General features: G+C 41.6%; 1 protein-coding gene across 1 annotated transcript; it reads left to right on the top strand.

The window, feature by feature from the left end:
* Positions 1–37,166: 37,166 nt before the first annotated feature.
* On the top strand, positions 37,167–242,926 carry DNAJC1 (DnaJ heat shock protein family (Hsp40) member C1). The gene is made up of 12 exons (XM_030550390.1): positions 37,167–37,404; positions 124,516–124,617; positions 125,418–125,464; positions 132,287–132,452; positions 133,474–133,571; positions 134,723–134,816; positions 146,583–146,673; positions 150,235–150,401; positions 217,119–217,238; positions 233,682–233,730; positions 236,733–237,211; positions 241,598–242,926. The coding sequence occupies exons 1-12, from the start codon at positions 37,246–37,248 to the stop codon at positions 241,664–241,666; spliced, it is 1,641 nt and encodes a 546-aa protein (XP_030406250.1). The 5' UTR covers positions 37,167–37,245; the 3' UTR covers positions 241,667–242,926.
* The last annotated feature ends 867 nt before the right edge of the window (positions 242,927–243,793 follow it).

Consider the following 243,793-nt stretch of genomic DNA (forward strand, 5'->3'; position numbering starts at 1 on the left):
GATAGGCACGATTACAAAAAAACATGCTTTCTAGTGCATAAATCTTAATTCTAGCAAATTATATTTTTGCCTAAAATAGTTTCTCACTTACAGCAAGTTTTCATTAGCTCCTGCCCATCAAGCCAAGAGGATCCACCGTTTACAGGCTGAGGGGGCTGCTCTCCATATCCCCTAAGTGATGGATAACTAGACTGTCTTTTTGCTGCCCCTTCTCTTTCCCAAAGTCCAGGGTGTCTCAAGAGCCAGGAAGACTTCAGACTCAGACCCCTGGTGAGCTCACTAAGATCTTTCCTCTATTGATTGTTAGCTTGATTGCTTTGTTTACATTATATGCAAATACACTCTTAGTGTCTTCTGCCTATAATCAAGCCAGCCAGCCAAGTAAATCCACATTCCTTTGTCTAAGACAGGCTTGGTATATGCACTGCCTCCCACACACATTAAGAATATATTTCTAGCTCACACAGACCAGCATGATACCAGTTTATATGTGATACCTTACATGACATCTTTTAGATAAATATTATGACAACCGTGTGTTGGGGGCAGTGAGTGTGTCAGGCCTCATATGAGTTACAGTATGGCAGGCCCTCAGCCAGTTGGCAGTGAGGGGCTTTTAGGTTCACAACCAGACTTTATTTTTCAAATGTCACTATTGTTAGAGCTACGCATGTAATGTCTTGATTTGAAAAAAGTCTGTTGTAACTCTAAGCAATTGGCAAAGGAAACTGTTAATTATAAAGCAGGAAAGTTGTCTGGTTAAACAAAAACTGAAAAAATTTTTAAAGAGACATTTCAAATAAGAAATATAAACTGGGATAAGTCACATCAAAGTAATCATTCAGATATTTACTTATTCTAAAAACATACTAAAGATATCATAATGCTGTTTGGAAAGAATAGGTGGCACAATTCTAGTGTCCTGCCCGATACACCTCTACCTTGATATAATGCTGTCCTTGGGAGCCAAAAAATCTTACCGCGTTATAGGTGAAACCGCAATATATTGAACTTGCTTTGATCCACTGGAGTGCGCAGCCCTCCTCCCCGCCCCCCGAGCACTGCTTTACCATGTTATATCTGAATTTGTGTTATATCAAGGTAGCGGGGTATATTCCCTCTCTCTCAGTAAAATGTGTATTTATAGCCAAAGCTGTCTGAGACTTATTGATGAGTTCAATGTCATTGCACTTACTACTTTGTAAAGTGCTTTGGGATCAATATAAAACCAATAGAAAATACATCAGAATCAGATGTTAAACAATTATAGCTGTTTTTGTAATCATAGAATCATAGAGATGTAAGGCTCGATGGGACCATGAGAAGTGAACAAATGCAGCCCCCTGCACTGTGACAGGACCAAGTAAACATAGACCATTCCTGACAAGGGTTTGTCTAACCTGTTCTTAAAAACCTCCAATGATGGGGCTTCCACAACCTCTCTTGGAAGCCTATTCCAGAGCTTACCTACCCTTATAGTTAGAAAGTTTTTTCTAATATAGAACCTAAAATCTTTGTGTCATACTTCTTATATCTTCAGTGGACACAGAGAATATTTGATCACCGTCCTCTTTGTAACAGCCTTTACCATATTTGAAGGCTGTTATCCATGCCCAGTTTTTTTAACTTTTTCTCATAGGACTGATTTTCTAGACCTTTTCTCTTTTTTTTGCTCCTTTACTCTGGATTCTTTCCAATTTGTCCACACCTTTCCTAAAAGCCACAGTACTCCAGATGAGGGCTTACCAGTGCTGAGTTACCTCCTTCGTCTTAACTCCTGTTAATATACCCCATAATGATATTAGCCTTTTTTGCAACTGCTTCCCATTGTTGACTCATTCAGTTTGTGATCCACTGTAACCTCCAGACCCTTCTTAGAAGTACTACTACCTAGCTGGTTATCCCCCACTTCGAAGCTGTTTGTTTGATTTTTCCTTCCTAAATGAAGTACGTTGCTGTTGTCTTTAAGACCAATTCTCCAATTTGTCAAGGTCGTTTAGAATTCTAATCCTGTCCTCCAAAATGCTTGCAATCTGTCCCAGCTTGGTGTCATCCACAAACTTTATAAGCATATTCTCCACTGCATTATTAAGGCATTAATAAAAATATTGAATAAAACCAGACGTGAAACAACATACAATACGGCTCTATATATTAGAGTGTACTCTGCTGTATTTGTGTTGCCTTGGGCTGTGGAATTGTCAGATCTCATAAGATAATTGATGGTAAGGCAGTAAAAGTATTTGAAGTGGAGACCTCCAAATAAAACACAGGTGCAGCAGGAAGTGGTGTTGGTGATCCATTAAATGGCAAACTTACCCATGGCTAGACCTGAATGTATGCTTCAATATGGTGTTGAGTGCAGTCTTTTGAAACAGATGTAAATAGAGGTCTGATCACTGGGGTCATTGTGGATACCACTGGACACTTTTCAAGAATGTATATGATAACTGCCTTGTCCCGATCAATTTCCATCTTGTTAATCTAAAAATGTCCCCGGCAGTTTCAGTTGGATGTGGTATTCTTCCCCTACTGTGAGGAGTTGCTATGCCCTATTATAGCAGTGGCCATGTATCACTCCAGACTGCCTATATTTGCAATGGTGGATAAAATTTACTTTGCAAACTACATTTGGATACTTCCAGCTATAAAAATATGCTACTGTATAAGTAATCACTGAATATTCATATGGCACCCGTGCTGTCATGGTGAGCTAAAATATATATGAAAGTCCTCATCTAATATCCTGCTTGACACGGCAGGGAGGGGACTGCTAGTTTAGGGCCTATCCTAAGGGCTGGTAAGGGCTCTCAGTGTCTATTACTTCAGTAGATGTTAAGTGAGTTCATCATACTGGGACTGTAGCTTTTTGCACAGAAGCCACAGTAAAGAAAAAGGAAGATGGGGGTGGAGGGGAGGAAGAAGGGAAGAGAATGATAGGGCGAAATAAATGGTGCTCTTGCTGTATAGGCACTGATCAAATCAAAACTTCTTTATGTTTATAGCACATATTGTGCTTCAGAGAGCATCTGAACAATCAGGGTTTTTTTAAATAGAATTCAAATTATTTATCAGTATTTTTGATAGAAACAGAAAGGAGCCGGTGGTGTTATAAAAACTGTGGAACTAGAAAGTAATTAAAATGAGACAGCTGTTTGTTCAGGCTTTTCCAGTTTCCCAGGAACACAGCTCATATTGCAACATGAGTGCATACTACTTTTCTTTGGCTTGTGGCCATTATTTATGGCACAGCCAGACAGTCCTGTATCAAGAGTTTGACCCTAGTGAGACTAAGTCTTGTTACTTGAATTTAATTTAGAAACGTTGAGTCACAACTTTTATTTTTAAGGTGTTTTGATTAAAGGTCAAGACAGAAATTTTGGTGTCACCACTTCATTATTAAATCAGCTCTGCATTTGAACATTTGATTTTAGAGAGTTGGGGACTACTCTATTCCAATCTACTACCCTGACCTTGTGAGGAGAGCAGTGCCTTCAGCTACTTCTGACTTCAGTGGAAGTTGAGAGCACTCAGAAACTGGCAGGAGGAGCTCAGCAATTTGTACCATCAGGCCCAGTGTGTTAAACATATAACTTCTATTAAGGTAACACTAAGATGAGAATAGACTTATACCTGTGATCTATGACTATATTATAGTTATTGGCAGCCCATTGCATTCAGATACAGTTAGTGGGCCTGAGTTCTGATCTCAGTTATCCTGATGTAAATCTGGAATAATCCCATTGATATCAATGGAGTTACACCAGTGTAAGAAACATCAGAATAGGCCTAATGTGTGAAGTTCTTGTAGAAAGTCTAAATAGTTCACAAGTCTCATTGGATTAAATTTAAGATCCAGGAGCTAGATCCTGGACCCTTGCTCTGGTTTTCTTTACACTGTTTTACAGGCGCAGCTCAAGATTCCCTCAGGCTGACTATGTCATCTGAATAGCCACTTCTTCACCCCTTCATGTATGGGGCAAGCTGGGTTTGAAGCAGAATACACAGCTCTTTGTCTGATTCTCATCTAGTCCCACGGGGCCCATTGCAGTTAGACTAACTTAGAGCAGCCTGTAGACTTTTAGGTCCTGAGGTTATTCTAAATTATCTCAAACTGTTTTGGCCCTTGTCTTGAGAGCAGAAAGGCGGCTTAAAACTAGCTTTCTCCATTGCTCTCCTCAACTGCACCAAACATAAGCTTATTTGAGGATTTACCCTTAGGTGTGAAAAAAATCTTTCAGAAGTCCTGGATATTCAAATTCTTGATTTGAAATTATGATGAACATTTATCTTACAAAGGAAAGCAAATTAAATCTATGAATATTGATTTTTCACAGAATTTGACCTTGTCTAATAAGTCTTCATAACCAGATTGATAAAACTGAACATGCACTGACTTGGTTTTGCTTATGTATAATGTACTATATGTTCATCTATTATGCTTAGTAGATCAATATCAGGAGGCTTATTTTATGAAAATTAAATTTCACACTTTTATATAAAACTACAGAAGTTAAGCACAAACAAGGAATATTTTTAGTCCTCTCTTTCACAGTATAATTTTCTGTTCTCCCCTCCCTCCAATATTGGGAAGAGGAGGGGAAATCCATAGTGGGAGAGTAAGATTGTATTTTGAAATTTGTATTTCAAACTATGGCTCCAATCCTGCATTGAAATGCAGGTAGTGATACTATAAAGAAAAAAAATCTTATGTCCCAGACATCTAATCTGGGACCATAAATGCTAATTATAATAATACTGTTATTGGATGATGTCACTACAAGGCAGAGTTAAGGTTATCTGGGTGTTCATTTCTTACCTTAACATGGTTGGATTTCTTTTAAGCATAATCTTATCTGTGAATTTCCTGTTTGGTTTTGGGATAATTACAACATTCCTATAATGTTTTTTATACTTATTACTGAAATGTACTCTCAGACTTAACTTCCTCTTAATGTAGTTTCTTGTCTGGGAATTCATGTAGGGCCTAATCCAGAGCTCACTGAAGTTAAAGGAAGGACTCCCTTTTATTTCAATAGGCTTTTAATCAGGCCCACATCAACAAAAGTATACTAGGACTTATTTACAACTTTAGGCTTAACTCTTTCTTAACAAAGTTGGTTTTGGGAGAATTTGGTATTATGGAATTGTGTGTCCTTTGTATTATTGGTGGTATTCTCTCTCAAATTATTGGCTTGCATTTTGCTTAAAGTAATTTAGGGTTGCTAATTTCTCTCCACACTCTCTTTCTCTGGATCGTCTTTTATTTGTTCACTCTTTGCTTGTGTGTATAAAATCTCTGAGATAAGTACCATATACTCCATGTAATCCATGGGCATTCTACTGTCTCTTCCAGACCATTTATGAAGATATTGAAACCTCTCAGCCTTGACCCCTTCATAACCCCACTAGATAGGTCTCTGCAATTGTCTCAACGAAATGGAGCCCATTTATAACTGTTAACTGTTTACATTCCATCAGATAGGGTATGATACATCCCACATTAGATAATATATTATATAGCCCAATCAATTCAATAATATTTTTGAATATGGAGCCAAATTGTGTCACTTAGCCATTAGCCTGAGTAAGAGTGCAGACGTTGCAGAACAATAGTGCTGTGGGAAATACATAATGGGGCAGTGTGAATCAAGCTAAGATAGTAATGCAGGTCAGCCAAAACAAGTAATGATAAAACCTTTCTACCACATTGTGGTGCATAGTATTCTGTATTTGTCACACATGGCCAAGAAAAATATTTTACAAATACTTTAGAGAGTTAAAAAAAAAGTATTCGGTCTGTAAAGCCAGGTGCTTAGGGACCTGATCCAGCAAAGCAGTTAAACCCATTGCTTAACCTTAAGCATGTGAGTAATCTCATTAATGTCCATTGAACTCACATGCTTGAAAACCATAACATGTGCTTTGTTTAACTGGGGCCTTAGTTTGTGAGTCCAACTATACAGGGCTTGAAGGGAACAATAAACATCTCTAAAAATAACATCACTTTTATGTTCCTACAAATGTCACAGTCTGAAGTTTGATATCTAGCATCTACTTTCCATAGACAGAAATGCGTGCAAGGTCCCACTGGGAAACTGAATCCCCACTTCCCAACAGGATAAAGGTCCTGTTTCTAGCCCGGTTAAGTGGAAGTTATTGAATTTTAAACCTGTTGTGTTCCAACCCTGAATAGTGCCTTTCCTGGGCCTCAGGAAGTATAATTTTGTTGTGGAATTTCCACATTTGAGGAAAAGAAGGTAACATCACTCTGGCACATTGGTTAATTAAATGGCAGCTGTTTGAAATGCCTCATGGGATTGAAATGTTAGAATATATTCTTGGGAGATGAATTAGCAGTAAAAGAGCAGGTGATACATTCAAAGGTGAATGAAAAATAAATAAAATACACTGTGAAACCAGGTGATCACATGGCTCTGCAATTTATAGTATTGCTAGTTCTCATGATTTTACCATGAGTCTCACTGTGTTTTGGTGTTTTTCTTAAAACCCCAGCTCTTGGGTTAACGTGATTGTGAGAATCTCAACTTACTTTTTTTAATAAAAGTTTCTAGCCCATGTGGTTGCAGAGAAAAATCTTTAAAACACGACCATGTGTACTTTAAAGGCTCAGAAACCAGAAGACAAATTAAAGGAACTCATCATTTATTTTCTAGGCCTTTATCAGTGTTAAACTATGAATAAATGTTATCTGTTTTCTGCTGCTTTATTCAAAATAAGTAACAATCTACAACACTGTGTTAAAGAGGGGAATAGAGTGAAATAAGATCACCTACAATACATACTATTTAATATTACAGAGGATGCTAGGATGACAACTTTATCCATGTAAACTGAAGCCCTAGCAATAAGGGTTAATTAGGTGGCAGCAAAAACCTAATCTAGTTTAGCTGCTATGGAAAACATCCACCAAACTGCATTATGTATTCAGCTAATCAGAATGGGTTGGAGATCATCACCAACTGTATCTAAGCAACCCAATAAATGATGAATCAGCAAACCAACTACTTGGGGTTTTTTCTTCATATTTTGGGGTAAGAATCTCAACTCTTTTACCAAAGAATACAAGTTTGGTCACAAGAATTACCACAATACTACTTTTGTGAGACTTAGATCTTTTCTCCTCACTTAGTGTGGGCACAGTTCCTGATGACCTTAATGGAAATTATAAATGTATATTAGATATACACACAAAAGTTAAAAAATTAAGGTTGCAAAATCAAGCACTCAAAAGTTAGGAAATGTCAGAATTAAGGTTGCATTGTGTAACTTTCATTCAGTCCTCTTCTGCATATGCGTTGTGATAGTCTTTAATCACATGACTACATACTATTTTTTCCACTGGACCCTGCACACTTAATATCAGCCCCCTTCACCAGTCAGTCCCAGTTCCCCAGTCTTGGCTCCTCACCAGCTCTATCACACCCTCCCCACTCGCCACCCCCACTGGTTCCCAATCCCAGGCTCCATCCCTAGGCTCCTCATTCAATCTCAGTTACTCTTAATCTCGGTCACCCCCACTCCCCTCCTTGGTTCTTTGTCCAATTCTTTGGCCAGCCAGTCCCAGTTCTGTTCCTGCAGCCCAGCTCTCTGCCAGGTCTGTCTCCCTTGCCCACTGGTTCACAGTCTCACTTTCATCTTTCCCCCTTACCTGATCTAGTCTCATCTGGCTCCTTGTCCCAATAGACTCCTATCTCTCCTCTCAATCCATCTTTTCTCCCCTCCGCATTAAATAGAGAGCTTCTTTCTTCACCCTTCCTGGGTGCCAGCAGGGAGATACCTGAGAGCACAGAAAAGAAAGCCTCCTTCCTCTCCATTCTGGTGTGCAGCCTAAGGAAGATAAGAGAAGTCATTTGAGGAAAAGTCTGGCTTTATCTGTGTAGACGTGGGCTGGAAAGGGCATGCTCAGTCACTCTTTGGGATGGTGCATGCACAGTCTGGTCAACACTAGGAGCTGGGAGAGGTTTGAGGATGCTCAGTGTAGACAGGCTCCTAAGAGGTTTTAGATGCTAAAACTGAAGACTCCACTGAGCTTTTGTGCACTGAGGTTTTTCAGAGGGTTATGACTTGGCCAAATTTGGATTTTCACAAGAAGGACAAAAGGTATTGTTGGGTATGAGGTGTTATATTGTTCATGGTTATTAAGTTACATGTGTGCATTAGACCCAATAATCAGTTTTAAGGATATTGCAGCAATCCAAGATGGAGTCTGAACTGTCATCTTGTGACTCCATTTTGTGACCCCTGTATGCACTGTCAGCTTAGCCTGGATGTAACTAGATTGAACTGTTTTTTCCCGGCACTGGGCTATCCCGAAGATTCTACCACCTCAGACTGTTTCCTGCCTTTCCTGAGATCATACTATGTTTTCCCACTACAAACGATATAAAAGGACTGTAATCACATCTTGGTGGTGCAGTCCATCTCACACTGTGGGTGCGTGGCTCGGGTCTTCATGGCACCAGTGCATCATCGAAGAATACCATTCACTCCTGAGGTGAGAAAAAAGAAGACGTATTCCACTTTACCTGCTCCTGGGCATGTCAACAACCAGAGGGTTCTCGGTCCATTTCTTCCATCCCAACTGCCATCGAGGGACTTTCCAGTGCTCCTCTTCTACAGGTTCCAATTACCCACGGAGTGGAGGTCCTGGACTTCAACACAGCCACAGAAGTGCTGGGAATATAGTGAGATGTAATAATTAGGGTTTTCTTAGTTGGGGTTACATTTTCAATTGCCAGGGTGAGTTCTGTATTTTGGGCCTGAGCTTTATGCTCATAAGGAGAGCTGCTGTGTGACTGGCTTTGTGTTGTTTCTATAGTTATTGCTCATTCACATTTATCCCTTCCCTTATCTGCAATTTATCCCTTAATACACTTACCTGTTGTTCAATCCTTATTTCTTTGTCAGTTTTTATTTATTGCACACCACACAAGGGAAGAGGGGAGGAGATTTGCACCAGTCCAGATACGGCAGAGGGTGGGTCTGCTCTTCTGAGAAAAAGGGGCTTGTTTATATTCTGTTACTCACCCCCATTATACAGTTAGAGTAATCTTGGCTCCCCTTTGAGATAGCATATCCTGGACACAAAGACCACCCACCAATTTCAAGACCCTGTGCCAAAGCATGGGGTGGTTAGAGCTGTTCAAAGAAAAGGTCACTAGAATTTTTTAACATGGGCAAAACAATGTATTTTTTCACTAGCTTTTTGTTTTTGGAAAAAGCAAAACTGGTTTGATTGAAATTAAACAAAAACAAAATTCAGTCTGAGCACACACTTGGTAAGGAATGGAAAATTTCAGCTCAAACAAGTAAAGTTTAGCAAAGGTACAAGCTATTGAAAATAGGATCTTTATAATGAGAGGTGTCATGCAACCTTAATAAGCAGTCCTATCAGTCCTGCCTATAATCAAGGGGACAATAGACCCCCCCAAATAGTAAGGACTGTACTGGTGAGTGATTAAAGATGTACATGAATTTTAGTTGTTTTGTTATGTAAGATCATTTACTGTTTGGAGACCTCTTCAGTACCTAATATCAACATTGGGTATGTCTTCACTGCAGAGTTATCTACCCTCGATTTGCTCATCTCAAGTTAGCCTAGTTCAAGTGACAGTGGCCACATAAGTGTGAAATAAGTTGCTGTGTCCACACTGGCACTCTGCTTACTCATGTGTGACAATGAGCCTTCTGGGGATATATCTTAATGTCACAGTAAGTTGAGCCTGTATATGAATTATTTCCCAGTAAACTGTGAGAGAACTCGTCTGTCCTTTCTTAGCATACAGTGGGGACCTGTGAGAAGGCACTGGAGAACTAGCAGCACTTCAGTGCTACTAGCCTGCATCCACACTACAAAGTGATTGTGCTAGTAACTGGTGAGTTTGCTTAGTTGATTTTTAATCTTTATCCCATCTCAAACCAGCCAACTCAAATGAAAAGTATGACCATATTCAATGTAAAGGTATTTGTATGTGAATCAGACTCTGATAAGTGACAACACTTGAGTTATAGCTCAAATTAACTTTGTAGGGAAGGCAAGCCCTCTGAGACAGAGGTCGAAATTTATCTGTGGTGAAGGTGGGGCCCAATTTCATTTGAATCAGTAGAGTGGTGCCTCCTTACACAAAGGATGAATTTGGACAAGAGTGAACCTCAATTTTGAATTCCCCTGCTTTTATTAATTAATTAATATTGATCTCATTGCAATCATACAGCGTTATTTTCAGTAGGGCTGTTGTGCTTCTTCCCGCAAGATTGTAATATCCCATTAGATTTCATATGCTTTCAATAGAAGTCTGATCATGTTTCCAGTCAGACCATAATGGGTTATCTACATAATACAGTAATTGTTATGGTGTATTGCATCATGTATATTTATTTATTTAGCGTGTGCATAGTCGTCTAGCCAAGCGATGGCATCCTCAGTGGCGTGATGCAGTTGTTCTAGGCCACTGCTGAACCTAGTCAGCAGGCATTCGACAACATGCGTCATCGTCTGTGTTGCACTGCAGCTGCACAAAGGGCTGTCATGAAGGTCCCAGCGATACTGGTTGGCTGCACAGAGACCTTGCCTGGTTTGGAGCCTTTTCAACAGGGACCATTGGTGATGGGGCAGGTCAAAACCATGCAGGCAAATTGTGGGGTCGGTGACAAGGGACTGGTTGGGGATTATAACAGATATCCATTCCTCTCACCAGAGTGTTTCTGCCCTAACATCCTAGCGTGGTGGATGAGACCATAATGGGCGATGTGACATCAAACATGCAGCTGGTGATTTGAAAAGGTCATTGTGCAGTGGCAGGATTGAGTTGGCGCATATTTTCTCTACTAACTTGCCAATGGCAACCTCTCATCTGATATGAGGAGGAGCAATATTTCTCAGAACTGGAAGCCATGGGAGTGGAGTTGGACGCAGGGTGCTGGAGATGATATGCATGGCGGCATGTAAGTGCCTATCCACCAGGTTGGTGTGTGATGATCGACTCCAAACTGCTGCACAGTACTTCACCACCGAATACGAGGTAGCAAGAGCTGACGTCCGCAAAGTTGGAGCACGAGCACCCCATGATGAACCTGCCAGTTTGCTAAGAAGATTGTTGTGCATCTTAACTTTAGCTGCTGTCTTCTTCAGGTGGGCATAGTAACTCAGTGTGCGGTCTAAGGTCACACCTAGAAAAACTGGTTCTACTTCATGCTTCACCTTCTGACCATTCAGATAAACATTTAGTTCTCGAGCTGTGCTGGCGTGATGAAGATGGAACAAACTGGAGACTGTTTTTATGATGCTTGGCTGGAGGCACCAAGTCTTACAGTAGTCAACTAACTTTTTATCATGTCCCGCTTTTGAGTGGCATCAAGCTCATGAAACATCCGGGCCTGGGTACTGCTACAGATGTTGTCTGCATGTAGCGAGGCAGTGTGGCTCCCCTCCAGCCCAGAGGAGGGAGAGCCCAGCTGGAGGCCAGAGTGGGCTGGGCTAAGGAGCTCTGAGCCCGCCCCTCAAAGGGTCAGATACCAACCCGGAACTATAAAGGCCGGCCCTCAGAGCTCAGTGAGGCCTGAGCAACCGGAGAGAGCAGACATCCCGCAGGGATCTCGAGACTGGGAAATGCCTGCGGACCATGCCGGCTGCCCAGACTGGCCTGAGCTACCCCGTGCCTGCTGCCTGGAGGAGCTGCCGGAGCTCCCCCGCGCCTGCTACCCAGAGGAGTCCCCGGAATTGTCCTGGCCCGACTATCCGGAGGAGTTGCTGGACCTACCACCCAGCCCCAGCCGTGACAAGCCCATGCTCATGGACCCTGCAGAGGCCGACGTTAGGACCCAGGTAGGTCCTGAGGGAGAGCCCGGAAGTAGCCCGTGGGCAGCCGACCCCAGTCTGGCTGCAGCCGTACCGGAACCTATGTCAGTGTGTTGTGGCCAGGATCCCCACTGACTGAGCAGCGGATCATTAGCCGCTGCTAGGGCCACGGGCTGGGATGCAGTGGAGTGGGAGGGCCTGCGTCCCCCCTGCCACCCCAGTCCAGGGTGGCAGACTCCCCTTGTCCCTGGCCTGGTGAAGCCGAAGCCAGTGTTTGCTGCCCCGCCCTGACCTAGGGCCAGGCCTTAAACTGTTATTGTTGCTCAGCCCTGCCCAAGGGCCTGAGCTTCCTGACTCCATGTTTGCTGCCCCGCCCTGACCTAGGGTGGGGTCTTAAACTGTTATTGTTGCTCAGCCCTGCCCAAGGGGCTGAGCTTCCTGACTCAGTATTTGCTGCCCCGCTCTGAACCAGGGCCGGGCCTTTAACGGTTATTGTTGCTCAGCTCTGCCCAAGGGCCTGAGCCCCTTGCCCCGCAGGGCAGGCAATTGCCGCGAGGACTGCCGGGCTAGTTTCCCAGACCCACTGGTGCGTAGTGGGCCGGCGTGGCTCCCCACATCCCCCCGGAGAGGGTCGAGCCCTGGGCGCACTTGTGAACACTGCATAAATGAACTTTCATGAGTCCATTATTGGCAGGTCAATGATGTAAAGGTTGAACAAGGTTGGAGAAAGCACAGAGCCCTGGGGTAACCCATTGCTCTGTTGTCTCTAAGCACTTGTCTTCTCCTCCATATGGACTCTGAACTGCCTATCACGGAGGAACAGTTCAACGATGCCTGTAACCCAACGTAGCAGGACCCATAATACCTTCATGAGTAGGCCAGTGTGCCATACCGTATCGTACACTACTGTTAGATGGATGAAAACAGCGCTTATTTTCAAGTTTCTTTGGAAGCCATTTTCAACAAATGTGGTCAGTGCGAGTACTTGGTCACATGTGCTAAGGTCTCAGAGAAGGCCAGTTTGGTCAGAGCTCAAAATTCTCTCCCCATTGGGTAATATGCGGTGTAAAATGAAGCGCTCCAGTGCCTTGAAGCACACCGACAATAATGATATGGGGTGATAGCTTGATACTTGACTTGGGTCCTTTCCAGGGTTTAGGAGGCCAATGACTAGAGTGACCAGATAGCAACTGTGAAAACATGGGACAAGGGATTGGGGGAAATAGGTGCCTATATAAGAAAAAGTCCCCAAAAATGGGACTGTCCCTTTGAAAATGGGACATCTAGTCACCCTACCAATGACTTTTGCAGTGCACCATATCTTCAGTAGCCTACCTTCACTGATGACCCTGGTGAAGAATTTCACAAGCCAAAGCTGAGCCCAGGGGCCAAAGGTTTACAGGAATTCTGGAGATATATTGTCATAGCCTACAGTTGTTCCACACTTGATGCTACCCAGTGTCTTTTCCAGCTGTTACAGTGAATGGGAGCAATGGATCAGTATCCTCATCACACCACCTGCCAGTACCTGACAGCAGTCAGGGAAGCTAATGATCTACCCAGCCAGCTGAATTCCACGAGCACCAGATCAAAGAATCCCGCACTGTCATCACCGACAACTCCAACCTGCAGCCCGGTGACTTCTATGTCATTAGTTCAGCTCTACACGTTACAACTCAACGTGGAGGGTTTGTCAAGAGTGATTTACTTGGCGTTCTTGCTCATCAACAAACTATCAACATCATTTGCTGCAAGAGACTTACGTGGCAACTGCAGAAGCTGGGCATTACAGTATGTGTAATTAGGGAGTGTTTAATCTGCATAATAAAATTCTTTATGAAAAGTTGTTACCATCCATTCCCAAAACCTGCTTTTCTAAATTAAATGCCTTAGTAGTCTGCCATGTAGATTTAGGGATGGAAAATAGCATTTTTAGAAAAGCCCCTGTAAAGTTCAGGATTGCCAAAAAGGGGATAGTGCTAAATTCTTTTTTTTTTTTATTCTGTAATTCAAATATGGATCAACTGATTTAAAAATAAATAAATAAATAAATAAATAAATAAATAAATTAGCATACAGATTTGCATATTGTATTCCAATTTTCATCCTGGATCAGATTTTTTACAACTATATTATAAGTACAGCTGCTGAAATGTGGGATTTCCAGTTCACAGGAATTTTTGCTTTTTGGAAATTTGGTTTCATTCTCAATTAGAACAAGACCAAATGATTTCAAGAAATTTCGGTGAACCAGAAATCCTGAAAAAAGTTTCAGAAATACCAATATATAGTGTTTCTGAAATGAAATCTGCTCCCCAGTACCCCAACAACTGCTGAATGAAATTGACATTCTTGTCCTGACAGCCCTGGGAGCCAGCTGGCCTGGAAGCCATGGGGTCCACAGCCCAGGCCAATCCAGAGGATGGGGTTTCCCTGGAGGCACAGACCCTGGGAACCTGGCCAAGGGCTTTCAGGACCCCAGCTCCATGGCAGAGAGCCTGGAAGCCCTGGCATGGCTGGCTGGATGCTGGAGATCTAGACTTCCCAGCAACCCCATGAGCTGGCAGATTTCCTTTACAAACCTGCCTTTTGATTCGCTAAAAGTTTACTGAAGCAAGAGGTTGAATCGCAGAACCCAAAATCTTTAGTGGAAACATTTTCTGGCCAAATTCTATTTCAACAAAAAAATTCCAACGAGCTCTAATTAAAAGGCCTTATCTTTCCATTTCTCCTTCCTCCTCCCTTTGGGAGGATGCCAGGCTGGGATACAGGCAGCCTGTTCACAGACCCCAGACCCCATGCCTAGGAGTTTCATGCACTATAGCATGTGATGGGAGTGTTTGGGAATGGACTATGACATGGCTGGTGCCTCTCTGTGACTATCTTACTCTACTGGCCCAATCCTCTCATGCCCTACATAGTGAGAGAAATTCACCTCTTAGCAAACGGCAAAGCCAAAGCCCATATGCCGTTGAAGAATCATTTCAGTCCTCAAAGTAAGGTTTAATTGGGAGGTGTAAATAGTTTATAGATTTCTGAACTGGCCATCTGTACAGGAGTGAATTTCTCTTATGGTGCAAGAAGAGAGGGAACAGAAGCTATGGGAACTAGTGCAGTCCAGTGGCTCTACTGCCAAATCGGGACCTGGTGAATGGGAGAAATGTTTGTCCTCAAGACCTGGCATGACTCCCATACACACAGGCATTTACTTGTCCTGTATGCAAGGGATAGTCAGAAAAGCAATGCTAGAAAGGAAAATATGATTCTTGATATTTGTGAAGATTTCTGTGTGGTTGTTCATAATTCTCTATATTTTTACCATAATTGTTTTGATTATTTTTTCTGACTTCCCTTTCCAGTGGAGCCTTGTTCAGTTCAAGATCAGTTAAGGGTGTAGAGAGTTAACTATTAGTGTAAAATATATATATATTCCATCATTGTCATTGCTTATTGAATTTGGTTAAAATCTGTCTATTAACAGCCTGTTTTTTCAAACAAGCAAAAAAAAAGACCCAAGCTAAAAACCCAACTATAATTTTCAGTTTCTTACAGTTAGAGTACAATAAAGCCATTTTGTGATATTATATTGCACTGAGAGTTGTTCCTTTAATGACTTAGAAAGCCAAAATTGTCAGTGTAATCTGGAATATTACTGTACACTAATAGAAACTACATTACGTAAATTCTATGGTACATTTTTCATTTTGGCATCCAAATAAAAAAAACTCAGGGTTTGGCTACACTTGCAGCTGTACAGCGCTGGGAGTTACAGCTGTGTTCGTACAGCTGTGTAGGGAAAGCGCTGCAGTGTGGCCACACTGACAGCTACCAGCGCTGCAGTGTGGCCACATTTGCAGCATTTGCAGCAGTGTTGGGAGTGGTGCATTATGCGTTCAAGTGGCTGCAACGTGCTTTCCAATAGAGGGAGGTGGGGTGGAATGTGACAGGGAGCGTGGGGGAGACAGAGAGAGAGTGGATTTTTGGAGCTGACACTGTGTCAGCTTCCTGCCTTGCAAATTCTAAGGACTTGAAGATACACAGCACCAACATTCAATCATTTTAAAAGTTTCGACCCCTTCCCCCACCCCTCTCTCATTCACTAAATGCAAATAGCCTTCAGACCAGATAAGCAGCTGCTCCAAAACGGACCTCCCTCTCCCCCACTCCGGGCTGCTTCTCTCCTCAAGCAAACACTAGGGGATTCCCCCTCTCTGCCTCTGCTCGAGCAAACAGTAGCTGTGTTTGTTTTTTAGATATGCAGCTCCGGGAGCCCCAAGTTCACAACAAAACAAAGAGAGGCATCACAACAAAACAAAGAGTGTTATCTTTACTTAAAAAGCATTATGGGAAGGTTCCAGAGGTCAGTTACAGTGTAGTAAGATTAACCACTGTTTACACTGGCACCCCAGTGCTGCAAGAGCAGCGCGATAGTCATTATTCCCCAGGCCGAGGTGGAGTACAGCCAGCGCTGTAGCCAGGGAGATACAGCGCTATATGTGTGCCAGTGTGGACGAGGAGTAACTTATAGCGCTGTAAAGCCACCACCAGTGCTGTAACTCTCAAGTGTAGCCAAGCCCTCAGTAAATTAAGAAAAGCTGCACGTAGGCAGCAGAATGGATGTTTCATGTTATCTGTGAATCAATGTGTGTATTGTTTAATGTGTGAATTCACGACAGTTGAAGAATTTGGCAAATATAGGTGAAGTATGTGAGTGATAAGATGAGCAATGTAGGCCCTACAGCAAGTACAAAAATACAAAATTTAAACAGCCTTCATGAAACTTTCATTTTTTCCCCATAGAAATTATAAAAATGTCAAAGCTTGAATTCATATGTAGGGATTTATTTAATAAGACATTGCACAGATAACTTTAATTCTGCCATTTCCTAACTTTTGCATACTTGTGTTTGCAGCCTTAGTCATGTTCTTTTAATTTAATTTTGTTTGTAAATAAGTATATATATTGCAGTTTATTTGTTGTACTGTGCAGTGTATATATACATTAAACTCACCATTTCCTTGCTGTCCCTGCTAGCTCAATTGGTAAGGAACTGAAAAGGAAAAGAATCTTGCTCTGAGTGCTTAGAGAGCGGGACTCATTAATCTCTGGCCTCCACAAGCTCACAAGAGTAGATGTGTGTGTTTGTAGTTTCCGGCTTAGGAGCTAGGATTTTAACAGTTGCTGCCCTTGTTTTGGAGAATTATAATTTAAACCCAAAAAATAATTTTTAGGATATGTATGAAACACTATGGGACATTATATAATCTTATATTATAAAATGCATTATTAGCTCAAGTCTATCAAATGGCAGCAATTTGAATGTCTGAGATTTCAAAAATGATGAGTGCGATATGAAATGCTATATTGAAACACATTGCAAATTCCATCATCATCATCAATCATCATCATCGGGAGATAATTAATAATAATAAAAATAGCATCTACATGGCAAATTATAGTAGCAAAGCTCTAAAGAAATCTTAATTAATTCTCACAAGAGTCCTTTGAGGTATGTTGTCAAACATATTTTCTTCATTTTACAATTGAGGAAGTTAAGCCCAAATTTAGACTTGGATGTCTAAAATTTGGCATTTGAATCCACAGTTAGATCTAAATCTCTGGTTTAAATTTCAAAGCTCCACCAAAGCCAATGTGAATTATGGTTGCTCCACAGCTGTGAAAATTAGACGAGTTATTTAGGTGCCAAATCAGCAAGTCACTGGCAAATGTAGGAATACAATTTGGGAGTTCTTGTCTCCAGTAGTATGCCCAATACTGCTTTCCATGGAGATACTCCCAAAAACTGTTTTCAAATTCCAAATAAGTCTCCCAAATTCCCTTTAACTGAGTGAAACTTGGCAGGTCTATGATAGAATCAAAAGGAAATACATATTGCACAGGGACAGTGCTTTGATCAGTGAAGGAGTGGAATTTGAAATACTATTACTTCTAAAAACAGCTTAGCAAAGATTTCAACCATTTTGTTTCACTTACTGCACAAAAGAGAAACAAAATGGAGACAGAAGAGAAAACAGCTGGATGCCATTCACTCATTCTACAGCTGTAAATTCCTCTTTTTCCAACATATTTTTATGCTTTCCTTTAAACAAACATTTTGGCAACTTGTTAGAAAAAATGAAAACAGGAAGTAGGAAAATAGTTTGTGAAGAGTTCTTTTACTTGGAAAATATTAATTTATAGTAATTCAAATACAAACTGTAATAACTCCAAATAAAACATTGTAAAATGTGCCTCCCAGGGCATTTCATGGTGACTAAATGTCTTCTGGCTAAGGCAACGTAGACACTTCTGGAGAATTTACACCTGACCAGTCTGATTTACGCATTTACGACTAGATCATTCCTTTAAGGCGCAGTCCATAGTGAGTAGGCTTGCCACTTGTCCTAAATTTTATGGGACAACCCCTAATTTCAGAAGACTATCACACTTTCCTCAGCTCTTACTCTGTCAAAATACTGATACATGTAAAAGGAAGAGTGAGACAGAGACCTACAAAATGCCCTGTTTCTAGGGAAAGGTGTACAAAGCTGGAATCCAGGAGACCATGATTTCAAATCTCACCTCTTCCACTGGTTGCTGTTAAAATTTCTGTACATTTCATAACTCTTATCAAGGAGAAAGACTTTGTAAACTGGTTGGCCTCTAGGTCATACTGGAATATAAATGCTGAATTTTTTTTCTATCAGGTAAGTGTCTTATCTATAAAATGGGGAGAGTAACACAAGATCACTTCTGGCAGAGCTGGGAATAAAACCCAGGTGTCTTAACACAGCAGTGTCAATTGTCAGCCATGTAGCCTTTCAGAAAGGATCTGCCATATCTATGTGCTTGGCTATCCTGTCAGTAACTAGTAGACTATATACACACTGCCCAAAACCAGCAATCCTAATTCCCTAAATTAGCAATCGTAATTCTATTTCAAACTGCTGTATAAGCCCCCAGGCAAAGATTGCATCACACCACTGCTAAAGCTGCTTGACATATAGTATAGCAGCTTATTTCTGCTACTCTATTACCCCTTTAGGTCAAGTGACAGCTAGCCATGCTGTGGATCTGAAGGCTCTAGATATAAACCCTGCTGAGGATCTCTATTGGTGAAAATCATATGTGATCATGCAGTTACAAATTGTACCATAATACACATGTTCAAGGAGTTTACATTTTAATTTTAATTCTGGCATTTCCCTAACTCTTGAGTGCTTGACTTTGCAATCTTAACATTCCTTTAATGTAGGATTTTTGTATTAATATATTTATCAATATATGGGACCCCCTCTTAAGTCAGCACTTACTGGGAGACTGGATGTTTCATGGCATTGCTAATGGGTTACAGATGTTCCAGGTGTCTTTGAATCCAGACAGCATCAGTAGGGACTGAAAAGTGATCCCAATTTTGATGGGTCTCAGTTCTAGCTCCCCCATCACAAACTTACTATCATGTTTTGCACTAATTAGCAGACTCACAGGGGCAAGGGCCATGGAGACTGATCTACCCATTATATCCCTTCAGGGAAGACCCCAGATCCAGGCTGAGGGATGCTGGTGAGACAGCAAGAGGAGAAGCTTGCCCTGTTTGGTATTTTGTAGAAAAAGGATACCATTCACCTGGTTTGTTAAGTCAATGTCTTCACCAGCACGAAATCCACACACCAGTTTTTAAAAACAGAAGTTTATGATTATAAGCAAATAATTTATGATTATGCAATTTAGCTTACTAAATAATTTGAAAAAAATCTTTGTAAACAAACTTTCACAAGAAAGTATTCCTGACTCCCCAAAAAGGTGGCAATCCTAATAGCAAAGGGCAAAGCTGACTGGAAGACATTTTGCTTTAAGGAGGAATATAGTCATGGAACAATGAGTCCACATTTTTGGAATTGTTATTTATTGATGTAACGTGGGGTGAGATTCATATCCTATAAGTATATTTAAAATAATATTGAGTGTATAGTTCTAAAGTAGACCACTGAGGGGAGCTGGTTATTCTGGCTGCCATCTGGAAGACCATCAAAGCCTTTCTACCACCTTCCATGGCCCATATAACGGCCAGGCAGAATTGCAGTCCTTGCACTCTAGGAAGCACAGGAACTGTGCCCCCCTATGCCCTCAGGGTGCATGGCATGCCAATCACGGTGGAGAGTAGTGAAGGGCATATCCTCCTTCACACACTGGCAAGCTTTGCACGCTGGTCATCAGCTGGAAAATAAACTGCATCCCACAGAGGGGTTATAGTTGTGGGCCTGCATCCTGTGTATGCCTGAGAGCTACTGGAGGCAGAATTCATCCCTTTGTGGATAGTGCAACAGTACATCACCACCTATTCAGCGCTGTGCCTAAATGGTATGCTGTAGCCCTTTATTGGCATAGAGATGTAAATATTATAATTTTATTTGGTGCTTTCTCTTTGCATATTTGTTATATATAGTGGGTCAGCAGTTCAGCTGTTTCTCATCACCAGTAGATGATTGTCATCTAACCTAGTTTTCAAGGGACATTTTTGATTTTGTTAGGACTGACCTATGCCATTGAAATGTTGTTACAATATAATGATGTCTGCATCATAACCTCTTGATGGTTGCATTGCGACACGACTCACTAGTATGACATTGAAACACAAACATTGTAAAACAGACATTTTTAACCAAATAACAGTTTGAAAAGTGTTAATCTTGTGCCCTTTAAGATGACTCCACAGTTTAGTGGTTAGTCAAAAATTATTTATGAAGAATTTCCATGAGCTAGCTGATTTCTTACTGAAGTTGCCAGATTAATGAGGTACCAATATTTGTACCATCTACTTCTTGGAATTAACTAAATATATTTTGTTCATCTGAGTCCTTGGCGAGATAAATATGACAAATACATCTCCATATTCTACTTTCTTTGTCTAACATTTGTTTACTGAGCAGGGTATTAATTATAGCTGTGAACTGAATATCTACTTGAGAAGAAGTAAATGAACATATTTAATATTTATGTGATAACACAATACAAGAGTAAGGGAGAGAGAAGAGAATACATAACAGGGAAAGAGAGCAGGCAGGAGGGTGCGGGGGGAACCATTACAGGGCAGGGAGAGAATACAAAACACCCCAGTCTGATTGCAGTGGCACTGAGAAAAACAAACAGCAATAGAATCACAGGTATTTGGATTTCAAGCTCAAAAGTAAAATATTGTAAATAGTAAATTATTGTTTAAATAGAGAGAAGTGATTATCCTTTTAATAACAATATAAATGTGTTGATTGGTTTAGAAACATATATACTTTCAGGAAAACACCAAAAGGTTATAAAAGAGGTCTGCTTCTTTTGGCTCGATCCTGCAGCTGCTTCATGTTTGGCAACTCATTGTCTTCAGTGGCATGCCAGAAAGCAGACACAGCAGAATCTCATTTCATATTTCTTCATTTGGCTTTTTAGTTTGTGACATGTTTTGAATAACAGAAATTTATAAGAACAAAAAAGAGAGAATAAAATTCAGAGCTCTTGAAATATGGCTGTTAAGGTTACTCTGAAAGTTTACTTTTTGCAAAATTATACTATGCAAAGTGGAGTTTCTGAGGAAATTATACCACAGTTTTTGAAAATGAAAGTCTGCTTCACCCAATAGTTTGTCCTGAAGATATGACAAGTAATCTATTCCTATATATTTGTCAGACTCTTAAAAATGGTTGTGTACTTGTAAATAAAAATATATCAACTCATAAGGAAACTGGAAGCCACAGATACACAGCTGAGAGCAGGAATTTGATCTTTTGTGTTATGATTTAAAGAAAAACAAAATGCACTCCACTAATAGCAAGACATTGCAGTAGGTTTGATTTTGAGCTTTGAAATTTAAAGTTAACTGCAAGAAGTAAGTATATCTGTGCTTTTTATCATATCAATTCAAGAAAAGTTACACCATACGTTGCTTAGTTTATTTTGGCAGATATGTATTTGCATATGTATCTCTGGGTGGCGTTTCAATGTGTAGGTATGTCTACACTACGGGATTGTTCCGATTTTACATAAACGGTTTTTTTAAATCAGATTGTATAAATACAAGTGCACGCAATAAAACTAAGCACATTATTTCAGCGGTGTGTGTCCATGTACTGAGGCTAGCGTTGATTTCCGGAGCATTGCACTGTGGGTAGCTATCCCATAGCTATCCCATAGTTCCCGCAGTCTCCTCCGCCCATTGGAATTCTGGGTTGAGATCCGAATGCAAAAACAGTGTCGCGGGTGATTCTGGGTAAATGCCGTCACTCAATCCTTCCTCCGTGAAAGCAATGGCAGACAATCAATTCGTGCCCTTTTTCCCTGGATTGCCCTGGCAGATGCCATAACATGGCAACCATGCAGCCCGTTTAGCCTTTTGTCACTGTCACCGTATGTGTACTGGATGCTGCTGACAGACGTGGTACTGCAGTGCTACACAGCAGCATTCATTTGCCTTTGCAAGGTAGCAGAGATGGTTACCAGCTATAGCACCATCTGCAATTGGAAATTGGTGATGATGTTTATCAGTCATATTGCACCATTTGCAATTGGAAATTGATGATAACTGTCATCAGTCCTTTTGTACTGTCTGCTGCTGTCATGGGTGCTCCTGGCTGGCCTTGCTGAGGTCGGCCGGGGGCTCATGGATCATTCCCTTCTTTATGTTTTGTCTAAAAATAGAGTCAGTCCTGCCTAGAATATGAGGCAAGTGTACTAGAGAACCAGAGAGCACAGCCGCTCCAGGTCAGAGCCTCAGAAATCCCACAGAAATGATGATGCCATTCTAGGGGGTGCCCCTGCAACAACCCCACCCATTGCTTCCCTCCTCCCCCAACCCTCCTGGGCTACCATGGCAGTGTCCCCCCATTTGTATGAAGATGTAATAAAGAATGTAGGAATAAGAAACACTGACTTTTTAGTGAGATAAAATGAGGGGAAGGCGGCCTCCCACTGCTATGATAGTCCAGGCAGTACAGAATCTTCATTAGACATGAAAAGGGGGGGCTGATGGAGCTCAGCCTCCTGCTGCTATGACGAGGACAGTTACCAAGCCTTTTGTACCATCTGCCGGGAATAACCGGGAGTCATTCCCATTTTTGCCCAGGCGCCCCCGGCCGACCTCACCGAGGCCAGCCAGGAGCACTCACGGGATGATGATGATGATAACGGATATCAGTCATTTTGCACCGTCTGCCACCAGGGAGGGGAGGGGATGCTGCTGTTCAGCGCTGCAGCACCCTGTCTACCAGCAGCATGCAGTAGACATAGGGTGACATTGAAAAAAGGCGAGAAATGATTTTTTTCCCTTTTCTTTCGGGGGGGGAGGGGTAAATTGATGACATATACCCTGAACCACCCGGGAAAATGTTTTTGACCCTTCAGGCATTGGGAGCTCAGCCAAGAATGCAAATGCTTTTTGGAGAATGTGGGGACTGTGGGATAGCTGGAGTCCTCAGTCCCCCTTCCCTCCCTCCCTCCATGAGCGTCCATTTGATTCTTTGGCTTTCCGTTATGCTTGTCGTGCGGCACTGTGCTGAGTCCCTGCTGTGACCTCTGTCTATCATAGCCTGGAGATTTTTTCAAATGCTTTGGCATTTCGTCTTCTGTAACGGAGCTCTGATAGAACAGATTCGTCTCCCCACACAGTGATCAGTTATCCAGTATCTCCCGTATGGTCCATGCTGGAGCTCTTTTTGGATTTGGGACTGCATGGTCATCCATGCTGATCGGCGCTTCACGCTGAGCAAACAGGAAATGAAATTCAAAAGTTCGCAGGGCTTTTCCTGTCTACCTGGCCAGTGCATCCGAGTTCAGATTGCTTTCTAGAGCGGTCACAATGGTGCACTGTGGGATACCACCCAGAGGCCAATACCATCAAATTGTGGCCACACTAACCCTAATCTGACATGGCAATACCAATTTCAGTGCTACTCCTCTCGTCGGGGAGGAGTACAGAATTTGGTTTTAAGAGCCCTTTATATCGATATAAAGGGCTTCGTTGTGTGGACTGGTGCAGGCTTAAATAGGTTTAATGCTGCTAAATTCAGTATAAACGCGTAGTGTAGACTGGGCCTGTGCTTCTGGAAAATATGAGTGGTAAATAACAACCCATGCCTATTTCCACCCATGCCTATTTGGTTTCTAGTTAAGTATTTTTGTCTGCTGTGTGTGTTGTTTTGCTTAACCAATCCAGAATGGACTTCCTAGTAGTTTCTTAAGCAGGCAGACATGGACCAGACTAGAAAATGATAGAACCATTACAGGCTTTGTTGTTCCCTAACTGTGGGCATAATATGCGGACACTTCTGCACTGGGGGAAGTGTGAAGCCAGCCTAAGTCGAAGTGAACTCCTGGAGGCTTGTGCATCTGCTGGCCAGGAAAGAGACTGAGCCATTGCTATATCTCCTCCCAGCTTCTCTTCATCCATCATAATAAACCCAAAAAAGGGTATTTACCTCCTTAGATGATTAACATTTTCTAGACAAATCACCTTCATTATCTGCTACCCTGTATCCCAACCAGGATGAAGTCTGCAGGAGGGGAATTTAACTTCGATATGCCTCATAAGATCTATCACAGCAGGGCTCCCCTCCTTGAGGACTTGATGCACCACTCTGATTTAAACTTTTTGATGCTCATTCCAAAAAAAGAAGGTAAATTTCCAAGCAAATAACTTTTTTTGGGAAAAGTTAAGTTTAAAGTATGTTTCAGCTAAGACCCAAAAACAATATCACTTTACAAAACCATCAAACCCTTGTTTAGATTTAACCTTGTTAAATGAAATATTAGAAAATGGACAGTGAAGAAGGGATCCACCCAGTTGTCTCAAGTGTCACCTCCTCCTTTGTCGCTCACTATCATCAGTTTTTTGTAAAACGTGTAGAATTTCTGGAAAGAAAATATATTGGATTTGGGTTCAGCACATGAAAAGAACAAAGAATGCTGCACTCAGTTGTTTCGTTAATCCTCACTATTACTCATCATCATTTCTCACTCCTTTCAGCAGCAATGGATTAATTTTTCTTCACCCAGGACTGATAGGGCCCCACATTGAGTTTTTTGAATAGCCTTTACATGACCATCCTTAAGAAGACCATTGAGTCCAAATACATCATATGTGTGGCTTTACATGTTTGACTAGTCACATTGTCTTTGTTGCACTACAGACCAGCAGGCTATCAAACTTGTCAACACAAACGTCAAATGTAGAAACTATATAGGGTTTGCAATTCAGATTTTGCAACAAACTGTCCTTTCCAGTTCAGTACACCCCTTGCAAATTTCAAAATAGCAAAAGTTGCTTGCAGCTGTGTATGTGACAACATTCTACTTATATGAGGAAATCTTATTTGTTTATCACATCTTTGAATTTACTGTTCAAGTGGGTTCTGAATCCTTTTCACAAGCCAGGTATCCCAAAAATTATGTTACTTTCTGCATTAGTTTGGTCTAACAGACTTTCTCTTTACATTTTGGTGTGTTGCCTTTTTGGCTGGACAACAATTCTATGCATGGTCATGGTTGCATGTGCTACAGATCTTTATTGGTTAATGTATTTTTGCCATCATGAGTTTTGGTTCCTCTTGTTATTCCTTCTGCCATTTGTTGGCACTGCCTGATATCTTCCTGCCCTGTGAGTGATCTTCTTTAAGTCTTTGACTGTCTTAGCAGGTTCAGCCAATACCCACAGCTCCCAGTTTAACAAATGGGAGTCTTGTGTACATGTAGCTAAGAAAATAATTTTGTCCTCCAATAATTTATCTGTTTATAGCAATGAGGAATTTCTATAGTGCTATTAAAAGTAAATTACTTTTTAAAATCTGTAATCACTCATTCTTGTATCTTATTCCCAGCAAAAGCTTCTTTGCTGTGAAAGAAAGAAAGAAAGAAAGAAAGAAAGAAAGAAAGAAAGAAAGAAAGAAAAAGAAAGAGAAAGGAAAGTCAGGAAAAATTGTTCTGAAAAGCAAAAACACTTGAAATACGGTAGGTGATAGGGTATTGACTCAAAGGGAAGTGTGCCACCAACCGAATCACCGTTGGCACTTCCTGTAGCACATAGATATTGCTGAGAGCTCTCTCATGCAAGTTCTGATCTACCCTAACCTTGCTTAGTGTGTGATCGGCTAATAGCAGAACCTAAAACAATAAAGGAATGGTGGCTACTACCATATAGTAGCCATCTTGTTCTTCTTCTATATGGTCCTCTACCTCTCCTTTCCGACCATTGTCTTAAAGCTATAGAGGTTTAGATAGAACCAACAGTAAAGTTTTTCTTTTGAGGCTTTTGGAGATCTGCACACTTTTAATGCTGACTGCAAGAACTGTAAAGCAGAAAAGGACCTTGCTAAGATAATACTTCTATGAAGTTGAGATACCCAACCTTTCTTTACGCAGAAATGGTTCCTTGCCCCCTGGTGGTAAAATAGTTTTGAAAAATATTATAAAGCATGTGAAGGAAATCTCCATTGGAATTTAAAATTCATGCTAATTGTTTCACCTAACTACAAAGAAGACTAACCACTAAAAAGTTTAAGGTGTCAAATACATAAATAATACTTTATTTAAGAATCCAACAGGTACCACCATTTTTTGACATTCTGATAATGTGGAGTATGACTCAACAAAACAACTTCATCATTTGAAAGCAAAAACAAACTGAGATTTTCAAAGTTGCTACACGAGAAGTTCTATTATTATTTTGTTTAATTTTTGGTTCACCTCGAATGTGTTTTTAAAATAAATTTTAAGTTACAACAACATTGAAAGTTTCTGATTTCTAGTGCTTTTAAGTGGTGGACTGAGGGAATCATCTTCATGAATGCTGAACTTTAGATTCTGTCTCCTCCAGTGAACAACAATGCTTCAGGACAGTGGCAGCCCCCATTGAGAAAGACACCAGCACCATTCACTGAACAGAAATATTGAAACAGTGACAGATATTTCTAAAAGTTGTCTTGATTGTAGCAACTTGAGTTGCACCAAGTGTTTCCATATGTGAGCAAAGTACCAAGATATGATTCTTGGAACAAAAATAATAGGATTGACAGAGACAGTAATCCAGTAGCTAATCAGTTTAATTCAGAAGTCAAGAACAAATTATTTTTAAAATGTCACATTACTCTAACTCAATATTTCTCAGCCTTTTTGATACCAGGGACTGGCTTGCTGCCTTCCTAAACTGTCATGGACTGCTTCAGAAGGGAAAAAAATAAGTTTTAAACTGGTATTTCTTGCTGTTTTTTCTATATTGCCAGGCATTTCTTTTCTTGTACTATCTGCATCTGAGGCATTTCTTACTTGCTTACCAACTCCAATTCTGTTTATTTGTTAAAATAAAGTCCAGTTCAGCCAGTTATGTGATACAAAAATGTTAACCTGATTTTTAAACATTGTTTCAAATGAAGGGTACCAATAATTTTGTCTAAAACTGTATACCTCATTTTGTACAATAGAGATAATTTAATTAATTTAGTTGTAATAAATAATTTTAAAAGTCAGATGGATTCACTCAGTATATTATTAATGAGATGTTTGCGCCTGTCTTGTAGACACAAGTCTTTCAGTCCGGAGATATGTGTCTGAAAAGGACACTAGAAGTGTCATTCCAATGCTCAGCCGATTGTGGCATTTTATTTTCATTGTAGTCATAGCTGAAAATCCAATTTCGCAGAGGTATGTGGAATGGAATGGGAGCAAAGTTTTGACAGCTAGTTCACTAAGTTATAGGTATTCACTTCTGACTTTGATCCAGAAAACAGGTAGAGTCACTTCATGAAACTGTAACTACAGATTCTCATCATTTGGCAGTTCCAGCAACTTGTCCTCCAGTGATGGTGTCAGAGAGGTCTCAGTTTCTAGAGAGGAGAATGGATCATGGACCCTTTGCTTTCCTTTCTGTGGATCAGAAGTTGATGAGAAATTGTCCTTGAATTTTTGGAGAGCTGATTTTAGATAGAATGCCATTATTTCACCTAGGAGAGGTAGATCCATTGTTACCAGGGTTGACCGTTACTTTGGGGGTATGCTCATTTATTCGGGTTACTCTTCTTGGGGTGGGGGTTCTGTAATTCTATCAATATACTGCTTGTGTCATGTGTTTTCATATGGAGCTCTACTTCTCCCTTCTACAAGTCTCCTCCCAATGGAGCTATCCTGCAGGATCTAGGTTCCCCAGGGCTGTGTTCCTCCAGCCCCAGAACTGGATGAACACACACACACACACACTCACTCAGCACTTTCAAGCTGACCCCTTATAAGTCCGTGGACTCAATGAGCTGGATGAAGCAGCACTTTCAAGCTGCCCCCCCTTATATGCCCCTGGCTCAATGAACTGGGTCAAGCAGAACTTTCAAGCTGCCACCCTTATGCATCCCAGATTCAGGACGTCCCTACCCCCTCTCTCACATCACAATTGTACTGGTAGTAACTTACTTGATAAGCAAACCCCACAGTATTTTGGGCACTGCAGGGATCTCTAGCTTAGGTAAAAGAAGCATTGCTGTAGAGTAAATGGGGGAAGCTAAAAACACAAAAGAGTAAAGTTCAGCAAGAGAGAGAGACACAATCAGCTTAACCGTACATGTTATTTAGTGAATAATACTGATAACTACACAAGGAGGGCTAAACCAGCATAACATACATTATTAAAGATTAATACCTAAGGTAAAGAGGAACACAGAGAGAGAGGAAGAGGGGGATCTCACCTACTCCATGAGGCTTGAACTGGTCAGTGGTGGTAGCTCAGGTGGTGATGGTAGCTCAGGGTCCTGAGTGCAACTGATGCATAGTTTGGGTCTAAGCATCAGAACACTTACTTGAACATAGCTAGGAGTTCTTGTAAAGAAACAACAATGGTTCAAGGGAGAACACTAGATTTGTTTATGGGTAAACTGATGACTCAAGGGTTTTCTTTAGGCTAGAAAATAGAAGCTGATCACTCTTGGCTATGGGTGTTGTTTTCTTCCCAGGGAGCTCACAATGCAACTAGGCTGCTTCAGTATTTTGGATATCAATCAAAGATTCATTACTAGAATTGGTCTGATAACTGCTGAGCTGGGTGTGTGCAGGCGTGGGTTCATTAATATTTGGAGCAGAGATTCCCATGATGCAGTGCTTCCCTGCTTTTCAGGTCCCAGAGTTCAGTGAGGTTCTCTGTTCTGCATTCTGTATGCTAATCCCTGTCCCATCTTTCAGATGAGGCTAGGGGAGTTGTCTCTGCTCTCCATTCTGTATGCAAATGGAGATGTCTTAATCTTGTCACTCTTGTCAGGAGGGGTCTAGGTGTGTCTCCCAACACCCTTTCACTGCTTTCTGCAAGCCTTTTCTCTGATCGGTCTTGGTTCAAGCAGAGACCGGCAGGCACGTGTGTGTGTCCCTCATGAGTCAGATAGGCCAGACACTGCGCACTGGTTCCCCAAAAACAGAGAGCTGACTGGTATCACCATTTACTGTCATCAATAACAAGAACTGCCAAAAATGGGAATAGTTGTGCCTGATTCTCTCTTTCCAGATTTTTTGCTTTTTTTAAAGGCTGTGATCTTGTCAGCCAATACAAAGACTCCTGACGTACTTCCCTGCATAGAGAGATTGAACTGATTGAAGTGATCACATATATCTGCCAAATATGTAAATTTGGTGAGCCATTGTAAATCCTGAAAGTATGCTGCCAAAAGAGACTTCTTTTGAGACAGAAAGGCTTCAGGTTCATGTCACAGTTCACATACTCAGTTTAATACTTTGCCATGGGATAACCACCACACTTCTATATGTAAGCATAAGTGATGGTGTTCAGACCCCATTTCTTCATACATTGTAGCCAAGATACGAGAATTGAGTCCATTTGCTTTCACAAATTCACAGTTTTAACAACTATAATAAGGACATCATTAAGCTCTGGAGACAATTTCTTGGCTGTCCAGACCTTTTGATGAATAAAGCAGTGTGTTGTCAGTGCAACTTCCGTCACTCTCGCCACTACACCCGAATGTCTGTCTGTCATTGCAGCTACTCCATCAGTGCAAATTCCAATGCAGCAGTCCCATTGACGTCCATGTCTTGTCACATACTCATTTACGACCCGGAAGATTCCAGCACCTGTTGAGTTTTGTGGCAGAGTAGATCTTCATGAAATGTGCCTTCATAGGCATAATGCACATAAACTATAAGAACAGCTGTATTAGAAATGTCTGTTGACTCATTTAACTGAATTGCAAACCAGCTTGATGTTCTCACCCTTTCTATCAACTGAGGGTCGATATCTTCTGCAATATCAGTGAGAGAGTATCACTTGACAGTGGAATGTAACTCACTTTTTTGGCAGTTGCCTCACCCAAGACTTCGTGACAGGCATCTATTACTGAAGGCATTATTAGTTCTTCACCAACTGTAAAGGGTGATTTGCATTCAGCTATGCATAGAGACAGCAGTTATTATACTTTTAACATACCTTCATTTGATGTTATGGCAGTGTGCAGTAGTTTCTTTTACCTCTTCACTTCATTTTGCTTCTGTTGGGAGAATTCCACTGGATTTTCTTTTAAATTTGGATGTTTGGTTTTAAGGTGTTGAATCATTTCTGAACGTTTCATAGCATCATTGTTCAGAGTCAAGCCACACACAACACAGAGAGGTTTCGGGCATTCTACATCCTCACTTGCAACAAACTCGTACTTAATGTCAAACAAATTGTATTTTCAATTGAAGGCCAAACATTTCCTTTTTCTTTTTTAACCTTTCTTCCTTATTCACATTCAGAGTCACTCGCATCTCTGTTATGTTTTTTTGAACTTTTGTTAGTTCTGAAAAATTGATCCAGAGGTAACTGCTTTGACAATGACACTGTCTGGTTTAGCTAATTAAAAGTTTTACTAAAACTTAAATTTCTCTCACAGCTATTTCCTTCCAGCACCATGGCAATCAATGTCAACACAGTTTGTTTGTTTGTTTATTTATTTTTAAATGTTCAGAAGTAACTGAATACAGTGATGTAATATGAAAGTACAAAAAAAACTCATTACATTTTAAATATTAATATGTTGTGTCTTGGAAATCTCAGGGACCAGCCAGGAGGCTGTCGTGCAGTTCAGAAATACAGCTCTAACTGGTTACTTTGTTCTTGTGCTATTTTGACAATACCCTAATCTAGAAGTGCCACTAATTGAAATTTGTCTGAGAAATAGCATGACGATGCACTGGGCATACCATGCAATGCAACATTACATATTAGTGATGGAAAGTGTGGGTAAGATAATTATCAAACCTTTAGTGTAGCACGGGGTCGGTAACCTTTCAGAAGTGCTGTGCCGAATCTTCATTTATTCGCTCTAATTTAAGGTTTTGCGCACCAGTCATACATTTTAATGTTTTTAGAAGATCTCTTTCTATAAGTCTATAATATATAACTAAACTATTATATGTAAAGTAAATACGTTTTTTTAAATGTTTAAGAAACTTCATTTAAAATTAAATTAAAATGCAGAGCCCCCCAGACCAGTGGCCAGGACCCGGGCAGTGTGAGTGTCACTGAAAATCAGCTTGCGTGCCGCCTTCGGCATGCGTGCCATAGATTGCCTACCCCTGGTGTAGCATATGGCTAATATTCCCAGGATCAGCCCCTGGACTCTATTTGTTTCCTTTGTCTCTTTAGCTCCACAGGTCATCCTGGAAAAAGGTAGTGTCTGCCAAATGCTACCATTTATGGTGCCATAAAAAGACACCACTGAGAGTAGGCTGTGTGGAGCTCTGCTCATCTCTCTACTTTCTTACATGCTTTGATTTCAGTGTAATCACTAATAATATTGAAATTTTAAATAACTGGATATTGAGTTGACTTTCATTAGATATTGAAATGTCTCAGAAAGTTCATATCTCTCTGGTCTATTGTTTCACGCTCATTGCAGACCCAGCAAACTTAGCTGCATCAGTTTACAGTTGGTTCATGTTTTCAGTGTTTTCTCTGTGACCATAAGGGCTAGATCAGGGGTCGGAAACCTTTCAGAAGTGGTGTGCCAAGTCTTCATTTATTCACTCTAGTTTAAGGTTTCAAGTGCTAGTAATACATTTTAACATTTTTAGAAGGTCTCTTTCTATAAGTCTGTAATATATAACTAAACTATTGTTGTATGTAAAGTAAATAGGGTTTTAAAAATGTTTAAGAAGCTTCATTTAAAATTAAATTAAAATGCAGAGCACCCTGGACCGGTGGCCTGTGAGTGCCACTGAAAAGCAGCTTGCGTGCCGCCTTTGGCAGGTGTGCCATAGATTGCCTATCCCTGGGCTAGATAATTGCTTTTATTTTAAATGAAAGCAGAGATTTAGGAGAATAGGTGGCAGCCTGGTGTCATCTGGCCCAATTCAAGCCAAGGAGGAAAAAGACTCAAAGTCTCAAGAAGAAAAAATTCAGGAAATTGAGACAGGAGAGAGGCAGGGAGAATGAGTTATTGTTATGGATGTGCAAACAGCAACCCCACAGTTACGGTTGAGTTGAGTTTTTCATTTAAACCAAGGGTTTGCATATATATAGTAAAAACAGCCTACCCTTCCCAAAATTCATCAATTACTCTGAGTACGAAATAAATTTTATGAGAATTTACAAGTAAATCTGTTAATTAGTTTAGAAATAAAAAATAGGTCTTTAAGAAATTTAGCCACCAGTATTGGATGTTTTTGGCCCAAGTAATCTCTGTAATAGAATAACAAAGACCCTTCAAATTTTCCATGTTGTTAAAACTTACTGAAATCTGATGCATAGGCTATTTTTGAATATATAGATTTTAGGATTAATGGTTACTTTTTCCTGTTATCCTTCATAACTGAACATTCTTTCTTCAGCTGAAGGATACCATGGTTTACTGCAGAGGATTCCACGAAGAACTGTCCTCTTTCAAAATGGCTACCATTTCCTATTATTCTCAGTAGGACTGAAGCCACAGCTGCCTTCCATTGGTGGCCATTTTGAGAAAGGTATCTCTTTCACTGTTTTCGATGGATCTAGGTGTCTCAGCTCCTTCTCTCTTTTCTGAAGGCAGCTGTGGCTTAATTCCTAATAGGAGTAGTGGGAGATGGTAGCAATTTTGAAAGCAAGAATTCTTCATGACGAAATGACCATTCATATATTTCCAATATTTCCATACTGACTTATTTGTTTAGTTAGGAGGGATAAACTTGTCTGTGTGTATGTATGCATGTGTGCATGCACACAGAAGACTGAAGCAGGGTGCAGAAGGGAGGGAGAACTTGGGGTATGCTCATGTGGAGGAATGAAATATTGCCAACCAGAAGCATTCTAAAGTGAGATTGGGTTAAAAAATAAACGTCGGAGTTCTTCTTATTTGCCTTCTGATTTTGGAGTCTTTAGGATTCACTTGCTTCACATTTTCAAGCTTTTGTAAACAGCCCTGAGAGCTAGAAATGTTTGGTATTGATTTGGGTTTTTTTTAAATGAAAGCTGAGATGGCATGAGAATCTCTTGCTTCCAGCAGCTGGACCTTTATGAAAAAACACCAACAAGCTCATGATAAAAATCACATGAGTTGGTAACTACAAATGTAGGGGGTTGCAAGAAGAAGGGGAAATGTAAGAGATGGAAGAGGCAGGGGATTTGAAGAACTGGAAGGAAAAGGGAACTGTGTTGTATTCTCCAACTGTTTTAAACTGCTCTGGCAAAACAAAACATCTCTAAAAACCAATTACCTGGCATGTTTACACCGATTGTTTTGTGGTACTCCTGAGCTAAAGTTCCCACAATGTACCCAGGATCCTGGCCATAAAAGTTAAAATTAAGAAAATGGCTAATTGTTTCATATCTTTAAGTAATTAGAAATATCATATAACATTTTATTTGAGGTTCTTGTTTAGTGTTCATGTATGACATATTTAAAGTAAACAAAGAAATTCCCAGGTAAAAATTGTTAAAATGGAGTTAAGATTGAGAGTACATATCAGCAATGAAGAGTAAAATACTTTATAAGGATGTTTGTAATACCAAAACAAGTTTCTCAGAACATTTAACTTTGCCTTGTAGTGATACCATGCACTAGTCATATGATTGATATTTTAGTATTTGTGGTTCCAAATTAGATTTAGCTGATTTTTTAAATACACTTCTAAAATATGTCTTTCTCCTCTATCCTGCTGTCACAGCAGGGCAGAGTTAAGGGTCTTTGGGTGCATTTCCATATGGGGAAATGCACTCAACTTGACCAGTTCAAAGCTGGGAGCAAAGGAAGAGGTAGGTGTAACCCAGGGGTGGGCAAATTTTTTGGCCTAAGGGCCACATCTGGGTATGGAAATTGTATGGCAGGCAATGAATGCTCACAAAATTCCCATGGGTTGTGGGAGGGGGTGAGGGTTCCAGCTGCGGGCTCTGGGTGGGGCCAGAAATGAAGAGTTCTGGGTGCGAGAGGGGACTCCAGGCTAGGGCAGAAGGTAGAGCAGGGGGAGGGGTGGTGAGGGCAGGGCCGGCTTTAGGCCGATTCAGCTGATTCCCCGGAATCGGGCCCCGTGCCTAAGAGGGCCCCACACATTATGCACCTTTTAAATTTTTTTTACTTACTCCGGTTGTGGTCTGCTCAGGGGTCTTCCATGGCCCCGCTCCTCTAACCAAAGCGCCGGCTGGAGTGCGGCTGCCCCACAGCCCAGCTCTCCCAGCTGGAGCCCCAGCCGGAGCGCGGCAAGCCCTGCAGCCCCGCTCTCCCGGCTGGAGCGGGGCAAGCCACCCCGCAGTCCCTGCTGGAGCCCCGGCCAGAGTGCAGCAAGCTGTCCCCCGGCCCCGGCTGGAGCCCCGACCAGAGCAGGGCAAGCCGCCCCGCAACCCCGCTCTCCCGGCTGCAGCCCCAGCCGAAGCGCGGCAAGCCGCCTCGTGGCCCCGGCTGGAGCCCCGGCCGAAGCGCGACAAGCCGCCCCGCGGCCCCGCTCTCCCAGTTGGAGTGCAAGCCCTACCCTGCAGCCCTGCTCTCCCGGCCGGAGCCCCCGGAGCCCCCAAAGCCCTGGGATAGCGGGGGGCTCCAGGGGCTATTTAAAGGGCCGGGGCTCCAGCTGCCTCTGCCACCCCGTCCTTTAAATAGCCACCGGAGCCCCCCCCATGTATTTTCCAGGGCTCCCGCGGCTATTTAAAAGTCCGGGGGGGGGGGTAGAAGTAGCGGAGCCCCAGGCCCTTTAAATAACCCCCAGAGCCCTGGGATAGCGGGAGCCTTGGGGGCTATTTAAAGGGTGGGGGCTCCAGCTGCCTCTGCTGCACCCCTGCGCTGCCCACACCAGCCCTGCCCCCCTGCCTGCAGCCAGCTCTGCACCCCGTGCCCACAGCCAGCCCCTGCCCTGTCTCCAGCCAGCCCCTGCCACACACCTCTGTGGCCCTGCTCAAAGCCAGCCAGCCCCACACACAGACCTGCCCACACCAGCCCTGCACACCCTGCCCACCCCCAGCCCCGCACTCCTTACGCTGTCTCCAGCCAATCCCTGCTGCCCCCCTGCCTGAAGCCAGCCAGTTCCGCACTCCTCCGTCTCCAGCCCTCTCAACCCCTGCTGCATCCCCCTGGAGCCCTGCCTGAAGCCAGCCCACCCCACACACCCGTCTCCAGCCAGCCCTGCACCCCTTGCTTTGCCTGCAGCTAGACCCTACCTCCAGTCAGCCCCTGCCCTGCCTCCAACCAGCCTCATGTCCATTGCTGCCCTGCAGTTCCCAGGGCAGTAACCCTGCACACCTGCTTCAATGAGGGGGGCAGGGAGCAGCTGGGACCCACATATGTGTACACCAGCAGGGAGTGGCAGGGACTCACACATGTGAAATGGCGGTCATTAATAACCAATCAACAGCTTATATGATGCAATGTACATAATATATAATTGTATTATTTATATAGTTATGGAAAGTAAATAATACATGGAAGAAATAAAAGGCTTTTTTTTTTTTACACTTTTTATTTTTTTTAGTCATCCCTGCCAGGGCCCCGCTGAAAATGTTCTTATTGGGCCCTGCACTTCCTAAAGCCGGCGCTGGGTGAGGGTTCCAGTTTCAGGTGTGGGCTCTGGGATGGGGCTGATGATGAGGGGTTGGGGATGCAGGAGGGTACTTTGGGCTGAGACCGAGGGGTTCAGAGGGCAGGAGGGGGATCAGGGCTGGGGCAGAGGGTTGGGGCACATGAGGAATCAGGAGTGCAGACTCCAGGTGGCGTCTATCTCAAGTAGCTCCCAGAAGCAGCACCATGCCCTCCCTCCAGCTTATAAGCAGAGGCCAAGCAGCTCTGTGTGCTACCCTGTCCGCAGGCCCCGCCCCTGCAGCTCCCATTGGTTGCAGTTCCTGGCCAGTGGGAGCTGCTGGGGTGGCTCTTGGGGCTGAGGGAGTGTGGAGCCCTCTGGCTGCCCCTATGCATAGCAGCTGGAGGAGGAACATGCTGCTGCTTCTGAGAGCCACAAAGTGGGGTGCTACCTGGTTGGAGGGGAAGTAGGGAACAAAGGACAAGCTGCCCAGTGGGAAGTAGCAGGAGGTGATGCAGCACAAAACAAATGGAGCTTCTGGATTGGGTAGGGGGAGGGACATGGTCTGAAGCTAGTGGGCAGAAAGTGGCACCCAGGGAGCAAGGGGCATGCAGCACCCAGTCTGTAGTTTACCCAACCCTGGATGTGAGAAGGACGATGACTAGGTATTCTAGCTGGGCCTGGGTTACTTTTAAAAATGAGCTCGCCCTGGCTCTGTTGCTCGGAGTTATGAAAAATCACAGCACGCTGTAGTCAAGTCGCCCTAACTTGGCTAGGTCAGGTAGCTGGAAGAATTATTCTCTGTGTAGACCAAGGCGATCTCCCCTCTATGGGGAAGCGGGTTACGGCGATGGCAACCCCCCTTCCCTCCATCTAAGTCCTCCGTGCTGCGGCCCCACAGCCGCCGCCGCGCAGGCAGGGCCTGGGTACCCTGCATGGCTCCCATGCGGGCGGGGGGGGGCGAGAAAGCGGGAAGGGGCAGGGCAGCAAAAGGGATAAGGCAGGAACTGAACCAAGGCCTGTGCTGGAGGAGACGGAGACGCGCCGCCGCCAGTCAGTCCCGCCCACTCAGGCAGCGTCACCGCCGCGGTCGGGCAGGGCTCATGGGGAGGAGGGGCCGGACAGCTCAGAGGGGGCCCTGCTGCGGGATCCTGCTCAGCCAAGCCCCGAGCAGACGGCAGCACCGCGCTCCCCCCCGAGGGGGAGTCAGCACCAGCCAAGCGAGCCCCCAGCCTCCCGCGGTTGCTAGGAGAGCTGAGGTCACGGCCGCCAGCGGCGGTGATTGGCCGGGCTGAAAGCCACGCCCCTTCCCCGTGGGAGTCGCAGCGGGAGGAGCGGCGCCTGCCTCCTTACCCCTTCACTAAGTGCGGAGCCGCCGCTGGGGCGTGAGTGGCCTGAGCAGGGGCCACGTCCGCGTCTTCCCGCCGGCTGCCAGGCAGGGGCCATGGGCCGCCCGTGCCCTGCGCCGCGGCTCCGCGCGCTATTGCTGTTCCTCGCGCTGCTGCTGCCGCTCGCCTGCGCCTGGGACAGCGGCGACCTGGAGCTTTTCGACCTGGTGGAAGAGGTGCCGCAAAACTTCTACGGCTTCCTGGGGCTGCCGCAGGTGAGCGAGTAGCCAGGCAGCCGGCTGCCCTCTGCGACCGTGGGGCTGCCCCCCCCGGGTCCTCACCCCTCAGCTGTGCTGTCCCTGTCCCTCCAGCTGTGCTGTCCCTGCCCCCCCAGCTGTGCTGTCCCGGCCCCCCCCAGCTGTGCTGTCCCGGCCCCCCCCAGCTGTGCTGTCCCTGCCCCCCTAGGGCCTGATCTGCCCTCCCCCCCAGCTGTGCTGTCCCTGCCCCCCTAGGGCCTGATCTGCCCTCCCCCCCAGCTGTGCTGTCCCTGGCCCCCTAGGGCCTGATCTGCCCTCCCCCCCAGCTGTGCTGTCCCTGGCCCCCTAGGGCCTGATCTGCCCTGCCCCCCAGCTGTGCTGTTCCTGGCCCCCCTAGGGACTCCCCCTCCAGATGTGCTGTCCCTGCCCCCCCCCCGCTCTGCTATCTCTGTTCCCCTGGGGCCTGATCTCCCCAGCTGTGCTGTCCCTGAGGGTCCTCATCCCCCAGCTGTGCTATTTCTTCCTGCTGTCTTCTCCCTAGCTGTGCTGTCCCTACTCCCCCCATGGATCCATATCTCCCCAGCTGTGTTGTCCCTGCCCCCCATGCCTGACCTCCTGCCCCCCAGCTGTGATGTCCTTGCCTTAGTCTCTCTCTCCACTCCTCCACTGTGCATTTCCTGCCCCAAGCACAGCCTAGCCATGCTCCCTCACAAGTTCCTTCACATTCTCTTCCCCATCCTGGCCCTGGCTGGCCTTCCTCCAGCTCCTTCACTCTCTCCACCCAACTCCCAACATACACAGGGCACTGCACCTGCCACCGACCCCCCACCCCCATCAGTACCTTAATTTCCTCCTTCCACATTCTGGGCATAGCTACTGCCCCTCCTAGCTCCTTTACCTCCTCCCTGTACACATGCCCCCTGGCCTGGTTCCTGCACCCCCAGCTTCTTCAACCCCTCTCCAGACATGTAGCCCCCAAGTCATGGCTCTTGCTTTCCATCCTCCTCACGCACCTTGAGCATATTTGCTGTCTCCACTGGCTCTTTCCTCTTCTTCCCTGGATACATCTGGGACATAACTCTTGTCTCCCAGCCCCTTCACTCCATCTCTCCCTCAAACACAACCATGGACATGGATCCTCACCCCCCAAGCAGCTCCTGCACACCTCTCTCCCCACACATGTGTATGTCCTGGGCATGCTTTCAGGTTCTCACCGACCAGCTTCTTCACGCCTCAGCCTCCCATGTACTGGGCACGACTGCAGCCCCCCAGCTCTTTAAGCCTTCTGCCACAAATGCCCGGGGTCCCCTCTTTCAGCTCATCTACACCCACACTGGCTCTCCTGGTTCCCTCCTGGCTCCCACTTCCCATGTACCCATTCAAAGCATGACTCCTTCACCCTTCCCACCTCTACATTGTGGGCGGCATGGCTTCTGCTCTCCCCCACTTTTATTCTGTGCCACCCTCTTGCACATCACGGCCATGCTCCTGGTCTCCTTGTTTCCTTCACTCCATCTCCTCCCTCCCCACTCCGTGCACTGTTAGTCACTCCAGGCGCCTTGATCCCATCCCCCTGTGCGCACACCCAGAATGTGATTGCTGGTTCCCCTCCTTTTTCTCCATACATCCTGCAAATGGCTTCTGCCCTCCACCCCTTAACCCTATGTTTACTCCTGCATATCTCTGCATCAAGTCTGGCCACCCAGCTTCTTCACCCTTTGCTTCCTCTCCCCCCACATGGTAGGTCTGCTGGTCTTTCTGTTCCCTAAGATCTTTTGCATCATGTACTAGGCCTCCCTCCAGCTATGGCTCCTGGACCCCTTGGCTCTTCATCTCATGCACCTCCATCCTCCTCTTTATGGACCCTGGGAATTGTTCCTGGTCTCTTCCCCTCAGCTCCTTCATCCCTATCTCCCAGCCATGGTTTCTGATATCTGCCCAGCACTTTCGCTTCATGTTAACATTGCACTACAGCTTTGGCATGGCTCTTGCTCTCCTACTCCAACCCTTTCACCCTATGCTTCCCAGTAACTCTAGGTGTAGCTCCTGGTCTCCCCCCCCTCCCAACTCAGCACCTTCACCTCAAATTCACTCCCTCACCATCTACATCCATGGGCAGTTGCCAAGTCTTTTAAATCTCATGTCTTCTCCTGCCCACTTCTCCCCCAGCCCCCATGTCCTGGTTGCCTCTTCTCTCCTGTTCCCAAACCTTATGCCCCTTGCTCCCTGGGTGCCACTTTCTGCCCACTAGCTTCAGACCATGTCCCTCCCCCTACCCAGTCCAGAAGCTCCATCTGTTTTGTGCTGCATCACTCGGTGCTATTTCCCACTGGACACCTTGTCCTTTGTTCCCTACTTCCCCTTCCTTCACCTGTCAGTTTTGATGACTAGTCACTGCTGCTGGTACAGATACTCTGATTTCACACAGGCTCTTAGCAGGAGGAATGGTCTTCTGGTTAAGGCACTGGCTTAACTATCCAGAGATCTGCCATGTGATCTTGGGTAAATCATTATTTCACACAGGATCTTCTAGTGTGTCTCTTACATGTGTGGGGACAATAATTCAAATGTAAAGTGTATTTGGGACAGCCTATATGAGGTGGAGAAGAACTACATGCCATGTGTAGAGATGCTCTTTTGGGAAGGAGGGGTAATGGTGGTATGGGGAAAGTAGCAGCTGCAATTGTAACTGGTAGCTTGCTGGACCCTGAGGCTGTCACTCCTTTTGTCTCGCTCTCTGGGCTAATTAAACGCAAAATCCCAGGATCTAGTACCTGGAAATGAAAGTTTTATTCAACACCATACTACATAGCAGATCTACTGTTCAATTTTCACAGTCACTGTTAGGGAGGGAGATGCTGTCTTCGAGGAATGAATTTTAAGCCAGAGCTTAAAGTTGATCCCTATGGGGCTGGGAAACTTTGTTTTCATTTCAATTAGACATTTAAAGTCTCTCAATTTTGCATAATATCCTCCCATTCTTACTGTGTCAGCTGAAGACTCAGATCTGCAAGGAGTTCACTGAGATGCAACTCATTTACTTTAACCAGTAAAAATTAAACTAGTTCTCATTACTCTTTCAAGTATTACAGAATGTGAATTAGATGGATTGCTGAACTGCTTCAGTACAGCAATTCTCTTGTTTCTGCCTCTGGAGAATGTGAGGCATGAGTCTGAATATTGCAGTGTAGGCTGGTGGCATCTAGAAGTAAGTAAAACATACATGTAATGTATTCTTCTCAGCCAGTTCATACCACAGGTAAAGATGACAATAGTGCATCTCAAAACTAGGCAAGCAACCCTTTCACTGAGGAGCAGGTGCTGAAACACTGTTAACTACTGTAGTTGATAACCTCAAGATATCTGTTTCTGTAACCCACTGACTCCCTCAGTTCTTGAGGTCTGGGCTACTCTTTGCACTTTGCAGCTCATGGAGTCAGATCAACTGTTTAGAGCTGCTGCTGTGGCCATTTTCCCTCTACTCCTCTCATGGCCAGTTTCTCTGCCTCTGTGTCAGCATGTGGAGAGTGGTTTTAGTGCTCCAGCCATCCTCATCTGCCTGGGGGGGGGGTTTAGGTCAAAATCGGGGGCAGTGGTGAGCAGTGATTTCCCCCTCAGCTTCGTGGGCCACTTTTTCAACTGGGTGTTTGAATCTTCTGGAGCCTCTGCTGCAGGGCCTCCCTGCTTGTTCCTCTGCACCTTCCAGGTATGACAGAGCAGCCTAAAACACATTGAATGAAAGTCAAATGGTGCTTGATCTGTGAGATTATCCTCCCAGACTTGACAGACAGTGAGTTGTACTCAGCCTGCACACAACCTTCTGTCCATGACTCTTGTTAAGTCACAGGGCTATGAGTCAGACAGGCATGAGGGATCCCCTGCTCCCCAAAGCAACTGACTCCAACTGATGCCTTGAGGGACGTGATAAGATTCTCAGCTAAGGCCATGGTCTCCAGCTCAGTCACCAGATACCACCTATGGCTCCATGCCTAGAAGATGGATAGCTACTTGAAGTAAGTGCTGTGCTCTGCCATATTTACAAGAACCCTGTTTTTTGGAGAGAAGCTAGCCAAGGTAGTGATGGACAATGCTGCAAAATCTAAACATTCCCTCCTGACACCACAGCATGCTTTTGAGAGAGTATAGACTGGCCTTCATCCTCACAGAAATACTAACCAAGAGACAGCAGATGCTTGGGAGGAATGCCTTGAGGGAATCCTGTAATTCCCAAATCCTCTTTTTGACAAAAACAGCATAGTTCTCCACCCAGAACTGAAGCTGCGGGCAGGATTTTCTATTTTCTGGTTGCATCTAATAAACTAGTTATTGAAAAAGAAGTGCTAATATGATTGAGTCTTTCCTCCAGAGTCGTCAGAATACTTTTTTCTTCTAGAAAAGCATCAACTTTGAAAGCATACTCCTCTCTCTGGATCAGTTTCTGCAGATAGTGCCAAATCCTAGAAATCCAGAAATTCCAGTTGTCTTGAATTTTCTTCAATAAAGGTTTCGACAAAGGTTTCTAATCCAGCAGCATTGCCAATCAGGTGTCTGCCCTTAATAGTGAGATGTTTGCAGGCTCCGCAGATTCACTGGCAGAGAACCCCCAGGTAGCCAGATTCATTAGGGCAGTCTGGTTAGCAGAGTCAGCAATCAGACCTCTTTCCCAAATGGGACCTGACAAACCAACTCTTTGAATCATTGATGTCAGCCTCAGCGTTTGTCCATCAAGAGTTGCTTCCTGATAGACATCGTATCCTCCAGGCAAGTGTTGGTGCTGGTGGTCCTTTCTATGCAGCAGACATACTGTAAGTTCCATGAGGACAAGGTGGTGCTCAGGACTCTGGAATCACTTTATTCAAAGGTAAATTTTTTTCCCCATACATCCTGAGAGGTGATTCTCCCTTTATTTTGTACAAGGCCACAGCACTGAGGAAAGATGTGAGACAGACAACCGTGTATGTTGACCATAATGTACAGGGGGGGCCAAACTTTCCTATATATGTCACCTTCTGCACTGAAGAATCATGGGGAGCATCTCCAAGACCACCTTCAGGCACCATAGCCTAGGGAGACTTCCGGCATGAGGACAGCCCAGAATGCTTTGATGGGTGAACTCTGGGACCTGGAGTTGGTGCAGACAACTGAATGCAATGCCTGTGTGTATTTAGATCCCATTTCTCTTCTCTTCTCCCCTCCCTTTTGCTGAGCTCAGCTAAGCAGTTTCCCTATCAAAGTCTCTAGCATAATCTTTCAAAGCCAAAGTCTTTGCTAGGCATTGGCTCCTTGCTACAGTTGAGGTTCCAGTTGAGGTCAGTGCTTAGCTCCACTGAAGAGACAGATGCAAAAGGTATCAGCAGCTTGCCTGTTGTGTCCCTAACAAAGCCTCTGACTCATAGTGCTGCAATGAAGTCTCTGGATTTTCTGTTGTAAGTGGAGAGGAAAGTAGTAATTCAAGTTACCAGTATATATTCAGTGACCCCATAGGTTCGCTTCTGGTCCATTGCATGACTGTCAGCAGGGCTACAGTATTGGAGTTTAGGCGCTCTTTGTCCTGCATTGGCAGGGTATGATCTCAGAGTAGAACCTTTGTCAGTGTTTTCTGAAGCAGACAGTCCAGGTGACTGCATTGCCTAAATACCATATATACTCTATCATAAGCTGGTTCGTTTATAAGTCGACCGCCCCAAGATGGATAAGTAAAAATGGAAATTTTTTATAACCCATTCATAAGCTGACTCTATAATTCAGGAGTCAGCATCAGGATAAGCCGCTGGTGGGCCGAGATGGTTTGTTTACCTCGAGTGTCAGCAGGCACGGAGGTAAACCTTAGTAAGCAAAGTGTCCCGGCGTGCCAGCTGTTTACCCTGACAGACCAGGACAGCAACTAGTGAGGAAATTTTTTGGCAGGGGGAGGGGGAGAAGCTGGGAGTTAGGGGAGTAACCCCTGTGACCACCCTCCACATGACCCCACCCCTAGCCTGGGACCCCCACACTATCCCCATCCTATCCCTTCCCACCTTATCTGGGGAGGGCCAGGGGAGGATGTCTCTGGCCTGGCTGGAGCTGGTCCGTCAGGCTGAGCAGCATGGTCACAGCCTGCTCCGGTGGGCCAGACCATCTCTTCCCTTCTGGCCCCGCCTCTTCCTTTCTGTCTCTGCTGGCTGTGCTGCCTCTCCTTCCTCCCTCTGTTGGGATGAGGGGCTGTGTCCCACCTCTCCCTCTCTACACCCGTTCATAAGCTGACCCCCTTCTCTGGTGCTTCCCTTTTTTAACTTAAAAAAAAAATCTGCTTATGAACGAGTGTATCGGGTAATTACAGCTGATTGGGGTGGAGATTGCAGTGAAAAGAGCTGTTTTTTAACTTGGATGCGCAGGAGCACTCTTATGATGGCAAATATGTCTCCGCTGCAGAGGAGTAGCAAGATGATGACTGAGCAGGGTTACTTTCCTCAATTCTAGCAGTAGCTGTCTAGGACAGCTACTGTAGATTTAAAACTGGTTCAGGAAATCTGCAAGGGCCATAGTTAGATACCTGAACTAGAAACTTCAACCCCCCCTTCCCCAAACTAATAAATGGGCTGCGTCCTCACACTTGATTTTGGAGCAGCTGGTGCAGGGGTCTGTCTTGAAATCAGTCAAGAAAAAGCATTAAGGGACGAGATATCTTCTTGAGACCTTGGAGGTGAAGGAGGACATGGTCAGAAGGAAACCAGCCTATATCTTTCCCCTCATGGTGGTTTCCCAAGGAAAGGAAGGAAAAGGCCCCTTTTTTTTTGTAAGTCAGAATTCATATTGATTGCTGGCTTAATGAGAGCTCAAACCCCTTGCATGAGATGTTTGCCTCCACAGTACCAAAAACTGATGATGGTAAACTGGTTAGACACTCGAATCCTTGGGATCCATTACCAGTAATCTAGTAGGGCCTCCATGTTAGAGTCAGACTTTGGGGCCTTTTACTTATGGTCACATTGGTCCTTTGCACTAATTAGCGAGGCTACAAAATCAGTGTTTTCTGAAGTATTTCTGGATGATGCTGTCAGTCTCTTCAAAGTTGGGAGCTGGATTGGATTTCCTGAAACCTCTTGGCAAAGAAACCCCTGATGTTGGGTCACTGGGTGGAAGAGGGAGGTACTCTCCCCCCATATTTCCTGATATTTAAAACAGAGGGTGACTCTGGACTGCAATGAATCTCTGGGGAAACAGACTTAATATTTAGTGAACAAAAAGTCAAGATTGTCACCCAGGGACCCTTCATGATCCTCCTAGAGGGAGGGTATTGATTATGTGCTCTGCACCTATGGTACCTTTCAAACATCAGAAGTATCTCGGAGGAGATCAGTGTTGCCAGTTTTGGGTCTTGTTTTGGGGGCTGTCTTCTTGTTTTCAAGAAGTGCTCAGTGGTCGTTGTGGTTCACCTGCATAAATACATGTTGCTCTGTTGGACAATTGGCTGATTAAAGATGTTGTTCTGGAGGGGTGTCAAAAGATCCAGCCACTTCACCTTTGAGCTGTTAGGGTTTGATAAACTATTCATTCCCAGCTTGTCCTTTGCAGACAATTGCAGTACATAGGGAAGGAAGTCTTTGAATTGACTCCTGAGACATGATCTGCGATATCACCCATCTGATAGAAAGGATAAGAATGAACCAGCAAATGACTGTTCTGATTATTCTATGGATGTTGAGTCCCATGGCCCCAACTATAGTCATAGTACCCTGGCACATCTCTACTTGAGATAACTGCAGTGCATATGCATTGCATCCAGGTAACTAGTGACCTTCTGACTCATTTATTTCATGACAGTACATGGAAAAATTACAGTTAGGAATGGATTGATCCAGAAATGTTCAAGCTGGGGAGGGAAGCTTATACAGAATTATGTCCTTTCCAGAAAGCTTGGACACTCCAGGAACAGGTTGGACAAATGTTTCCAAAGTAAGGGTGATCCTGTATGCACTAAGGACCTTCAGAGACTCTGGTATATTCCAAATGCTAATTCCAGTACAGATAGACAATTGGACTAACATTTTACATAATTAAGCAGGGCAGCATTGAGTTGCACTTCATGTTTTGGAAAGCCCGACAACCACAGGGGTGGGATCTCCTCCATAAGACATTCCTAGCTGCAGCTGTGTTCCTCTTCCCATCCAGGTATGTGGCACAGCCTGTATTTATCCATGATACATTCTTATGTGAAGTCTCTGCATCAGAGAGTTGGCAGATTTGAGTCTTTTATATTGGGTGCCATCAGGAGGAAAACTCTTCAACTCACTTGAATTTAGAAGCTATCAGTCTTCTGCTTATTATACCCAGAAACATCCACATTAGCAAATGGTGCCTCTTCCAGCCAGTGAGAAAGATGGCCCTTGTATGTCTCTCCCTACCAGAGGGACTGATGGAGTCATGGTACAACTCAGATGGGTTCAGTGATCCTAATAGCCGTGTGCTGGCCCAAACAGATACGGTTCTCAGTTGCAGGTGGTCATAGTAAGTCTTATGAAGTCACTGGGAATTATTCAGAACCCTGGGCACCTTGAACATACCTCTTAAGCATATTCAGATATTAGTCCACTTTGTAGTTTCTTATTCTCAGTGTTAGCACTGCCCGTATTGCAGCCTTGTCTGAGTCAAAGGTCATCCTTTGAGCTTCTTGCACTCTAGCAGTGAGAATCTTAGCAGTTGATGTAATGTACAGTTCGGAGAGGATTCTCTTACCATCTGCCTTTGGAACGGGGGGATCAACTTTTAAGATGTGTCAGTGCTCTCAACTTGTTTACTCTTTCTTTGGCGCACATTTATTAGTCATTTTGAATTGTCTGTAATAACGAAGCTTTACCTCACGTGCAACTGAGAAAACTGGCTGGGATATTTGGAAGGGAGAAAGGGATGGCATGCAGTGGTTAGAGGGGGGTCTGCCTCTTGCACTACCCCTTTACTGTTGCCCTCAGGCATCAAAATTCATTAATAGAACTCCCTCAGATCTTAGTCTTGCACTATGAAGGAAAGGCCTAGGACTCAGAAACCTGTTGTAATGAAATCTTCAGCAAAGCAGAACTATAGTGATATATTCTTCTCTAATACTTCAAGTGAAATGATTATTTAGTTAAAATTGTAACATGCAAATATATCTTTCTTGACATATTATTCTGTTAAGTGGAAGGTAAACATCATATTTGAATTGATTTGCTCCTTAAACCACTTGCTCTTGCTGGGAGCACACCTTGCCTCTAGAGCAGGGTAGTCAATAGGTGGACCACCGGCCAATTCCGGACCACAAGATGCTTTTGAATGGACCCTAAAGTATTTGTTTATACAAAAGACACAAAACGAGATCAAACTAGCTAGATACATAAAAGGAAACAAGAATACATTCTACAGATACATTAGAAGCAAGAGGAAGAGCAAGGACAGAGTAGGCCCATTACTCAATGAGGAGGGAAAGACAGTAACAGAAAATGTGGAAATGGCAGAGGTGCTTAATGACTTCTTTGTTTCGGTTTTCACCAAGAAGATTGGTGATTAGATGTCTAACGTAGTGAATGCCAGTGAAAATGAGAGAGAATCAAAGTCTAAAATAGGGAAAAAACAAGTCAAAAATTACTTGGACAAGTTAGATGTCTTCAAATTACCAGGGCCTGATGAAATGTATCCTAGAATACTCAAGGAGCTGACTGAGGAGATATCTAAACCATTAGCAATTATCTTTGAGAAGTTGTGGCGGACGGAGGACGTTCCAGAAGACTGGAAAAGGGCAAATATAGTGCCCATCTATAAAAAGGGAAATAAGAACAACCTGGGGATTTAAAGACTAGTCAGCTTAACTTCTGTAGTAGGAAAGATAATGGAGCAAATAATGAGGGAAGGGATAGCTCAGTAGTTTGAGCATTGGCGGCTAAATCCATAGTTGTGAGTTCAATTCTTTTGGGGCCATTTGGGCATTTGGCTGGGGATTGGGTCCTGCTTTGAGCAGGGGGTTGGACTGGATGACCTCCTGAGGTCCCTTCCAACCCTAGTAATCGGATTCTATGAATTAAGCAATCAGTTTGCAAACACCTAGAAGATAATAAGGTGATAAATAACAGCATGTATTTGTCAAGAACAAATTGTGTCAAACCAAACTGATAGCTTTCTTTGACAGGGTAACATGCCTTGTGGATAGGGGGGAAGCGGTAGATGTGGTATATCTTGACTTTAGTAAGGCTTTTGATACTGTCTCGTGTGACCTCATAAACAAACTTGGGAAAAGCAACCAACATGGAGCTACTATAAGGTGGATGCATAACTGGTTGGAAAATCATTCCCAGAGAGTAGTTATCAGTGTTTCACAGTCATGTTGGATTGGCATAACAAGTGGGGTCCCCGCAGGAATCGCTTCTGGGTCCATTTCTGTTCAATATCTTCATCGTTGATTTTGATAATGGCATAGAAAGTACACTTATAAAGTTTGTGGACGATACCAAGCTGAGAGAGGTTGTAAGTGCTTTGGAGGATAGGATTAAAATTCAAAATGATCTGGACAAACTGGAGAAATGGTCTGAAGTAAATAGGATAAAATTCAATAAGGACAAATGCGAAGTACTCCACTTAAGAATGAAGAGTCAGTTGCACACATACAAAATGGGAAATTAATGCCTAAGAAGGAGTACTGCAGAATGGGATCTGGGGGTCATAGTGGATCACAAGCTAAATGAGAGTCAACAGTGTAACACTGTTGCAAAAAAAGCAAACATTGTTCTGGGATGTATTAACAGGAGTATTGTAAGCAAGACAGGAGAAGTAATTCTTCCACTCTGCTCCCCGCTGACTAGGCCTCAACTGGAGTATTGTCCAGTTCTGGGTGCCACATTTCAGGAAAGATGTGGACAAATTGGAGAAAGTCCACAGAAGAGCAACAAAAATGATTAAAGGTCTAAAAAACACATGACTAATAAGGGAAGATTGAAAAAATTGGGGTTGTTTAGTCTGGAGAAGAGAAGACTGAGAGGGGACATAACTGTTTTCAAGTACATAAAAGGTTGTTACAAGGTGGAGGGAGAAAAATTGTTGTTCTTAACCTCTGAGGATAGGACAAGAAGCAGTGGGCTTAAATTGCAGCAAGGGCAGTTTAGGCTGAACGTTAGGAAAAACTTCCTAACTGTCAGAGTGGGTAAGCACTGGAATAAATTGCCTAGGGAGGTTGTGGAATCTCCATCATTGGGGAATTTTAAGAGCAGGTTGGATAAACACCTGTCAGGGATGGTCTGGTTAATACTTAATCCTGCCTTGAGTGCAGGGGACTGGACTAGATGACCTCTCGCAGTCCCTTCCAGTTCTATGATTATCATTTTATTTTCTTCTGAGTCTGGAGCCTGATAATACCTTGACCAAGAAATGTGGACCATGACAGAAAATAGACTACCCCTGCTCTAAGAGCATGCCTACAAAGTGGAGTAATGCGCTTTATGGGGGTGTGATTTAAAAAGCACACTAACATATTGCTCTTTAATTGGTCCATATAGACCTTAGGGCACGCCAACAAGGGTTCCTAGTGTGTCTTAGCATAGCACTGTTTCAAAAAGCACTAAATTCACACAGGCCAATTCGTATGCAACATGTTAGTACTCATTAGAAATCACACCCCCTTAAAGTACATTACCCCACTGTATAGACAAGCCCTAAGTTAAACAAACCTTAACTAACTTTATACAATCTATCACTATTATTATAGGTAACTTGGCATAAAGAGGTTGCAGTTGGCTATAGGCCAAGTTACAATGCAGACAGTGTAACTTGGTTTACTGCGAGAGTAGGTTTTAAATATGTCATTGTATTCAGCAAATGTAACCTAGTTTTCAGTTATTACAAGTGTATATAATCTCATAATTGTCTTGAACGCTTACCTTGATTCTTAGACACAGCGATGCTCTTAAGTCAAAGGATGTATTGGGTTTGTAATATAAAAGGATACTCTGAAGACCTATGATAGTTCAATGAAAGTATCTTTGAATATAAATTTGATGCATGAGGGTTAAATTATATGCTATATTTACCTTCCTTAAAATTGTTTGCTAAAACGCTTTGCAGAATTTAACACAAGACAGGAGTCAGTGAAAGATATAAATTACAAAATAGTTTGAAAAAAACCTGTCCGATACTTAACTAGTCAGAGGCTGATAAATAAGATGAAGACCCTGAGGAAACTGGTAGAAATACCAGCAGCCTCCGTTCTTAGTAGCTGGAGGTGACAGGAGGCTGGGGTTCTCACCGTGGACCAGGCTCATAAGAGAGCTTGCTGCCCCCTCAATGATCAGTCTAATAAACTTTGTCATGATACTTCAGGTTTATTGCTTAGCTAATGTGATAGCTGTAATACACCTGTATCCCGATATAACGCTGTCCTCGGGAGCCAAAATATCTTACTGCGTTATAGGTGAAACTGCGTTATATCGGACTTGCTTTGAGCCACTGAAGTTCACAGCCCCCTCTCCCCCCCGAGTGCTGCTTTACCACGTTATATCCGAATTCGTGTTATATTGGGTCATGTTATATCGGGGTAGAGGTTTACTTTAAATTTCCCTAGATTTTTCTATCAGATTTTCTTGAAGATATAAAATCAGCGGCCTACAGTAGTTGGACATGTACATTTTAAATCACTTTAGTTCTGCAGGAAAGGCAGATTTTGCACTTCTTTGTTTAGTACTGAACAAACTGGCCTTTGCATATAAAGAAGATAGAGACTATGATCATAGTAAGACAGTAGCGCTAAACGAAGATAGTTCTACTTGATTATGCCCCTTACTCTTTTGGACTATTACACATGGAAGGAGGATATGGGCAGAGCCTCCCCATCCCTTGAGCTTGTTTCTTCATAGTTTCATTTATTTATTTACTAACTATACTTTTAGTTTAGTATTGTTAGGTCAACAAGAAAGTTTTCTGGATTGGGGGAAATGATCAATAGCACTGGAGACTGGTGGTCAAAATAGAGACTAACTTTGGCAAATGTCACAGTGTCTGACAATAGCCCTTATGTCACAGGGTTGCTCGCTACCTGCACAGCTTCTTTATGCTCCTTCAAAAGGCCCCATTCTGTGACATCAAGTATCAGAGGGGTAGCTATGTTAGTCTGGATCTGTAAAAGCAGCAAAGAGTCCTGTGGCACCTTATAGGCTAACAGACATATTGGAGCATGAGCTTTCGTTGGTGAATACCCACTTCGTCAAACGCATGCATCCGACGAAGTGGGTGTGCACCCACGAAAGCTCATGCTCCAATATGTCTGTTAGTCTATAAGGTGCCACAGGGCTCTTTGCTGATTCTGTGACATGGCTTTTTTTTTTTTTTATAAGGGGTAGTGCTAGAAAGTGACTTGTAGTGCTAGTAACATATACCAGTGACATAGTTCTAATGGATAATGGCCTACGAAATTCATGGTCCATTTTTGTCTTTACAGTCATAGGATTATAAAAATTGTAAGTGTCATGATTTCAGCTATTTCAATCTGAAATTTCATGGTGTTGTAATTGTAGGGGTCCTGACCCAAAAAGGAGTGGGGGAGAGACTCACAAGGTTATTGTAGTTGGAGAGTTGTGGTACTGTTACCCATACTTCTGCAATGGCGGTGCCTTCAGAGATGAGCAGCTGGAGAGCAGTGGCTGCAGGCGAGAGCCCAGCTCTTAAGGCAGAGCCACCTCCAGCAGCAGCGCAGAAGTAAGTATGGCATGGTATGGTATTGCCACCCTTACTTTTGTGCTGCTGCTGGTGGGGTGCTGCCTTCAAAGCTGGCACCTGGCCAACAGCTGCCACTCTCCAGCTGCTCAGATGTGAAATCAGTGCGGAAGTAAGTGTAGCAATATGGCAACCTCCCTAAAATAACCTTATGACCCCTCTGCAACTTCCTTTTGGGTCAGGACCTCCAGTCTGAGAAATGCTGGTCTCCCTGTGAAATCTACATAGTATAGGGTAAAAGCACACACAAGACAAGGGGAGACCAGATTTCACAGTCTGTGATACGCTTTTCATGGCCATGAATTTGGTAAGGCCCTAATGAAACATAAAAGTACCCATTTTGAAGAGGACACATGTACAGACCATTATTACAACTTGAATGTCTAACACTGGACTGGAATGTATTTTGACTAGTTATAGCAACCCTTCATTATTTACTTCTAGTTTTCATATATAACTGACATTTGAACAGCTTATTTGGAGCACTAACAACTTTGACAAACTAAACTGCTATGGTGAGGGACAGTCAGTTTGTGTACTACATATATACATTTCAAATTTGAATTTTTATCTGAAAGTATAATTTTTAATCTAGATTAAAGTGTTTTTAGAATTCATATAAAATGGTGGTTTGTCTCAAATGGCTCAAGCTAATATAAAACATAACATGGAAATCTTAATTTCTTATCTCTTACTAAAGTTCAAAACCAGCAGGAGTCATCCAGTGCTTGAGGACACTGGGTGACATTTTAAGAAAAAAAAGTAGACATAAGTACTGTGACAAAGTTCCTCCTCTACCTTGGTGGGTCCTGTGCTTATTGGCAGATTTGCTCACCTCAGTGATCTTCCCCACAGTCTGGATCAACTGTTCCTGTGTCTGATCAGGAGTTAAGAGGTTTGGGGGGAACCTGGGCCCACCCTCTACTCCAGGTTCCAGCCCAGGGCCCTGTGGATTGCAGCTGTCTATAGTGCCTCTTGTAACAGCTACATGACAGCTACAACTCCCTAGGCTACTTCCCCATGGCCTCCTCCAAACACCTTCTTTATCCTCACCACAGGACCTTCCTCCTGGTGTCTGATAATACTTGTACTCCGTAGTCCTCCAGCAGCACAGCCTCTCACTCTCAGCTCCTTGTGCCTCTTTCTCCCAGCTCCTCACACACACTTCCTCTCCTCTAGCTCTTCCCCACCTGACTGGAGTGAGCTCCTTTTTAAACCCAGATGCCCTGATTAGCCTGCCTTGATTGGCTGCAGGTGATCTAATCAGCCTGTCTGCCTTAATTGGTTCTAGCAAGTTCTTGATTACTCTAGTGGAGCCCCTGCTCTGGTCACTCAGGGAACAGAAAGCTACTCACCCAGTGACCAGTATATTTGCCCTCTACCAGACTCCTGTACCCCACTGGTCTGGGTCTGTCACAGTACCAATTAGTTTTTACTTGCTCTATCTCCTGCTGATTTTACATTTTATGAAATTTCAGCCTTCCTTCTCTGTGGAGGAGAAAACTATTTTTCCTTATTAGTTATTCTAAGTCTGAAAAATACCATGGATCGCTTTTTGCAACAACAGGTTCCTTTCACTATTTCCACATTTTCCCTTTGATTCATTTATTTCTGTTTGGTAGCAGTAGTCCAGGAAGCACTGTGAGTAGCTCTTAAACTTGTAAAAGTCTGCACAAATATCTGCTGTACTTTGTGCTGGGAAAAGAGTCTTGGGAATCTTAGAATTTTGGCTAATAAAAAATAGTCTTGGCTACCACACTGTCTTTGGGTAGCTGTCTTGTACTACAATACAACGGTATGCAATAGTGATTTGTTAACCATGGATTAAAGTGTTGAAAAATCCATAATCTAGAATTAAGACAGTGGCCTAAACCTACTGATTCTGAGGTAGATATACAAAACAAGTGCAGGATTCCACCCCTGAGGTTCAGGGGCCATGCACCTAGTGAGAAGCCAGCTCCCTGTTGCCAGTGTCTGAGAGTTTGAACAGGTTGCTCTCTCTGGACCCTGTTTGGGAGTGTCACAGGGTTCAATCACTGCAGGTGGTGCCTTCTCCTGACCATTAGGGATTAGCTTTATCAGACGTTGTACCCTCTTCTGACGGTCTCTCCCATTGTCCTTTCGTTTTGCAGACCCCTCTTGCTCCAGGAGCTGCAGCCTCCTCTTCGTGACTAGGCCATCCAGCCAGGTTACTATGAACCAGTGTTTCCCATTCTAGGCATATCAGAGTCTGACTATACAAAATGGCAGTCTTCCTTTCACTGCTTTGAGCATTCCACTCCTCCAGTGGCTGGTAGGGGAATCTGGGCCTGCCCTCTACTCTGGGTTCCAGTCCAGGGACCCTATCTCTAGAAACAGTGGCCTACTTGCTCCCAGACAATGTTGCTCTTCCCCTGGATTTCTTCCTACTTTGTAGCTCTATCCCCCACATGGTTTGCCAGCCCAAGGGCCCTCCTCTGAGGGAGTGACTGCAGACTACTACCCTACAGCCTCCTTCTGTTGCTAGCTTACTGGCTTATATAGGCCCCACCTGTTCCTGCTCAGCTGAGCCCATTTCCAATCAATCCCTGCTCCCTGACTCCTCCTCCACGTGATTTGGCGCTGAGCACTTCAACCTCAGTATGGAGCACGCCAGTAGTGTTGGGCTCACCTCAGCACCATTCACCATTGCCGGTGCCGAGAAAGCTTCATAGGAAGCAGTGCACTGAATGTGGGTGCTCCCTCACATTGAAGAAGGATGGAGAAGGAGTGGCAGGCAAAAGACCAGTGTCAGGCCATTTGCCTTTTTCGGGACTGCAGGAAAGCAACTTTTCTGCATGGGGCTCAGAGCCCATTATGGGAACCACCTCTTGACTCCATGGAGTGGTGGGCGTTCCCTGTGCCTGATGGTGCCCTCAACACCGGAGGTGTTTCAGGCGGCCAGAGACCTGATGGTCCTACTGGTGCCGCCCACACCGCGGCACCTTCCATCAACTGCAGAGCCAGTGAAGGTGCTCCCTCCAAAGGGTAGCCCTCTATGGGCCTGCCTCTGTGGTCGGTCGGCCAATGCCATTCTCCAGTGTCCTGGCACCGGTCTACAACTCCTCATTTCCAGTCTCTGGCCCCATGTCATTGATCACCAGCCTCACGGCATTGGTCTCTACCTCTTTTTGATACCGACTGCCCTCCTCTCTGCACCAGTTGCCAACGAATCGGTGGCAGTCACTGTGTCCCCGACACTGGTCTCCAGCACCTCAATTCCCAACTCCAGGTCACTGCACAGTCTCAGCACTCATCCCCAGCTATGTAGTATCCATTCCTGGAACTGTTGCTGATCACCTTCCCCCCAGCACTGCTCCCTGGCTCCCCATCATAGCTAGCAGGAGGAGGCACTGACAGCTCTGCCGTGCTCCCTAAGGGAGAATCCTTCCTTGTAGTCGGAAGGGATGTTTGGTACTCATCCACAGAAGCACCAGTTGTTGTATGTGCCAGTCTTTGGTGCGAGCTCCGCAGCAGGTGTCTGGTCCCCAGGACAATGGCCAGTACATTGTCCATACTGGAACCCATGATGTTTTACATCAACAAGCAAGGTGTAGCCTGCTTGTCGGCCTTGCTTCAAGAGTTCCTCTGGCTGTGGGACTGCTGTGTGCAGCATGCCATTTATCTTGAGGCGTTGCCCCTCTTGGGTGCTTGGAACACAATGATGGATCTCCTCAGCAGGTCCTTCTCGCCACAAGTGGTCACTCCACGCAGAGGTTGTCAGTATGATCTTCCAGACCTGGGGGACTCCCCCGGTGGACCTATTTGTGACCAGGCAGAACAAGAAATGTCAGCAGTTTTGCTAGTTTTGCAGGATTGCCAAAGGCTCACTGTCTAATGCCTTTCTGCTCCCATGGAGGGGAACACGTTATATGCCTTCCCATTGATACCCTGGTTCACAGAGTCCTACTTGAAGGTTAAGAGGGGCAAAGCGAAGATCAATTTGGGAGCTCCAGCGTGGCTGCCTCCGCACTTGCTGGGTATGCTCTTGGACCTCTCAATAGCAAACCCATTAGAACTCCCACTCCAACTGGATTGCTCTTGCAGAACCAGAGCTGTTTGGTCCATCTGAACCTAGTGTCCCTACATATGACAGCGTGACTTCTGCATGGCTAAATGTGGAGGAGCGGGCCTGCTTGGCACAAGTCCAACACATCCTGCCTGGTAGCAGGAAGCCCTTCACTAAGGCGACTTAGCTAGCTAAGTGGAAATGCTTCATCTGTTGGGCTGTGGGATGGGGGTCTCCTTCTCTTCCAGTCATCACTGTAATCCATCTTAGACTGCCTGCTTCATCTCAAGCATCAAGGCCTGGCCCTTTCATCAATCAAGGTCCACTTGGCCATTTTGGCCTTCCACCTTCTGGTCCAAGGTAGATCAGGCTTCTCTCTCAACCTGAAGATCCAGGTTCCTGAAAGGTCTGGAGAGACAATACCCACAGGCTTGTGATCCTTTCCCTTCTTGGGACCTAAACTTGTCAAGGCTCACATGTCCCGCCCCCCACTTTGAGCAACTGGCTGCTTGTTCTCTGCTGCTCCTCTTGTGGAAGGTCTCCTTCCTGGTTGCAATCACTTCAGCCTGCAGGGTATCTGAGATTAGGGCTTTGATGTCTGAACCCACTTATCCAGTGTTCTACAAGGACAAGGTTCAGCTGCGTCTCCACCTAGCTTTCCGACCTAAGGTTGTGTGTCAGTTCCATAATCAAGACATTTTCCTACTGGTTTTCTTTCCAAAGCCTCACTAGATGAACAAGGAATGCTGGTTACACTCTTTGGATGTTAGGAGGGCCTTAGCATTCTACATCAAGACGACCTTCTTCATCAAGAGGCTGTAAGTCGATGCAGCTCTTCATCGTGGTGGAGGACAGGATGAAAGGTCTGCCAGTGACCTCTCAGAGAATCTCCCCATGGATAACCGTCTGCACCAAATTCTGCTATGAACAAGGTGTCGCCAATGTCGTGACTGCCCATTCTGTCCAAGGCCTTCCTCGTACAGGTACCGATCCAGGACACCTGTAGAGTCTAGTCCTCGGTTCATACCTTCACATCCCACTACGCCAACACGGAGCAGGCCTGGGACAAAACCAGCTTCAGCAAAGCGCTGTTGCAAGCAGCACATCTGTGAACTCCAAGCCCACCTCCAGGGATACTGCTTGTGAATCACCTAACGTAGAATCGACATGAGCAAGCACTCAAAGAATTAAAAAATGGTTACTTAACTTTTGTAACTGTTCTTTGAGATGTGTTGCTCATGTCCATTCCATGACCCGCCCTCCTTCTCCTTTGTTGGAGTTGATGGCAAGAAGGAACTGAGAGGGTGCAGGGCCAGTGATGCCCCATATCTTGGCGCATGAGTGCAAGGTTCCAGGGGATGCCAGAACTGGCCCTAAAGAAGAAATCTCCGGCAGCCGTTCACATGGGCGCACACACACACCTAAATGGAATGGACACGAGCAACACATCTTGAAGAACCGTTACGAAAGGTAAGTAACCATTTTTTACAAGGAGAAGGGAGAAAAATTAATGTCTGAGGATAGAACAAGAAGCAATGGGGTTAAATTGCAGCAAGGACGGTTTAGGTTTGACATTAGGAAAAACTTCTTAACTGTCAGGGTAGTTAAGCACTGGAATAAATTGCTTAGGGAGGCTATGGAGTCTCCATCATTGGATATTTTTAAGAGCAGGTTAAACAGGCACCTGACAGTGATGGTCTAGATGATAGTTCTGCCATGAATGCAAGGGACTGGACTAGATGACCTCTCGAGGTCCCTTCCAGTCCTATGATTCTATGATTCTGTCTTTTGTATCAAAACTAACATACTGGTTCATTGCCCCCTGGAGTGTGCAGACTCCAGATCAATAACACATACTTCAAGGACTTCTATGCATTTATGCTCCTGCCCTCATCCGATGGGAAGACAAGTTGACATTGCCTAGGCTAAGAGCCTTGATCTTGGCCAGACCATGTTGGGACAATTCAGAATTGACACTACCAAGGTCAAAGTCTTCCAAACGTTTATACTCCTGGTTCTTGTAGTGGAACTGTGCCATTATCACATGGGACTAAAGCTCTGCCTTTTTGAAGTGGCTGTATCAAAACTACTTGCGTCAGGCTGTAAATTTTTGGCTTGGCTCTGAGATGAGGTTGGAAAATGCGATTTTGAGGGATTTAAGAAGCCTAAATCCTCCCATACTGACTCTTGACACAGCAGCTACATCATTACAATTTCAGCCTGCTGATGCTCCTCTATGAGATGACTGTCTGTCCATATCCAATAGATAGGGTGTGCACTGTGATCCTATCTATTGGATAATAGGCTCCAGATCATAGAAAGTCCAGTTTTGTGAGGAGATTGATGTCAAGTAACAGTTCAGTGCCTCAGCTACCAATCTTCAGGCAACCAGGATTGATGGTACCAGTAATGAAGCATTACAGAAGGTGCTCCAGCGCCTATGTTCAAGCTAAGTCCCCTACATGCTGTTCAAAATAAGATTTAAGTAGGACCCGAGCTGTTCATAGGCCTTATGCTTGGCCCTCTGCACAAGCATGTGGTTCAAACAATATTTGTGCAAGGGTTAAAATGGATGCAGATGACTGACTGGAATGGGATATTGAGCACCAAGCTCACTGTTTTGTATTCAGAGATCAGTACAATAGAATTATTCTTATTTCATCCTCCTCTTTATGTTCTGAATGTAATATTGGGTATTGAAAATTCCAGATTACTCAGAGTAAATAATACAACCCCTTAGTTCCTGGCATTAATGTAAAAATAAAGGAGAATAACACTTTCCACAAATTGAAACAAAACTGGCAATGAACACTTTCAAGTAGCTGGTTCAATATGGATACTATGTCGAGACTGTTCACATAGATTACGTACCTCTTCTGAATATACTAGAAATGGTGAAAAAGTAAAAATAACTGCCAGTCCTGCAAGCTCAACCTATGATCAGAAAACTAAATTACTTCATTGTTGTGTGAAGTCACTAGTTGTAGATTATACATTTGTAACCTTTGATAACTAACAACTTTCTGTGTGAACCAGAATGGAGTCCAGTTCATTTACACACACCCCCTCTGCCCTTCCCCACTCCAAGTCTCTTGTTACTCATGTTAATCAGTGGGGAGAACTGATCTGAAATTTTCAGTTCTGGAGAGCTCCTCTGCTTTCAAAGGGGTGGGAGGGGGAGGGTATTAAAAATAGTTGAAATTTGAGATCTGATATCTACGATGTGAGAAGTAACGTATGCATTATGGGGAACTTCTAGAATACATAGTGAACATTCTCATAGTGCTTTTGCTTAATATAGATAGTTTACAGCTACTTTAACAAATGTAAACACTAATTTTTTAAAGCAAAAACATTTAGGACTTCGGTGGTGGATTTTGTAAGACCTATTAAATCGGCTTTGTTTAAAAAAACTTGTTGCTTGGAAGAAATTCTTCAAATGAAGAAACTCATGTCTTTTTTCATATTAGCAAGTGTTAGGGCTTGCTGTCACCTTCATTATTAAAGGAACAACAGTAATTTGAAATCTAATCAGTTAAAAGATTGGAAGTTTGCCATGCACCTCTGATTCTCCATGCCAATTGGCTTGTTCATAATATTATCCTATTTTTATAAATGTTTTTCCACCCCCTTCTTGCTGTGTGAAAGACCCACAGAAACGGGAAACTGATTATGCCTAGGAATCCAGTGAAACTAACAAACTAAGTGCAATTAAATAAACAAAGTAAACACAATTTTAAGAACAAACTATTTTTGTCCAATCATAACATACTCTTCAACAATATGTGGCTTTTTTTTTTCTTATCAGTGAGACTTAGCAGTTAAAAGCTTAACGCTACCTCCAGAAAATTTTTGAAATACTTTGTTTTAGAACACTTCAGCTAGGACCCCACTCCCTTTCCCCTGGGTGATTTTTTTTCTTGTAAGGAGACTTACATGAAAGCCTGATCTTCATTATTTAAGCAGCAAGAGCAATTGAACCTCTTATTTTTTTGGAAGTCATCTTTGACCCTGTAATTAGTTGCAGGAAAAACCAGCTTCTAAATGAGGAATGGTGATTTATGCTACTGGATTGTGCTAATATTTTTTTTTGTTTTGTTTTTAATTTTGTGCTCCCATGCTCCACCTTAATATGCTTCTGCTTGTACCACTGGAACCTTCATGTATATGCCTATACTCAGACCTAAAACAACTCAAATACAGTCCTGCACCCACTGTTTTATAGATGCCCAGAGGAGTTTCTGTCCCTTGGTCTCTCTGGACAGTCCTCAGCATGCCCATATCACTAATAGGTTCCAGTTGTCCCATGGTTAAAATTCTCAGATCCATCCTTTGTTCCCTTTTGATGGATGGTGAACCTTTTAGGCACCATCTAGGAAGCTGATTCTAGAACCTGAGTAAATTCAATTTTTTTGAAAACTTACATTTGTTTCTATATTTTGTTTATTTTTTTTTTGGAGTTTGGATGTTAGGAAGTACTTCTGATTTCATTTTAGCTTTAAGGTCAATTACATTTTGTCAAAGAAGGGGAAAACTTCCAGAGTAGAAGCATTCCTTAGATGAATTGGTGTATAAGTGGCTCTGCTGAGAGAATAACAAAGAGTCTGTTATGCTGTTATACAAATGAGCCAATAAGGAACCAGGGTAGAAGCAATTCTAAACAACAAAGATTTTGCTATTATGCAAAATAGGCCTGGTATTAAAAATGGTAAGACAAGCAGAAATTAGGATAGAACTGTTTTAAGTTGAATTTTCTTCAGTGTTGCACGAGGAACCAGGAGAACTTCAAAGCAATTTTTTTGGCTGTTGAAGGCTTCCAGTTTTGCTATTACTTTGGTGATTGTTCACTTTCTCCTCCTCTTCTTTTGGCAGCACTGTCTATTCCTTAAGTCTGCAACTGCTTCTATTAATATTTGGCTACCAAACAGGGTCTATGCTTTTCTTATGCACTGTGTGGCTTTACATCTTGCACTTTCGGTTCATAGTTTAAATTCTGAAGGATTCAGTGCTTTTTCTTTTCCTCCCCCCATAAAAGCTATTGTTTCTGGGTGTGCATTACATAAACATAATGGATATGGTTTGAATGTATGACTTTACACTTTTTTTTTTCTGACAAGAAAATAGTTTGTAACAGGATGTTAAGCTCTAATCGAAAATTAGGCCCTGATCCAGCAAAATGCTTAAGCACATGCTTAAGTGTTTTACTGGATCAGGGCTTTAGTTACTTTGAACGCTGCCTGAAATCAATGTGTGACAGATATTCTGTCAGTGTTCCAATACCATTTCAATTCAGCTGCACAACTCCAAAATTCCTCACTCTGAACAGTGGTTTTAGAAAACAGTTCACTGCTGAACTATAGGATTAATTGAAAATGAGATGCTTGATTTGCATTCTTTGGTTTTATGGCAGGTTATGACTGAGTGGTGGCTAGTATCTAGTGAAGAAAGGGGGGAAGCCAGCAGAGGCTGTTTTTTCCCTATATAACTTACAATTCTGAAGCACCCTGTATCCAAGTAAATAATAAAGGAGTTGAGGCAATACTGATGAGAAAAATCAAAGTTTTGAGCTGTGTCCATTGAGCTGACATAGGGCACTTGGGCCCAGTTTTTGTTGCAGTTATTGGCAGGGGACAGGAAGACATGTCCCACAGACTAAAAATCAGAACTGGACCCATCTGTACCTGATTAAATTTCAGTGTCTCAAACTGAGCATTTGTGTGTTGGTTAATAGTTGCCATTTTATTTATTTATTTTAGTTTTGCTATTTGTGTCCATTTTCTAAAAGGGGTTTCAGAGAGTCTTCCTATCTTGGACAGTGGACACTGGAAAAAGTGACAATTATTTAGACCATATACTGCATTCTTCAAAATATGAAACTTCATTTCTATTGTACAGTACTAGGAATATAGGAATTAGTATACTGGATCAGACCATGGCAAGAGCCTGTTTCTCATTCCATCACCAGATCTCTACATTTGAGAGGCATTGCAAGAAAAGAAATTGTTTTAAACTTTGGCAAGTGATGTTCCAAGAGCAGGATTTTTAGGAGTATACAAAAGCCAGAACGACAGTGAAGAGAAAAGTTGCAGCTACTAAAGCCATGGAAGATTTATATGCCTGTTTTGAAATGGAGGGTAAGAGGTAAATAGATTGACTGGCAAAGGTCCATGATAAGAGGGCTAAAGACATTGGTGAGATCAAAGTAATTAAGGAATTTCCACTTTCATCTTTAATCCGAACCAGATTAAAAAATGATGGTCAAATTAATTGTTAAACCTTTCAAATGCAAAGAATACAAGAGAACCATGCCATATGAGAAAAACAAATCAGGATCTAGAGGCATCAGTCTTAGAAGAAGAAGTTGCAGAAATATTGACCAGTGTGAAAAGTAAGAAAGCTCTTGGTCCCCTTAGCACACCAGCAGAAGTATGGAAGTGTCAGGGACAAGTAGGCATGAATTTATACATACAGCTGTTTAATTGCATCATGAGGAGATGCTTGATGCCTGGAGAAAGAGCGTGAGTATCAGTGTTTTGAGAGAGAGAGAGAGCATACAATGATGTGGTAACTAATTTGGCATTAAACTCATGAGCCACATAATTAAGATCTGAGAGAAAATTATTGATAAGAGCTTATAGAGAGATGTAAAAGTCAGTGGTGATCAGTTTGGATTTGTGCCAGGCAAATCAACAATGGATATGCTGTCTATGCATTAAGATTGTTTATGGGAAAGTATAGATAAAAGAGGAAAACCTTGCACCATGGTATCCATCAATCTTGAGACGGCTTCTACCACATTTTGAGAGAACTCATCAGGTAGTGTATGACTAGGACCCTACCAATTTCACAGCTATGAAAAACATGTCATGGACCATGAAATCTGCCCTTCCCTGTGAAATCGATCTCCCTCCGCCTGCTGAAGCCTGGGGCTTTTAGCTGCTAGTCCAGCCAGGCTGGGGAAGAATTGGAGTTGTCCTTCCCCCTGCATGGCTGCTCTTGGTGGGAAGATCAGACCTACCTTGAGAGGCAGTGCAGAAATGAGAACTTCTGTGCTGGAGCAGCCTGGGAGCTGGGCTCCCAGCTTCTGCTCCTTCCCCTTCCCAGCCGGCTGCGGTTCCTGCTGCAGCTTCAGGCGCAAAACTTGGGGCTTCCTCCTCCAGCAGCTCTGCTGGGGCTGGGGACTTCTGCTCCCGGCAGCTGCAGCTGGGACAGCCCAACGTCTGGACTTCTCCTCCTCCCCGCCCCTCAAACTCCTGTGTGGCTCCAGGCGTGAAGCGCAAGGCTTTTTCCTCCATGGCTTCTGCTGGGACTCGAGCCCTACCCAGTCACGCCATTGCCCTGGGGCTGCTTTCGGGGTTGGGGCACCCATTTTTCTCGGAGGCTCACCCCTGCCTTAATCTGCCACTGGCCTGGACTAGCAGCTAGGAACCCATGGCAGCTATCCACCTCTGGGAACCTCCTCTAGCCTAGCCCTAAAGGCAGCACAGTAATCAGGGTGGCAATTTTTGGACCCTCTCCCCACAGCAACTTTATAAACCCCACCCCCTCCCAAGATCCCATTTTAGGTCAGGACCCCCAGAGTTAGAACACCATGAAATTTCAGCTGTAAACATCTGAAGTTGTGAAATTGACCAATTAAAAAACCCTGTGGATGTGAAATTGATCAGAATGGACACTGAATTTGATAGGGCCCTATGTATGAGAATGTAACAGATAGCTATATCAGACTTGTCCAGGACATCCATGAGGGGGCTTTTACCAGAATTCGAAGACTATGGGGAGAAACTGAATAGTTTCTAGTAAGAGTCGAAGTACATCAGGGCATGACACTTATCCCCTTCTTTCATAAACTATTTAGAGCATGGCACCTTTGTGTATGCTTTTTGTAGATGACGTTGTGTTGTGGGGGAGAGCAAAGAGGAAGTGGAATAAGATTTAGAGAGATGGAGGTGCATATTTGACAGAAATGGCATGAAAATCAGCAGAAGTAAAACAGTATGTGATCTGTAGATTTGATTATACCTTGCAGGACAGTGAAACTGCAAGTCTGGCAGGGGCCAGCCACTGCTAAGGGCACAGAAGTTCAGGGACTTAGAGTTGATAGTACAGGGTAATGGTGAACTCAACAACAAACTTGAACAGGAAGGTCATGGACTAAATGGAGAGAAGTGAGTGGAGGGATCTGCGATAGTATTTTTCAATTTAATAGGCATTTGCCTATCTACAAGATAGTAATCAGGCCTGTACTTTTGTGGTGCTGTGAATGCCTTGCACTGAGGAAGAGATGAGTGGATCTTGAATACAGTGGAATGAAAATGTTAAGATGGATATTTAGCGTTACAAAGATGGACCATGTTTGGAATGAATGAATTAAGAGGATTGTGAACTTGATACCAATTATTAAAAAAAAAAAGAAAAAAAAAAAAAAGGAGGGACTCCAGACTTAGATGGTTTGGGCAAGTGAAAAGATGAAAAGAATATATAGGAAACAGATGTTCACATCCACTTCTAAGTTTGAGAAGGATTGGAAGACCCAAAACTAGATGGTTGGATAGTCCTTTTACAGGCCATCTGTGGCATTTCCAAGGAACTGCTTCCAGATAGACTGGAATGGAGAACAAGGATATGAGCTAACCCCATTTAGGCTATGGCTACACACCAGAGCTTACAGTGGCTCAGCTGTACCACTGTAAGCTCTCTAGTGTAGCCGCTCTAAATCGACGGAAGAGAATTCTCCCATCGACTTACTTAATCCACCCCCTACAAGCAGTGGTAGCTGTGTTGGTGGGAGAAGCTGTCCTGCCAAAATAGCACTGTCCACACTGGTGCTTAGGTGGTGTAATTTATGTCGCTTAAGGGGTGGCCTAGTCACACCCTGAGCGACATAAGTTATACCAACATAAGCAGTAGTGCAGACATAGCCTTAGATGGAACTATGGCCAGAAGAAGATGATCAGACACCGTTTTTGACAGTTTGAGCACCAGATGCTTTAGAGGAAGGGGCAAGAAATCCTGCAGTAGGCAGATGAGGGCTAATTACCCCCCTGGCTCCACATGCATTAAGACCTTTCCTAATCCCTAATAGAGATTGTTTTAACACATGAAGCATGAGGTTTTATATTCCTTCTAAAACCCCTTTGAATTAAGTATGAACTCTGGATATTTTATTTGGAAAACTAGATATCCAGTCCCTCTTTGAATCTTACTAAATTCTTGGCCTCAGTGCAATATCTAACTGAGTTCAACAGTCTAATCATGTGTAGAGTGAAAAAAGTATTTCCGTATGAGTTTTTTAATTTTCTATTTTTCAGTTTCATTGGATCTCTCCTTGTTCATGTACTCTAGTACCTCTTTGACACATCAGTTTTTGACAATACAAGATAACAGCAGTCGAACAAAATCTTCAGTGAATCATATCTACTGAAAATACGGTCCCAGTAACATGCCTCTTCATCGAAGATAGTAATCCGGGAGCCTGTTCCCATCAGAACAGTGATGAGAGACAGAGAGAATTTGTGGAAGGATAGGAGCAAATGAGATTTAAAAAAAAAAAACAAAAAAACCCCCCAACCTACTGTATATTTTAAAATTGGTTACTGCAGTATTCCTACTATAGAGCCTTCCTCCTCCTATTTCATTTAAATAAGAACATAAGAATTGCAATATTGGAACACACCAGCTCATCGATTTAGTTAATTATCCTGGCTCTGGTGGTGGTAGTGAATACTGGATGCTTCAGTATAACGATGCAAAAAATCCTGGAGTGGACAATTATGAAGTAAGCTGCCAATGAGTTAGTGGCTGGCTCATGACCTGAATCATGAGGATTTACTTCCTTCTCTGGCACTTGTGTGTTGTAATGTAACTATTGATGTTTTCATTGTCTTTGTCAGTACCCAATTATTTGTGAATTCTAGTAAGATCTTTGCATCAGTGGTATCTTGTGGTAACAAGTTCCACAGGTTATTCATTATATAAATGTATTTATTTCTAATGTGCTTTCTCTTACCCAATTTCTAATCCATGACAGTAGCTAATTTCTAAGTCATGACTCTCACCCTGTTCCATTAATTTTCTTAAGGGACTTGGTGTTTTGAAAGACCTCATAAATTGTCAGTTGGCTGTCCTATAACACACAATTCTAGTATATTTCTCAGAGACATGGATGTGGGTGAACATGCCCAGTGGTTGGAGCAGGAATCAAAATGGAGTCAGATGCTAGAGGAGAAGTGAGGAATTGGAGCCGAGGACACCTGAAGTAAGGCAAGACAGGAGTATGGCTGAGGCTAAGGCTGGAACAAGGTGCGGGCAAGGCTGGGAACAGCCTCTGTAGCCAGTTAGGCAGCCTACTACAGGCCAGCTGTGCTTGTTAGGTTGTCCACAGCCAGTCTGTGTTGCAGCACTTAACTTGACAATATTGGTAAGACATAATTGTCCTTTACAAAAGCTGTGCTGGTTTGTCTTTGTCGCAGGTGTCTTAGAATTCTGTTTATCATTTCCATCAGTTGTTTTGGAACTGATATAGGTCTCAAATTGCTAAAATCATAGAATATCAGGGTTGGAAGGGACCTCAGGAGGTCATCTAGTCCAACCGCCTGCTCAAAGCAGGACTAATCCCCAGACTGATTTTTGCCCCAGATCCCTAAATGACCCCTTCAAGGATTGAACTCAAAACCCTGGCTTTAGTAGGCCAATGCTCAAACCATTGAGCTATCCCTCCTTTTAAAAAAATTAGTGCAATATTTGCTGCCCCTCCAGTCCATTGGTATAGTGGATGATCTTAAACTGTGATTGCATATTTTTGCTAGCAGCTCAGGCATTTTATCCAAGACTTCTGAACAAATTTAAGAATTAATATTATCCAGTTCTGGTTGGTTACTTTTTATCAATCTGTTCTAGCCCTCTTTGACACCTCAATCACTGACAATACTTCATCTTTATTAATCTGAAAAGAATAGCTTTTGTGTTTTTAGATATCTTCTCCCCTCCCTCAAAAAAAAAAACAAAAAAAACCACACCCAAATCCTGGTGAAGACTGAGACAAATCCTTACTTTACTGCAATGTCTTTATCTTCATTAATTACTTTCGGAATGTGCTAATTGTCTGGTGGACCTACTGATTCTCTTACAGGCCTTCAACTTCAGATTATTTAATATCTTATTATCTAATTCTGTTTTAATCCTCCTATTTTTCTAGCTGGCATTTTGCCAGCCATATTTATGCTCTTTTCTATTTGTTTAAGTGGGATTGGTTTTCAGTCATTGGGCTGACTGTGGAGCTTTTAATCTCTCCTGGAGTCAACTATGGGTTCCCTTTAAACTCGGGTATTTGGATTTTAAGATTCAACTATGAAAAATTTAAAATTGGAATAAACTGGCTATGAGAAAAACGCTGTTAAGTTTTGCCATGCCAGTTAGAGCCATTTTTGAAAAATGAAAATTGGAGCAGGGTTTGCTTTTTGCAAGAGCACTTCACTTGAAATGTGAGAGCTTTTTAATGTTTTTTCAACTTAAAATATTTAAGTTGCAAACTCCCTATTGTAGAAACAGATGTCAAGGTTTTAGCATGAATATTTAAAAAATACAGTTAGGTCACATCTACCCTGCTAAATGGAATTGCTCTATAGGAAGTGTTTAGGGTACAGCTCTAGGGTAACAACTTCCCTGGACAGTTGTCTGTAGTACAGATAATCTTTATTATTTTTGCTTCACACCTGCAATAACTAAACATCCTGGGTCAAATACTGCCAGTGGCTTGCATACTATGCACTCCCACTAAAGCCCAGCAGATGTAAGTTGGGATAGAATTTGGCCCTCTGACCTTAAATTCTACAGTTGGCAATAATTCTCTAACTATATTGCAGTCTTTCTATGCAGTTTGCCTCTCCATGCCACACTTTTCTCTAGTTATCTGTTAGTTGCGTAGAACCTGGAGAAGTGGAATAACTAGAAGTGAGTCTGAGCCACTTCTAGAATAAAAGGGAAAAAAATGAATAATTTCTTCTTTGAATGCTGGCCTCTGTGTGTATTGCACAAGTGGTATGCATCGCATTTCATATGCCTGGCACTGGAGAATTGCAAATAGTGTCTGCTGATCTGCACTTACACCCTGGCATTCCTTATGCCCAGTACCGAGGGTTTAAGGGGAGGTGTGGACTAAGCACCTCTCCAGTTCTTTCTTATCACTGCATGGCCTGAGTTGGAATCCTCTGTGTCCAAAGCTGCTTGGTTGTCGTCATATCTGTAAATGCATAATAAATAGCTTTTAGTATTTTACTGTTTTTTTAGTGCCTTTCTAGTAGTTGGTATAAAGCAGTTTTCCCTCCTCCTTGGGGACCCTCCCCGTGCGTCCTCCCCCTTTTTTTTCAAGAGAGAGACTATGCCTGGAGTCCAGGGATCAAGAACAGTCCCCCCCTTCCCCTGCTACTTTTTGATCAGTCACTACCACCAACAGTGCCTTTACTGCAGTGATTCTCAAACTTTTTTACTGGTGACCCCTTTCACATAGCAAACCTCTGAGTGCGACCCTCCCCTTATATATTAAACACTTTAAAAAATATATTTATCACCATTATAAACGCTGGAGGCAAAGCGGGGTTTGGGGTGGAGGTCGACAGCTCGCAACTCCCCCCATGTAATAACCTCATGACCCCCTGAGGGGTCCTGACCCCCAGTTTGAGAACCTCTGCTTTTGGGACGTTCACATCTCTGCCAAGTGCAGCGTCTGCTGCTGCTTCCCTCCCTGAACTGAGGGACAGGAGTATCTACTGAGCAAGTATCTTGTGGAGAAAGTCTGAGATCTCAGTCAGATCCAGGCTGGGAGCACCCCTAGCCATGAGGTACATCAGCCTCAGCAGCACCCCTCCGAACATGAGCTCTGGAGCAGAGACCAGATCCCTTAAGCCCAGGGACTCACTGTCAATGGCCTCTCACAAGAGTAAGGGATACTTTCATGGACACAAGACCAGATCCCCTTTCAGATCTGTTCACAAATGAAGGGAGGATCCTGCCCTGACTCATTCCAAACTGGGTGAGTCTTTGCACTCATATCCTAAAGACTAAGCCTCCCGACCCCAAGGATAAGGTGCAGAGGAGCAAGCATCCGGTACCAGCTAACAAACTGAAAGTTGCATCTGCTGGCACCGACTAGCAGTTCCAGGCAAGAATCTTCTTCCACTATACTGGCCTGGTCCTATAAGGATCTGCTGACCACTAAGGGCGTGGACATACTATATTCCTCCATACTAAATACCAGGACACCTCATGCTCCCAGGTGGACTGACACTTATACCTCCACAGAGGATATCTTTGCTCTGCTTTACCCTTGGCCTCATCTTTGTTGAGCTTAGTTGTTTTAAGGGACATTTTGACATCAGCAGGGTAACCCATCTTGAGGAGAAGGATCTTCTTCTCTACTCTATGCATGAACTGCAGTCTCCATCTATTGGTACTGATCACCACCAGTGGAGACACATCCAACCTTTTCATTGACCAAATCTGACGTCCAAGACAAGCCACCATTTCCATATAGAGAAGTTACCTTGGACACAGAGCCTTTAGTCTATCTTGGACCTGTTCTCTGCCAAGATGCGATTATCTGAGGGATTGCTGGGATCCAATGCCTTGGGGTTCCTCCCCCGCCCCACAAGCCTTTGAATCATCATACTAGCTGGGGCTCATGGGATCCTTGAACACAGCACCCTGGTTCCGTGTGGCCATCTCACTGACCCTTTTCCCCTAGACAACAGCAGCCTGCTCTTCCAGAATATGTGGAAGAGGAAGACATAAAGCCAGATCCACTGGTACCAGCAGAGATAGCATCCTCCTCACCTGTTGAAGCTATTGCCCCATCTCCATCATCTCTGCCTGGTGACCACAGTCAATACTAAGGACTTTTGCAGACCGTGGCAACTGAGCTCCAGATCCAACTTGAGGTTGTCATGGTAGGCAACATAAGCTCCTGGACATCCTACAACCCACTGGACCTGGTTGTTTGGCCCTCCCAGTAAAAGAGGCCATTGTGAGGCATGGCACGCAACTGCACCTTGCACCCTTAGCCCTAACATAACTGAGAGAATATATTTGGTACTTGTGAAGGGGTCAGAATTTTTGTTCACCTATCATGCCTCCAATTCCCTAGTAGTACAAGCAGCCTCAGAAAGGTACAGGCAGCAACACTCCAAGACCACCCTTGCAGACAAGGTGCTAAACACCTTGATATTCTAAGGAGAAAGATATTCTCATCTACCAGGCTCCATTTTAGAATTGCTTTTTACTACTAGGCCCTGTTAGCAAAGTACAACTTTACAAACTATTCCAAATTCCTGGAGTTTAAAGACAAACTCTCCCACAAGGACAGAGCCCAGTTCCAAGCCCTCATCGATGAGGGTGAACTGGAAGCAAAGACTTCAAGCTTCAGTTGATGTGGCCGATAAAGCATTGAGAGCTGTAGCAACCCATAGTTATGTGGTGTGAATCGTGGCTTCACTCTTTGGGAGTCCCCAGGGAAGTTCAGAATACCATAGAGGATATGCCCTCCCAGGCTCTTCTATTGTAAAAGAAGATGGATGAGTCTTAGTCGTTAGAAGACTCCGTGAGCATTTATACACTGGTCCCAAAGAGGAAACATTCTAAACAGGGATACAAACCAACGCGCCTCTCACAATCTTTCTACCACTAGCACTTATGCAAACCACCACAGAGGCTCCAGAAGGTGCAGAGTTTGAGATATCCAACCTCATCCACCTTGATGTTAGTCACTGAACCCCATCCACTAACCAAAGGTTAATTCTGATGGGATTCTTGAAAACCAATTCACTGATGCCAACTCCAAGTACTCCCCAGTCCTTTGGTGGTTGCCTGGCATATGTTGTCCACAACTAAAGGGCTAGAACAGTGGACAAATGGGTTCTAGATGTCATCAACTTCAGATACACCATCTTCCTTTTCCCACCTCCCCACAAACCCCCTTTCTGGCCCCTCTTGAGGGACCACTCTTATTAGGAGATCCTCTGATAAGAAGTCGATTCTCTCCTTGAATGAGGGTACGTCTACACTACAGGGTAATTTCGAATTAACATAAACCAGTTTTATAAAACAGATATTATAAAGTCGACTGCGCGCGGCCCCACTAGGTACATAAATTCGGCTGTGTGCATCCATGATCCAAGGCTAGCGTCGATTTCCGGAGCGTTGCACTGTGGGTAGCTATTCCTTAGCTATCCCATAGTTCCCGCAGTCTCCCTTGCCCCTTGGAATTCTGGGTTGAGATCCCAGTGCCTGATGGGGCAAAAATCATTGTCGTGGGTGTTTCTATGTACAGCCTCACCCCTCCCTTCCTGAAAGCAGCAGACAACCATTTCATGCCTTTTTTCCTGGGTGAACTGAAAGCAAACGCCATAGCACAGCAAGCATGGACCCTGCTCAGATCAATAGCGCAATCGTGGACGTTGTAAACACCTCGTGCATTCTCGTGCAGTCTATGGTGAACCGTGAACTGCAAAGGCAGGCGAGGAGGAGGCAGCTACGGCAGCGCAGCAATGAGGGTGATGAGGACATGGACACTGATTTCTCCCTAACCGCGGGCCCCTGCGCTTTGGAGCTCCTGCTGGTAATGGGGGAGGTTCTACCCATTGAATGCCGATTTTGGGCCCGGGAAACAAGCACAGACTGGTGGGACCGCATAGTTTTGCAGGTGTGGGACGATTCGCAGTGGCTGCAAAAGTTTTGCGTGCATAAGAGCACTTTCTTTGAACTTTGTGACTTGCTTTCCCTTGCTCTGAAACGCCATAATACCAAGATGAGAGCAGCCCTCACAGTGGAGATGCGAGTGGCAATAGCCCTCTGGAAGCTTGCAATGCCAGACAGCTACCGGTCAGTCGGGAATCAATTTGGAGTGGGAAAATCTACTGTGGGGGCTGCTGTGTTGCAAGTAGCCAAAGCAATCATTAAGCTGCTGCTATGAAAGGTGGTGACTCTGGGAAACATGCAGGTCATAGTGGATGGCTTTGCTGCAATGGGATTCCCTAATTGTGGGGGGGGGGGGGTAGATGGAACCCATATCCCTATCTTGGCACCAGAGCACTAGGGCATCCAGTATATAAACCGCAAGGGGTACTTTTCAGTGGTGGTGCAAGCACTGGTGGATCACAAGGAATGTTTTACCAACATCCATGTGAGATGGCCAGGAAGAGTTCATGACGCTCGCATCTTCAGAAGCACTGTTCTGTTTAAACTGCTGCAGCAAGGGACTTACTTCCTGGACCAGAAAATAACAGTTGGGGATGTTGAAATGCCTGTCGTTATCCTGGGTTACCCAGCCTACCCCTTGATTCCATGGCTTATGAAGCCATACACAGGCTGCCTGGACAGTAGTCAGGAGCTGTTCAACTGCAGGCTGAGCAAGTGCAGGATGGTGGTAGAATGTGCATTTCGCCGTTTAAAGGCTCGCTGGCGCACATTACTCACTCGCTCAGACCTCAGCCAAACCAATGTCCCCTTTGTTATTGCTGCTTGCTGTGTGCTTCACAATCTCTGTGAAAGTAAGGGGGAGACGTTTATCGTGGGGTGAGAGGCTGAGGCAAATCACCTGGCCGCTGATTACGTGCAGCCAGACACCAGGGCGATTAGAAGAGCTCACCAGGAAGCGGTGCACATCAGAGAAGCCTTGAAAACAAGTTTCATCACGGGCAAGGGTACGGTGTGACTGCTGTGTTTGTTTCCCCTTCATGAACCTCCCCCCCTTTATTGACCCCTCCTGTAAGCAAGCCACCCACCCCCTTCGATTACAGCTTGCTTAAGGAAATAAAGTCACTATCATTTAAAAAGCATGTATTCTTTATTAAAAGTAATTCCCTGTAAGCAACCCACCCTCCCCCTTTGTTTAAAAAGCATGTAATTATAAAAAGAGGAAGTTAATTAACAAGGTATCCCGGGAGTGGTTTGGGAGGAGGATAGGCGGGAAGGAGAAGGCCATTAAGCACATTTCAATGTAATGACAGCCTTTTGGTTGGACTGTCCACGGGGGTGAAGTGGGCTGGTGCACAAAGCCTTCCCCCACGCGTTCTTAAACGTCTGGGTGAGAAAGAAATGGAACATGGTGAGTACTGAGGGTGGTTATACAGGGGCTGCAGCGGCACTCTGTGACCCTGCTGCTCCTCCTGAAGATCCACCAGACATCAGAGGATGTCAGTTTGATCACGCAGCAGCTCCAGCGTTGCATCCCGCCACCACTGATGTTCCTGCCTACACCTCTCATCTCGAGCGTCCCTCCTGTCCTCACGTTGGTCCCTCCTGTCCTCATGTTCACTGGCATCTTTCCTGTACTTTGCTACCACGTCCTTCCACTCCCTGAGATGAGCTCTTTCATTGCGGGTTACTTCCATGATTTCTGAGAACATTTCATCTCGCGTCCTCTTCTTCCTCCGCCTTATCTGACCTAGCCTTCCGGGTGGAGTAGGGAGGCTTGAAAAATGTGCAGCTGCATGAGTGGGGGAAAATAGGGAGAGAAGGATTTTAAAAGATACATTTTACAGAACAATGGTTATATTCTTTCACAGTGAACAACACTATTCACCTTACATAGCACATGTGATTTCACTACAAGGTCACATTTGGAAACCTTTAATATTGAGTGCCTGCGGCTCTGGTGTTGCAGATCAACACAGACGCAGGTCTGGGCATCACAATTCATCTTGCATGTGGTCATGGTAAGGCAACAGCTTCTCCTTTTGCTGCTTCTTTCCTGTTAACAAGGAGCAGCAGACGCAACCCCTCCTCTCCCCAATCCAATTCTCTAGAATTGCTTTACCCCTCCCCCCCACCGCATGGCTGGTATCATGGAAGATCACTGCTAATCACCCAGCTTTCTCCCTCCCCCGCACCGCGCGGCTGGTAACTGGGAAGATTCCTGCTGGCCAAACACTAAAAAGCTCAGCGCTATCCTTCCTCCCCTCCTCCATCTCTCTGTCCCCTTACTTAAATTCCTTAATTTCAACCAGGTTACCATGAACGATATCACTTTGCTGAGGATAACAGAGCGAGATAAAGAACGGATGTTTCTTGAATGCCAGCAATCACTGGGACCATACGCAGCTATGCTTTGTCATGCAATGATACCCGATTACTTGCTACATGCATGGCTTGGTAAAGTGTCCTACCATGGTGGACGGAACAAGGCTGCCTTGCCCAGAAACCTTCTGCAAAGGCTTTTGGAGTACCTCCAGGAGCGCTTCATGGAGATGTCCCTGGAGGATTTCCGCTCCATCCCCAGACATGTTAACAAACTTTTCCAGTAACTTTATTGGCAGCAAATGCATCCCAAGCCCTAATGGCAAATCAATCATTAAAAAACGCTTGCTTTTAAACCATGTTTTATATTTACAAAGGTACACTCACCAGAGGTCACTTCCATGGCTTCACTGTCTGGGCTAGTGGCTTGGGAGGGCTCGGAGGGTAATTCCGTCTGGGTCACAAAAAGCTCCTGGCTGCTGGGGAGAATGGAGTGCTGTGTGCTCTGCAAGCTCATCCTCCTCTTCCTCCTCCTCCTCATCTTCCCCCTCCGCTGAATCCTCACCCATGGTTGAGATTATAAACCCCACCTCGGAATCCACGGATAAGGGGCGGGGGGGTAGTGGTGGCGCAGCCCCCTAAAATTGCATGCAGCTCAGCGTAGAAGTGGCATGTTTTTGGCCCTGACCCTGATCTTCCCTTTACTGCTTTGGTTTTCTGGTAGGCTTGTCTGAGCTCCTTAACTTTCACTCTGCACTGCTCTGAGTCCCTGGTGTGGCCTTTTCCCATCATAGCCTTGGAAATTTTTTCAAATATTTTTTCATTTCGTCTTTTGGAACGGAGTTCTGTTAGCACTGAATCCTCTCCCCATATAGCGATCAGATCCAGTACTTCCCGTGCGGTCCATGCTGGTGCTCTTTTTCGATTCTCAGGAGACTGCATTGTTATCTGTGCTGATGAGCTCTGCGTGGTCACCCGTGCTGATGAGAACTCCACGCTGGCCAAACAGGAAAGGCAATTCAAAAGTTCGCGGGGCTTTTCCTGTATACCTGGCTAGTGCATTAGAGTTCAGATTCCTGTCCAGAGTGGCCAGTGGTGCACTGTGGGATACCGCCTGGAGGCCAATAACTTCGATTTGCGGCCACACGAACCCTAAATCGATATGTTAATATCGATTTTAGCGTTACTCCTCTCGTCAGGGAGGAGTACAGAAATCGATTTAAAGAGCCCTTTAAATCGATACAAAGTGCATTGTAGTGTGGACGGGTACAGCGTTAAATCGATTTAACGCTGTTAAAATCAGTTTAACTGCGTAGTGTGGACCATGCCTGAGAGGCGTGCCATCTTACCATCAAGACGAAGGGTTCTATTCCCAGTATTTCATCTTTTTCAAGAAAAAGGGAGAATGGAAACCCATTCTTTCCATTGGAGTCAACTAAATATTTTGATTTGCACGTTAAATTCTGCCAGACTACATTTAGCATCAATAATTCCCTCTCTGGAAAAGGACACAGTTCGTGGCTCTCAACAGGAAAGATGCTTGCTTTCATCTGAACACTTGCATGTCCCTCAGACAATTCCTCATATTTCTGGTAGGACAAGAACACTATCAGTTTAGAGTACTTCTATTTGGGCTGGCAACCACATCCAGGGCCTTCTCAGTGCGGTGATACATGTAAGACAAAAGGCTACACTGTCTTTTGGACCTGGAAGACTGGCTCCTACCAGTCAGGTCTAGCTGGGAAATTCAGCTGGCAATCTTATTCTTGTTCTGCCTTCTGTCATATTTGGGAATCTGTGTAAACGTGGAGGAATCCATCCTGATGTCCATGCAGACCATAGACTATAGGAGTGACTCTAGACTCAGCCTCAACAGTAGCCTATCTCGCTGTGGACAGATTCCAAGCTATGACAGTCTGATAAGACAAGTCACCCACAGATCTTGAACTACTATCAAGGTCTGTCTTTCCTGGCTAGGTCACATGGCCTCTTTTACTTGCATAATGCCATTTGCTTGGCATGGCTTGGCTTCACTTCATTACCTACAGGCCTGGTTTTGGTCTGGTAATTCCCCAGACAGAGACATCAAGAATATGAAGGTGACAATTCCTGCCAATGTCACAGCTTCCCTTAACTGGTAGATGAATCTGGAGCAAGTGCATGCAAGAGTCCCTTTCCTCCTTCCAACACTCAATGTGACCATAATCATGGAAACTTCTCAGATGGGGTTGGGGAGCCCGGGCAGGCGACTGCATGACACAAGTTATGTGGACACCACGGGAGGACAAGATACATACCAATATTCTGGAGCTAACAGCAATCAGACAGGCCTGCAATACATTACTCCACTTATATGGTCCTGCCCTGTCTGGATAACGTCAGACAACCTTATGACCATGTTCTACATAAATAAGGTTAAATAAGGTAGGGGTTCATCTTTAGTAAAAGTCAGGCACAATAAATAAAAATTCACAGAAGCCCCTAACCTGTCTCTGACCCAGCCCTACTGGTGCTCCAGCCCAAAAGGGGCTGATTCAGTCACAATTAGTTGGTTTGGCAGGTGGCTGGCCAGCTGGTCCAGCGGCCTAGGGCTGACCCAATCCTAGCTGCTGCTGCCGCCCTGGGGCCGCTGCTCCAGTGGCCCTGGGGCTGACAGCTGTTCCAGCCCTGCCCCAGAAGAAGTCCCGTGGGTCTCCGAAAGTCATGAAATCCATGACCTCCATGACAGAATTGTATTCTTCTACGCAAACCAGGAGGGGCAAAATCGCTTCCTCGCTGCAGAGAAGCCAGGGCACTTATGAATCTTATGTATCTGGAACCAGATCACACTTTCAGTGATGGTACCTCCCAGGGACTCAAAACTCTCTGGTGTACAATCTCTGCAGACACTTCTCCACAGACCACAAGTGGAGATTTGCAATTCAGATATAAATGAAATCTTCACTCAGTGGGGAACACCATACTGGGACCTGTTTGCCTCCCAGATGAAGAAGTTGTTTAATCTATACTACTCCATAGCAGCACTAGGTCAAGACTTCAGGTACGCCATTCCACTGCTACCCCAGGTTCTATGGAAAAATTCACCACGACAAAGTGCAAATCATTCTCATTGCACTCAGCTGGCGTAGACAGTTTTGGTTTCTGGATGTACTGTGAATGTCAGCGTGTCCTCCCATGAGCATCTGACCTTTCACAGATCCGCTAACTCAGGAGAACAATCTGGTATGGATGGGCATCAGACCTAGAGGGTTCATATTCAGTTCAAAGTATTCTCAACCATGGCAGAAAAGACTCCACCAGAAAATTCAGCATAGCTGCAGTGGAGGCATTTCTCTATCTGAACTCAACAAAACGCATTAACTTCAGAGACAGCAGGTATTCCTTCTATTCTCAAGAAATTGGGCCATTCAGTTAGATAGCTCTGGGTTCACCTAGCAGCAATCAGTGTCTTCCACCCTTGAGTAGAGGGGTGTATTGGTCTTACTCATTCTATCACAGCCAGCTTCTTAAAAGTCTCATTAGGATTTCTCATCAGTAATGAAGCCTGTGCCACCATGGGAACCTCAATCTCGTACTCTTGATATTTACCAGACCACCTTTTGAAGCATTGGCTACATGCTTCATGTGCCACCTGTATATGAAGATCTCTTTCCTTGTTGCTGTTATATCAGTGAGGAGTGTAAGTGACCTGGGAGCACTCAAGGCGGATCTAGTATATGCCATGTTCCATAAGGAAAATACTTTGCTTTGCTTCCATCCAAAATTCATCCAAAAAGTAATATCCAACTTCCACAAAAATCTATCAATTCATTTACCGGTATTCTTTCCATAACCTCATGCTTCTAGTGAGGAAAAGAGAGGATGCTGCTTTTCCTTGAGATCAGATGAGCTCTAGCATTTTACCTGCAAAGATGTGAAGCCAGTTAGAAACATGCCAAGACTATTTGTTGCTGTAGCAGAGCAATCACTGGGTCAACCATTATCTTCTAAAAGGTTCTCTAAGTGGATTTCTTGCTATGTAACCCTTTGCTATGAATTAGTGAATCTCCCATTCCCAGGTGGGGTCAGGGGCCATTCCACTAGAGTAGTGGTTTGTTTTTTTCCAACCTTTTAAAATTTGCGGACCACTAAAAAATTTCAAATGGAGGTGTGGACCCCTTTGGAAATCTTAGACATCGTCTGCAGACCCCCACGGGGTCTGTGGACCACAGGTTGAAAACCACTGCACTAGAGCACAGGCAACCTCAATTCCTTCGAGAATTTACTATATTAGATGTTTGTAGGGCATCAACCCGAAGTTCAGTTCGCACCTTGAAGCATTATGCTTTCATCCAAGCCTCTTCTGCAGATGCAGCTATCTAGATTGCCTGCATCCTTCCACACACCTCCTGTTTTGAGTACTGCTTAACAGTCATGCACATATGGACTACACATAGGAGCCAGCGCTTGAAGAAGAAATGGGGGCTAGTTACCTGTAACTGGAAGCTCCTTGAGATTTGTGGCCCCTATCTGTGTTTTGCTACCTGCCCTCCTTCCTCTCTTTTTTGGATCATGTCTGGGTTTCCAGTAGAGAAGGAACTGGAGAGGTACTAAGCACAAGGAATGCTAGGGCACAGGCATAGACTAGAGGACACTACTGGCAAATTCTTTGGTCTCAGGAGCATGGAATGCATGCATACCATGTGTGAAATACAGATAGAGACCACACATCTTGAAGAAACTTCAGTTACAAGTAAATAACCTCAATTTTCACTCATTGCTCTGTCAGTCTGGTCATACACAAGCTTTGACAGAGATGGAGTTCAGAGGGCCCTAGGGTCGGACCATTCCTTGGACAGCAGTCTTCTGTGCTGATTACTTCCTAATTTGAACTATGCCTAGGATTTTCCTCTTTGGCTAGATCTACACTGATTTAAAACCCCGCGTCTAGCCCATGCCAGCTGACTTGGGCTGTGGGGCTATTTAATTGTGGTATAGACACTTCAGCTCTGGGACACTGAAGTGGAAGCGTCCCAGAGCTCAGGCTGCAGCTTGAGCCTGAGCATCTACACCACAATTAAACAGCCTCTTAGCAAAGCCCCTTAGCCTATGCCAGACACCCGTGTCTGGCCCGTGCTAACTAACTGCAGTGTAGAGCATTCAGGACCTTCTTCCCCTGTGCTCCAGTTACAGTATAAAGATGGAAGGAGAGAGAGAAGTAGATGACAGTGAAATGGACCAGAATCGACACTTCCTAATATTGCAGCTATCTCGTTACTCTAAGGAAAAAAAGAGTAGTATAAAACATTGAACGTTTAATTCTGTCAGTCCCTCTAGAATTTTTAATGATGCAAGATGTGTAAATTCTAAGTATGTACAAATATTAACCTAACACCCTCAGAACAAAAACTAGACTTGGAGAGCTATTGTTTGTTGCAAGAACTTAAAGAATTGAGCCATAATTATTTCAAACTTAATGATTGACGGTCCAGTCCTGATGATGTGACTTATTTAAAACCATACCTTTGTATTTCCTGCATGTCATCTATTTCCCCTGCAGAGTCAGGGAGCACAAGAGTTTCTTGACACTGACAGCTTGGGTGATCAATTATAAGGACTCCATTAAAAAACCTATCCAAATTCTCTTTGGTATTTTATGCAGTCCTGATGTTTGTTTGTAACAACAAATAGGAGAGTACATTAAGACTTTCAAGGTGAATAGGGGATCGCCTCCACCTCCAAAGAGTCCATATGAAGGATGCCCATGGAAAAATGACCAAGAAATAGAAGTGAGAATGTCAGTGCTATTTCCTTGTGTGGACATATGAAGCCTATAGTGTTGGACAACATAATCCATGATTTTTGCAGATTTTTGGCTCCAGCCATTTACTGTTGTTCTTTTGCCTTCCTTAAAGTTCAAGAGTTACAACACTCACCCGGATTTGACAATTGAGACTACTCCGATATCCAGAGAGCAGAATTGGTGGAGTCAAGTTATTTACTTTATTTCAGACTGAGGAAAGCAGGTGTGCTGTGAATGGCATTGTCGTAAGCTCTGTTCTCAGGTGTTCTGAATTAAGTCCTTAGAATTGATCATCCAAGCCATCAATGTGCAGAAATTCTTTTGCTCCCTGTATCTATAGAATGAATTCCTACATCTTGTACTTCTTTTTTTCAGTAGGACAGCTTTACTGATTTCAAGTTCTGTCCCTCAGTCCCACTTCTGTCTGACTACAGCGTTACAATAATTACTGACACACTATTTATGAGCCACTGTGAAGTTGCCCTTTTGGCCATTATGAGACAGGAGGGCCCTACTTACATGTCAACTGGCTACACAGGATCAGATTGACACAATTGACTAGAGAAGCCATTGCCAGGATAGACTCATTCTTGGAACTCCCGATCAAGGTAGAAATAATTCTTTGAATGAGATTAATATCTGTCAGGTTTGGCATAAGTGGGCAAAATATTTCCAGCTCCAGCTGCAAATTTCGAACCTGCTGTGCCATCAACTAATGTCTCTGGGTAGGAGGGCTTGCAGCCCTGGGACCTGTCTGTAAACTGGGAAGTAATACACTGGGCTTGCTTACACATGAGCACTGCAGTCCTTTCTGCTCTTCTAAAGAAGACCAGATTCAGAGGACTTCTCAAATGTGTAGTGTTACTACCTTTATCAAACTATCCCTTGGATGATAGCGGAACAATCTAAGGGGGTGCCTTGTGGGCCACTCACCAACGGAAAATTAACCATGGATTCATTCCAGCCATGAGGACTGGGGAGCATATAGAGGTGACACTTAACACATTGTGGCATAGCTTGAAAAATCAAGATGGTTGCTTATATCAAATGGTTTTATGATTCAGAGTGTAGGGGTGGGGGAAGATCCTTCAGCCAGCATGAAATATAGGCTTTCCTACGCATTGAGTGCAGACATAACAATAATCAATGTCCAGTTAAACAGTGAAAGCAGTCTGCAATATAAACCTGAGGTGGCACGGTGAGGCAGGCAGTGGTCAAAAAGTGATGATATGAGAAGAGAAACATGAGGGAAGCCATCTGCAATTCACATATCCAAATAATTAAACAAACTGGTAGATTGGTTCAGTAGAAAGCAAATATGCCCAGGAATGTGGGAACTCAACACTAGAGTGCTTGAATTTTGCTCGTGGGGAACTAAATCAACAAACAAGGTGTTTGTGGCATACAGATTAACACCAAAGCTCATGATAGTGTTCCAGAAAACAGTCCAGTCCTCAATAAATGTTATCCTATTTGCCTCAGCCTGACCAAGGAGCTCAGGTGGCTTGGAGCTATTGAATGTCGGTGGAAACACAGATTCACCTTTTGGAAACAGATACTTTTAAATCAGGGGTTCATCTTTTGCAAAAATCTATTGTGGTTTGTGCTTGCAAAGTGGCTGTTGAAAAGACATGCTTCAGAAATGGGAGAGCCTTTCAGATGATGTTGTTTAAGCTGGGATTTCTCACCTTGGTGAGGTATGAAAGGGCATTTGTTGAGTTGCTCCCCCCCCTTTAGAAAAAGAGCAGACAAATCCTATCCATGGTCCAGCAGGAGCCAGCGTAGGTGTCGTCTGAGTAGCTTTACTTAAGCTCATCTTTTGGTTTAGCTAGAAGACTAGAGCTTTTCTGTGTTAGAGATTTTGTCAGAAAATTCTTACTTGTGAAATAACACTCGTTTGGCTCCACTGTTGAGAGCCATAATGTGAGCGCTGGTGTAGACAGGCCACTGGTGTTCTAAAAACTATTTAGACCTGGAACTGTGCCAGCATTAGCACCAGTGAGGAAACTTGCCAAAATTTCTAGTGTAGATCCAGCTTGAGAGAGCCAAGCCTTCTCCTGCAGAGTCATTGGCACATCTCTTCATCCCATTGTGATGTGGCCATTCCCTCAGTTTTCCCTTCGGGCTATTCCCTAATTTCCCTCTTAGTTGGTAGGGTAGTCCTAAAATTTTTCCTCTAGCTATATTAGAACTTCATCCCTTCTGTGTTTTAAACCAAAGTTTAAACAGTGGCTTCAGTAAACTGTTCTTCACTTTTCTAGGCCAAAGCCATCTCTCCAGAGTCTGAGCAAATTCTCCCTCCCCCCACCCCCAAGTGTAGGGGAGTAAAGGGGGGCTTCCTCCCACCCACTACTAGCAGGGAATGACGAGACCATAGATTTTTAAAAAGGAAGCAGATGTTTTGTCCTATGCTTCCTGTGAACTCTGCTTCAGTTGCTCATGGTCACGTCCTTCACCCAGAAGAAAAACTATCTAAACAAATCCGCCAAATGGACAAACTTCTCTGTCCTGAGGTTTCTCCTCAGTCTTTCTCTGAACCCTCTTTAGACATCTGTAATAGCTCCCAGGTCTGTCATAATAACAGCTATATTGGGTCAGACCAAAGGTCCATCCAGCCCAGTATCCTGTCTACCGACAGGGGCCAATGCCAGGTGCCCCAGAGGGAGTGAACCTAACAAGTAATGATCAAGTGATCTCTCTCCTGTCATCTGTCTCCACCCTCTGACAAACAGAGGCTAGGGACACAATTCCTTACTCATCCTGGATAATAGCCATTAATGGACTTAATTTTCATGATTTTATCTAGTTCTCTTTTAAACCCTGTTATAGTCCTAGCCTTCACAACCTCCTCAGGCAAGGCGTTCCCCAGGTTGACCGGATGCTGTGTTAAGAACTTCCTTTTATTTGTTTTAAACCTGCTACCCATTAATTTCATTCGGTGGCCCCAGTTCTTATATTATGGGAACAAGTAAATAACTTTTTCCTTATTCACTTTCTCCATACCACTTATGATTTTATATACCTCTATCATATCCCTCTTAGTCTCCTCTTTTCCAAGCTGAAAAATCGTAGCCTCTGTAATCTCTCCTCATATGGGACCCATTCCAAACCCATAATCATTTTAGTTTCCCTTTTCTGAACTTTTTCTAATGCTAGTATATCTTTTTTTGAGATGAGGGCACATCTGTACACAGTATTCAAGATGTGGGCGTACCATGCACTTATATAAAGGCAATAAGATATTCTCCATTTTATTCTCTGTCCCTTTTTTAATGATTCTTAACATTCCGTTTGCTTTTTGGACTGCCGCTGCACACTGCGTGGACACACTGATTCCAAGACTTTCCTGATTAGTTATAGCTAAATTAGCTCCTGTCATATTATATGTACCTGGTTTCTCCAGGTCTCTATCTAGAGCAGGGATCGACAGGTTTTCAGAAGTAGTGTGCTGAGTCTTCATTTATTCACTCTAATTTAAGGTTTCACATGCCAGTAATGCATTTTAACATTTTTAGAAGGTCTCTTTCTATAAGTCTATAATATATAACTAAACTGTTGTTGTATGTAAAGTAAATAAGGTTTTTAAAATGTTTAAGAAGCTTCATTTAAAATTAAAATGCAGAAACCCCAGACCGGTGGCCAGGACTCAGGCAATGTGAATGCCACTGAAAATCAGCTCGCGTGCTGCCTTTGGCATGCATGCCATAGGTTGCCTAACCCTGGTCTAGAGATTCCCGCAACAGGTGTGTTGTCCTCCCATGCCTTTAGCTAATTAGGGGACAGAGAGTTTTTGCCCCCTTTCCCATCTTGCACTGCTGGCCAGCCTACAAAATTCCCTTTGACCCTCCAGACTACCAGTCTCAGAAGCCTTTGGTTTTTGAGCAGGGTTTTGGAAAGCCATAAGCCTACCTTAAAGACCCAGCCTACATTATTACCCCCATATCTTATTTTTCACCAAGCTGGAGGTCATTCCAAGGATGGCACTGCACTTCTGATCAAAAGTTGCCTCCCTTCATTTAAACAAGGAATAGCTTTACTAACCTTTTTTCCCTAACCCTAGTAACTGTAGAGAAGCTAGATTGCAGTGTTGGAACAATGGAGGGTGCTCTAAATATACTTCAGTATAACCTTTTGTATTTAGATCCTTGGATAGTTTGTATAGCCTTTGATGTTCAGAGACCAGTTATTAATGGTTCCCAATCCTGCTGGAAAAGTATAACAAGTGAGGTTCCGCAGGGGTCTGTTTTGGGACTGGCTCTGTTCAATATCTTCAACGACTTAGATATTGGCATAGAAAGTACGCTTATTAAGTTTTGCAGATGATACCAAACTGGGAGGGATTGCAACTGCTTTGGAGGACAGGATCATAATTCAAATTGATCTGGACAAATTGGAGAAATGGTCTAATGTAAACGGGATAAAGTTTAACAAAGACAAATACAAAGTGCTCCACTTAGGAAGGAAAAATCAGTTTCACACATACAAAATGGGAAGAGACGGTCTAGGAAGGAGTACAGCAGAAGGGATCTAGGGGTTATAGTGGACCACAAGCTAAATATGAGTCAACAGTGTGATGCTGTTGCAGAAAAAGCAAACGTGATTCTGGGATGCATTAACAGGTGTGTTGTGAGCAAGACACAAGAAGTCATTTCTTCCGCGCTATTCTGCGCTGGTTGGGCCTCAGCTGGAGTTTTGTGTCCAGTTCTGGGCACCGCATTTCAAGAAAGATATGGAGAAATTGGAGAGGGTCCAGAGAAGAGCAACAGGAATGATTAAAGGTCTTGAGAACATGACCTATGAAGGAAGGCTGAAAGAACTGGGTTTGTTTAGTTTGGAAAAGAGAAGACAGAGGGGACATGATAGCAATTTTCAGGTATCTAAAAGGGTGTCATAAGGAGGAGGGAGAAAACTTGTTCACCTTAGCCTCTAAGGATAGAACAAGAAGCAATGGACTTAAACTATAGCAAGGAAGGTTTAGGCTGGACATTAGGAAAAAGTTCCTAACTGTCAGGGTAGTTAAACACTGGAATAAATTGCCTAGGGAGGTTGTGGAATCTTCATCTCTGGAGATATTTAAGAGTAGGTTAGATAAATGTCTATCAGGAATGGTCTAGACAGTATTTGGTCCTGCCATGAGGGCAGGGGACTGGACTCGATGACCTCTCGAGGTCCCTTCCAGTCCTAGAATCTCTGCTATTGATCACTCCCTTCTCCTTGGCATCCTGTCCTCCTTGGCTTTTGTGTCACTGTTCTTCTGTTCTCATAATTCTGCGTGGTCTATCAGTGTCTATTTTATCAGTTCCTACTGTGTCTTCCCTTTAAGTCCCATAGTGTAGTGTTCTTTTGGTTCTGCTTTCTCTAACTATATCTTACCCTTGGGTGACATTAACTCATACAGATTCAATTATCTGTATGCTACTGACTCCCAAAGCTTCTTCTCCACATCTGACCTGTCTGCCTTTCACCAGTTCTGCGTATCAGTTTATTGGACACTTCATCCGGAGTCGTCTGCACGTGGCTCAAACTAAACAGGGGTAAAACTGAGCCCTATTCTTCTTCCCAAACTATCTCCATATCTCTACTTCCTGCTTTTCTGTTACTAACAGTCACCAACTCACCCTTGGTGGTTATCTGACTTTTTTTTTTTTTGGTTCACATCAATGCTGTCACAAGTCTAGCTGCTTCATTTACTGCACATGAAAAATCCAATCCTTCCCTTTCTGCTCAGTAGATAGAATACTCATTCACAGCCTGGTCATCTGCCACCATGATTATTGCAGGAGCAGCATCTTCTCTGGGTATCACTGATTCCCACGTCGCTTTTCTCTACTGTGTCCAAAATGCAGTTACTAAAATTATCTTCCTCTCCTGTGAATCAGACCACATCACTCCCCCCCTCTTTGAATCCCTCCATGACTCCCTGTTGCCCTCTATCAAATTTAAATGCCTCATCCTTGCTTTCAGGCCTTGTACAGTTCAGCTCCAGTCTGCATGCTTTCCCCCTCTGCCACAGTTTGCTGTGCCATCCCTGCCACTTCCTTAACTTTCTTTTCTTCTCTTCCATAGAGCCCTTGTGAATGGAATGACTTCCCAAGCCCAGTGTGCCAGGCCCATGCCCTCTCCTTATTCAGATCCCTTCTTGAACACTTCTATAACACCCGTGTCAGTCAAATTCTTTTTCTACCTCAACACCACTGAAAGAAGAAATTAAAAAAACCAAAAACTTATCTTTATCCTGAGTCTCCCAAGATATTTTATTTTTATCTGTCGCTATCTTCTAGACTGTAAGTTCCTCAGGACAGGGTCTCTGATTTGCTCAATGCCAATTAAGCTCTTTAGTAATATACCCAAAAAGAAAATGATTTCCATCTCTTAAGCTGATCTTTCCTGTTTGGAGAAACCTAATCAGAAGTTTGCTTTAGTAATGGCAAGGAAGCACTAGATTTTTTTGAAGCCTGCTCTATTACATCAGTGGCTTTTTACTGAGCAGAGAAAGCACACTCATCTCCACTGGAAATACGCAGAGTAGCCACCTGAGCATTGCTGACGTCTGTCTTGAGTGTTATAGAATTAATGTCAAGGCATTGGCAGATGAGGCATTTGGTAGAAGTGTCCTGAAGGTCATTATTATGAACTAATCCCTTCCTATTGCTTGGCAGGTCCTAAGTGTCTGAACTAGCGGAAAAGGTTGTTCTCTTTCCAATATGATTTTTATTGTTCCTTTCCTCGACTTTCACTTTGTTATGCAGTGTTGTTGCAGCCATGTTGGTCTGAGGATATTAAAGAGACAGGTTGGGTGAAGTAATGTTTTTTTATTGGACCAGCTTCTGTCAGTGAAAGAGACAAACTTTCAAGCTGTGCAGAAGGTCTTTTTCAGAAGAGCTCTGTGTAGCTCAAAAGCTAGTCACTTTCACTGACGGAAGGTGGTCCAATAAAAGGTATTACCTTACTCACCTTGACTTTTATGTTAAGTTCCAGAGATTCATAGTTTTGGGAGCTGTCAAGCCTCATGCAGGGAATGGCATCTCCAAAACAGTCCTTGTACTATCTCCATATATTGGCAAGGATGAAATATATCCAAGTATTTGAACTGGCATAGCTACTGGAAAAAAAAATTATGAAATAGGAATGTTTCAATTTCCAGTAATGCCATTTCAGTGGTGGATGTATAAAGTTGGCAAATGCAGTTTCTTTGGACGTACTATGTGAGGTATATTTTTAGAGGCATATGCGTTTCTAGCTGTGTAGTCTCCATGGATTCAGTGGGACTTCTGTTATTTAAAATACTGAAATTAAATGCAGAGGGGTTTATATCTGAGATACTCAAGGGGTGGATAAAGGAAGTAAATAAAGACCTTTCAGTCTGGCTCTATCTTGCTGCTGCTATAGTCTTTCTTCAGTTCCTTGTGTGTTTTGTCTGGGTCGAATGATTTTTCAGTTCGGACTTCATTTGTTCTCCCACAGCCTAGGTTCGATTGTACAGGCTTCATTAAGGAAGTAAGAGTGTGTGTGTGGAGGGGGAAATGAACTTTTCTTGACATAACCAATTTGTTCAGCAGAATACAGTTGCAGAACAGAGAGAGAACTGGTGCAGTTGCATACTTGCTGTATAAGACAATGTGCCTAAGTTGTTTGGTGCTATTTTGCTCTTCCTTTGAGATATTGCCAATAGACAAGGCTAAGTTCAATGAGATGTTTTTGGTGGGATAATTATTATTCCATATATTACTGAATTAACATCCATCAATATGAGAAACCTAGTATGTGCCAGCACAGGTCCTTTTTATCTCAGTGTCTTACGTTTGGAGTACCAATGGCTTCTTGGCCGAAAGTGTATTCAGTTTTATGTCCTCAGGAATTTTGCAATTTGAAATAAAATTGAGAATCTAAGGCCAGTACAGAAAACATTACTGCATCTAAGGGTAAAGGTAAGCTATCCGTGTTTGAAATTGACACTAGGATTTTAAATATGGGAAGAACAGTTAGGATTTATGGTATTTTGTGGCTTTTAAAATATTTTCTGAAAAATCCATGCATGCTTACGCTGATTATGTGGACACTTTAAATATTTAAACTTCAATTTTGGTCTCTTACCACTTGATGGCAGTGAAGGAGCTAGTGTTGCCAGGAGAGGTTCAGGGCAAGAACCTATTAAGAATAACAAAAAGGGAGGTACAATGGAAGTCTTTGACATTTTAATATTCTCATTTCTAGGTGATATTGCATATATTATGAATGACAGTAGGGAAAGAAAAACCTCTAGATGGAGCTTCAGTACTTCATAAGGAGGAGAGAGTTCTATACCTTTCTAAGTGGAATGTTTTTAATTTGTTTTAAATAATTCTGTGAAACTAGAACCCTTGTATTTACGAATAGAATTTTACCTACTATAAAGCATAATCAATAAACTGTAGATTCTAGTGTATTATAAATACCTCTCAAAGATCTCACCATTCTGCATGTCATTTCTACACATTAGATTCAGATCTGTAATCGTATAGCTATGTCAACAGTTTTAACAGTTATCGAAGCAATATTAGAAATCTTGTTAATGGTTAAGTGGATACTTGTTAGAAACTTGTATCAATTTTTGAAGGCGAGTTAAAGAAAAAGAACAATCTGAAGTTTCACACTTGATTGCTGTGGCAAGGCTACAAGGCAAGTATGAAAGATGCTGTTAGAATTCTAAACCATTTACCATCTTGGAAAAAATCTATTTTAGGTCCATTATGAAGGCTTCGCCACTTCCAATATCCTTGCACTCCTCTTGCCAAGGTTCTATGGAGAAATGAACAATAATGGCCCTGATCTTGTAATTGGCTCCCTGTGAGTGGACCCTCATATGCAGGTGGAGCCCCATTTGAAGTAGTTGAGGATTTATGTAGATACAAGGGTCTGCGCACACACACATCCAGTTGTGAATTCAGGACCAGTATTAGCATTTGTCAATGTTTTGATTCTGTGTAGCATACAGTGTCTTTGACCTGCAGGTGAGCTGTGAGTTCTAGTACAGTGCATGTCTGTATTGCTTCCACATAATCAAGTTGCTTGTTCCATTGTGTCTGTCCTCATGTATTTAGAGGAACTTAGTGTTTAACTGTAGTTACGTACTGCAAATGCTGTAGACATAGTTATCAAATAACACTTCATTGTGCCTAGAGTTTCCAGTTTAATATAGCAGAGTTAAGCTGGATTCAATGGGGGAATTTTTTTAATGCTACATAGGTTATATTATTCTTATTAAATGTACAAATAAAGACCTATAGGTATACATTAGGAAATTTAGGAAAAATATTTTTAAATGCAAAATATAGTGACTTGTATTACCAACCAAGAGACCAGATATAAATACTCTAAATTACTTGAGGTATTGTTGTGTCAGTATACTATAGGGCTTATACTTCACTTATATTTGAAAAAATCCCAATGTAGACACCAAGTTATTGAAATGTAGATATTCCTTAACCATGGTATAATTCAAGGACAACTCAGAGTCCTCACACTGTTGAAAAAAATCTAAATCTAAGGGATTTTTTTAAGGTTGCTCATCAGAAATATACATTCTATCTGTTGAATAAAATTGAAGTTCAGTGGTTGACTTCAGTTTCTTCTTTTCATCTCTTAAAAATGAGTAAATCAATGCTATTTCCAGAAATGCACGTGGATTATTTAAAGAAAGAAAAAATAAAATTTTACTTTGCTCCATAGTGGACAGTTGTGGCTATATTAATTTTGGTGCCTCACAGATCATTTTAATTGATTGTATAGCAACACCTTGTAAAAAGAACATAATGCAACTTTTCCCAATATTTGCTATATAAATAAGTTACTTTAAACTTGATACGGAGAATGTTTGTTTTATCTCTGAAAGAAACTAATTTTATTTGTTTAGGACACGAATGTGTTATGACTCTATTCTGCATGCTAAAACAAATCACAAAGTTACTAAATATCAAGGTATATGGAAATTTGAGGTATAGTTTGCAAAATATTAGTATTTCTGTTTTCAAAGTTAAAGTAATTGGCAGGTAATATATTTGAATACATGTAATGGTACACTAGCTTCTGCAGTTTACTACAGAAAAACATGCATACACAGTATGAAGTGTAAAATGACCCGCTGAATGAATCGGGCATTTACATTTGATAAATCTTATGTTTGGTGAATCCACACTTTTAAAAAAAGGATGGTGGTGGGCAGGGGGGAGTGGAGAGGCACAGATGACGGAGGGCATGTAACACTTTCTCTTACTTCCTGGGTGATTATTAGTTTTTACTACGTAGTTTTTTTTGTTAATCAGCTCACTAGCAGTAGTTCCTCAGAAGCCATGTATTCTGTTTGCTCCTTATCTGATTAAGTAGTGCAGACTATGATAAAGAGACGGAGGACGCTATCAGAAGTGTCTCTAAATTCCTAGATTTCATCTTTAATGTTAGTCTTTATTGAATAAAATACACATTTTTAAGTGGCTTCTGCTATGTTCTTCTGAGATGTGTAAAGGCAAAGCAAGTATCCAAAAATAATTGCTGACCACACATTACTATCTGTGCTTATAAATGTCTCTTCTTCATGGGCCAAATTCTCTGCAGGTATAAATAACCATAGTGCCATGCACTTCAATGAAGCTGTGATTTAACATCCTCTGAGAATCTGGGTCCATGTGTATATACAGATGTAAATGTTAAGCATAAAAAACGGTTGAAAATTGTGCTTGTGTGTGTGTGAGAGAAGTATATGGTTTGTTTTATTTTACAAAGGACATTATTGTTTAACCGTTTTTCCACTGGGATGGTCTTTTCACATTTCTCTTTAATAATGAAAATAGATTGGCCTCACTTGTGTTTATGGTCAGTTCCACTTTCAGGCTTTTCTCTGTTACCACAGTGCTGAAGTTCTAAACACTGAAGGAAAATGTTTTTTTGAAAAAGCAGTTTCCATCAGTAAAAAAATTTAAATTTTATGTCACCTACAATTTCTATTGATTTTTTTGTTGTTCTGATTATCATTTTTACAGTACCAAAACTTGTTTTCAATTTTGACTTGAAAGTCAAAGTCCTTAGTATAAAAAGTAACTTTATAATGAAAGGCGTTGAGGAGAGGATTGCAGGTTATAATGCCAAAACGCTTATCTTGTACTGCTGTGTAAATCTCAAATTATTCCTGTTTGTATGCTTAAAGCTAGCTGATTTGTTGCAAAAGGTTTTCAGTTAGCAATATTAAATGTGTGAATTCTAGCAACTGTGGTTCCTGAAATATCATTAGATTCAGGATTTGCAGTAAATGTAGTCTTAATTTCGTATCTTTGGAAATATGGAAAATTTTAAGCTCTGTCTTAAAGAATAGAAAATCTTGTACCATAGCTGGAAATGTAAGTGTAGTTGGGCCCTTTTTTTACTTCACTACCACCAGTATACTTTACTTTTATTTTATTAATTGAAAAAATTCAGTTTGTGTGTTGGAAACTTCACTGAAATTAGACGATAACTTCCTCCAAACAATTTAGTTTTATGTTTGACTTAAATGGTTCACTTGCAAATTTAGAAATGTGTAGTAGTTACTTTGTCTTTAAAAAAAAAAATTTGTTTAGTGAGGGCTTTATGAATAACCCAAAGGAAATATAACAGTTCATAGGATTAGCCCTTATTTCCCTCTGAAACTAGCACGTTGAAGAAAAATTGCATTGTTCTTTGACCATTTGGCTAACTCAGTGGGCTAGGATTTTTTTCTTGTTGTGATGTTAATATTAATTTGTAATGGGAATTTGAAATGGGAATTTTTCTTTCAAATGATTGACCTTTTGGGGCAGCTTTCTCACTAATGAAAGAGCAAAAAACTTTATTCTTAGTTCTCCATTTCTTTTCTCCTCCCCAAACCCTGATTATTATTTGTATTATTCTGAAGCTTATGTATCCAGTTATATTAAAAACTTATAAAGAAATCGTGAATAAAAACAAGTAATTAATTACTGATCTGTTTTATAATATCCCTTTTACCTACCTCATTCCAATATACCTCTGCTTGCCACTCTAAGTTTGCTTCAGATATTAGTATTGAAATGTGCAAATTGATGATTGTTTTAAATACATTATCCAGATGAATGACATCCCCAGTTTTTTAATATGAATGAGTGAAAGAAACTAAAGCCACTCCTTTGGTGGTAGGAGGTTATTAGCTGCCCAGTGATGTGGTAGACTAAGATTTTTCTTTATTTTGTTAGAAACTTGGAGGCTTTCAGACATGTAGCAATATGTACATTAAATTATGTATAAACTTACATTTTAGTTAAATCTTTCTAAAATGGAATGATTTTAACATAGAATGTTTATGATTTATTGGGAATCTTAACTCCTCTATATAAACATTTGATATGTTCAGACTGCTTTACAAAAGTGACTTTGTCATGTGACTCAAACATAACACAAATAGAAACATTTAAACATATATGCATTTCTCTTCGGAATCTTTTCAGTGCATAGCTTCATAATCTTTAATGGTAATGATCTCTAATCATATACATATAATGTAATTAACATAATAGAAAAATCAAAAGTCTGGACAAGATTGATATCTTGGTAACAGTATTGTCTTGTAGAACAAAATATTAGTGGTCTAACAAGATTGTGTTGATCGGATTCTGCAAATATTTATGCAAGCTAGTCCCATTTGACTTCCATGGAAATACTTAGGTGACCTCTGTTAGCTTTATTCTGTGGTTTTTGTACGACTAAATTTTAATGTTAAAACATTAGGACTGTAATTACTTTGTCTGTAACTAATTCTCACAGCAATACTGTGTCTTTTCTTGTGACTTACTAGTGTCGCTTTCTTCACAGATTAGAAAATACAGGAAAACGCTAGTGCAGAATATACGCAACCTATGATTAGGGATATGGAACAGCTGCCGTATGAGGAGAGATTAATAAGACTGGGACTTTTCAGCTTGGAAAAGAGATGCTTAAGGAGGGATGTGATAGAGGTCTATAAAATCATGACTGGTATGGGGAAAGTAAATAAAGTGTTTCTTCCTTCTCATAACACAAGAACTAGGGGCCACCAAATGAAATTAATAGGCAGCAGGTTGAAAAACAAAAGGAAGTATTTTTTTCATACAACGCACAGTGGAACTCCTTGCCAGAGGATGTTGTGAAGGCCAAGGCTATAACAGGGTTCAAAAAAGAACTAGATAGACCCATCTTCCATGAATTTATCAACGGCTATTAGCCAGGATGGGCACGAATGGTGTCCCTAGGCTCTGTTTGCCCGAAGCTGGGAATGGGCGACGGGATGGATCACTTGTTTACCTGTTCTGTTTGTTCCCTCTGGGGCACCTGGCATTGGCCACTGTCAGAGGACAAGATATTGGGCTAGATGGACTTTTGGTCTGACCCAGTATGGCTGCTCTTATGTTCTATTATGTTTAAGGAAAGATGGCTTAGAGATATTGTTTCCTCAATCATGATTTTTTTTAAAATAAAGACTGTTTAGGTTTTTCACACTTTGTTCTTATTGGCAGAGTTTCAAGGTCAAGGTTGTTGGGTTTACTTTGCCTATTTATTTCTGGACAAATTTGACTCCAGAATTCCTAACTCTGATGGCAAATTTTTACTCTCCCTCTTTGCCCCCGCAAACAAACAAACAAACCAAAAAAACCCCACCCTGCCATTAGCATGTAGACGAGACTATAGATTTCACACTGTTGGAGGTTATTTTTTTGTCATTGTGTTAGAATCTGCAGATCCATAAAAAACACTACAGAAATTGCATTAAAATGTTAGAGTTGCAAAGTTAAGCACTCTACTTAGGAAAAAACAAAAATGAAGTTGCCCATTTTATCATATTTTGTCCTGCTTGTGCATACTTATTATGATCTTTAATTATGTGATCCGTATTTTTTTACCCACAGAATTCCTGCTTCATTCAACCTTTAAACATACATAGATGTTAAAGGTCTGCTTCTAGGCTTCTCAGATGGGGGATTCTACTTTTCCTTTCCTAATCATTTCTTGTTGGGGAGCTGTCATTCTGTCTGTCTTCATCTCCCTCCCTACCCAGGCTCCTGCTCCCCTGCAGCTTCCTATCCCCCACTTGCCCTTACGTTCACTTGCTCTCTCCTTTTATCACTCCCTTTCCTTTTAAAGTATCATATGCCTCACACTTCCATTCCCTATTCCCCTGAACTCCCTTCCATTTTCTCCTGCATTTTTTAAGTTTCCCTCCTCTTTCGAACATTCCCTAGTCTACAAAAGTTCTGCCCTGTCCATTTTCCTAACTATAGACCAAAGACATGCAGCCTCTTCATCCTGAGGGCTAAACCTACTATTTTAAAAAAGATTGGGTGATCACAATCAGTATTTTGGGGCAGATTCTTTGTTCTGCTCCCTTGTTTCTGTAAAGGAGGCAGAAACCCACAGATGGGCGTTGGGTAAGTAGGGAAGCACAGCAAGATGAGAGAGGGGAAGAGCTGAGGGGAGTGTTGTATACTCCCACTAGCCTCCGCTGGCAGACTGCAGCTAGCTAGGACAAGAGGAGCCTTGGATCTGGGGAAGAGAATTGGCATACCATAAATGGTGGCTATTTCTCCTTTTTTTTTTTTTTCTTTTCTTTTCTTTTTTTTTTTTTGTCTATTCCTTATCTGTTTTGGAGAAACGATTTTATTTACTGATATTTCAGGTCACTTTCAATAAAACATTTAATTAGTGTCATGAGGCACAAGTACATACTTTATAATAAAAATTAATATTTAACAGTGTAGCATATAATGACCACATATTATCATTACTCTATTTTCAGATTATAGAAAGTTTTGGACGTATTTAAATGTGTACTATTTAATTGCTCATATTCACTTTTTAAAAGCCTTTATTAGGAAGCTGACTGTTTTCTGTGGTGGAGGAAGAGTCTCTGAAGATATGAAGTATGGAAAGTTAGAGGAAGGAGAGGAAGATGTAATTCAATGATTCTCCTCTGTGTATGCCCTTGTTGACTCTTTATTGTTCCTATAAGTACAAGTTTATCATGTCCATATCAAAGCAGCTCAGTGATTTCAGTTTTTGTTGTATTTTCCTATTCAAGTTTTTTTATTTAATCCATTTTTTAAGTTTCTCTGGCATTGTTCTCCACAAAATCTTCAATTTCTGGATATTATACTAATATTTTTTTCCAGTGTACTACAGTGGGAGCTGTTGTCTGGGTCCACAGATTTAGAGTAGCTTTTTTATTTCCATCTTAGCTCTTTTAAAGAGGCCAAGTCCCAATACACGTCTTTAAATCCTATTCAAGTTCTATTTTATTTTTAATTTACTACTTTCAGGATGAATTTCCAAAATATTTTTACCATCCAGCATTCCTATATCATGTATGAAAGAGGCCTGGCTATTTTGCATTTTATACAGACATCTGGAGCAATATTATGTATTTTTTTTACGTAGAGATGGAGAAACATACGTTCATAGATTCCAAGGCCAGAGGGATGCAGCATGACTATACAGCCTGCCTTTCCTCTACCTAGTGCACATAGATAACAACATACTTTTTTCCAGAAGATGGATTAGGGCATACCTTTTAGAAAGATATCTAATCTTGCTTTAGAGACTTGGAATGATGTTGAGTCTACCACCTCCTCTGCTAAACTGTTCCAGTATTTAATTACTCTTACTGCTAGAAAATAATATTTTAGACAAATTCCATCTTGAAATAACTTCAGATTCCAGCCATTAGATCTTGTTGTGCCTTTGTCAGAAAGATTGAAATCTCACGCGCATACACACACATGCACACACCTGCCCCTCCCACTATCCTATCTCTTCCATGGTTAAGCATCTATATGCAGTGACCAAGTCACCGCTCAATCTTCTCTGATAAACTGAATAGGTTAAATGCCTTAAGCCTCACATTGTAAGACTTGTTTTCATTTCTGTGGCCCTCCTTTGAACTGTCTCCAGTATTTCCACATCCTTCTTGAAGTGTGGACACCAGATCTGGACACAGTATTGTAATAGTGGCCTTAGCAGTGCTGTGTAGAGAGGCAAGATCGCTTCCCTACTTCTAACACTATTTGCACTTCTTCTTAATATATTGAGTGAGTCTGCATTATTAGTCTTGCTTCTGCAAACCATAATTTTTTTTCTGCTCTAAGTCTATTTGCTATTGCGTGTCTTTTTTTTCTTAGAATTATCATGTGAGATATGTCCTTATATTACTACTTTAAAGGCCTCCCTGTAGTTCTCAGTGATGTATCCTGTAACAGATTGTTCTTAATATAGTTATCAATATATTTTTCCATTCAATTCACACAGTCTGTCTTTTAACAATATTACCAAATCTTCAGCTTCTCTTGTTTCTGAATTAGAATTTGTTTTCATGGAGACAGGTGCATGGTCAGATGCATTATTCCAGTTCTAACATTAGGGATTTTATGTAGGAGACATTTCAATATCAAATCTATTCTAATATGTGTACATCCCTTTAGGATATAGGAACCTTCAACTATCCATCATTTCCTGTTCTATATATTACTAATTCCAGTATTTGAGTGTTTTTGTTTTTTTATGGAGCTTCTTGACTACTTGTAGTCTTATCGCACATGTGGTCAACAGTTAAACTCACCTGCCACCATTACCTGTGAATTCTAGACCACTGCAGTCATTCAAAAGTTATTGAAGAAAGTATCTTCCTCATTTGGGGCATAAAAGTTACGTTTTGTAATAGGTTTACACTCTGCACACAGCTGGGCTTCCCCTAGCATGTGGAAAGTGTGGGTTTGACCCACTTCATATATATTTATTTATATTAGGATTGCCAAGAATATAGTAGACTTTAAGGCCAGAAGGGATCATTTAGTCTGACCTCTTGCACATCGCAGGCCACAAAACCTCACCCACCCATTTTTGTAATAGGCCTATAACCTTTGGTTTAGTTACTGAAGTCCTCAAATTTTGATTTAAAAACTGCAAGTTACGGAGAATCCACCATTTACTCTAGTTCAAAGCAGCAAGTTACCTGTGCCCCATGCTGTAGCGTAAGGTGAAAACCCGCCAGGGTCTATGCCAATCTGACCTGGGGGGAAAATTCCTTCCTGATCCCAAATAAAATGATCAGTTAGATCCTGAGCATGTGAGCGAGGCCCATCAGCAAGACACCTGGGAAATAATTCTCTGTAGTAATTAAGTCCTCCTCAGCTAGTGTCCTATCTCTGGTTGTTGGAGATATTGACTTAACAGTCACAGATGGCCCATGTGCCATTGCAGGCAACTTCTTCATACCATCCTCTTTGTAAACTGATCAAGCTCAGTCTTGAAATCAGTTAGCTTTTTGCCACCACTACTCCCCTTGGCTGCTTCAGAACTTCATTCCTCTGATGTTTAGAAACTTTTGTCTAATTTCAAGCCTAAACTATATCTGTTTTTGTGCCAACATTGGCCCTTTAATTTAAATAACTCCTCTCCTCTCTTGCTGTTTATCCCTCTGATATTTTTATAGAGAAATCATATCTCCCTTCAGCCTTCATTTTGTTAGGCTGAACAAGCCAAACTCCTTAATCCTTCTTTCATAAGGTAGGTTCTCCATTCCTTTGATTATCTTAGTAGCCCTTCTCTGCACGTGTTCCAATTTAAATTCATCTTTCTTAAACATTGGGAGATCAGAATTGCACACAGTATTCCAGATGAGGTCTCAGAAGTGCTTTCTATAATGGTATAACATTTCCGTATCTCTACTGGAAATACCTTGCCTGATGCATCCTAGGAGAGCATTAGCCTTTTTCACAGCTGCATCACATTGGTGGCTCATAGTTATCCTGTGATCTACTAGTATGCTCAGGCCTTTCTTCTCCTCTTTTGTTTCTAACTGATAAGTCCCCAGTTTACAGTACCAACTAACAACAAGAATTTTTGCTATCTACCTTTTATAAAACCATGTTGTATTTTATTCCAATTACCATTTACCTCTGTCTGTAACTAGTCTCTTTCAAAATTTGTTTTAAGACCTTGCATACAATTGAGGTCAGACTAGCAGTCCTTTAGTTTCCCAGGTCACCTTTTTTTCTCTTCCTTTTCTTAAATATAGATATATTTACAATTCTCCAGTCACAGAGTACGACCCCTGAGTTTACGGATTATTTAAGTCCTTGCTATTGGGGTAATTTAATGCACAAGTTCATAGAATCATAGACTTTAAGGTCAGCAGGGACCATTATGATCATCTAGTCTGACCTCCTGCACAACTCAAGCCACAGAATCTCACCCACCCACTCCTGTATCAAACCTGTCTGAGCCATTGAAGTCCTCAAATCATTGTTTAAAGACTTGAAGATGCACAGAATCTTCCAGCAAGTGTCCCGGGCCCCACGCTGCAGAGGAAGGCAAAAAAACCCCAGGGCATCTGCCAGTCTGCCCTGGAGGAAAATTCCTTCCTGACCCCGAATATGGTGATCAGCTAAACCCTGAGCATGTGGGCAAGACTCACCAGCCAGACACCCCGGAAAGAATTCTCTGTAGTAACTCAGATCCCACCCCATCTAACATCCCATCACAGGCCATAGGGCATATTTACCGCTAATCATCAAGGACCAATTAATTGCTGAAATTAGGCTATGGCATCATACCATCCTCTCCATAAACTTATCAAGCTTAGTCTTGAAGCCAGATGTGTCTTTTGCCCCCACTTCTCCCCTTGGAAGGCTGCTCTAGAATGTCATTGCTCTGGTGGTTAGAAACCTTTGTCTAATTTCGGGTCTAGTTCCTTTAATATTCTTGAGTCGAGATTATTCAGGCTCCCTGATTTGGCCCCATTAAGCTGTTTGAGTTTGGCTGAAAATTAAAGCAAAGTATTTGTTTAGGTGTTGTACCATATGTAGATAGGGCTGGGGATGAGGGGTTTAGGATGCAGATGGGGGGCTCTGGGCTGGGCCTGTGGGGTTCACAGTGTGGGAGGGAGCTCAGGGCTGGGGCAGGAGGATGGGGTGTGAGAGGGGGTGAGGGCTTCAGCTGGGGATGCAGGCCCTGGGGTGGGGCTGGAGTGCAGGAGAGGGCTCCAGACTGGGGCCAACGGGTTTGGAATGCGGGAGCAAGCTGGCTCTGGGAGGGAACTTGGGTGCGGGAGGAGTTTCAGGGTGGAGGGGCCAGCCAGTGCTTACCTCAGGCAGCTCCCAAAAGTGTCCAGCTCCTAGGTGGAGGGCTGACCAGGGGGCTTTTCGTGTTGTCCTGCCCATAGGCACCACCCCTGCAGCTCCCATTGGCTGCGTTCCCAGCCAGTGAGAGCTACAGAGCTGGCAGTTGGGGGAAGCGCACAGAGCTGGACATGCCAGCTGCTTCTGGGAGCTGGGCGAAGCCGGGCAGGCAACTTGCCTGCCCCGCTGTGCAACTCACCAGATTTTTAACGGCTCAGTCAGCGGTGCTGACTGGAGCCACCAGAGTCCTTTTTTGACTGGGTGTTCTGGTCAAAAACCGGACACCTGGCAACCTTCACATGCAGTGACTAAATAAATTCATAAATTGGCAACTCTTGAAAGGTCTGTCTGAGGTTTTTCTCCTCCTAGGTTCCTCTTTATATCCACAGAGAAATTTAGCATGAACTGTCCACCTAATGTGTCTCTGCACAGAACAGTGCTATAGAAAATGATTAAGCAGCTTATACCACCAGCCTGCCAGTGCACAGTCCAAATGGCTGTAGACCTGCAGTAGAAATTCACTATCCAGGGAAGAAACCTTCCAAATATGGAATAACTGTAAAACCACTTGAGCTGGAACTTCTGCATGCAGCGTGTTTTAGAGTGAGGGAAGACTCTGCCTTTGAGAAGCTCTTCCAGTCTTCCACAATCTCAGCTTCCACTTGGGTGGAGGACAGTTCTTTGTCCCTTCAGGAAAGTCATGGATTGGTTTAGTGGAGGGGGATAGCTCAGTGATTTGAGCACTGGCCTGCTAAACCCAGGGTTGTGAGTTCAGTGCTTGAGGGGGCCACTTAGGAATCTGGGGCAAAATCAGTACTTGGTCCTGCTAGTGAAGGCAGGGGGCTAGACTCAATGACTCTTCAAGCTCCATTCCAGTTCTATGGGATTAGGTATATCTCTGTATACATATATAATATCTGGGTTAGTAATACCAGATTAAAATGCTGGAATCAGACAGATATAGAGGACTATTATGGCTTCTTCCTTGCATGACAAGTAGGACTGAATCCTAAATAATATGCTAGAGAGCAGATTCTAAATTAAGAGAGCCTCTCACTAAACAGAGAGCATGCATCTGTTAAATGTTTCTGGGGTGTTTTTAATGCTGCCTGTTTTCAACATGATGTTTTAAAAGTCCAAATACAAATTAATGTATTTGGCGTGTACTAGAACAAATTGTGGATTTTTTCCCCGTTTTCCAAAGGGGAAATACTCATAGACTCATAGACTCTAGGACTGGAAGGGACCTCGAGAGGTCATCGAGTCCAGTCCCCTGCCCTCATGGCAGGACCAAATACTGACTAGACCATCCCTGATAGACATTTATCTAACCTACTCTTAAATATCTCCAGCGATGGAGATTCCACAACTTCCCTAGGCAATCTATTCCAGTGTTTAACTACCCTGACAGTTAGGAACTTTTTCCTAATGTCCAACCTAAATCTCCCTTGCTGCAGGTTAAGTCCATTGCTTCTTGTTCTACCATTGGAGGCCAAGGTGAACAAGTTTTCTCCCTCCTCCTGATGACACCCTTTTAGATACCTGAAAACTGCTATCAGGTCCCCTCTCAGTCTTCTCTTTTCCAAACTAAACAAACCCAATTCCTTCAGCCTTCCTTCATAGGTCATGTTCTCAAGACCTTTAATCATTCTTGTTGCTCTTCTCTGGACCCTCTCCAATTTCTCCACATCTTTCTTGAAATGCGGTGCCCAGAACTGGACACAATACTCCAGTTGAGGCCTAACCAGCGCAGAGTAAAGCGGAAGAATGACTTCTCGTGTCTTGTTTACAACACACCTGTTAATGCATCCCAGAATCATGTTTGCTTTTTTTGCAACAGTATCACACTGTTCACTCATATTAAGCTTGTGGTCCACTATGACCCCTAGATCTCTTTCTGCCATACTCCTTCCTAGACAGTCTCTTCCCATTCTGTATGTGTGAAACTGATTGTTCCTTCCTAAGTGGAGCACTTTGCATTTATCTTTATTGAACTTCATCCTGTTTACCTCAGACCATTTCTCCAATTTGTCCAGATCATTTTGAATTTTGACCCTGTCCTCCAGAGCAGTTGCAATCCCTCCCAGTTTGGTATCGTCCGCAAACTTAATAAGCGTACTTTCTATGCCAACATCTAAATCGTTGATGAAGATATTGAACAGAACCGGTCCCAAAACAGACCCCTGCGGAACCCCCCTTGTTATACCTTTCCAGCAGGATTGGGAGCCATTAACAACTACTCTCTGAGTACGGTTATCTAGCCAGTTATGCACCCACCTTATAGTAGCCCCATCTAAATTGTACTTTCCTAGCTTATCTATAAGAATATCATGCGAAACTGTATCAAATACCTTACTAAAGTCTAGGTATATCACATCCACCACTTCTCCCTGCATTAGCTGATCAATATTATTTTATCATGGGCTATGGTAATATAGCTTTGGTTGAGATTATGCAGGATATTGCTACTTTTGTCCAGTTTGGTCTTGAAATCAAAGCTACATTTAAAAAAAAAAAAAAAAGGAGGGGGGGAGGGAAAAAAACCCCTCTAATATTAAAAATATTTTTTCACAAATATTGACAACACATATTCTATATCCTGGAACTAAAATTTTTTGGTCCTGGTTGTTGCCATTTTCTTAAAAAACAAAAGAGAGCTTCCATAATCTGAGCTAATTCATGCCAAATATTTTTTTTTGTTGTAAAATTCTTTGACATCTTAGTTATTGTGACATCATTCATGCTCTTTTCAATGGTACTAATTTTCTTAGGTGATTCCTTGGAAAAAGTTGTCAGTGATTCATCCAAACCAAATAAGCTGCTTTTCCATTCAGCTGTGTTATGAGGGATGAAAAAATCTTTGTACCAAAAGCTCAATCACAGTGAATCTTTATGGTTGGTTTGTTCTTTTGAAGCCAGGAAGTATTTTTCCAAACTTGCAAGGCTGAGGTAAACCCGATCCTTCAAAATGTAGCAGATTCTATAAATTTACCATTTTATTATTTCTTGAATTTAAGGAGAGAATTATTTTTTTCCTTCTTGATCAGTGCCACCTTAAAAGCATTCCAAATATTATATTAAAAAGTGGGTTAGTTTGCAGGGTGCCAATTATACAGTTAAGAGGTTTTTCCTTCTCTACTTTTTTTATACCAGATAATTTTGTATTTTGCAGTAAGTAAATAAATATATATCCAGGCATACAGGAGCTGTAGTCTCAGTACCTCCATCAGATCATCATCCTTGTATTTTCTTCTGGTTTTATAATATCCATGAAGCAAGGTGAAATTCTATCTTTGTTCAGATGGTGACCCTGCTCCTGCAAGCTGATCCTTTCATAACTATTAACTTAAGGCTTTCTGCAGAAGTAATGGCCTGTCCACACAAACAGATCAGCTTGCAGGAATAGGATAATTGTCTGTTACAAACCAGATTCGGAACAGAAAATATGCCTTGACTCATTTTAGAAGTGGCTTCAGTCTACCTTTTTGTGCTTCTATTCTCAAAAATCCTATCTTCCTTTCCCCATCAGATATAGTTCTCGTTCTCATTCTACACATAAGGGGAAACTTTACCTATTCATACCTGGCATTTGACATTCCCTGTTCATCCAAGACACTGATCTGAATGGTCCAGATGAAGAAAGAGGGTGTTTTCATTGTCTGGGTGACATATCTCTGAAAATATGCTTACAGAATAGTTCTCACCACATAATCTGGTAATTGTATCATTGTTGGTGTGTATTATTAGTTGTGTTGCAGTAGTGCTTAAGGTTCCAAATCATGGATCAGGACCCCACTGTGTTACAAATTCATAACAAAGACATGGTTCCTAATCTGAGGAGCATAATTAGCTAAATCAAACACACTTATATCATCTCCAGGTCCGTCCATCTCAGTGGTCTTTTTTTTAAGATGCCTCAACTGGGTGTTTGTTTTTGTTTTTGTTTTTTTTTAAATTCAGTGTTTAAGCCTTCTGTTCCAAAATGAGGATCTGCTCTCTCTAGTGTGACTGGAAATTGTCTCATCTATTGATTTCAGTTGAGGCTGTTCTGTTTATGTAAGCAAATGTGATAATCGCTAAACGCTCAACAGAACGTTCCCTGAGAGTGTGCTGTACACTCTGAAAGTGGGAGTGGAAGATGATAGGCTTACCTAACTTTTTCATTTGGACACCTACCATCTTTGGATGTTAATGTAGCATATATATATATAAGGCTTCAGTGCTAAATATAATGCATCTGTATTTTTTGTAGCTTCTTTAATAAAAACCTGTCATGACGTGCTTTGTAGAGTTAAATAATTTGAAATTTAAAAAGTTAAATGGCAGAACCAGTGGGAGATGGCGTGATTGCATGTTTTTATATTGATTACCATCACTGTCCTGTCAGCATATATAACCTGTATTTTATTCAGAGTTCTGAACACCTGTAACTCCCAGTGATTCCAGCCAGAGTTGTTGGTGCTCAGCTCTTGGAAAATCAGACCCAGGTGACTCTTCCTGATTAGTGAATCTTGTAAAGATTGATTGATTACAGGTCTGCAGGATTTGGGAGAGATTATGTTGGTCTGATATCCTGCTGGGTTTGATATCCCTATCCTGGCCAAAGAAAAAGCTTTAAAAAAACAAACAAACCTGTAACTTTCCACCTGCAGCATACTGAAGCAGTCAGTAGATTGGGTCGTAGCCGGTCAGGCCTAGCAGTCAGAGTCTGAATTCCAGAGCCAAGGATTGAGACAGAGTCAGAAGTCAGAGCTGAGGGTTAGAAGTGGATTACCAGGAGTCAGGGAAGGCAGGAACAAGGCTGGGACAAGATGGGAACAAGGCTGGGTGCAGGGTAGGATCTGGGCTGGAGCCTGGAGAAGCAAGCAGGGCTTGCAGAGCCGAGCACAGGGAGGCAGAGTGTGCATGGGCATGCGTATTGAGCAGCCAGCATCAGGCAAGTTCATCCATCAGGCACGCTGGCTGACTTGTTAAGGTGTCAGGAGTACTGAGCAGGCGCAGCTGCAGGGCCTTGCTCCTGACAGGCACAGGAAAATCTGATGGTATCTGACTTCATTTGCAGCTGTGTGAGATGTGTGGAGAGAGGAGCCCCGTTTTCAGAAATAGTCTTGTCACAACGGGGTGAACGACAACACACATTCTCTATACATTTCTTTGGAAGAAAAAACATAAAGCCATGTCTGTAAGAATGAATTGAAGATTGATATGGATCAATGACTGTAGAAACGTTTCTGTTTTTAAAAGGAATAGGCTGTAATACTAACCCTGGCAAATAATGTTATAATCCAAGTTTTTCGTGAATACTAATATAGTGGAGCAAAACCCAGAGCTTCTTGAGAAATATATTCGCACAAAGTACAGTAAAGAAGAGTTCTCCAGGAAAGAGCCAAATAGTCGTGTTGCATGTGGAATTTTTGTGCCCAATTTACAAGAGACACAATTTAAAAAAAACACTGGGGGGAGGGGGATGACATATTCCACATGGAGAAGTTATTAGAGTAAAGAAACGGGTCTAGAGGAGACTTAGTTGGGCTCATTTCATCTTTGAGTTTATAGGATCATCAGCAGTTATTTTACTAACAGCCATAAAAAAAAGTTGAGAGAAAAGTATTTATTTTTTTAATCACATGCCTATGCAAAATAGGCATAGAGGATTTTAAAGTAATAAAGCAAACCCTTACAAATTAGCATGGAGGCAGCATTGATTCTCCCTCTTCCCCCCCACCATTCCCAAAATAAAGATGGTTAACGCAGCAACTAAACAAACCTTCTGTTGGCAAATACTAGAAGCCCCCAACAGGAAACTTAATGTGTTCCATCTGAGATGTTTGTGGAGAAAACTTGGTGTCTGCTGGTGGGATAAAATAAGTAATGCTGATGTGTTACAAAGAACACAGGTCAGCAAACTGTAGACAATGATTTAAAAAAGAAAGCTCAAGTGGTTTGGGCATGTTGTATGGAAATTTTATCCTGTCTTGTTTTAAATTCTGTTAAAATTCCACCAGTCCAAGTAAAATGTTATCTTATTTATCTAGCTTTTGAAGAAGTTAAATCAGGTTCATTCACAGAACAAAGTGTAGTTTTGTAAAGGTGAGAACATCATTACTTTTTTTCTCTTGTAAAATGGAGAAATGAAAAGGTTCTTTTTATGGGGGGGAGGAGTTGGTCAGTCTCCTTGAATTAAATATTTAACTTTCCATCCTTCTGCCCATTTTCTGCTGCTCCCATAAATGGAAGATTGGCAAGAAGTGTGTGAAACACTTTGCTTCATTCTAATCAAGTTTTAAGGTTTCATGTTTTTGCAAAGCTATTGTTTCCTTCATCATTTAACACCAAGAGCAAATATATGCACCCAGAGAATTCTGAGGTGAGGAAACTAGGCAGAATACAACTAATCTTCCATCTCTTTTCCCTTTTCTCAAGAGCTCTCCATCTCCGTTTTGTTCTTTGCCCTGCTTTCACACAACCTGCAGGAGGAAAAGCACTCAGCAGACTGTGAGCCCCTCTGTTTGCCAAACCTCCCCACTTGTTACTCTGGTGCACTTCTCAAGTGTACCTTATTTTGGGAGACGCCACTTACTTCAGCCCTAGAATTACATATATGCCACACAAATTTGGTGTCCTCTTACCTTTATTGTTGAAAATGGTTATAAAACTGAATTTAATAGATAACGTCATTAAATAAATGAATCCCACAGCATTTTAAGTTTCCTCATGATTAATTTTTGTGTGCTCCTAATTTTTGGTCTTTCACACTGTTGCAGTCCACATTTGGGCCTTGGCGGATTCATTGATCTCGCTTGGATCCATGCCAGGACGTACTTGCTGCTCTGAGCTGCTGCTTTCTCCTGTCAGTCAGAATTGGAAACAAACAGGTTAAGGGAAAACAGGAAAATTCCCATTGTGGGGAGATGGAGTCATGTGGGCTGGTTCTGTGCAAGTGTCCTCACCGGCCCAGGTCTCCCAGTGTTCCCATCCTCTCCTTAATTCAGGAAATTAGACCGTCATGGCCATTTAAAAAACCTTGGAGTGTTCTAATGGTTAAATGTGAGGGGAGAGTGCAAGAGGAACATCTAGAGGAAGATCTACCATGTCTGCATTCAGATTATGAAATTAACAGCATTGAGAGAAATCAAATTCTCTATAGGCCAGGGAGAAGAAATATTCAGATTGGAGTGTGAAAATTAGCTGTTGGGGAGGGGGATGTTGTTTCAGACAGCAAGAGTGGCAGAAGAGAAAATTCTTTTGCACTAGCAGTGATGAAATAGTGTGAAGGGGTAATTATAAGAATTACCAAAACTCTAACTTTGCTGCTGCCTTCAACAGCTAATCTTATGTCTCTGCTTTCTTTGGTCTGAGGCAGGGTTTGGATCATGCAACGGCTGGTGGAAAAAGTCCCTAAATGCTAAGCTTCTAGGGTACTGGAAGGCAACCATGCAAAGGACAGCGTGTGTGAATCAATAACCTTATGCTTAAAGGATAAAGGAAATCGGAAACTGTGATTCACTTGTTTTTGATGCTAATTGGCTTTAAGGTAAAAACAAGTAAAGTGGGATGAAGTGTGTTTGCCTGATGAAAGGCTTGGTATTTTAATACACTGGAGAAATTATTAATGAATTTTTAATTCTTATGCAAAAATTACCCTTGGAAAGGTCAATATCTTTGGATTATCTACCATGTAAATACTGGCTGGCTACATAAGGTAACTGCTAGACTTAACAAAAAAAACAAGTTGCAAGTTTTCTGTTTATGAATGGTTATTCTTTATTTATCATGGGACCGATTGTCTTCTTGTTAACTCTTCTGTCTGAGAATGTGTGTATCCTGTTAATATTTGTGAACACTGAAAAGTGTGCTAACCACATCACAAGCAAATAAAACACCTTTTGTGCCCATAGGAGTTCACAGTTTAATTACAGAACTGGAAATGCAAAAATGGGAGCGTCAAATAGGGTGGTCTGGAGAACTAAGGAAAAGTAAGCATTAGTATTACAAATATCTTATGCAGATAGGTATGTTTTTATGTCTTAAAATTGCCAAGGTACAAACTTTTTTTTAACTTTAATTTTAAAAGTATGTTTTTGGAGGGGGGGAGTGGAGCTGGGGTTACACAAGAGAGGGAGAAGATAGGTATGTTAAAGCACAGAATGGGTATGGATAGGCATGGAGAAGGCAGAAGGAGAAGTTAAGGATCAGAGACTACAGTAGGAGACATGGTGGGGACAAAGGCCCTGTTCCTGTAGTGAGCACCATAAGTGTGGACCCCAGCATCTATGCTGAGCCCCACTGACTTCATTTAAACTTTGAAGTTATTTAAACATTCCTTTATCCTCAACTTCCTAACATTTTGCATAAGAGGTTAACAGAATTTGTAACTTTGTATTTTAATGATACCGCATTAGAAAAGAAGAATTATAGTTTAAGTAATTGGTAAAACATTAAAGTATGCTGGTAATATGGAGAATGTTAGAGCAAGACTTTGTTATTGTAGACCATTCATTGTAAATAAATAAATGGGAAAAAACCCCAAACAAAAAATCAAGTCACCTATATCAGACTCGATGTAAAATACTGCTCCTTTGTTTCCTTTATTGCAGATACCCACTGCAACCTAATGCTAGTTAAAGGCCTGGTGAACAGATAAGCTTTGCATGATGCCCTAGAGTTTGCCAAATTTATAGTTTGACAGACTGATGGGGAAAGCTGGTGCGGGGGCAAGGTTCCTCAGTTGAGAAGTCCCTGTTGGCACTCTCGGAGAGTACCTCTCCAGGAACCAATAGCAACGATCCACCCACCAGCTGAAGCATTTTCTGGGAACATTTATAGATAACACCTGTCAACTGATGTCCGCTGGCTTAAGTTTTTTACCGTGTGGCTCTTTGTTTAATTTTTATTGCTTTATTTTTATTACACTTGGTTCTAAAGGACCCATCATTTTTTCCTGTATGGCTGTAAAATGAGTTAAACTTAAATTCAATGCTTGTCTGTGGCTGAATATTACAGGTATGTCCAGAAAGCAGAACATGTCTGCTGTGCTGCTGAATGATCCACACACCTCCTAACATTACACTGCTTTTAAATGGAATAATGGTGCAGCAGTGAAACCTGGAGAAACTAAAAATAATTTAAAATGTTTTAATGCAACTCATAAAGGGAAATGAATACAAACCAGCACAATGTATTCCTGTGACAATCTGATAACAGGCACAATCTCTTAACTGGCCTGTGTATTTCCAGTGGGGTGTGCCAAATGAAAGAAGATTCTACTGCCTCGTGTTTAAGAAAGCAAAAAAATCTCCCTTTCGTGTGTGTGTAATACAGTGAACCTACATTTTGTTGGCTGATCTCATGAAGAATAGTATCTGTTTCTTAAACTCTTTTTAGCTGAGATTGTTTCAGTCCTTTTAGTATTTATCTGTTATTTCAAGAAGGGGTTCATTGGATATGAGAAATTACTTTTCACAAGAGAATAATCTCCTGTTTATACATATTTGTATAACAGGAAACTATTCTTTTGAGAAAATAATATCTTGACTATTCTCTTGGGTAAAGTAACTGCATAAGGAATCTGTATGCAGCCACACATGGTACTGTTATAGATACACAATAGGATTTGGTTATGTACCACAGAATGACATTTTTTTGTCACAAAGAAGTGGTTTCTTTCTTATATGTAACAATGAGCCTAATTCGTAAAAGTGAAATGGATAACTGCCATTCATGCCATAAACTTATGGGTCCAGATTCTCAGCTGCAGCTGATGTAAAACCTGTGAAGCTGTTGATTTACATCTGCTGAGGATCTGACCTATGATGCAGAGAATGCTTGTGTAAAAGTTTGCCAAGGTGCTGTTCATAATTTCAAAATATTTAATCATGTTGTTCAAAATTACCCCTTCAAATGTTGAATTTGGGGGAAAAAAACTGATGAGGAAATATTTTAAACTGGTATGTACTAGTTTGAAGGATTGCTTATGGGAGCAGAGGTTAACTTGCATTTCCTCTTTCCATCTACATCATTTTAAATGGGCAGGGGGTTGTGGGTATTCTTCCTCCATCATGTTTGCTTTCAGGTACACAGTACATATGCCCTGTGCAAGTAAGAAGGAATTATTTCTAGGAATATCTCTTGGGGAATTGATCATATCCACTCCTCCATAAGCTGTACATGTTAGTGACACTGAACCTGAGGGCAGCTGGATGCAGCCTGCTCCTTCATTCAACCTTGGGGAGTTAGCAGAGAGCAATGTGGTGGCGTTAAGTGTGCTCTCTCTATCGTGTCCCTAGCTTTTGTTGGCACATAGATTCAAAATGTACATGCTCCCACTGAATTGCTGTTATCTTCTCTCCTCTCACTCTACACAATTTTATCTGTCTCTTTCCAGTCATCTCTGTGTATATCTTCTCACTCCCTTTTCTGAATTTATCTCAATATCTCCAGTTTTCCTCCCTCTTCCAGCTTTGTGCTGCTGGTTCAGGACATTGTTATTGCTCTTAAGAAAGTGCTTGGTTATGTCTGCTTCATGCTGCCACAGCTTTTCCTTCTGCTATCATTGGGCAATTATTGTGGGCAAGGACATCAGTACAGGTGTGAATTTCCTTCAAGAAAATTACTCAAAAATGCTGAGTAGTTGGGAAAATGCCAGATGTATGTGAGCATGCACAGAATGTAAATATCTTGAAATGCAAGGATGCTGGTATATTTAATTGAAAAAAAAATGTGTTTCTTATACAGAAGAGAATATGGGGTGAAATTCATTGAAACCCGATGCAAGGCCCTCAAGTTGGTTCCCATGACAAGACTGGGGGGAGAGAAAAAAAGTGGGTAGAGAAACAATAAAGGCAGGTTGATTTGAACATGCGTGTGTTGCAGAGAGGGGCTCTATGCAAGCACATTATGCCAGTACCGAAAGGGACATGGGTTCTACAATTCCATTGATTCAGTGCCCAGGACCTATGTTGAAAGGGTTGCAGAATTTCTTCAGTTGCCGTTTCAACCTATTGGCTGGAATAGTAGCTGTAAGAGGGGTCATGCTGCAGTCTGTCAGCCTGCACAGATGATGAGGGCAATGGATTTTTGTCTGTGCAACCTGCTAACTCAGAGCACATCTGCCTGTTACCAAAGTTTTTTGGTTATTTTGACACTTATGAATATCACCATTAAAGAATAGGGCCTTTGCACAAAAAGGTCAAATTTTAGGCTTCTACTAATTTTAATTTTATGCTGTCAATGTTGATCACTAAGAGGTCTGTCTGGTTATCTACACATAAGTATACTCTGTAAAATTCAGTGGTCCCATGTATCCTGGGTAACATTAAAATCTCTGTGTGGGCTGGGGAGGAGAGCTGCAATCATGATTTGTCGACAACTTTTGACACAACATTTTTAGGAACATACTGATGTAACTTAAATACCTGGTTTTGGTTAATAGGAAGATAATACATTTTTTGATAGCATATACCCATTTCACAGTAAGAAACTCATATGCAATGAGGAAATTGCATTTCATAGATTCAAAGGCCAGAAGGTGTGAACTTCTGTATAACACAGACCATAGAACTTCCCTAACATAATTCCTAGAGCAGATCTTTTTAGAAAATCATGCAGTCTTGATTTAAAAATCGTCAGTAATGACTCTTGGTAAATTGCTCCAGTGGTTAATTATTCTCACTGTCAAAAATGCACGCCTTATTTCCAGTCTGAATTTGTCTAGTTTCAAATTCCAGCCATTGGATTGTGTTATATCTTTTTCTGCTAGATTGAAGACCCCATTATTAAATATTTGTTCCCCATGTAGATACTTATAGACTGTAATCAAGTCACCCTTTAACCTTCTCTTTGTTAAGCTAAGTAGATTGACTTCTTTGAGTATCACTACATGTTATCTAATCCTTATAATTCTTGTGGCTTTTCTTTAAATCCTCTCCAATTTATCAACATCTTTCTCGAATTGTGGGCACCAGAGTGGGACACAGTATTCCAGCAGCAGTCACTCCAGTGCCAAATACGGACCTCAAATAACCTCTCTACTTTTACTTGGGATTCCCTTGTTTATGCAGCCAAGGATCATATTTGCTCTGTTGCCAGTAACATCACATTGGGAGCTCATATTGAGCTGATTATCCACCAGCATGATCCCCAAATCTTTTTTGGAGTCACTGTTTCCCAGGGTAGAGTCCCCCATTGTTTTGTCATAGATGTGTGTATTTACATTTAGCCATATTAAAACACATGCTGTCTGCTTGCATTTATTTTACCAAGTGATCCAGACTGGTCTGAATTGGTGACCTGTTCTTTTCCTTATTTACCCCTCCCTTTTTTTTTGTTTTTTGTTTCATCTACAAACTTTAGCACTGATTATTTTGTTTTCTTCAGGTCGTTGATAAAAATCTTAAATAGTATAGGGCTAAGAACTGATTGCTCTGGGACCTCACTGGAAATACACCTGCTTGGTGGTGATTCCCCATTTAGCGTTACATTTTGAGACCTATCAGTTAGCCAATTTTCAATCTATTTAACGTGTGCCATCTAATTTTATATTGTTTTTAATGTTGTGCAGGCATGGGTTACATAATACAAGTCAAACACCTTACAGAAATCTAAGTATATTATGTCAGCTCTACTGCCTTTATCAACCAAACTTATAATCTCATCCAAAAAAGAAAGAAAAATTTGTTTGACAGGATCTGTTTTCCATAAGCCCAAGTTGATTGACATTAATTACATTTAAAAAAAATCAAATGAAGATAGTTAATTGAGTCCCATATCAGTCATTCCATTATCTTGTCCAGAATTGAGGTCAGGCTGACAGGCCTAAAATTAGCCAAGATCATTCCATTTATTGTTTTTAAATATTGGCACATTTCTTCCAGTCATCTGGTGCTCCAATGCTAGTGCTCCAACACTTATTGAAAATTAATATTAATGATTCAGCAAGCTCTTCAGCCAGCTCTTTTAAAACTCTTGGATGCAAATACTCTAGACCTGCTGATTTAAAAATGTGTGACTTTAGTAGCTTCTGTTTAACATCCTTCAGAGATACTATTGGAATCAAGAGTGTTATCATTATCATATGATGAGACCATATGATCTCTCTTCCCCAAATACAGAACAGAAAAACTTTGAATGCTTCTGCCTTTTCTTAAGTATTAATGATAATTCTACCATTTTTGTATTATAGTGGATCAATATTCATTGTCAGGGTTCTTTTTGTTCCTGATATATTTAAAAAACTCCTTTATTATTGTCCTTAACCGTGCTGGCCATAGATTTCGCCTCGTCTCTTTGCTTCCCTTATCAGTTTTCTACAGTGCCTAACTTCTGATTTATATTCATTACTATCAACTTCCCCTTTCGTCCATTTGTTATATACTTTTTTTTTTATGTTTATAGCTGCCTTTACTTCTACTCTAAACCATGTTGCTTTTTTAACCAACGTGCCTTTCTTCCTCAATTGTTGGAATGTGTTTTTTTGAACATGCTAGAAGAGTGTTCTTAAATTATTCCTAATGATCATTGCACTATTATTGTTTACATTTTCTTGGCACAAACCATCACTTTGTAACAAATTCAAGAGAAGGCAAGGGTAGCAAAAGGATTCTTTCTCAAAGTATTTTAACCTCTCTGGCCAGAACCCACCTGCAATTATCAGATACTCTGTTGTGTAAAATATAACTACTAACAATATTTGTACAAAACTAATTGGTAGTTTTATAGTTTTTTAAACCTAGTAACAATCTTAATAATAATGTTTAATCTTTTATTTATTGCAAGTACTATACAAGCAGTACAAGTTTATTCTCTTAGTACCTCAGTGAAATAGGTATGCCAATATTGTATCCTTTTTACAGAGTGGTAAGTAGTGCAGACAAACAGCAAGTCAGTAGCAGCCTTGATTAGAACTCAAGACCTTCTGACATCCAACAATGCATTTGTTTCTCTAGACTATGCTGCGTTCTAGTTAGCTAATGACTGTAATGCAATCTATTTGTGGATTTTAGCAGTCATATTTAAAACTTGAGATTAATTGAACAATTTTGTCTTGTAGAAGCAGTTGCTAAATTGTAGTAGGCAACCGAGCCTTATTGTATAACTGCAGTACAGTCCAGGGAACAATTTAGGATTTGAATTTTATATACTAGTAACTGCAAAGTGTGTAGATATTGATTTTTTTTTCTTCTTGTGACCTAATCAGAGTGCCTGTGGCAATATCTGATCTATATTGCTTTCACCAAGAATTGTCTTGGGACTACAGTAAGGGTGGTTTTATTTTTTTAAATCTTAATTAATAATCATAGCTATGTTAAGTAGACTTGCTGGAAATGAGGTGATGTTGTACAGTATAGTTTTAGCAATTCTTGTTAGAGTAAACTTACTAGTAAAATCTGTAAAGATGAGATCCCAAACTGTGCGCTAAAGGCAATATAACTTAAAGAAATGGTGTGGGAGTTGAATAATTAGATAAGACTAGATCTGCTAAAGGAATTAGATGCCTAAATGCCACTTCAAGCTCCATTATTTCAACACTTAGATATAACTGAGATCCTCAAAAACCTTCTTAGCTTTCACTTAACCCTGCAGATGTCTGCATTTATACTGTTAAAGTCCCCTAATTTTCTGCCACTGAGCATGCGTACAGCTGCCTCAGCCTTGGCACCCACATTCCTATCTCACACCTAAGCCCCACCCTTCTCCTCAGCGTTTCCTAATAGCTAGTTTAGGCAGCTCCCTGCTTAGAAGCTGACTTCTGTGGATCTTATGCATCTCTCTCTCCCCATCATTGTATAGCGAGCCTAGGCACCTAACTCAGGTCGTGGATTCTACTGGGTGGCAAGATCCCAGATTCACACAGGTATTTAAGTGTCCTATTCATATGTTCATGTAATATACACTTGAAAACCCCATCAGTTACATGTACAAATGTTCATGGTTGAAAAGTTCCCAAGTGAATGTTTGCAAGTGCATTGTTGCAGACACATAAGAGTCTGTGTTGAAGCCTTTGAATTTTAGACCCATGATTGTTTTATCTGAAGGCTAAAGTAAAATAAAGTAGTTCTTAAACCAATTAGTTATTCTCAACTTCTGCCTACTTTTTCCAGCAATATAGCTGATAATTGAGCATTGTGCTAAATGTTTTTAACTAGAGCTTTGATCACTTTCTGTTTTACTAATACTTTTTAGTATAAGAATTTTTCCTTTATGCTTTGCTCTCCCAAATTATAAACTGGCAGAGAATGCTAGTTTTTCCAGAGCATAGGTTTATAAGGGCCAGACAGCAAGTATCTTTGGTGTAATTCAAGAACACAACAAAAAGGAAACATAATATCAGTGTAATCTAGTTAGAATTTAAGTGAATCCGAACCTGTCAATTTATACGTATGGTAAGTGGGCATTGCCACTAGCTTACAATAGTGTTAACCTTTATAAGTAGCAATGTCCATAATATTCAGAGCTGAAATACCAGTTCTTCTTCGAGTGCTTGCTCATATCCATTCCAGTTAGGTTTATGCTCGCCGCGTGCATGTTCGTTGGAAGATTTTTACCCTAGCAACACTTGGTGTGTCGGCTGGGCGCCCCCTGGAGTGGCACTGGATATATACCCCTGCTGACCCAGCCACCCTTCAGTTCCTTCTTACCGCCTGTGTCGGTCGTTGGAACAGTGGAGCGCGGCTTAGCTGACCTCTACTTCCCTAGCGAATCGTAGTTCTCATTCGTTATCGAGCGTAAATATATGGTGCCCTCTAAAGGGTACGACTACTTGTATCTCCGTCCTCCTCCCTGCTCACTAGTCGTTCAGTCCGTTAGAGAGAGGGAACGGCATGGCCAGCAGGTGCCAGCCCCAAAATCAAAGGAGGCTAGGCGAATGAACCTACTCGGCCACAAGGTGTACTCTGTAGGGGCCTTACAGCTCTGGGTGGCAAATCAACAAGCCTTGCTTAGCTGTTATAACACCTGGGTGGCGGTGGGTAAGTTTATGGAACTTCTCCCTCACGACTCCCGCCAAGAGTTCGCTGCCCTCTTGGAAGAAGGGAAAAAGGTGTCCAGAGCTTCCCTCCAGGCCTTGTTGGATGCAGCAGACTCAGCAGCCAGGACTCTGGTCTCAGGTGTTGCCATGAGGCGCATCTCATGGCTTCAGGTTTCAAACCTCCCGCCAGAGTTGCAGTATACCATTCAGGACTTACCATTTGATGGTAAAGGCCTCTTCGCGGCAAAGACTGCCCCAGGCTGCAAAGCCTGAAGGACAACAGGGTCCTAATGCGCTCTCTTGGAGTGCATACGCCGGTGACCAAACGCAGGCCTTTCCGTCTCCAGCCACACCGCCGTACTCTGTGCCTAGCCAGAGATAGGACTTTGGCAGGCGGCGTGGCCGAGGTGGTTGCGGATGACCGTCAGGACCCCAAGAGGGCCAAGATCAAGGTCCCTCGCAACCACCACCGGGACCAAAGATGAACTTCCAAAGGTGCGCCCAAGGGCGGCATACCAGTTACAGGCCAGGATCCCACTCTTATTTCCTCCTGGTGGGGTCCCAGTTAACTTCAGATCGCTGGGTCCTACGCACGCTGGAGTATGGGTACCACCTCCAATTTGTTCCAACCCTGTCCCTCTTCAGGGACCCCTCTCACGAGCAATGACTCTTACAAGAGGTGCAGACGCCGATGGATGAAAGGGGCAAGGGGTTTTACTCCCGTTATTCCCTAATCCCCAAGTCGAACGGAGGTCTCAGACCTATCCTAGACCTGCGAGGACCCAACCAGTTTATGATAAGGTTGAAGTTCCGCATGATATCCCTGGGAACCATTATCCCATCCTTGGATCCTGGAGACTGGTATGCCGCCCTCGATAGGAAGGATGCATACTTTCACATCGCCATCTTCCCTCCGCATAGGAGATACCTCCGCTTTCTAGCCAACCGTCAGTACTTCCAGTTTACAGTCCTGCTGTTTGGCCTTTCCACAGCCCCACTGGTATTGACCAAGTGTATGGCCGTAGTCGCCGCCTACCTCCGCCAACGTCGGATATGCTTTTTTCCGTATCTGGACGATTGTCTTATCCGAGGAGACTCCGAGACACATCACTCAGCATGTGGGCATTGACAAGGTCCTATTCACACGTCTGCGCCTGATGATCACTAAAGAAAAATCCACTCTGGTTCTCACGCAGAGGTTAGACTTCATAGGAGCTATCCTGCACTCCGATCTAGCCGGAGCCTGCTTACCACAGCTGTGGTTTCAGGCAATGGCAACAATTATCCGAGGTCTGCAGACTTTCCCAACGACCTCGGCTCGCACTTGTCTCGGTCTCCTGGGTCCCATGGCTGCCTGCAAGTTTGTAACCAAACACGCCAGGCTCCGGCTCTGTCCTCTCCAAGTTTGGCTCAACTCCGTGTACTGCCCGGACAGGGACCCAATGGTCACGATAGTCACCATTCCCTCGAGCACCCTAGGCTCCCTAGAATGGTGGCTAACTCCCTCCCTGGTGTGGGCAGGGATGCCGTTCCATACGCCCCAGCCCTCAGTGTCCCTGACAACGGACGCATCATCTCGCGGCTGGGGTGCTCACCTCAGTCACCTTTGAGCTTAAGGCCTTTGGTCTTCTCAGGAGCTGGCATTCCACATAAATGTCCAAAAATGAGCAGTCCACCTGGTGAGCCATGGGTTCCAGCAGCAGCTGTGAGGCTGTGGTGTCTCAGTGTTTGCAGCCAACACAACGGCCATGTGCTACATAAACAACCAGGGAGGGACATGGTCCTCCCCCTTTTGTCAGGAGGCCATCCATCTCTGGGACTTTTGCATAGCCCACTCAATAAATCTGGTGGCGTCCCTTCTCCCAGAAGTTCAGAACACCTTGGCGCATTGACTCAGCAGGTCTTTCCTGTCTCACGAGTGGTCGATCTGCCCCGATGTAATGCATTCTGTTTTCCAGAAGTGGGGATTTTTTCCCCACATAGACCTGTTCATTTACAGCGAGAACAGGACATGCCAGATGTTCTCCTTCCAAGGTCTCTCCCCGGGATCGATCTCGGACGCTTTCTTGATGCCGTGGAAGGGCCAACTCCTTTATGCCTTCCCACCATTCCCGCTGATTCATAAGGTCCTGCTGAAACTCCGCAGGGGCAGAGCGTGCATCATTATGATCATCCAGGCAGCACTGATACACTACGTTGCTCGACCTGTTGATAGCAACCCAATTACCCTGCCACTCCACCCAGACCTCATAACTCAGGACCACGGCAGGCTTCGCCACCTGGACCTGCAGTCTCTTCACCTCACGGTGTAGCTGCTGCGTGGCTAAACCAGGTTAGCAGGAAGCCTTCCACCTGGTCAACGTACCTGGCCGAGTGGAAGCATTTCTCCTACAGGTGCGAAACGCTTGATCTTACTCCTACTGAGGTCTCCATCCCCTCTATTTTGGACTATCCCTGGCCTACAACAGCAGGGCCTAGCGGTATCATCACTGAGGGTACACTTGGCAGCCATCTCTACCTTCCACCCAGGCTAAGGTGGACTTTCCGTGTTCTCACACTCTATGGTTTCGAGGTTCCTCAAGGGCTTGGAGCGCTTATACCCTTAAGTACGCCACCTAGCCCCAACCTGGGACCTCAATCTGGTTTTAACCAGACTTATGTCTCCCACATTCGAGCCATTAGCGACCTGCTCACTGCTATACCTGTCTTGGAAGACAGCTTTCCTCGTAGCCATTACATCGGCCAGACGAGTCTCCAAGCTCAGGGCTCTTACGGTGGTTCCGCTGTACACTATGTTCCACAAAGACAAGGTGCAGTTATGACCACACCCGGCTTTCCTCCCTAAGGTGGTTTCGGCCTTTCATGTTAACCACACTTAACGCAATAGGGGCAACAACTGCACTCCCTGGACGTCTGTAGAACGCTCGCATTTTGTATTGAGTGGACAAAACCATTTTGTAAAACACTCTGTTGCGGTAGCAGACCGAAGGATAGGCCTACCCGTTTCCTCTGAGGATCTCATCTTGGGTGATGGCATGCATCCGCACTTGTTATGATTTGGCTCATATTTCCCCAAGCCACATCACCGTGCCTTCTAGCAGGGCTCAGGCTTCATCTGCCGCCTTGCTGGCTTGTGTACCTGCCCAGGAGATCTGTAGCGCAATAATGGTCCTCGGTCCATACCTTTGCTTCGCATTATGCTCTGGTTCAACAGTCAAGAGATGCTGCAGCCTCTGGCTCAGCAGTTTTACATTCTGCCACATTTCCCTCTGACCCCACCGCCTATGTAAGGCCTGGGAATCACCTAACTGGAATAGATATGAGCAAGCACTCGAAGAAGAGAAGACGGTTACTCACCTTTGTAACTGTTGTTCTTCGACATGTGTTGCTCATATCCATTCCAAACCCACCCTCCTTCCCCACTGTCGGAGTAGCCCGCAAGAAGGAACTGAAGGGTGGCTGGGTTGGCAGGGGTATATATCCGGCGCCATAGCGGCACCACTCCAGGCACCCGGCCGACCCACCGAGTGTTGCTAGGGTAAAAATCTTCCGACGAATGTGCACGCGGCGCGCACACACTTAACTGGAGTGGATATGAGCAACACATCTTGAAGAACAACAGTTACAAAAGTGAGTAACCGTCTTTTTTTACTTCTGGTATACGGAAAGGCTCAGCTCTTGCTTAAATATCTCATAAATTTTAGGATTAGAATAAATCTTCTTATGAGGCTGGTTTTCAAATATAGAACAAGTTAAAGGCAGTTCTGGCTCTCTTGTTTTCTTTATTACTTTTGTTTAAACTCTTGATCAATCATCTATTAGGGGGTATGAAACCTGCTATGGAATCAATCTCCCAGTACCCGACATTTCTTGCCTATCTCGAAGTGTGGATGCAGACCTTTTGGGTATGTCTATTCTGCAACTAAAAACCCATAGCTGGCCTATGCCAGCTGACTCTGGCTCCTGGGGCTCAGGCTCTGAGGCTGATTAATTGCTGTGTAGACTTTCAGGCTTGGTTTGGAGCCGAGGCTTTAAGACCCTGTGAGGTGAGAGGGTCCCAGAGCTCGGGTGGCCAGGGCCAGCTTTAGTAAGTGCGGGGCCCAATTTGTGGGGCTTGTACTCACTGGGCAGCGCGCTGAGCCTTCGGTGGTACTTCGGATTGCTGCTCCGGCCAGGGTAGCGGGGCCGCGGTGCTGCGCTCTGGCTGGGGGCGGGGGGAGGCGTGGGGCTTGCTGTGCTCCAGCTGGGGGGGTGGGGGCGGGCTTGCTGCGCTCTGGACGGGGGCGCGGGGCCCTCTTAGGCACGGGGCCCGATTCAGGGGAATGGGGGAATCGGCCTAAAGCCAGCACTGCGGTTGGCAGCCTGAGCTGGAATGTCTACACTGCAACAGCCATGCAGCTGGAGCTCCATGAGCCCAAGTCAGCTGGCATGGGCCAGCTGCGGATGGCTAATTATGGTGTAGGCATACCCTGTGACCTATATTGTGAGCTGTAACCCCCAGATGATTCTTATCAGGCCTTTTCAAAATTAGGAAAAATTTCCTGTATGTTTCCTAGTCTATTGCAGATAGGAACACTGAAATATTAGAAATGTTTACAAATAGATACATCTGTTACCCTTGCAATTTTAGTTGGGGTGACTGTTGCTAGAAAGTTCCAGGGTACTCTTGTGTCAGGTGAACAGGTCAATATGTCATAAATTGAGGAGAGAGAGATGGGCAAAGAAAGGTGTTTTATTTATTCATTTTAAAGCATTAGGTACTTTGCTTTCTGGCTTATTAGTAGAATTAATTGAAACATTAGTTTTCACTTTGCAAAACTGAAAACTCTTGAACTTCAATAAGAAAATATTTCTGTTACAAACCACTCTCATTGCCATTTTTACATCTTCACATTATGAAATGTTCATTTTTTGAACTGAGATACTCAGTGCTTGGTCTTTTCCCAAATCAACACTTAAAAAAAAGTGTAAGAAAAATTTCTGCAGCAATTTAAATAATAATCTAGTGGTAGGATATAATTTTATTTGAGACAGGACTACAGCAAAAACAACTCAAATATAAAACTTGGACATAAGTCTCTTCAAGGACTTCGGTGACTTTCTGTTCCAAATGGTGAAATTTTTAAAGTGATTGAAAAATCATGTGTGAGCATACTTCACTGGTGTCCAAGATTATAGCAGAGCCCAGATTTGTCAACCCAGAACTTGATGAGTCACACCGTATCAGCCTAGCTCACAGTGTGCTGGATTTCATTAATGCAAAGCCTGAGCAAAAATATGAGGGCATTAGCATGAGATTTTTGCTGCCTTACTGCCAGCATGCACATCTGTGAGGTGTGTGCTTTAGCTAATTGAGAGGAGGACTGGGAATTTTATACTAGTAAGGCTTCCTCTTGCTGCAACCAGTTATGTATGCTCCATGGGATGCCTGATGCTGAAAGTATCCTAGTAGTGTTTTGCTCTGAAGCATGAGGTGCTTCATTATAGGATTAGTAGTGCTATGCTGGTGACTTCATACCCACATGAGGAAGACCACATGACAGACTGCACTGGTTCAGTCAGTGATAAAGTATAGTTGCCAACATGAAACAGTGCGTCATGGACAACTCTATTAAATTGATTGTCTGGGGCAGTGGTTTCAAACTTTCCAGACTACTGTACTCCTTTCAGGGGTCTGATCTATCTTGCGTACCCCAAGTTTCATCTCACTTAAACTACTAGTTTACAAAATCAGACATAAAAATACTAAAGTGTCACAGCCACACTATTACTGAAAAAGCGCTTGCTTTCTCATTTTTACCATATAATGATAAAATAAGTCTATTAGAATATAAATATCATACTTACATTTCAATGTAATACTTGAGGCTGTTTTTCACTTGAGTCTTGTCTGAAGCCAGAGCCCCAGGTGGCAGGGCTTGAAGCCTGAGCCCCACTGCCTGTACTTGAAGCATGTAACTTAGCTTCCTTGGGCGTCCTGTGGCATGGGGCCCCAGGCAGTTGCCCTGCTTGCCACACCTAAAGCTGGCTCTGCACTTGTGAACCCTATAAACACATCTGCGACCCCCTGGGGATCACAAACCCCAGGTTGAGAAACACTGATTTAGATTGAGTTTCCCCTGGAAGACATCTCTGTGCCTCTGGTGGAGAACAACTGGTCTGGAGCACTAACAGGCCCCTCTGCTATTGGACATGTGCATTTTAGGTAATTGCAGTTGTTTTCTTAAAAGCAAGAGAGAGAATCCAGTTTTCACTAAAATATGAATGAAGCCCTGCTTGAAATCTCCAGAGCCACCACTTAAAAAAAATAAATAAATAAAATCTTGAAAATGTGGTTGCCCGAGCTTCCTTCTATTGTCAAATGGCTTGGGACCCACCTCTACTTATTTCTTTTGTCTGCATAGAGCACACTCTTAGTGCTCACTATTCCTCAGCTTCCACTGGAGTCTCATTGCAGGAGGCTGCAGGAGATGAGCCTGAGAGGCAGGTAGCAGTAAATGGAGCTATTAAATAAAAGGTTATTAAAGCAGCCGGTAGAGATGCTGCTGGAGTCTGACTACAGAAGTATAATAGTTCCCTCCTGGTCTCACAGTTCAGTACATTGCCTAGAACTGCATTTACGTGGGATGGTTGACCAAAACTAAACAGGACTTTTGGGTACTGTGGCAAGGTAGGTGGCTTTCTGTAATAGTTTCAGAACAGTTTGTTTAGTCATTATATGTAGCACATGTAGGCTAAGGACGAAAACCCAACATGTTCTATAGTAGAAAAGGCTCTTGAATTAGTAAGCAATATTTGCTCTTCCTGCTTTTCAGGCCACTGAAGACAGACCCTAAAAAGATCTGGAAACTTTTCTCAAGGTGCCCAACATTACGTAAAGCCCGTCTTTTTAGTGAACAAAATCTCAAGGAGCTACATAATTTCATTGTATTTAAAAACATTGTACAAATTGAGTTAGCTGACGTATTGAGGGTTACTTTCAGATTAGGACAAATTGTCTTCATTCTTGTCAGCTAAATGTGGCATGATGTTGAATGTGGTTTATCCTGATCTACTCCTCTCCCCTGCTCTCTCCCCAGCTTGAAGGTTTAATCATGATTAGCTGACATGCTGAACACAATTTGTCCTGGTTTTGCTGAGTGCAAAGCCATGATCAGCATTGTATCTGCTAACTCGATTCTCTTCGACAATATTCAAATACAGTAACATTTGTAGTGAGGACAAGCCCAGTCTGTTGATGAGCTATCTAACTGGAGCCAGGGCCGACGAGGGGGGGGGGGGAGGGGAAAGCCGGTACAAATTACCGGGGCCTGGCGTCCGGGAAGGGGGCCTGGTGTCCCCAGCTTCGTCAGCCCTGTTTAGCAAGTCTGCCCTTGCTGGGAGGCCCCCAAATTTTTTTCACCGGAACCCAAACCCACTGTCGGCGGCCCTGATTGGAGCAATAGGTGGCGGTAAATAAAATAGTCTGTAAATTACTTCCAGTACCTACCATAGTATGTGTTGGGTGTAAATAAGTTAATTTTCATTTCATACTTAATTTTTAATTTATATTACTCCACAGTTTTACTTAGATTTACGAATAAACTTGTTTTACTGTTTCAAATCACTTTTTCCTTTCTCTGCTGTTTAATTCTAAGAAACAGAATTTATGGGAACAGAACTCTCAAAACATACTACTGTAACATGAATAAGAACAACCATTAGACTTAAAATCTTACACAAATAAAAGAGGCTTTATTTTGGGAGAAGGGTAATTCATTTTAAATTTTCCTTCCAACCCCCCCCCCCAAAAAAAAAATGCTACAAATTCCTTTTAGTCTGCTTTTAGATCTGAAGGAGTTGACTCTGACAGTATTCTTCCAACAACTCCTTAAAATGTTCTTGTTAGGCCCTTAGAGAAGCAACACTCGGTTAAGGGTCACCAATAAAATTAAATGCAAATCATTATACAGATGAAGTACAATAGTAGATTAAGCTGGGAGGAAAAGGGGATCAGGGTAAACTGCAGGCCTTACAATCTGGAGGTACTATTCCTTTGATCTTGTTACTGTCCAAGTCCCTGATTTTTTTAAAAGTACCTTTTTGTTGCACATTTTCTTCCCCAGTTTCTTGTATATCTCTATTAAATTTCCAGTTTGAAAACTTAATTTTTCTGTGTGCAATGTAATATATTTGGAACACTAACATTTAGTCACAGTTCCTCTTCCCTCCATTCAGGGCCGGCTCTACTGTTTTTGCCGCCCCAAGTAGTGTGCCAAATTGCCACCGCGGATGGTGGGGGCAGTCTTTGTGTCGTTACGGCAGCACACGCGTTTCCGCGGCGGCAGTGGCAATTCGGAAGCAGCTTCTGTATTCAACTGGAAGACAGAAGCTGTGCCGCGCGGACAGATGAACATAAAAGCTGCCGCCGAATTGCCGCTGCTGCCGAATTGCCACTGCCGCGGAAATGCGTGTGCCACCCTAATGGCACATGGACTGCCCCTGCCCTCTGCGGTGGCAATTGGGCACGCTGTTTGGGAGCAAAAACACACAGACTGCCGCCCCTTGCAGATTGCCACCCCAAGCACCTGCTTGGGATGCTGGTGCCTGCAGCCGGCCCTGCCTCCATTCTTCATTTCCAAAAAGAAATATAAAACTTTACAACATGGCTATATGTAAAAACTTTCACAGTCTTCGGTGGGATTGAAGCAAGCCATCAGTAGTCATACAGAATTCTGCTTTTGGCTGTGCACCCTTAGAAGTGTTAGCTGAAAATAAAATGTGCATATACAAGGAGGTGTTTTCTTTAAAAGAAACAAAAAACACTTTTCATTTTCCTCTAAATGATCCTGACTCTAAACAATTGCTATGTACAGGAGAATAGCCTGCAGAGATCTGTGTTTTGAGATATAGTATAACAAAATTGTATCTTAAAATAAAATTACCATTCCAGAACTAAACTCCCTATCAAACCCCTCACCTCCTACGTGCACAAGACTCTATATATTACAAAAATATTCACTTCTTTGCTAAAACTTTTAAACAGAGTTATAGCTTAGTGCTATAAACCTGAAAAATTTGTAGTGAAAATAATGGTTTGTAATGGAAATTTGACAGACTAATTACAGTGTTGCTTTAATTGTCTTATTTCAGTTTTGTTCCTCTAACAGCTGTTCGGTTATAGGGATCTGTTTGTTTTTTACTCGGTCCCTGTTGATAATCATCTTAAAATATATCTTAGGCCACGTCCAGACTAGGTATTAAAATCGATTTTAGATACGCAACTTCAGCTACGGGAATAACGTAGCTGAAGTCGAATTTCTAAAATCGAGGTACTCACCCGTCTGGACGGCACGGCATCGATGTCCGCGGCTCTCCGTGTCGATTCCGGAACTCCGTTCGGATTGATGGAGTTCCGGAATCGATGTAAGCGCGCTCGGGGATCGATACATCGCGTCCAGACTAGACGCGATATATCGATCCCCGAGCAATCGATTTTAACCTGCCGATGCCGCAGGTTAGTCTGGACGTGGGCTTAGAGAAGAAATCCTAAAACAAGAAATTTTAAATTTCATGAGACTTTTATTTTATCTCAGCTTGTTTTGGCAATAGAGATGTCTTGGTCTGTAGTCTTTAGATTTGGGCTTTCATACTCCATCCTGATTATATTGCCATGGAGATGTTTCCCATTAAATACAAATTCCTGGTTTATAGCATGTATGATAACTTGATGTGGATTTTTTAGTAAGTAATAGATATAACCTCCATAAAATCCCTCTGCTCTGGGTGATCTGTATCATCCTAGTAACTTAGTTATATTTAAGTAGTTACACAGCAAATGGTTGTACATGTGCAATTAATCTGATATTTTGTTTTATAGTACATCATTCACAAACCTGAGAAAAGTAAAAACCAAATTGAGAGCACAAAGATTTGTCTTATCTTATCTTGCAACTGTATACCAGTATAGTCATGGTAGTTTCAAATTAAAAACAAGCTGAACCTACTTCAGAAAATACATTTCTTTAGACATACGGAAACTGAGTTTGCATGAAAATCCTATAAGCAGAGAATTAGAGTAAATAATATTAAGGGAGCAACATATGTCAAGGCTTGAGATTTAGAAATTTAGCTTGTGATTGAATGGTGACTTTCTTGAAGATAAACAGATGTATTAATTTTTAATTTGTCTTTTTGATCTCTAAATTAGCGCAGAAGTTTTACTGGTTAATTTTAAGAAAGCAAGTGTTTGAAAGTTTTGGCAAATACTAACTTGTTGTAATGAATGTATGGTAATGAAAGAAATTAAGAGGAGAGCTGAATTAGAGTGAATGATTGTTCAGTCATGTGGGTCAGGCTAGCTGCATAGCTTGGTTGTTAGACTGATTGCTCAAATTACATTGCCTCAGGTCCTGCATTTGGTTGGCTGTCTCCTCAGATCTTAACAAGGTTCTGGGAATTTGTTTCTGACAAAGTTTGCTTTGTGTTTTTGCAGGATGCTTCATCTGCAGACATTAGGAAAGCATATCGCAAGCTTTCACTAACTTTACACCCAGACAAGAACAAGGATGAAAATGCAGAAACCCAGTTTAGACAAGTAAGTGACACATGCTATACTATACTTTTTTTTATGACATAACTTTACTTATTAACATCAAGAATAAATACAGTTTTGATAACACAGTAATATTTTGAAATTAGTAGTAATTTTCAAACAGGGCAGAATTATTCCTGTATTTGTTGGATTTAGTGTTGGACAAAGGTCATACAAAATGTTCTGAAGCTAGTTCAGTAACTCAGATTAGTATTTGAGTATTTGAATACATTTGATTTATAAGTATTTTAAAATATTTAGATGTATTCCTGTTAACAAAAACAAGTTTTATTCCTTTCTCTCTGTATAAAAGCATACATACAAACTTCTGTTAAAAGGGAAAGTCTGTTTGTAAGCCTTTTACTACTTTGCCTTTTAATAGAAGTTGGGGAAAAGATCTTCTCATCAGTCTTCATTATAAGTCATTTAATGTAGATATCAATAAAATAATTATCTTAAGTCTTGATTCATTTCCCCTTCTGAATCTTGACATTTAACTGAGCAATAGAGTATGCCTGTCATAGTTCAGCTTTACCAGTTCAATGTTCTTCACAAAACGAAGGCTACTTGCTGTGTAGTGTTATAACTGGAGAACCTTTAGACCTATTGAAGGGACACTATTAACTTAAAAATCACATTCCCAATGGAAATTTTTACCTGTATTTGAGATAAATATCACCTCAGACTGAAATATTAGAGAGAGAGAAAAATCTGTTTTTAAGATTTGATTGCTTTGTGCGTGGTGCTTTCACTGTTTCCTTTTCATAGTCATTTTCTTAATAAAAGCAATGCTTTTATTATAGTTGGTGGCTATCTATGAGGTTTTAAAGGATGAAGAGAGAAGGAAGAGGTGAGTACACTTTGCATATTTTTTAAATAAACCTCTCATGGGTGCTAATCCTACAGAATTTATGCACATCCTTAACTTTATGCACTCTGAGTAATCCTATTGACTTCACTGACTCACACAGAATATAGTTAAGCACGTATATGTCTTTGCATGATTTTGGGCATAATTTTTATTTAGCTATTATTTAAAATAAAGAGAATGTATATAGGTATATGGCACATGTTTCAGAGAGATAAGATGATTACTTTCTTTGATTCTGAACATTTTTTAAAAGTTTGTATTTGGAGTGAAATTTTCTCTGCTAGAACAATCTCTAAAAGACTAGCATTTGTAGTTCTGTATTTCTGGATCATGTCTACATGGGCAGAGAGCCATAACTTGGTGAGTTACAATTTTAGACATGTGAGTTGGGAATTATAATCCACTTTGCCCACCTGTTGGTTCCTTCTCACTACATAAGAACTTTCACATGATGCTTAGGTACTCTGTTCCTGAATGTTTCTAGCTTCATGTATTTTGCTATTTTTCTTTTTAAAAACATATAATTATATTAGTGTCTGGATGAACCTAAGGGTTTTTTAAAGTGGTAGATAGTTGCCCTAGTATATAATTTAAATATTTGACTAGTGTCCCCGAAGCTTAAGTGGTGTTCCAAGAGTACCTGAAAGATAGTAATGGACAGTAGCTTGTGTTTGGACTGCTTTCCAGAGGACTGTAATATGCCTGTACATACAATCTGGTTTTAGGATATCCACTTGAACTAATGATTATCAGGTTAACTTGGCTAAAGAAAAAGAATCATACTCCCAGCACAGGAGTTCTAGTGAAGTATCTTAAGGTTTACAACTCTCTAAACAGGGATTCTCAGGACCTTCTCCTGAAGGCTTTTGGCTTTGTAGAGATCTTGGCAGGAAACCATGTCTCATAGCAGAGATTGTCCTCTGTCTGGTAATCCTATGTTTTGAACAAGCCATGGAAATGTGTTTAAGAGAGTTTTTTAGATTGTGTATGTTTTCTACTCTGCCTCCCTCTGTGGAATTTCAGCTTGGAGTCATAGATCAAGGAAATTTTGGAATTGTAACAACGGGTGCGGTAGAAGGAAGGGGGTCAGTATCTGTTTTAAAATGTTTCCAAAAGTATGCATTAGCCTGAAATCTTATGTCTTCTTGCTTTATGGGTGACACCTTTTTAAATGTATTTTCTATTTCATCATAGTTTAATGTTGAGGGAGTTTATCATGAGATTTGTCTTTGGAGTGCCATGGGAATTTTCCCACATCTTCCCCCCCATGATCTTTCTTCACTTGTGATTGTGATTCAGTAGCTTGTAACTATTATGTATTTAAGCCTGTCTACCTGAGAAAATCGTACCTATTTATCTAAGCCATTTTAGAAATTTATATATTGAAATTGGTGCAGCCTCTTCATATGAAAATTTAATTTCATATTAAGGAAGCCTTGTATCAGGTTAGCTTAAGTTGATACATTACAAACAATTTTCTCATATGAACGGGGTCTTCCTGATATTTTTGTCTGTTCGAGGGTGTGTATGAATGACTAGCCATTCTATAGGCGAAAGGGTGGTAGTCACCTGAAAAGAGATTTCTAGAAATAGTATGCAATCTATAGTGTAAGATCTAGTTGTCCAATCTCTTCTTCACGAATCCTTTATCATTTGGATTGGGGACCGAGTTGAAAAACTGATCTGACAGATATATGCGTAAGTAGAGGCACTATTCAGACCCCTGAAGGCACAACCAACTAATAGGTAACTAACTTTTCCTTGATGCAAGTCTCAACTAATCATGCTTTGAATCAGTCCTCTAAAGGGACATGCCTGAGGCCAGATAACACACATTCCCCCCTATAACCTTAAAGGTCTGGAGCAGCGGGCAAAAAGGGATAGTGGCCTCTCTAAGAGTCTTCCTACTCTTTTGATGGTTTGGGGGAGGCATTTCATGAGCTGGTGGGCTGACCAGTGGTGCTCAGGTAAGCCATTGTCCCTTGTGTACCTGGGAGAGAGTATATAAGTACTGTCACTCCAGCTGATAGCTCTCTCTTAGCAATCCCCCGCATAGGAGATGGTGTTTTTTTGGTCTGCTGTGGGCATTACACTAGTTGCCTTTTGGGGAGCTGGAAAGAAATTTTCCCCTCAATGTCGTCAGATTGGCTGGCAGGTAGCGTGGATTTTTTTGCTTCCCCACAGCAACTTAGGACCTGGTCAGATAGGTCAGGAGGTACAATTCAAGGTATCAGAATTTAGCAGGTGATAGGTGTCCGGTGCTGGTACTTGTTCCATAGGAAGTCTGGTTCACTGATAAACTGAAAGCAGTAGTGCATATTAGGGGATGGTATCCCCTAAAGTAGCTGGGGAATGGATTTGGGGCTTTTAATGTTTGGTACAGTGAGAACAACCCCCTTTCTTCAGCCCTTTAAGCCTCATGGAAGGGGAAGACGATCAGGCCTCAGCAATGGGCTAGGACCAGGTATCAGTGAGGGCTGATGGCAGCCCTCAAATAGGTGCAAAAAATTGAAGAAGAAATGATGACCTGCACTGTATGAGTTACTGCCAGGTAGTTCCCAGATGAGTTAAGTTAATGAAGTTGTAGCCTAATTAAACCACACCCCTTGCATCTTGTCTGTCTTCCTGCATGTCTGGGAAAATGATTGTGTGTATACAGAAACAATAGTTACACTTCACAGAACAAATCAGTGGAGTAACTCCTTTCAGCAGGTTAAAAAAAAAATTTTACTTTTAACACATGGAGTTAGGCATGATTTTTATTTTTTATTCTCTTTCATTTTGGAGCATAAACTTGCCTTGCAGTATTAGTTTAGTAGTGGTAATTTTTTATGAGAACAAAAAATAAAAATCCTGTTTGTCTTTTCCAGGAAGACTCACTCTTGCCAGTAGAATGTACCGCTTTAGCGTATTAACACTTCATATTTTCCTTTTTTTATTTTAATAGTAATATAATTTAAATGTGCATGTAATATGCGTTAAAATATTATTTACTTTATGTATGTGCTGTATACAGAGTAGTGCAGTGCACAGAGCCCTTGATGTAAATTAATCCACATAAGTGTTATATGCCAGATAGGATCTTACATAGGCTTTCTGTGCTGAAGTGAATTTCACCCAGTAAGATTTTTATTGTATAAAATTACAAGCTAAACTTGCTAATAGTCATTACTTTGGTTTTAATTTGTGGAGGATTTATGTAATTTTGAACAAACTTTTCCATTCACTACATCTAATCAAATGTCTTAACAATACATTTAACCCTTAGTGTTCTTAACTAGCTTTTGGTTTATACATCCACTTTCTGTAATATTGTGATTTTCATTACAGCAAGCATTAGTGTCTGAATCAAAATAAGCATCCTTCTAACACTAAATGATGAATATACCTTAGTACTCTGTGTAATTGACTGACTTTACACATAGCATATGGAAAATATAAAGTGTTCTTGACCATATTTGCATTACATGTTGCCTTTGATAGTTTATGGGGAAAAAGCTTCAGTGGTGCTTTTTCCTAAGATTTATATTTTAAATTATAAGATCTCATTATTTCAGACTTGTTTATTGTCCCTTTTGTAAGCTACATCAGATCTCTGAAGTAATGTGTGAAATGTGAAGTGTCCTGGGCTTTAAAAAAAATGGCAAATATTTTATTTGATTGTAAAATAGATTAATTATACTGTAATGTTGAAATCAGCTACCAAATTTAATTGATTTTTCTTGCACTATACTAAATTCTAGAGAGTCTAAAAACTACAACATGAATCATCGTAGGTAGGTGAAATTATCACACTTTCACAACTGTTTCTTAATGGTGGTACTAAATTTTAAATTAATATTTTTAATGAAAGTTTTACTTTCATTATGAAGTTTACTTTCTTGTGCTGTGATTGTTACTTCCTGGTATTATTTATTTCCCACTGTAAATTGCTGACTATTTCAAAAGTTCACAAAACTGCTGGGCACTCTCATATGCCATATACAAGTTGCATTATGTGTACTTGCACACATCTGAGGACAGGAAAAAATAGTGCAGATAGATTAAATGAAATTTTGTGGGAAGGAGAGGTAAAGAGTAATAATTTAAAATAGGTTGATAAAGTAAGAATGCTTTGTAATTCAATTCTGAATGATTCTCCTTGCTGCACATGCTTTGCCTATCCTTCATAGCTGCTAATTTTTTTTTTATTTTTTTTTTGCAAATAAGTACTTTACTGAGTAATGTGTATGCTTTTTAATTAAATGATGTCTTAAATGTGGAAAACAACATTAAAAATTATGGGAGGCTTTTGAGTAACTCTGGGATCATTGTTCACTTGTAACCCTAAAAATCATCACGATAGCTTTATTTTTCAAATATAGTGCTTAATTACTATAGAAAGCAGTGATTTATCTTTCAACAATATATATTCTAAAAAGTGGGTTATAATAGAAGCTATCTTCCTTTAAAATGGCCAGTCGTGTGAGCCATAATGTTCATTGATAGTAAAATCAATAGAGCATTGATTCTAAGACATAATCCTCAGAGACTGTTGTTCAGAACACTAGACATAGCCAAGTAAATACTGTGTACTATTTAGAGTGTTTAATGCATGAAATTCTGCTGTCTTAAATTTGGTTAGGTGTTAAACAGGACTGATATATTGTGATGATAAGACTGCATTGTTGATAATCACAATACTGGAAAACAAATATTTAGCAGCATTATTTTATCATAACTTACTTGTTTTTCTCCTCTAGTACATAACTTAAGTTTAGTACTTAACTTGTCCCAGTGTATCAGAAAGAAAAATATTTAGTAAATTAATAATAATGTACAAAAAGACTTATCCTTTTCCCTTCACCCTCAGGTGTCTCTGAGAGCTTTAAATTGATGGCATACACAAACATAACATTTTGTTAGCAACCTTTTTTTCTGAAATCAAATTATTCACTGTCTTGGTTGAATATAATCATTTTTTGCTTCCAAAATATTTCTCTTGTATTTCAACTCTAAACTATTCAGTAGGACTACAATGCATTATGATTTTTAGATTAAACAAGTGTTAAAGTGGTTGTGTTTGCTTGGTTTGCTCTTGAAATATGCAGTTTTCCATTCTTTAGTAGTTTAAGTTTAAAATGTCATTTCCTAAACTAAGTGCTGAATAGGTTTTTTTGTTTTCTTTTTCTTATACAAGTAGGTTATTGCCTCAAGTCTTTTATTGATTTATTGTGAAGGAAGAAAAAAGTTATCCTAAAATCAGAATTTACATTTCTTGATATTAATCATATACATTTTCATAATTTTATAAGAAGACAATTTCATGGTATATATCTTATTTAGTATGTAACCATAGAAGTCAGCAGAATATTGTGCTTTAAATCATTTTCCTAGTAAATTACTAATAATGTCTCCTGCCTTGAACAAATAAATGGTCATTTATCAGAAATCAAATTTTCTAGATTTGTTGAATTAAATATATTTTGCACTTAAAACCAGTGTTTTTCCACTAAAAAAAAAAAAATGAAGTTGCCAGTAATAAATCTTTTTTTTTTTTAAATTTCTTAGTACATCTCCAAGGTATCAATTTAATAACTATCAAAGTAGCTACTGCAGTTGTTGCATTTAAATTGATTTACATGTCAAGACTGGCAGTTTAGCAGCTGCGCTATTATTCCTGGATCGGTCAATTTACTTGAGAAAAACCTACTACTGAGTTCTACTGACCTGCATGACAATATAGGCCCTATTTCTATTCCTGTAATTAGGCCTGCGAGTAACTCAGAATATTTTTAATTAAAATATTTTGGTCAATGTGTTGCACCAAATTAGGCCTTTCAGTGCAGATTTAATTCTAGAAATGGTGTGATTAGAATATGTAATGAATTGCGTTCAGTTTAAGATTAACAGGTTGTGTATCTTGAACATACAGTATTTGAATGTGACTATTTCAAGTTTTATATTATAGCTTTTTTCCTCTAAGTTTTTCCTCTTCATGTTTTAGATTAGGTATCTTAAATTTAAATTTTATAGGGTTATGTAAACCAGTCTTGAAGTACATTAAATAAATTAACAGGCAAAGACTGCTTATGTTAAAGTACTTCAAGGAGTAAATGTGGAAAAATAAACTGACTTTTTTTATTCAAATGACTTTTGTAAGGACATAGTTATATTAATAAAAGAGAATAGCCTTAAAATAGATTAAACAGTTTAATGTGAGCAGGTTAACTTTGCAGTAGCATTCTTTAGAAATAAACAAAGTTGCCTGGATCCTATGAACCTTGATTTCTAGCATCATAAGCAAGAGTTTAATTAGAAGGTACGCCTAGCTAGAAGGTTTATGATATAACACCATAAAGAAAATCAAGAGCCAGATATTTTACCTCATTATTCATGTTTTTAATTAGTAAAACACTTAAGTAATTGAAACTTGGTTCCTTGTGTTCTCATATTTCAGTTATTTCTCTTGTTGTTCACTTACATCCTGGGGACCTGACCATTGATTGATAGGCATGCAGAACATACGTCCCATTCGACAGCAAGTCCTGATTCATAAGAGAATCAGATGGGGGTGCTGTAGGAGTAGTAGAGTTTACCACCTTTCTGCAAGAGATGGGAAACATTTCCACATCATACTGCTCTGAATTCTGTCTGTCCCCTGGTATTTCAAAAAAGTTACATTATTATTATTATTATTATTATTATTATTATTATTTTACCTTATTTTGTGGTGTTGTGGTAATTTGTCTTTAACATGAAGTGAGTTGGTTTATTTCATTTTAAACTCTCCATGAAAGCCTGTTATATTTGCTACTGTAGGTATGATGATATTCTGATCAATGGACTACCAGATTGGCGACAGCCTGTATTCTACTACAGGCGGGTGAGAAAAATGAGCAATGCTGAGCTGGCATTACTCTTGTTCATTATTCTCACAGTGGGTCATTATGCTGTGGTTTGGTCAATCTACCTGGAAAAACAGCTGGTAAGTATTGGTAATAAATCAAATGCACTACAGTCATTGGTTTATCTGAATTATTGCAAAAGTTTCCAAATAGGGATTTTTACTATATGTCCCTTTCCATTCAAATTAGTTTTCTGGTATTTTAAATGGTTAGTTGTATTAGTAGCAAAGATTTTATTATTTAGTTGTATGATTGATACGTTCTATATGTTCTAGATTCAAAAGTCAAAATGAAATAATTTTTATATGAATGTAATGTAAAAATTTAATTTTTTATACAGTCGCTGATGACAATTTAGTGAACAAAAGGGTTTTTTTCTAGTTTATCAGAGGAAAGAAAGACAGCAGACACCTTCTCTACCATCTGTTGAAGCAGAAACATGTCCTTCCATGGTCATGCTTTTGGTCTTCACAAATGTTGGGCGTCTCTGGTCTTGATTTTCAGAACTCGTACTCACTTTGGCTTTCCCTGTTCTTATTGGAGGTTATTTCCAAAATAAAACCTGATAAGTGTTCTCTGGTCCATTAGATAAGCGGTCAAAGCTAAAGCATTTTTCAGTATTTATTCTCCTCCATGCCCACCCCCACCCCACCCCTATATGTCTTTGGAAGCTTTAAGTTGATGGTACAAGTGAACATAACATAAAAAGCAATCGATTTTTGTTTATACTCCTTTAAAAAAAACCAAATACAAATTGAACAGTATTCACACATTAGCATCTATTTACTTTTTATTTTCCAAGCTACATTATTAAAGTTGATGAATGAGAAAGGAGCCAAGTTGAATGCTTTCTCTTCTTAGAAAACTTTGATTGCTATGGAGATACACATGACTGACAGAGCTGGACTTCATGTGTGTTTAAGGACTGGATGCCATGGCAACAGTTATTGTTAGAGATAGATGATTTTACTTAATCATGTAGGACCCTAGATATATTTGCATAAATGCTACTCTAATGTTTATCCTTCACAGAAGAGTTCCAGTAACATTCATAGAGTACATGTTAATGATAATTGTAACTGTAATTCTTTCTACATTAAGGATGAACTGCTTAGCAAAAAAAAGAGAGATAAGAAGAAAAAGACAGGAGGCAGGAGTACAGATGAAGTAAAACTTGGGGCTGCTGACAAAAACGAAAGGTGGGAACAGTTACTAGTATATTTTCATATTTAAATGATTTTGTCAAAGGTCTACTTCAGCTATTAAATTGATCAAATATTTTACACACTCAGCATGTATGCTTGTATGTGTGTGTCCACACCGAAAGATAATCTCTTAAATTTATGAGAATGTAGCAAGGCTGGCAATGTGTACTATGATTGCTGTTTATATATGTTCAGGGAGGCATTGGTGTGGGTTTGTAATATGAAATGTGGTTATGTGGAAGATAGAAAGTAATTGTAAAGCAAAGAATGTATAAAGTCTAGTTTATTTGCAGAAGGGTGCTTATGGTTTATACAACAATTTTTGCAAGAAATTTATTACAAGCTTTTCCACTGAAGATTTAAATTAAATGTAAACTAACATTCACCATTATTGAGTCTTTAATGTATTGAATCTCTAGTAAGTGCTGAAAGTTTGGAGATTCTTTAATGTTGTTTGTTTCACATAGAAACAAAAGCATTAGTAAAGGATTCTGACTGCTGTTTAGTTAAGAAGCAACATAGGGAAGTGACATCCAGTATACTCCAAAAGATACCACCATTTCTTCTATTGATTTATAGAAAGAAATAAAGGGTTTAAATAGTTCACACAGCAGGGGCATGAACTGGATCAATGCAGGATGGAGATCAGAGACTGTTCTGCCTGTCTTCTATTCTGATGACATCAGTGAGTAATGCTTCAGTGAACTGCAAATGACATTAATTTTTATGTATTGGTTTATTTATGCTACCGTCTTCATATCTAGTTGTCAGCGCTTGTGAACACTTTGGTGTTGGTTAGTCTTTTTTAGCTGAAATGATCACTTAAGTCTTAGGGCTTTATTTTTGTGTAAATGAAGAAAACTCCTGTTAAAAGAAGATTAAAAATATAACAATTAATAGAAGCACATTGTCTAAATCTAGTCTTGATTCTTTGGTTTGTTACATGCTTTTTAATGGCTTCAGTATTCACAGTTTATATTTTATATTAATGTTTATGCACTTTCAAAATGGATTAATAAGCATTTTGAATTTTACATTTCTAGTTTGAGGCTGTAGGAGAGTTGCTGATTTTTGTAAACAGGTATATTGTGTAATGAAAATGAAAATGTATTTTTAATATTTAAAATAATTTTACTTTGCTGTAGATCATTGGAAAAACCACAGTGGCGTGATTTGCTTCCGTGCAAGTTGGGAATTTGGTTCTGTCTTACTGTAAAAGCATTACCTCAGCTGTTGCAGGTAAAAATACAATTTGCACCCCACTTTTTTGTGGGATTATTTTGCTAGTTTCATTATGCTGTGATCACACAGTGTTGCTTGTTCACATGATTTTTTTGTCCCCAGAAGTATTTTTCTTATACAGATAAATAATATCCTTAAAATAATTTAAAAGTTCATCTAAATGTGAATATATATTTGTAAAATGGGTATTTCGTTTAGTATACCCTACAATTCTAATTGTAGTTCTCTTATTTATCTGCACTCTGATTTATAAACAGGCAAGACTTTAAGAATTGTTCAAGAATAAATAGAAAAGGAGGGTGAAAATTACATGTATTTTAGGAGAAGCAGCAGTGTGTGGAAATAAACTGTTAATGGTAACATTATAGCTTAAATGTATATAAAATATACAGTATTTGTGCAATGTATATTAATATCCAGTTCAAATTTAATAGGAAACAGGGAAATAAATTGAGGGCGTTTTTTTGTTTTTTTTGTTTTTTTTTTTCTTGGAGTAATTTTAATTTTACCCTTTTCACTGGCAACTGATATCTACCTTTTCCTCAAATTAATCCACTAACTTTTTTTGTAATGACTGAGAAAGTTTTTAAAGAATTCATTCATATTCAAAAATATGTCAGTAGAAGGTTAAGGTTGTACAGTTAGTACTTTGGAGGAGGGAAAAAATCAGGAAAAGCAAAAATTAACGTTAGCATAGGAACTTAAATTTGTTCAGCCTGACTGACTGTAGTATTCTACTTTAAGTGTATAACAATAGATTTATTTGTTAAAGGCACATTGTAAGATACAGAGGTTATGTAACATCACCAACTTAGTGTCATCATAGTCTGGAAAGTGTCTATGGAGAAAAAATATCTTCTCTTCTTACATAACAGATTTTTACGCCCTGTGGTTTTGGTCATATCTCCTTTAGTGATTAAAAAATAAGATGGTTGCATTTTTATTTATTATTTGTTTCTCTTATTAATAATATAGAGTTGCTATGAATCAGGGAAAGAAAGCAGGTTTAGATTTTGGCTTACACATCACTAACATAATTATTAACTAAGGCATCACTGCTGGAACTGTTTCCATGCAGATGAAACAGTTGACTTTACAGGAATGGCATATTAAACAAGCAAGAAAGCAAAACAATGAATTGTTTTATCTGTTAGCAGAATAAACTTACTAAGGAAGTCAGAGACAGTAAACATGGTTCTCAGGATTGCCATTTTTAGTGACTTTTTGAAGGATAACTTCTCTTGAATGTTAGTTGTAGACATCTTAACTGCTTGTATTACCTTGCCTTTTAAAAAAAAATGATGTAAGCTTGATATTGTACTAAAGTAATTTTTAGTTAGTTTTTCTTATTTTAAAGAAAACATTGGTCACTTCCCGGTCACAGTTGGGCTTTTAAGTTCATTCCTCATTTTGGTGAATGAGTTGGGGGAGGAGTGAATTCACAAATTGTTGCTATCTGTTGACAATTTCCTGTATTGGTTAACAGGACAGTAGCACATCTTATTGTTTTGATTATTTTCTTCATTTACAATTTGTCTGATCCTTTTTCTAGGAGCAGTCATGGTGTATTGTGTCATTAGACAATGGCCATGTCTACATCTAAAATTTTGCAGCGCTGGTTGTTACAGCTGTATTAGTACAGCTGTATAGGGCCAGCGCTGCAGAGTGGCCACACTTACAGCAACCAGCGCTGCAAGTGGTGTTAGATGTGGCCACACTGCAGCGCTGTTGGGCGGCTTCAAGGGGGGTTCCGGGACGAGAGAGCAAACCGGGAAAGGAAACCAGCTTCCCCGCGGTTTGCTCTCTCGGTCCCGGAGCCAGCCAGCAAACCGCAGGGAAGGAGACCTGCTTGCTCGGGTTTCCGGGACCGAGAGAGCAAACCGGGAACGCCGCGGTTTGCTCTCTCGGTCCCGGAGCCAGCCAGCAAACCGCAGGGAAGGAGACCTGCTTGCTCGGGGTTCCGGGACCGAGAGAGCAAACCGGGAACGCCGCGGTTTGCTCTCTCGGTCCCGGAGCCAGCCAGCAAACCGCAGGGAAGGAGACCTGCTTGCTCGGGGTTCCGGGACCGAGAGAGCAAACCGGGAACGCCGCGGTTTGCTCTCTCGGTCCCGGAGCCAGCCAGCAAACCGCAGGGAAGGAGACCTGCTTGCTCGGGGTTCCGGGACCGAGAGAGCAAACCGGGAACGCCGCGGTTTGCTCTCTCGGTCCCGGAGCCAGCCAGCAAACCGCAGGGAAGGAGACCTGCTTGCTCGGGGTTCCGGGACCGAGAGAGCAAACCGCGGCGAAGCTGGTTTCCTTTCCCGGTTTGCTCTCTCGGTCCCGGAACCCCGAGCAAGCAGGTCTCCTTCCCTGCGGTTTGCTGGCTGGCTCCGGGAACGCGAGAGCAAACCGCGGCGAAGCTAGTCTCCTTTCCCGGTTTGCTCTCTCGGTCCCGGAACCCCGAGCAAGCAGGTCTCCTTCCCTGCGGTTTGCTGGGTGGCTCCAAACCGGGAAAGGAAACCAGCTTGATTACCAGAGGCTTCCTCCTTCCACGGAGGTCAAGAAAAGCGCTGGTAACTGTCTACATTGGATTACCAGCGCTGGATCACCAGCGCTGGATCCTCTACACCCGAGACAAAACGGGAGTACGGCCAGCGCTGCAAACAGGGAGTTGCAGCGCTGGTGATGCCCTGCAGATGTGGACACTCTCAAAGTTGCAGCGCTGTAACTCCCTCACCAGCGCTGCAACTTTCTGATGTAGACAAGCCCTATGTTAAAAAAAATTTTTAGATGCCTACTGAGCATACCCAAGTTACTTTTCTTCAGTCATGTAACTTTATTATCGAACACGGCCAGTGATATTCCATAATTGATTATATTTATAGGCTAAGTTTAAAAGCTCCATCTCTATTTGAATGAAGTGTGTGTAGGAGAGAAAGCTGTAGCAATATTTTGGCGGCAAAAGTTTGCCCATGCCACTCACTATCTTCACCTTTTAAGCCTTACATATTACAACTAGCTGAACAGATTTTCCTCAAACTTTAAAAATATATCACTTTTTGGTTGATACCAGAAAGCTTCATCCCCAAAAGAGGCTTTTAAAAAAAAAAAAGTGAAAGCAAGATTATAATTAAGGTTGCAAAATAGTTTCAATCTAGTATTTGCTCTCAAAAAATATTTACTTATGAGATGATAGGGCATGTTAATGTCCTTCTTGTCACCGTTCTATCCACTTAGATGATTCAGATTGCAAAGATGCTACACATGTCTAATTCTCATTTATCCAACTGAATGTCTTCCTCCCCTTCCCCCCCTCAGAAATATCAAATCAGAGAAGGAGGCACTTAAAATAATTAAGGTGACCCTTTACTTGAGAAAAATGCTTTGTTTGCGTGTCCTCGGAATGGCCTGTGTCAGTTTCTCTTGCTCTTTTTGCATCATGGAGTTAAAATAAAAATAGGAGAGGGATGTGTGAGAAAAATGTAGAACTTTCAATCCTGAATTATGTAAGGAATCTTTTATTTTTAATTATTTGGGAGCATGAGTCAAGAGGAGGAAGAGGAACAATGTGGATTTTCATAGTTGTGCCTTTGGGGTTAGTTAAATTTAGGGGCAGAGAAAGTGAAGAAAACAAAGTAAATTTTAAATTCTTGTAGACAGGGAGCTTGTTGAAAGAAGTGATGTAATAGTGTTGATAGTCCAGGCCAAATCTGGGGGTTGCTTTTTTGTGAATGTAGTGTGAAACACTGAAACATTAACTTGTATTGTTCAGTGTAATTTGTACTGTAATTAAATGTATGATTTGTACTGTAGGCACAGAGTACAATAAATGGTTTAGGTAGAGGAGACACAAATAGGATACATGTTGTTTTTAGGCCCATTTTTGTTTACTCTTTCAGGTGAATGAACAGGAATGAAGGAAAGCTGTAGGTGGCTTATTTTTTTCTCTTAAAAATCAATAAAAACAAAACTGTCCCACTCTTCTTCCTCCCTCTACCCCCCAAACACAATCTAGCGATTGAAAAGTCAAGCTTGTAACAAAGGAATGAAACTGTTTAATAGTGTGTGAGTATTGGCAGTCCAAATCAAGGGTGTAATTCAGAGCACAAACTTGTGTTAATTACAGATTTGAATTATCTTTGTGCGGGACAAAAGCAGACTTATCTGTGAATAGACTGGTTTTTAACAAAAAGGTTACTGAGGGTTTCTGTCCGTAAATGAAGACATACAACTTAAGAAAACTGTTTTGCTATTTCTTAAAGGTCCTCGCTAACTACTCTTTATTCTCATTGTTGCTTTTAGATAACTGAAAATAAAAGTGTTCTCTATTAAGCTGCTGGTGCCTTCTTTTTTTTTTTTTTCCCCTAAGCAAATATTCTTTGCTCTTCTTCCATATTACTTGTAGTGGAAGCTTAAAAATTAGTGTGTTGGTCTTCATTTTATACTAACTTTGTTTATGCCAGCACAGCCCTAGGAAACATTTTTGTTAGTTAAATTGTCATGTCGCTGCTGGCCTTGCTATAATGAAGCAGCAAGCATTTTTGTCTGGTTCCTCCAGAAATGGACTCTTGTTAAGAAAATGAAATTCTCCTATTATCTGCAGAATAATGATACAAGCTTCACTGCATATTTCCATCAATAGGTTGTTGGAAAATCTTCTAGTGATTCTCCAATAGTGAGGAGCCCTTCAGTCTCTATTCATATTAGCGCCAAGTGTAACCTATTGAGATTGTCAACAAGGTTTCCAATTATGACGGTGACTTTTGGGATACAAACCTTTAGTACATTTTCTAGTAGACAATAAAAATGGCCACTAATTTATTTTATGTAGACCATGTATGATAGTTAATTACACTTAGTTACTAACCTGGACTAGATTCAAAGCAGTGAGCAAGAGATGTTTAATTTCTTGGCAGTGCAGTGTTGAATTAAAAGAAAAATCCAGGAGAAATTTTTCACTGCCTTTACATTTAAACAGCTTTTTAAAGATGGTCCAATTCTTCCCAGAATAGGTTGGCAGTATTTCATTGATCTCAAAAACCTCTACCAAAAGCATTTCATCTTTGGGAAGGTCATTTTCAAGTTTCCTTTGTTTTGTGATCTAATCAGACTTTTCCTTTTATGTTTGTTTATTACATTTTACTTCATATTTTAGTGATATATTTGATATTATATCTGTAATATTTAAATAACATACATAAAAAGTGGGACTTCTATAGCGGAAACTTTAGAGCACAAGATTTAACCCATAGAAAACTAATTCATAGGGGGGTGACAACCCAGAGCTACCTAGTTTTCCAGGGTTTTAGGATGACCAGTACTGGAGCACTGCACTTAGTAAGAAGAAGAGTTCCTAGCTTCTGCAAGATAGGATAGGGCAGGGCAGGATGTGTGGCAGAATGGGTGCCCATTTACCCTGCCCAAAATCAGACCCAGACTAAAGAATTTTGGGGCCCTGTGCACTATGGAAAGTGCGGGATCTCCACCTTACTTAAAGTGCTTCTGCCACATAAATAACCCACCTTACACAGACTTCCAAATGCCCCTTCTATCCCATATATACCCTGTACACAATCCAGGAGCCTTTTCATGCATTTTGGTCACTACAGCCCCCAACAATTTACGTCCACTCGCACTCCCCAACATCCCAGTTCCCAAGCTCACTGACCTCCAACATTGCCAACTCTCCCTCAGCCCCTCACTCTGCAGCTCCCCAACACTTCCCATTCAGCACATAGGCGATCAACAACTTGCCCCAGCACCTCACCCCCATGACCTTCCTGGCCACTTACTGGTGCCCTGCGGCTCTGCACTCTGCATTCTCCTCTTTTCCTAGTATAGCGTGGCACCTCCCTTTCCCAGCTCCACAGCTCTGCTCACTGCCAGTGCCTGCCATGCACTTACATGGTCCCATGCTGTAGGGGGGTGGGATAGCTCAGTGGTTTGAGCATTGGCCTACTAAACCCAGGGTTGTGGGTTCAATCCTTGAGGGGGCCATTTAGGGATTGGGGGAAAAAATCTGTCTGGGGACTGGTCTTGCTTTGAGCAGGGGGTTGGACTAGATGACCTCATGAGGTCCCTTCCAACCCTGATATTCTATGATTCTCAGCAGCCTCTCTCTCAGGACAAATTTGAGTGGTGGTGTAACCTGGTGCACAGGTTTTCAGTGCTGCCCTAGTTTGGTTTGGTTTTTTGGGGTCCACTTGAAAGTGTATTGAGTGCACACTAGTGAATTTGGGCCTACCTGGAACCAATGTTATCCTTTTAGGGGAACCAGCAATGGAGGGTTGGGTTGCAGCTGGAGTTCAAGGCAGAGAAGCTCAGAAGGTGGCAGGAAAAAGGAGGGTTGGGGGTAAACCAGGAACTGTGGAAGATGAGCATGAATCATTTGGCCTGTTCTAAGTGAATAGCCCATGATATCCACTAGAGGAAATAAGTGGCTTATACTTGGGGATGGAGCAGAAGGTAATAGGTGGTGGAATAAAAGTTATAGGAAGGAAGAGACTCGTTAAAAAAGATACTTTGTCTGGAGTTTACTGTAGTGTGAAGGTTAAAAACATCCATTTTGACATCTATCATTTTTATGCGATGTTTGTTTGTTTAAAAGCAAACTGGTGCATAAGAGGTTTTTCTCTTCAGGCTTGTCTAAACGTAGTGCTGAAGCGGCACAGCTGCACTGCTGTGGCGCTGTAGTGAAGATGCTACTTCACTTCTGAGAGAGTTTCTCCCATCAGCATAGTTAATCCACCTCCGTGAGAGGCAGTAGCAATGCTGATGGGTGAAGCACCTCCCCCGGTTGACATAGCACTATCTACTGGGGGTTAGGTCAGTATAATTATATTGCTTGGGGGTGTGGAGTTTTTACACTCCAAGTGACATAGTTATACTGATGTAAACGTGTAGTGTAGACCTGGCCTGAGTTAGCTTGTTTTGTGTTGGATCATGTAGATCTAATTTATGACATCCCATTTGTTACCTTGACAGCACACCGATTTCAGGATTATTTAATGCAATGAAAGAGCGTTTTTGCCCCATGATGGTTGGTGGTGTTAATTATACAAAAATGGGCAAATCCAAGGTTGTTTTTTTCATGTAGCTCTAACCTGACCCTTTCTTCATATTCTCACACACAGAAAATTGATTACTATATACTTAGGACTGTTTCTGGGATTGTTATAACTCTCATACAAACTACATAAGAATATTACAATTAAAAAACCAAACAACTCTAATCATCCAAAAATGTGGAGATGACCATTTAAGGTACTGTACATAAATTGTAAAGGAAGTATAATATTTTCATATTTGGTTAACAACAATATTGATATACAGAAAACAGTTTAATGGTTTAGTTACATATGTCCAGTTGGGTTGCTAGTCTGTGAGAGTGGTGAAGTGCTGGACCAACAGTATTTTCAGACCAATCATCCTTAATTTTTTTTAAAAAGGGCTATGTCCACTTGTCCGGATCAGAGCAAGGGAGAGTCTGATTTTATCATGAAATGTGCCTGGGATCACACCTGGTTCCATGAGGCAAGTCTCCCCTTTTCCAGCCTTTGTGGTGTTTTCTCTGATCTGGCCTCCTTGTGAGGGAAATGAGGGGAGATCAATGAGAGCTTGATGAAGAGAACCAGAACAGCAAAAACTGATCAAAGCAACTAATTGAACTCTCCAATTCCGTATATCAATCCCAGCATCATCAAAACTCCACCATAAACAAAATGGTAGTTTTTCTTTATTTTAAAAAAATTAAGTGAGGATTAATTTTGTTGCTCTTCTCTATCAAGAACTTTTGTGGTACCTGGCACCACAGCACTGAGCACATTTTGTAAGGGACATTCCATTCATTCGATCTGTAAATTTAGTGATAGCTGGCAACACTGTATGTAGTGTGGCAGAGCTGTGAAAACCTTAACTTATATCCATTCTTCTGTGTGATCAAATGTGGACCATTATGTTGCATTAAACTATTTTTGCCTTGAAGTTTCTTGATTTTTAAAACATAAAACTGACAGATTAATGGTCTAGTAACTTTTCTTTAATACACTTGTTTGAAAGATCAGCCAATCAAATCAAAGTTGCTATGTATATATCTGTAAAACTGTACATGAGTTTATACATGAAACAACACACAGAGCTGGGAGCCTATGTGTCATGACTTTGATACATAATTAAGGAAAGTGTAATATTTTACTATCTTGGTATTCTTTTCAAATGCTTATATTTCTCAAGCAAATTCCTTCAAACAGGAGAAAAACACTTATTCCTATTAAAGTGTACCCAAACTGTTCCTGTTAAGCAGAACATTTACAACTGCTTGTTTTTCTTTAGAAAGTTGGGCTTTGATCCAGATCCAAAATTTGTTGCTTAGGCTGCTCTTTAATTCTTTAAGAGGGCTGAGTACATAACAGGTATGAAATGTAGATGCAGATATATTTTGAACTATTGGAATGCAAAAGAAAGTGTCTGGTCAAAAATGTGCTTAGAAGTCTGATTTATCCAACTTGGGGGTAGGCAAATTGTATTTTTTATATTTATATTTTCAAAATTTTGTAGAATAATCCCCATCAGTTTGGCCTGAAAATAATCATAGTATAGTAAAATTGAACCCCCAAACATCTTGGAAAACTAAGAGCCAGAACATTAGGATTTATAATGGAAATTACATTTCAACCATAACTAAAGATATACGGGCAAAAAGTTCACTGCAGGATTGGGCAGAAGCAAAAATATGTTGGTGAGGGAGAGAACTTATATTCAAACAGAAGTGTCTGATATGATTACAAAGTTATAGAAAAAGTTACTGTTAAGTAAATTACTTGGTATAATTTGTTCTCCCTTTTAATTTTTTCCCTAGTGAGTCTTCCTATTTCTAAACCTTTTTTGTAAATCTACATTTTTTTCCAGTTTCATTTTTAATTTCACTGTAACTTATTTGGGTCAGATGTAGATGTAGATATTTAGACATACATAAGAAAATTTTGCCCTCAGGGTCATCTTTTTAGCTCTTACTGAAACTGGAGAGCCAAATGCTCACATCTGAGGGCAGAACTAGCCCTGTAAATATTTTAATTAGTTATTTTTCTGATTTCTGTCTTTTTGCACAGATCTATACATGTTTGGGGTTTTTTTACAAGATGTGTTGCCATAGTGTTCTTTCTTCACATTATGCTGATACTCTGATCATACAAAATAAATTGTATTTTAATAAAATAATATACGTACAATCCAGTACTTGTTCGATATCTTTTAACCTGAGCAGTGCTTTAACTGCACTGATTACCCACTTTATATACATACATCAAATTTAGTATTGCTGTTGCTTTATCTGCTTCTGACTAGTTTTCTTTGTTTTTCTGCTCTTGTCTCTCATTTTCATCTGAACCGCTGTTCCAATTGTTCCATGATTGACACACTAGAGAGATTGACAGTTACCCTCTAGTGCCTGCTGTCTGGGAGTCCCATAAGCAATAATGGATTTTGCACCAGAATTTAGCACAAATACTGGTTTTCAGTGCTAAATCAGAAATACAGGATGACTGTGTCCTCCTTTAAAATCGTAGCTTTAAACAAAAGCATCTGTGGGATATCTGTAAGCCAAAAATCTATGTATTTAGTGTAATCTGAATTCCTCCAAAATTCATAGCAGAGGGAAGATTAAGAGTTTTATTTTTGGTGATTATTCTGGTTAAAGGTATAAAAAATAACCACATAAATACAAGGAAAACTTCTTGTATGTAAGTGAGGATTCCAAATTTCAGTTTTAACTGAAGAGATAAAAACAGGATAGATCCTAATTTTTCAGTGATTTGGTGTAGAAAATAGGAAGTCCCTTTACTCTTTTAAAGGAGTTGCTATTTCAAGATGCCTGATGTAAATGATAGCCATCTTGTATCACATGCATACACACATGCATACGCCCTTATCCTATGAAGATTGAAGCATGTGCTTAAATTGTGCAATTCAGACCACATACTCTGGCATACTATGTCCAAGTAATGCAAAATGGAAATACCCAGGGGAGTATATCTGCTACACAGAGGGATATCTCTTCTGGCATAAAACTGTCAGGGGTGACATAGGCATCTCGTTCCTGATTCCCCCTCACTCTGCAGCAGCGCTCACATGTAGCAGGGCTGGACAGCCCCAAAACATAAGTGTCTAAACTGCAACGCAGATGAGAATCCAGCCCTCTGAGTAGTCCAATTGCCTATAATGGGGATTCCTCACAGGGCATAAAAGACAAGCATAAGGGTTTGGTTTTTTAAAATATTTTGGGTGGATTTTTTTTATCATGACCCAAGATTGTAAACTCTTTGCCGCACAGACCATCTTTTCATTGTGTGTGTTTGTGTGTGTACAGTGTGTAAGCTTGATAGATGGGTTGGGACCCCTAGGTGCTAACACAATACATATAATAATTGATTGCATGTAGCATCTGTGTGGTGGACAACATTTTTTTTGTATAGCTGCCAACAGTGGGAATGTAGGGTGCAAAAAGAAAATGACTGCTTAACACAGTTTTTAGTAGCTATTTTATTAAAGTAATTTTCTGATTAAGTCTATACTGCCACAATGCAAATAAATTAAAAAAAAATATTTTAAAGCTATTTCCTGGTACAGAAATAGCCAAAATCAAAAAGTGAGAATGTTTACAAAAAGAAACTGAAAAACTGATTGCTAATGTATAAAGGAAGAAATAATTAGTTCATTTTGATATTAATAGGTTAATAAAGGTATAATTGTTGTTTTAGGCAATAACCTAAGTAAAATTAAGTTTACTTAATGTAACTAATTTTGATGTGGTGGAAGGAATGTTGTGCATGTCTAAAGTTAATAAATGCAGTTGCAACAACTTCTATTTCAACACTTCTGTATTTTAGTCCTTGTTACTGGTTGAATGCAGATTTACTTAGTGCATAAATAGAATGCAACTTTAATTCCCTTAACTGGCCATCATTGCAGGAAAACTCTCCCTTGATTATCTCAACCTAGAAATCCTAAAAGCTAAAATAGACAGCCTTTCTCATCATGAATTAATTTAAATCTATTTGAAGATTATAATTCCTGAGGATATTTCTGTCCGTAGCCGTCTTGTCACAAATCTTATTCTTACAAGTGCTATGAGTTTCTAATGTAAATCTGATAAGCTGGTTTCTAGCAATAAAGCTAGTGAAAACCATAAAAAATGTTTAATGTTTGATATTTATGCTTACCTGTTGATGCCTTTTTCACAATTTTTAAAGTATTATTAAGAAGGATTTTTTCGGTAAGGTCTTCTATATTGGATCTCACATTTGGTGACATAAATGATTTGACAGCAAGATGTCCCTGCAGTAGAAAAAGAAATGGCAGTTTTAATTAAAACATTTATTTTCAAATATCTGAGTGGTGATGAACTTCTTGCTACTTGAACTTCCAGATTGTTGGGGTGAGCAAAATTAAAAATAAAGAGCTAAGTAGGGATGCATTGACTTCTCAAGTACAGGATCATTAAAATACCCTTCTGAAAGTGGGGTTTTTTTCTCAGTTTCTTTTTAAGTTGTATGTGTGTAGTAAACTTTAACCTCAGCATTATTAATTATGGACTTAACACAGAATTTCTGTGTTCAAGGCAAGTCATTCCTGTAACTTGAAAGTTGCTGTGTCTCAAGAGGGATAAGTGAATATATTTAATTTGCTTTTGTAAAGAATTAATCTAAAGTGAAATAATTTAAAACAGTGCCATTGTAACAAACTTGTTTATATAAAGGATGCTAATGTCATTGCAACATTTTCTTAAAGGATGCCAGACAATTATATGTAGAATATAAAGAAACAAAAATGAAGGCGAGAGAAGATGCCCTGGCTAAAGCTGAACTTGAAACACTTCTGAGTGAGTTTTTAATACTGTCTTAATACACAATCAATGTAATTTATTATAAGATAGCTACTGTAGAAGATGAATGGGAAAATATGCGTTCATTGTTCTGAAATTTGTTTTGCAAGTTATTTTTGCTGTCAGTGAAAGAGACTTCTGTGATACGACTTTTGAATTTCACTTATTAACTCGTGCTCTCATTTAAATTGGATACAAGTGTGTCCGTGTATAAACATAACTATGTGATTAGTCAGAATCAAATATTTGTGCACTGTATAAAACAAATAAATGCTGAATTCCAGTAATTTGGCAAATAGTTTTGCTCTTGTACCAAAGTACTTCTGAGTTTGGTAATTTTTTATAGATTTATTAAAAAGATTTTATCTAATAAACTGTAAATTGAAATAAATGTTATTTAACAGTATAGGCAAAGAAACTCAAAAGTAAAGACTTTGTTTATGTTGTTTTCAGAAGTGGCCTCAGGTTGTGAGCCTGTGTGTATTATTGTGTCTGCATATAATTGCAGGTATATTTTATAGTCCTTATGTGCATATGGGGTTGATTTCTGTGTGCTATAAAATGCACCCACAGTTACTTGCACCTATAAAAACATAGATGCAAACTTTGGGTGCAGAGTTGTGACACTGTTGAAATTGGAACCTTAGGGTACTAGATTTCTCCACTCTTTAAATACAAAGTGAAAGCAATAAATAACTAGCATGCATATTTTAATATTGAGACTGGATGATATTCCCTTTTCTAATTCCCTTTTTGATCATAACCAAACTTTTAAAACTTGTTTTCAAATGAAGCTAAAATGTGTGTTTGAATTGAGTATAATGCTTCTCTATACATTTTTGTATTTTGGCATGTGTACTAAAAGCTAGTAACCATTGTGGGGTATAGAGTACTCATAGGGAAAACCCATAGAAATGTATAGTACAGTCCCATTTGCCCATGGTCTGAGTTCTGTAAAATCAGCAGAGATGACTCAGCGTAATTTCATACCATCTCCCCAAACCCTGGAGTGTGAAGATCATTCTGCTGTTCAGTAATTATAGGGTGCCAGCCACAAAGTTGGCTAGCTATATACTTCAGCTAGCAAATTGTAATATGGAAATGTGAACACTGCAATCAGTGTTTATCAGTAACTTTATGATATTAGACTGTATTGTAATTTTGTTTCATTTGAATGATGACCTAGAGCATATCAATTAACAACTTCTAATATTTTGTTTAAAAGGACTAGTTTGTGGTACTAGAAGGACAAATTCAAGTAAGAGAACATTAAAATTATAGTGGTTCATGATCCTGTGTTTATATTATCTTAAAAATGGTGAATAAACTTTTTCAGCATTTTTCTCTTGAGTACTGGGAGAGACAAGGGTATTAGTTATGAAACTGTGATTAGTAGAGTTTGGGGTGGAATTTGACACAACGTTAATTGGGCCAATATATGGAGATATACCTGTCTCACAGAACTGAAGGGGACCCTGAAAGGTCATCAGGTCCAGCCCCTGCCTTCACTAGCAGGACCAAGTACTGATTTTGTCCCAGATCTGATCGCTAAGTGGGCCCCTCAAGAATTGAACTCACAACCCTGGGTTTAGCAGGCCAATGCTCAAACCACTGAACTATCTCTCCCTCCAATGATATGGAACAGTGCTGTTACTGATGAACCATGTGGTGTTCATCTTGTATTTTAAAAATAAATAATTGTGTTGAAAAGGTTACAACATTCAGGAGTATAGACACATAACATTACAGAGCATAGACATATCCAGTGTGTTACTGAAGTCAGAATATGTTATGTAATAAGAATTCTCCAATGGTTACATGCAAAACAAAAAATCTTTTAACGTTATTAAGTTCATTGTATACTTCCGAATTAGTGTATAAAGGCTGAAAATCCCCAAATGTGCATTTCAATTGTCCCTTTCCTTCTTAATTTTAAAGACCATCAGTGGACTACTGAGTTCATAATAACATTTCCATCTACCTAATTGTGTAAATGCATCTCATGCAGATTAGCAATAGCTGTTTTATGCTGCCTGTTTTTCATGATCTAATTGCTAATTTACCCTCCTGTCTATCTGCTTTACTGCTGAAATTGTGTAATATTCTCGGAGGGATTGAACTAGAACCAGTACAAGGGGGAATTCCATATAACTTGCAAATAGGAGAGAATGCAGCATGGAGGTCTTATTAACATGGGGCATTGCTAGAGAAGATACAAAGTGTGAAAAGGTAATTTCTTGATAAGTAAATATTATCCTACCAGGGAAATCTCTCTGCAGAATTTTAGCTTATTCTGTTGACACCCGTGCATGGTTTCTGTTAGCACTTCTCACTATATTCTAAACCTTTTTTCTCCTCATTTCATGTTTAAGTGTAAAATATAATTATTAAATCCTCCATAAAGTAGATGTTTGTAAAAATGTGGTTTAAAGAAAGCTTGTTTCTATTATTTATGTAATTATATGTAGTGCTGTTTTTTAATTTACAGAGCTATAAATAAGTAAATATTTTAACATTTGAATTTTCTGGTTTCTCCATTTAAATTCATGTGGTTTTCCTAGCAACCTAACTTGTTACAGGGATACCAGAAGAAAGATACAACACAATTCCAAAGTGCAACTTTATTTGTAGACTTAAAAGTGATTTTTCATTGAACCAACAGTAAGGGATGTTCCTGTGACCATAGATAGTTCCTTGGTCTAAATCCTGATATCAAAGAGGTTATTTATAACTCCCAGGACTAGCCAGCTGTCAGTTTTCTTAGTTGGGAACTCAATTTACTTGAAGAGTTTGAGCAACTACCAAGTCACACTCTGGCAGTATATGCTAGTTGGTTTCTCTCCTGTTTTGGAGAGTTTACACCGCAGAGTTTCTGAAATTCAGAATTGTAAGGGTCTGCTTTTGAGATGTTGTTTTGTGGGTCTGTTTTTCAGAGAGGCTGAGCACATAATCCCATTTGAAGGCCAACTGAATCTGAAGGTGCTTAGCACCTCTGAAAATCAGGCCTGAGATCTACATCTGCCTAAAGTTCCAAATGTTAAAATAAAGATATTTGTAAATAAGAATCGAGGGGGTGGGGGGAACTAGACATCAGCTCAAAAAGATATACTTTGTTCAGTGCATTTGAGGAAGGGGGAAGGCAAAAGTGACTTTTGAGCTACCTTTCTGCCTCATCCATTCCTGAGGTCATCTGGTCCTGTCTTGACATGTCCTCTACATGAGGCAAGGGTATTGGATGGTGTAGCGCCGACTTTACACCACTGGCGGAAACTCCAGCTATCCATTTAGGGGAACTTTCCAGCTGCAACTCGAAGCGAGTCCAGGGATCTAGCCCAATGTGTATTTACCTGTTTCTTTGTAGAAAAATAAAACATTATGCTGTGCAGTTTTGGGTATGACAAACATTTGTCTTCCTTCTCCCTAATTAAAAAAAAAAAATTGAATCCCCTTTTTAACAGAAAAGCTCAACTCAACATTTGCCATGGAGTGGCTAGGAACACCTCTAAATCGTGTTTCTGGGCAACACTAGTAATAGATCATTTCTCTTTATTTTTGAAGAGGAGAAGAAACCTAAAGTCAAGAAACCAAAGTCTGAATTCCCTATATATACTCCTTCAGAGTCCAATGCATATATACCATCATATGAACATGGAGCTTCTATTGAAGAGATTGAGGAACAGATGGATTATTGGTTGGAGAATAAGAACAGAACATACAAAAAAAAGGCAAGTTAAAATTTCCCTTTATATTTGTCAAGTACATTTAAAAGTTCTTCTTTGAGTGATTGCACATGTGCATTTCGCTCTTGATATGCATGCACCCTGCACGCAGTCAGCGGAAATGTTCCTCTCAGTGGTACCTGGCGGGGCTGCTTGAGCACAGTCTCTTCTTACCATGCGGCGCTGGTACCAGTATAAAGGGCCTAGCCAACCCCGAGTCCCCTCAGTTCCTTGTTACTGCCTGTGACGGTCACTGGAACTGCTACTCTTGCTTTTGCAAGTACTATGTGACTGTGTTCTCTTGTATTTTATTGTAAATAATTTAGTGTTATTAAGGACGCTCCAAGGGTGCCACACTAGTTCCGAGGATGCCAGTCTCTGCTTTTTCTTTGTTTGCAAACACCTTTCCCATTTCCTCAGTGCTTGGTTCCATATCACCGCAGACTGTTAAGTGTTGAGTACTGAGAAGAGGGATACACCCGCCAGTTTATTTCTACCCCTCTCACAAAGAACTTCTGGTCCACGAGGTTCATTCTTTCCCTTCATGTGGGAATCATAGGGGAGGTTCCACAGAATTTAAGAGGGAAGGGTTTCTTCTCCCCTTATTTCCTAATCCCAAAAGCAAAGGGGAGTCTCAGACCTATCTTAGACCTGTGTCAGCTGCACAACTATCTCAAAAAGATAAAATTTCACATGGTCACAAATGTCTGTTTTTTTTTTCCTTTTTGGATCCTGGAGACTGTTACAGCACCCTTGTTTTAAGAGACACCTACTTTCATGTATTGATCTACTGAGGGCATAGAAAGTTCCTCAAATTCATAGTGAAGCACTCAAATTATCAGTTCATGGTGCTTACATTCAGCCTGTCTGCAGATCCTCATATGTTCACAAAATATATCGTGATGGTAGCGGTCTTCCTGAGGAGACTAGGAATTCAAGTCTATCCTGACCTGGACAACTTTGTCAGGAACCAGTTCACCACTGAGAATTTTGCATATCCCTTTTAATCAACTTCAAGGCCTCTTATTTGTTAGGGCGGCAGAATGAGCTAGCTGACTCCCTGAGCAGATCATTTTCAAGTCACCTCGGGTGGTCTCTTCACCCGGATGTCACCAGTTGCATTTTCAGCAATGGGGGATGCCCCAGACAGGTCTATTTGCAAACAGGTCCAACAGATAATGTCACCAGTTCTGGTGCCTGCAGGGTTATAGTCCAGGCTGCTCACAGACACTTTCCTGCTACCCTGAATAAAAAAGCTTTGGTGTGTTTTCCCCCCAGTTCTACTCCTGCACTCTAAAGATCAAGCAGGATCACGCCCAGGTTGTATTAATAGCTCCACATGGTCCCACTAATACTGGTTCTCCCCTCTATTGGATCTCTCAATAGCAACCCCAGTCTGACTCCAGTTGCATCCAGATTTGATCTCCCACCAGCACAGTTGACTGCTCCACCCAAACCTGCAATTCCTTCATTTAACAGCCTGGAAGCTCCATGGCTAAATCCCAGAGAGGAGGCTTGCTCAGAGCAAGTTTTCCATGTCTTATTAAATAGCAGAAAGCACTCCACCAGGGCCACCTACCTATCAGAATAGAAAATTCTCTGTCTGGGTTTGTCAAACCAGAGTCTCGCTGATGAACTTGTCCATCTAACATATACTTAACTATCTAGGTTCACCTGGCAGCAATATCAGCTTTCCATCCTTGTGTGGATAATTGTTCTGTTTTTTTAAATGAAAAGGCAATCTGACTCTGTAGAGGCCTGGAAAGGTTGTGCCCTCAATTAAGGTAGGATTTTTCCTGTGGGACTTGATCTTGATCTTGTCTACTTATGAGACCACCATCTGAGCCTTTAGCAATGCGTTCCTTACTGCACCTTTTGTGGAAGGAGGTTTTCCTAATTGCCATTACTGCTGCCAGAAGGGTCTCTGAATTGCATGCCGTCTCATCCGAACCACCATACACAGCTGCCTTTAAAAATAAGTTGTACTTATGCCCTCATCTGTGTATTCTCTATAAAGTAGTTTCCAGTTTTTATGTCAATCAATTTACTTACCTGTATTTTACTCCAAACCACATGCAAATATGGACAAGCAATGGCTACACACATTGGACGTTAGATGAGCACTGGTGTTCTATGTAGACAGGAACAAACTGGTTCAGCTATCCACCCAGCTGTATGTGGCCAAGTGAACAAAAAGAGAGTCTTCCAATCGCCTTACAGAGAATTTCATCTTGGATAACTTACTGTATCCACGTTTGTTATGAGCTGGTAGGCGTTTCACCACCAGACAAGGTGACTGCTCAGTCTACAAGGTTGCAACCACCCTCAATGGTGTTCCTAGCACAGATCCCTATCCAGGACATTTAAGCAGCAATCTAGTTATTGGTGCACACTTTCTCCTCCCATTATGCCATCACCCAGTACTCTAGCGATGATGTCAAATTCAGTCAAGCAGTGCTACAGTCTGTGTGTATGTGAATTCCAGTCCCTCCGCTTATATTACTACTTAGGAGTCACCAAGAGTGGATTACACATGTGCAATCACTTGAAGAAGAAGAAAAAATGGTTACTAACAGTAACAATTGTTCTCCGAGATGTGTTGCATATGTCCATTTCATGACTGTCCCTCCTACCGTTCTACATCAGAGTTTCGGGAAAGAAGGAACTAAGGATGCCCAGGATTGGCTGGGTGCTTTATACTGATGCCACAGACATGGCCACAAAGGGCACTTGAGCCACCCAAAGGTGCCATTGAGGGAAAAATTTCTGGGGACTGTGTATGGGATACATACACACCAAGAGTGGAATGGACATGTACAACACATCTCAAAGAATATCAGTAGGAAAGGATGGCAACTGTTTGTTTTTTGTTTTGTTTTTTACTTTACATTTAAAATTTTATTTTTAGTTTTATTTTTTTCTGGGTAAGGTCACGGTGACCCCAAGAACCCCTTTATGCCAACTGGCAAAGGGGGCATTCAGCCTGACATTTTCAGACTATCTAGCAAAATAGTTTCTAGTATGGTATCCTGTAAAACTGTTGTCACTCTGATCATTAATATCATCATGGTTATATGTACAGGTTGTGCATAAAAAGTTTTGTATGTGTGCTAGAAATATGTTTGTAAAGTATGTTTTGGAGCTAGTAGGCACACAAGTCTGCCGTAGATAAAGGAATGTTGTTTTACCCATTTCCAGTCTCTCCAATGCAAATTGAGCAAGGAGAGGCAAGAGACAGTGGAACCACATTTACCTGTAAGATAAACAAAGGGCTTGTCTACACTACAGTGGAAATTTGATCTGAGCTACGCAATTTGAGTTATGTGACTAGCGTAACTCAAATCAACTAGCTTAAAGCTCCTTACTGCGGGGTCCACATTACGTGATGTCAACAGGAGACGTTCTCCCGTTGACTCCCCCACTCTTCTCAATCCAGTGGTGTACAGGAGTTGACGGGAGAGTGATCTGCGGTTGATTTAGCGGGTCTTCACTAGACTCGCTAAATCAACTGCCGATATTTCGTTCACCACATGTCAATCCCCTGGTAAATGTAGACAAGCCAAAAATAATTAAACCAACTGGAGAAGCAAATGGACCAGAGGGGTAGAGAGACAGCATGGTGACTTCGCAAGCAGCAGGGGAGAAAAACTTTATCTGGGGGGACACTTCAAAGGAATATATTTCAAAGGTTCACTGATCTGTAAAAAGAAGGGAGGAAACCTCTGAGTTAGTGATCACTGAGGGAACAGAGGGAACAACACCTTTTGAGCCTGTGAATGGTGGATCCTCTTGGCCTGTAGGGCAGGAGCTGCTCTTTTAGGGAAAGATATAGCTTGCTGGAATTAAGTTTTTCGGCACTAGAAAACATTTTGTTTTTGTTTGTAACCTGTTTTCTATCTCTCTTATTCTTGCCTGATATCACTTAAATCTGTTTATTCATTACTACACTTATTCTTGTTTTATTACAAAACCTTCTCAATGTTATATTGAAGTAAAGTGGGAGTCCTCAGCTAAACCTACAGGCTGGTGTATGCTCTGTCTCTTTGGAGGCAGCAAACTTAATCTCTGTCGGTATCCAGTGAGAAGGACTGGACTCTGCAGGGAGATGTCTCTGGGAAACTCAGTAACTGGGGTTTGCTGGTTGTTACCTGCAAGGCAAGGTTTTGACTGTATGTCTTGCTAGCAGACTACTTGAGACTGTCAGTCTGGAGTGGCATACAGTTTAGTAGCAGCAAAGCTCTCACTTGCTGAGGCAGACGGGTGACCCAGTGACGTACAGTTCTGGGTTCCCTGAGGAGAGCATTCGTCATGTAATGTGGTATACACCATGTGGTTATGCCAGTATAATATCCATATGCTACCAAAGTCCAGAGAACTATAAATCCCCAGTCAAAGAACATAACGGCAATGTCCTCCTTCAATATTCGATTATATCAGAAGTTCAACGACTGTTATTAGAAGTCTTGTAATGAGATGTATGTGATTAATCAAAAACATATGCAAACTCTATGTGGTTGGTAATATAATACTCCTCCTTTTGGTTAGAAGGTCAGAGTGTAGGGTGGATTGCAGTTATATGGAGCTGTAGCTTTCTCTTAATGATTGTAGTCAATAACATGTTGGTGGCAAGGATAGTCTATTCTCCTGTTTTCTGAACATCGCTTTCTTCTTTGAGCATTTGTCCACATGGGTCCCGTTGTAAGTGTGTGCGCCTTGTGTACCCAAGCATGCCATCTTTTTCCAGCAATGTCTCTTGGGGCTACACATGTGCCCTGTATCCCCTCACACCCTCCACAGTGACAGTATAAAGGCAGAGCACCCCCAGCTGACACTCAGTTCTTCTCACTGCCCATGGTAGCAAGTTGGAGCCTCAGTGTCCTCCTGGTTACCCTATAGTATAGCTATTTAAGGGTTTTGGTTTTTTTAGCATTATTTAGTCTAGTAGGTTAGCTTTAGATGAGTGATATTTGGTCATTGGTTTATATAAAAAACAAAACTATTTTCTTATTGTTTATACCTCAGTACTAAGGACTAAGTCTGATGGTGATGAGCAGGCTTTAAAATATTCCTTGCCTGCAAGACTGCTGAGCCTGCTAACAATGCAAATTCAAAGTGTGCGTTAGTTTAGGGGAGGTTCACATCTCTCTTTCCCTGTGCCATCTGTAATTTTTTTTCCTAAGTGTACACAGAGGGCTCCTGATGCTCATTCAGAATTGTTTCTAATGGAAAAAATCTACGTGGAGTGCGTCTGACTCTGGGGTACACCCTCAGCAGCAGTCTCTTTCTTTGCAAACATTTTCAACAAGTGCCCTGGCTGCAAGAGATGTCACCCTGGGATATAAGAAGTCTTCTGGCTCCAAGAGCCCTCATGCTGTTAGCAAACACTGAGTTTTATCAGCCCTCTTCAGGTCAGTCAGTGTCTCCTGTTACCCAAGGGAGGAAGGAACAAAGATCTCCAGGCACATCCTGGCATCAGTCACCATCCTCAGTATTGGCCAAGAAGTCAGTTTTCATAAGCCTTATATAACCAGGCTTCTATGAAACCACATCAGTACAGTGAGTCTAAGTCTAGGGATTCATGTTCCTTAGCCTCAGTGCCACGTCCTATACTTTTGGGGACCCTCACTTCCTCAGTACCATATCCAGACACAGGAGTGAAAGTAACTTAAAGGACTTACTGGTACTCCAGAGTCCTGCGGAGGGGGAGGGGCCTCAACCGGAAGAGGCATGGCCTCTATCGGAAGAGGTGGGGCCTTTAAATCCCGGGGCTTTTAAATCAGGATTTAAAGGGCTCAGGGATTCGGCTGAAGCTAGGAGGTGGGCCCTTTAAATCACCCCCGGAGCTACCAGCTGCAGAGGCGGCTGGGAGTCCTGGGGTTTGGGCAGGGGCGAAAGTAATTTACATTTCTTACCCATATGGTCCAATCGCAAGCAACCCACCTCTCCTACGTACTTCATGGATCCCTCCCATTGCATGACATAGATAGAGAAAATAAAGCTACTGTTACTACTACCAGTACTGTCTGTAAAAAAACTTTACTATTAGAATAAGCCTGAAAAAGTGAAAACTCACTGTTACATTTTTCTCCATGTCTTCTCTCCTCCTCCAGCCAGGCTGCCAACACTAGGCTCTGTGCTTTCTCCCTGCCTGGCACTCAGCAGCTGCAGGGGCTTCCCTCTAGCTTGCAGCAGGGAGACTGGCTGAGGGAGGGAGAAGCCTGCCTCCTGCATAAGAACAGTTTAAACTCAGCTGTTCCCTGTGCAGTTCAGTAACATTTCAAAGAGGATCTGCAAGCAGTTTGGACATCACAACCATGATCCTCTGCTGGGGAGGGAATGGGTTAGATTTGAACTTGGAAATGGTTCCTGATTTTGATTGTGGTTTTTTTGTATAGAGGAGATCCCCCTCATCCCAGGGGCAGAAAAGAACTGCTTCTGCCATGGTCTCACACGCCCTCCCTCCCTCCCCCCCAACAACTGGGAATGAAATTAACAAGGATGCCAGAAACGGCTCCTAACCCTGGGGGTTGAACTGGGCAGGGAACAGCTGAGTTTAAACTGTTCTTGTGCAGGCAGCAGCAGCAGACATCTCAGTCAGTCTCCCTACTGCAAGCTAGAGCCTAGAGGAGAACCCATGGGGGAGGAGGGGAGGAATGCAGAGCCTTTTCTGTAGCCTGGCTGGAGGAGGAGGGAGGGAGGCAACAAGAGACCAATGTGACAGTGAGTTTTCCCCTTCCACCTGCTTTTATTAGCTTTGGATTTAAGCTGTGCAGCCAAATGCTTGTATTTGTTTGTGTATATTAGTACTGAAGAGATCCCTTTATCCCGGGGGCAGAAAAGGACTGCCCCTGCCATGATCAATCACAGCCTCCCCCAAGCTACTGTGAGTGAAATTAACAAGGATGCCAGAAACCACTCTTAACCCCCGGGGGCTGAACCACTCAGGGAACAGCTGAGTTTAAACTATTTTTATGCAGAGGGCAGGCTTCTCCCTCCCTCAGGCAGTCTCCTTTTCTTACTGGTCCTCCGTACCGGCCCATACTGGCTTACTTTCACCTCTGTCCAGACATGACCACTTCTGGTATGCTAGCATTGGTACTGGTTGTCATGGTACCTTTGCTGGTGATGCCACCTCCCTTGTCTGCTGAGGCTGTGTTTTCATAACTCGTACGTACCTTACAGTTATTTTGGAATCGGCGTCCATTGCTAGATGTTTCTCCTTTGTCTGCAGTATGCAGAGCTCGGCCAGCATCAGAACCTAAGGTACTGAAGATAAAAATATCTCTGTGCCCAACTTTTGCTAGTACTGATGGCTGTCTTTCATGTGAGATCTAAGGGTCTTCCAGTTTTACTCTTCAAGAGTCTTCTCCATTAGAGGAATTTTATTCATTTGCTTCCTCATCTTTACACAGTAACCAGAGTCATTCTGCTAGGAGGTTTTCATCTTTGACTCGGTGACCTGAGAGTGCCCTTAATGGAAATCCTTCTTGTCATAGATCTCATGCTCCAAAAAAGTCTCGTATTCTCTGGTTCCCACCTTTATGGCACTTACAAGCCCTTACCATTAGGACCTTCTGAGATCCTGGAACCTCAGAGTCAGCAAAAGACAAAGGAGGAATATGATGTCCTGTGTATCCCTCTAGGCATATCTTCATCATTGATTAAATTGATTTCTCATTGAGCAAATAAATTGACTGTAGACAACTTCAGAGCTTTCCAGGACCTCCTTGAAAGGATAGTGGACACTAGCACCTTTCCAGGATCGCCTTAAAAGGCTAAAGATCCACCTGGAAGGTGTCAAGGAAAGAGCTCATAAATTCTTTGATGTTTTTTACCTGATATCTCAGGGTCAGTTAGCTATGCTGATTAATGAAGGCATTATTGAACTCTGTAAGAATTTGTCAAGCTCCAGCATCTGTCTTGGCCACAACTAAGAAGGCAGATTGCAGATACCAGTAACCACCTGAGGCATTTTAATAACTTTTTTTATGCACCTGATATCTGGTTTTTAGATTGTAACAGCAGTTCACAAAGAATCTAGGTTGCTTGACCTGCCTAAGTGTACCCTCAGGGACAAAGAACCTAAGGTTCTGGATCTGCTGGTGGGGGTGGGGGGAGTTTATTCATCTGCTTCTTTGCAATTTCAGATAGCCAATTGTCATGCTTTAATGATTAAATATAACTTAATGTAATGGGACCAGGTTTTACTGTTGTTGGAGAGACTTCACTGTTAGGGCAAAGACAGCTCTGCAGGTGTCTCTGGTTGCTTCTGACACTGCAGCCTGGTCAGTGGCCACTGTGGTGAGGTGACTGAGAAGAACAACGTGGTTGTGGTTGTCAGGAATTCCTACAGAAGTTCACAGCACTGTTGAAGATTTGCCTTTTGAGGGCCTTTTTTTTTTTTTTTTTAAACTCCAGAATGGATGAGGCATTGCACTTACTGAAGGATTCCAGGCATCACTTTGGTGTCTCAGTTAATGTTCCTCTTCTGAGAAGGAGCATAAAGGAACATTTTCTAGACAGTGATTTAGATTCCAGTTCAACAAGGGTGTATCTTCCTCAAGAGATTAGCCACAATGAATCAGATTATCTCATCTTCAGTCTCACCGAGTGAATCTGCTTCTGCTTTAGGGGTTATATATTGTCTTCTGCTTATGTGTCTAGTACTTATTAATGGTTCCCCCTTCAACCTCCCTGAGTTTGGCTAAGGTTTTTCGAGGTGTACTAACTGAGCAACACAGCATGGATTTCCCTGTAGAAATTTCTCAGGAAGTACTTTCATTTCTTCCTTGATGTACAGACTTTCTAAATGTCTGCCAAAGTATTTCCTTTCGCTAACTACTCACATCAAACATCCTAATGACAGAGGCATCCAAGTTGGGCTAGATGCACCTTTGGACTCTCTCCAGATCCAGGACATGTGGTCCCAAGCAGAGACCGAGTTGCATAAAAATATGTTAGAGCTCAGAGTATCTAGCCTGCAATGCTTTTGTACCACTCCTTCAGGGTATTGCTACTGAAATTCTGATGGCCAACACAACAGTGTATTAACTGTATAAACAGGTAAGGGAGAAGGCAGGACCCAGCACTCCAGTTTTCCTCTAAGTCCTATGCTCTTTTTCCCAGCTCTCTGTCTCTGGTGCCTCAGCTGCCCATCTCTGCTTCCTGGAGTCATCGTGGCAGCTCAATCTTGAGTTTAGATGGTAGAGTTCCTCCTTTCCAGAGTGTTAATAGGGCATCTTCCTCTGTGTCTCTATGCCTGGACCCCTGCCATCCCAGTGATCCTGGACTGGGAAGCCGTATGCTTATATCCTATTTTTCTGATAAAAAGGTTATAAGAAGTTTATCTTCCAGGTTTCCAGAAAGATCGTGTCACCTAAACAGAAAGCTCTCCATCAATCATGAGTGGAAATTGAGATGTAGAATTTAGATCAGATATTTCTAAAATGGGGAGTTCCCTTGGTAGAGCTATTTGCTTCAAATGTGAACATGAAGTGTCCAGCATTCTGCTCTTGTAATCAGACACTGATAAGTCACTCAATCTCTTGTAAACCCTGCAGTGCCCATTAGGCATTGGGTGAAAGTACAATGGCCACCCATGTGGGAGCAACCCATTGGGGCAGCCTCAGAACAGAACATATGGTCCTCAACTTTCTTTTCACAGCTTCCCGGCCAGTTAAAGCACAGATATCACAGATTGTAATCCGTAAATTGAAGTCGGACAGCAACTGGGGTTTGTAATATCACTGCTGAATTGCTGAAGACAGGTGCGAGTATTCTTATCATAGCTATATAGGCTTTTCCAGACCATCTGGTGTACTACTGTTATCCCCAGTGTTTAGAAGAACAGTGTTGTTCTGCCTCTGTTCAGAAAGGGTGGTAAGGCAGAATGTAGCAACTATAGAGATATTTTGCTGCTAGCTTCTGGGAAAGTCTTTTTCTCCCATGTTAGCATCTTGAATCAATGATACACTTCATGGCAAAGGCCCAAATACTCAATGCAGCTCTAGAGCTGGTGGCTCCATTGTTGATCAGCTTTTTAAGAAGATGGCTGAATTTAATAAGCCATGGGTGGCACTTTTTATATAAAGACTTCCATCAGGCCTTTATCAGTATATCAAGTAAGTTTCTGGGATCTGCTGAGGTGACTTAGTGTCCCTGGGAAGATAGTATCATTAATAGAAGAGGTCTATAATGGAATAGAAAGCTCTGTTAGAGTTAGTGATAAATACACAGCATAGTTCCCCGAGTCCATAGGAGTTAACCAAGGCTGCGCTCTATTATCATCGTTCAGTAGTGGCATTGATTAGTTGACAGATAAGCTTGACAAAGCAGCTGTTGGTGGCATTGGGCTGAACACAGTTCTGTTTTGAGATCTCAAATATACCAATGACGTCTTGTTGGATCAGTTTGGTGAATTGCTGCAGCTGCTGGCCAATCTGGTTGGGCTAAAAGCAGTGTGTGTTGATCTGGTTATTTATCTGGATAAAACTAAGTTCCTGACCATTGCCATCAAGCAGCCTCCAGGTCCAGATTATGACCAGCTCAGTATTAAATCTGTCTGTACTGGCCATCAAGTACGTGGCAACTTTCAAATATCTGAGCAGCATCCGAGTGCTGGAAGATGCTAAAGAGGCAGATTTTTATAGAGCAGCAACTTCAGCCGTTTTTGGGGCTCCTCAGCAGCCTCTGTGGGGAAGTCATGACATCAGACTTTCTACAAAGTTGAGGATCTATAGACTCATGGTCATATCAACTCTGTTGTACTTAAGTGAAATATGGGCAATGAGGAAGGCTATAGAAGAACACCAGATGAGTATTTTTTGATTCTCATTGTCTTCATCATCTGCTCCATATTAAGTGGCACAAGAACACAAATATAATTACTGCCAATCAATACGAGTTTATGGAAAATAGCTCCTGTCAAACTAAATTGATATCTTTTTTTGGATGAGATTACAAGTTTGGTTATTAAGACAGGCGTTATTAGTATAATAGACTTCTGTAAGGCATTTGACTTGGTACCACACAACATTTTGATTAAAAAACTAGAACTATATAAAATTAGCATGGCACATATAAAATGGATTAAAAGCTGACAACATGATCAGTCTCAAAATTTAATTGTAAACGGAATCATCATGGAGCGGGTTTGGCTAGGGGCACAGCTAGGATCAATTCTTGGTCTAATGCTATTTAACATTGTATCCAATGACTGATAAAGTTTGCAAATGACCCCAAAATTGGGGGAGTGGTAAATAAGGAAGAGGACACGTCAGTGATGCAGAGTGATCTGAATCTCTTGGTATACCGGGGACAAGCAAATATGCATTTTAATATGGTTAAATGTACATGCATACATGTACGAACAAAGAATGTAGGCCACATTTACAGGGTGAGGGACTGTATCCTCAGAAACAATAACTCTGAAAAAGATTTCAGAGCCTTGGTGGATAATCAGCTGAAAATAACCCACCAGTGCAACGTTGTGATCAAAAGGGCTAATGTGATCCTTGGATGCATAAACAGAGAACATGGCCATACTGGGTCCATCTAGCCCACTATCCTGTCTTCCGACAGTGGCCAATGCCAGGTGCCCCAGAGGGAATGAACAGAACAGGTAATCATCAAGTGATCCATCCTCTGTCACCCATTCCCAGCTTCTGGTAAACAGAGGCTAGGAACACCATCCCTACCCACCCTGGCTAAGAGCCATTGATGGACCTAGCATCCATGAACGTATCTAGTTATTTTTTGATGTAGCAGTGGTGAGCATTGAAGAGGAATTTGAAGGAGGACAAGGCAGTTGCCTTATGGATCAGTTGTGGGATGGTGTTCAGTTCTTCAAGAGCAGTTCAGAAACACGCTTGGAGACTTTCGTGTGAGAAGCTGACAAATGGGTGGATGAGATGGGAGGTGAGGAGAGGGGTGCCTTTTTCACTGTATTGGTTTAGAGTTGGAGTCCAGGAGTTTCCTGACTTCCATCTAGGATCCTGATGCATCTTTTTGAGTCTATACTGAAATACCCAAATGGATGAATTTTTCTGTCTTGTGATAATGATGATCAGAAATTATTCTTTGGTACCCATGCCCCTTCCAACTGTCTTACTAGCCTCCACTGTCCTTTCCACACAGGGTAATACAGAATAAATGTGTTTTTTATTATATTCTGCATTTCCATATAACTCTTGTGCACTTTATCATTCTGTATATTGGACAATATGAACTGAAGTCTGAAGGAGGAACTCGTACCCCACCATGCTGTAGCATGGGCTGCTCTGTATCCTGATTCAAGCCAGAGAATAGGAATATGAGGGGGCAAAGTGATGGCTTCTGGAACCCTAAATGAGAATTGTCTAATTTTGTAGATGTTCACATTTTCTGCTTGCTTCATTACTGAAAATTGCCAGGTAAAATTGTGTATAGTTAGTTATCTAACTCTGGAATGGGAATTCATGCAATATCAGTGTCATCATCTGTTTTTAAATCTGGTTCCCTAAATGGGAGAACAGCATTAGTAATACTGAAATCACTGAATTAACATAACTAGGTGTCTTAGTGTCTGAATTTTTGGAGAGCATCATTATAAAGGACTTTTTTGTGATGCTGACTTTATCTTCCAGGCAACATGACATTCAGAGCAATTTCTGAATTTGAAAGTTCCGTAAAAAAGTTACCTGTTAAATAATGAATGTGATGCACTGAAACATTTGTTTTGTTTCTAAAATTTTGTTTCTTTGGTTTTCATTCTGATGTACAATTAAATGTCTGCATTTTCTTCGGATCAGCTCATGAGAAGGAAAGTACAAGCAGCTTCCCTTGTTTAGATTGAGCCTCTACTTTAGTCTTTAGGTGAATTCTGGTGATGGATAAACAGTGCTGTGTATATACTTTCGTTGGGATTTAGAGCCTATTTAAAAGATACAAATGTCAGTTTGTATCCTGCTTCATCACATTAGTTTGTTGCTCTGTATATACTATTAAGCCACCTATCATATTACTTTGTAGCCATGTAATCCTTTACCTTCCTGTTATCTGTCTAACATGTCTTCAGATCACTTTTAACTAGACCCAGGAGAATGAAAGGAAAATTATTAGTGTACATGTTTTGTTACATCTGAATTATTATTTGATCTGATTTTTGTTCTGTTTTGTTATCTTTTCTGCAAACTTTTAATGCAAATAGATTTTTTTTATCCAAATATCAGGAAAGGAACTTTTATTCATGCCCAAAGTGCACATCCAGATACTCCAACATGGCTTTGTGTATTTGAGAATGAACATAGCATTAGAAAGGAGTAAGAGACTGGGAAAGTGGACAATCCAGTGATTTTGAAAAAAAAAACCAACAATGAAGTGATCCTTGAGATCTTTCTTTCTTTGTCCAGTAAAGCAGAAATGCCACACGCACATCCCTCCCCCAGCATCAGTGGATGGGGGAACTTGATGGGGCCAGTGGTAAAAGGGGGACAGTCCCTGTAGCAAGGGGGGAGACACTTACGAAGGGACAACAGATAGCGCCTTCCTCTGGGAGTCTGACACCCATTGGCCATCAGGGGAGAGGGGTGCTGATTGGTCAGCATTCCTCAGCTCCCAGGATTTAGCCCAGTGCAGGGACATATGAAGCCTCCTTTTGCGCCTTTCCAGCAAAGAAAAGGTTACTCACCTGCTTCGAGCAGCAGCAGCAGGAAGAGTCGTCCAGATGCAGAGGGAGGCTGGTAAGGTTCCTGGGGCCGCTTTCCCCAGGGACAGAAGGTCTGCGCCAGTGGGGAGCGGGCCCACTGTGGGGGTGATACCTCTGCCCATCCATCCCAGCATGGGGGCTCTGCCTTCAATCAGAGCAGGAAATGCTGTTGCAAAATATACTGGCACTAGTCTTTATGACAATTTAAAAAAAAAAAAAAAAGTATCCAAATTTAACTTTCCTGCTTAAGTACTTCAGGATAAACTATGTAGACTTGAAAAAAATCTTTAATGTTACTCTGCTTGAAGTTGCTAACATGCATTTTTGCTGGCAACATACGTAGCTCTTGAACCATCATTAGGTTAATCGGTGTGGCTTCAGGCTGTTGTTCAAGCTACTCTTCTGCTTGCATGTGTGGAATCTTATTGGTGGTCTCACCCTCCTTCTTGTCACTTTCACTGTCAGTGTCACTGTTCCTCACACCAATTCAGTTATCTCGTGGCAGCTTGTATCAATGATTCATGTTTTCCAGAATGCCTGGCCATTGGCTGAATGAGGCTTATACTGTTTGGTGGCGAAAACAAATACCAAATGCTTCCATCTTTTATCAATAGATTTTCAATGGCAGGGTGAGACGGAGCATTATCCATCAGTAGCACCACTCGGATAGGTAATGATTTTGTCATAAAATAGTCTTTCACAAGTGGAACAAAGTGTTTAAAAAACAGTTGGAGAAAATGCCTTTATTCATACAAGCACTGCACTGGCTGTAGTAATGGACTGGTAGAGCTGACATAGTGACGTTTGCAGAACAGTGAGGTTTCACACTTTTGTGAATGAACAGCGCTGGGAGATGGAAATCCCCACTTGTGTTAGAAGTAGCCATTAGCGTGACCTGATCTTTACTGGGTTTAAAATTCTTCACTTGTTTTTCTGAACTGTCTGCCAGTGTCTTGTTTGGAAGCAGGTGCCAGTACAGGCCTATCTTGTAGTTAAACTTTTGATCCCAGGTAAGTTCATGCTATTCAACAAATGATTTGAAAGTGTTTTTAAATTAACCTGTGACATTAGAATCCACTGTCAGTGACTCTCCTTGCATGCCCAACTGGTGTATTCCATGCTGATTTTTGAACCGACAGAGCCACCCTGGGCTTGCTTTAAAATGGTCCTCACCTTTGTCTGGATATATTTCTTGGTAGAGTAACTTTTTGCCTTTTCTGTAACCATCACACTTCTTATAGGAAGAGTGCCTTTTGATCTTGTGCAAACCACAGATGGATTTCCTTATTAAAATCAGCAGCATCGACTTTGCATTCAATACACCAGCTTTTTACTGCTCTGCTGTCTTTAACTTCTTTTGCAAGTTGCTTTTTTTTTTTCCTCCTGACTTTTCTGAATATTTGTGATGGTTGATTTCCCGATACCTTATTTTACTGCTATGTTGTTGAGGCTAATACCATTGTTGAGGTTTTTTAATATTTCTAGTTCTGTGTCAATTGAAAGTGTGACGTGTTGGCACTTCCCATTGCTTGTTAGTGTGCTTAGCCATACAATATTGCCTTGCTTTTTTTTTTTTTGTTTTTTTTTTTGTCTCTGCGGCTGCCTGATTGCGTACTTCCAGTTTCAAATTAGGTGTGCAGTTGACTGGTCAGTTTGTAACTCTAGTGTTCATATCTCTGTGGTTTTACTGTATGTGAGCATAATTTGTGTGAGGAGCCCTGAGAGGTGTATTTCCTGCCTAAAGTATGAGGACTTAATAGCAAGAACTTATGCTATATATGGTGGGGGTAGTGTGTTTAAGGTATGACAGAAAATTTAGATGGCAGCAGAGAAGCATGATTTACCCTGGAACTTGGGATTTGAGGTATGACTCCTTATCAGCTGTCATTCACAGGCAGTGGGTTGCCAGTACCAAAACCTCGTTTTCAAAATATGGCTATAAAAGCCAATGTGTACTTTGCATTAATGATGGGAAATGTTTTTGTACCCATGTGAGAAAAGTGAAGGTGAGCAGATATTCTCTCCAGAATGTCTTATTTCCCTCTTTCTCCTCTCTCCTCTCCCCCCCTCCACCCTCATTTAGGTGGAAAGGACTGTCTGTATCTTCCATCCCTCCCCGTTGCTTATATTTGTACTGTAGCGTACCAGTCTAAATATAGTTTGTAGTTGTGCTCAGCACACAGGTACTTTTAGAATTAGGCAATCTTTATGACTTTTTTAAACATAAACCAGACCCAGCGTACTCCTCCTGCATCAGCTCTACCAACAGCCTGTGACTTGTTAGTCCGAAGACAGGTTCCCTTAGCAGCTCCAGTTCTGTCCATGACTCCAGAAAGACTGGAATGTGCTCCCTGGACCTCATGAATTGTTTGCATTGGAGGAATGAGGTTTCCATGTGCTTTGGTCCACTTTCCTGCTAAAAGGGCCCTCTCTCCTACATCATATCTGACACACTATGGTCATTTTCCTACAACACATCTTTTTGTCAGCTCCATTGGCACCTCCATTTGTACCAGACTCTGGTTCCTCCACATCGAAGGACTCTGATGATAAGCATGGTCCACCACTCCTGTTTCAAAGGTATGCCTGCATGGAGGTTCAGACGGCGCAGTGGCAATACCCTCTAATGCTTTTGCTTAGGAACCACTGGTACCCAGCTCCCTGGGCACTGCCGCAGCAGCATCAGGATCAACAAGGTTGGCTATATTGGAGATCATGGCCCAATATCAGGCTTCAGAACCATCCCGATCTGCCCGGGAGGAGATCCCCATTTTACTGCCCCACCCTTCATCAAGTAGACATTCAGAACTGGGGCTGGATGATGCATCAGTTAGCCCAGCTCCAATGGTATCGCCGGCTCTGAAGAGGCTTCCCTCATTGTCCCTGGACATGGCTGTGTCCTTGACACCTTCCTCTTCTCTGACTATCATCAATTTCAGGAGCTGCTAAGAAGAATAACTAATGCTCTTCAGATTCCCTTTGAAAGAGGTGCAGACAGACAGCACCAACTGCTGGATATTTTATATCTACTAGTACCGGCCAGAATGGTTCTACCAATCAACGATGACATTTACCAATTGGCATGTATGGTGTGAGATACCCCAGCCACGTGCACCCTCACCATGAAGTGGGCAAAAAAGAGATACTGTGTCCCCTCCAGTAGGTCTGAGTTTGTTCTCCCACCTTTTGCCTAATTCCTTGGTTCACAGGGTGGGCCAAACAAGAATCCATGCTCCCGTCCCTCTGACAAGGGGGGGAAGAGGTTAGACCTTGAGGGTAGGAAGGTCTTTTCCTCGGCCAGTCTCCAGTTCCGTATTTTGAGCTACCGTGACTTTTGAACTATGGCCAGATGGCAGACTTTGTGGACAAGCTTACCCCAGCAGGATTGTGCCCACTTCCAAGCTATTTTGGAGGAGGGCAAGTTGGTCACTAGACCCATATTTGAGACTGCAGTTGATTCTGCAGACACGTCCTTGCATACAATGGTGACTGGAATCGTCATTTAAAAAAAATTGTGATTACACTTCTCAAGCTTTCCTAGGGAGGTACAGAGCACAATTGAGGACCTTTGATGAATTACACCTCTTCAGTCAGAAAACTGATGTTTCCTTACACACACTGAAAAACTCTAGAGTCACCTGTGATTGCTGGGCATTTATACGCCAGCACCCAAATGAAAATTTTGTTGTCTGCTCTCTACACAATGCTACAGAGCTCTCCTGTTCTGCCGTTTGCGAGCCTCGACCTAAGCATCCAAAGGAAGAAAGATCTAGTCTGCCTGGTACACCAGAGCAGTCCTCCATGCAGCATAGTCAATCCTGGCATAAGCGATATTTCTGAGTGCATCTAGAGAGCCATCAACCAGTTTGCACCCCAACACTCTTTACAGCCATCCCTTTAGAGAGCCATCTCAATCTTTCTGCTAGTATGGAGTGTAATAACAATGGACAAATGGGTCCTGGATGTCATTTGACTTGGCTATATGATCGAGTTTATGATGCTACCTCCACCACATCCCCCACCCTGGTCTTGTCTCAGGGGCCACTCTCACAACAGTATCCTTACCCTATAAGTGGACTCCCTACTGCAGAGAGGAGCAGTAGATCCAGTCTCCACAAACTTTCATGGCATGGGGTTCTCTTTCAACTATTTCCTCGTGCCCAAGAAGAAGGGAAAATGGAGACCAATCCTGGATCTCTGGTGCCTCAACCTTCCCGTTTGCAAGCCAAAGTTCCATATGGTCAAGCTTGTGGCCATCATTCCCTCCCTAGAAAAAGGCATATGGTTTATGGCTTTTGATATGCAAGACGTCTACTTCCACATTGATATCCACATGACCCACAGATGGCTCCTGAGGTTCATGATGGATCCTCGGCACTTCCAGTACAGGGTTCTCCCATTTAAACTTACCACTGCTTCATGAGCCTTTGCAAAGGTTTTCCCTGTGGAAGCAGCTCACCTCTAACGGGAAGGAGTCCTTGTCTTGCCCTACCTGGATGACTGGCAGTGTGGTCTAGAAGGGAAGCTCAAGAATTAACATCCCAGCTCCTTCTTCTCCTCTCCTACCTAGGGGTGCATGTGAATGTCTGTGGAGTGGAACACAGTCCCTGGAGTTCAAAGGACAGGTTCCAGACCTAACTGGACCTGATTGCTTCAGTGATATCAAACCCCTTGGTCTCAGCCAAGACTACTTTCTCTCCTCGATCACGTGACAGCGTGCATATTTGCCATGGCCTTCGCTCGCCTGCGCTCCCACTGTCTACAATTATTGCCGCAAGGAGTCTACTCCCCTATGCACCAACCTGTTGACACTGTTCTCACCATTCCACTAGAAGTCATCTATTCCTTTCAATGGTGGGTAGACTCGCACCAGGTTTGCCCCGGAATGCTCTTCCTTCCATCCTCTCCAAGCATGATGATCATAATGGATGCATTGGAGATTACATGATGCAAGGAACTTGGAATGCTCGGGAAGCCAGGATGCGCATCAACTTCCTGAAACTTTGGGCAGTATGCTGGGCATGTCATGTTTTTTTACCATCCATCCACTCTTGTCAAGTTCTCATCATGTGAAACACTGCCACAACAGTTTACACTATAAACAAGCAAGGAGGCACAAGTGCTGTGTGTGGAAGTGGTGCAATACCCTCTGTATCCTTGTGACAAGGTACTAGGCAAAGGGTTGCTGATTCAGCCTTCTGTCACACCAACTCCCATTTAGGGGATAGATTAGAGCTGGCTGGAGATAACCTGTCCCTAACTGGGGAGGCAGCAACAGCTGCTGCCTAATTAACCTGGGGGTGAATAAAAGCCTCAGGGGAAGGAAGCAAAGGGAGGAGCAGAAAGAAAGGGAAAAGACAAGGAATGGAAGCAGGGAGGTAGCTCTCCTCTCCCTCCTGCCTGTACACGGCGAAGGGCCAACTGTACATGGTGAAACAGTGATGGGAACAAACCTGTAAATAAACTGCACCAGTGGATACTAATCCCAGGATCTCAGAGTAACTTTGTGGATTTAGCAGAGGCAGGAGCAAGTGGGCTCTCTCCCAAACTGCTACAATCCTATTGTCAGCGGCCTATCTTCCAAATGTAATTGCTGAGGCTCTGAGTAGGAACTTTGTGACTGACCCATGAATAGAGTTGCACAATACAGTAATCACAGACATTTTTGGTCGCTGGGGGACCCGGTCAGGAATCTCTTTGCCTCTCATGCCAACACGCAGTGCATCCAGTACTGTTCCAGGGAGGGCGCTGCCCATTCATAGGGTGACACCTTGGTTGTCGACTGGTCAGACTGGATCAATTATGCCTTCCCTCCTTTAACACGCCTGCCTAGATCCTTCACAAACTCTGACGAGAGAAGACGACTGCCATCCTGATTGCTCTGTTCTGGCCTCTCCAGGTCTGGTTTCCTCCTCTTCTTTTCACGTTGAAGCATCCTCCACTCCTGCTTCCGATGTTCCCAGAAGTGCTCACAAAACATGACAGTTTCAGGCACCCAGATCCACGGACACTTTACCCGAGCGCTTGGTAAGCTTGGTTTTTGGATGAATGCCTCCATTAGCATGGGAATGTTTGTTGACAGTGTGAGATGTCCTCTTGAGTAGCAGGAAGGATTCCATGAGGAGATCCTACCAAGCCAAATGGACATGTTTCGTTTCCTGGGCCAAGCAGAAAGGTCTTGCCCCTGAGGCTGTGGGCATCCTGGTGCTCCTAGACTGTTTCCTGTCTAGGAAGTCCTCAAGGCTCGCTCTTAGCTCCATGAAGGGGCACATAGTGGCTATCTGTGCTTTCCACCCTCCTGTGGAGGGGCATTTGGTTTTCACTCACCTTTTGCCCGATTCTGGAAGGGTCTTGTATGCAAATATCCTCCTGTTCAGCCTATTGCTCCTCAGTGCGACATCAACCTAGCCCTTACAGCATTGATGAGCTCCCTCTTTGAACCACTGGACTCCTGCTCCCTTTCTCTTATTTCCATAAAAGTCACATTTCTGATTGTTATCTCTGCAAGAAAGGTTGACGAACTGGGGGCCATGATAGCAAATCCCCCTTTACCACATTCCATAAGGACAAAGTCTCACTGTGCTTGCATCCCAGATTTCTACCGAAAGTGGTTTCCATTTCCACCTCAACTAACCCATACATCTGCCCACCTTCTTTCCAAAACCGCACACCTCAAAGGAGGAATGGTGACTTCACTCCCTTGATGTACATTGGGCCCTAGCCTTTTACCTACAAAGGACAAGGCCATTTCAGAAGTCTACTAGACTATTTGTTGCCATAGCAGAGAGAATTAAGGGGCAGGCCATCTCCACCCAGAGAATGTCAAAATGAGTCTCAGGGTGCATTATGCTTTGCTATCAGTTGTTGGGGCGGTCCCCACCAGGTGGGATACGGGCCTATTCCACAGGAGTGCAAGCAGAATCTATGTCTGTGTTCCACAATGTGCCTTTTACGGACATATGTAAGGTGGCTACGTGGAGTTCAGTACACACCTTTTCTTCCCTTTGTGCCCTGGTGCAAGACTCTGCTACAGATGCCTCATTTGGGGCAGCTGTCCTCCGTTCCATGGTTCCAGCATCTTCCTTGCACCCTCCTCCTATCTAGGTACTGCTTGTTAATCACCCTCAGGGGAATACAATAGGAACCATCACTCAAAGAAGAGGAGATTACTTACCTGTAACTGGAGGAGGTCCCTATCTGTATTCCAATCTTGTCATACTTCTCCTCTGCTGCAGATCTGCTCCACCATTTATTACCTCAGGTGAAACCATGAGGTGGTACAAGGGCACATGCATGGACTGACGGACACTATTACTTGGAAAAGCTCTGGGTGCCTGGCCCATGCGCATAATCCTCAGCGGAATACAGGTAGGAACCGCACATCTCGAAGAACCTCCAGTTACAGGTTAGTAGCCTCCTCTTTTCAAACAGAAGAGGAGACCAAAAGTGATAAATACAATGTTACAAACCATTTATTTCATATTTCAGTTTATAACAATTACAGATCCTGTATAATACATGAAATCAAGGCCATAGCAGGTATACCTTTTAGCTAATAGTTCTTAAACTGTCTAATAAGGAAAGATCTATTTCACGTGCTAATTTAGGTGCTTAATTTTTTTCCTTGACTATTTTAATGTAACTAGTTTGGATAACATCTGAAATCTAAACTAATAATTTCAAGATGTTCCTTAGCAATTAACTGTTTATTTCCCATATTGATAGTATTCATTTTTATATATTTAAAACAAGCAACTGCTAGCTTTTGTATAAATAAAAATGATGGATCCTTTTTTAGAATGTGGTTTTGTTATATATTTATAGTACCTTAAATTATTAAAAATATAACTGGCAAAATGCTCCTGAAGCACTCAGATTATTTTACAGAATGTTTTCTATTGCTCAGACTTGCATGTTTTTTTTTTTGTATATAGCTATATTTCAGGAAAAAGATTTCAGAGTTTTTATAAGCAGGTTGTATATAACACTATCTTACAACTGGACATATGGTGGGAGTTGTTGATAGAAGTAAAACTGCATAGTTTACTTGTGATGTCTGTAAAGACACACTCAAAGGGATTCTGAGGCTATGGTAAATAGAGGAGAGCGTATCTTGAGTGGTTAGTCAGAGCTGAAGCCTGAGATGCATTGTCTTGTTCCGTTTTTTTAAAATGAGCACAAACCTCCTGCATGATAAATATGTTTTAAAATATTGTTCAACTGTTTTGTCCTCATCTATCCAAGGAAAAATATTTTCATTAATTTCCATTTTTTTATAATTTTCATGACATAAATAAATCAACCATAGAGCATGTCCAAATCCAAAATAAAAATTGCATATAGAAGTGTCTGGTTCCATTATATTTTTTCCCTCTGCTTAATGTGTGTTTGGCACTGGGGGATTGGGAATGTAGGCAGGATACAGTTATGTTTATAAAATATAATATATGTAAGTGTGTATGAGTGTGTGTGTGTATAGAATTAAGGCAGATTAGGTACCTAAGCTTCAATAAATAATTTTCTTTATTAAACTACTGAGAAGTATATCACTTGTATCAACTTGTGCGAGGTGAAGCTTGTTTGCATATCAGTAAAATAACTCTTTTTACCAAATATAATTGTTTGAATGACTTACAATTTAAATAGGCTAACAGTCTTTCTGATAAGTTAGGTAGGCCATACACGGGTATCCCATGACAATTTGTTTGTGCAGAGACACAAAAATACTCTGATTAGAATTGAATATTTCAATCATAAAAGTCATTAAGGTTAATATTCCTCTTCCTCAGTCTGAGTTGTCCATTCAAGAGTCAGACTTCACTATGTCCAACCTTTTGGGGGCAGAGTTCTCATCCCAGACATAACGTCTTATCCCTATCAGATTATTTTACAGAATGTTTTCTATTGCTCAGACTTGCATGTTTTTTTTGTATATAGCTATATTTCAGGAAAAAGATTTCAGAGTTTTTATAAGCAGGTTGTATATAACACTATCTTACAACTGGACATATGGTGGGAGTTGTTGATAGAAGTAAAACTGCACAGTTTACTTGGGATGTCTGTAAAGACACACTCAAAGGGATTCTGAGGCTATGGTAAATAGAGGAGAGCATATCTTGAGTGGTTAGTCAGAGCTGAAGCCTGACATGCATCTGAGGAAGTGGGTATTCACCCACGAAAGCTCATGCTCCAAAACGTCTGTTAGTCTATAAGGTGCCACAGGATTCTTTGCTGTTTTATCCTTATACATCTCTCTGTTGCTGAGTACAAGATAGTGGCCTCAAAACCCTTTTAAGACTTTTTAACATTTAATGTAAGTTCTCTTTTCTGCTTTGGGTTACTAGATGTAAATCTTACATTAGGATTTTGTAGATTCCTACTGTTAACCTGCTCTCAGATGCCTGTCTTATTTTGAAATGTCTGTCATTATGACACTGCTATAAAGTTTGTATTCTCCAGGTGGGTATCTGGGAACAGTAATAGTTATAAATTTATATTACAGTGTTAACCAGAGGCTCCAGTAGGAATTGGCGTTTCTTTTTGCTGAGTGTGGATTGGGTCCTGTGCTGGATTAGATGCTGGAATCATTTTAGTCATGAATCCTCAGTGGGTGCCTTCTCTCCCAGTGGGGTTTCCTAATACTCTTCTGATGTGTTTTTTGGTCTGATTTCATTTTTAGTGGTGTATAATGTACTTTCTGTCTTCATGAATGTGCATGGCACAATCTGTAAACAGTTTGTTCTTCTTGGGTGAAATCTTGACCCCACAGAAGTCAATGTGAGATTTGCCGTTGTCGTCAGTGGAGCCAGGATTTGGACCCCTTGTATTATCGCCCAAACCTCAAACTTTCTCCTACCAGAATCTGGTGTTCGTTTCATGTTATTTATTGTTTTAAGTCCATTGGCCTCAGAAAATAGTATTCCAGGTTCCACCTTTATAAAGAATGAATTATCTGAATCTTATTCATTTTAACATTGAGATGTCAGCAGTCTTTGATATTTGCTTGCACTGTAAAGCAGAGATAATGGTGGGGAAAGATGGTGCTTGATCTTTTGCAGCTGGACCAAATGTGTATGGGCAGAAAGTCATGTTTCTCATTATTTTTTATTTTAATTTTATCCTGCAGTGTTGTAGGCATTTGGGTGTTTGAAACTGTAGGAGCATCTGGCTCAATTTTTCTAAAGCAGGGGTAGTAAAAACCATTTAAATTATCCCACGTTTCTGAGGTGCTTATATAACATGCATTTTCTTTAGCTCACTTCACTTCAGACTCCACCCACACCATAAGAAATAGTTTAAATGGTTTTATTTAGTTTATATTTTGGTGTATGCAGAGTTCACTGTTAGATGCAGGGATTAAGACACTGGTTCCTTTTCCAGTTATTGGACTGTAGGTCGTAGTTTCTTTTGGGTAGTGTAGTCTTCTCGATTAAAGTGGTGTGTTTGGTTTTTCTCAGCCTTGGTTACCAGAGTGCTGTATTTCATGGATACACTATCGATAACCGAGAAACATTTTTAGTAATGAAGCCTTTATTTGATAGCTCATAGTGGAACATTTATGTGGTAGGTAGTCCTTCATAGAGGTTTAATTAGTTGAGGTTTAATTAGTTATTCTTTGTACAACATGGTGATGTAAACACAGTTTAAATACTAAATTATTATTTTTAGTTTAAAAATGGATACTGACAGTTAAATCTTAGTCTTTTTATAATCTTGCACATTTTATAATTGTCAGTTACCTCACCACCTGCTCTCTTCTGCCTTGAATCTTACCACATCTGTGCTGCTTTGAAATCTGAGAATGTTTTTTCTTTAGTAGCAAATAATATGCTGCTTGTTTGAGTCAGACATCTTATTATGGATTACCTGAATACAGTTTCCAGGCTGTTAAAAAAATGTTAATTCCTCGAATGAGCTACTTCTACTTTAGCTGGATTAAGATGTTGTACAAATCAGATGTTTTAATAAATTAGGCTTTTTCGGGTTTGTTCTGCATTAATAGGCTACCTTAGGCCAGCTAGCCTTGTAACACTTTTAAAGGAAAATGTACTATGTAGAGATGCAATAAAGACAGTATTCAAAAGAAGTCTACCCTTATTAGATATGTTCCAGTTATGCTGAGTTGATAGCACTAGAAAGAAGTCCTGTTTATTCACGGGACAGGTACCTCATGGGCAACAGCAGAACAAGCTTCCCCATGTTGCTCTGCCAGTGTGCCTCAATGCTCAAAGGGATTGCCATGGGTTGAGAAGGTAATTCAGTCTACATGCCCAATCAATCTAAGGCCTCTTTCTTAAGACTGCCAAGAAAGATACCTGTTAGTGTCAGTTATGGGGTGGTCCACTAAGAGCTAGTCTATGACCACAAACACATTTCACCTAAGCTCCAAACTCGCATCAAATGGTAATGATTTCAAGTCACTACTGATCTAGGCCGTATTGAATCCAGTGACCTAGAGGTGAAAAGCTCAGTATCCTATTACCAATCTCCTAAACAATCTGGTCCCCTGGAAAAGATATTTTAAAAAAAAAAAAGACTGTGTTCTGCATTAAAGCAGTATTAGCCCCTATTACATCAGAAGTCTCCTTACTATTTCCTGTAAAAGCAGCAAAGAGTCCTGTGGCACCTTGTAGACTAACAGACGTTTTGGAGCCTGAGCTTTCGTGGGTAAATACTCACTTCGTCAGATGCATCCGACGAAGTGAGTATTCACCCACGAAAGCTCATGCTCCAAAACGTCTGTTAGTCTACAAGGTGCCAAAGGACTCTCTGCTGCTTTTACAGATCCAGACTAACACGGCTACTCCTCTGATACTTACTATTTCCTGTCTCTCTTGTCCTATTTCATAACAGAATAGCATGATGAGACCGAAAACCTAGAAAGTCTTAATATTAATAAATCATTGCATAATTCACAATGCATAAGTGACTTCTTGAGTAAGAAATATCTGACCTACCACCTTTTGAAAATGTAACTTTAATAAAATAGTTGGTTTTGTCCTAATCTGATACCTATTATAACAGGAGTCTTAAACATATTGACCAAGGAGACTGGATTGCTCATGCAAGGGGTTAGTGAACTGGTGCAAGCCAGAATAACCTGTCAACACTTTTTCCTAGTTCCTCTGCTGCTTAGCTCCGTGTCCTCTGTGCAGCAGAATGAAATTAACAAAATATCGAGGTCTAGGCAATAGTTTGGAGCAGTATAGGGAAGTTGCTTCTCTGCAACATGTTGCCTGTGCCGTGCTTCTGTGGTAAGTTAATAGAGTTTTTACTCTCCATGGATGTCAGTTTGACATCATTCAACACTACTTAATTCACTGAAAATAAAAGTACACTAACAACACGTTCATTAATCTTGTGTGCATTGTGAATTCTTGTTCTTTCATCTTCTTTTGTGCCAGCATCTGACTCAGCAACTTTATGAACAAAGCAAACTAGAAAAAATCTAAGGTTGTTTCAAATATTATACCAGCAATTACAAGTGAATATTTTTTTTCCTTGGCTTTTTGGCTAATCTCTTGTTTTCCTCTCTGGCTGTTGAAATAGTTATGGAGTCACCATGTTTTAGCAAACTAATTGTTGATCTTGGATTTGATGTTAAATTCAACAAAATTTTATTTTCTTCTTAGACTTCTCCCTTTTGAGATTGAGCTAATATTCTTTAAGAGTGTGGCATTAAGCAAAAACCTAAGTAAAGGTCTTAAATAAAATTAAATCTTGGATAACTTCCCTCTGGTCTTAGGAGATGGTATGTTTGATTGCATAATTTAATTCTCAGTTCTCAAGTTTTCCTTGTGGGAAAACAGCTTATACCCACAAATCCAGATGATTTGGGAGCTGTGGGTACTTATCATCACCTCTAAAAATCAGAGCACTTAATTTCAGCCCATTCTACAACATTAAGCATACAATACTGTTAATTCACGGAGCAGCTCTTTAAATTTATACAATTGTGCAGCCTATATGACAAAACTATTCCATTTTCTTTTAATGTTACACCTGCAGTTAGATTTCTTCATTGTTATGACAGATGTACATCAAAGGATAAACCGCATTTGTTAATACAGAGTTAAGAAAAAATTATAAGCCTAATTATGGATTCAGAGGAAATACACTTGTCATAACCAGCAACTGTGTTAATAGTATTAATCACTAAGCTAAGAGTTATGGGGTTTGACAAGAAACCGGTCAAATATATTAAGAGACACTGCATAAACATTAATAACTGCCATGTAAGAGAGAGGATTCCATATCCAATCCTTCCCTTTCCACGTCTTCTGTTTTCTTGGCCTGTTTCTGAAGTGATTGGAAAAGTCTTAGTCTGTTTATCTTGTCTAACAAAGATCAACTTTTGTTATATAGTGCATAATCATGGTATGTTGGGAATCAAGCATGCTCAGTCGAGCTGGTGTGTAGGAGTTGTGTGGGGTGGAGCACACTCAAGTGCAGATGCCAGCCACTAAAAAACCTCCAGGAACAAGGGATTGGGGAAGAGCCTCAGGTGTAGGCATGGAAGGAAACGAAGTAGGGTTGGGAGTCAATGACAGGACAAGAAGGGTTTATAACTACTTGTGCATGCATCCCTCTGAACCTATATTTTACTTTAGGATTCCTAAGTCTCAGTGCTACTCAGCTGTCTAACATAGAGTGTGAAACTGGCAGGCAATGTGAGTGTTTCACCCTTCTCTAGTGGCTTGTCCACAAAGAGAATAGTCTACTACCACTTTTTTTTTAAAGTATGTCATTATGTATTAAATATCTATAAATGCATACACAGAAGGGGGGAAAGTCAAGGTTGCACAGGCAACTTTATTCTGGCATTTCTTAACTTTTGAGTGATTTACTTTGAAAACTATATAATTCTTTCAAAGTGTTTTTTCTGAAATTGTATTTATTCTTATCAATTCTTGGTTTGTACAGTGAGGAAGAGTGGCAGGTCTTATTATTCATTTTCTACGGCATACTATACAAGTGCTATGTTGTCAAATTTCACCTTTTGCACTGTAGTGTCTCAGCTAAGTCAGTATCCCAGAAAATGTGATTGATTGTTTTACTTGACTTTGATGTTGAGGGAGCAAGTGCCGTGATACAGTTTCTCATAAAACTTAAATGTGTGTTGTGTTAGTGTGCACTTTCTTCCAGAGCAACCTAGCAGGACTTGGGCCAGGATAAACAAACTTGGATCCTTGATATATACTTTTTGTTCTGTACAGCCTTCATCCCTTCTTTAGCCCAAGTATCAATTTAACGTTGGTCCACTTACCTGATCTCTGCCTCTTAGGAGAATCCTGTACCTTTACATATAGAGACCAGATTATGTTACTGTCAGAATTTAACAAAGATGTTATAAAATTTTCTGCGTATGTGGCAGTATCTGTTACATCTTTGTCTTCTGAGAATTCTCACATTGTGTTATGAATTTTCATTTACAAATTTTTGGTTCTCAAGAGGCAGCCCTGTTGATTTTCTGTGAATGGGTCATGTCCTCCCTGACCAGTTAGCTGGAACCATCTACCCACTAACATTTTCCAGAAGTTTTTTGCCTCCACTAAAGAGAGAGGCAGGTAGTTCAGGAGCTCCTTATAATGTCTCGAATATGCCTTCATTTTCAGTAGAGAAACCTTTTTTATTTTTTCCTCTCCAACTACTATCTCATCTAATCCTCACTTCCCTGCTGTTCCTTCTTCTGTTCTCTTCACCCATAGGAGAGAATCAGTAAATATGCCATTCTTAGGGGAAAAAAATTGATAGCTGAGACAACTTTACGTTCTACTCATTCTCAACAAATTATTTGTATTGGGCTCTTATGTACTGCTGATGTTTTGCAAATGCACTAATTTATCTCGAGAGCCTAAGTGTCCACATTACCCTCCGTGTTTTCCATCTTCTTGTTCAGATCTCCTTTTTGGTGATGAAGTGTTTGCTACCTTCTGATCTAAAGATGTTAAAGGGTTTTGTATTTTAGAGAGAGAAGATGGATGAAATATTGTCTTTTATTGGACCAACTTCTACTGGTGAAAAAGACAAGAGCTCTTCTTAGGTCTTGTATTGTGACATTCTTTGTAATTATAGTCTAACATTTCTCAAGTATTTCTCCTCAGAATTGAATCTTGTCACAAAGGTAGCAAGATGACAAACAGATGCGTGCAAGACTGATGTGCAAGCCTGGAAGTTTCCCTTTCTGGTTTTACATTTCCTGTAAGGCACAACTAAGTACAAATATATGTTTCAAGGCAGTCTATCTGTGAATACCAACTAACATTAAATAAAATTGTTCCGATTATAAAGTTTAGGATTGAAAGTCTTGAAAAGAAAGCAGAAGTAAAAATCTCTTTATCACAACAGTTTGCCTTAACCTGGTATTTCTCCCTGAAAATTTAAGACTAGTCTTAGTCTTCAGAATTTTTTGTTAGGCTAATTTAGTCTGTGGTTTTTTAAATTGTAAAAATCCCAAACGCTCAAATTAATTGTCTATAATGAAAGTCATATTGTTCAGGACATGCAGGTGAATGAAAGACATTGGAATGGATTTTAAGTGGCAGGTTGCAATTTTATTAACACTTCTTAACACTGGGTAAGTTTACACCCACCCGTCTCGCATACCAGGCACTTAACTGGGTCCAGTGCAGGGCTTCAGTATGACATCTAACCAGGAACGTAGGATAGACACCTGAGCCTACCCCTAGAGAGGCAGAATGAGGATTACAAAAGAGAAGACCTTAGCCTGCAAGACTTCAGGTCTTCCCTTACAGGCACATGGTCCATCAGCAAAAATCCCAGGCCCCATTTGCCTCAGGGAGCTGCCCTTTATAGCCTTATGCTGCATTGGACACCAGCTGCAAGTTGTGATGAACTACGTAATCCTATATTATCCTTTAATGTTAAACTTCTAAATCTGAATTTTCTTCAGGGCCGCCCAGAGGATTCAGGGGGCCTGGGGCAAAGCAATTTCAGGGGCCCCTTCCATAAAAAATAGTTGCAATACTATAGAATACTATATTCTCGTGGGGGCCCCTGTGGGGTCAGAGGCAAATTTCCCCACTTGCCCTCCCCACCCCCTTCCCCGGAGAACCCTGGGAATAATAAACATTTAAAAACCTTCCACATCTCGGCACAAACCCAGTTTTGAGAGAACTTCTTTTCAAGTCACCTTTGCAAAGTATCACTGGTTCTCAGCATCAGCTAGTGCTAAAAGACACTAAAGCTCATTAAAAGGGTTGGACAAATATTTTCCTTCAAAACTTTTTTTGGATCGAAAACTAGGGGTTTTTAAAAAGGAGAAAAAAATCACAGACAACGTCTGCTTTCCTTCAAAATTTTTTGTTTTTTTTTAATTGAAAAGCTGAAATTAGTCTGCCAAAACCTGAACATGGTTTGGGGTTTCAGAAGTGTGTGGCCAAATATTTGCTGCTTGCTGTGTTTGTTTAAAGAAACAATAAAAAAAATTCTACTTAAAAAAATCCAAAACTTTTGAACCACCTCACCTTGTGACCAAACGCCTGAGCCCATCCAGTCAGAGATTTTTCCAGGTTTCTGATACTCTGCTGGCTTCCTTGACTCATATCTGTCTCCATAACTTTGGGTTCATCTCCTTTCTGGAAGCAGTTTTGAAAATCTGACAGTTATCAAAGCCGTAATTCAGCACACAATTAAATGCGTAAAAGTCCCACTTAAGTCTCATTGTCCTTAAGTTAAGCACATTTGAAGTGCTTTGTTGAATTGGGGCCCATGTGATTAACCTAAACCATCCTATATGAAAATTTCTTGCAAATTATAATCACAGTCCAAGTTTACAAATGAGGAGGAAACTTCTAATAATGGCACAGCATGTGAAAGGACATGATGAATTTGGTCCCCCTTCCCCAAAACTGTTATTTCAACACTTCAAAATAAACTGTTTTTTAAAAAGAAACATACAATGGTCATGCATAGAGATTAGAAAAAAACCCAAACTGAGTCACCTTTACCTGGAGTTGTGCTTCTGACATCAGAAGCATTTCAACAGTAACCTGTGTGTTGAAGAAGAAGAGTTGACTTTTTTTACAGCTTTTAGGCTTTCACAAAGCAAAGCTGCATTTTTTTTCAATATTAAGTACCTAATCTAACATACAGCATACAATACTAGACCTAGCTCTCTCTAGTTTATGTAAATCGGCAAAGTCAAAGTCGGAGCACAGGCCTGAAAGCTAGCTTTTTTGCATTCTTAATCTGGCTGTAGCACTGACTTCCTCTGGTCTTGAGTAAGTGTTGAGTTAATCTTTCTACCTCAGTTGGCCTATGTTTTTTTTTCTTTCTTTCTTTTAAAAAGGGTAGCACTTTAGTGTTGAGAGTAAATAGGCAATGTTAATAGTGCCTGTTGAAACTAGTTCTATACTGTCACAGATCTATTAAAACAATACCATCAACCTGAATTCTAAATAGTTTAAAATATATCTTAAAAGGAGTTTCAGTTGTTACGCCTGACCCTGAGATCTCCTGCCAGTTTTGGTGCTTTACAACAGTTTTTTCCTACCTTAAAGTTTTTCTGTTCCCTATGAAGGCTCCCACAATCATGGGAAAGTGACTGTGTAGGGGAGGATGAAAATAATTATACACAAAATGCCATCAAGCGCATTCCCCCTGAAAAAGAGTGTTTTTTTCTTCTAATTTCTTTGTTTTAATCTGGTAGGCAAAAAGACTTTCAGAAAGGTAGTATTGGTATATTTGAGATATGTCAACCATATTTGTTGTATTTTGGATGCTAAAAGTTTTTGCCCTTATTGCCATTTTCATTAAACATGGGAGCAATCAATTTGTTACACGCTTTCTCGAGAAAGAGTGACTGTTTGAGCGGCTATTCAAAAAATTAGTTTTTGTATATTTTGTGCATTTATGAAAACCTGCAAAATCACATTTTTGTATTATAATGAGATATGTTAACAGATATCATGATTGCCAATTATTCTTAGTCATGAAACATAACACATGATAGAATTTGGGATAATCCGTCTAGGATACTGAATGCCAATAAGAATTTTAGATCACAGATTATAGAATGCCCAGAATGTGTGGAACTTGCTTTAATCAAATATTCTAAACTTCTTAAAATGGAAAACTATCAACATAAAAATACACTATACTTTTTTTATGGGCAATACATTGATTTCTGGATATGAAGTCAAATATTGCTTAGTCACAGATCCCAGTTTACGCCTTCCACTCTAGAACTGCCTGTGAGGAAGTGTGCTAGGGACCATTGCAGAGCTGATCTCTGTAGCAAATAGGGGCCAGCACCTTCAACAAGAATTTCTAACTTCTACCATCTTGCTCCACATAACGGAACTGATTCCACGGCATCCAGAGCTCTTACACCTTTAGAGAGTGGTGAAGGAGTTGCTCTTAAGTTCTCTGTCAACCTTCTTTGCGACCTTTCCGACAGCAATGGAATTAACTTCATCAGCCAGCTCTAATGTGGGGAAATTAGTTAAAATTAGCATGTGAAGTATTATTCTGTATAATATGTTAACATTTCCTGTAACATGCAGTGTTAAATAGAAGTGAACCTATGGGCACTATGAAATATAAAAAAATAATAGTATGGGAAATTATAGCTGCATGAAAATGGCTACTTAATATGCCAAGGTGCAAATTCAGTAGCCTGGCAAGGAAAAAACGTGCCTTAGTTGAAATGATTTAATAAATGTATCTCTGTCTTTGTGCTTCTCCTCTATTTGCAAATCTGAGCAACAGTTTGGACAAAAATTTAAAAATAATACTTATTTCTAACCCTTTAAAAAAAAAAACAACCCACAAACCACTACCCACAGTCTGTTGCTGAAAGGTGTATTACATAGTTGTGTATTTGTGAAAATTAAGGCCTATTATCATTTTTCTCTAAAGAATTAAGATATATGTGGTAAGAGATTTGCAATTTAATATGTTGGCTAAATACTTTTTGTATGTCTGTTTGATAGCTATAATTTTGTATTTTTTAAAAGATCTTACTGATACAATTAGACTATTCAAAAAAAAGTGTGAAAATTCCTTTCTTTGGGAATTGTCTCCAGGCTAATGTATGTATCACAGGCCAAACCTAATTACCTCTTCAACCCCTAGTTTATTTGGTCTACGTGCCTTAGTGTCCAAGGTTGAAATTTACTGAAGTGCTTTTCATATTTTTCTGCTTTAAAACAATTGTCTTGAAACACCTAACAGTTAAAAAAAAAAAATGAGTTAACACTTTGGCTAAGTGCTACCAGTTGGGTTGTGATACTCAATTAAAAACTATATTTTAATTTCTGTTCAATTAAATGGAGTCAGTTAAATGGACAAATAATAATTTGTGTTATATTTATGATCCACTTAATTGTGACATTTTTCTTCCAGCTTGCTTAATAGAAACCAAGAATTATGAGTTCCAGAACAAGAGAAGAAATCAGTGCTTACCTACGTTTTCTTGGCTTGCTACAATGATAACCCGAAATGCACAAAAGAAATGGCTGTATATATGCTACAGAACTTCTCAAATTTGTACTTAACCAGGGTTGAAAAGCCAAGAAAAATGTAGTCAGCTTAACTACTTTCATATATGTTAGGAAGATGTCTGTTGCCTAGTGGTGAAATACAAGTAATAATAGTTATAATAGCTATTTGAAACACACTTTACATATTCTGGCCTCTTAACTACTGTTCTCCATAGCAAATTTCACACTGAAACCAGAGTTAGTACTAAATGGAACCCAAAATATTTTTCATCCTCTATGAAAACGAAGAGAAGGTTGAGGAACAGTACTGGATGAGCTGCCCTTTTCAGGACAAATACATCAATTCTCAGGATTTGTCTACATTAGTTTTTAACTTGGGTTAATTGCCAATTAATTCAACTTATTAACACATTTGTACATAATAGTCTTGATAGTCCACAAATCTTTGTTCCAAGACATAAGTGTTTGTGGTTTCCCACTCAGGCAACATATTATATAACTCTGACCTAACAATGACCTTTCCCCTGAGGTAAAATGCATGTTAACACCTCTGCTTCAGTTAAGCTGGTTGAAGTCCACTTTCGTGAAGCAGATAAGGCTGAAGACAAGCCGTGTCATTTTCAGAGCAATTGCCCCATTTTGTGCACAAATATTTCAAGGTCAACCACACACTTAAATGTCCTGGAGCACTTACTTAAATGGTAAGCTCTTTTCTGTTCTCTTCTACTGTATTTGTACAGTGCCTAGTATGGTCCCAGTATGTGACTAGAGCACCTGAGTGCTATTGCAATACGAATAATAATTTACAATCAGTTAACTCAAGTTAAACATCTCTATTGAGCCATCAAACATTGGTCCCTAACAATAAAATAAAATTAAGAACAAAAAATACTTGATCTTAAATCAGCCTGGGTTATAAAAACATAAAAGGGACAGGGGGTTCTAAGCTTTAGATTTTAATATAAAAAGAGCATATTTGTTGCCCCATCTGTAAAGCATACAGAACAAAGGGGCGGCAGTCATGAGACATCCCCTAGCTACCACCTGAGATGGAACAAGGACTGTACCAGGAGAGAAGATTGTGCTCAGACTAGAAAGGAGTCTAGTCTGTGAAAGAAACTTATTGGAATATCTGAGACTGAGATGGGTGGGACACAGCCCCTCCCCCTCCAACAAAGGGAGCAAGGAAAGACAGCACAACCAGCAGAGACAGAAAGGAAGAGGCAGGGCCAGAGTCTCTCTGCTTCTGGCCACGCTGCTCTCCCTCCAGCCTCCAAAGCAGCTGCAGCTCCAGGGCTGGCAGACTGCAGCCGTGCCACTTGGCCCCGCCTTACCAGAGCAGGCTGTGGCCGCACTGCCCGGCCCACCGGAGCACACTGTGGCCGTGCCGCCTTGCCCAACCCACTGGAACATGTTGCAGCCACGCTGCCCAGTCTGGCCTGCCGGAGCAGGCTGCAGCCATGCTGCCCAGCCTGCCAGAGCCACCAGCTAGGCCAGAGACCTCCTCCCCAGATAAGGCGGGAAGGGATGGGATCAGGAGAGTGTGGGGGTCCCAGAGTAGGGTGGGATCATGTGGGGAATGGTCACAGGGCTTACTCCCCTGAGGCCCAGCTTCTCCCCACCAAAACAAATTTCCCCACCAGTTGCCGTCCCGGCCCGTCAGGTTAAGCAGCTGGCATGCCGGGACACTTGGTTTACTTGGGCTTACCTCCATGACCATGGACGTCCAAGGTAAACAAACCATCTCAGCCCATCAGCGGCTTATCCTGATGGCCTGGGAGCCAAAGTTTGCTGACCCCTGAATTATAGTCGGCTTATGAACAGGATATAAAAATTTTCCATTTTTACTTATCCATCTTGGAGGGGTCGGCTTATAAACAAACCGGCTTATGATCTCTGTCTCAGAGTGGTAGCCATGTTAGTCTGTATCAGCAAAAAGAGAACTGCCTAGCAGCCTCTCATTCATATTACAACCTATTCATGAGGCTGCTAGGCAGCCCTCTAACACCACATTCTACAGGCCATTACCCTCTGATCCCACTGAGAGTTGCCAAAAGAAACTGCACCATCTACTCAGGAAACTCACTGGAAAAGCAAAGGAACAAATCTGCACAGACACTCCCCTGGAACTCCAACCAGGGGTATTCTGTCTGCTATCCAAGATCCATAAACCTGGAAATCCTGGACGCCCCATCATCTCAGGCATTGGCACCCTGACAGCAGGATTGTCTGGCTATGTAGACTCTCTCTTCAGGTCCAGCGCTCCCAGCTATCTTCATGACATCACTGATTTCCTGAGGAAACTACAATCCATTGGTGATCTTCCAGAAAACACCATTCTGGGCACTATCGATGTAGAAGCTCTCTACACCAACATTCCACACAAAGATGGGCTACAAGCCATCAGGAACAGTATCCCCAATAATGTCACGGCAGACCTGGCAGCTGAACTTTGACTTTTGTCCTCACCCACAACTATTTCACATTTGGGCACAATGTATACCTTCAAGTCAGCGGCACTGCTATGGGTACCTGAATATGCCACAGTATGCCAACATTTTTATGGTTAACTTAGAACAACTCTTCCTCAACTCTTGTCCCCTAACACCTCTATTTTACTTGCGTTACATTGATGACATCTTCATCTTCTGGACTCATGGAAAAGAAGCCTTTGAGGAATTCCACCAGGATTTCAACAATTTCCATCCCACCATCAGCCTTAGCCTGGACCAGTCCACACATGAGATCCACTTCCTGGACACTATAGTGCTAATAAGTGATGGTCACATAAACATCACCCTATACCGGAAACCTTCTGACGGCTATACTTAACCTGCATGCCTCCAGCTTTCATCCAGACTACTTCACATGATCCATTGTCTACAACCAATCTCTAAGATACAACTGCATTTGCTCCAATCCCTTAGATGGAGACAAACACCTACAAAATCCCTGTCAAGCATTCTTAAAACTACAATACTCACCTGCTGAAGTGAAGAAACAGATTGACAGAGCCAGAAGAGTACCCAGAAGTCACCTACTACAGGACAGGCTCAACAAAGAAAGTAACATCTAGCCACTAGCCATCACCTTCAACCCCCAACTGAAACCTCTCCAGCACAACATCAGGGATCTACAACCTATCCTGAAGGATGATCCCTCACTCTCACAGATCTTGAGAGACAGGCCAGTCCTCGCTTTCAGGGAGCCCACCAACCCGAAGCAAATACCAGCAACCACACCACACAACAAAAACACTAATCCAGGAACCTGTCCTTGCAACAAAGCCCATTGCCAACATTCTCCACATATCACCGTCACAGGACTTAATCACATCAGCCACACCATTAGGGGCTCATTCACCTGCACCTCTACCAATGTGATATATGCCATCATGTGCCAGCAGTACCCCTCAGCCATGTACATTGGCCAAATCAGACAGTCTCTATGCAAAAGAATAAATGGACACAAATCAGACATCAAGATTACAGCATTCAAAAACCAGTCGGAGAACACTTCAACCGCCCCAGACACTCAATTACAGACCTAAAAGTGGCAATTCTTCAACAAAAAACCTTGAAAAACAGACTCCAATGATAAACTGCCGAATTGGAATTAATTTGCAAACTGGACACCATTAAATTAGGCTTGAATGAAGACTGGGAGTGGATCGGTCATTACACAAACTAAAAACTATTTCCCCATGCTTACTCACACCTTCTTGTCAACTGTTTGAAATGGGCCATCCTGATTATCACTACAAAAGTTTTTTTTCTCCTGCTGATAATAGCTCACCTTCACTGATTTGTCTCGTTAGAGTTGGTATGGCAACCCCCATCTTTTTATGTTCTCTGTGTGTGGTATGGATTTATGTATAGTCATTTTAACTACCCATTTTCTGGGCTTTCAAAATCCTTCAAGATATTTGCAGCCTAGGCCTTCTGTTACTTCACAAGAACTTCGATGTCCAAGGGCAACATATGGAACAGGTAGTTGATGCTGGAGTTCTAATCATTTTAATCAAACTAATCCAGTTACACAGTCTGAAGTTTGGTAGATCACAGTGCTGAAGGTTCTCCTTTATATTCTGAATAACTAAGCCAAAATTATCCTTGATCAGAGTTTTCAAATTACAGTTCAACTCGATTCCTGAGTAATTCATGGTTTTAAGTTCCATGTGTTGACAGGAATAATGGGAATAATTTATATTTAACTAGTTTATCCTATATTCTGGGATTCTGGTGGGACAGAGTGGGCTATGTCTGTATCAAATTGAACTTCTTTTTGCATTGTAACTTTCATTTCATATTATGTGCTGAACATGTCTAACCTTCCCCAAGCAAAGATTATTGAATTCCATTCCAGATAGCCACCGTGCGCAGGAAAGGTGCTTGATTCCTTTTTGAGGTGCTATCACAAAGCAATCTAGAGCCATCAGCTTTGCCTTTGACCTGCTGGTGAAGCTACAACTTCTCACTGTGGGCACCTGGCAAAAGGAGATTGTATTTAAGAGGGCTTCTCTGAGTAGGAGTTAGAGTGCAGACCATTACCACGTATAAGCAGGACTGGCAGTGGAAAGAGAAAGCAGGAGGGACTTTGTCAAGCCTGAAATAGCGACAGACTTCAGACTCAACTCACAGAAAGGATGAGATCAGACATACTGAGGGTGTATCTCAGGACTTCTGTTTTCCCCCAAAGATCTTTAACTCTTCAGTGCTTTTAAAAAAGCAAAGAGACTGGTTAAGAAATTCCTTTAAGCCTGTGTTCCTTGCATTCCTGCTACGTAGTCCCTGAAAGGATTAAACTAGAAGTTTAGAGTGTCCACAGCCTAGGTGGAACTCTGAGGGAATGTGTGTAAGCAACTTGAAGGATGGGGGTCAGGAGTTCTGAGGGACTGGGTTCAAGGTATGGAATGGCTGAATTGTGGAGTCCCACATCCCAAGGAAGGGGTCTGAGCCTGGGAGTGTGCCCTATAGATCCAGAGCTAGAGACTTTACCCAGACCCAGTCTACTTAGAAGCTTGTGGTTGGGTCCACTCTCAACAGATGGATATCCATACAGTATGGTACTGGACAAAGTTGTAACACCGGGAGTTTAAGTATTGTTGTGGTTTAAGACTTCTCACAAACAACAGAATTATGTCAGCATATGCTAATATTTCAAGGCAGTTGGCTTGTAGCACCCTGGTTAAAATACTAATAAATATAAATGGGCAAAACAGTGGCAGAGTGAGGAATTAGAACTCAGGTCACCTGAGTCCCGGTCCAGTGCTGTATCTACTAAGTCACTACATGATGCCATTACGGAGCAGAGTTAATGTTGTTTGGATTCATAACTCTGCATTTCTTACCTTATCGTATTTGGATTTCTTAAGTGTAACCTTGACTGTGAATTTCTTAGGTTTGTAATCCATGATTTTGGGATCATTACGGCATCCCTGTAATACTTTTTACCTTGAATTACTGATACTTGCTCTCAAACTTAACTATTTTAATGTAGTGTTTTGTCTGGGGAGAAAGTACAATAATTCTACAATTGTGTATTTTTGTTTTGTTTTTTTCAATGAACCAAGACTTTAAAACATTGCCAATGCATTGCTAACCCTAATGGAGACCTACACATGGTAATATTAACCTGTTTCAGAGCTAGGCCAATGCTCAGGCCTTAAGGAGGCTTGGTTTCAAGGATGCTGTCACTTTCACTGTTGTCTGTTCTTTTTATGAAGTTTCCCTGGTGGAATGCATTTTATGTTTATAAGTGAAGATTTCTAGAATTGCCTTCTCAGTGAGTTAAGTAAACTAAATTAAGAGCTAATAGTTCAGCAGGCACTCTGGACAACCTTGCTTTTAGGGTCCATGCGAAGCTTTTTAGTTGATTCTGTATTTTAAGAATCTTCCTGTTGACATTCTGTCACCATTGAATGCTCTGAAATATGGACATTTCTGCCTTTATGTCACCCAGCAGAGAGAGGGAGTATCCAGTTCACAGAATTTTCAACACAGTGCCTTTGCCAGGGCTAAAAAAGGAAGCTATTGTGTTGCATATAATAGAGAGTGAATGGACAGCTAACAGTCCAGGGACAGTGTTTTGGTGTTGCTCTGCAGTAGCACAGATGTCTATTACAGTTCTCTCTTAGACTGAGGGCTCCATAATCCCTAAAGATGTTAGGCCCTATTTGAGGTATAATGGTGCAAGAGTAAGACACGTACGTCAGTGTCATCTGATAATACTTATTTGCAGTGTTGTGGCCATGTTGGTTCCAGATATTAGAGAGACAAGGTGGGTGAGATAATATCTTTTATTGGACCAACTTCTGCTGGTGAAGCTCCAAAGCTTGTCTTTCACCAACAGAAAGATGTTCTGTAAAAGATATTTTTTCATCCACCATGTCTATCTTATAATACTGATATTCCACTGGTTTCTCTTTTACAACTATTACCATTTGTTGCAAAAGGATGTTATCGGCTTCCCCAGGCAAGGTGGCCATATCTGTTTTCTTTTGATCATCTCACTTCCATGGTTTATTTCCACTGGAGTGTTGTCTCTACCTGTGCTGAATAGTTTGTGCTTTATTGAATGTCGTTGATGAAACTGGTTGTCTTGAATGAGTTCTGTACAAATTATGTTAATCAGCTGTTTCTTATTTTTAGTTACTATTTCTGTGAAGGTAGCCGTGTACTTGTACTCATCTGATGCTCTCTGTTTGCTTCTGTAGCAATGCTGGATCTTGTGACCCTCTGTGCCAATGTCTTTGTACTTGTCAAAACTGTTAGCCTGTGTTCTGTAGACTCTGAAATTGGTCACACAGTCCTTGATTATACCGCTTGCTGGCCAGTGTAGCTGATGAACTGCAGAACTGTCAACAGGGCCGTGCCCAGGGGGTGCAGGGCGTGGGGCAGAAGTAACGAATCCTCATTTCCAGGACCAACCGGTCGTTTCTGGGACCAACTACGCTGGCCAATCATGCTGGCCCACAGGGCCCCTCAAAGCATGGGACCCAGAGTGATCGCCCCGATTCACCGTACCCAAGGGACGGCTCTGACTGTCAATGACTCTGCAGGTGACTTCTTGTGAAATACTGATGTTCTGTTTAGGACACCCAGAACTGTAAACCACTGTGTTACTCCTTTGACTCGGCAGATGAGTGCTTTGTTGGAAGTTACTGTGTCAGCTCCCTGCCACACAAGTCAGTCTGCTTTACAAGCAAACTCCTTGAGTCTAAACCTGGCTTTGCAGGTAACATACAGTGAACCTCAGTTCCTGAATTCCCCCAGAGATGCGTCTCTGCAGTGTCCAGTCCTTCTTACTGTATAGTCACAGAAATTTTGTTGCCTCCAAAGAAATTGTACACATGAGCCTGTTAAGCTAGTTGAAGACTTATTTCACTTTACTACACAGCAGTGAGGTGGTTTTGTAATAAAACAAGAATAAGTTTATTAACAAACAGAGATTGAAGTGATACTAAGCAAGAAAAAAAGTTTATTTTACTAAGCAGGTTTTTTTACCTACATGAAGTTACCACCATCTGTAGCCATCCAGGCTAGTGATCCAGTGTTCACAGGCTCAGAGGGTGCTGTACCCTGTGTCCCCTAAATGATGGATAACTAACTCAAATGTCTTTTTGCTCCCCTTATATTGTCTCCGCTTCAAGAGCCAGGAAGGCTTCCTAGTGTACAGGAGCCAGCTCACGTGACACAATATTCTTAATGTCAGCCTCTCATGAACGTGCTTGCAGGCCTGTCACTCTTGAATAGATAAGGGTAGTATCTACTACCTTTATTGGACCAACCTGTGCATGCTTTTTTGTTACTGCCATTGTCGCCACTATTGTTGGTATTGCATTTGGCGTATTCAGATTGGAAGTGTGTCATCAACATTTATTGGTGGTGTCTCTTTATTGCTGACAATGTTTCTCTAGGTGCTTAGTGGGGTCTGAGGGATTGATAACACAGCTCTGTCTTCTCACTAATGGCTTCTGTGTCTCTTGCATCTGAAGCAATCCTTGGCTTGATTTCTTCTTTGTGAATCTCTTGCATTTGTGCCTTATTGATGCCATTTACATTTGCAGTGTTTTCCACCAGCCAGCTGCACATGTGGAGGCTAAGAGCCCAAGTCTTGGGAGTCTCTAGTTTAAGGATGGTTAATGATGCCACTAGGGGCATGGCCATAACTCATGGAAGTGGTTTCAATATACACTGCGCATACAACTAACCATATGTTTTGTTGATCATCTGTTAATGTTTATAATTGTCCAGGATTTTAAAATTGAATTATCATTAATGAATGTGTAAGAATTTAAGTGAGCATGCTCTGTGAGCACAGGAAGAATATGCCTTGTGTGACAGTTCAGGGGAAAGGAGCATAAACTTGACACTGCTGAGGATTGAGTTCCAAAACTCTTCAGAAAGAGCCTCTACCTAGATTATTAAAATCAATGAAATCTCTGCATTGGGGTGCTGTATTCTGTTCAGACGTGCTGTATTGCAAATTCTCTTTATGCAAATCCTTATCTGTAACAGACTGTTTAGTCTCATGGTCAGTAGTAACAGGGTCAGAAATTCCAGCACTGGACTGACGGCAGAATGTGCTTTAAATCACTGAACTCTTTTTCATGATCTGGCATCTATGCCCATTTAGTGACCTTGTGGAGGTGATGTCTTAGGTAAGTTGTGTGAGCTGTATAGTTAGATGTGAATTTGCTGACATAATTCAACTTGCCTAGCAGCCTTTGAATTCTCTTTTTATCTTTAGATTTTGGCATGTTCAGTATTGCTTGAATCTTTGATTCATCGGGCCAGATTCCCTTGGAGGTTAGTCTCTCTCCCAAGTGTGTTATTTCCATTGTTTGAAATTGACATTTGGCATATTCAGTTTAAGGTTATTAGCTCTCTCAATTTGCAATAATCTCCTCAGTTAGTCCTGATGTTCAGTGGCAGTGCTGCCCAAAATTATGATGTCATAGTGTACATTTTCATTCCTGCTAGACCCCCTAGCAGGTAGCTTATTATATGGTGAAATACTTCTGGGGCCAAACATATTCCAAAAAGCAGTCTGAGGAAGCAGTATTTGTTAAATGGTTTGTTGAAAGTGCAGATCTTAGAGCTCTCTATGTCCAAAAGGATCTGCCAAAATCCAGCCCATGCATCTAATTCACTGAATAATTTGTTTCCTGCCATCTCAGATAGCAGTTCTCTTCTTGTGATCAAACGGAAGTGTTCTCTTTTTATGTTTCAGTTTAGCTCCTGGGGTCCATACAAAGCTGGAGTCACTCTCCTTTTTTGCCTACAGTTAATAAGGAGTGAACCCAATCTGCTGGTTCTGTTGTTCTCCGAATGGTACCATTTACTTCCATGTTCTGCAATTCTTCTAGTCTCTTTCTTAAGCCTTGTGGAACTTTTCATGTAGCATGTATCACAGATTCTGCATTGTCTCTTAACTGTATTTTGTATGTTACTGGGAAACACCCATTTCCTGTGAATACATCTTCATATGGTGCTATTAATACTTTCATATCTGGTTTTATGTTGTCTTTCTGTGTCTCTGTGGTATGCATTCTCTCAATGAGACCAAGCACTTCACATGTGTAGGCCGAAGACTGGTTACTTGCTTCTGTTGTACCACCACAAATTCTTGTTGTATTGTGTTTAAGTGTCACTTTTCACTCTCCCAACACTGGAATTGTTCCTCTATTATAGCCATTCACAGAGACTTTTGACTTTTCCTCTTTTAGGTGCTCCCTACGTCTTTCAGTTTGTTATTATAGTGGTGCAGTTCTGCCACTATAGCTGACCTTTTTAAGTCCTCTAAAACCTCTTAGTCAGGTTCCTTTGAAATCTGGTGTGCCTCAGGAGGATTCAGGTAAGGTTAATGATCTAAATTTGGGGTCATATATAAGCCCCTTCCCCCCCTCCAAAAAAAATAGCCATTTTTAAAAAAGTTTCTAGGTGGGTGTTTTGCTCTTCTGGTTTGATTTGGTTTTGGGGTTGGTTGAGAGTGTGTGTGTGTGTGTGTGTGTGTGTGTGTGTGTGTGTGTGTGTGTGTGTGTGTGTGTGTGTGTTAGGGTGACCAGATTACCACACTAAAATATTGGGACACATTGGGGTGCCATCAGCCCTACCCACAGTCCACCCCCCACTCCTCCCAGGCTCCACCCCCCCTCTGCCCCGGGTCCCGCACCCTTCCTCATCCCCCGACCTGCCGCTGGCTTGCTGCATCCCTCCTCAGTCACCCACCCACCACTTGCCTCCCCACCCACTTGCTCACCCGCTGCTCACCTTTGCACCCACCTGCCCACCACTCACCCCTTTGGTGCCGACTTCCCCTCTGCCGAGCGGGTGCTTGCCCACCCCTGCCTCTTCCTGCCCCTGCACCCCCCTCACCCTGCCTCTTCTCTGCCTCCTCCCCCCTCCCTCCTGGAAAGCGCTAAGCACTGCCAAACAGCTTTTATGCAGTGAGCAGCGCTGGAGGGGCGGAGGAGCGGGGATGCGGCACGCTGGTGGGAGAAGGAGGCAGGGAGGAGGGAGCTTGGCTGCAATTTTTCCCTGTGGGTGCTGGAGCACCCATGGAGTCAGTGCCTCCCTCCTCGCTCGCCTCCTTACCTGAATATTGGGACAAATGGCATCCTGATCGTATGTGGAGCGGGACGTGGGACAAGGGTTAAATATTGGAACAGTCCTGGTTTTATCAGGACATCTGGTCACCTGTGTGTGTGTGTGCAGAGCTAGACATCAAACTGTTGATGTGGTACGGGTCAAAATGGTCTGAATCTGTTTAATTTTACTGAAGGTAGTACATAGCATCTGCTAAATCTTTGGGAAACCCAAAATGAGAACAATATTTCAGAACACTTTGTTTTTTACAGTGTGCATGCCTCAATACAGAGAAACTTGAATCCATTTTTGCATTTATTACATCCACTTTCCTGCATTCTCTGCATGTTTTAGCATAATGGAAGAGCTTATTACAGTTTCTATGTATTTGCCTGAATGCTTGACATCTTCTATACTCCTGCTGATTGCCACATCGTTGGCATTGTTTCCTGCTTTTCATTTTTCTGTCCCTGTCCAATTTAATTTCTGTGAACTTCTCCCTTGCTGGTTTAGCTATAGTACTCACAGTGATGTGCCCTATGCCTTTCTCTAGGTTTTTTATTTGTGTTTCTGCTTGTTCTGCTTCTGTTAAATGAATCTCCCTTAGTAGTGGTTCATGTACTTTTTTAATGTTACATCCCAGGACAATCTGCTTTTTATTTAATATTTTAATCCATAATCCCTTGTAACCAACATATTTTCTAGGGACATATTTTCTGTGATCCTCACGCATTTTTGTTGTTTCTGCAAAGCTTTCCTCTCTCCCTACCACCATCTGTATGTAATGCACTGTGAACATTCAGGGATCCTGTGTCTGTTACTATTAAGAGCAGAACAATCTTTGGCTCATTCTCCAGTTTATTTGCCCCAGTATCATTCATCTATGCTTCAAATTGCTCCTTGAACCATTTCCAGGCACATTCAGCTTTTCCCATGTTTCTCGGGGCCAGAGGAGGAGTTACTTGCAGTTGCACAGGCTCTGTTCCAGCCATTGCAATGTGCCTTCCACCTTTCCATTACCATGTAATATCTTATTGATGAGCAGAACATTGTCAAGATAAACATTTCATTGTGAACAGGAACTATTTACAGCAATGAGTTAACAAATTTTCTACTGCTCTGTGTATCTGCAGCCTGGCACTGTCCAGTCCTGCGCTGCTTTCTTTCTGCCCCTGCAGGAAGTGTGACTGAGGAACCCAAAGACTACCTCAACAGTGTACAGAAAGTGTGGCATCTCAATACTGCCTTGAGTGCTTATTGTATAGCACAGTTCTTACACAGTTCCCATCTCTGTGGTATCGGAGCTCTAGTGCTGGAAAATGCAAATTTTTCTTGTATAAGTCATCCAAAGGATGCTGTATAAGTAGTCTAAACACAACAGACTAAAGACTAAAATTAAAGTATGTTTTACAAAGCATAAACCTTTCTCAAATAATGAGATTTTTGGGTTTTTTTTGTTTGTTTTTTGCATGGAAAGATTTTTTCCTTTTAAACTGAGCATCACTACCCAATGTTAGATTCATATTTTTACATACTTGTTCTAAGCATTGCAGTCATCAAAAGCTGATTATTCTTTAGAAAGCTAACAAAGCTATATATGCATTATTCTAGCCAGCATTCTTTTTGTTTTAAAAGAGGGGAGCAGTTTTCTGGATTGATTCAACTTTATGGTAGCAGAATCAAGAGATTCTGGTTTCAAACTGCCACTCTGCTAAGTCAAGAGTCAGAAAGGAGTGTGCTGTATGTCCACGATCAGCTGATGATGATTAGAATGTCTTGAGTGTTATCTTCTCTCCCCACCCCTCTTTATCGGAAAGTAGCGCTGAGAATGAATACCTCTGTTGGACATAATCTTTTTCAATGTGAAGGATGCCCTAGAGCAGTGGGTTTCAACCTTCTTTTTTAGTTTGTAAACCCCTAAAATATTTCAAATGGAGGTGCGGACCTCTTTGAAAATCTTAGACATAGTTTGTGGACCCCCAGAGGTCCATGGTCCACAGGTTGAAAAGTCCTGCCTTAGAGTAACAGGATTTCTTAACTTCCGATTGTGCTTTGGGCATCCTCTTTGGCAGTGTGTTCTTCATTTTTTTCAAAAAATGCCCTTTACATTGAGTGCTAACATAATGATGGTGATTTTGTGACCCTTCATAACCTTGTTTTCAGTCTATTTTTTATTATAGACTCATAGACTCATAGACTCTAGGACTGGAAGGGACCTCGAGAGGTCATCGAGTCCAGTCCCCTGCCCTCATGGCAGGACCAAATACTGTCTAGACCATCCCTGATAGACATTTATCTAACCTATTCTTAAATATCTCCAGCGATGGAGATTCCACAACTTCCCTAGGCAATCTATTCCAGTGTTTAACTACCCTGACAGTTAGGAACTTTTTCCTAATGTCCAACCTAAATCTCCCTTGCTGCAGTTTAAGCCCATTGCTTCTTGTTCTATCATTGGAGGCTAAGGTGAACAAGTTTTCTCCCCCCTCCTGATGACACCCTTTTAGATACCTGAAAACTGCTATCATGTCCCCTCTCAGTCTTCTCTTTTCCAAACTAAACAAACCCAATTCCTTCAGCCTTCCTTCATAGGTCATGTTCTCAAGACCTTTATCATTCTTGTTGCTCTTCTCTGGACCCTCTCCAATTTCTCCACATCTTTCTTGAAATGCGGTGCCCAGAACTGGACACAGTACTCCAGTTGAGGCCTAACCAGCGCAGAGTAAAGCGGAAGAATGACTTCTCGTGTCTTGTTTACAACACACCTGTTAATGCATCCCAGAATCATGTTTGCTTTTTTTGCAACAGTATCACACTGTTGACTCATATTAAGCTTGTGGTCCACTATGACCCCTAGATCTCTTTCTGCCATACTCCTTTCTAGACAGTCTCTTCCCATTCTGTATGTGTGAAACTGATTGTTCCTTCCTAAGTGGAGCACTTTGCATTTATCTTTATTGAACTTCATCCTGTTTACCTCAGACCATTTCTCCAATTTTTCCAGATCATTTTGAATTTTGACCCTGTCCTCCAAAGCAGTTGCAATCCCTCCCAGTTTGGTATCGTCCGCAAACTTAATAAGCGTACTTTCTATGCCAACATCTAAATCGTTGATGAAGATATTGAACAGAACCGGTCCCAAAACAGACCCCTGCGGAACCCCACTTGTTATACCTTTCCAGCAGGATTGGGAGCCATTAATAACTACTCTCTGAGTACGGTTATCCAGCCAGTTATGCACCCACCTTATAGTAGCCCCATCTAAATTGTACTTTCCTAGCTTATCTATAAGAATATCATGCGAGACCGTATCAAATGCCTTACTAAAGTCTAGGTATATCACATCCACTGCTTCTCCCTTATCCACAAGGCTCGTTATCCTATCAAAGAACGCTATCAGATTAGTTTGACACGATTTGTTGTTTACAAATCCATGCTGGCTATTCCCTATCACCTTACCACGTTCCAAGTGTTTGCAGATGATTTCTTTGATTACCTGCTCCATTATCTTCCCTGGCACAGAAGTTAAACTAACTGGTCTGTAGTTTCCTGGGTTGTTTTTATTTCCCTTTTTATAGATGGGCACTATATTTGCCCCCTTCCAGTCTTCTGGAATCTCCCCCGTCTTCCATGATTTCCCAAAGATAATAGCTAGAGGCTCAGATACCTCTTCCATTAACTGCTTGAGTATTCTAGGATGCATTTCATCAGGCCCTGGTGACTTGCAGGCATCTAACTTTTCTAAGTGATTTTTTACTTGCTCTTTCCTTATTTTCTCTTCTAAACCTACCCTCTTCCCGTAAGCATTCACTATACTAGACATTCCTTCAGACTTCTCAGTGAAGACCGAAACAAAGAAGTCATTAAGCATCTCTGCCATTTCCAAGTCTCCCGTTACCTCATTGAGCAGTGGGCCTACCCTGTCCTTAGTCTTCCTCTTGCTTCTAATGTATTGATAAAAAGTCTTCTTGTTTCCCTTTATTCACATAGCTAGTTTGAGTTCATTTTGTGCCTTTGCTTGTCTAATCTTGCCTCTGCATTCCTGTGTTATTTGCCTATATTCATCCTTCGTGATCTGAGCTAGTTTCCATTTTTTATATGACGCCTTTTTATTTTGTAGGTCACGCAAGATCTCAAGGGTAAGCCAAGGTGGTCTTTTGCCACATTTTCTATCTTTCCTAACCATCGGAATAACTTGCTTTTGGGCCCTTAATAGCGTCCCTTTGAAAAACTGCCAACTTTCCTCAGCTGTTTTTCCCCTCAGTCTTAATTCCCATGGGACCTTGCCTATCAGCTCTCTGAGCTTACCAAAATCCGCCTTCCTGAAATCCATTGTCTCTATTCTGCTGTACTCCCTTCTACCTTTCCTTAGAATTGCAAATTCTATGATTTCATGATCACTTTCACCCAAGCTTCCTTCTACTTTCAAGTTCTCAACAAGTTCCTCCCTATTGGTTAAAATCAAGTCTAGAACAGCTTCCCCCCTAGTAGCTTTTTCAACTTTCTGAAATAAAAAGTTGTCTGCAATGCAGTCCAGGAACTTATTGGATAGTCTGTGCCCCGCGGTGTTATTTTCCCAACATATATCTGGGTAGTTGAAGTCCCCGATCACCACCAAATCCTGGGCTTTGGATGATTTTGTTAGTTGTTTGAAAAAAGCCTCATGCACCTCTTCTGCCTGATTAGGTGGCCTGTAGTAGACTCCCAGCACGACATCACCTGTGTTTTTTACCCCTTTTAGCCTAACCCAGAGACTCTCCACCCTTCCGTCTCCTATGCCCATCTCCACCTCAGTCCAAGTGTGTACATTTTTAATATATAAGGCAACACCTCCTCCCTTTTTCCCCTGTCTATCCTTCCTGAGCAAACTATACCCATCCACACCAACATTCCAGTCGTGTATTATCCCACCAAGTTTCAGTAATGCCAATAATGTCATAGTTGTATTTATTTATTAGCACTTCCAGTTCTTCCTGCTTATTACCCATACTTCTTGCATTTGTATAAAGGCATCTAAGATACTGGTTTGATCTTGCCTCCCAGCTTTGCCCTGACCCTCCTTCCTCTCTGCCATTATAGCCCGTGCTCCCTCCTGTTTCCAACCCATCTCCCAGGTTTCTTATGTAAAGCAGCAAAGAGTACAGTTCCTATCCTTCCACCTCCCCCAATCTGGGCTGGCTTTTCTAGACTATCCAAATGTCTTGGCCTAATTGATAAAATTTAAAAACTTTTTACATAGCAGTGCAGAATTTTTAGTACAGAGGATTGCTTTGGAATGACAAACATATTACCCTAAAAATATGTAAATATTTCTCCTTTTTATCTCCTGTTTTTTCAAATAAATAATGACAAACTGAAATCATTATTTGTAAACTTTATCAATAATTGATTATAGTTAAGCATAGATAACTTCAAAAATGTGTGCCTGACCGTCTTAGTGTAGCCATCCAGGAAAGAAAATATCAGTAATATTCTGTATAACTAGAGAAGTAGGCACAAAGATGAATGCACTGTAGTTGGAAGTTATACCATTTTTTGCTGAACACAGTAAAAATTTCACCAACTATTCACATCCTGGGGCCAGAGACCATTCAAAATCAGGACCCGTTGTGCTAGGTACTGTACAAAAACATAAAAAACAAACACCCAAAAGCCCCTGCCATGAAGACTATCATCGGTTTAGGAAAAGTGAGTTAGTGGTTTTAGGCCAGTTCCCAGTGAACAGGAGTCTACATCACAAAATCCACCACAATTAGTATCCTTATTGGCATTATCAGTAGAGAGACGAAGCAGTAAATGGGCCTGGGCACTGACTTACCATCTCATCCTGAAGGAATGGTCTCTCCAGAACAGAGTTAAGGCACGCTGATGGGACAATATGGAGGAGCCCGTAACGCTGCCTATCCGTACTGTGTGTATTCTCAGTCTAGTGTCATCTGTGAGCAATACAAAATAATTCTCAAGATTTAGATTTTGAAAGAAACAATCCCAATATAAACCAATTAATTTAAATTCCACAGCAAATGGAAATAAGTTATTTGAAGTAACACTAGATTTAGAAGATCTTGCAGAATCTTTCATTGTAATTTATTTGTTTTCTGAAAGGCAGACATTTTTCAACAGCCTAACTAGAGTAACCAGCTTTAGAAAAAAGCATTATCGGCATCACAGAGCTGTGTGATCCTTGGATGTAGAAACGGGGGGTAGCAAGTAGTAGTGGGGAGATGATTTTACCTCTACATATGGTATTAGTAAGATCAATACAGGAATATTGTGTACAGTTCTGGTGTTCACATTCTTAAAAGGATATTGAAAGATTGGAGAAAGTACCGGGAAGAGCTGCAAAAATTATTCAAATAGTGGAGAAAATTCTTACGGTGAGATTTAGCACTCAGATCTGTTTAATTGATCAAAAAGAAGGTCAAGAGGTGACTTGATTACAGTAATTAGTAACTTCATTGGGAGGAAATACCAGATACTAAAGGGCTCTTTAATTTAGTTGCATAACAAGAACCAGTGACTGGACATAAAACCACACAAATTCAAATTAGAAATGAGGCACAAATTTTTTACAGTGAGGCTGATTAACCATCGGAACAAACGACCAAGGGAAGTGATTAATTCTGTCTTGTGATGTTTTCAAATCAAGACTTGGATGTTTTTCTGTAGGATATGTTTTAGTCAAACAGAAGGTATTGGGCTCAGTGCTCAGGTTACCGAGTGAAATTCTGTGACCTGTGTTATGCAGGAGGTCAGACTAGATGATTTAATGGTTCCTTAAAATCTATGACTGCATGTATCGCTACCTTTCTGTGAATCATCCAACCCCCACAGAGTACTGGATCAGTCTTTTTGCAATACATCTGTGGTGGTGTTGTTTCAGGAGTTGTTTAATCAGTCTACATATTCTTATTTTTGTTCGCATTCAATTTCCACAGTGGATTGTGTTTCCCAGGGATACTCAGGGTTGTGGGGCACTTTGCTATCGCATGCCATGGGTCAGCTCTTCAGCTACACTGGCCATGTGCAAGCACTCCTCTCTAGGCCTCAGAGGCCCTGCAGTCATTCTACAGGTTAGCAGTTGGCATGCTCAAGCCCTCCAAGTTTCTCCATGGAATGTCCAGCCACTGGTCCACTGGACACTCGCAGTATTCCCGGATTTGCTGTTTGCAAAGAAACAGTATACCCCAGCTTACCAGCTCTACTCCAGATCACCACTGCACTTAACACCCAGCACTTAGATATGTTTATAGTGAAATCAAGTATAAATTTAACAAAGCTTAGAGATTCAAATAATAGCAAGTATAGAAGTATTGGAAACAAATGATTACATATAAAATAAAATCATAACATGTATTCTAGAGCCTAAACTTGATGAACAAAATACTCTCATCTTGTAGAGCATTGCTCACCCAAAATCCTTGCTGCTCTTCACAGTCTGGCTGGTTGTGCTTCCCCCGACTCCCTTCACAAGACAAGCACGCTTTCAGATTGCCTCCTTGGTGAAGCATCTAGTATGTTCCTTTGAACTCCAAAATATCCCAGAACAATCCTTTGTCTTCATAAAAATGGTACCCCTGCTGGCTGTTACACTCTGTAGATTTCACCTCTTGTAGATTTTTGTAATCTCTTACTTAGCCCCTGGCTAATTATGCAAATAGACATGTATTCTGAGGCATATAATACATAAATAGCCAGGCAGGGAGATAGGTTCCTTTCAGGCAGGAGGGTAACAGACACCTTTCTGACATATATCAACTCCTATATCAACCTGCCTTATCTCCAAGACCTTAAGAACCTAATTTCCAGTATAGATATATAACTCCTGGAATATTATCCATACATTTTGCAGTGATTATGTCAACCAGTGGACTTCTGGCTCTCTGTAGAGACTTCACATGCATCCTTTGGTTCACTGTGCATATGTCTGACTCAGGGGATCTCTCTACAGCCATATGCACCCCATGAGTCCTCTGTCAGTTGGTACCAAGTGGTCCCTGGGTCATAGGATGTACCTGTAATACTGCAAGATTTCAAACCGTTGAACAAAAGAATACGTTGTCTGTGTTATAGTTACTGTGACACCCACAAACAGACTGGCTGATCATTACTATTTGCAGATACCTGGAGATTTTAAAAAAAAGTTATCAATGTTATTGCCTTATGTGGCTATTTACTATTTTAATCTCTACCACTTATGCATTTTTACCTGTCTCCCATCTTTTTGTTGAGCTATGATCTAACAGACAACTAAGCTCTTAAAGGCTCGGACTGTGGCTGCTCTTACATAAGGTACTCGCCTAGCACATTGTGGGCACTACTGGAAACAAATAACAAATAACCTCCTCTTGGTGATCAGGATTTTGCTGTCTGAAATAAGTAAATGGGGGGCCGTTTCACCCTGTAAGCTCTCAAGATAGTTGTACCCCTGTTACTCAACCCAGGAGTGTGAATGTTAAAGTAAGAATCCCTCCTTGTCATGCATAGATTGTAGAATGTATTTCAAAATAAATATTTTAATTACATTGGTATTTCTGAATCTAATGATGGCACACATCTTTGCTTTTCAAAAAATAAAATAACAGCTGCGATATTAACCTCACAGAGTACACAGAAAGGTTTGAATGCCAGTTTCCAATCTGATTTAACTATCAAAGTGAATGTTAATGTTTGTAAATTAGACACTTCATTTAAACGCTGAAAGATTTAAACAATCTTCTGACTGTTAAAACTGGTATTAAAGCTGGCTTACAGTTTCACCCAACGCCTGCCAAAAAGCCAGTGTCAAACATGTCATTTTATCAAAATGGCAGCCACTATAAATCTCTGAAATACCCATTGTAATTAAAATCAACTATTCACATCTCAGTTTATTCATGAGAAGTGCTTCTTAGTCTTTTATTTTGCTTTGAACAAAATGAAAGCAATTTTAAGGTCACCTACTGACTTAAATATCTTCTACATAATATCTCTATATATTATTCTAGTGTCCAGAGACCATATTCCAAGCTCATATCTGAATCAGGATAGCATTGTTTTAAGTGCTGTAGAAACAGAGGTAGATATGACTCCTGTCCTGAAGAGCTTACAGGATGCTCTAAGATGATGGAGACAGTCAGTTTGTATTATATACACATTAGCTATTTTTAAAAAGTTCTGTAACTACAACAATAAATACATATTGTCATACCCCATCTTCCTTTCAGACTAGCAAGTTAAACATTAGCTGATTAGTAGTAGGGTGCTACAGCAGAAGTGAATTTTGATAAGGAATTTGAGGACACAAGCACAGGAAGAATGTATATCTGAGCAATAATAGTGTATATCCCAAAAATGTATGAGTCATGAGTGTGAATTCCGCTGAATGTAAGCTGTTGGGACCTGTGCATGTCTTTAATCTGCACTAAGCAGTTGGAGCACAATGCCAGATGCTTAGTAGCTTTGCTAAGGCAAGACAGATTTCAGCAGACCTTTCCATTACAGGCATGCAAGAAATTAATTTAGAGGTACTATACATTCTATAATAGGTTAAGTACTATTCATAATACAGCATTGCTATTGGATGGGAAGATATATAGGTGCAAATAAAATGTGCTTTGAATTACAAAATTGATTTGGTTATATGAGTTCTGACTAGGGACCTGATCCTGCAAATGTTAATGCACATGATAAAGAATGAAAAGACTGCTTGCATGCTTAGTTATTCACATGCATGAGTGTTTGCAGGATCAGAGCCTAGAAATGTATTTAATTCAATAAACTAACCAAAGTGATTCTTACAGTGAAATCCTGCTCCCATTGAAATAAATGGCCAAACTGCCATTGACTTTAATTGGGCCAGGCTTTCTCCCTTTACTTCCTTGCTCTACGCATGTCCAGGTTCCTGTGCCTGAAAACTCATACTTACCAAGCCACATTAGAGTACATGTACCCTGTATACATGTAGACACATCCACTCTGGCTAGGGTTGGCAGGCATCGGGTTTTCGACTGGAATGCCCAGTAGAAAAGGGACCTTTGTGGCTCCAGTCAGCACCGCCAACTGGGCTGTTGAAAAGTCCAGTCAGCGGTGCTGAGGGTCTAAGGCAGGCTAGTCCCTACCTGTTCTGGCACCACACTGCACCGTAGAAGCAGCCAGTCGGTCTGGCTTCTTGGCAGGGGCTCCGCATGCTGCCCCTGCCCCGAGCACTGGCTCTGTACTTCCATTGCCTGGGAACCGCAGCCAATAGGAGCTGGTGTGGGGGGCGGTGCCTGCGGGCAAGAGCAGCACATTGGAGCCACCTTCCCCCTCCAAACCCCCGCCTAGGAGTCAGACCTGCTGACTGCTTCTGGGGTACAGCTCAGTACCAGAGCAGGCAGGCAGCCTGCCTTAGCCCCGCTGCACTGCTGACCGGAGACACCTAACTGCCCCAACACTGAGCCCCTGTCCCAGCCTGGAACCCCCTCCTGCCCCCAAACCCTGAAGTTAAAAGTTGAAGGAGAAGGCCCTTCAACTTCCAGGGGACTCCAGTGCTGACCCCGGATCATCCCCAGAGCCTTCAACTTCAGAGGGAGTAGTGTCACAGAAAAGACCAGCAGATTCCCCTGTAAAAGCTCCAAACCCCCAAACTGAGTCACTGGCCAGCCAGAGGGGTTCCGCAGTGCGATTGGCCACCTTGGTATCAGCAGCTCTGAAGCATGGTACCCAGAAGCATCAGGTTGCCTCCACTATAAGTTCTGCTACATCACCTAGAGACACCGGGGGCTCAGGCTCTGAGGGAGCGGTAGCGCCCCACCACCCCCAAGGACAAAGACAAATACTGTACCACCTCTAAAGGAGCAGCACCAAGAAAACCTTCAGTACTGGGTGCGATAAAGCTCCTGTGTAGGGAACCGCTCTGCACCTTCACAACCTTTGGTACCGACAACATACCACGGACACTCCTCTGCAGAACTGAATGGGGCTGACGGTACTGCAAGAGTTCTGGTACCCTAGGGACCTGATGGTTGGGGAAGAACTGCAATCCCCATTATTCAGCCAGTACCAAGCACTTACTGGCACCCAGAATCACCCTCTGGACCAGGCCATGTACCACCAATATCCTGGTCAGCGTCACTCTTACCAAGTGTCAAGTCTAACAGTAACCAGGAGGATGTCATTTCCCTGGCCTGTCGTGGCCCACTGTCACAATACAAGGATCCTCCTCCATTCCATCAAGACGACCCATGGTTGTGGTACGGGCCCCCTTGGAAGCCACCACCACCCATGCTTTCCTCCCCAAATGGCTGTACTGGGATCCTTGAACTCTGTACAGAACCCATATTTTGCGGGCAGCCAGTATCTCTGAGAGATTCTGCTAGATGGTCTCCTATAGCAACACTGTCAGAGCCCTTGAACAGAGGAGAAAACTTTTGAGGAACAGAAGGAAAGGCCCAAAGGGGAAGCTACCCCTCCAGCAAGCTTCTCATCTTTGCCAGATGAGGCTGTAATGCCCCCCTTTTCCATTACTAGCTAAAGATTTCAAGAACTTGCAAGACCTTACTAAGAGAGTGGCAGATAAGCTGCTGTTCTTCTTCAAGTGCTTACTCATGTTGAGTCCATTCTAGGTGTGCGCATGCCCACGTGCACATTCATCAGAGATTTTTGACATAGTGGTATCCGCAGGGTCAGCAGTAGTGCCCTCCAGAGTGCTGTGCTCATGCATCGGTATATTAGGTGCTTCCATCCCTACGCCCTTTCAGTTCCTTCTTACCACCCACCCGACAGTTGGTCGGAGCACCTCGTCTAGCATTGCAGAAATGTTAGCAGTTCTTAACAGACCATTGTTGTTCTTTATATGTAGTTCTTAGATACTTAGTTAGCCCCGTTCCCCTGACTTCAAACCCTGTTCATCATGCAACAGGCCAATGCCTGTTCGTGACCCCCACAGCAGCTGTTTGAAGTGCTTGGGGGAATCCCTTGTAAAAGGACAAGTGCAGGATTTGCAAAAGAATTTTCACCCCAGAATCCAGAAGGAGCAGGATATCTGCTTGAAGGCCCTCCTCACGAAGGCTTCATTTCGTCTGGCATTGGAGACCTCCCAGTCGGACTCTGCTCCTAGCATCTGAGTGTTGGTGCAGAGTGCCCCGCTGGCACCGGGCTCTGCAGGCCGCCATTCCCTCTCACCTGTGCCCAGAAAGCAGCAAAGGAAAAGAGGCTCCCTGGCACCATTAAGGAGAGGAAGGGGGCTCTAGGCGAAGGACCTAGTTCAGGCCATGCACCCGCCCCCGAGCTACAAGGGGGTACTGCTATGGTCAGACCCCCTAGCCCAACTAGGGATCCACCTCTGACTTCTGAAAGCAGCAGGACCCTGGCTCCTACTGGGACCTTGGCCACCTGGGCAGCTTCAAGTGTCAAAAAACCTCCATGGGCCTTCCGGTATCACAGACACCCTGCCAGGCGCCAGACATGGCTAAGGCCTTGCAATCCAAGGGCAAGCCAGCCATAGGATCCCTTCCCCTGAGAGCAGTGGAGCACCATCAGTCCCCCGATCGTAGCTGTATGTCCTTGTCCCCACAGCCTAAGATCCTGGCCCTGCAATCTCGACCTCCAGCCAGAAGATTTAGGTCTCTGGCACTGCGCTATCCTTGCACAAGGCTAGAATCCATGGAATGCCAGAATCAAGGCACCTGTCTCCATACTCCCAATACTGGCCAGGCTCTCACCAGAGATCGCCCCAGTGCAGGTCGATATCACTTATAATCTCGCACATGTTAGTCCCCACCAGCGCGGAACCATTCTGCGCGGCACTGGTACCACTCGACAAACAGACTCCGATCCCCGCCCTCTAGGCATTGGTCCCCAACAAGGGTTAGCTGGCAGACTCAGGCTTCCACAGCCCCGCCTTGGTCACCAGAAGGGAAATGGTCCGAGTCAGAGCCGGAGTTCAGCCCCTTGCCGAGAAGGCATGCATCCCCATTAGTCCCTGAAACTGGCATGACATCCATGGCAGCAGTGTGGCAGCAGGACCAGTGGCCTGTTCAGTGGCCTTGTTGGAACCCGTGGGGCATGCCCATGATGCCAGTTCCACATTCCCACCACTCCTCCCTGACCGCCTTGGACAAACCGCCCCCAGCATGGCGGGCACCGGCTTCAGAGGACGGGATGGAGCCTGACGCAAGTGCAGCACATCAGGCCCCAGTGCCTACAGAGCCCGCTAGAGAGGGGAAGGGGAAGCCTCTCCTTCCCCTGTGATGCCCTTGTCATCTTCCTCACTGGACGAAGTGGTGGTGGGCCCCTTCCAGACCAATAGTACCACCACCAGCCCCCCAGTGATCTTAAGGAGCACCAAGCTGCTGGACTTAGAAAAGTTAGATTCCTGCAAGTCATCAGGGCCTGATGAAATGCATCCTAGAATACTCAAGGAGTTAATTGAAGAGGTATCTGAGCCTCTAGCTATTATCTTTGGGAAATCATGGGAGATGGGGGAGATTCCAGAAGACTGGAAGGGGGCAAATATAGTGCCCATCTATAAAAAGGGAAATAAAAACAACCCAGGAAACTACAGACCAGTTAGTTTAACTTCTGTGCCAGGGAAGATAATGGAGCAAGTAATTAAAGAAATCATCTGCAAACACTTGGAAGGTGGTAAGGTGATAGGGAATAGCCAGCATGGATTTGTAAACAACAAATCGTGTCAAACTAATCTGATAGCATTCTTTGATAGGATAACGAGCCTTGCAGATAAGGGAGAAGCAGTGGATGTGATATACCTAGACTTTAGTAAGGCATTTGATACGGTCTCGCATGTTATTCTTATAGATAAACTAGGAAAGTACAATTTAGATGGGGCTACTATAAGATGGGTGCATAACTGGCTGGATAACCGTACTCAGAGAGTAGTTGTAAATGGCTCCCAATCCTGCCGGAAAGGTATAACAAGTGGGGTTCCGCAGGGACCGGTTCTGTTCAATATCTTCATCAACGATTTAGATGTTGGCATAGAAAGTACACTTATTAAGTTTGCGGACGATACCAAACTGGGAGGGATTGCAACTGCTTTGGAGGACAGGGTCAAAATTCAAAATGATCTGGACAAATTGGAGAAATGGTCTGAGGTAAACAGGATGAAGTTCAATAAAGATAAATGCAAAGTGCTCCACCTAGGAAGGAACAATCAGTTTCACACATACAGAATGGGAAGAGACTGTCTAGGAAGGAGTATGGCAGAAAGAGATCTAGGGGTCATAGTAGACCACAAGCTTAATATGAGTCAACAGTGTGATACTGTTGCAAAAAAAGCAAACATGATTCTGGGATGCATTAACAGGTGTGTTGTAAACAAGACACGAGAAGTCATTCTTCCGCTTTACTCTGCGCTGGTTAGGCCTCAACTGGAGTATTGTGTCCAGTTCTGGGCTCCGCATTTCAAGAAAGATGTGGAGAAATTGGAGAGGGTCCAGAGAAGAGCAACAAGAATGATTAAAGGTCTTGAGAACATGACCTATGAAGGAAGGCTGAAGGAATTGGGTTTGTTTAGTTTGGAAAAGAGAAGACTGAGAGGGGACATGATAGCAGTTTTCAGGTATCTAAAAGGGTGTCATCAGGAGGAGGGAGAAAACTTGTTCACCTTAGCCTCCAATGATAGAACAAGAAGCAATGGGCTTAAACTACAGCAAGGGAGATTTAGGTTGGACATTAGGAAAAAGTTCCTAACTGTCAGGGTAGTTAAACACTGGAATAGATTGCCTAGGGAAGTTGTGGAATCTCCATCTCTGGAGATATTTGAGTAGGTTAGATAAATGTCTATTAGGGATGGTCTAGACAGTATTTGGTCCTGCCATGAGGGCAGGGGACTGGACTCGATGACCTCTCGAGGTCCCTTCCAGTCCTAGAGTCTGAGTCTATGAGACCTCTGAGTGGCTGCCCCGTTACAGCTGCCTCTCCAATCGGACCTGCTGTCCCAGAGCCATGGTAGTCTTCTGCACCGGAACCTGGCAGTGTTGCACCTGATGGCTTGGCTGCTGCCTGGTTGAATGCGGAGGAACAGGAATGCTCAGCCCATGTCCAGCAAGTCCCCTAGAGCAGCAGAAATCCCTCCACCAGAGTGACCTGCATGGCCAAATGGAAGCTGTTTACATGCTGGACCTCAGAACAAAGTATTTGGCCTGAGCGGGCCTCACTGCAGTTGATCCTGGACTACCTTCTGCATCTCAAGCTCCAGGGTCTCTCTCATTCACTTGGCCACTATTTCAGCCTTCCATCCTCTGCTCCAGGACAGGACGGTTTTGGCTCATTGGCTCTTTGGCTCATCCCTTACCGGCTCTCTCAAAGCAAAGGGCTGATCCTTCACCCCAGCCTGCTGGTCCTCTACCTCCAGACCTGGCTCCTTCTAGGTTCCAAGGCTTAAAGTTAGAATGCTCTGAGAGGTGAAAGACGTGTTGCTGTACAGCCGAAAGTCGACCACTTGATGTACTTACCTACAAAAATGGAAATGATTCCAAGTTTGATGTCATTCTAAGCACGCAGACTGACCTTTTGTCTTCCCTCCCTCTGATTTTAGATTACATTTTAGTCCTCAAGAGGTCAAAACCCTGACTCAGTTCCCTTAAGGTTCATCTTGCTGCCATAACTGCTTCCCACTGTCAGATAGATGGGTATTCGGTGTTTGCTCAGTCACTGATGGGTAGATTCCTTAAGGACATTTGGACTCTCTTGCTGCATGTGAGACCATCTGCTCCAACCTGGGATCTTAACCTAGTTCTCAGTGCTTTGATTGGACCTCCTTTTGAACCCATGGCAACTTGCTCTCTCTCACACCTGTCTATGAAGACAGCATTTCTAATTGCCATCACCTCAGCTAGGCACATAGGAGAAATAGCAGCCCTAATGGCACACCCATCATACATTGTCTTTTTTTAAAGACAAAGCAATTCTGAGGTCGCATCCCAAGTTTCTCTCTAAAGTTGCCTCCACTTTCCATGGGAATCAACAGATCTATCTCCCTGGTTTTTTTTCACGAAACCACATCATGACAACAGGGAAGCAATTTTGCATATGCTAGATGATAGAAAAGTATTAGCATTCTACTTGTACAGGACTAAGGACTTCAGGAAGTCCCTTAAATTCTTCCTTTCATTTGCAGAAAGATCCAGAGGCTCCGTGATATCGGCTCAAAGATGTCCAAAAGGGTCTTGAGTTGCATTAATCGCTGTTATCAAGGACGCATCCTGTTGCCTCCATCTAGAATCCATACACACTCCATGAGGTTAATTTCTACCTTGGTCGCATTCATTAAAGATGTCCCTATCTCAGAAATCTGCAGAGTAGTGACTTGGGCCTCTGGCCACACTTTCACAGAACACTGTACGATCACTGGAAATTCAGCTTCCTATGCCATCTTCGGCACCACAGTAGTAACAGACTACACTCCAAAGCCCCAACATCCCTACATGGGACCTACAGTGGACTACCCATAGGGACACTCTTTGAAGAAGAGGACGAAATTACTCACCTTGTGCAGTAACAATGGCTCTTCGAGATCTGTGTCCCTATGGGTGCTCCACAACCTGCCCTCCTCCCTTCTACTTCGGAGTTCTCCATAAGGGGCTCTGCTGTAGAGAAGGAATTAAGTGGGGTTCACCCACATAGACCACTTAGAGAGGTACATTGCATGTGTGGGCTGAATGGACACTGCTACCTAAAATCTCCGATTAGAGACGCAGGGGCGCACACACACCTATAGTGGAGCACCCATCGGGATACACATCTCGAAGAACCATTGTTACTGCACAAGGTGAGTAACTTCCTTATTTGGGCCCAGGACATCCCCTCGTCGATTTGGCTGTGGTGCCTAGTCTGGTTCCAGCACTATGTTCTGTTCTGGGGTCTGTTCTTGTGACTCCAGCCCCTGTGGCAGCCAGCTCTCCTCTGGTGCCATCCCTGTCGACTCTGCCATTGGTCTGAAAATCATACTTTCTCGACTCCAGGGCCCATAGTCCTGTATGATCATCTCTTGAGATGGTGGCAATACCTGGTTAGATTTTTCATAGTTGCTAGACTTTCCATTCCCATCCTTCATCTTGAGGTGCTTGATCTGTTCCCTGCAATAGTGTAAGGTTTGGTCAATGTCAACCTCTACCACCCTCATCCAGATTTTAATCATATAAATGCATATTTCTGTTACTTCTGCCTAAATAAATAAATAAATAAATCAATAAATCTTGCAGTCCTCACATTACAGGTTAGCCAGAATCACTAGTTGGTGGGCATCTTTCTTCTGTTTGACTGAGCTGGGTTTAGTTGTGTTAACAGTAGCGTAATATACTTGCAATGAAGGGTTAATGGCTGTATTTAAACCAGCAGTTAGCTTCCTCTGCATAGGACAAGTGGGGAGTCAGCAGGTAGAAGGGCTGGAACATACAGGCCCTGGGAATTGTGAAATAGCGTTGGCAGACTATTCAAATATTTAAAGTCAGCTGCACATGCTTTAGCTACAAAACGGGTGGGCAGAGAGACACCCTCAGATAAGCTGACAAGACTAAGTATATGTCTATACCTAAAGCACTTCAGTGTAGACATTTACTACAGTGACAGGAAGGGGTCTCCCATGGCTATACATAATCGACCTCCCCGGAAGGCAGTGGCTCAGACAATGGAAGAATTCTTCTATTGACCTTGCATTGTCTTGACCCAAGGTTAGATTGGCTTAGTTATGTCTCCACGGTGTGGATTTTTCATACCCGAGACACACAGCTATGCCAAACTAACTTTTCTAACAGTGTGTTCTTAGGATGTTCAGCCATATTCAACGGCTCTATGTGTTGGATAATGTGGGGGGTGGGGATTGGGGGGAGTTTTGGACTAAAACATGTCAGAAGCAGTGTCTGACCTGCTATGTAAACATATTCTTATCTGTACAATGGGGTAGGCCAAGGGCAGAATTTCAGCCTTTGAATTTCTTGATAATCAAATTAGAATAGATCTTTTTTTAAGCATGGGAACTTTGATATGAATTCTAAAATGTAAATACTTCTCAAGTCTATCAGTAAAATTCGATGCAGTTGTGTAATTCTTCAAAATATTAATAATTTTAAATTAGAGTCTAAAAAGATTTTTTTTCTTGAAAACAAATGCTACTCTGTGTTCTTAACAACTTGAGTTTTAGTTTCTATTGTTTGAAGAAGGAATTGTTTTTGTTAAAAAAGAGGCCTCATAGCATTTAACTGCTTTTGCTACACATAAATAACAGTGATGCAAAATAACATACCACATTCTTAGTTGCTCTTTAAAGGTTGCAGAGGAGTTTGGCTGACCTCATTCTTCAGTATTACAAGACTTGTACGATAAGCCATTTAAAGGAATATAATTTGAACAAATGCTTTGAATTTTTAAATTTGTTAATTTAATTAATGTTAAAAGTAGGGCTGTCAAGCAATTAAAAAAATTAATCGCTGTTAATCATACTGTTAAACAATAATAAATACCATTTATTTAAATATTTTGGATGTTTCCTACATTTTCAAATATATTGATTTCAATTACAACACAGAATACAAAGTGTACAGTGCTCCCTTTATATTTATTTTATTACAAATATTTTTATTGTAAAAACCAAGACATAGTATTTTTCAGTTCACCTCGTGAAAGTACTATAGTGCAATCTCTTTATCATGAAAGTTGAACTTACAAATGTAGAATTATGTACCAAAAAAAAACCTGCATTCAAAAATAAAACAGTGTAAAACTTTAGAGCCTACAAGTCCACTCAGTCCCACTTCAGCTAATTGCTCAGACAAACAAGTTTGATTACAATTTGCAGGAGATAATGCTGCCCATGTCCTGTTTGCAATGTCACCTGAAAGTGAGAACAGGCATTGGCATGGCACTGTTGTAGCTGGGGTCGCAAGATACTTACGTACCAGTTGTGCTAATGATTCATATGTCACATCATCTTCAACCACCATTCGATAGGACTTGCCTCCATGCTGATGATGAGTTCTCCTCGATAACGATCAAAGGCAGTATGGACCGGTGCATGTTCATTTTCATCATCTGAGTCAGATGCCACCAGCAGAAGGTTAGTATTTTTTGTTTTCGTGGTTTGGGTTCTATAGTTTCCGCATCAGAGTGTTGCTCTTTTAAAACTTCTGAAAGCATGCTCCACACCTTGTTCCTCTCAAATATTGGAAGGCACTTCAGATTCTTAAACCTTGAGTCAAATGCTGTAGCTATTTTTAGAAATCTCACATTGGTACCTTCTTTGTGTTTTGTCAAATCTGCAGTGAAAGTGTTCTTAAACCGAACATGTGTTGGGTCATCATCAGAGACTGCTGTAACATGAAATATATGGCAGAATGCAGGAAAAACAGAACAGGAGACATACAGTTCTCCCCAAAGAAGTTCAGTCTAATTAATGCATTATTTTTTTAACAAGCATCATCAGCATGGAAGCATGCCCTTTGGAATGGTGGCTGAAGCATGAAGGGGCATATGAATGTTAAGCATATCTGGCATGTAAATACCTTGCAATGCTGGCTACAAAAGTGCTATGCGAACGCCTGTTCTTACTTTCAGGTGACATTGTAAATAAGAAGCAGGCAGCAATATCTCCCATAAATGTAAACAGACTTGTTTGTCTTAGCGATTGGCTGAACAAAAAGGACTAAGTGGACTTGTGGGCTCTAAAGTTTTACATTGTTTTGTTTTTGAGTGCAGTTAGAAAACAACAACAAAAATCTACATTTGTAAGTTACGGTTTCAGGATAGAGATTGCACTACAGTACTTGTTCGAGGTGAATTGAAAAATACTATTTCTTTTATTTAGCATTTTTACAGTGCAAATATTTGTAATAATAATATAAAGTGAGCACTGTATACTTTGTATTCTGTGTTGTGATAGAAATCGATATATTTGAAAATGTAGAAAAACATCCAAAAATATTTCATACATTTCAATTAGTATTTGAGTGTTTAACAGTGCAATTAATCGCAATACATTTTTTTAATTGCGATTAATTTTTTTGAGTTAACTGCAATTAATCGACAGCACTAGTTAAAAGCTGAGGCCTGTGGCTCTGCTTACTTTCAGTTTGTATTCAGTGTGGAGAGTTAATCCCAGAGCAGGTCTTTTCTGATGCAAAATCTGAATGCTTGTGTAGTCACAACAGCTGTCCCCTCACTATGTAGTATCTTCCATTACCTAACTGCAGAGATGAATTTTGGCCCATTGTTTTAGTAATATTGGACACATATGGTTTTAAGTGACAAAGCTGTATGCTTATGCATTCATTTGAGACTCACGGTTACAGTTGGCTCCAAATCAGAACAGGGAGAATACATTCACACTATGGCCACCATTATGACTGCCTGTAGTAGTTGGATCATAGTAGACACTGTTGCATCTAAAGACACAATTATCTATTGCTGAGGAACTGCAAATTCACCAAAGCTCTTTACAGCACTTGTGGTTAATAATGGATTCCTAAAAAGCTCTATTAAAGAATTTCAGACCTATCAATTTTCTGTCCTTATTTTTATTTTATTTTTTTAAAATTGTATTATTGTAAGTTACCATGTTATTGAAATCATTGTTTCATTCAGTACATTCAACATATTGGTATCATAGATGCACATAGAATTAGTAGGTTTGTTTTGTTTTTTAAAGATCAGTATTGTTTATTAAAGATCAGTAGTCAGTAGGTTTTTATCAGAATTCCTATATGATGATGATAGCTAAGGAAAATTATGTATTTACTTGTGTAACATTTGCACACAAATTAAAATATACAGCACATCCAAGAATCAAATCTTACAAAAAATGGTTTTAAAGAAGTTAAAACATATCAGACAATTTGTTACCTCTAAAATGTTTCTATTAGTGCAGAAATATGACTTTGATCTTTGTGTGAAATTGTTTGGATATGCTTTGAATATTGTGTTAAGATACATCTGTGTGGCTACTTTTTTGCTGCTAGAATTTACATTTGAAATCAATGTAAACATAACTTTCATTTGTTACTGAAACAAATTGCATTTACTAATGCTTTCATTCAATGTGTGCAGTTCTATACTACTTATGAAAAACTTATTAATTAAAATTCTCTACTTAGCCTCTTTTATTTTAAAAAGAAATAAATAGTGCTGGAATTATATTTTCAAAACTAGAAAATGTATAGGTACCCAATAACTTCACTTCTATGAACCCCAAAGTTATGGAAATAGGTAAATAAAGAAGTTTTAATTCAGAACATGTATGCTTTTATTCTGTACAATAAATAAAATCTGAGGTTACTTACTGTGTGATAATGAAACCTGGTTTGTATTTAGCATGTTCTTCACAAGCCACTAGTATACATACTCACTTTATTATATATGTAGTGTATGTGCTATATCTCTCTCTCACTATTGTGTGTGTGTGTGTGTGTGTGTTACATTTAAACTATGATAGATAATGAATTCATGCTTGTATTAAAAGCTATATAAATATGAATATTTGAGGCTTTTAGCATTTGATGAACAAAGAATTACGTGGCTACAAAATAGAACAATTGATAAAATCCTCCCCACTATTGGCTATTATTTACTGTCTCTTAAGTGGCAGGTTGTATTTATGCCAATTTATCTGCTTCAGGGAACATTCTTGATAGCAGAACAAAGTGAATAAAAGTAGTTTGCTTTGCAAATGAATGCAAATAGTAGAGCCTTTCGGGAAGCCCTTTAACAGGGGCAGTGCACTTTGATTATGAGTGAAGCTGCCATTTGGACATGGTGAAAAGAGCACGCTTGAACCATTGATTGGGAGAGACAGTAAAAAGTCAGGAAGGGCCCGTTAAGCTCGCAGTGCGGCAGGCGGATGTCAGTGTGGTTAGAGCACAGTGGGAGAATGACAGGCAGGATTAGTGTCAGGGAGAAGCTTTGCTGTAGCTGTGGAGATGGTCCCTGGGGTCACTCACCTCTGACTGTTGTTCTGTGCTGATGGCTCTGTAATGCAAACTGCTTGATATATGTCTGTTCATTATCAGAAATGGTGATTAGAAAAGGTATTTGTCATAAAGGATTCTTTTTAAAAAATAGAAATGGTTAACTACTTTTTACAAATGCTTAGTTCAATAGTCACTTCTTTTACTAGTGTGGAAGACTGGGTACAGAGCCTTGTGTTCTTGGAGAGGCAATTTAACATACAAAGATTTAATAGCTAATTTGACAGTTATATCTGAGGAACCAGTGTGTTCTTGTTTTTTACTCAGTTTTAGATAGTTGTCATAAAGGAGGAAATTGTTTATAATTTGCAGCCTGCTGTTACAGTAGAACATTGTTTTATATTTTGGTTATTGGGCCTTATTGCTCTTTGAAAATGTCCAGTTTCTTTCTGTTTTCTTCGTGTATAGTGCACAAAAGTCACAGGGCTTAGGTTCTTTTAAAAAAAAAAATTCTCAGTGGAATGTAAAATTGTCAGATTTCACTCCTGTATCACCCAAAAATGTTAAAATATAATGCATTATGGGGGTTTTAACAACTGACTGAACTGGCATGCTGTTTTAAGCTACAGATTTATAAATAACATTTTAGGATTATTTTCAGTATTTTTTCAATTGAGGACTTTTTAAAGATTTCTCTTTCTTTATATATCATTCAGTTATACGTAGGAGGATTTTATATATTATCTAAAATGTTGATATCTTAGACTGGTTTAATCTTTAAGTAGTAAAATTGTTTATTTTGATTTGTATTGCTTGCTTTTTTCATAGTGACAAGTTAAATGTGTCTACTGCACTAATGTACATTTTGTATATTAAATATTTTTAAGGGTTCAAGTTCCTTCACTGACAGCTGTTTTTATGTACTGTTTTCTGTAACAGAGTGGAGGAAACAGTGTTCAACTAACAAGCTTTGGGAACCATATTAAATTACATTGTTACAACATCCATTATTTGATTAATTTATTTAATGTCTTTGTTCAGTATTTTATTCAACTACATTTTTTTCATTTTCTCAGCATAATACATGTTTTACAAATGTTTTGCAGGCACCTGAATGGACAGAAGAGGACCTTAGCCAGCTGACAAGAAGTATGGTTAAGTTCCCAGGGGGGACCCCAGGTCGATGGGAAAAGATTGCTCATGAATTGGGTCGATCAGTGCCAGATGTGAGTTCACTCAGATTTGCTTTGTATAGAGAGTGACAAACCAGAACAAGACAGGCAGTGTAGAAGGCAGACATAGATGGGGTCCAACATTGTCTTTTGAGAAAGGCTGCAATCCTTTTAGGACCTGGAAGTGAACCATTAACTAACTAAGCAAGAAGCAGATGTCAGCAGTCCCTTGCTCCACAATTAACAGCTGTAACTGATCAGCTGTATGGGGGATTCTGGTGCTTAGAGACCTGAGCTACTGTAACCTGATAACAGAAAAACAATGCCAGTTTTAGTGTTCGTGGTAACCCCTTTTAACTGCAAATGGACATTTGTGAGACTTAGCTAAAGCTTACAGTTCTGTTTAAGCCAGGTTTAAAAAAAAAGTATGAATCAGCTAATAGCATTTAGACAGGGGGTTTCCATTAATTAAACTGAAATATTTCTACAAAATGATAAAACAGTTGGTCTGAGGTTGATATTATTGCAGTTCCTATTTCCAGACTATACTATGGTTAACAATGGTGTAAAATAATTAATATCCTTATTCAAATGCATTTGTGTGGTGGTATGCTATATATATATATATAGCACACCACCACACAAATGCATTTGAATATATATATATAAACTGTACTTAAGGATTTAAAGTGTTATCTTCAAAAGTATAAAAAGATTTTTTTTGTTTTCAGCAATAGATCACTTGTATATGCTCTACAGTGTCTGCAGAGTACCATTCAAAATTCTTTTCAGTTGATCCTATTCCAAAGAGTCTGGAGGGGTTAAAGAGAATAAGATTTAAATGTTTAATTCTGTTGATGCACATTTTGGAGCTTGTTGTTCTGTATTTAGTAATAAAAACCTAGCAAAGATACTTTTTTTGAAAACCAAACCTTCATTTAGTCAAATAGTCATAAATTGTCATATAGGTTACAGTGAGTTATCTGCAAGCCAGTTTATAAAGTGTTTTTACCTTTTCTCTGGAAACAAACATAGCCCACGTCCAGACTACCCCGCCGTATCGGCGGGTTAAAATCGATTGCTCGGGGATCGATATATCGCCTTTAGTCTAGACGCGATATATCGATCCCCGAGCGCGCTTACATCGATTCCGGAACTCCATCAACCCGAACGGAGTTCCAGAATCGACACAGAGAGCCGCGGACATCGATCCCGCGCCGTCTGGACGGGTGAATAATTCGATCTTAGATATTCGACTTCAGCTACGTTATTCACGTAGCTGAAGTTGCGTATCTTAGATCGATTTTCCTCCCCTAGTCTGGACAAGGCCATAGAAAGGTGATTTTTATCCCAATCATTAAGAAACTAAATAAACCTATATTATATCCAGGCAAGCTATAGGGATCTTGATGTGCACGTGACTAAGCAATTTGTAACGCAATATACTGCAGATAGCGAAATACATTGTGTTCTGTTTAGAGATAAGTGTGTCTCACTTAACAGTACTGGCCAGGGAAGGCCTCATTAGAAGATACTTTAGTTTACTCAGCAGTTGTAAGTAATACATTTTATTGTAAGCAGCTTGACAGTGTACTACACGTGAAAAAAATCTTTAAACACAGACTTGCACAAAAATTAACAAAAATCTTCCTGAGACAGACCATTATTATTATTATTTATATTACCTTAGTCCCTGGGAGCACTAATCATGGACCCCATTCTGGTAGGCACTGTACAGACAGAATAAAAAGACCAGTACGTTTAGAATCTGTCTTTGACTATCTAGTGGGTCCATCTCTAAAATCTCGGGGCTCTAACAAATTAGACAATGCAAAAACCTGTCCTAAAAGATTACATTCTACACCCTTCTTCATCTGTTGTCAAGTGTGTGTGTCTGTGTGCGTGTGTATGTATGTTAAAAATATGTTTTTATAGAGATCCTTTTACACATGAGAGATCCCAAAATGTTGACTGTACATGCCCAGTATTGGGGGAGAGAGAGAAGACTGCTGTTCAGACTCCTGAGAGAGAGAGAAACTGAACCACTGGGTCCTCTGTCCCCTGACCTGTCTGGTGAGAGATGAGAAAGATGTATCCCATAAGCACTGAGCTGGCATGGAAAAAAGAGTCATAAGAGATATTTTACAAGGGAAGTCGGGTCTGGAAATATACCTGCTATAGACTATAGCATTGATTTCTTGTGGCCTGTATGTAACAGAGTGGCTCCTGCTGGAGCTAGCCACCCCTGATTACAGAATGAATCACATCTGGAAGAGATCAGGATGATTGCCCTATAAAGAGCAGCAGGAGGCTGCAGAGAAGGGGAGAAGCTCAGGAAATTGTCGAGTGTGTGAAGGACTCCTGCAGAGAAGACCACAAGACCAAGGGAGATGTGACAGAGCTGGAGCTTAGGGAGCAGGAGGCTCCTGTTGCAAAACCCGGATGGAGTTTGGGCCTACAAATTGGGGGCCTAGAGGCCTGTGCGAGAAAGCTAAGTTCCAGCTTGGATGAGCTGAGAGGATGGGCTGTGAAAACAGAATGGGACAGAAGAGTTCGGCTGTGAGAGAAGACACGGGAACAAAGTATGGACTGTTGTGTGGTGATGGACTTTATTTTGGAACTGTGAAGATTAAGAGGAGTTGTTATTAAACCAGCCCCAGACAGAAGGAGATGTTATCCACATGAAAGCCTGTGTGCAGTTCTAAAGGGGGCCTGCAAACGGAGGCTAAAGGGGCAGGGTTTCTGCAAAGTGACCCAGGCCAGAACTGGGGAGGCGGGAGTGGTCAGTAAACAGTCACCCCACTGTGTAGCCCCAGCAATAAAGTAGCTTATGTAAGGCTTGTCTATACTAGGCTTTAATCTGAACACTTCCCGCTAATGCTGGTGCAGCTCCACTTTTGTACACCAGGCACCAGCAATCACTATTATCTTTACCACTGTATTGCATAGACCTGCACTGAGCAGGTTTAAGTGAAATGGTGCTTAACAGGACAGCAATTGCCTGGAGCCCTGTGTACATTAGCTCCCCCACTGTTGATGCTTTGGCGTGGAGTGTTTATTTACAGCATTGTCTAGCATTATCCAGGCTGGAGGAACACTGGGGGTTTGTCTCATCTACAGAATGAACCAGAACTCTTACATGTGGTCTTACAATAGTGTGCAATGTTCACCCTGATTGTTTACATCCATGTGTGGAATTAATTTTATGTGCACCAATATGGAGGTAATGTATGGTGGGGGTGGGGTTGAGGGATTCGGAATGTGGAAAGGGGTGGGGGCTCAGGGCTGGGATAGAGGGTTGTGGGGGAGTGGGGGTTCCAGCTGAGGGTGAGGGTTCTGGGGTGGGGATGAGGGGTTCAGGGTATGGAATGGGGCTCAGGGCTGGGGCAGAGGATTGGGATGCAGGGGGTGCGGACACTGGGGTGGGGCCAGGGATGAGGGGTTTGGGGTGCAGGCTGCAGCTGGGAGAGAGGACTCCCCACACCCTCTCTGACTGCAGCAGCCCAGGGCTGGCACAGAGGCACCTCTCCCCAGCAGCACTAGGTCTGGGGCCGAGGTGCCTCTCCCATGCCGTGGCAGCACCAGACTTGGGATCGGGGGAAAGGCGCCTCTCTCTGGCCACGCAGCTTAGAGGGAACTTACATAGTGTGGGCTTTTTCTTCTTTACAATATATCAAGAAAGCCTGAGATTTTTACAATAATTCTTGCTTACTTTTTGCCTAGGAGTATCAGGGGTCTTGTTTTACTTGTTTTGCAGAGAATTCTTTGTAGGGCTTGCAAACTACTGTATTTGACTCTTTTTGAGGATTGCTTTCAGGTGTTTGTCAGGAGCGTGGCTAAATAGGTATTAACAAAAATAAAGTGTTTTTTTTTTAAATAATCCAGCTAGAAAACTTACCTCTTTTCAACTGCTCAAGTTTCAGTGTTTTATGATGTCATCATCCCACTGGCTCACTCTAGTCAGCAAAAGGTCCTTTAGCAAAAACAGTAGGAAAAAACTTAGTATTTGCAGTGTTAAAAAAGAAAACCCAAAAGTGCTGATCATGATGCATAAAAAAGAAGCAAAAAAAGAGCACCGGCAGAATTTTTTCTTCCCACTTTTGTAGGTCATCTTATATTCCTTTGTGGTAGTGGGAATTGCAATACCAAACTGTTCTGAGATCCTCATTTCCACTGCAATTCTTAAGCAGAATGAAGTGATTTAAGGAGAGTGTTTCTGGCTTTTGTCAACATGTCAGATCCTTAACGTTATTTTAACTTAGTCTTTTTGTGGTTTCAAGTGTTTGTTTTTGTATGTTGGCTTTTGTTTGTGTGTGCATGGGAGAAGGGGTTAATAATTCTCATCCTGACACAATATATCATATAATATGCTTTTGGCCAGTCTTAAACACGTTTTAATTTTTTAAAAAATAATTGGGCTTTTGGCCTTTATTTCTTTGCCTGAAAATTTCCTTTTATTTAAAAAAAAAAGAAAACCTGCTTAGAAATATAAGAAATGCAGTGTACTCTTCCTTGGTTCTGCTAGACAACATCTTTGATACCTGATCATTGTGAGCATGATGTGTGTGGTGAGCTCTCACCTTTCAGTGAGATGAAGACATCCCTGTTCAGTGCCTTGGGCAAGCAGTGGTTAGAGGGAGTTCAGAGGAAGGGAGCTCATACCTTGCTGCTAATCGGGGCAAGGTGGGATAATCCTAAATGATTCAGCCGCTTGAAATCTGTGCTGTCGAAGAGGTGGCATAATAACAGTTGATAAACTTCCTTCCTAGCAGCCAGTGTTGCTGCACCTCAGTTTTCTCATCTTAGGATAGCTGTTTGAGGGTATGTCTACACTACAGGATTATTCCGATTTTACATAAACCGATTTTTTTAAACAGATTGTATAAAGTCAAGTGCACGCGACCACACTAAGCACATGAATTCGGCGGTGTGCATCCATGTACCGAGGCTAGTGTCGATTTTCCGGAGCACTGCACTGTGGGTAGCTATCCCGTAGCTGTCCCATAGTTCCCGCAGTCTCCCCCGCCCATTGGAATTCTGGGTTGAGATCCCAATGCAAAAACAGTGTCGCGAGTGATTCTGAGTAAATGTCATCACTCAATCCTTCCTCCATGAAAGCAACGGCAGACAATCATTTTGTGCTCTTTTTTCCTGGATTGCCCTGGCAGACGCTATAGCATGGCAACCATGGAACCCGTTTTGCCTTTTGTCACTGTCACCATATGTGCACTGGATGCTGCTGACAGACACGGTACTGCAGTTCTACACACCAGTATTCATTTGCCTTTGCAAGGTAGCAGAGACGGTTACCTTCCCTATTGCACCGTCTGCCATGCCATTGTAAATTGGCGATGAGATGACGGTTATCAGTTGTTCTGTACCATCTGCTGCTGTCATGGGTGCTCCTAGCTGGCCTCGCTGAAGTCGGCTGGGGGCGCATGGACAAAAATGGGAATGACTCCTCAGGTCATTCCCTTCTTTATGTTTTGTCTAAAAATAGTCAGTCCTGCCTAGAATATGGGGCAAGTGTACTAGAGAACCAGAGAGCACAGCCGCTCCATATCAGAGCCCCAGAGATCCCACAGAAATGATGAGCTGCATGCCATTCTAGGGGGTGCCCCTGCAAAACCCCACCCATTGCTTCCCTCCTCCCCCAACTCTCCTGGGCTACCATGGCAGTGTCCCCCCATTTGTGTGATGAAGTAATAAAGAATGCAGTAATAAGAAACACTGACATTTTAGTGAGATAAAATGAGGGGGAGGAAGCCTCCAGCTGCTATGATAGTCCAAGCAGGACATTAAAAGGTGGCCGGGGAGAGGAGCCCAGCCTCCCGCTGCTATGATAGTCCAGGCAGTACAGAATCTTTTCTTTAGACATGAAAGCGGGGTGGCGGGGGCCTGAGGGAGCTCAGCCTCCAGTTGCTATGATGAAGACGGTTACCAGCCGTTCCGGTCATTCCCGGCAGATGGTGCAGGAGTCATTCCCATTTTTACCCAGGCGCCCCCGGCTGACTTCATTGAGGCCAGCCAGGAGCACTCACGGGCTGATGATGACGATGGATATCAGTCATATCGTACCGTCTGCCACCGGGAAGGGGATGCTGGTGTTCAGCGCTGTAGCACCCCGTCTACCAGCAGCATGCAGTAGACGTAGAGTGACATTGAAAAAAGGCGAGAAACGTTTTTTTCCCTTTTCTTTCGGGGGGGGGCAGGAGGAAGGGTGTAAATTGACGACATATACCCTGAAGCATCTGGGAAAATGTTTTTGACCCTTCAGGCATTGGGAGCTCAGCCAAGAAAGCAAATGCTTTTCGAAGAATGCAGGGACTGTGGGATAGCTGGAGTCCTCAGTCTCCCCTCCCTCCCTCCATAGCGTCCATTTGATTGTTTGGCTTTTCGTTACACTTGTCACACAGCACTGTGCTGTGGCCTCTGTCTATCATAGCCTGGAGATTTTTTTAAATGCTTTGTCATTTCGTCTACTGTAACGGAGCTCTGATAGAACAGATTCGTCTCCCCACACAGTGATCAGATCCAGTATCTCCCGTACGGTCCATCCTGGAGCTCTTTTGGGGATTGCATGGCCACCCGTGTTGATCAGAGCTCCACGCTGGGCAAACAGGAAATGAAATTCAAAAGTTTGCAGGGCTTTTCCTGTCTACCTGGCCAGTGCATCCGAGTTCAGATTGCTTTCCAGAGCGGTCACAATGATGCAGTGTGGGATACCACCCGGAGGCCAATACCCTCGATTTGCAGCCACACTAACCCTAATCCGACATGGCAATACTAATTTCAGCGCTGCTACTCTCGTCGGGGAGGAGTACAGAAATTGGTTTAAAGAGCCCTTTATATTGATATAAAGGGCCTCGTTGTGTGGTCGGGTGCAGGGTTAAATCGGTTTAATGCTGCTAAATTTGGTGTAAACGCGTAGTGTAGACCAGGCCTGAGTCTCAGCAACACCTCCCCTCCTGGTGCTGAGGTCTGATTCCACAAAACCTCAGAAAAATATCTCCAGTAGTCCTAGCTGAGACTGTCCCATCCTGAGCCTTTCCCTCAGGCTTGACTTCCCTTTGGTCTTATGGGAATGTCTTGTGTTACCTACTGTCTTCAAGTTTTCCCCTAAAGTTTGGTACAACCATTCTTTATTCTTCCATGGGGCACTTCTGCAGCCTTTTTTCCAGCTCCAACAGCCACAGCTGCTACACCTTCTATAGTTTCCTCTCTGAAAAGACTTGTAAGCAGACTCTGCTCCATTCAAGTTCTCTCATTCCAGGCCTTCAACCTGGCCATTGAGGAGAACCTCAAAAGAATAAATGGACACAAATCTGACATCAGGAATCATAACATTCAAAAACCGGTAGGAGAACACTTCAGTCTCTCGGTCACTCAATAACAGACCTAAAAGTGGCAATTCTTCAACTAAAAAAACTTCAAAAACAGACTCCAATGTGAAACTGCAGAACTGGAATTAATTTGCAAACTGGACACCATCAAATTAGGCCTGTCTAAAGACTGCTATTAGTTGGGTCATTACTAAACCTAACCTAATTTCCCCAATACTAATTTTCCCCCTACTGTTACTCTCACCTTCTTGTCAACTGTCTGAAATGGGCCACTCACATTACCACTTCAAAAGTTATTTTTCCTCCCTTGGTATCTTGCTGTTAAATGAATTGTCTCGTTAGACTGACCTCACACTTGGTAAGACAGCTCCCATCCTTTCATGTATTTATACCTGCTCCTGTGTTTTTCACTCCATGCCTCTGATGAAGTGGGTTCTAGCGCACGAAAGCTTATGCCCAAATAAATTTGTTAGTCTCTAAGGTGCCACAAGGATTCCTCGTTGTTTTCGCTATTACAGAGAGAGTCTTCAGCTCTAGTTTCAAACCTGAGCTTTCTCCTCCTGCACTCTAAGGGACAGGAAATGTAAGCAGATGAGTTTTCCATCCTTCTGTAACCAGAATATACACACACTTTAAACATTTTCCTGTGGTTTGTCTTTACTGATGACTCAGATAACAATAACAGATCGAGTTTTATATCCTATGTGCTGGTCTATGTTGCAAAATTAGGTTGGCTTAACTACATCATTCAGAGCTGTGAAATATTTTGTGCCCTGTGCGATGTGATTAAGTTGAGCTAAGCATTGCTGTAGATCAGGGGTAGGCAACCTATGGCACGAGTGCCAAAGGCGGCACACGAGCTGATTTTCAGTGGCACTCACACTGCCCAGGTCCTGGCCACCGGTCCGGGGGGCTCTGCATTTTAATTTAATTTTTAAATGAAGCTTCTTCAGCATTTTAAAAACCTTATTTACTTTACAAACAACAATTGTTTAGTTATATATTATAGACTTATAGAAAGAGACCTTATAAAAACGTTAAAATGTATTACCGGCATGCAGAACCTTAAATCAGAGTGAATAAATGAAGACTCGGCACAGCACTTCTGAAAGATTGCCGCCCCCTGCTGTAGATACCACTCAGTGAACAGAAGGATTCTTCCATTGATCTCGCTACTGGTTCTTGGAGAGGTGGATTTATTACAGCAACGGAAGAACCCCTTCCTTTGCTGCAGTAAATGTCTACACTGCAGCTGTGTTGCTGTTGCATTTCTAGTGGAGACATAGCCTAAGCTTTCTTACCAAACTTGGCTTTTCTTAGGGTCTCCTGGCCAGGTATCATTTGCTTTGGCCTCTAATTCCTTCTACCTCTTAGGGCTGGTCAACACTGCGGGGGGGGGAATCGATCTTAGATATGCAACTTCAGCTACGTGAATAACGTAGCTGAAGTCGAATATCTAAGATCGGATTAATCACCCGTCCACACCGTGTGGGATCAACGTTCGCGGCTCTCCCTGTCGATTCCGGAACTCCGTTGGGGTTGATGGAGTTCCGGAATCGATATAAGCGCGCTCGGGGATCGATATATCGCGTCTAGATTAGATGCGATATATCGATCCCCGAGCAATCGATTTTAACCCGCCGATACGGCAGGTAGTCTGGATGTGGCCTTAGATGCATATCCTGGTGGGAGTGAAGATGCAGCTGCCACTATGACTTAATAAGGTTTATATTTTTATGCAGGGTTTAAGCACACAACATCATATGACTCATCAGAGGAGTCCTGTGTCCCCATGCAGACTCTACCATCCTGCTACAGACTATTACCCTGCTACAAGGGGGAAAGAGCCTTCTGGGAGGGGCAAACACTTCAAGCCCTGCAATGCTACATTAGGAGGTGAAGCATAGTTGAGAGAAAATAGTAGGGGACAATGAGGGGCAAATGTGGGAGGGGCAGCCATTGAGAGGTTGGGGACAACTCATCTCTTCCCCCCAAAAAAAGTCTTGGGATGGATGGAGGTAGGTTTATAGAAACAAATTCCTTATTTGTTGGGAGCGTACTGAATTTCTTTTCTTGATTCAGATAACAGTCTGTTAATTAGATTGATGCAAAAAACTGAAAAGAATCTAACTGAATTGACAGATACTAGTGTGAAATTAGAAGCTGTGTAGTCACTGATGATGATTAGTAATTATTTTGTAAACCTTAGTGGTTTGGTTGTTCGTAAATTCAAGAAGTCTATACACAATAATATCTTCACAGTTGCTTTTTCTTCTACTATTAAAAATTACCAGAATCATCTATGACCAATGTGGATAAGCATCTGGTCTAACTTAAATTATAATTTACCCACAACTCCTTGCAAATAGGGATTTATAATATAATAGACCCATAACTACATGGCCTTACTGGTTGCTGCTATAACTTTTGGTCTTTTGATGTACATGGAGTTTTTCTGCTACTATAGTAATTCTAAGATCACTCAAGAAAATCATCCTTAATCAACTAGTGTATCAAAAAGTCCAAAACAAACCAGGTAAGGCCAGGCTCAGTGTATCCATGTGTCTAATTATCTAAAACTAGTAACTAGTAGTTTCGTGTGGGACTTGTAAATCATCTTAATTCCATCCAAAATGGAGCGCTTAAACTGATCAGTATAATGAAGTAAGACTATATTTGTAACTGAAAAGATAATACAACTTTAAAAATCATTTTCTCTGCAATTGGCTTGTGGTATTAATTAGATTTGTTTTCATCAAGTGTTTTGATTATGAAAGGGAAACTGGGTTCAGTTTACTCTAATTACAGTTCCTGCCTGCTGATCTGGTTACCTGTGCCAGGGCTCTGTCGGCCTCAACACATCTGGTCTTTGACCCATTTTCCTTGCTGAATTTGTAGCTTCAGGCTTAGATCTCATTTCTGTGTTTTAGTTCTTAAGGAAACAATTGCCCTTAAACAAAAGGCAAAATTGTACATTTGAAGTGTTTAAACAGTGTGGAAAACCAATAATATATCCTAAATTAGGAAAGGAGGTTTCAAGTCTGATATTCTTATCAAATTAACATTGTTTGCCAAATGAAGATTTATTACAAATAATACAACTAGCATTGTTAAATTTAAAGGCACAGAAAAAGTATCGGTATATGACATTATAAAAATATAAAGTTCATGGCCACACAAGATCTACCTTGGTACACATAAAAAGTTTAAAATGTTAATTTATGCCTTTCAGCAAATTATTTTTGTAACTACAAAGGGCATTCAAATTGTAAAAATAACAGAGGAAATAAAAACTGTCTGGCATGCAAAACACACTTTAATGTGATTATTAACTGCAGGTTTTCTAAATTAAAGGCAAAGAGATCTCAGATTTCATACTTGTGAAGTAATATCATTCTCTTGCCTGAGAGGATGTAAACTGATTCTTGCTTGACTGCGGTCACTAATCTCTTGCATTCAGGTTGCGATAGCAGAAAGATAGAGGATTTGCTGCCAGCATGGAAAAAGGCCCTGGTAGGCAGCAGAACAACGGACAGGTGGATAGATTTAAGCAGACTTTACTAATTAGCATGTTGCCTAACAGTATGAGGTAAGAGTTCTGCAGTTCTGTAAGCTTCCCCATATGTCAAAAAAAAAAAAAAAAAAGATGATGAAATAATTAACGAGCTTTGAGCTATTTGGGCTGAGCTCCTGGGTGCATACTAATTTAATTCTTGTGTGCTTTATTGTAAAAGGAGTTGCTTATTTTTCAAAATATAAAAACTGGGTTTATACTAAATTCATTAGTTTATTATTAGGAAGAACGACTAAACATGGAATGATCCATAAATAAAAATATATTTATTGAGTGAGTTTGGTTTTTTTGCCACTAGAAAACCTATTTTTAAAAGTGCTGATTTTCTTAATATGTGTTTTATGTTCTGCTTAGAGCATACCAAGCTCTTCCGTAGATTGACTCAACTCTTAGCTGCGGTGACTGATAAGATGAAAGGCCTCCTGGTGTCTTCTCAAAGATTTTGTATTGGTTTACTACCTGCATCCATACTTGCTACAAGTTGGCGCGGGTTGTACGCCTATTCAACTAGAGCTCAGGCGTCGTCAGCAGCCTACCTAGCACAAGTACTTATCCAGGATATCTGCAGGGTCACAACATGATTTTCAGTGCACACCTTCACAACCTCAGCAGGCCAGAGATGACGCTGGCTTTGGCAGAACTGTGTTGCAATCAACATATCCAGGAACTCCTACCTGCCTCTGGAGATACTGTTTGGGAGTTATTTAACATGGAAAGGACATGAGCAAGAAGTCGAAGAAGAAAAAATGGTTATTAGCCTTCCATAACTGTTGTTCTTCAAGATGTTACTCATGTCCATTCCATGACCCACCCTTCTTCCCCTCTGCCAGAGTTCTGGCACAAAGAAACTGGGGGAGGGGGGAGTTGGTGGTGCCCTTAATACTAATGTATATGTGCACCACTCCAGAGGCTGCCAGAGCTAGTCCCCTATGGATACCACTGAGGGGAAAACTTCCAGCACCAGTGCATGTGGCGAGCACACACACTTAAATAACATGGAATGGACATGAGTAACACATCTCGAAGAACAACAGTTATGGAAGTTTAGTAACCATTTTTCCTACTTCCTCTTAAAAACTCCCCTCCCTGTCCTTCAGGGACCCCTCTCTAGAGGCCTCTCAAACAGGAGGTGGACTCCTTAATTCAATGAGGGGTGACAGAGACTGGCTGTCCTCAAGACAGGGACAAAGCTTTTACTCAAGATATTTTCTCATCTCCAAAAAGAAGGTTGGGCTGGAGACCCATTCTAGATCTCAGACTGCTGAAAGTCTTCATACACCATGTAAGATTCAGGATGACCCACTTGGCCTCAGTAATCTTTTCCCTAAATGAAGGCAACTGATCTGTGGCCCTCAATTTTGTAGGATGCCTTCTATCATATAGACATTCCTTCAGAGTATAGGTGATTATTGTGCTTTACGATGGGCCAAGGGCACTTTCAATACAGAATTCTCCCTTTGGCCTCTTGTAGGCACTGAGAGTTTTTACGAAGATGCTCTCCATGATAGCAGCATATCAGCATTGTCAAGGCAACCTGGTATTTCCTTAACTTGACAGTTGGCTGCTCACAGAACGATTGTATCAGGAGGTACAGATTGTGGTCTTCTCATTACTTGACTTTTTTCACTCATTGGGACTTCAGGTAAATCTAGAAGAGTCCAGTTTAACCACCCACCCACAAGTTATAGAGTTTATCAGAGCAAATCAGAACTCAGTTCTGGACAAAGCGTACTTACCAGAGAACAGATTCCTTGCAATGAGCTACCTCATTGTCCAACTCTGTCTCGGCCTGCAGATGCTGGTCCTGTTCTGCCTTGTCCTTCTACACCCTATGACCACCTACACCTACTTGACATGTTTTGCAATGCTTCACCTCCAGGTCCAAACATGGTTGTGAATGGTCTCTGCTCAAGCAGATACACCCTGGATAAATGAGTTTCACTTTCTCTGAGTGTCCTCAGGTCTCTCATTTGGTGGGAAACAAAAGGGATTCCCTTTGTTTCCCTGCCATCCACAAAGAAACTGATTACAGATGCCTCACTACTGGGTTGGGAAGTGCACCTGAATGATCATATAGCTCATGGCTTCTGGACTTCACAAGATTAAGCCCATTACTTCTTGTCCGACCTTCAGTGGAAATAGAGAACAATTGATCACCATCCTCTTTATAACAACCCTTAATGTATTTGAAGACTGTTATCAGGTCCCCCATCAGTTGTCTTTTCTCAAAATTAAATATGCCCAGTTGTTTTAACCTTTCCTCATAGGTCAAGTTTTCTGAACCTTCCATCATTTTTGTGTGTCTCCTTTTGGAATCTTAAATATTTGTCAACATCTTCCTTGAAATGGGATGCCCAAAACTAGGCATAATACTGCAACTGAGGCATCACCTGTGTCAGCTGGAGTGAGAGAGTTATCAGGAGTGTCTTTCATATGGCACTCCTGTTGATACATCCCAGAATATTAGACTTTTTTGCTGCAACTGCATCTAATTGTTGACTCATGTTCAGCTTGTGATCCATTGTAGCCACCAGATTATTTTCTGCAATTATTTCACAGTTTGTAGATGTGCATTTGATTCCTAAGTGTAACACTTTGGTGCTTGCCTTTACTGAATTTCATTTTGTTGATTTTGAACCCCTCTCCAATTTATCGAGGTCCTGTTCCCCTCCCAGCAAGTCATCTGCAGATTTTATAAGCATACTCTCAACTCTGTTATTCAAGCCTTTAATGATAATTTTTAATAATACCAGACCAAGGACAGACCTTAGTTCACAGTGAAACATAGAACACTAGTGTGAGTACAGCTTGTCAACCAATTGTACACTCACCTGATGATGATTTCATCTAGACCATATTTCTTTAGTTTGCTTATGAGGTCATGTGGGAGCATGTCACAAGCTTTACTAAAATCAAGATAAATAATGTCTTCTACATCCCCCATCCACTAGGCCAGTAACCCATCAAAGAAGGAAACTAGGTTGATTCAGCATGATTTGGTCTTGACAAATCCATATTGGCTATTATTAACCACCCTATTTTTTAATCTGTCCACAAATTGAGTGGTTAATAATTAGTTCCAGTATTTTTCCAGCTATCAAAGTTAGACTGACTGGTCTGTATTTCCCTGGGTCCAATTTGCCCAATTAAAGCCAGGTGCTATGTTGGCTCTTCTCGAGTCCTCTAGAACCTCAACTATCCTCATGAGTTCTTGAAGATTGCTTCATTTAATTCCTTAAGAGCTCTAAAATGAATTTTCAGACCCTGCTGATTTGAATACATCTGATTTATCTTAATGTGCTTTAATCTGTTTGTTCCCTGTTCTGTTTTGAGTTCCTTTCCCCTTGTTAATGTTAATTGTGTTAAAGCATCTGGTCACAATTAACCACTTGAGTGGAGACTGAAGCAAAATAGGCATTTAAACATCTCAGCTTTCTTGATGTCATTTGTTGTTAGAACTCCTTCCTTACGAAGTAGTGGACATGCACTTTCCTTCAGTATTTTCTTGCTCTGAATGTATTTATAGAGCCTTCTTATTGCCTTTTCTGTCCTTTGCAAGATGTAACTAATTTTGTGCTTTAGCTTTTCTGATTTTGTCTCTACATGCTTTTACTATTTTTTTTGTATTCTTCCGTTGCAGTTTGTCCATGTTTCCAGTATTTGTAGGATTCTTTTTTGATTTTCAGGTCATTAAAGAGCTTAAGAAGAAGCCACATTGTCCTCTTCTTCTTTTTTTCCTATATTTCCTTCCATCTGGATAATTTGCTCTCTTGCCTTGAATATTGTCTCTTTGAGAAACATCCTGTTCTCCTGAACTCCTGTATCCCATAGATTTTCTTCCAATGGGACCTTACGAGCAGGTCTCTGAGTTCATTAAAGTCTGTGTTTTTGAAGTCCATAGTCCTTATTCTGTTGCTCTCATTCCTTCCTTTCTGTGGAATTATGAAGCCTATCATATCAAGATCACTTTCACCCTACTTGCCTTCCACCTTCAGATTTCCAACAATTTCTTCATTAGTCATAAGAACATAAGAACGGCTGTACCGGGTCAGACAAAAGGTCCATCTAGCCCATTATCTGTCTAACGATAGTGGCCAATGCCAGGTGCCGCAGAGGGAGTGAAGCTAACAGGCAATGATCAAGTGATCTCTCTCCTGCCATCCTCTGACGAACAGAGGCTAGGGACACCATTCTTTACCCATCCTGGCTAATAGCCATTTATGGACTTCACCGCCATGAATTTTTCCAGTTCTGTTTTAACCACTGTTATAGTCCTATCCTTCACAATATCCTCAGGTAAGGAATTCCACAAGTTGACTATGCGCTGCGTGAAGAAGAACTTCCTTTTGTTTGTTTTAAACCTGCTGCCTATTAATTTCATTTGGTGACCCCTAGTTCTTGTATTATGGGAATAAAGAAATAACTTTTCCTTATCCACTTTCTCCACATCACTCATGATTTTATATACCTCGATCATATCCTCCCTTAGTCTCCTCTTTTCCAAGCTGAAGAGGCCTAGCCTCTTTAATATTTCCTCATATGGGACCCTCTCCAAACCCCTAATCATTTTAGTTGCCCTTTCCTGAACCTCTTCTAGTGCTAGAATATCTTTTTTGAGGTGAGGAGACCACATCTGTACACAGTATTCGAGATGTGGGCGTACCATGGATTTATATAAGGGCAATAACATATTCTCAGTCTTATTCTCTATCCCCTTTTTAATGATTCCTAACATCTTGTTTGCTTTTTTGACCGCCTCTGCACACTGCGTGGACATCTTCAGAGAACTATCCACGATGATGCCAAGATCTTTTTCCTGACTCGTTGTAGCTAAATTAGCCCCCATCATATTCTATGTATAGTTGGGGTTATTTTTTCCAATGTGCATCACTTTACATTTATCCGCATTAAATTTCATTTGCCATTTTGTTGCCCAATCACTTAGTTTTGTGAGATCTTTTTGAAGTTCTTCACAATCTGCTTTGGTCTTAACTATCTTGAGTACTTTAGTATCATCTGAAAACTTTGCCACCTCACTGTTTACCCCTTTCTCCAGATCGTTTATGAATAAATTGAATAGGAAGAATCAAGTCTAAAATGGCTGCTCTCTAGGTACTTTCTCCACCTTTTGGAACAAAAAGGTGTCCCCAGTACATTCCAAGAACTTACTGGACATTTTGTGTTTTGCTATATTACTTTTCCAACAGATGTCTTGGTAGTTAAAGTCCTCCATTACTGCCAGTTCTTGTTTTTGTTGTTTGTTCTAGAAAAGTCTCACCTACCTCCTCTTCCTGAGTTGGCAGTCTATAATAGGCCCCTGCCATGACGTTACCCCTGGTTTTTTCCCTGCCTTTCCCCTTCAGACTAAGCCTGAAAAATCAGCTATTAGCAATTTAAAACTGGCATGGCCTTCTGAATAAGACCTCGCAGAAGAGCATTAGTGTGATACCATGGTAGTATTTTGTACATGTTAAAATGTTAGTATTTGGGGGTAAGCTGTTCATGACATCTTTAAAAGCCTGAATGAATAATCTAGTGTTAACAGTGCAGTTTTTAATTTGGATTTTTTTTTAAAAACAGGTTACCATGAAGACCAAGCAATTGAAGGAATCTGTTACACATACTCCAGGTGTGTGACCCTAAGTCCTAATCAATGCAGTTAATAACAAATTATTTATATGATGGGTTTCCAATGTATAGGCCATTTTGCAGCTTTCAGGGTGATGTTTATAGCCTTGGTTGTAGAAGCTCCATGCACCTGCTCTCAGCAGACAGCAAGGTTGATGGGCATTCTGAGGAAGTCCTCCCATTTAGTGGTGGCTGTGTAAAGGCTCTCTCTAGGGTATTATTATTCTATTTATTTGTTACAATGGTGTCCACAGTGTGCTAGTCAATTCAGATATGCAAAAAAACCCAGATAAATCCCTGCCCTGAAGAGCTTGCAGTTAGGATGACTGACAGACAAAGGCATATAGGCTTGGGGAATACAGTTCAGGACTCTTAAGAATGTATTTAACCCCATGTCAAGTTCTTCCTATTTTATTTATTGTTAAGCTTTTTATTTCTTTTTCTGGGGACGGGAAGCTATTTCAACCCTTGCCAAATTCCAATTTATTTTATTTTAACCTTTGCTTATTTCTGTGGGTTATTGTTTAATAGTTTGAGTGAGTAATCAATTTTTAAATGGTCTGGATTTACAGGTCTTGCCATAATTTAAATAATATGTGTCTACTAGATCTCAGTGAATACCAGAAAAACTTTTCATTATTTGCTCAAATTTAAAATGAACTCTTGTCTATTTTTTGTCCCCTTTTCTCTGTGTGTGCTTGAATGTTGGGGGAAAGCAGTCAAGTTTTAATCCCATACATGCTCTCAGAAAGCATATTTTAATCCACACTCACATGCCAATACTACCAAAACTTCCATATTTAAATAGGATGGATGAGGGACAGGGTTTCCTAAACCCCTCACAAGAGCCATGAGGGGGCCACTAAATTAGTCACACAAGGATCTGATGGCACCCTTTGCAGCTAGGATGGAACATACAGGCTCAGTTTCTTATGTGACTGCAACTAGATCCAAACTGCAATTGGCCAAAAAAGTTACAGTAAATAAATCTTTCCAAGAATGATGAAAGTTTACAATTTTATAAAATTCACCAATCCTGCGTATTTGTTACCTCTCCCAAAGAAGATTTGAGGAAGAAGAGGGTAGATTGAAACCGACAGATGTGGGAAGGCTAGGGCATCCAGTGGATACAGGATGAACAAAGAACAGAAATGAACCAAGGGAAACAAGACCATTTACACTAGGAGAAAATGAGGTGGGAGTGTTGGACAACAGAGAATGGGGTAAATATGAAAGACAAGGAATGAGAGGAGAGAGGATTATGAACTATAAAGGAAAGAATAATAGAAAAAAACAGAAAAATGAGAAGAGATGGCTATTATGGACTGATTTGGATATGGAAGGAGAGAAAAGGGGGATCAGCAAATTGAAGGTGGGGAGAGGAAAGACACATGCAAAGTTTAGTGATTTTTTTTATTTCAGGTGTTCGTGCTCTTTGATTATATTTCTCTTGCATTTATTCCTTAGCTCTAAGTTTGGTCAAAATAGTTGCCCAGTCCCTTCTTCTCAATCTAGTATATTAGTATAACTGGCCATTCTGAAGTATATAGTTCATAGCTGGAGAAAGCAGATAAAATGTATCAGAATTCACAAAAAATTCCATTGGATGGGGGCCTTATGCACTATATACAGGAGTGGTAACCATCTTTGATCTCTTAATGTCTATGCTGGCCTTTTGTGTTGCATATCTGATGGGAAACGCAAAGGACTAGACCCACAAAGGGATTTAGGGATTTAATAGCCATTTTAGGCACAAAAGTCCAAAATTTTTATCCTCAAAACCCCTGTTCAGCTGTTACCTAACCCTGTACACTCCTACATTCCCTGAGCACCTAATTTTCCCCCAGTAAACTCCAAGGTGCCTACATTTCTTCCAGTGAAAAGCCATCTAAGTCCTGCTGCCACTGAGCTACTCAGTGCCTAAACTCCAGGCCAGAGAGAGATTGAGAGTGACTCTGTAGCCTAGTGGTTAGCACACACTCCCTGGAGGCGAAGGTTCCAGACCCTGCTCCAATGGCTATTTAAGTAATTTATAAAAAGTGTGTAAGAGTTTTAACAGGTGAGATTGTGAGAGGCCCACTGCAGAATACCTATAGCCCAGTGGTTAGAGCAGTCATCGTGGGGGAAGACCTGGGTTCCAGTCACTGCTCCAAATTAGGCAGGGGGTATTTGAACCTGGGACTTCCACATCCTGGGTGAGTGCTCTGAGTGCTGGGCTGGAGAGCACAAGGGTGGGGTGTGGCAACACCATCATTTTTTGTGAGAAAGTGCTTACCTAACTCTAGGAGAGGGTTCACAGCCATGAACCCCAAGTGGAGATAGGTGCCTCTCACTGGCCTGGAATTAGGCGCCTGACTCCCTTTGAGCGATGGGGCTTTGGCCCCACCTCTCTGCTCAGCATTTCCTGATGGCTAACTTAGATGGCTCCCTACTCAGCTTTCTGGCTGTTAGGAATCCTGTAGTCAGGCACTTAACTTTCCCCATGCGTTGTATAGTAAGCTTGGGCACCTAATTTGGGGCTGAGGCTTCTACTGGATGGCAGGACACCTAACATTAGGCATCGTAACACTGAGTCTAAGTCCTCTTTGTGGATCTAGCCCAAAATGTATTCGGGCCCTGTGCTTTGAATGTGATGAATTTGTCATTGGAGATTACTCCAGGTAGAACGATCTTTATTTAAAAAAAAATTTTTTTTAAATCTTCTGAAATCCGGAGATTTTTGCTCTTTGCGTTTTGAAATGCTCGAATAGAGGAGAGCCTCAGAACTCGTGTAATATTTTGTTTATTCCTACACTCACTTTGACTGGCTACCAGCCCACTGAGAGAGTTATGCCACAACCCCTGCCTCTGCAGTTCTGTTAGTTTCTGGGGGACTCTGTAACCCGGTTTCTCAACCACAAGGGCTCTCCGTGCTCTGTCTCTCAGCTACAGATCACTTGTCACCACCCAGTTCCCTTTTCATTTGACTTCTGCGGGTTTTACATATAATGCTATTTCCAACAGGAATTGTTAGACTCTCTGAGCTTAAAAACTTGGCCCAGAATTCCAGAAATGCCAAAACCAACATGGATTTGCCAGACCATATAATTACGCAGCGAGAAATAGATGAGGAGGAGAAAGAGGAGGAGAACTATAATCATGACCCAGAACAGATGGTTATTCCAGCAGATCACAGAGAGACCATGACAAGCGAAACCAGATACCGCAAGCGAAGAACAGCCAAAGCATCTGAAATAACTCTAGCAACGATGAAAGAGGTGGCAGAAGATAAATGCAGGGGAAAGCGTCAGAGAGACTTTGACTACACAGAACAGGATGAATTTAGCGATGATGAGACCAGAAAAAAAGAGAGAAGCCACAATTCTGAAGAATTGTGGACTCAAAATCAACAGAAACTTCTTGAACTAGCCTTACAGCAGTACCCAAAGGGAACATCAGACCGCTGGGATAAGATAGCAAAATGCGTCCCAGGAAAAAGTAAGGTAGGGTCATTGTTTTGTATGGGATTAGACTAATAATAAACCAATATGACATCTGGGCAGGGCTTTTCCTACTGATTAGCTACCAACCTGAGGTCTTTAATCCAGCCTGTCACCGTCGGATAACTCAAAGGGCCCAACTACAAGACTGTTATCATATATATTGATACTTTATTTTTGTTTAATTTAATGTTTTGCTTTGTGTTGGAAAAATTAAGTGGAACTGCCTGCCATTTCTTTTAAAGTACCTGTCTTTACCCACAGTTAAAAACTTGAAAGGCTGGAGTAATGTAGATTGTAGTTTTCAACAATTCTATGGTCGCATTTATAATGACAAAATGTAATGACAAAATGTTTAAGTACATCAGAAGCAGGAAGCCTGCTAAACAACCAGTGGGGCCCCTTGATGATCAAAATACAAAAGGTGTGCTTAAAGACGATAAAGTCATTGCGGAGAAACTAAATGGATTCTTTGCTTCAGTCTTCACGGCTGAGGATGTTAGGGAGATTCCCAAACCTGAACTGGCTTTGTAGGTGACAGATCTGAGGAACTGTCACAGATTGAAGTGTCACTAGAGGAGGTTTTGGAATTAATTTTGATAAATGCAACATTAACAAGTCACCGGGACCAGATGGCATTCACCCAAGAGTTCTGAAAGAACTCAAATATGAAGTTGCCGAACTATTAACTAAGGTTTGTAATCTGTCCTTTAAATTGGCTTCGGTACCCAATGACTGGAAGTTAGCTAATGTAACGCCAATATTTAAAAAGGGCCCTAGAGGTGATCCCGGCAATTACAGACGAGTAAGTCTAACATCGGTACCGGGCAAATTAATCGAAACAATAGTTAAGAATAAAATTGTCAGGCACATAGAAAAACATAAACTGTTGAGCAATAGTCAACACGGTTTCTGTAAAGGGAAATCGTGTCTTACTAATCTATTAGAGTTCTTTGAAGGGGTCAACAAACGTGGACAAGGGGGATCCAGTGGACATAGTGTACTTAGATTTCCAGAAAGCTTTTGACAAGGTCCCTCACCAAAGGCTCTTACATAAATTAAGCTGTCATGGGATAAAAGGGAAGGTCCTTTCATGGATTGAGAACTGGTTAAAAGACAGGGAACAAAGGGTAGGAATTAATGGTAAATTCTCAGAATGGAGAGGGGTAACTAGTGGTGTTCCCCAAGGGTCAGTCCTAGGACCAATCCTATTCAATTTATTCATAAACGATCTAGAGAAAGGGGTAAACAGTGAGGTGGCAAAGTTTTCAGATGATACTAAAGTACTCAAGATAGTTAAGACCAAAGCAGATTGTGAAGAACTTCAAAAAGATCTCACAAAACTAAGTGATTGGGCAACAAAATGGCAAATGAAATTTAATGCGGATAAATGTAAAGTGATGCACATTGGAAAAAATAACCCCAACTATACATAGAATATGATGGGGGCTAATTTAGCTACAACGAGTCAGGAAAAAGATCTTGGCATCATCGTGGATAGTTCTCTGAAGATGTCCATGCAGTGTGCAGAGGCGGTCAAAAAAGCAACAAGATGTTAGGAATCATTAAAAAGGGGATAGAGAATAAGACTGAGAATATGTTATTGCCCTTATATAAATCCATGGTACGCCTACATCTCGAATACTGTGTACAGATGTGGTCTCCTCACCTCAAAAAAGATATTCTAGCACTAGAAGAGGTTCAGGAAAGGGCAACTAAAATGATTAGGGGTTTGGAGAGGGTCCCATATGAGGAAATATTAAAGAGGCTAGGCCTCTTCAGCTTGGAAAAGAGAAGACTAAGGGAGGATATGATCGAGGTATATAAAATCATGAGTGATGTGGAGAAAGTGGATAAGGAAAAGTTATTTCCTTATTCCCTTAATACAAGAACTAGGGGTCACCAAATTAAATTAATAGGCAGCAGGTTTAAAACAAACAAAAGGAAGTAGTTCTTCACGCAGCGCACAGTCAACTTGTGGAATTCCTTACCTGAGGATATTGTGAAGGCTAGGACTATAACAGTGGTTAAAACAGAACTGGAAAAATTCATGGCGGTGAAGTCCATAAATGGCTATTAGCCAGGATGGGTAAAGAATGGTGTCCCTAGCCTCTGTTCGTCAGAGGATGGCAGGAGAGAGATCACTTGATCATTGCCTGTTAGCTTCACTCCCTCTGGGGCACCTAGCATTGGCCACTATCGTTAGACAGATAATGGGCTAGATGGACCTTTTGTCTGACCCAGTACGGCTGTTCTTTTCTAATTTGATGACTGAATGTTTTAAAATGTGAGCAGGGCAGGTTATCAGTAGCACCTTCTGTAGTTAAGATTTGCTGAATGAACCATTAAAAGAAGTAATTCTCATGCGTGTGTCATAATGCTCAGTAACCTATTTAATATTCCAGTATACTAGAATATTTTTAGAAGTCATAATTTTTCTTTATATAAGTGATGAAGAGAGGTAAATAGTGTCCCCCAGGGGTCTGTACTGGGCTCAGTTCTATTCAACATACTCATAAATGGTCTGGAAAAAGGGGTAAACAGTGAGGTGGTAAAATTTGCAGATGATACAAACTACTCAAGATAGTTAAGTCCCAGGCAGACTGCAAAGAGTTACAAAAGGATCTCACAAAACTGGGTGACTGGGAGACAAAATGTCAGATGAAATTCAGTGTTGATAAACGCAAAGTAATGCACCCTGGAAAAAATAATCGCATCTATATTTACAAAATGATGGGGTCTACATTAGCTGTTTCCATTCGAGAAAGATTTCTTGACATCATTGTGGATAGTTCTCTGAAAACATCAGCTCAGTGTGCAGCGGCTCTCAAAAAAGCTAACAGAATGTTGGGAATCATTAAGAAAGCGATAGATAATAAGACAGAAAATATCATATTGCCTCTGTATAACTCCATGGTACGCCTACATCTTGAATGCTGCATGCAGATGTGGTCGCCCCATCTCAAAAAAGATATATTGGAATTGGAAAAGGGTTCAGAAAAGAGCAACAAAAATGATTAGGGATATGGAACAGCTGCCATATGAGGAGAGATTAATAAGACTTTTTAGCTTGAAAAAGAGATGACTAAGGGGGGATGTGATAGAGGTGTATAAAATCATGACTGGTGTGGAGAAAGTAAATAAGGAAGTGTTATTTAATTATTCCTCATAACACAAGAATTGGGGTCACCAAATGAAATTAATAGGCACAGGTTGAAAACTAACAAAAGGAAGTATTTCTTCATACAATGCACAGTCAGCCTGTGGAACTCTTTGCCAGAGGATGTTGTGAAGGCCAAGACTATAACAGGATTCAAAAGAGAACTAGATAAATTCATGGAGGGTAGGTCCATCAATGGCTATTAGCTAGGATGGGCAGGGATGGTGTCCCTAGCTTGTGTTTGCCAGAAGCTGGGAATGGGTGACAGGGAATGGATCGCTTGATGATTACCTGTTCTGTTCATTCCCTCTGGGACGCCTGGCATTGGCCATTCTTGGAAGACAGAATACTGAGCTTTGATCTGTTCTTAAATTTCCAGACAGTGAAGCAAAAGCATATGGAGAAGCTGAAATTATAAACCTACTAGATTATATAGAAGAAAAGCCCTGGGCAGAGCTAACAGAGGCAATGTGTCCATGATCAGTGACCTCTACCTTGTCACTGGTTAGATTCAGTAAGAACCCAGTATTCATGACAGTTCAATTTGCAGTGCAATCCAGTGTTGATGCCTGAAACAGCAGGATATCGTCATCTTACTTGCACCAAAAGATCAATGTTAGGGAGGAGGAAATGTGGGTGCGGTTCCAGAAACAGTCTTTTTAGATCTCAAAATTGTCTGGAGTTCACATTCTAGGATGGGTTTGCTACATGAGATTGACGGTAAGGGCTTGTCTATGTTGGAAATTTATGAAATAGATGGCCCAGAGTCTACACTTGGATAGCTCTTTTGGTAAATTTCCAAGGTAGACAAGCTCTAAGAGTGAGAAAATCATTTTTCAGACACACTGTTGACAATATTACAAAACTGTGCTACTTCCCTATTTTAATAGTTATTCTGCTAAACACTCTCAAGAACGAGACTGTCAATATAAGGCGCATTTTCTCCTATTTTTCTCTGGTCTTTAACAACATCAGTTATCTGTAATGAACTCCAAACTGAAAATTCTTTTTGTAATCCACTTTTCATTGTGTGTAGATTGCCCTTGCCTTCAGAAAGCTCAGTACATGGGTGAATATTCTTCTACAGTTTTTTAAAATAGTAAAACTACTTTTAAAACAACTTAACTGTTTTTACAAGAGAATATGTACAGTAGAAGTAATATGAAGATCTTAAATCATAGTTCATGCTTTTAAAAAGATTAAAACTGTCTTTTTTTTGTTTTTTGCAGGAAGAGTGTGTGGCAAGATACAAGTTGCTTGTTGAACTGGTACAAAAGAAGAAAATGGCTAAAAGCTGAATCTTCTGAGCAGAAGAGTTTTATTTCTATTTTTCAGAATGAGATTATATTTTAAATCTCATGTGCAGAAGTTTGCATTTTTGTACCGCAGTATTTCTGTCATGTGCCTTAGTAAATGAAAATATCAATAAATTTTATGCCATCTTGCTTCACCATTTTCGGTGTTAAAGAATTTAAATGTATTTTTGTTTTGGGGAGATATTTATAAAGACATCTTATTGCATATGTCTTGGAAATTGAGGATCTTCTTAAAGATCTACCATAGTTTTGGACAAGGCCTATTGTATAGAAGGCCTAAAGGGAATATATTCAAGGGTTAATAGAAGGCATAGTAAAAGGGGAAGTTTGTTATGCACAAGTTTTAAAGCATCTAATGGCTTAAGGGGGGAGGTGAACTTTGCAATAGGTTAAGAAATAGCTTGGCTAATAGGGGAGGGAGTTTTACCAAGAAACAGGTTGCTGACACTCCTGGGGTCACGTCTTGCTGACCATCTGGAAGGGGGTGGGGACGTTCCGAGAAACTGACCCTGTGGCAAGCCCAAATTTGGAAATGGTCTAAACTGCCTGATTCATGCGTGTTGGAAGTCAGTCAAAAAGGGTAAAAAGGATGGCCGGATAGATCCATCGGGGCAATCAGTCGGTGAACTGGCTGTCAAGGGACGAAGGTACTAGGGGACACATCCCCACCATGTGAGATCTGCTGGCACTGGAATCCTAAGACTAGCTGGAGCCACTGTTTGCCCAGTCTTAGCAATTGGACTGTCCCTGAGGGGGGATGAGATTCTGAGTTGCAGTACTCTGCTTGAAAATCCTTACCTGACACATCCCCACCATGGGAGATCAGGAATAGGTGGATCAACAGGGCTGTGATCTCGGGCCTCATCTCGGGCCAACGGGAGAAAAGGGGGTGGGAAATCTGAACCCTCTGAACGACTAGCCGTAGGGCAGCGGGAATCAGAGGAATTAAGAGGACTTGCCAAAAAAAGGGCCTGATCAGGTTTTAGAGCTTTCAAGTGGGGCCTTGGAGAAGTCGGGCTTGAACAGGTGAAGGAGTGACCAGCCGGAACTCCCCAAATTCACCAGGTAAAAGTCGGGGGCGTATTCAGGGAGTGGGCTGCTGTGCTGCTTGAAACTAAGCTCAAGAAATAAAGGGGGATTTTTCTAGCGATAGAATTACCGTGCCTTAAAATTATAGCATGCTTGTAAGTGTTTATGTGTAATTGTCAGTGTTTAATAAAACTATTACCTGATTTAACCATATCAGGACTGGTTTGCTCTTCTATCCGAATCTCCCTAAACTAGGGTAAGGAGGAGGCTGACCCTGCCGGTCCAAGGTTAAAGTTCAGGAATATAATCAGGTCAGCCTTAAAAAGAGGTCGACGTTTATTGCATGATGACTTCAGTATGAATGAATGTGCAGTATATAAAGGGTAAGAGGTCTAACCTTTAAGGAGGCAAAAGAAATGTTAGCGGCTCTGAAAATTTAAACATGAGATTGTTGAAAAAATCTTTTAAGATTTTTTTTTATAGACACACTACACATATGCATGTATATCTGCATATGTATATACAATGTGTGTACATTTAATGAATGTCCACATACTATTTAAAAATGTGTACATTTGTTATATATTTGAAAGCTATGAACTTCACATGTATTCATATGTCTATTATGCCTGCTATATAATTGCTCTTTCAAATATCTTACATGAGAATATACAGCAGGGGTTCTCAGACTGGGAGTCGGGACCCCTCAGGGGGTTGCAAGGTTATTACATGGCGGGTCGCGAGCTGTCAGCCTCCACCCCAAACCCTGCTTTGCAGCCAGCATTTATAATGGTATTAAATATATTAAAAAGTGTTTTTTAATTTATAAGCGGGGGTCACCCTCAGTGGCTTGCTATGTGAAAGGGGTCACCAGTACAAAAGTTTGAGAACCACTGATATACAGTGATATTAAGTAGTGCTATTTTTTTAGCTGTATTTTAATTAAGGTTTTTAAGAGGATTTTTTTTAAATGAGAGACTGCTAACATATACCAATGTTTCATATCATTCAAATTTTCAATTACAGAATTCAATTTAAATATAACATGCATATCCCCACCATTATTTTAATTTTTCAAGT

Source organism: Gopherus evgoodei, chromosome 2 (genome assembly GCF_007399415.2).
Source record: "Gopherus evgoodei ecotype Sinaloan lineage chromosome 2, rGopEvg1_v1.p, whole genome shotgun sequence".
NCBI lineage: Eukaryota > Metazoa > Chordata > Testudines > Testudinidae > Gopherus > Gopherus evgoodei.

Excerpts from the sequence above, each read along its gene's own strand:
- DNAJC1 (XM_030550390.1), top strand. The coding sequence starts at position 37,246 with ATGGGCCGCCCGTGCCCTGCGCCGCGGCTCCGCGCGCTATTGCTGTTC. Across the intron at positions 132,453-133,473 it reads TCTACCTGGAAAAACAGCTG|GATGAACTGCTTAGCAAAAA; the intron begins GTAAGTATTGGT and ends TTCTACATTAAG. Across the intron at positions 150,402-217,118 it reads ACAGAACATACAAAAAAAAG|GCACCTGAATGGACAGAAGA; the intron begins GCAAGTTAAAAT and ends AATGTTTTGCAG.